This window comes from Ranitomeya imitator, chromosome 1 (genome assembly GCF_032444005.1).
Source record: "Ranitomeya imitator isolate aRanImi1 chromosome 1, aRanImi1.pri, whole genome shotgun sequence".
Taxonomy (NCBI): Eukaryota; Metazoa; Chordata; class Amphibia; order Anura; family Dendrobatidae; genus Ranitomeya; species Ranitomeya imitator.
The window spans coordinates 657933153-658221510 of NC_091282.1; the positions used below are offsets into that span (position 1 = coordinate 657933153).

Genomic DNA, 288358 nt, shown 5'->3' on the forward strand with positions numbered 1-288358 from the left:
AAGCCCAGAGGCCAATATTTATCTCCCACTGATTGATTTAGTGATTTTTTCAGGTAGATTTTGGAACCCAAATCAAGCAATAAAATAAATAGGCTTTCTATGGCCCACAATTGGAGAGAGAGAGAGAGAGAGATGGCACACCCAGGAGTCAAGACTGGCACACAAGCAGAAAGGGCAATATTAATCTCCCACTGATTTGATTTTTTTTTTTTTCAGGGAGACTTTAGAAAAAAAAAATACAAAAAAAAGATTTTTTCAGGAATAATTTAGAAACCAAATAAAATAAAATGATTTTTTCAGGGAGAATTTAGAAAACAAATAAAACAAAAAATAGGCTTTCTAGGGCCCACTGAGTGAGAGATGACGCACACAGGAGTCAGGAGTGGCACACAAGCCCAGAGACCAATATTTATCTCCCACTGATTGATTTATTGATTTTTTCAGGTAGAATTTAGAACCCAAATCAACCCAAAAAATAAATAGGCTTTCTATGGCCCACTATTTGTGAGAGAGATGGCACGCTCAGGACTGGCACACAAGCCCAGAGGCCAATATTAATCTCCCACTTTTTTTTTTTTTTTCCAGGGAAAATTTATAAACCCAATAAAAAAAATAATAAATAGGCTTTCTATGGCCCACTATCTGAGAGAGAGAGATGGCACGCTTAGGACTGGCACACAAGCCCAAAGGCCAATATTAACCCTGCTGTTCTGTTCGGTCTGGGGAGACCTATTTTGAACTTTGGTATTTTTTGGGGTGTTCAAGATGCGGTTCTGAAACTTGTGGTTGATTGACTTAAATGAGGATGGGTCGGTCGGCCACGGGTTTCAGAGCCGCATCTTGAATATTTTAAAGAATATTGAAGTTCAAAGTCGGTCATTTTTGACCAACAGAACAGCAGGGTTAATCTCCCACTGATTGATTTATTGATTTTTCCAGGTAGAATTTAGAACCCAAATCAAGCAAAAAAATAAATAGGCTTTCTATAGCCCACTGAGTGAGAGATGGCACACACAGGAGTCAGGAGTGGCACACAAGCCCTGAGGCCAATATTTTTCTCCCACTGATTGATGTTGTGATTTTTTCAGGTAGATTTTGGAACCCAAATCAAGCAAAAAAATAAATAGGCTTTCTATGGCCCACTGAGTGAGAGATGGCACACACAGGAGTAAGGAGTGGCACACAAGCCCTGAGGCCAATATTTTTCTCCCACTGATTGATGTAGTGATTTTTTCAGGTAGATTTTAGAACCCAAATCAAGCAAAAAAATAAATAGGCTTTCTATGGCCCACTGAGTGAGAGATGACACAGACAGGGATGGCACTCTAGCAGAACTGCCAATCTTAATCTCCCAAAAAAAAAAAAAAAAAAAGGAACTGTCCTTCAATTACTATCTCCCTGCAGTAATCTCAGCCAGGTATGGCAGGCAGCAATAAGGAGTGAACTGATGCACAAATTAAATAAAAAGTGTGGACAAACAAACAAGATAGCTGTGCAGAAAGGAAGGAACAAGAGGATTTGTGCTTTGAAAAAAGCAGTTGGTTTGCACAGCGGCGTACACACAGCAATGCAGCTATCAGGGAGCCTTCTAGGGCAGCCCAATGAGCTACAGCGCTGAGGAAAAAAAAAAAAATGTAGCTTCCACTATCCCTGCACACCGAAGGTGGTGTTGGGCAGTGGAAATCGCTACAGCACAAGCGGTTTGGTGGTTAATGGACCCTGCCTAACGCTATCCCTGCTTCTGACGAAGCGGCAGCAACCTCTCCCTAAGCTCAGATCAGCAGCAGTAACATGGCGGTCGGCGGGAACGCCCCTTTATAGCCCCTGTGACGCCGCGGACAGCAAGCCAATCACTGCAATGCCCTTCTCTAAGATGGTGGGGACCAGGACCTATGTCATCACGCTGCCCACACTCTGCGTTTACCTTCATTGGCTGAGAAATGGCGCTTTTCGCGTCATTGAAACGCGACTTTGGCGCGAAAGTCGCGTACCGCATGGCCGACCCCGCACAGGGGTCGGATCGGGTTTCATGAAACCCGACTTTGCCAAAAGTCGACGACTTTTGAAAATGAACGACCCGTTTCGCTCAACCCTATAGGGAGTGTATTATACTATATGATTGACTATGGGGAGTGTATTATACTATACGGAGGACTGTGGTGTACATTACAATATATGGACGACTATGGGGTGTATTATATTAAACAAGCAAAATGCTGCATATTCATCGAGTGATTGGATTGTTTATGCCGGAACAGAAATTTTTGTTCTCAGCAGCACATCGCTGATGTAAACTGTAGTTGTGCTGCTGATAACATGATACTGTATGGGGACAGATTGATCTAATAGTGATTGTTCTGTTCCCATCATTCTTTCTCAGTTGGTGTAAAGAGCCCGGGAAACAAGTGTTGAACGACTTCAATATTGTCGATCACACTCGTTTAGTGGCCTCAACTCAGCACATGTACATACAACAGAAATGCTTCTGTGTGATGTGCAATATGTGAGCATTGGGTGCCCCATTTTAAACTTTTGCATAGGACCCCACTTTGCCTAAAACCATCCCTGCTACTTCCAATAGGCGGCACTAGAGTTCCAGTCCTCTTTCTCTCTGAAGAGACAATTTGCATGTAAATATCTGAAATACGTGATTCATATGGAACCCCAGGAGGAAAATTCCCTATAATAAGGCAGATGGAGGCACTGTGGATGCTGTCTGACAGTTAGCCACATTTTTGATCACCTCTAAAAAGAAAGACAGCGCTGAACAGAGGCCAGACGGAGTCCAGATTAACTCTGCTGCCTCATTATAGTGAGTACCTCTTTCGGGGGTTGCATCTGAATTATGTCACTCAGAGATTTAAAGGGAAACCCCGATGGAAGTCCTCAGCATAGAGCACCGGATAAATGTGATCCAAAATGTTGTGAAAAATGTTCCCAATAAAGCTTTCAACTCAATCCACAAAAAGCAAGTCCCCATATACTGTAGGTCCGTCATCTGTTAGCAGAAATATATTAGGCTTCTGCTTCTGCACACAGGCTCTGGAAAAGCGAAATGGCCCTCGCCCTCCAAAAGAAATTCAGCAAATTCTGTGCTCCCAAATCCACATGCCCCTTCCCTTCTGAGCCCCAGTGTGCCTAAATCGCAGTTAGTTTCCACATATTTGGCATTTCTGTAGCGATTGGTCCCTGCTTCAGGTGCATGAGCTGGGCACAACATACAGGCGCTACAACGTACTGGTCACCGCAACAGCAGTTTGCAATTTTCACTCAGCAACATCCACTACAGCTTGTTTCTGGAAAACACCCATGGAGTAAAAAATCATCACTACATCTGTAGATACATTCACAAAGGAGTTTAACCCCTAAGTGGCAGAGCCAAATTTTTAAAATCTGAAATTTTTTTAAATCTGTTGGCGTGAGCAGTGGGCCCTTTTGTGCACTGCAGGATCTTAATCCATGACAGCGTAGTGTGTTATTAAGGCCGGCGTCACACTTGCGAGTTTTACGGACGTAAGAGCGCAGAAACTACGTCCGTAAAACTCGCAAAAAATACGGCACAATTATTCTCTATGCCCCTGCTCCTATCTGCCGTATTTTACTGATCAGTATTATACGGCTTTCTACGGCCGTAGAAAATCGCAGCATGCTGCGTTTGTCACCGTATTGCGCAAATAAAACGTCAATGAAAGTCTATGGAAGCCCCAAAAATACGGATTACACACGGACCAGCAGTGTGACTTGCGAGAAATACGCAGCGGTGTTAGCGAGAAAAGCCGGTAATTCATTGCGGTGTACAGTAAAATCACACTGACAGCTTACAGTAGAATAGGTATAATAAATGTGTACACATAGAATAGATATATATATATATATGTCAGTGAGACACATATATGTATATATATTAATATTTCTTCCAGCGCTAGACAGCTTTAAAGCCGGTAATTCAATTACCGGCTTTTGCTTTCTCCTTCCTAAAACCCGACATGATATGAGACCTGGTTTACATACAGTAAACCATCTCATATCACCATTTTTTTTGCATATTCCACACTACTAATGTTAGTAGTGTGTCTATGCAAAATTTGGCCGTTCTAGCTAGTAAATTAAGGGGTTAAATGGCGGAAAAAATTGGCGTGGGCTCCCGCACAATTTTCTCCGCCAGAGTAGTAAAGCCAGTGACTGAGGGCAGATATTAATAGCCTGGAGAGGGTCCATGGTTATAGGACCCCCCCTGGCTAAAAACATCTGCCCCCAGCCACCCCAGAAAAGGCACATCTGGAAGATGCGCCTATTCTGGCACTTGGCCACTCTCTTCCCATTCCCGTGTAGCAGTGGGATATGGGGTAATGAAGGGTTAATGCCACCTTGCTATTGTAAGGTGACATTAAGCCTAATTAATAATGGAGAGGCGTCAATTATGACACCTATCCATTATTAATCCAATACTAGTAAAGGGTTAAAAAAAACACACACACATTATTAAAAATTAATTTATTGAAAAAATCACAAAGGCTGTTGTATTAATTTATTCTACTCTCAATCCACTCACTGAAGACCCTCGATCTGTAAATAAAAAAAAAATAATAAACCAACAATATACTTATCTTCCGAGGATCTGGCACGTCCAACGATGTAGATCCATCTGAAGGGGTTAAAATATTTTGCAGACACGAGCTCCGCTAATGCAGGATGCTCATTTCTGCAAAACCCCGGCGAATGAAGCTAAATATAGGTCAATGATCTATATTTAGCTTCATTTGCGGTGAGGCGCCCTCTGCTGGCTGTTCCTAGATCGTGGGAACTTTCCTAGAAAGCTCCCAGGCTCGAGTTCATATGAGGACAACCAGCAGGGGGCGCCCTCTTATGATCTCGAGCCTGGGAGCTTTCTAGGAAAGTTCCCACGATCTAGGAACAGCCAGCAGAGGGCGCCTCACCGCAAATGAAGCTAAATATAGATCATTGACCTATATTTAGCTTCATTCGCCGGGGTTTTGCAGAAATGAGCATCCTGCATTAGCGGAGCTCGTGTCTGCAAAATATTTTAACCCCTTCAGATGGATCTACATCGTTGGACGTGCCAGATCCTCGGAAGGTAAGTATATTGTTGGTTTATTATTTTTTTTATTTACAGATCGAGGGTCTTCAGTGAGTGGATTGAGAGTAGAATAAATTAATACAACAGCCTTTGTGATTTTTTCAATAAATTAATTTTTAATAATGTGTGTGTGTTTTTTTTAACCCTTTACTAGTATTGGATTAATAATGGATAGGTGTCATAATTGACGCCTCTCCATTATTAATTAGGCTTAATGTCACCTTACAATAGCAAGGTGGCATTAACCCTTCATTACCCCATATCCCACCACTACACGGGAATGGGAAGAGAGTGGCCAAGTGCCAGAATAGGCGCATCTTCCAGATGTGCCTTTTCTGGGGTGGCTGGGGGCAGGTGTTTTTAGCCAGGGGGGGCCAATAACCATGGACCCTCTCCAGGCTATTAATATCTGCCCTCAGTCACTGGCTTTACTACTCTGGCGGAGAAAATTGTGCGGGAGCCCACGCCAATTTTTTCCGCCATTTAACCCCTTATTTTACTAGCTAGAACGGCCAAATTTTGCATAGACACACTACTAACATTAGTAGTGTGGAATATGCAAAAAAATGGTGATATGAGATGGTTTACTGTATGTAAACCAGGTCTCATATCATGTCGGGTTTTAGGAAGGAGAAAGCAAAAGCCGGTAATTGAATTACCGGCTTTCTGCTATCTCGCGCTGTATGAAGTAATAATATATATACATATATGTGTCTCCCTGACATATATATATATATATATATATATATAGACAGTATATATGTTGTTTTTTTTTAACACATGGATCCCTTGTATAGCCGTATGTCGGTTTTGCAAGCCTGCGATAAAAACACGCATTACGGCTGCCATACGGATTACATACGGAGGATGCCATGCGCAAAAAACGGTGACACACCCTGCCTACAGAGGAGCTACGGACCACTATTTTGGGGACTTTTCAGCGTATTACGGCCGTAATATACGGACCGTATTGTTTTACGCTGTGTGTGACGCCGGCCTAACAGACATTTTTGAGACTTTTTCCCAGCTTTATTAAGGTCATTGAGCAGGTTCTCCCCTGTAGTTCTGGGCTGATTCTGGACCTAGCAGCATGGTGGCTCAGTGGTTAGCACTGCGGCCTTGCAATACTGGAGTCCTGGGTTCAGACCCCACCAAGGACAACATCTGCCAGGAGTTTGTATGTTCTCCTCGTGTTTGTGTGGGTTTCCTCCGGGTTCTCCGGTTTCCTCCCACATTCCAAAGACATACTGATAGGGAATTTAGATTGTGAGCCCCATCGGGGACAGAGATGATAATGTGTGCAAACTGTAAAGCGCTGCGGAATATGTTAGCGCTATATAGAAATAAAGATTATTATTTCTTAGAATCCTGCTTACTTGTAAAATCCCTTCCACTATGCTGTAACATCTGGATGCTGTGGGTTGAACACTGCGGTTGTATGCAGCGTTCAATCCGCAGCTAATCCGGATATAATCTGGCCCATGGACACATACCCTAACAGGTCTGTTAGAAACAGAATTCTTGCAGGTTGGAAGGTTTTCAAATACTTATTTCATGCAATAAAATGCAAATTAATTACCGTATATACTCGAGCATAAGCCGAGATTTTACGGCCTATTTTTTAGGCTAAAAGTGCCCCTCTCGGCTTATACTCGAGTCATTGTCCCAGGGGGTCGGCGGGGAAGGGACAGGAGTGGCGGCTGTCACATCATGCTCACCTGCTCCCGGCGTGGTCTCTGCACGTTCCTGCTTCTCCGATGGTCTCTGGCACCTGAAGATCTCCCTGTGTTCAGCGGTCACATGGTACCGCTCAGTAAAGTAATGAATATGGACGCGACTCCACTCCCATAGGCAGAGCGCATATTCATTACTTTAATGAGTGGTACCAGTGACCGCTGAACACAGGAACAAGCTGCCGGTGTGCGCCGGAAGCGATCAGAAGGAAGGATATACAGAGAGACCGCGCCAGGAGGGGATGAAGATGACGGGGGAGGGTGAGCCATGCGTTATTCACCTGTCCCTGTTCCACCACCGCGCTGTGTCTTCCGCATCCTCTGGCTGTGACGTTCAGGTCAGAGGGTGCAAGTACGTGGTTAGTGTGCGCCCTCTGCCTGAACAGTCACTGCAGAAACTCGGAAGACACAGCGGCATGCAGTGGTGGAACAGGGACAGGTGAATATCGCAAGTGCCGGTGTCCTGAGCCAGCGGCGACTCTGGCACCTGACCCCCATAGCGCGCCGGTGTCCCCACCTGCTCAGGCCCCGGGCACTCGTCGCCCAGTGATGAGAGGTGAGTACCGTATGTCATTTTTTTATTTTTTTTTAATCACAGCAGCAGAAGCATATTATTTTATGGAGCATCTTATGGGGCCATCAACCTTTGTGCAGCATTATATGGGGCATAATATTTTGTGGAGCACCTTATGGGGCCATCAACCTTTGTGCAGCATTATATGGGGCATAATATGCTATGGAGTATCTTATAGGGCCATCAACCTTTGTTCAGCATTATATGGGGCATAATATTCTATGGAGCATCTTATGGGGCCATCATTAACCTTTTATGCAGCATTATATGGGGCATATTTTAATATGGAGCATCATATGGGGCCCATCATGAACTTTATTGCGCATTATATGGGGCGTATTTTGTATGGAGCATCTTATGGGGCTCCTGATTCAATATGGATAATCAAAAACACTTAACCTACTGATGTCTCAATCAATTTTACTTTTATTGGTATCTATTTTTATTTTTGAAATGTACCAGTTGCTGCTGCATTTCCCATCCTAGGCTTATACTTGAGTCAATAAGTTTTCCCAGTTTTTTTGTGGCAAAATTAGGGGTCTAGGCTTATACTCGGGTTGGCTTATTCTCGAGTATAAATACGGTATGTAAAAATCATACAATGTGATCTTCTGGTTTTTATTTTTAGATTCTGTCTCTCACAGTTGAAGTACATCTATGATAAAAATTACAGACTTCTCCATTCTTTGTAGGTGGGAAAACTTGCAAAATCTTCAGTGTATCAAATACTAATTTTCCCCACTGTATGTATCCATGTATTTTCTACCAGTGTTATCTTATCAACTCTGTACTTGAAGACATTTCCGGGAGTTGACCTTTAATCTTTCATCATTAGTCTTGCTTTGTCATTTCACATCCTCTTTCTCTCCATGAAGCAATGATACAGAGGAGTTCTGGTCTGTTGTAATGTCAGACTTCCCTCATCATTTCTGTTTTACATGGAAAAGATTTTATGCCAGTTTTTGAAGTTATTACCACCCACATTTCTACTTGTTTCCAAATTGTATTAATAGAAACACAATATTTCTTATGATTTCAAGTAAGGGGTATTATATGCTTTTATTTAATAATCACAATGACTTTTATATACCTTGCAAAATATACTGCTCAGCTGCTGCAGAACATTTTTGTGAGACATAGGATAGGGGATAACTTACTAAGGGTCCAACCTCTGAGACTTCCAGCTATCCTAAGATAGTGACTTTGAAACCCCGAGAACATGGTGTATGTTTGGCTTCTGCTCTATTCATTGGTTATGGTACTGCTGATTTCAGCGCTTGGCTATTTCCAGCTGCTCCATAGACAATAGATGAAACAGAGATTGAACATGCAGACCTCTGCTTTATTCTGGACAGCACTAGACAGTGCCGTTCAAAGCGCTCCAAAGCCCAAGCGATCCTGCGATCAAGGCTGTGGATAGGGTTTAACTTGCTTTTTTAAGGGGAGGAATAAACTTTTAATGTTTTTTTTTTACTAAGTGACCCTGATAAGTGAATAATTCACAAACAGCACTAAAAAAAAAACTTAATCAGGAATATTTACTTTTTCACATGACTGCATGTTAATGGAAATTCTCCATTACAATATAATAGCAGGAACAGTAACTGTGTCATAGGGGGCATTGTATAAAGACCTAACGTAATTACAGGAAATTCATACACTTAACAGGATGGATGAGTCCTACAAAAGAAACAGAAAAAGGAAGCCTTTGGCAGAATTTTCACTGAATGTACAAATATGGAATAAAAGTTTAAAAAAACTATCACAACATGTAAAATACCAAGAATGGTTGTCTGAGGTCACAGTATGGCTTTACTGTAATACTGAGGCAAATTACAGAAGTTGCTGAACGCAAAGGGAAAAACTTCAAGAAGAGCAACACCTGAGTAGACTGGTAAATATTTCTCCTCCCATGGGATAAAAATAATATTTAAAGTGCCATTCCCATAGTCTATGGCTATGCCTCAAATTCCCCAAACCTGACAATTTGTGATATGTTACAAACGTAAGAAAAAATGTTAACCTCCGACTGATGCCATACATTGACCATCTGTTGACCATGGACTGGTAGAAGGGTTATTTTGCTTTACATGGTGGCGTACCCTTTACGAAAAGTGATGAGACCGGTTCTAGACTCTGAGATGACAAAGAGCATGCAAATGGTTGACAATACAGTGACTTTATTCACAGTGAGGTAATAAACATACCATTACATAGGTTTTATGAGTTAGCATGCTTGATGTTTATAGAATCTCATAAGAGGAAACAGTCTTGGACAGAGGTAGACAGTCAGTATACAGTAATAGACTTGCGTCCCTTTTACTTGCATTTGTGACACTTGTGACAGGCTACCAGTAAGCTCCTCAGCAGCACCTCCTTATCTCTGTCAGTGGCACAGCACATATTCACAGTGCACAGTGTTCATATTTACATCTCTTGGCATCACTGCCCTGTAGTAGCTCTTGTATAACAATTTGCAAAATCTTATTCTCTCAGTTACGCTTTTCGGTGGTTGAACCATAATAGTTCTTGCTACCTTCCCCCACTTGCTAGCTGGCAAACCCACAAGATTGAGGCGGTAGGCCAATCTGAACAAATGAGTTTTTAGGGCACGCTTAAAACTGTGGGGATTGGGGATTAATCGTATTAACTTGGGTAGCGCATTCCAAAGAATTGGCGCAGCACGTGTAAAGTCTTGGAGACGGGAGTGGGAGGTTCTGATTATTGAGGATGCTAACCTGAGGTCATTAGAGCGGAGCGGAGGGCACGGGCAGGGTGGTAGACTGAGACCAGAGAGGATATGTAGGGTGGTGCTGAGCCATGGAGTGTTTTGTGGATGAGGGTAGTAGTTTTGTACTGGATTCTTGAGTGGATGGGTAACCAGTGTAATGACTGGCACAAGGTAGAGACATCGGTGTAACGGTTGGTGAGGAATATGATCCTGGCTGCAGCATTCAGGACAGATTGGAGCGGGGAGAGTTTGGTAAGAGGGAGGCCGATTAGTAGAGAGTTACAATAGTCCAGACGAGAATGAATAAGTGAAACAGTAAGAGTTTTTGCAGAGTCGAGAGTAAGAAAAGGGCGAATTCTAGAAATGTTTTTGAGATGCAGATAAGAAGAGCGAGCCAGTGATCGGATGTGGGGGGGGGGGTGAATAAAAGCTCAAAATCAAGTGTGACCTCAAGGCAGCGGGCGTGTTGCTTTGGAGTAATGGTGGAACCGCACACAGATATGGCAATGTCAGGCAAAGGTAGGTTAATAGAGGGAGAAAACACGAGGAGTTCAGTTTTTGACAGGTTCAGTTTCAGATAGAGGGAGGACATTATGTTAGAGACAGCGGTAAGACAATCACTGGTGTTTACTAAAAAGGTCGGCGTGATAACAGGAGAAGAAGTGTATAATTTGGTGTCGTCAGCATAGAGATGGTACTGGAAACCAAATCTACTGATACTTTGTCCAATAGGGTCAGAATACAAAGAGAAAAGGAGGGGGCCTAGGACTGATCTTTGAGGAACCCCAACAGTAAGGGGAAGGTGAGAGGAGGAGGAACCAGCAAAATATACAGTGAAGGAGCGGTCAGAGAGATAGGAGGAGAACCAGGGGTTCAGTAACGTCAGCTGTTCCCCTGCTGTGTATTCGGCAACATGACCAGCGACCGCCACGCTGGCACACCAACAGACATTAAACTGCCTCCCGTGCAGCCCTCGGCCTACACTCTGCTCCTCCTGGATTCCCTGGGCTCCAACACCGCTAGTTGGTGCCCGGAAGTGCTGACTGCACAGAGAAAAACACTCGTTCATGTGTCAGTGGGGTTCAGTAACGCCAGCTGCTCCCCTGCTGTGTATCCGGCAACGTGTCCAGCGACCGCCACGCTGGCACACCAACAGACATTAAAGTGCCTCCCGTGCAGGCCTCGGCCTACACTCTGCTCCTCCTGGATTCCCTGGGCTTCAACACCGCTAGTTGTTGCCCGGAAGTGCTGACTGCACAGAGAAAAACACTCGTTCATGTGTCAGTGGGGTTCAGTAACGCCAGCTGCTCCCCTGCTGTGTATCCGGCAACGTGTCCAGCGACCGCCACACTAGCACATCAACAGACATTAAACTGCCTCCCGTGCAGGCCTCGGCCTACACTCTGCTCCTCCTGGATTCCCTGGGCAAAAACACTGCCAGTTGGTGCCCAGAAGTGCTGGCTGCACAGAGAAAAACACTCACTCATGTGTCAGTGGGGTTCAGTAACGCCAGCTGCTCCCCTGCTGTGTATCCGGCAACGTGTCCAGCGACTGCCACACTAGCACATCAACAGACATTAAACTGCCTCCCGTGCAGGCCTCGGCCTACACTCTGCTCCTCCTGGATTCCCTGGGCAAAAACACTGCCAGTTGGTGCACAGAAGTGCTGGCTGCACAGAGAAAAACACTCACTCATGTGTCAGTGGGGTTCAGTAACGCCAGCTGCTCCCCTGCTGTGTATCCGGCAACGTGTCCAGCGACCGCCATGCTGACACAACATCAGATATTAAACTGCCTCGAGTGCAGGCTTCGGCCTACACTCTGCTCCTCCTGCTGTCCCTGGGCTCCAACACCGCCAGTTGCTGCCTGGAAGTGCTGTCTGCACAGTCAACATTAGCTGCCGTGTTATTGGGTTTCAGTAACATCAGCTGATCCCCAGCTGTGTATCCGTCAATGTGTCCTGCGACCGCCACGCTGACACATCATCAGATATTAAACTGCCTCGAGTGCAGGCTTCGGCCTACACTCTGCTCCTCCTGCTGTCCCTGGGCTCCAACACCGCCAGTTGCTGCCTGGAAGTGCTGTCTGCACAGTCAACACTAGCTGCCGTGTTATTGGGTTTCAGTAACGTCAGCTGATCCCCAGCTGTGTGTCCGGCAATGTGTCCTGCGACCGAAACACTGACACAACAACAGATATTAAACTGCCTCGAGTGCAGGCTTCGGCCTACACTCTGCTCCTCCTGCTGTCCCTGGGCTCCAAGACCGTTAGTTCCTCCCCAGAAGTGTCTTTGGCACTTGTACCTTCTGCTCCCCATCCTGGTTCCAGTACCGTCAGCTGGTTCCGGGCAGAGCCTTTGGCTTTGGTGCATCCTTCTGGGTATCCGAGTTCCACCAACGTCAGGTGGTCCTTGGTAGTGCTTTCTAGCACGGATACCTCCTGCTTAGTAACCAGGTTCCAGTAACGTCAGCTGGTCCTCGGTTGTTCCATTGGGTCTTGCACCTTCGGCTAGCCATCCGGGTTCCAGTACCGTCAGCTGGTTCTCATCAGGGTTTTTTGCTCTTGTACCTTCTACTCCCCATCCTGATTCCAGTACCGTCAGCTGGTTCCGGGCAGAGCCTTTGGCTTAGGTGCCTCCTTCTGGGTATCCGAGTTCCACCAACGTCAGGTGGTCCTTGGTAGTGCTTTCTAGCACGGGTACCTCCTGCTTAGTAACCAGGTTCCAGTAACATCAGCTGGTCCTCGGTTGTTCCATTGGGTCTTGTACCTTCGGCTAGCCATCCGGGTTCCAGTACCGTCAGCTGGTTCTCGTCAGGGTTTTTTGCTCTTGTACCTTCTACTCCCCATCCTGATTCCAGTACCGTCAGCTGGTTCCGGGCAGAGCCTTTGGCTTAGGTGCCTCCTTCTGGGTATCCGAGTTCCACCAACGTCAGGTGGTCCTTGGTAGTGCTTTCTAGCACGGGTACCTCCTGCTTAGTAACCGGGTTCCAGTAACGTCAGCTGGTCCTTGGTTGTTCCTTTGGCTCTTGTACCTTCAGCTAGCCATCCGGGTTCCAGTACCGTCAGCTGGTTCTCAGCAGGGTCTTTTGCTCTTGTACCTTCTGCTACATTTCCAAGTTCAAGACCCTAAAGATGACGACCCTGAAGACCGAGAAGCAGAAGAACAAGAAGCTGCAGAACGAAAATCAGAAGAACATTAAGCATAAGACTAAAAATCAGAGCAAAATATATTATCTAAATTATAAGTTATAAGCAGAAGAAGACTAAGCAGTGTATGGGGGTGAGTCCGTTCCTCCTTGTGGTGCCCCTGAAAAAAACCTGCTGCTGCAGGCTAAACTGAAAGCGGACAAATCCTGTTGTAAATCTTTTGTGACAGGCAGAACAGAAGGTGTAATCTTCAAACTTTTATAGATAACAACTACAGGAAGGCCTGGCTGTCACAAATAAGAATATGATGAAGAAGAAGAATATGAAGAATATGAAGAAGTTGATTATGAAGAAGAATAATAGTTGAATAAAAAGAATATGAAGAATGTAAAAAAAATAATACGAAGAAGGTGAAGTAGAAGAAGAAGATGAATAAGGTGAAGGAGAAGTTGATGGAAAAGATGATGCTGCTGAGGATGATGAAGAATAAAGTGTGGGAGAAGTTAAAAAGAAGGTGAACAGCATGGAAGTAGTGAAACATAAATATCTGACAAAATATAAAAAATCTTAACATAGGCAATATCTTTGTAACTCCGAACTCGTCTTAAGAAAAATATTAGTTCCTGCTATTCCATTTGATTGGGCTAAACCTCTATGCCTTTAATGTCTTCTCCCCCTCCCCCAGTACATCCTACATTATTCTTAGTTGTTTTCCTACATGTAGAATTAACCTACAAGGAAAGAAAGGGTTTATTTTAATTCCGATATTTTGGTCCCATTGACTTGCATTGGTATCGGTATCGGTATCGGCGATATCCGATATTTTTTGGATATCGGCCGATCCAATCCGATACTTCTGGATATCAGAAGGTATCGCTCAACACTAGTCGTGACGCCACCTGTGTTGTTCGGTCAGTAGGGGGACCGCAGCTGCTTTAAAGGGGTCCTCTGGGGATGTTGTTGCAGCAATGATGGTGACGCTTCTCACAGGTGAAGCGGGTTTCCCAGGGGTCCTAGAGTATATGGTGATGATGGTGTTTGCCGGTCAATGAGTAAAGGACACAAGTTGTAAAGTCTTTACCTGGTTTACTGTAGTTGGCAGGCCACAGTCCAGGGTACCGTCAACAGGTACATTAAGAGTCCAGGCAGCCCGGAAACAAGCGACATCCCCTTGGCAAGTCAGGTGGGGAGCCTTCCACTGTGTGCTTGCTATAGTCCCTTGCTGTCTGTAATGTCCTAACAAGGCCCTGGTTCTTTCCCCTGTCCTGGGACAGGTACCTGTATGGTAGGCAGCTTGAGTCATTCCTTCTAGGGTCTCAGTGACTCCAGGCTCCGGGGTGCTGCTGTACCACAGGCTTAATTTGGGCAGTACACATGTAGTTCTGTTCCCTCCGGTGCTGCTAGGTGTTCTACAGTTCCACTCTAGCCTCGGACTCCCGGTACGCGATCTCTACACTTTGGCTCCTCAGAGGCCCACTTGTAGCCTCTTTGAGGCCTAAAATCTCTCCTCTGCTCCTTTCCTGTCTGCTCTCCAGACTGTCTGATCCAGACTAAACTAGCTCCGCCTCCAAACCAGGATCTTTATCCAGGGAAGCTGCCCTAAAACAGGGTTTTGAGCTCCCCCTCCTGGCCTGGATTCAGAAGTTGTTGTGTGTGTGAATTACCTGCCAAAGAGATCCCTCTTGTTTCCAGGCATAGCACTACCCTCCCTGAGAGGAAAGCAGCACTACTGTGGTACCCGAGCTCCTGGGGTGCCACAGTTCTCCAAGCAAAATAAAAAAATGTCTGTCATCCACTGTATTGCTGCTGACAACTGTCCTATATAAAATATATGACAGATTGTCAGTCCCATACCCTAGTGATGGCATCACTGATATAATATAATATGTATCCCATACTTCCTTATAAAACCATCATCATCAATTTACTCCACAGAAAACAATTATACTTAGAAATAATTGTGCAAGACAATTCAGAGCATTCCTAGATCGGACAAACAGGAAACAGGAAATCATTGATCAGAACAAAATGTTGTCAGTCTGCAGTTTTCATACTTCATACAAACTATCTCCCATAACTGTTTTGTTGAAGGTGAAAATTAGACTACATACTGCATATATCACTGTCTGCCAGAGGGTATACAGCTGAGTACTGTATAGAGGGAGAAAGGTGGACCCTCATCTCCTGCACGGCCTCCTCTTTATTGCATGTTTCTTTAAGGACTACAGTTTGACTTCAAGGGCTGCTTGATATGCTGTACTGTATATAAATGTTTTTGTTTTGCAGGAACCACAGGAAGACAGGAAGAGGGGCCACGGTGGTTCAATAGTGCTGTGACTGGACAAATGAATGAGAGAATATTTAGGGGGCTAATCCCACAAATGGTGGTAATTAAGCGCATGAAAATTCAGGTGCCAAAAGAAGATGCTAGAAAGAGCCCCAGAAATTGCACCAATGTGGAGACACTAGATTGGAGAACGTGACCTCGGCCATAGGCTGTGGAAATTTATCCCTCTGGAGGATAATCATAATTTAACTGAATAGTTCTGGCTTCATGGATGGTGTGACATGGTAATTAGTGGCATGTGAGGAGCAGTGAGAACAGTGGCGTATCTAGGGGGGGGCAGCCGGGGCATGTGCCCCGGGCGCAACCAGCAAGGGGGTGAGCAGTCGGGCCGCCTAATCCTGTGGTCCGCAATGTCTCCCCCCGGATTGAGAGTCGGCTGTTCTCTGTGCCGACTGTCAAGCTGACAGCCGGCACAGAGAAGCTGCAGTGCACCGGCTCCCAACATGTGCGGACATACCACATGTGCGGCTGCATCAGGGTCCGGCGGAGATGGAGGGGGGCCCCTGCAGGGTGGCTGCGGCGGGCAGGGCGAAATCCCTGCAGCTCCGCTGCCTACAAGAGAAAATAGCAGCGGAGCTGCAGCGATCTGTCTTCCTGCCTGCGCTTCCTCTCACACAGGCAGTCGTGATGATGTCATCATTCAGCGGCCGGCTGTGTCAGAGGAAGGTGATGAGATGCTGCAGCAGAGCATGTGGAGAGGTGAGAGGTTGTGTGTGTGTGTATATAGAGGTGCTGTGTGTGTGTATATTTAGAGGTGCTAAGTGTGTGTGTATGTCTGTCTATATAGAGAGGTGAGAGGTGCTGTGTGTGTATATATAGAGGTGAGAGGTGCTGTGTGTGTGTATATATAGAGATGAGAGGTGCTGTGTGTGTATATATAGAGGTGAGGGGTGCTGTGTGTGTGTATATATAGAGGTGAGAGGTGCTGTTTGTGTATATATAGAGGTGAGAGGTGCTGTATGTGTGTTGTGTGTGTATATATAGGTGAGAGGTTGTGTGTGTGTGTGTGTGTGTGTCTATATATAGGTGAGAGGTGCTGTGTGTGTTATGCGTCTATATATAGGTGAGAGGTCCTGTGTGTGTGTTGTGTGTGTGTGTGCATGCATGCATGCGTAGCACTGCGGGTGAATGTGCAGAGAGGTAAATGGTTTTGTGTGTGTGTGTACGGGGAGGAGAGGCGAGGGCAATGATGGGACAGACGGGGAGAGGGCAATAGTTGGGATGGAGGGGGAGGAGGAAATGATGGATGTGGTGGAATGGGCAATGATGGAGGTGGCAATAATGGAGGTGGAATGGGCAATGATGGGGTGGGGGGAGGAAATGATGGAGGTGGAAATTGGAATGGGCAATCATGGTGGTGGGGGAGAATGCAATGATGGTGGGGGAGGAGGAAGTCATAGAGGTGGTGGAAAGGGCAATAATGAGGGGGGAAGAAATGATGGAGGTGGTAGAATGGACAAGGATGGTGGTGGTGGAAAGCACACTGATGATATTGGAGGGGGAGAAAATGATGGAGGTGGTGGAATGGGCAAGTATGGTGATGGCGGCGGAAAGGACAATGATGATGGTGGTAGAAAGGGCAATGATGAGGATGTGGGGGAAGAGAAAATGATGGATGTGGTGGAAAAGGCAAAGGAGGAAATGATGGAGGTGGTGGAATGGGCAATGAGGGGAGTGCTGGGGAAGGAGGAAATGATGGTGGTTGTGGAATGGGAAATTATGGGGTGGTGGGGGAGAAAGCAATGATAGTGGTGGTGGAGAAGGCAAAGATGGAGGTGGTGAAGAGAGCAATGATGGGGTGGGGTAGAGGAAAATAATGGGCATATATGAGGAAACAGTACAGGAGAATGGGGAGCATGTATGAGGAAACAATACGGGGGAACTGGGGGCATGTATGAGGAAACAGTACTTGGGAATAGGGGGCATGTATGAGGAAACAGTACTGGGGAATGGGGGCATATCTGAGGAAACAGTATGGGGGAATAGGGGGCATATCTGAGAAAACAGTATGGGGCAGGGGTGGACATATCATTGGTGCAACCTGTGCGGCCGCACAGGGGCCCAAGAGGTAAGGGGGCCCATTTCTACCTCCAAAACAAGTGCAATTTTGCATTTTTAGTAGCTCTTGAGCTACAAAGGGTCCAAATATTTTTCTTGCACAGGGGCCCTTTTCTGTCTGTGTCCGCCAGTGGTATGGGGGATGGGTGCAGACAGTATGAGAAGCGAACGGGGAATGTATGTGGACACAGTATGAGTAGCGATGTGAAAAATGTATGTGGACAGATTACGGGGAGTGAGGGTGATGGGATGTGTGCAGACACAGTATGGGGAGTCAGGTGAGCAGGCAGTATAGAAAGTGAGGGGGTAAATATATGAGGAGACAGTATGGTGAATAGAAGGATGTGAGAGTAGACAGTATGACAGTATGAGAAGGGAAGGGAATAGTGTGAGGAGACAGTATGGGGGGAGAAAAGTGATTGGGTACAGAATAGAAACTGAGTAGTGGGGGTGTAGCATGGAGGAACAGTGTAAGAGCACAGCCAGGAGGGGACAGTATACCAGGGAGGGGGAGTGTGATGAGAGTACAGTATACTGAGCCCTATAGGGGGACACAGTAATAGAGGACAGTGTGAAGAGGGGGCCAGCATGGAAAGCAGAGGTCAGTGTGAAGAGCATGTACCATAAAAGGGACAGGGTCATATTTTGTGCAGGCAATATTGTGAGGGGCAATTTTTTATTCAGGAGCATTATAATGACACTTATATCTTTAAGGGTATCGTGTGGAGATTTTCTGCAAAAGAGCAGAGAAGATGGAAGCTCCAGAGACGACGTCATCTATAAGGTACCTGGCTGTAAATGTTATTTGTGATACTGACTAAGGCCGGCGTCACACTCAGCGTATAAAAATACGGTCCGTAATTTACGGCCGTAATACGCAGAAAAGTCCCCAAAATAGTGGTCTGTATCTCATCCGTAGGCAGCGTGTGTCAGCGTATTTTGCGCATGGCATCCTCCGTACGTAATCCGTATGGCATCCGTAGATTTTCTCGCAGGCTTGCAAAACCGACATATGGACATACAATGGATCCATGTGCTCCCAAAAACATAAAAACATATGTACTGTCTATATATATATATATATATATATAATGTATATATGTATATATATATATATATATATATCAGTGAGACACATATACAGTGCCTACAAGTAGTATTCAACCCCCTGCAGATTTAGCAGGTTTACACATTTGGAATTAACTTGGCATTGTGACATTTGGACTGTAGATCAGCCTGGAAGTGTGAAATGCACTGCAGCAAAAAAGAATGTTATTTCTTTGTTTATTTTTTTTTAAATTGTGAAATGTCTTTTCAGAGGGTCATTTATTATTCAACCCCTCAACCCACCAGAACTCTGTTTGGTTCCCCTAAAGTATTAAGAAGTAGTTCAGGCACAAAGAACAATGAGCTTCACATGTTTGGATTAATTATCTCTTTTTCCAGCCTTTTCTGACTATTTAAGACCCTCCCCAAACTTATGAACAGCAGTCATACATGGTCAACATGGGAAAGACAAAGAAGCATTCCAAGGCCATCAGAGACAAGATCGTGGAGGGTCACAAGGCTGGCAAGGGGTACAAAACCCTTTCCAAAGAGTTGGGCCTACCTGTCTCCACTGTTGGGAGCATCATCCGGAAGTGGAAGGCTTATGGAACTACTGTTAGCCTTCCACGGCCTGGACAGCCTTTGAAAGTTTCCTCCCGTGCCGAGGCCAGGCTTGTCCGAAGAGTCAAGGCTAACCCAAGGACAACAAGGAAGGAGCTACGGGAAGATCTCATGGCAGTGGGGACATTGGTTTCAGTCAATACCATAAGTAACGTACTCCACCGCAATGGTCTCCGTTCCAGACGAGCCCGTAAGGTACCTTTACTTTCAAAGCGTCATGTCAAGGCTCGTCTACAGTTTGCTCATGATCACTTGGAGGACTCTGAGACTGACTGGTTCAAGGTTCTCTGGTCTGATGAGACCAAGATCGAGATCTTTGGTGCCAACTACACACGTGACGTTTGGAGACTGGATGGCACTGCATATGACCCCAAGAATACGATCCCTACAGTCAAGCATGGTGGTGGCAGCATCATGCTGTGGGGCTGTTTCTCAGCCAAGGGGCCTGGCCATCTGGTCCGCATCCATGAGAAGATGGATAGCACGGCCTACCTGGAGATTTTGGCCAAGAACCTCCGCTCCTCCATCAAGGATCTTAAGATGGGTCATCATTTCATCTTCCAACAAGACAACGACCCAAAGCACACAGCCAAGAAAACCAAGGCCTGGTTCAAGAAGCAAAAAATCAAGGTGTTGCAGTGGCCTAGTCAGTCTCCTGACCTTAACCCAATTGAAAACTTATGGAAGGAGCTCAAGATTAAAGTCCACATGAGACACCCAAAGAACCTAGATAACTTGGAGAAGATCTGCATGGAGGAGTGGGCCAAGATAACTCCAGAGACCTGTGCTGGCCTGATCAGGTCTTATAAAAGACGATTATTAGCTGTAATTGCAAACAAAGGTTATTCCACAAAATATTAAACCTAGGGGTTGAATAATAATTGACCCACACTTTTATGTTTAAAATTTATAAAAATTTAACTGAGCAACAAAACTTTTTGGTTTGTAAGATTTATGCATCTGTTAATAAATCCTGCTCTTGTTTGAAGTTTGAAGGCTTTAACTTATTTGCATCTTATTAAACCTGCTAAATCTGCAGGGGGTTGAATACTACTTGTAGGCAATGTATATAGATATATATATATATATATATATATATATATATATATATATATATATATATATATATGTTAATATTTCATCCTGTGGGCGATAGCTTAAAAGCCGGTAATTCAATTGCCGGCTTTTGCTATCTCCTTCCTAAACCCGACACGATATGAGACATGGTTTACATACAGTAAACCATCTCATATCCCCATTTTTTTGCATATTCCACACTACTAATGTTAGTAGTGTGTATGTGCAAAATTTGGGCTGTCTAGCTATTAAATTAAAGGGTTAAATGGCGGAAAAAATTGGCGTGGGCTCCCACGCAATTTTCTCCGCCAGAATGGTGGTAAAGCCAGTGACTGAGGGCAGATATTAATAGCCTGGAGAGGGTCCATGGTTATTGCCCCCCCCCCCCCCCCAGTGGCTAAAAACATCTGCCCCCAGCCACCCCAGAAAAGGCACATCTGGAAGATGTGCCTATTCTGGCACTTGGCCACTCTCTTCCCATTCCCATGTAGTGGTGGGATATGGGGTAATGAAGGGTTAATGTCACCTTTCTATTGTAAGGTGACATTAAGCCAGATTAATAATGGAGAGGCGTCAATTATGACACCTATCCATTATTAATCCAATAGCATGAAATGGTTAAAAAAACACACACACACATTATTACAAAGTATTTTAATGAAACGAACATACAGATTGTTGTAATATTTTATTCCACTCTCAATCCACCTGAAGACCCTCAACCTGTAACAAATTAAAAATAATAAACCAACAATATCTCAGACCTTCCGTCGATATGTCCCACGATGTAAATCCATCTGAAGGGGTTAAATTATTTTACAGGCAGGAGCTCTGCTATAATGCAGTTGTGCTCCTGCCTGTAAAACCCCAGCGAATGAATGGAAAGTAGGTCAATGACCTGTAGTTACCTTCATTCGCGGTGATGCGCCCTCTGCTGGATGTCCTCATATGACCTCGAGGCTGGGAAAATATTCAGAAAAGTTCCCACGCTCGAGTTCATAGCTGAAACCCTCCGAAATGTGGTTTAGGTTAAGAAAATAAATTGGCATCAAGGCAGAAATATTGATCAGTTAATGGACACAGAATGGTCAGATTTTGGCAAGACAAAAGTTTTGTCGCCCACAGAAAGTAATGTGATATTCAAACAAATAACTAACTTAAAATACAAATATATGTTGCATAACATTGGTGAATGAAGTTGTGGTGCTAATAGAGTCATATTTAATATTTTGTGTGACTTCCATGAGCTTGAATGACTGCATCCATACTGTTCAATAATGATTTATACAATTTATTAAATAAGTCATCAGAAATAGCAAAGAATGCAATCTTACATGCCTCCCAGAGTTCATCTAGATTCTTTGGTTTTGTCTTCCAAGCTTCCTCTCTCATCCTACCCCAAACATGCTCAATGATGTTCATATCTGGTGACTTGGCTGGCCAGTCCTTGAGCACCTTGATCTTTTTTGCCTGCAGGAACTTTGTTGTAGAGATGGATGTATGAGATGGAGCACCATCCTGCTGCAGAATTTGACCCCTTTTATTATTTGGAATATAAGAGGTAGCTAATACTTCTTGATATTTTAGGCTATTGATATTGCCTTCCACCTTGCAAATGTTTCACACACCCCCATACTGAATGTAACCCCAGACCATGATCTTTCCACTACCAAATTTAACTGTTTTCTGTGTGTATTTTGGATCCATATGGGTTCCAGTAGGTTTCCTGCAGTATTTGAGGCGGCTGTTGTGTAATTCTACTGAAGATTCATCAGAGAAATCCACCTTCTGCCACTTTTCCAGCGTCCATCTGTTTAGCAGGCTGTGGGACTTTGCAAATGCCACACGTTTTTTTATTTGCCTTTTGTTTAGTGCTGTCTTGTGGGCACTGATTCGACCGTGGAGGCCATTTCAAGACAGAATCCTACAAACTGTTCTAGTTGATACAGGGACTTGAATTGACCAGGCCTGTTGGAGCTCTGCTGCAGTGGAAGAGGGGCTTGCTTTGGATTTTCTAACCAACAAACGTTCCTCCTGAGCAGTTGTCTTGCGGGGTCTGCCGGACCTGGGCTTGTCAAACATATCTCCAGTCTCTTCAAATATGTTTTTAATTCTTTGTACTTGACGCTGAGACACATTAAAAGTGCCAGCCACCTCTGCAGTGGATCTGTTCTTCAGCCTCTTGATAATCCAGGCTTTGGTCGCAGGGGGGATTTTTGTCATGTTGTCAGAGCTCAAGTTGCAGTTCAAGTGAAGGTCTGGGGTGCTGGGTTTCATTTTAAAGGGAACCTGTCACGTGAATTTGGCGGGACCGGTTTTCGGTCATATGGGCGGAGTTTTCAGGCGTTTGATTCACCGTTTCCTTACCCGCTGGCTGCATGCTGGCCGCAATATTGCATTGAAGTTCATTCTCTGTCCTCCGTAGTACACGCCTGCGCAAGGCAATCCAGGATTGGGTGCATTATATGACCAGGTGACAAAACTTTTGTCTTGCCAAAATCTGATCAATCTGTGTGCATTAACTGATCAATATTTCTGCATTGATACCAATTTATTTTCTTAACCTAAACCACATTTCGGAGGGTTTAAGCTTTCAAAAGAATAATCTATACAACCAATGGATGAATTTAGCATCAGGTTATAAGCTTTTATTTACATAACATGGATAAGCGACATAACTTCTGTCAGGGAGTGTACAGTGACTTATAACTTTCCCAGCAATCATGTGCGTGGTCAGTAACAAGATGCTGAAGCAGCTTTGTGTCCAGAAATCCAGGAGCCGTCCCTCCAGTTTTCAGGAAACCAACATTTCATTTTTTTTCATATGCTTTTCCTACAGGAGAAAAGCAACATCCATTCAGCCACAGATAACCCCAGGCATCATGTTAGCTCCAATCCTGAATCTGCTAGCTTGTGAGTATGAATGTATCTATTGTATTATGGACTTATTGTAGTGTTAACTGTTTTATAGCTTTTATATACTATTATCCTTATTCTATGATGACAATGCATGGAGTCATTGTGTCTGCTAGATATAAAAGCATTACAGATCTAATCTGCTGAGTAAAACTTTTTTGAACTTTCTGAGACACATAAGTATATGTTCTCATCTATATTACTTGCATTGTATATTGTGCTTTTTCTACTTTGTAGTTTTTATTGTGTTTTTTGGTATATTTTATTACGGTATATTATTTACAACTGTAAAAAATGCCACAGAATAGTAGCATAATGACAATTAATCGTTTGATCATTTTACATCAAATTTTTTTGATCCATTGTCCAGAACAGGATGCAAATAATTTACCACTCTGACAAGTATCTGAAGGCCAGTTCTCTGTTTCACCCCAAATCCCCTAAAATCCAGTGCAAAGAAGCCATGAAAACTGAACCTTAACTGACACTTTACTGTACCATACTGTGCTGTGCGTCTACATTTTCCACAGAGTTAGGGGATTTGTGGACGTTTAGTTTGGAAGATGAATCTCTTACCTATGCAGGATTTTTCAGAAGACCTCCTGCCAAGTTGTAGACCACTAGTATTGGTGCAGTGCCTCACTCAAGTAGCACATGTTCACAAATGTCATTGGCTACCAGTCAAGTGGTGTCAACATTGGCAAAGCTGTATCTATTCTTCTGGCTTCCATATTGGAGCTAGGCACTCAAATGAACAGTTGTTTCCCTGGCCAATACTAGCCTCATAAAGTCCAAGAGGCTCAAGGAAAAAGTGGAGACCTTCCGGACTCCCAGAAGACTTAGAAAATATATCCAATGTTGCAGAAGCCAACTGTTACTTCTCACGGTTTATTTGCCGTGAGGTTAACCTCCAGTGTCCAAAGTCACTTTTAAGGAGCAGAAAATAGGTAATCAAAAAGGTTATGACTACATACAGTGACTTGCGAAAGTATTCGGCTCCCTGGAACTTTTCAACCTTTTCTCACATATCATGCTTCAAACATAAAGATACCATATGTAACTTTTTGGTATAGAATCAACAACAAGAGGAAAACAATTGTGAAATTGAACAAAATTTATTGCTTATTTTAAATGCTAGGTGTCGAGCTCCCGACTCTGCACAGGGGGAATCTCGAACTATCTCCGCTGTGGTTTCCCATTCTTCTCCAGCCACAGTGGAGCCTGCTCAGCAGAGACGTCAGTCCCAGCATCTAGCTCAGGCTGATACTAGACAACCTGTTATTACTGCCCTTCCAGGCTCTGCTTTTGTAGCTAGCAATGATCAGCAGCAAGCAGGTCTTTCTGGGACTAAGTCCTGCTTTTCCCATACTGAGCATGCCCACGGGACGACCTCCCATTGGAGGTCGGGGGTCACATGATCAGGTCCTGTTGCGGCTCCTATTGGTCCATCGAAAAGGTCTTGTAGCACTGCTGCTATAAAAGGTTCGCCTGGCCGCTCGGCCATGTGCTAGTGTACTTTTGAAATCGTGTGTGTGTTGATCAGTGAAAGTCATTCATTAATCATCCCCTCCCTTGTGTATGACTGCTTGCGTAAGGTGGATGTCTGCTATCTAGCGCCCGGTTGAGCTATCAGCAATAAACACACGAAACAGCGTCTAATTGCTGTGACTGCCAGTGCGCGCCGTGTGCTATAAGAACGCTTTCCTATCCCAAGTCTGGGTGGTTAGTGGCATCTGCCAGAGCGGCACTGCACGCACTCTTGTGCATTTAAGTTATTTTTGCAGTTACTCTGACACCCCAGTTGCGGTGTCGAGCGCAAGAGCTCTAGACGAACTCAAATCCTGTGTCCTTGGATAGAGTCCTGAGACTCCTTGCTTGCGCTCTTGGTGCGGTACTGCGGCCAGGGGAGTAATTACCACGGTCGCAGCGACTGCGACCGGGCCCGGTGGGTCAGGGGCCCGGAAGGTCCAAGGCACCCGACACCATGTCGCAGTGCAGGAGATTTCTCCTTCACGGCAACAGTCAGAGGTGTATCTAGGGGGAGGGGGCAGCCAGGGCATTTGAGAGAGAGGAAGCAGCTCCAGTCAGCACGGTGAGACAGCTTCTCCTGCTCTACAGCCTCCGGACAGAAGGCAAGAGCAGGGGGGAGGTGCGGGACAGGACAGAGCTGCTGTAGTCAGGAGAAGCTGAGGAGCTGCACGTTTATATCAGCCTCCCCTGTACCAGAGAGGAGAGTGTGAGATGTGTGTATGAGCTGGTATCGTGTGTGTGTGATCTGTAGTGTGTGATCTGAAGTGTGTGTGTGATCTGTAGTATGTGTGTGTGATCTGTAGTGTGTGTGTGTGTGATCTGTAGTGTGGGATCTGTAGTGTGTGTGTGATCTGTAGTATGTGTGTGTGTGATCTGTAATGTGTGTGATCTGTAGTGTGTGTGTGTGTGTGTGTGTGTGCGTGTCTGTGTGTGATCTGTAGTATGTGTGTGTGTGTGTGTGAGGCAGGGGTGTAACTACCACGGTCACAGTGGTCGCCGCTGCGACTGTGCCTGGCAGGTCAGGGGCCCGGCAGGTCAAAGGCACCCGACTTCCCCCGCGGCCACATTGAACTATACTGGCGTCTATGACGCAGGTACAGTTCAAAGCAATGATGGAGGAGATTGCGTCAGCTGACGCTCCCTCTCCCATCATTCTCCTCTGCCTCTGACACTGCAGGTGCGTGATGACATCACTTCATCGTGCACCCGCTCTCTGCAAGACCCAGGCAGTGCAGCATCTGCACAGGTGATGACGGCCAACATACGGCTCTGGATCTGGTGGGGGGCACGTGGACCGATATGCCTAGGAGGGGCATGACACAGCCGCTCAGCCATGTGGAGGATCCAGGGATGAACATAACCAGGGATTCAAGCTTGAGGAGGCTAATTTGCATATTCCAGGTGCCTTCTGGGAAAAGCGAAGAGTCTCCCTAAGCTAGAAGATCGTTGGGTACAGCCGGGACCAGCTGCTTGGGAAGCATCACCAAACCAGGGATTCAAGCTTGAGGAGGCTAATTTGCATATTCCAGGTGCCTTCTGGGAAAAGCGAAGAGTCTCCCTAAGCTAGAAGATCGTTGGGTACAGCCGGGACCAGCTGCTTGGGAAGCATCACCAAACCGCGCGCCTTACGGCACGCAAATTTTTGCCTGTAGGACATTATTGCAAGAGAGCTTGGCTGAGTAGATTACACAAGAAGGAAAACACACAGCAAGTCAGCAGGATCTAGGAGCAACATGGCAGATGTGACAACCTACATGGTGAGCTGCAGCATGTGCTACATGTTCACAGATCGACCAGAAGAAGAATCAAATTTCACCTGTCAGAAGTGTAGACTAGTGGCCCTTTTAGAAGAAAAGGTGCGGGGTCTGGAAGAAAGAATAGCAACTTTGAAACTCATCAAAGAGAATGAAGACTTTCTAGACAGAACAGAAGCATCTCTACTGGTCACAGAAGGTGAAAAAAGTGTCAGAGAACCTCCAAAAGCAGATGAGTGGAAGCATGTGACCAAAAGAAGCAAGAAGACCATGGAGAAATCACCAACCACACAACTGAAGAACCGATATCAAATCTTTGTAGAGGATGAAGATGGTACACCTAAGGAAGCAATACCAGCAAGCAAAAAAGAAAAGGGCACACAGCAACAAGTGACAGCAAAAAGTACAGCCAAGAAGCAACGAAGAGTGGTGGTGGTGGGAGACTCACTACTGAGAGGCACAGAAGCAGCCATCTGCAGACCGGACATAACTGCAAGAGAAGTATGCTGCCTTCCAGGTGCGATGATCAAGGATGTGACCGATAGGATACCAAAGCTCTTCAGCTCCAAGGACGTCCACCCATTTCTTCTGATACATGTTGGCACCAATGACACGGCAAGGAAGGACCTACCGACAATCTGCAAAGACTTTGAAGAGTTGGGGAAGAAAGTAAAGGAACTGGATGCACAGGTAGTTTTTTCTTCTATCCTTCCAGTAGACGGGCATGGCACCAGGAGATGGAACAGGATCCTTGATGCAAACAACTGGCTAAGACGATGGTGCAGACAACAAGGATTCGGATTCCTGGACCACGGTGTGAATTACTTGTACGATGGACTACTTGCCAGAGACGGACTACACCTCAACAAACCTGGGAAACACACATTCGCCAGAAGACTCGCTACACTCATCAGGAGGGCGTTAAACTAGAAGAAGAGGGGGCGGGAAGAAAAACATTAGACTTGAACAAAGAAGATCCAGGAAAACATACTCAGAAGGGAGGTAAGAACATTTCTGAAACAATCCACAGCGAGGAGATTGGAACAAAACAAAATCCTCTAAACTGCATGCTCGCAAATGCCAGAAGCCTGACAAACAAGATGGAAGAACTAGAAGCAGAAATATCTACAGGTAACTTTGACATAGTGGGAATAACCGAGACATGGTTAGATGAAAGCTATGACTGGGCAGTTAACTTACAGGGTTACAGTCTGTTTAGAAAGGATCGTAAAAATCGGAGAGGAGGAGGGGTTTGTCTCTATGTAAAGTCTTGTCTAAAGTCCACTTTAAGGGAGGATATTAGTGAAGGAAATGAGGATGTCGAGTCCATATGGGTCGAAATTCATGGAGGGAAAAATGGTAACAAAATTCTCATTGGGGTCTGTTACAAACCCCCAAATATAACAGAAACCATGGAAAGTCTACTTCTAAAGCAGATAGATGAAGCTGCAACCCATAATGAGGTCCTGGTTATGGGGGACTTTAACTACCCGGATATTAACTGGGAAACAGAAACCTGTGAAACCCATAAAGGCAACAGGTTTCTGCTAATAACCAAGAAAAATTATCTTTCACAATTGGTGCAGAATCCAACCAGAGGAGCAGCACTTTTAGACCTAATACTATCTAATAGACCTGACAGAATAGCAAATCTGCAGGTGGTCGGGCATCTAGGAAATAGCGACCACAATATTGTACAGTTTCACCTGTCTTTCACTAGGGGGACTTGTCAGGGAGTCACAAAAACACTGAACTTTAGGAAGGCAAAGTTTGACCAGCTTAGAGATGCCCTTAATCTGGTAGACTGGGACAATATCCTCAGAAATAAGAATACAGATAATAAATGGGAAATGTTTAAGAACATCCTAAATAGGCAGTGTAAGTGGTTTATACCTTGTGGGAATAAAAGGACTAGAAATAGGAAAAACCCAATGTGGCTAAACAAAGAAGTAAGACAGGCAATTAACAGTAAAAAGAAAGCATTTGCACTACTAAAGCAGGATGGCACTATTGAAGCTCTAAAAAACTATAGGGAGAAAAATACTTTATCTAAAAAACTAATTAAAGCTGCCAAAAAGGAAACAGAGAAGCACATTGCTAAGGAGAGTAAAACTAATCCCAAACTGTTCTTCAACTATATCAATAGTAAAAGAATAAAAACTGAAAATGTAGGCCCCTTAAAAAATAGTGAGGAAAGAATGGTTGTAGATGACGAGGAAAAAGCTAACATATTAAACACCTTCTTCTCCACGGTATTCACGGTGGAAAATGAAATGCTAGGTGAAATCCCAAGAAACAATGTAAACCCTATATTAAGGGTCACCAATCTAACCCAAGAAGAGGTGCGAAACCGGCTAAATAAGATTAAAATAGATAAATCTCCGGGTCCGGATGGCATACACCCACGAGTACTAAGAGAACTAAGTAATGTAATAGATAAACCATTATTTCTTATTTTTAGGGACTCTATAGCGACAGGGTCTGTTCCGCAGGATTGGCGCATAGCAAATGTGGTGCCAATATTCAAAAAGGGATCTAAAAGTGAACCTGGAAATTATAGGCCAGTAAGTCTAACCTCTATTGTTGGTAAAATATTTGAAGGGTTTCTGAGGGATGTTATTCTGGATTATCTCAATGAGAATAACTGTTTAACTCCATATCAGCATGGGTTTATGAGAAATCGCTCCTGTCAAACCAATCTAATCAGTTTTTATGAAGAGGTAAGCTATAGGCTGGACCACGGTGAGTCATTGGACGTGGTATATCTCGATTTTTCCAAAGCGTTTGATACCGTGCCGCACAAGAGGTTGGTACACAAAATGAGAATGCTTGGTCTGGGGGAAAATGTGTGTAAATGGGTTAGTAACTGGCTTAGTGATAGAAAGCAGAGGGTGGTTATAAATGGTATAGTCTCTAACTGGGTCGCTGTGACCAGTGGGGTACCGCAGGGGTCAGTATTGGGACCTGTTCTCTTCAACATATTCATTAATGATCTGGTAGAAGGTTTACACAGTAAAATATCGATATTTGCAGATGATACAAAACTATGTAAAGCAGTTAATACAAGAGAAGATAGTATTCTGCTACAGATGGATCTGGATAAGTTGGAAACTTGGGCTGAAAGGTGGCAGATGAGGTTTAACAATGATAAATGTAAGGTTATACACATGGGAAGAAGGAATCAATATCACCATTACACACTGAATGGGAAACCACTGGGTAAATCTGACAGGGAGAAGGACTTGGGGATCCTAGTTAATGATAAACTTACCTGGAGCAGCCAGTGCCAGGCAGCAGCTGCCAAGGCAAACAGGATCATGGGGTGCATTAAAAGAGGTCTGGATACACATGATGAGAGCATTATACTGCCTCTGTACAAATCCCTAGTTAGACCGCACATGGAGTACTGTGTCCAGTTTTGGGCACCAGTGCTCAGGAAGGATATAATGGAACTAGAGAGAGTACAAAGGAGGGCAACAAAATTTATAAAGGGGATGGGAGAACTACAATACCCAGAAAGATTAGCGAAATTAGGATTATTTAGTCTAGAAAAAAGACGACTGAGGGGCGATCTAATAACCATGTATAAGTATATAAGGGGACAATACAAATATCTCACTGAGGATCTGTTTATACCAAGGAAGGTGACGGGCACAAGGGGGCATTCTTTGCGTCTGGAGGAGAGAAGGTTTTTCCACCAACATAGAAGAGGATTCTTTACTGTTAGGGCAGTGAGAATCTGGAATTGCTTGCCTGAGGAGGTGGTGATGGCGAACTCAGTCGAGGGGTTCAAGAGAGGCCTGGATGTCTTCCTGGAGCAGAACAATATTGTATCATACAATTAGGTTCTGTAGAAGGACGTAGATCTGGGGATATATTATGATGGAATATAGGCTGAACTGGATGGACAAATGTCTTTTTTCGGCCTTACTAACTATGTTACTATGTTACTATGTTAACATGGAGGTACACAGGACCAGCGGCAGTGAGGTGTGTCTGCTGCCCGTGTGTCACCATCTTCGGCCCCCAGCGTCCCGGACCCCTGTGACACCAGCCCTGTTTCCTCCCTGCTCTCCCGTGCCCCATGTCCTCGTAGGTCCCCAGGTTCAGGTCATTGTGCTCCTCCAGGCCCCCGTATGCGCCTTGTCACTCCTCCTCTAGTCCCCCAATGCTCCCCATCTACTATGCCCTAAGTCCTCCTGCTCCCCCCATGCATTCCCAGCCCCTTCTCCCCATGTGACCCGTCTACCCTGCTCTCAAGTCTCCCCTGTCCCCTTTCTCACCGTGTGTTCCCCATCTACCCTGTCCTCCTAATCCCTGTGCCCCCTTCTTCCCTGCTCCCAAGTCTCCTCATCTTCCCATGTCCCCTTGCAACTCCGTCTACTTGCGTCCCTATCTACTCTGTCCTCGGAGTCCCCTTGTGTCCTCTTGTGCCTGTCTCCCTTGCCTCTAGTCCCCGTGTGTCCCCTTGTGCCCTTCTCCTCTTCTTCCTGGTCCCCAAGAGTCCCCTTCTGCTTGTGTCCCTTGTTCCCGTGTGTAGCCTTGTGTCAGTCTCCCTTGCCCACTAGTCCCTCTGTGTCCCCTTGTGCCTGTCTCCTTTGTCCCCTTGTGCTTGTGTACCTTGTCCCCGTGTGTCCCCTTGTGTCAGTCTCCTTTGCCCACTAGTCCCCTTGTGCCCTTCTCACCTGCCTCCTAGCCTGCATGTGTCCCCTTTTGCCTGTCTTCCTTGCTCCCTAGCCCCCCTGTGTCACCATTGTGCCAGTCTCCCCTAGCCCCCTTGTGTCCTTCTCCCCTGCCCCATAGTCACCATTTGCCTGTGTCTTTCTCACTGCACCTGTATGGAGGGGCTGCATTATACTATGAGGGGGGCTGCATTATATTCTATGGGGGTTACATTATATTGTATGGTGGGGCTGCATTATACTTTTGTGGGGTGGCTGCATTATACTATATGTGAGCTGCGTTATACTGTTTTCAGGACTATGGGAAATACATTATACTATATGAAGAACTATAGGGTGCACTATACTATGAAAAGTGAATTGTACGACATGGATGATGATGGTGGTGCATTATACTATATGGAGGACTATGAGGAGTGTATTATACTATATGGAGGACTGAGCAGTGTATTTTAATATATGGAGGACTATGAGGAGTGTATAATACTATATGGAGGACTGAGGAGTGTATTATACTATGTGGAGGATTATGAGGGGTGCATTATACTATATGGAGCAATATGAGCAGTGTATTATACTATATGGAGGACTGAGGAGTGTAGTATACTATATGGAGGACTGAGCAGTGTATTACACTATATGGAGCACTATGAGGAGTGTATTTTAATATATGGAGGACTATGAGGAGTGTATTACAATATATGGAGGACTGAGGAGTGTATAATACTATATGGAGGACTATGGGGAGTGTATTATACTATATGGAGGACTGAGGAGTGTATTATTCTATATGGATGACTATGGAGAGTGTATTATACTATATGGATGACTATGGAGTGTGTATTATACTATACTATACTTATAGTATACTGTATGGAGGACTGAGCAGTGTATTACACTATATGGAGGACTGAGGAGTGTATTATACTATATGGATGACAATGGAGATTGTATTATACTATATGGATGACTATGGAGTCTGTATTATATGAGTGTATTTTAATATATGGAGGACTATGAGGAGTGTATTACACTATATGGAGGACTGAGGAGTGTATTATACTATATGGATGACAATGGAGATTGTATTATACTATATGGATGACTATGGAGTCTGTATTATACTATATGGATGACTGTGAACTGTGCAGTATATTATATAGAGGACTATGGGGGTGCATTATATTATAAGGAGTACTATGGGGGTGCATTATAATTCTTATATGGATCCCCATGACTTCCTCTTCCTCTGCAGCTGATATCTGAGCTCTTTGATAGGCTTCAGGGAGCAAGGGTATTTAGTAAACTAGATCTGCTGGGTGCTTACACCCTGATTCGCATCCGTGAGGAAGACGAATGGAAGATGGCTTTTAACACCAGGGAAGGGCACTATGAATATTTAGTGATGCCCTTTGGGCTCTGTAATGCCCTTGACATTTTACAAGACTTTGTAAATGATATGCTCTCCACCTCGGTCGTAGTCTATCTAGATGATATTCTCATCTACTCTCCAGATATTGACTCCCACCGGAGAGATGTTTGCAGAGTCTTCGACCTCTTACGGGCAAATTCCCACCACGCCAAGTTTTAGAAATGTGTGTTTGAGCAGGAGTCCTTACCTTTCCTGGGCTATATCATCTCCGCCCAGGGATTGGATATGGATCCTGCTAAACTACAGGCTGTGATGGACTGGCAAGAACCTCATTCTCCTAAAGCGGTGCAGCGCTTTATGGGGTTCATTAACTATTATCGCCAGTTCATTCCTCATTTCTCAACTTTAGTAGCTCCCTTGGTAGCCCTCACCAAGAAAGGACCAAATCCCAAATTGTGGTCAGAGGAGGTCTCCAAGGCCTTCACTTCTATTAAGTCTCATTTTGCTAGCGCTCCCATCCTACATCCCCCCGATATTGATAAGCCGTTTATAATGGAGGTGGATGCCTCATCCGTTGGTGCTGGAGCAGTCCTCTTGCAAAAGGATGCTCAAGGTCGGAAGCATCCTTGCTTCTTCTTTTCCAAAACCTTCACACCAGCGGAGAGGAATTATTCCATCGGGGACAGGGAGTTGCTAGCCATGAAGTTGGCTTTCTCAGAGTGGACACACCTTCTCTAGGGGGCTCACTTTCCCTTCCAAGTTTTCACAGACCACAAAAATCTGATGTACTTACAGACAGCCCAGCGGCTAAATTCTCGAAAGGCCAGATGGTCCCTGTTATGAAAGGCAATTCAGAATCACAATGGACATGGAGGTTAGAGCACATACAGTGATCTGACAATAACCCAAAATAATAGAACGAGCTCTGAGACGTGGGAACTCTGCAGACCGCAATCCCTACTCCTATCAAACCACACTAAAGGTAGCCATGGAGCGCTCCTGACCAGAACCTAGGCGCCTCGTCACAGCCTGAGAAACTAGCTAGTCCTGAAGATAGAAAAATAAGTCTACCTTGCCTCAGAGAAATTCCCCAAAGGAAAAGGCAGCCCCCCACATATAATGACTGTGAGTAAGATGAAAACACAAACATAGAGATGAAACAGATATAGCAAAGTGAGACCCGACTAGCTGAATAGAACGAGGATAGGGAAGATAACTTTGCAGTCAGCACAAAAACCTATAAATAACCACGCAGAGGGGACAAAAAGACCCTCCGCACCGACTAACGGTACGGAGGTGGTCCCTCTGCGTCTCAGAGCTTCCAGCAGGCGAGAAGAACCAATAAAGCAAGCTGGACTGAAAAATAGCAACAAAATAACATAAGCAAAACTTAGCTTTGCAGAGCAGCAGGCCAAAGGAATGATCCAGGGAAAAAACAAGTCCTACACTGGAACATTGACAGGAAGCATGGATCAAAGCATCAGGTGGAGTTAAGTAGAGAAGAAGCTAACGAGCTCACCAGATCACCTGAGGGAGGAAACTCAGAAGCTGCAGTACCACTTTCCTCCACAAGCGGAAGATCCCAGAGAGAATCAGCCGAAGTACCACTTGTGACCACAGGAGTGAACTCTGCCACAGAATTCACAACAGGTCCCTGTTCTTCTGGTTCTATTTCACCCTCCATTCTCTCTCCGGGGAAAAGAACATTTGTGCCGACACTCTCTCTCGCTCCGTTGTGTCATCTGAGGAAGAGGAGCCTTGGCTTATTGTCCCTTCTGAGAGCATGAGAACCGTGGCTCCGGTTTCACTAGAGTCTGTGCCCCCGGGCAAGACATTTGTACCATCACATCTGTGACCAGAGGTTCTCACTTGGGCTCACTCGTCCAGGGTGGTTGGACATTTCGGGACCAAGAGGACATCTGAGCTTCTGGCGAGGACGTACTGGTGACCGCATATGGCCCATGACGTCGGAGACTATATTCGGGCATGTATCTCCTGCGCCAAGAATACGTCTCCTCGACAACAGCTAGCTGGGTTACTTTATCCCCTGCCGGAGGCAGACAGGCCCTGGGAGATGGTCGGGATGGATTTTGTGGTGGGGTTACTCAAGTCCCGTGGCTGCACTATCATTTGGGTAATCACTGAACATTTTTCTAAAATGGTGCACTTGGTGCCGTTTCCACGGCTACCTTCTGCACGGGCCTTTGCAGCGTTGTTTATAAAACACATTTTTCGCCTACACGGTATGCCTCACAAAATTGTCAGTGACCGGGGTCCCCAGTTTGCATCTCGGTTCGGGAGAGAGCTTTGTCGTCTACTCAGCATAGAGTTGAATCTCTCTTCAGCATACCATCCCGAGATGAATGGGTTGGTAGAGAGGATCAACCAGACCTTGGTCACGTATCTGCAACATTTTGTTTCTGCCAGGCAGGATGACTGGGCATCCTTGCTTAACTACGGTCAGCATCTGCGGGTTCCTGTGCCTATGCCCATGTTTTCCGCCGATTCCAGCTGGGCAGACTGGGCTGTGGAGGCATGGGACATTTGGGACCGCACTCAGGATGCCATCCGGACCTCCAAGGAGAGAATGAGGTCCTCCGCCGATGCACATCGGCGCCCTGCTCCGACTTTTCTCCTGGCGATTTAGTGTGGCTCTCCGCCCGTAACATTAGTCTGTGAGTTGAGTCCACTAAATTTGCACCTCGCTACTTCGGTCCCTTCAAGGTCCTGGAACAGGTTAACCCTGTGGTCTACCGTCTGGCCCTTCCTCCACGCCTAGGTATCACCGACACCTCTCATGTGTCCCTCTTAAAGCCCGTACACATGTCCCGATTTTCCGAGTCATCTGCCGAGACATCGAGTTCGTCTACGGACGATTACGAGGTGAACACTATCTTGGGGTGTAAGGTGGTACGTGGTAAAAAATTTTATTTGGTGGATTGGAAGGGTTATGGCCCAGAGGGCAGGTCCTGGGAGCCTGCTGAGCCCATTGGAGCTCCACAGCTCATTGCTGCCTTCGAGCGTAGCAAGGTCCAAGAAGGAGGGGCCCCTGGGATGAGGGGTAATGTTAGGTGTCGAGTTCCCGCCTCTGCACAGGGGGAATCTCAAACCATCTCTGCTGTGGTCTCCCACTCTTCTCCAGCCGTAGTGGAGCCTGCTCAGCGAAGACATCGGTCCCAGCGGCTAGCTTAGGCTGATACTGGACGACTGGTTACAACTGTCCTTCCAGGCTCTGCTTTTCTAGACAGCATTGATCAGCAGCGAGTAGGTCTTTCTGGGACTAAGTCCTGCTTTTCCCATACTGAGCATGCCCATGGGATGACCTCCCATTGGAGGTTGGGGGTCACATGCTCAGGTCCTGTTGCGGCTCCTATTGGTCCATCTGGAAGGTCTTGTAGCACTGCTGCTATGAATGGTTTGCATGGCCGCTCAGCCATGCGCTAGTATACTCTTAAAATCGTGTGTGTGTTGATGAGTGAAAGTTGTTCATTAATCATCCCCTCCCTTGTGTATGACTGCTCGCATAAGGTGGATGTCTGCTATCTAGCGCCCGGCTGAGCTATCAGCAATAAACACACGAAACAGCATCTAATTACTGTGACCGCCAGTGCGGCACCGTGCGCTATTAGAGAGCTTTCCTATCCCAAGTCTGGGTGGATATTGGTGTCTGCCAGAGCGGCACTGCACGCACTCTTGTGCATTTAAGTTATTTTTGCTGTTACTCTGACACCCCAGTTGCGGTGTCGAGTGCAAGAGCTCTAGACGAACTCTAATCCTGTGCCCTGGAATAGAGTTAATAATAATAAATAATCTTTATTTTTATATAGAGCTAACATATTCCACAGCGCTTTACATTTTGCACACATTATATTGTCATTGCTGTCCCCAATGGGGCTCACAATCTAAATTCCCTATCAGTACGTCTTTGGAATGTGGGAGGAAACCGGAGTACCCGGAGGAAACCCACGCAAACACAGAGAGAACATACAGACTCTTTGCAGATGTTGTCCTGAGTGGGATTCAAACCCAGGACTCCAGCGCTGCAAGGCTGCAGTGCTAACCACTGCACCACCGTGTTGCCCAGAGTTCTGAGACTCCTTGCTTGCGCTCTTGGTGCAGTACCGCAGCCATGTGACGCAACAGGGTTCGCTTCCTTCACACAGGGTGAAGTTAACCCGTGTGTGTATCCACATTGTACCCCCATATAGTCTGTCATTACTCAGCAGCAGGTTCCATCTCTGCACGGTGGACCCCGGGCTGCGAACGCACCTTATTTCTTCTCTCTAGTTATTTGGTGCATTCCGCTAGCCCTAACATTAAATTTTTGTGGAAATTCAAAAAATTGAAAAGTGGGGTGTGCAATATTATTCGGCCCTTTTAACTTAATACTTTGTTGCACCACCTTTTGCTGCGATTACAGCTGCAAGTCGCTTGGGGTATGTCTTTATCAGTTTTGTACATCGAGAGACTGAAATTCTTGCCCATTCTTCCCTGGCAAGCAGCTCGAGCTCAGTGAGGTCTGATGGAGATCGTTTGTGAACAGCAGTTTTCAGCTTTCCACATATTCTCGATTGGATTGAGGTCTGGACTTTGACTTGGCCATTCTAACACCTGGATACGTTTATTTGTGAACCATTCCATTGTAGATTTTGCTTTATGTTTAGGATCATTGTCTTGTTGGAAGACAAATCTCTGTCACAGTCTCAGGTCTTTTGCAGACTCCAATAGGTTTTCTTCAAGAATGGTCCTGTATTTGGCTCCATCCATCTTCCCATCAATTTTATCCATCTTCCCTGTCCCTGTTGAAGAAAAGCAGGCCCAAGCCATGATGCTGCAACCACCATGTTTGACACTGAGGATGGTGTGTTCAGGGTGATGAGCTGTGTTGCCTTTACGCCAAATATATCATTTGGCATTGTTGCCAAAAAGTTCGATTTTGGTTTCATCTGACCAGAGCACCTTCTTCCACATGTTTGGTGTGTCTCCCAGGTGGCTTGTTGCAAACTTTAAAGAACACTTTTTATGGATATCTTAGAGAATGGCTTTCTTCTTGCCACTCTTCCATGAGATGAAAGTTTAGAGGGACGGCCAGGTCTTGATAGATTTGCAGTGGTATGATACTCCTTCCATTTCAATATGATTACTTGCACAGTGCTCCTTGGGATGTTTAAAGTTTTGGAAACTATTTTGTATCAAATTCCAGCTTTAAACTTCTCCACAACAGTATCACGGACCTGTCTGTTGTGTTCCTTGGTCTTCATGATTCTCTCTGTGCTTCAAACAGAACCCTGAGACTATCACAGAACAGGGGCATTTATACGGAGTCTTGATTACACACAGGTGGATTATATTTATCATCATTAGGCATTTAGGACAACATTGGATCATTCAGAGATCCACAATGAACTTCTGGAGTGAGTTTGCTGCACTAAAAGTAAAGGGGCCGAATAATATTACACGCCCCACTTTTCAGTTTTTGAATTTCCACACAAATCTAAAGTAAGCAATAAATTTCGTTCAATTTCACAATTGTGTTCCACTTATTGTTGATTCTTCACGAAAAATTTACATTTGGTATCTTTATGTTTGAAGCATGATATTTGGGAAAAGGTTGAAAATTTCCAGGTAGCCGAATACTTTCGCAAGAAACTGTAAATATAAAATATATAATAACTCATAATATAGAACAATATAATAAAACACTATGATAAGCATCATATAAGATATGATAATATAACATTATATTACATATAACAACATAATACATATGTCATATAATATATAATGATATAAAAATAATAAAATACAATAATAGAAGAAAGCATAACATAATTGATTCATTGAAGTCTTGTCTTTTTCTTTTCACACAGTAACGTTTCTACCCATTTTCGGTGAGTATTATTGTACTTTGTTAAAAAAAAGTATTATTGGTTGCTGACAACTGGGTAAAAGTATGGAGAGGTTAATTTACCTTTAAATGGGTATAGATAGAAAATGGAAGAGGGATGTTGGAGCATTAAGAGTAAAAAAGAAGAGGGGAGTCTTGTAGTGACCATTCTATTCTTAGTATCTATTATTTATGACACTTTTTTGTAGAAATAGTTTAGTAATCACATCTCCCATACAGTGAATTCACATTTTTCTACCCGATTTATTATTTTTTTTAGCTGAAGAGATAGAAAAACCAGGTGAGTTGGTAAATACTATGCATAGATAGGCAGAGCATGTGAGCTTCATCCTAATATTGGTGTTTTCTGCCCTATCATAGATGTGGACAGGCCTGTTGTGTCCTTTACACCTGACTGGAGAATGATGTTCTACAATGAAACGTTGACCATATCTTGCCTCCACCCATACAATGTGAAGGACAATGACACATACACTTGGTACCGGAATGACATTCAGATGGATGTAAAGGGCCAGAACTTCACTGTCTCCTCCATTCAATTGTATGATCGGGCAGTATACCAGTGTCAGACCCGCACCAGTCTGAAAAGTGAACCTGTTCGACCACATGTAATAACAGGTAAGACAATGACATGTACTGTATAATGTCTGCTCACTTTTATATCAGTCATTTTTGAAGGTGGAGAGAAGTTAAAGAGAATCTGTCACTACATTTGACCCATTTAAACTATTAGTATCGGCATACAGGTTATAGATTGCTGAAAACAGTCTTCACTGTATGCCTCATATCAGATGTTTTGTTGCTGAGAAATTATCTTTTATCACTTTATATAAGTGACCTCTTCCAGGCTCTGGGGAAACAGTCTTCACTGTATGTCTCATATCAGATTTGTTGTTGCTGAGAAATCATCTTTTATCACTTTACAGTGTATAAGTGACCTCTTCCAGGCTCTGGGGAGGATGCTGCCTGGGGAGATAACTCTGCCTCCAGAGATTATTACACATGAAGGAGAGTTACCAGTGTGAGACAAGTAACTAACATAGCACAGGAGAAATGAAATTTATCTTCTTGCAAACACATTTTTTGCTTCTCTCTGAGCTGTATTGCAACAATATTGTACCTCGTCTGAGATGGGAGATGAGAGGAAGCTGCAGATGTGTAAGGTATAATCACACACAGCTCTGCAGTGAGATCAGGAGAGCAGGGAGTGGCCATCACACATTGCACTGGTAACCATTACACATCACATTGGTAACGTCCCTTAAATTTAAAACAAGCTCTGGAGCCAGAGTTGTCTTCCAAGCACCATCCTCCCCAGAGCCTGGAAGAGGTCATTTATAAAAAGTGATAAAAGAAGATTTCTGAGCAATAACACATCTGATGTGAGCCACACATGGAGGACTGTTTTCAGCAGTCTATACCCTGTAGGCCCATATTAATAGTTTAGATAGGTCAAATGTGGTGCAAGATTCCCTTTCACAATATTTTGGTCATATTGTAAAATCTGTCTACATTTTATGCCTCCTTCTGCCAGATCTTACCATACTGAGGGTTTCTCGCTATGTCTTCGAAGGCGACATCCTAACCCTGAAGTGTGACAGTCGGCTTGATGTGAATACAACCAATGCTCAAGTCTCATTTTTTAGAAACTATGAATTAGTGAAACCTATGAACTACGAGACATATTTATTTGTTGGGAAAGTGGACAGAACTGTGACAGGAAGATATAAGTGTGCGAAAAAGGCCATCTTCAAGAATGAAATAAAGGAGACTACAGCTGAAGAGATGATTGAAGTCACAGGTAATGTCCTTTTCACCTTTATATATGATGTTCATTGTGATTCTTAGTGGCACAGACCTGAGAAGACCTTTAGCACCTTGTTCTCCTTGACTCTGAATTGAGTGGAGGCACTTAGCTGGCCCTAGGACTTTTGTGTGTCTGGTAAGTCCAGTGTTTCATTGTGATTCTTAGTAGCAAACAAGAGAAGACTTATAGCATTTGATTCCCTATGACTCTGAATCGCATGGAGGCACTTGAAGTAACTGGCCCTAGGACTTCTGGGTGTTTTTTCAGTCCAGTGGTTCATTACGATGTTTGATGGTACAGACTAGCGAAGTCCTATGCCACCATGTTTATCATTATTGTGATTTGGGTTAAGAGATGTAATTGGTGCCTGAACTTTGGTGCCAATAGGCAGTTGAGTGGTCCATTTTGATCCTAGGCACAGACCAGAAAAGATCTACAGCACCTCATTTCCCATGGTTCTGATTTGAATTGAGGCACTCAGCTGCTGCCTGAACTTTTGAGCCTCTAGCCATCCCTGTATTCCATTGTGTTGCTTGGTAGCACAGACCTGAGAACACTTAAAGGTAACCTGTCAGCAGGATTTTGTTCAGTAAACTACAGGCACTGTCATGTTGTCGCCATTATACTGATTAAAATGATACCTGGGTGATTAAATCCATCTTGTGGTTGTTATTTAATCTGTATTTGTAGTTTTCAGCTAATGAGATTCTGCTCCGGGGTGGGCTTGTGGAGAAGGCTGTGGGCAGGGCTGTGGGCGGGGCTTTATGTAGTGTTCTGCTTACATATTCATCTGAATGGGCTTATGACAGGTCAGTGATCCCTCTCTGTCCTGCCCCCTATTTTACATACTGCATATACTATTGTGGGGTTACAAAAAAAATTTACATTCAGCAAAATAGAGCTGGCGGCAGCACCTGCACAATATCATGCATCACAAAATACATATAACATTGTCAGATGAAAAAAAATAGATGCTACACGCATGCTCCGACGCGGATGCCATTTTCATTAAGTAAATGTTTCCTTTACCCGACAATATTATATGCATTTTGCGATACATGTACCTGCACAGGCGCCGCCACCCATGCCATTTTGTTGAATGTAAAAAAAAATATTTTAACCCCACAAAATTCTATTCATTATGTAAAGTAGGGGACAGGTCAGAGAGGGATCAATGACCTGTCATAAGCCCATACAGATGCATATGTAAGTAGAACACAACAAAAAGACCCGCCCACAGGCCACCGCTAAGTACCAGAATCTCAATAACTAAAAACTAAAAATACATATTAAACATATTAAACAACCAAAAGACGGATTTCATCAACCAAGGTATCATTTTAATCAGTATAACGGCGCCAACCTGACATTGTCTGTAGTTTACTGAGCACAATCCTGCTGACAGATTCCCTTTAAATGATTTTGCTTCCCGTGGATTTGATTTGGGTTGAAACTCTCAGTTGGTCCCAGAATTTTGATGCCTATAGCCAGCCCTGTGGTCCATTATGGAACTTGGTGTTTCTTCTTTTGGGAGAAATTTATACTACCAAGATAGCACTCCAATCAAAAATATGGTCATGGCAACGCAATAAATACCATGGACCATGCCATTATGATTCAGCCCTCAGTGTGTTGTTTTTGGCTTACTGTGTACACATGTGGTCAAAATTGTTGGCACCCCTCGTTTAATGACAGAAAAACCCACAATGGTCACAGAAATAACTTGAATCTGACAAAAGTAATAATAAATAAAAGATCTAGGAAAATGAACAAATGAAAGTCAGACATTGCTTTTCAACCATGCTTCCACAGAATTTAAAAAAAATTAAAACTCATGAAATAGGCCTGGACAGAAATGATTGTTCCCCTAAAAAATAATGTAACAAAAGGGACATGTTAAATCAAGGTGTGTCCACTAACAGGTGTCTACAATCTTGGAATCAGTGAGTGGGCCTGTATATAGGGCTACAGATACTCACTGTGCTGTTTGGTGACATGATGTGTATCACACTCAACATGGACCAGAGGAAGCAAAGGAAACAGTTGTCTCAGGAGATTAGAAAGAAAATTATAGACAAACATGTTAAAGGTAAAAGTTATAAGACCATCTCCAAGTAGCTTGATGTTCCTGTGACTACAATTGCACATATTATTCAGAAATTTAAGATCCATGGGACTGTAGCCAACCTCCCTGGACGTGGCCGCAGGAGGAAAATTGATGACAAGTCAAAGAGACGGATAATACGAATGGTAACAAAAGAGCACAGAAAAACTTCTAAACAGATTAAAGGTGAACTTCAAGCTCAGAGAACATCAGTGTCAGATCGCACCATCAGTCGTTGTATGAGCCAAACTGGACATTATGAGAGACAACCAAGGAGGACACCATTGTTGAAAAAAAATCATAAAAAAGCCAGACTGAAATTTGCCAAACAACATGTTGACAAGCCACAAAGCTTCTGTCAGATTCAAGTTATTTCTCTGACCATTGTGGGTTTTTCTGTCGTTAAATGAGGGATACCAGCAATTTTGACCATTTGTGTATAGTATTACTAATGTATTTTGCCTTTCCCGATCTCTTCCAGAGTTGTTTTCACCTCCAGAAGTAAAAATAAGTCAATATCCGATATCGGTGGGGATGGACATGACTTTGACTTGCATGACAACTCTTAATCCTTTTAGAGCAGACACGGAATTAGAATTTGCTTTTTACAAAAATGGTTGGCATGTCCGAGAATTTGGGTCCTCCAATAAATACATAGTTCAGTTTGTTCAACTGGATGATTCTGGGGATTATACATGTGAAGTAAGAACAATAATGAACAGTGTGAGGAAGATGAGTAAAGAGCTTTCTGTCCTTATACAAGGTAAGCAACTCTATATGGCACTTTGAGGAAGATGAGTAAAGAGCTGTCAGTCCTTATACAAGGTAAGTACCGTAACCATATAGGGCACTTTGCATTAGACAAAAATGTCACTCACTTCATTCTGGTAACACTCTGGTTCCTAAAACAACTACAGAAGAAACAAAAGCAGGCAGCACAAATTTACCTACAGGATCCCACTTACCATTACAGTGGTTAGAGTTGAGGCAATCACGTTTGCTTCTGGTAAGGCCGAGTGGTTGATAATCTGGATAATGAAGTCGTTTCTAATAAAGTACCATAGATAAAATTTCAGTTAGTCACTTCACTAAAGTGGAAAGATATTCAGCTCAATATTAACATATCCTTGTGGCCAGGAGCACAAATGAACACTTTGTCTAAGAGTGCTACCACATTGCTTTTCAGCCCCCATTTAGTGGCCCCATCGGTACTTACATCTGAACCCCCCATAAAATGGGATTTGATGGGTCCATAGACTGTACTGGTGCCAGCAGAGTACTTTCGTGCACCTTCATAATGTTTGAGAATGTATGCATCTAGAAATGGTGTCTGAGTGTCCGCTTCCAATAGGTGTATGCCCCCAAAAATAATGCATTGCAAAGTGCATGTTCGCTCTGCCAGTACCACTACAGTCTATGGTCCTGTCAGCACATACGTCTGAATCCCGTTTGCGGGGGATTTGGAGATAAGCACTGATGGGGCCAGGGAACGGGTGCCTTAGTTACCAGAAACACGTTGATGCTATCATGAAATCCGTGCTTTTATTCCTCTGTACCAATTAAAGTGCCATGAGCTGGATTTTCTTCTATTCTACAAGTCACTAGTGATGAGCGAAAATACTTGTTACTCGGGTTTCCCCGAGCATGCTCGGGTGGTCTCCGAGTATTTTGGCATGCTCGTGGATTTCGTTTTCGTCACCGCAGCTGCATGATTTGCGACTGCTAGAGAGCCTGAATAAATGTTCAGGTTGCCTGTTTGTTAGGGAATTCCCACATGTATTCAGCCTGTCTAGCAGCCACAAATCATGCAGCTGAGATGATGAAAACGAAATCTCCGAGCATGCCAAAATACTCGGAGACCACCCAAGCATGCTCAGGAAAACCCGAGCAATGAGTACACTAGCTCATCACTAGTTCTCAGTCCTGGACAACTTCCACAGCTTATGGGTTACCCTAGATCTGGTCATAGTTGCAGATGCCGTTTCCTGAAGTCTTTCTATATTTCCAGGAAAGTAGAAGTTTTGAAGGACACTTCTTGGTCATACAATTAAAGGATATTATTCCTCAATGAACTCCAACGCAGGATTCAAATCAATTTGATTGTGTCATTAATCCTCAATATATGAAATACTGTCCAGTGTTGGGTCTACTAGTTTGGAATTTAACTTGGATAGACCCTTGATTGTCAGGTGAAGGCTTGATCCATTCTTCACAATTAACACCATAAAATGTTATGGACCTTGTTAATGTAGACGTCTTATCTCCAGATATGAGATACAGCACCTAGGTCAGGAAAGGAGGGAAGTCAATAACAAGATCCAAGTTAATATTCTCAATCTCAATGTAGAGAGTAAAGTTCACGGATTTCTGGCACTTGTGACTAATAGATGTGGTCATGCAGGGGTGGACCAAACTATCTAATTGAGTAAAATGTGTGTTTTCTTTATATGAATATGATAATTTTAATAAATGCCATTGTGTCTTTATGATAGAGTCCATTATTCCTGTGCTGTCTGCTTACCCAAATTGGAACAAAGTCTTTAGATTCGAACAAATCACCTTGACATGCAAAGACCAGACAAGCAGAACGTTTTCTTGGTATAAAGACAAAGTCAAGTTACGCTTGACTGAAAGAACACTAAACATTTTCAGTTCTGGCGACACAGATATTGGACATTACCAGTGCCAGGGTGAATCTGGTGAGAGGAGCAACTCTATTCATCTGGATGTTTTCTTTGGTAAGATTAGCAGTTCAACTCTAAAATCTCTGAAGTTTAGCTACTGCTGATAGGGCAAAAAATATGTTAGTATGGCTGAATAAAGATCAGTGGAGATGAGGATTACTTTTCCTCCAGCCTGAATATGTACAAATTCTTGAACAAATTTTCATATGACTTTTAAGACTAAAGATAGCCTTTAAAAATGAGCACACTCAACTATTTCAATGGGACCAGTTGAGGATGTTCTGATTTAATAACAACAGCAGATATTATAGGGAAAAAATACAGGGCTTTAGGATTTCAACACGCCTGATGATTTATTTTCAATGGAGATAGACGTCCTACAGAGTTATCTTGTTTCTAGTTAGTGATGAGCGAATATACTCATTTTCCCGAGCAAGTTCGGGTGGTCTCCGAGTATTTGTTATTGTTCGGTGATTTAGTGTTTGTTGATTCAGCTGCATGATTTACAGCTTCTAGCCAAGTTGAGTACATGTGGGGGTTGCCTGGTTGCTAGGGAATCCCCACATGTAATCAAGTTGTCTAACAGTCACAAATCTTGCAGCTGCCGTGACTAAAACTAAATCTCCTAAAACTAAATCTCCGAACACTAACAAATACTCGAAGACCACCCGAGTGTGCTTGGGAAAAAACCTGAGCAACGAGTATATTCGCTCATCACTATTTGTAATGAATGACTCTATATAATATATGAGATTCACTTTTTGTATTGAAGAACTGAAATAAATTAACTTTTTGATAATATTCTAATTTTGTGAGAAGCACCTGTATGCGTGTGTAAGAAAGTATCAGGAGAAACAGCTATTGGCCTAAAGAGCATATAGGTAACAGCAATCTAAAATGTATGCCCAGCCTAATTCATATTTTGTTCCACCTTTATGGCTTTAGGAGCAGCTTACTGACATTGGTCACTGATTTTTTTTAATCGTATTAAAATATTTTATTTTTGTGCTTTCAATCCGGAAACAGATAATATCAGTGATCAGATTTCATGTGGTTTTAGTAATGTATAAGATTTATGTTTACGGTTTTTCCTCTTTATTCCAGTATGGCTTATCCTACAAGTACCTCTTTCCATCTATGAAGGGGACAGCGTGACACTGAAATGTAAAATGTGGCGCACCGGCTCAGCTGTTAATACCACATTTTACAAGGATGACAAAATGATACAGTTTTTGGGTTCTCAGTCTGACTTAATTCTTGGAACTGTTACCAAAAATGCTACAGGAAAATATAAGTGTACAAGATTTATAAACACAGGGTCTATATCTAAAATCTATGATGCTGAGGAGTATATTTCAATAGCAGGTAAGTCTGAAATGTGTAGATATCAAGGGTTCATTGTTTTTCATAGTATATCATACAGTAGTCCAATTAATTTTTCAATTTAATTCAAGGGGATTTTCAAGATTTAGAATATTGATGGTCTGTAGTTAGGACATCAGATTGGTGGGCATCCAAATCTGGGGCCCATGCTGCTAGCAGCAGTCACTTCATACCACCTATGTGTATGCCAGCTACTTATTAAGGACCAGTGCAGGTTCAAATTCACTTCAGTGGGTCAAAAATCTCATATTAATGGCCTATACTAAGACCATCAAAGTCTAAGGATAAGTCGACATTATCTTTATGATGGATACCCTTCTAAGAATGATAAATACCAATATTTCCCCCATTTACAAAAGTCAACCAACTTCTCTATTTGGGTCCATAATCCAACTGGCCAATCTCATACACTATGGATCTATGGACGGTTTCATGCCAAGCCAATGACCCTACATAAGGGTAAGTGGTGCCTTCTACAAGTCCTTATTCCTTAAAATTATTATTTAGGAAGGAAGGTGGCTTAATACTGGGTCCACATCCAAACCCTGTTCCACTACATAGTTCCATCCATTGCTCCGCAGTTCATCTTGGGATGGTTCTGAAATAAGAGAAGTCAACTGTTTGGGTTTCAGGGACAGTTGGAGAAAAAACAAATGGAGTACATTAACGGGTGAGCCCCAGGGCTTTTGCTCCATTATGACTTTGTTTTTCAAGTCATTCGTTCTATCAAGTACTATAAGCTATACTTATTTGTGTTTCATGCCTCTTTTTTAATTTTGACTTCACATGAAATTTCAGCCCTGAGCATTAGGAGTACTAAGTAGACTTACTAATTTAGTCACTGTAGCAGATGAAGTTAATTACTGCCTAAGATTCATTGTGGAGATTTTGCAATATGATCATTTTATACTTTGTTTTAATTTTGTTTTAGAACTTTTTAGTTCTCCAGAAATCAGACTAAATTTACATCCGGTGGTGGAAGGAGCTGACATGACCTTAACCTGTCACACCACGATTAGTCTAATGAGACAGTCAACACGTTTGACCTTTGCCTTTTATAAAAATGGAAAGATTTTGCAAGAGTTCAGTGAATCTAATAAATACAAACTTTCATCTGCCCAGTTGGAGGATTCTGGGAGTTATGCATGTGAGGCAAAATCGTCCACCAATACTGTGAAGAAGAAGAGTGAGACATTATCTATTAATGTACAAGGTGAGACGGTTGTGTGTCTGGAGGAGAAAAATACTGGTTAAGGGTTTTTAATAGTGATGATCGAGAGTGCTGGCCACTAGAGATGAGCGAACTTGTTCAGAAAACATTCGCAAATCTCAAATTTGTGTTAGGATTCCCAAGTTTTTTTGGAAAAAGTCGGACAAAGTTTGGTAAACGACCGAGTTCACTAAGGGCTCTTTCAGACTTCAGCGTTTCCGGGAGCAGCTTGGACCACAAAACGTCCTGCACAGTTGCACAATAATGACACATGGATGACATCCGTGTGTCATCAGTGTGACACGTACCAGTGCCTGAGAATCAGCTGTACTGTTCGCACTGTTCATCGGCATCGAGTGCTGAAGTGAAGACCACTCACATCACTGTCGCGCTAGCAGGGGACAATGTTGACAGTTATTATTATCATTATTATTTATTATTAGAGCGCCATTTATTCCATGGCGCTTTACATGTGAGGAAGGGTATACATAATAAAAACAGGTACAATAATCTTGAACAATACAAGTCACAACTGGTACAGGAGGAGAGAGGACCCTGCCCGCAAGGGCTCACAATCTACAAGGGATGGGTGAGGATACAGTAGATGAGAATAGAGCTGGTCGTGCAGTGGTTTGGTTAATTGGTGGTTACTGCAGGTTGTAGGCTTGACGGAAGAGGTAGGTCTTCAGGTTCTTTTTGAAGGTTTCGATGGTAGGTGAGAGTCTGATGTGTTGTGGTAGAGAGTTCCAGAGTAAGGGTGATGCACGAGAGAAATCTTCTATGCGATTGTGGGAAGAGGAGTTAAGAGGGGAGTAGAGAAGGAGATCTTGTGAGGATTGGAGGTTGCGTACAGGAAAGTACCGGGAGACGAGGTCACAGATGTATGGAGGAGACAGGTTGTGGATGGCTTTGTATGTCATGGTTAGGCTTTTGTACTGGAGTCTCTGGGTAATGGGGAGCCAGTGAAGGGATTGACAGAGGGGAGAGGCCGGGGAATAGCGGGGGGACAGGTGGATTAGTCAGGCAGTAGAGTTTAGAATAGATTGGAGGGGTGCGAGAGTGTTAGAGGGGAGGCCACAGAGCAGGAGGTTACAGTAGTCTAGGCGGGAGATGATGAGGGCATGGACTAGGGTTTTTGCAGATTCTTGGTTTATTGGTTCTTGGTTTCACGGATCCATGAAATATTTTTGAGTTGAAGGTGGCAGGAAGTGGAAAGGGCTTGGATATGCGGTTTGAAGGAGAGATCAGTGTCAAGGATTACCCCGAGACAGCGAGCTTGTGGGACTGGGGAGAGTGGGCAGCCGTTTACTGTAATGGATAAGTTTGTTGGGGGGGTCACGTGAGATGGAGGAAAGACAATGAATTCTGTTTTGTCCATGTTAAGTTTTAGAAATCTAGCGGAGACTTTGAGGGATTCTGTTTAGTAGGGTGGTGATATCTGGTCCAGAGATGTAGATCTGTGTGTCATCAGCATAGAGATGATACTGAAAACCGTGAGATTCTATGAGCTCTCCCAGGCCAAAAGTGTAAATGTAGAAGAGCAGGGGCCCTAGAACTGAACCTTGCGGGACTCCGACAGATAGGGGGCGAGGTGAGGAGGTGGTGTGTGAATGGGAGACGCTGAATGTTCGGTCAGTTAGGTATGACGAGATCCAGGATAGGGCCAAGTCTCTGATGCCAAGGGATGTGAGGGTCTGTAGTAATATGGAATGGTCCACTGTGTCAAAGGCAGAGGACAGGTCCAGGAGGAGGAGGATAGAATACTGTCGCTTGCTCTTGGCGGTTAATAGGACATTGGTGACCTTAGTTAGGGCAGTTTCAGTGGAGTGGTGTGACCGGAAGCCTGATTGTAAGTGGTCGAAAAGGGAGCAGGAAGATAGATGGGAGAACAGTTCAAGATGGACGTGTTGTTCCAGTGGTTTTGAGGCATAGGGGAGAAGTGATATAGGGCGATAGCTAGATACAGAGGATGGATCAAGAGAGGGCTTTTTGAGGATAGGTGTGATTGAGGCATGTTTAAAGCTTGAGGGGTAAACACCAGTTGTTAGTGATAGGTTGAAGAGATGGGTTAGAGTTGGGATGAAGACTGTGGCGAGGTTTGGGATGAAGTTGGAAGGGATCGGGTCAAGTGCACAGGTGGTGAGATGCGATCTTGAGAGTAGAGTGGAGAGTCGATCTTCTGTAATGGTGGAGAAGTTGATTTTCGAGGTGGAGGGCTGGGTAGTTGGGAGGGAGGGCTCTGGGGGTTGTCGACTAAAGCTGTCTCTGATGTTCTCAATCTTCTGCTTGAAAAATGAGGCAAAGTCTTCAGCTGAGATGAGTGGGGAGGGAGGAGGTGCTGGGGGACGGAGGAGAGAGTTGAAGGTGTTGAATAACTGTTTAGAGTTGTGAAACAGGGAGGATATGAGAGACGAGAAGTAGGTTTGTTTAGCTGTCGCGAGTGTGGTCTTGAAAGTAGTGAGGGACTGTTTGAATGCAATAAAGTGCTCGTTGGAGTGGGATCTTTTCCATCTCCGCTCTGCAGCCCTGGAAGCTCACCTCAGTTCTTTGGTCAGGCTGGTGTGCCAGGGCTGTCTGTTGATTTTGCGAGCTTTGGTATGTGTGAGAGGGGCAAGAGATTCCAAAGCTGCAGCTATTATGGTGTTATATAGAGCGGCAGTGTCATCCACATTGTGTAGGGAACTTATGTCGTTGAGAGGGAGGAGGGATTCAGAGAGTGAAAGTAGATCAAGGTGTTTAAGATTTCTGTGAGGGTGTGCAAGTTTGTGGGGTGGGGATTGTAGACAAGGAGTGGAGAGGGAAGAGAATGTGAGTAGGTTGTGGTCAGAAAGAGGAAGAGGTGAGTTAGAGAGGTTAGATAGGGAGCAGAGGCGGGTGAAGATGAGGACCAATGTGTGACCATCTTTGTGAGTGGCAGCAGAAGACCATTGAGTGAGGCCAAAGGAGGAAGTGAGAGATAGAAGTTTAGTGGCAACTGAGAGGGAAGTGTCAATGGGTATGTTGAAGTCGCCCATGATGATAGTGGGGATGTCCGCAGAAAGGAAATGAAGTAGCCAGGTGGTGAAGTGGTCAAAGAGGGTGGTGGCTGGCCCTGGGGGCGGTAAATGAGAGCCAGTTGGAGGTTGGTGGGGGCACAGATGTGCACAGAGTGCACCTCAAAGGAAGGGAGGGTAACAGAGGGTGGCAGTGGGATTGGGGTGAAGGAGCAGGTACCTGACAGGAGAAAACCAACTCCTCTGCCATGCTTGCTGCTGGGGCGGGGTGTGTGAGAAAGGTGGAAGCCACCATAGGAAAGTGCAGCAGGAGAGGCTGTGTCAGAAGGGGTGAGCCAGGTTTCAGTGATGGTGAGGAAGGAAAGTTTGGTAGTAACAAAAAGATTGTGGATGTAGGAAAGTTTGTTGCCGACAGAGCGAGCGTTCCACAGAGCTCCTGTTAGTGGGACTGGGGAAGCGGGGGCTGGGCGAATGGGTATAAGGTTAGAGAGGTTACGGAAATTTGTGATGGAGCATGGATGGGAGGTAGAACTGACTGGGGATGTGGTGAGGAGGACCAGGATTTGGAGAGATATCACCAGCAGTGAGAAGGAGCAGAGAAAGTGTTAGCAGGTGGGAGCAGGAGAGGCCATGAGGTGGCTGTCTGTGCTTGGAGACAGAGGATTGTATGTTAAGGAACAGTTCTGAGGAGGTGAGATGGATGGGGAGGATTGAAGAGGAGATGAACAGTTCTTTACTAGGAGTAGGGATTAGGGGAGTTTGCAGAAAGTGAAGAATTATAGGGGTGAAAGTGAAAACAAACAGAAATATTGTTTACAGTGACTGTGTCCAATTACCTTCAGTTGCATTCAACTGTTGACAGTGAGAGCAGGTGGCGGCAGATGGAATTATTCATCAGCCAAAACAGGCGCTATAAATAAATAAAAAATGTTTAAAATGACGTGGGGTTCCCCTGTATTTTCGATAACCAAACAGGCAAAACTAACAGCTGCGGGCTGCAGCTGTTAGCTTCAGCAAGACTGGTTATCAAAAATAGAGTATCCACACGCCGTATATAAAAATGATTTAAATAAGTAATTTAAAAAAACGGTGTGGGGGTCCCCCCATTTTTTGATAACCAGCCAAGCTAAAGTAGACAGCTGGGGGCTGGTATTTTAAAGCTATTAAGGGGTCATGGATATTGGCACCCTCAGCCTAAAAATAGCAGCCACCCCAGAAAAGGCGTATCTATTAGATGCGCCAATTCTGGTGCTTTGCGCTGCTCTACCCACTTGCACTGTGGTGGTGGCAAGTGGGGTTCATATTTATGAGGTTGATGTCACCTTTGTATTGTTCGGTCTATAAGGCATCTATCCATTACTAATCCTATAGTTATATTGTAAATAAACACACACCCAGAATAAAGTTCTTTAATTGAAAGAATGACACAGATGCCTTTAATGAGTCTAAATTACATCATACTCATGTCATCGCTCAGCCCACAGAAGCCAATGTCTACTAAAATAATAAACCATAATATTACTTACCTGTCCACCGAGAAGATAATAATCCATTTGTCCCAGAACAGGTCTAGCTCTGCTTCATCTAGAGGGCAGGCTGCATTGTTGCATGATACGACTATTGAGCCTACCATCCAGCAGTGACACTGAGCAAGGGTGCTCAGTATCTAGCGATAAACTCCTAGGACCTGACGTCACCATGAGCGTGAGAACGTTCTCGTGCTTGCTGTGCCGTCAGAAATGTCCTGGGAGTTCACAGCCAATTAATTTAGTTCCACTCACTGACATCAGTGCAAGCGCAGTGGGAAAAGTTGTAACACCACTCACGCTGATGTTAGTGAGTTGAACTGAGTTCAGTGGCTGTGAACTCCAAGGACCTTTCTGACAGCACCGTGTGCGTGAGAACTTTCTTACGCTCGTGGTGACATCAGTCAGCTCATAGGAGTTTACAGCGATACAAAGAGCAGCGCTACCACACGCTGCTCAGTGTCTCTGCTGGATGGCAGGCTCTATAGTCGCATCATGCAACAATGCAGCCTGCCATCTAGATGAAGCAGAGCTAAAACCATCATGGGACAAATGGATTATTATCTTATCTGCAGACAGGTGAGGAATATTGTTGTTTATTAGGTTAATTCTATTCTGTTGGCTTCTGTGGACTGACCGATGATGTAAGTATGGTTTAATTTATATTCATTGAAGGAGTCTTTCATTCTTTCAATTAAAATAACTTTATTCAGGGTTTGTGTTTTTTTATACTATATGACTGTGGAGTTAGTAAAGGGGTCATCTTACAGACACCTCCCCTATTACTAACCTCCACTTAGGTAGGAAAAAAGGATCATCCCCGTGCTGCCGCAAGAAGAATTCCAAAAATTGTAGAGGTTTCAACGTGGTTTATTCTACGCGTTTCAGGATTCAGGTGACCCCTTCATCAGGACATACCACAAATATTGTACAAAAGTCATAGGTATACAGGCTTTAAGTACACGTCAGCTTTTGGAAGCGACGTCCAATGGATCAGAGTTCAGGCTCATCTGGAAGTTCACATGACAAGATTAAAAATCATCAGAGAAATACAAATAGATATTTTACACATTTAGCCTTATTTTTGTTTATAGGATAACAAAAATTGAAAAGAGAGAGAGAAAAAAAAAGAGAAACACGGTCTCACTGAAAGTGGAACCGAACTCACATCGGAAAAATGAAACAAATTCAGAGGTGAAGGCATTTACTTTGAGCTACTGAGCTGGAAGGATAGACTCTTGGAGAACACAGGTTGCCAGTGTTTAACCATAGTTAAAATACTTTTTTATTAATAATTTCCTCTGAAAGTGAGGAATCACTCCTCTCTAAAGGATTGTCCTTCTGTCCCTCCAACAAACCTAAGGATTTTGATTTATTTTTAGATTTACAAATTTTCATAAGGAAATTAAGCCTTAAAAGACATTTTTTTATTAAGGAAAATAAATCCACTCCTTTAATTAATACAGAAAATACTGAGGAAATACATGATTTTTTTCACCTTATTGTACCTACTAAGTCTAAATTTTATCCTGTTGAGAACAAAAGTCACCATTTCAATGTTTTCAGCGACCTTGTATTGAAACAATTTGAGAGTATTGTTCGTGACCCGAGAAGTACATCTAAGGCCAGTCTCACACGTCCAGATAATTCCGGTACAGGAAAAATCGGTACCGGAATTATCCGTGTCCGTGTGTCCGTGTGCTCACGTGGCACATCAGTGTGGCACACATGCAACAGCCATGTGCCGCCCGTGTGCTGACTGGGTACCACATGCACCGTGCAGGAGACAGCGCTACAGTTAAGCGCTGTCCCCTGCATCTGGTGCTGAAACCGCCATTCATTTCTTCTCTCCAGCAGCGTTCGCTGGAGAGAACATATGAAAAATCTTTTTTTTTTTTTTGGTGTTTAAAAAAAAGATCCCTGTCCCCAACCCCCTCCCACCCCCTGTGCGCCCCCCGCTGTTAATAAAATACTTACCCAGCTCCCTCGCTGCTTCCTTTCCTCGCCGCAGCTTCTCCTGTATGAGCGGTCACGTGGTGCCGCCCATTACAGTGATGAATATGCGGCTCCACCCCTATGGGAAGTGAAGCCGCATATTCATCACTGTAATGTAAAGAAATGCTGCTGGAGAGAAGAAATGAATGGCGGCTTCAGCACCACACTGGGGGGACAGCGCTTACTGTATCGCTGTCTCCTACATGGCACACGGACTGCACACGGACAACATCCGTGTGCGGTACGTGTTTTACACGGACCCATTGACTTTAATGGGTCCGTGTAATACGTGCGCTCCCACGAACACTGACATGTCTCCGTGTTTTCCAAACGGACACACGGTCCGTGAAAACACGCTGACATGTGCAGAGTCACATTGATTTTAATGTGTCTACGTGAGTCAGTGTCTCCGGTACGTGAGGAAACTGTCACCTCACGTACCGGAGCCACTGACTTGTGAAAGCCACCTATGCCAAGCATGGTATCCATCCACAGACAGCTGTTTCGGGGTGTTTGCCCCTCATCAGTGTGGAGTAGGAATCTGGCTATTATGAGCAGTGCCTAGTAAAAAGGCTATAAAGGCACAGATGATTGGCCTCGGGGAGACCAAAACATCCAACACTGCGGAGACACCATCACGTGTTTCTCAATGCAGTGATTCCAGAACACTGCCCCCATCCCTTATGGGAAATATGCAGATGCATGTAAAGAAGCTGCGGAGACACCATCACGTGTTTCTCGACGCAAGCAGTGAATAGCCAGGCCTTTCCCCGGGAATAGCGAGATTCCTACTCCACACTGATGAGGGGCAAACACCCCGAAACAGCTGTCTGTGGATGGATACCATGCTTGGCATAGGTGGCTTTCCTTCATAGGATGCTGCCCTTCCCGTGGTTGTTCCTTCCCGGGGAAAGGCCTGGCTATTCACTGCTTGCGTCGAGAAACACGTGATGGTGTCTCCGCAGCTTCTTTACATGCGTATGAACTTGTAATGACCTGGAGAATCATAATGGCAGGTCAGATTTAGCATTTAGTGAACCTAGCAAAAAAGCCAAACAAAAAACAAGTGTGGGACTGAACTTTTTTTTGCAATTTCACCGCACTTGGAATTTTTTTCCCGTTTTCTAGTACACGACATGCTAAAACCAATGATGTCGTTCAAAAGTACAACTTGTTTTGCAAAAAAAAGCCTTCACATGACCATATTGACGGAAAAATAAAAAAGTTATGGCTCTGGGAAGGAGGGGGGTGAAAAACGAACACGGAAAAATGGAAAATCCCAAGGTCATGAAGGGGTTAATCATAAAGAAAAATCTTTCTGTGCATAAAAACCCCCAGTATTCCATTCTTCTACCACCTTCCCAAAGTGCACAAAAATTTGCATAATCCACCAGGCAGACCCATTATTGCTGGCATCAACTCACTAACATCTAATTTGGCACACTATATAGACAGAATCATGTTACCCCATGTTTTTAATCTTAAGAGTCATCTTCGGGATTACACGCATTTATTATGACTTAATGAAATACCATGGAAACCTTGTTATATTTTTATTACCATGGATGTAACATCACTTTACTCTAACATTCCACATAATATTGGTTTGATTTGTTTTGATCATTTTCTAAAATTCGACAATAGATTATCTGAGGCACAGAAGCACTTTATTCTGAAAAGTATTGATTTTATATTGAATAATAATTGTTTTACTTTTGAAAATGTATTTTACCATCAGATCAAAGGCACCGCAATAAGCTCAAAAGTAGCACCGACATATGCAAATTTATTTATGGGGGTCTTTGAAGAGATTTTTATTCTAAATGGCATTTGGGGCAAAAACATCATTTTTTATAAGAGATTTATAGACGATCTATTTTTTATTTGGGATAATTCTAACAACAATATTGAGGATTTTATTCAGCAAATAAATTTTAACAATTGGGGTCTTTCCTTTACGGCTTTTTTTTAACAATCTTTCTATTAATTTTTTAGATGTCACCTTATTTATTGTAAATAATAAAGTATGTAGTAAAATGTTTTTTTTTAAAAGTTGATACTAATGGGTACATTCATTTTAGCAGTAGGCATTACAGGAAATGGCTTAAAAACATCCCTAATAACCAGTTTCGCCGGATTAGAAAAAACTGTACCTCTGCTGATGATTTTAAGGAACTATCTAATTTATTGAAGAATAAATTTTCTGTCCAAAAATATCCTTCTTATCTTATTTCTAACGCCTTCAAAAACTCGGCAAAATTAGACCAGTTCTCATTACTTGTACATATAGAAAAAAAACACTGTTATGGACAAGCATGTATTGAATTTTATTACACAATATTCCGATGAGCACAAAAAGATTCGTGATGTCCTTCAAAAAAATTGGCATATTTTACTGAACGACCCTATATTGAATACATTTTTTCCAAGGAATCCCTCTATCACATTCCGAAGGGCTCACACTATCAGGGACCTAATAGCCACCAGTCGCCTGAAAAGAAATATTAATGCTAATGAGGTTACAAATAAGGGCATATTTAAATGTGGTACCAAGAATTGCCTCTGCTGCCTCAGTATTAATCACAGAACTAAGAATATTATTTCTTTCACTACCAAAGAGAGTTTTATGGTCCCCTTTTTCTTGAACTGCAACTCCGACTTTGTGATTTATGTTATTGAATGCCCCTGCGGAAAACAATATGTCAGGAGAACTAGACAAGCATTACACCTCCGACTTAATTCGCATCGATATAATATAAAAAATGGTCTCCTTACCCATGGCCTTTCTAGGCACTATACCTTGGTACATAATAAAGATTTTAAAGCCGTAAAAATGAGTCCTATTGATCACATCCCAGCACATGTCCCTAATAGAGTCATGAAGCTGAACAGAAAAGAGGTCTTAATGAAATTACTGAAGTTTTTATCTGATTTTTGCAGGCTTTTAAGCCCTTTCTGACATGTGAAGTACTATCCCGTCGAGGTGGGGTGGGCCCGTATGACCACAGGATAGTATGTCATAGCGATCGGCCGCGCTCACGGGGGGGAGCGCGGCCGATCGCGGCCGGGTGTCAGCTGACTATCGCAGCTGACATCCGGCACTATGTGCCAGGAGCAGTCATGGACCGCACCCGGCACATTAACCCCAAGCACACTGCGATCAAACATGATCGCAGTGTTCCAGCGGTATAGGAAAGCATCGTGCAGGGAGGGAGCTCCCTGCGGGCTTCCCTGAGACCCCCGGTGCAACGCGATGTGATCGCGTTGCTCCGAGGGTCTCCTACCTTCCTCCCTGCAGCAGGCCCGGATCCAAAATGGCCGCGGGGCTGCATCCGGGTCCTACAGGGAGGTGGCTTCACAGTGCCTGCTCAGAGCAGGCGCCGGGAAGTCTTTATGAGTGCACGTGAGATCGCCGATCTGACACAGTGCACAGCAAAGTGTCAGATCAGCAATCTTACACTATAACATGATGCCCCAACCCCGGGGCAATGTTATAGTGTAAAAAAAAAAATATTCAGATGTGTAAAAAAAAATTAAAAAATTCCGGAAAAAAAATGTATATATATATTGTTCCCATAAATACATTTCTTTATCTAAATTTAAAAAAAACAATAAAAGTACACATATTTAGTATCGCCGCGTCCGTAACGACTCAACCTATAAAACTGTCCTACAAGTTAACCCCGTAAAAAAAAAAAAAAACAGGCAAAAAACAATGCTTTATTATCATACTGCCAAACAAAAAGTGGAATAACACGCGATCAAAAAGACAGATATAAATAACCATGGTACCGCTGAAAACGACATCCTGTCCCGCAAATAACGAGCCACCACACAGCATTATCAGTGAAAAAATTAAAAAGTTATAGTCCTCAGAATAAAACGATGCAAAAATAATTATTTTTTCCATAAAATAGTTTTTATCGTATAAAAGCGCCAAAACATAAAAAAATTATATAAATGAGGTATCGCTGTAATCGTACTGACCTGAAGAATAAAACTGCTTTATCCATTTTACCAAACGCGGAACGGTATAAACGCCCCTCCAAAAGAAATTCATGAATAGCTGCTTATTGGTCATTCTGCCTCACAAAAATCAGAATAAAAAGCGATTAAAAGATGTCACGTGCCCTAAAATGTTACCAATAAAAACGTCAACTCGTCCCGCAAAAAACAAGACCTCACATGACTCTGTGGACCAAAATATGAAAAAATTATAGCTCTCAAAATGTGGTAACGCAAAAAATATTTTTTGCAATAAAAAGCGTCTTTTAGTGTGTGACAGCTGCCAATCAAAAAATCTGCTAAAAAACCCACTATAAAAGTAAATAAAACCCCATTTCATCACCCCCTTAGTTAGGGAAAAATAAAAAAAATAAAAAAATGTATTTATTTCCATTTTCCCATTAGGGTTACGGTTAGGGTTAGGGCTAGGGTTAGGGCTAAGGTTAGGGTTAGGACTAGGGTTAGGGTTAGGGCTAGGGTTAGGGTTAGGGTTGGGGCTAGGGTTAGGGTTAGGGCTAGGGTTAGGGCTAGGATTAGGGATAGCACTAGGGTTAGGGCTAGGGTTAGGGTTAGGGCTAGGGTTAGGGCTAGGGTTGGGGCTAGGGTTAGGGTTAGGGCTAGGTTTAGGGCTAGGATTGGGGTTAGGGCTAGGGTTAGGGCTAGGGTTGGGGCTAGGGTTAGGGTTAGGGCTAGGTTTAGGGCTAGGATTGGGGTTAGGGCTAGGGTTAGGGCTAGGGTTAACCCCTTAAGCCCCGAGGGTGGTTTGCACGTTAATGACCGGGCCAATTTTTACAATTCTGACCACTGTCCCTTTATGAGGTTATAACTCTGGAACGCTTCAACGGATCTTGGCGATTCTGACATTGTTTTCTCGTGACATATTGTACTTCATTTTAGTAGTAACATTTATTCGATATAACTTGCGTTTATTTGTGAAAAAAACGGAAATTTGGCGAAAATTTTGAAAATTTCGCAATTTTCCAACTTTAAATTTTTATGCCCTTAAATCACAGAGATATGTCACGCAAAATACTTAATAAGTAACATTTCCCACATGTCTCCTTTACATCAGCACAATTTTGGAACCAAAATTTTTTTTTGTTAGGGAGTTATAAGGGTTCAAAGTTGACCAGCAATTTCTCATTTTTACAACACCATTTTTTTTTAGGGACCACATCTCATTTGATGTCATTTTGAGGGGTCTATATGATAGAAAATACCCAAGTGTGACACCATTCTAAAAACTGCACCCCTCAAGGTGCTCAAAACCACATTCAAGAAGTTTATTAACCCTTCAGGGGTTTCACAGGAATTTTTGGAATGTTTAAATAAAAATGAATATTTAACTTTTTTTCACACAAAATTTATTTCAGCTCCAATTTGTTTTATTTTACCAAGGGTAACAGGATAAAATGGATGCCAAACATTGTTGTACAATCTGTACTGAGTACGCTGATACCCCATATGTGGGGGTAAACCACTGTTTGGGCGCATGGCAGAGCTCGGAAGGGAAGGAGCGCCATTTGACTTTTAAATGCAAAATTGACAGGAATTGAGATGGGACACCATGTTGCGTTTGGAGAGCCACTGATGTGCCTAAACATTGAAACCCCCCACAAGTGACACCATTTTGGAAAGTAGACACCCTAAGGAACTTATCTAGATGTGTGGTGACCACTTTGACCCACCAATTGCTTCACAGAAGTTTATAATGCAGAGCCGTAAAAATAAAAAATCATATTTTTTCACAAAAATGATCTTTTCGCCCCCAATTTTTTATTTTCCCAAGAGTAAGAGAAGAAATTGAACCTCAAAAATTGTTGGCCAATTTGTCCTGAGTACGCTGATACCCCGTATATGGGTGTAAACCATTGTTTGGGCGTATGGCAGAGCTCGGAAGGGAAGGAGCGCCATTTTACTTTTCAATGCAAAATTGACTGGAATTGAGATGGGATGCCATGTTGCGTTTGGAGAGCCCCTGATGTGCCTAAACATTGAAATCCCCACAAGTGACACCATTTTGGAAAGTAGACCCCTTAAGGAACTTATCTAGAGGTGTGGTGAGCACTTTGACCCAACAAGTGCTTCACAGAAGTTTATAATGCAGAGCCGTAAAAATAAAAAATCATATTTTTTCACAAAAATAATCTTTTCGCCACCAATTTTTTATTTTCCCAAGGGTAAGAGAAGAAATTAGACCACAAAAGTTGTTGTGCAATTTGTCCTGAGTGCGACGATACCCCATATGTGGGGGTAAACCACTGTTTGGGCGCATGGCAGAGCTCGGAAGGAAAGGAGCGCCATTTGACTTTTCAATGCAAAATTGACTGGAATTGAGATGGGACGCCATGTTGCGTTTGGAGAGCCCCTGATGTGCCTAAACATTGGAACCCCTCACAAGTGACACCATTTTGAAAAGTAGACCCCTTAAGGAACTTATCTAGATGTGTGGTGAGCACTTTGACCCAACAAGTGCTTCACAGAAGTTTATAATGCAGAGCCGTAAAAATAAAAAATCTTATTTTTTCACAAAAATGATCTTTTCGCCCCCAATTTTTTATTTTCCCAAGGGTAAGAGAAGAAATTAGACCACAAAAATTGTTGTGCAATTTGTCCTGAGTGCGACGATACCCCATATGTGGGGGTAAACCACTTTTTGGGTGCATAGCAGAGCTCGGAAGGGAAGGAGCGCCATTTGACTTTTCAATGCAAAATTGACTGGAATTAAGATGGGACGCCATGTTGGTTTGGAGAGCCCCTGATGTGCCTAAACATTAAAAACCCCCACAAGTGACACCATTTTGGAAACTAGACCCTCTAAGGAACTTATCTAGATGTGTTTTGAGAGCTTTGAACCCCCAAGTGTTTCACTACAGTTTATAACGCAGAGCCGTTAAAATAAATTTATTTTTTTTTCGCAAAAATTTTTTAGCCCCCAGTTTTGTATTTTCACAAGGGTAACATAATAAATTGGACCCCAAAAGTTGTTGTCCAATTTGTCCTGAGTACGCTGATACCCCATATGTGGGGGGGAACCACTGTTTGGGCGCATGGCAGAGCTCGGAAGGGAAGGAGCGCCATTTGGAATGCAGACTTAGATGGATTGGTCTGCAGGAGTCACGTTGCATTTGCAGAGCCCCTGATGTACCCAAACAGTACAAACCCCCCACAAGTGACCCCATATTGGAAACTAGACCTCCCATGGAACTTATCTAGATGTGTTGTGAAAACTTTGAACCCCCAAGTGTTTCACTACAGTTTACAACGCAGAGCCGTGAAAATAAAAATCCTTTTTTTTCCCACAAAAATGATTTTTAGCCCCCCAAATTTTTATTTTCCCAAGGATAACAAGAGAACTTGGACCCAAAAAGTTGTTGTCCAATTTGTCTCGAGTACGCTGATACCCCATATGTTGGGGTAAACCCCTGTTTGGGCGCACGGGAGAGCTCGGAAGTGAAGGAGCACTGTTTTACTTTTTCAATGCAGAATTGGCTGGAATTGAGATCGGACGCCATGTCGCATTTGGAGAGCCCCTGATGTGTCTAAACAGTGGAAACCCCCCAATTATAAATGAAACCCTAATCCAAACGCACCACTAACCCTAATCCCAACTGTAACCCTAACCACACACCTAACCCAGACACACCCCTAATTCTAATCCCAACCCTAATCCCAACCGTAAATGTAATCCAAACCCTAACCCTAGCCCCAACCCTAGCCCCAACCCTAGCCCTAACCCTAACCCTAACCGGAAAATGGAAATAAATACATTTTTTTTAATTTTATTATTTTTCCCTAAGGCTAGGTTCACATTGCGTTAGGGAAATCCGTTTAGCACTAGCGGATTGCGCTAACACAATGTCTTTTTAGGTGTCGTGTTTAGTGGTCGCGTTAACGTCCCCGCTCTGGAAGATTGGGGATCGGACCTCGGGCGCGCCGCGGACGCTGCAAGCAGCGTCTGAGGCGCGCCACAAAAGAATGGCACCTTGCTAGCGCGAGCCGAAAATGGCACGCTCTAGCGATGCGCTACACCTGAAAATCACATTGCTGTCAATGGTTGTGCTAACGGACCCGTTGCACGGCGTTAATTGTGACATTTTCGCCGTGCAACGCTGTCCGTTAGCGTTAACCCATTAACGCAATGTGAACCTAGCCTAACTAAGGGGGTGATGAAGGGGGGTTTGATTTACTTTTATAGCGAGTTTTTTAGCGGATTTTTATGATTGGCAGCCGTCACACACTAAAAGACGCTTTTTATAGCAAAAAAGTTTTTGCGTCTCCACATTTTGAGACCTATAATTTTTCCATATTTTGGTCCACAGAGTCATGTGAGGTCTTGTTTTTTGCGGGACGAGTTGACGTTTTTATCGGTTACATTTTCGGACACGTGACAGTTTTTGATCGCTTTTTATTCCGATTTTTTTGTGAGGCAGAATGACCAAAAACCAGCTACTCATGAATTTCTTTTGGGGGAGGCGTTTATACCGTTCCGCGTTTGGTAAAATTGATGAAGCAGTTTTATTCTTCGGGTCAGTACGATTACAGCGACGCCTCATTTATATCATTTTTTTTATGTTTTGGCGCTTTTATACGATAAAAGCTATTTTATAGAAAAAATAATTATTTTGGCATCGCTTTATTCAGAGGACTATAACTTTTTTATTTTTTTGGTTATGATGCTATATGGCGGCTCGTTTTTTGCGGGACAAGATGACGTTTTCAGAGGTAACATGGTTTTTTATATCCGTCTTTTTGATCGCGTGTTATTCCACTCTTTGTTCAGCGTTATGATAATAAAGCGTTGTTTTTTGGCTCGTTTTTTTTTTTTTTTTCTTACGGTGTTCACTGAAGGGGTTAACTAGTGGGCCAGTTTTATAGGTCGGGTCGTTACGGACGCGGCGATACTAAATATGTGTACTTTTATTGTTTTTTTGGTTTTTTTTATGTAAAGAAATGTATTTATGGGAATAATATTTTTTTTTTTCTGCTTTATTTAGGAATTTTTTTTTTATTTTTTTTTTTACAAGTGTGGAAATTTTTTTTTTTACTTTTTCACTTTGTCCCAGGGGGGGACATCACAGATCACCGATCTGACAGTGTGCACAGCACTCTGTTAGATCGGTGATCTAACATACAGCCGGGCAGGATTAGAGCTGCAGCTGCAGCCTGATCCTGACCCGGAAGTGCTCCCTGCAGGACCCGGATGCAGCCCGGCGGCCATTTTGGATCCGGGGACTGCAGGGAGAAGACGCTCGGTACACGGTGAGCACATCACCGTGTACCGATCGTCTCAGGGAAGCCCGCAGGGAGCCCCCTCCCTGCGCGATGCTTCCCTGCACCGCCGGCACACCGCGATCATCTTTGATCGCGGTGTGCCGGGGGTTAATGTGCCGGGAGCGGTCCGTGACCGCTCCTGGCACATAGTGCCGGATGTCAGCTGCGATAGGCAGCTGACACCCGGCCGCGATCGGCCGCGCTCCCCCCGTGAGCGCGGCCGATCGCATATGACGTACTATCCCGTCCATGGGAATTAAGTCCCAGGTCACCTGGACGGGATAGTACGTCATATGGGATTAAGGGGTTAAAGCTACAGTTAGGGTTGGGGCTAAAGTTAGGGTTAGGGTTGGGGCTAAAGTTAGGGTTAGGGTTTGGATTACATTTATGGTTGGGAATAGGGTTGGGATTAGGGTTAGGGGTGTGTCAGAGTTAGGGGTGTGGTTAGGGTTACTGTTGGGATTAGGGTTAGGGGTGTGTTTGGATTTCAGTTATAATTGGGGGGTTTCCACTGTTTAGGCACATCAGGGGCTCTCCAAACGTGACATGGTGTCCGATCTCAATTCCAGCCAATTCTGCGCTGAAAAAGTAAAACAGTGTTATTTTCCTCCCGAGCTCTCCCGTGCGCCCAAACAGGGGTTTACACCAACATATGGGGTATCAGCATACTCAGGACACATTGGACAACAACTTTTGCGGTCCAATTTCTCCTGTTACCCTTGGGAAAATACAAAACTGGGGGCTAAAAAATAATTTTTGTGAAAAAAAAAGATTTTTTATTTTCACGGCTCTGCGTTATAAACTGTAGTGAAACACTTGGGGTTTTAAAATTGTCACAACACACCTATATAAATTCCTTGGGGGTCTAGTTTCTAATATGGGGTCACTTGTGGGGGATTTCTACTGTTTAGGTACATTAGGGGCTCTGCAAATGCAATGTGATGCCTGCAGACCATTCCATCTAAGTCTGCATTCCAAATGGCGCTCCTTCCTTTCCGAGCTTTCCCATGCGCCCAAACGGTGGTTCCCCCCACATATGGGGTATCAGCGTACTCAGGACAAATTGGACAACAACTTTTGGGTCCAATTTCTCCTGTTACCCTTGGGAAAATACAAAACTGGGGGCTAAAAAATAATTATTGTGGGAAAAAAAAGAATTTTTATTTTCATGGCTCTGCGTTATAAACAGTAGTGAAACACTTGGGGGTTCAAAGTTCTCACAACACATCTAGATAAGTTCCTTGGGGGGTCTAGTTTCCAATATGGGGTCACTTTTGGGGGGTTTCAATGTTTAGGCACATCAGTGGCTCTCTAAACGCAACATGGCGTCCCATATCAATTCCAGTCAATTTTGCATTGAAAAGTCAAATGGCGCTCCTTCCTTTCCAAGCTCTGCCATGCGCCCAAACAGTGGTTTACCCCACATATGGGGTATCAGCGTACTGAGGACAAATTGTACAACAACTTTTGGGGTCCAATTTCTTCTCTTAGCCTTGGGAAAATAAAAAATTGAGGGTGAAAAGATAATTTTTGTGAAAAAATATGTTTTTTTATTTTGACGGCTCTGCATTATAAACTCCTAACAACCAACGTAATACACCATGGAACAAAGTACACAAAGATTATACCAAGACATGGGATATGGAAAATATGGCTTTATTAATAGAGTGCCTATGATTACATATCAATCAAATTTTTGTATATTAAAATATATAAAAATACAAACAAGCAAAAATTACATTAATCAATAATAGAATGCGTACACTGACAGAATATATATAAAAAAGGCTATATATGTATCTCTTTATAGCAATAAAACCTACCAACAGGATATAATCTAAGTCTCCAAAGATTAAATAAATATCTTATATAGCTGCACCAAAAGTTTAAAAGGAGAAAAAAAAAAATAGAAGAAAAAAATATAGACAAAGTATTATATATAGTACTAAAAATCTGTGGGGGGGGTCGATAATTATATGGACAACTGAGTTGTAATTTGTAGAAATGCTGAATAAAGTGACTGGTCCAACAGGGAGAGGTAGAAAAAGAGCACTCAATCAGATTTTCTGGCTTGCATCAATCACACTATTTCTATTGGTCTGTGATCAAGGACGTTCTTTATATATACAACTACCGTATATACTCGAGTATAAGCCGAGATTTTCAGCCCACTTTTTTGGGCTGAAAGTCCCCCTCTCGGCTTATACTCGAGTCATATACCCGGGGGTCGGCAGGGGAGGGGGAGCAGGGGCTGTGTAGTTATACTTACCTGCTGCGGCGCGGTCCCTGCAGTCCCTGGCTTCCCCGGCGCTGCAGATTCTTCCTGTACTGAGTGGTCACATGGCACCGCTCATTACAGAAATGAATAGGCGGCTCCGGCTCCCATAGGGGAGGAGCCGCATATTCATTACTGTAAATGATCGGTAACTGTGACCGCTCAATTACAGGAAGAAGCTGCAGCACCGGGGAAGCCAGGGACTGCAGGGACCGCGCCAGGAGCAGGTAAGTATACGGGGAGCGCAGCGCTGCGCGATATTTATCTGCTCCTTGCTCCGGTGCGGCTCCGTCTGCAGCATCCTCTAGCAGTGACGCTCAGGTTAGAGGGCGCTGTGACGTAGTCAGTGCGTGCCCTCTGCTGAGCGTCAGTGCTGGAGACAGAGCCGCACGAGGAGCAGGTAAATATTGAAAGTGCCGGCGTCCTGATCCTAGAGAGGTGAGTATGTGATTTTTTTTTTTATGGCAGCACCAGCAGCATTCTATATGGCACAGCATTATATAAGGAGCATCTATGGGGCCATAAAGAACGGTGCAGAGCATTATATATGGGGCACAGCATTATATAAGGAGCATCTATGGGGCCAAAAAGTACGGTGCAGAACATTCTATATGGCACAGCATTATATGGAGCATCTATGGGGCCATAATGAACGGTGCAGAGCATTCTATATGGCACAGCTTTATAAGGAGCATCTATGGGGCCATAATGAACGGTGCAGAGCATTATATGTGGGGCACAGCTTTATATTGAGCATCTATGGGGAAATAATGAACGGTGCAGAGCAATATACCGTATATGTGGCACAGCTTTATAAGGAGCATCTATGGGGAAATAATGAACGGTGCAGAGCAATATACCGTATATGGGGCACAGCTTTATAAGGAGCATCTATGGGGAAATAATGAACGGTGCAGAGCAATATACCGTATATGGGGCACAGCTTTATAAGGAGCATCTATGGGGAAATAATGAACGGTGCAGAGCAATATACCGTATATGGGGCACAGCTTTATAAGGAGCATCTATGGGGCCATAATCAATGGTGCAGAGCAATATATATGGGGCACAGCTTTATAAGGAGCACCTATGGGGCCATAATGAACGGTATAGAGCATTCTATATAGCACAGTTGTATATGGAGCATCTATGGGGCCATAATCAACGGTGCAGAGCAATATATATATGGCACAGCTTTATATGGAGCATCTATGGGGCCATAATGAACGGTGCAGAGCATTCTATATAGCACAGTTGTATATGGAGCATCTATGGGGCAATAATGAACGGTGCAGAGCAATATATGTATGGCACAACTTTATATGGAGCATCTATGGGGCAATAATGAACGGTATGGAGCATCTATTTTTATTTTTGAAATTTACGAGTAGCTGCTGCATTTTCCACTCTAGGCTTATACTCAAGTCAATAAGTTTTCCCAGTTTTTTGTGGCAAAATTAGGGGGGTCGGCTTATACTCGGGTCGGCTTATACTCGAGTATATACGGTAAATTAATGTGCAAAAATGCTAAATAAGGTGACCGGTGCAAAAGGAGTTTTGGATATGAGAGGAGAAATTAATCAAATTACTGGCTAGTATCAATCTCGCTATAATGCCCCACAGACTATATAAAACAGTATTGGAGTGAACGAAAGTGTAAAAATAAAATACAAATGAAACAAGGATTCAATACATGTGCCACACAATCCAATGTGCAAATGTGCCAACTGAAGTGACCAAGTGCAAAGCGAAAAAGAGGGGGCCAAAATAAAAAAATAATTAAATCACGCCACTCCTACTATAGTAAATCCGTATCAATTCCAGGGGCTATGAATAAACTATAAAAGAAAATTATGTAGGTGGAAAAGACTCCAAGCGGAGTAATTATGGTAGTGACTAACGATACTAGTATAGATAAAGTGCACCTGTGCAAATAATGATTAGCCTAACATGGTACCCATAATCAAAGAATTTAAACAAATGGTGCCACAATTGTAATCCCTATATACCTGAGGTGGTTCTGCCAGTGTGCGCGCTAACCCGACGAGCGTTTCGGAACGTGTATTCTTTCCTTCGTCATTATAAACTCCTGTGAAGCACTTGGTGGGTCAAAGTGCTCACCACACATCTAGCTAAGTTCCTTAGGGGGTCTACTTTCCAAAATGGTGTCACTTGTGGGGGGTTTCAATGTTTAGGCACATCAGGGGCTCTCCAAACGCAACATGGTGTCCCATCTCAATTCCTGTCAATTTTGCATTGAGAAGTCAAATGGCGCTCCTTCCCTTCCGAGCTCTCCCATGCGCCCAAACAGTGGTTTACCCCCACATATGGGGTATCAGCGTACTCAGGACAAATTGTACAACAACTTTTGGGGTCCATTTTCTCCTGTTACCCTTGGTAAAATAAAACAAATTGGAGCTGAAGTAAATTTTTTGTGAAAAAAAGTTAAATGTTCATTTTTATTTAAACATTCCAATAATTCCTGTTAAACACCTGAAGGGTTAAGAAACTTCTTGAATGTGGATTTGAGAACCTTGAGGGTGCAGTTTTTAGAATGGTGTCACACTTCGTTATTTTCTATCATATAGACCCCTCAAAATGGCTTCAAATGTGATGTGGTCCCTAAAAAAAATGGTGCTGTAAAAATGAGAAATTGCTGGTCAACTTTTAACCCTTATAACTCCCTAACAAAAAAAATTTTGTTTCCAAAATTGTGCTGATGTAAAGTAGACATGTGGGAAATGTTATTTATTAACTATTTTTCGTGACATATCTCTCTGATTTAAGAGCATAAAAATACAAAGTTTGAAAATTGCAAAATGTTAAATTTTTTGCCATATTTCCGTTTTTTTCATAAATAATCGCAAGTAATATCGAAGAAATGTTACCACTAACATGAAGTACAATATGTCATGAAAAAACAATCTCAGTATCAGCAGCATCTGTTAAAGCGTTCCAGAGTTATAACCTCATAAAGTGACAGTGGTCAGAATTGTAAAAATTGGCTCGGTCATTAAGTACCAAATTGGCTCTGTCACTAAGGGGTTAATTATATATTTATCTTTTCTATATATTTGTATAATTACCTTAATGATTTTAATACTGAGTTTTAATGGCTGTAAGGTTTTGCTTATATTTATATATTATGTCTATGTGCTTCTTCTTCGTCTAATGATTAAGTTTCTGTGCCTTTCTGGGAAGCTGAACCCCTTTTTTGCGCTCTGCTGGCGCTTGAACCCATCAGATTTATTCCATATGACTAGGGGAGCATTTGTCCTCTGGACTCTCCATGAATTGATCAGATGTGCCCATTTTCTCTCACTTCTAGTGAAGTGATCCTCATTTGGTGTATGCTCCAGCATTTTAACTCCCCGTTTCTTAATTTCTTTTTGTGTTATGACATGCTCCCAAATAATTTGACAAACACATTTCCACTTTTAATATAAAATATAATATAAATTAATAAAATTCACTAGGGGGACTTGTCAGGGAGTCACAAAAACATTGAACTTTAGGAAGGCAAAGTTTGAACAGCTTAGAGATGCCCTTAATCTGGTAGACTGGGACAATATCCTCAGAAATGAGAATACAGATAATAAATGGGAAATGTTTAAGAACATCCTAAATAGGCAGTGTAAGCGGTTTATACCTTGTGGGAATAAAAGGACTAGAAATAGGAAAAACCCAATGTGGCTAAACAAAGAAGTAAGACAGGCAATTAACAGTAAAAAGAAAGCATTTGCACTACTAAAGCAGGATGGCACCATTGAAGCTCTAAAAAACTATAGGGAGAAAAATACTTTATCTAAAAAACTAATTAAAGCTGCCAAAAAGGAAACAGAGAAGCACATTGCTAAGGAGAGTAAAACTAATCCCAAACTGTTCTTCAACTATATCAATAGTAAAAGAATAAAAACTGAAAATGTAGGCCCCTTAAAAAATAGTGAGGAAAGAATGGTTGTAGATGACGAGGAAAAAGCTAACATATTAAACACCTTCTTCTCCACGGTATTCACGGTGGAAAATGAAATGCTAGGTGAAATCCCAAGAAACAATGAAAACCCTATATTAAGGGTCACCAATCTAACCCAAGAAGAGGTGCGAAACCGGCTAAATAAGATTAAAATAGATAAATCTCCGGGTCCGGATGGCATACACCCACGAGTACTAAGAGAACTAAGTAATGTAATATATAAACCATTATTTCTTATTTTTAGTGACTCTATAGCGACAGGGTCTGTTCCGCAGGACTGGCGCATAGCAAATGTGGTGCCAATATTCAAAAAGGGCTCTAAAAGTGAACCTGGAAATTATAGGCCAGTAAGTCTAACCTCTATTGTTGGTAAAATATTTGAAGGGTTTCTGAGGGATGTTATTCTGGATTATCTCAATGAGAATAACTGTTTAACTCCATATCAGCATGGGTTTATGAGAAATCGCTCCTGTCAAACCAATCTAATCAGTTTTTATGAAGAGGTAAGCTATAGACTGGACCACGGTGAGTCATTGGACGTGGTATATCTCGATTTTTCCAAAGCGTTTGATACCGTGCCGCACAAGAGGTTGGTACACAAAATGAGAATGCTTGGTCTGGGGGAAAATGTGTGTAAATGGGTTAGTAACTGGCTTAGTGATAGAAAGCAGAGGGTGGTTATAAATGGTATAGTCTCTAACTGGGTCGCTGTGACCAGTGGGGTACCGCAGGGGTCAGTATTGGGACCTGTTCTCTTCAACATATTCATTAATGATCTGGTAGAAGGTTTACACAGTAAAATATCGATATTTGCAGATGATACAAAACTATGTAAAGCAGTTAATACAAGAGAAGATAGTATTCTGCTACAGATGGATCTGGATAAGTTGGAAACTTGGGCTGAAAGGTGGCAGATGAGGTTTAACAATGATAAATGTAAGGTTATACACATGGGAAGAGGGAATCAATATCACCATTACACACTGAACGGGAAACCACTGGGTAAATCTGACAGGGAGAAGGACTTGGGGATCCTAGTTAATGATAAACTTACCTGGAGCAGCCAGTGCCAGGCAGCAGCTGCCAAGGCAAACAGGATCATGGGGTGCATTAAAAGAGGTCTGGATACACATGATGAGAGCATTATACTGCCTCTGTACAAATCCCTAGTTAGACCGCACATGGAGTACTGTGTCCAGTTTTGGGCACCGGTGCTCAGGAAGGATATAATGGAACTAGAGAGAGTACAAAGGAGGGCAACAAAATTAATAAAGGGGATGGGAGAACTACAATACCCAGATAGATTAGCGAAATTAGGATTATTTAGTCTAGAAAAAAGACGACTGAGGGGCGATCTAATAACCATGTATAAGTATATAAGGGGACAATACAAATATCTCGCTGAGGATCTGTTTATACCAAGGAAGGTGACGGGCACAAGGGGGCATTCTTTGCGTCTGGAGGAGAGAAGGTTTTTCCACCAACATAGAAGAGGATTCTTTACTGTTAGGGCAGTGAGAATCTGGAATTGCTTGCCTGAGGAGGTGGTGATGGCGAACTCAGTCGAGGGGTTCAAGAGAGGCCTGGATGTCTTCCTGGAGCAGAACAATATTGTATCATACAATTATTAGGTTCTGTAGAAGGACGTAGATCTGGGGATTTATTATGATGGAATATAGGCTGAACTGGATGGACAAATGTCTTTTTTCGGCCTTACTAACTATGTTACTATGTTAAAATATAAAAAATTAATAAAAAAGTATTTTAACCCACACAAGGGTGGTTTGCTCATCAATGACCAGGCCAATTTTTACAATTCTGACCACTGTCCCTTTATGAGGTTCTAACTCTGGAACGCTTCAACGGATCCTGGCGATTCTGACACTGTTTTCTCATGACATATTGTACTTCATGATAGTGGTAAAATTTCTTTTATATTACCTGAGTTTATTTGTGAAAAAAAACGGAAATTTGGCGAAAATTTTGAAAATTTCGCAATTTTCCAACTTTGAATTTTTATGCAATTAAATCACAGAGATATGTCGCACAAAATACTTAATAAGTAACATTTCCCACATGTCTACTTTACATCAGCACAAATTTGGAACCAAAATTTTTTGGTTAGGGAGTTATAAGGGTTAAAAGTTGACCAGCAATTTCTCATTTTTACAACACCATTTTTTTTTTAGGGACCACATCACATTTGAAGTCATTTTGAGGGGTATGTATGATAGAAAATAACCAACTGTGACACCATTCTAAAAACTGCACCCCTCAAGGTGCTCAAAACCACATTCAAGAAGTTTATTAACCCTTCAGGTGTTTCACAGGAATTTTTGGAATGTTTAAATAAAAATGAACATTTAACTTTTTTCACAAAAAATTTACTTCAGCTCCAATTTGTTTTGTTTTACCAAGGGTAACAGGAGAAAATGGAACCCAAAAGTTGTTGTACAGTTTGTCTTGAGTACGCCGATACCCCATATGTGGGGTAAACCACTGTTTGGGCGCATGACAGAGCTTGGAAGCGAAGGAGCGCCATTTGACTTTTCAATGCAAAATTGACAGGAATTGAGATGTTGCGTTTGGAGAGCCACTGATGTGCCTAAACATTGAAATCCCCCACAAGTGACACCATTTTGGAAAGTAGACCCCCTAAGGAACTTATCTAGAGGTGTGGTGAGCACTTTAACCCACCAAGTGCTTCACAGAAGTTTATAATGGAGAACCGTAAAAATAAAAAATCATATTTTTTCACAAAAATCATATTTTTGCCCCCAATTTTTATTTTCCCAAGGGTAAGTGAAGAAATTGGACCCCAAAAGTTGTTGTATAATTTGTCCGGAGTACGCTGATACCCCATATGTGGGGGTAAACCACTGTTTGGGCGCATGGGAGAGCTCGGAAGGGAAGGAGCGCCGTTTGACTTTTCAATGCAAAATTGACAGGAATTGAGATGGGACGCCATGTTGCATTTGGAGAGCCACTGATGTGCCTAAACATTGAAAACCCCCCACAAGTGACACCATTTTTGAAAGTAGACCCCCTAAGGAACTTATCTGGATGTGTGGTGAGCACTTTGACCCACCAAGGGCTTCACAGAAGTTTATAATGCAGAGCCGTAAAAATAAAACAAATAATTTTTTCCCCAAAAATTATTTTTTAGCCCCCAGTTTTGTATTTTCCCGAGGGTAACAGGAGAAATTGGACCCCAAAAGTTGTTGTCCAATTTGTCCTGAATACGCTGACACTCCATATGTGGGGGGGGGACCACCGTTTGGGCACATGGGAGGGCCCGGAAGGGAAGGAGCGCCATTTGGAATGCAGACTTAAATGGAATGGTCAGCAGGCGTCACATTGCATTTGCAGAGCCCCTAATGTACCTAAACAGTAGAAACCCCCACAAGTGACACCATTTTGGAAAGTAGACCCCATAAGGAACTTATCTGGATGTGTGGTTAGCACTTTGACCCACCAAGAGCTTCACAGAAGTTTATAATGCAGAGCCGTAAAAATAAAACAAACTTTTTTTCCCACAAAAATTATTTTTTAGCCCCCAGTTTTGTATTTTCCTGAGGGTAACAGGAGAAATTGGACCCCAAAAGTTGTTGTCCAATTTATCTTGAGTACGCTGATACCCCATATGTGGGGGGAACCACGGTTTGAGCGCATGGCAGAGCTCGGAAGGGAAGGCGCATCATTTGGAATGCAGACTTAGATGGATTGGTCTGCAGGCGTCACATTGCGTTTGCAGAGCCCCTGATGTACCTAAACAGTAGAAACCCCCCACAAGTGACCCTATATTGGAAACTAGACCCCCCAAGGAACTTATCTAGATGTGTTGTGAGAACTTTGAGCCCCGAAGAGTTTCACTACAGTTTATAACGCATAGCCGTGAAAATTTTAAAAAAAAATTTCACCCCAAAATTATTTTTTACCCCGCAGCCCTAACCCTAGCCCTAACCCTAGCCCTAACCCTAACCCTAGCCCTAACCCTAACCCTAATGGGAAAATGGAAATAAATACATTTTTTAATTTTTTTTATTTTTCCCTAACTAAGGGGGTGATGACGGGGGGTTTGATTTACTTAGCGGGTTATTTAGCGGATTTTTATGATTGGCAGCCGTCATACACTGAAAGACGCTTTTTATTGCAAAAAATATTTTTTGCTTTACCACATTTTGAGAGCTATAATTTTTCCACATTTGAGTCCACAGAGTCATGTGAGGTCTTGTTTTTTGCGGGACGAGTTGACGTTTTTATTGGTAATATTTTCGGGCACGTGACATTTTTTGATCGCTTTTTATTCCGATTTTTGTGAGGCAGAATGACCAAAAAACAGCTATTCATGAATTTATTTTGGGGGAGGCGTTTATACCGTTCCGCATTTGGTAAAATTGATAAAGCAGTTTTATTCTTGGTGTCAGTACGATTACAGCGATACCTCATTTATATCATTTTTTTATGTTTTGGCGCTTTTATACGATAAAAACTATTTTATAGAAAAATTAATTATTTTTGAATCGCTTTTTTTGAGGACTATAACTTTTTTATTTTTTTGATGATGATGCTGTGTGGTGACTCGTTTTTTGTGGGACAAGATGACGTTTTCAGCGGTACCATGGTTATTTATATACGTCTTTTTGATCGCGTGTTATTCCACTTTTTGTTTGGCGGTATGAGAATAAAGCGTTGCATTTTGCCTCTTTTTTTTTTTACGGTGTTCACTGAAGGGGTTAACTAGTGATACAGTTTTATAGATGGGGTCATTACGGATGCGGCGATACTAAATATGTGTACTTCTATTGTTTTTTTTTATTTAGATAAAGAAATGTCTTTATAGGAACAATATTTTTTGGGGGGGGAGGTGGGGTTTTGGAATTTTTTTTTTTTTTTTACACATTGGAATATTTTTTTTTACACTATAATATTGCTCCAGGGGGGCATCATGTTATAGTGTAAGATCGCTGATCTGACACCTTGCTGTGCAGTGTGTCAGATCAGCGATCTGACATGCACAGCTCCAGGCTTCACAGTGCCTGCTCTGAGCAGGCGCTGTGAAGCCACCTCCCTCCCTGCAGGACCCGGATGCCATGGCCATCTTGGATCCGGGCCTGCAAGGAGAAGGAGGAGGTAAGAGACCCTCGCAGCAACGCGATCGCATTGCTGCGGGGGTCTCAGGGAAGCCCGCAGGGAGCCCCCTCCCTGCGCGATGCTTCCCTATACCGCCGGCACACCGCAATCATGTTTGATCGCGGTGTGCCAGGGGTTTATGTGCCGGGGGCAGTCCGTGACCGCTCCTGGCACATGGCACCGGATGTCAGCTGCGATAGGCAGCTGACACCCGGCCGCGATCGGCTGCGCTCCCCACGTGAGCGCGGCCGATCGCTATAACATACTATCACGTCGAGGGTCAGATAGGCCCAGGTCACCTCGACGGGATAGTACGTCCAAGGTCAGAGAGCGGTTAACTATGGTTCAACACTGGCAACCTGTGTTCTCCTAGAGTCTATCCTTCCAGCTCAGTAGCCTAAAGTAAATGCCTCCCTTCACCTCTGAATTTGTTTCATTTTTCCGATGTGAGTTCGGTTCCACTTTCAGTGAGACCGTGTTTTTTTTTTTCTCTCTCTCTCTTTTCAATTTTTGTTGTCCTATAAACAAAAATAAGGCTAAGGGTATGTTCACACGTTCAGGATTTCCATCCTTTTTTTTTCCTGACTGTTTTTTAAAAAACTGCAGCTCTTGGCAGAAAACGCAGGTCCTTTTTTTGGTCCTTTTTTGGTCCGTTTTTGATGCGTTTTTTGATGCGTTTTTTGATGCGTTTTTTTTATGCAGTTTTCTAGCCAGAGTCTGTGTGTTTTCTAGGAATTTTTTTAGGGTTAAAATGGCTGAAAATACCCTAACCCTAACCCTACCCCTAACCCTAACCCTAACCCTACCCCTAACCCTACCCCTAACCCTAACCCTACCCCTAACCCTACCCCTAACCCTACCCCTACCCCTATTCTAACCTTAGTGAAAAAAAAAAAAAAAAATTCTTTATTTTTTTTATTGTCCCTACCTATGGGGGTGACAAAGGGGGGGGGGTGTCATTTACTATTTTTTTATTTTGATCACTGAGATAGGTTATATCTCAGTGATCAAAATGCACTTTGGAACGAATCTGCCGGCCGGCAGATTCGGCGGGCGCACTGCGCATGCGCCCGCCATTTTGCAAGATGGCGGCGCCCAGGGAGAAGACGGCCGGACGGACACCGGGACGCCGGGTGAGTATAAGGGGGGGAGATTAGGGCACGGGGGGGGGCATCGGAGCACTGGGGGGGGCATCGGAGCACTGGGGGGGGGCATCGGAGCACGGGGGGGCGGGATCGGAGCACGGGGGGGCAGCCACACTCCGCCCACGCACTTCCGCCCGCTCCCCGCACTTCCTGCTGCAGCGGTTCTGCACATCAAATCGCAGTAAAACCCGCAGATATATTTTTGATCTGCGGGTTTTACTGCGGTTTGGACCTCACAATGGAGGTCTATGGGTGCAGAACCGCTGCGGCTCCGGAAAAAGAATTGACATGCTCCTTCTTTTTTCCGGGAGCTATTCAGCGCGTCTTTTTTTTTAACAATTTCCGGACCATGTGCACAGTGTGTCCTGTTTTCCATAGGGTACAGTGTACTGTACCCTGCATGGAAAACAGCTGCGGAACCGCAGCGGCAAAACCGCCGCGGTTCCGCGGTAAAAAACGCACTGTGTGAACATGGCCTAAATGTGTAAAATATCAGTTTGTATTTCTCTGATGAATTTTATCTTGTCATGTGAACTTCCTGATGAGCCTGAACTCTGACACTGGGTGTCATCTAATCCATTGGACGTCGCTTCCAAATGCTGACGTGCACTTAAACCCTGTATACCTATGACTCTTGTACAATATTTGTGGTATGTCCTGATTAAGGGGTCACCTGAACCCTGAAACGCGTAGAATAAACCACATTGAAACCTCTACAATTTTTGGAATTATTCTTGCGGCAGCGCGGGGATGATCCTTTTTTCCTACCTAAGTGTATGTTTCAATCAGGTCCTGCACTGACCTGTGGATCTGCAGCAGCCGCCATTAATATATGTCCTTCCTTCAATCTCATCAGGTGTGAAATTCTCTTGGTGGGCAACTTCGTGTAACGTTTGATAAGACCCTGTCTCCCTCTTTTCTCTGACGATTACTAACCTCGGAGCTTGATGTCACCTGACAATACAAAGGTGCAAATCAACCCCCTATTTCTGGTGCGGCTGAGAGCTGATGTTTTCAGTCTGGGAGGGGTCAATATGGCCCCTTCCTAGGCTATTAATATCAGCCTGCAGCTATCTGTCTAGCCTTTGCTGGTTATTAAATATAGAGGGACACTACATCAGTCTTTTCTTGGGGGGGTCACTCATTTTAAAGGGAACCTGTCACCCCGAAATTCGTGGGTGAGGTAAGCCCACCGGCATCAGGGGCTTATCTACAGCATTCTGTAATGATGTAGATAAGCCCCCGATGTTACCTGAAAAAGGAGAAAAAGACGTTAGATTATACTTACTCAGGGGCGGTCCCGCTGCTGGTCAGGTCAGATGGGCGTCTCCGGTCCGCTGCGGCGCCTCCTATCTTCTTTCTATGACGTCCTCTTCTGATCTTCAGCCACGGCTCCGGCGCAGGCGTACTTTGCTCTGCCCTGTTGAGGGCAGACAAAGTACTGCAGTGCGCAGGCGCCGGAAAGGTCAGAGGCTCGGCGCCTGCGCACTGCAGTACTTTGTCTGCCCTCAACAGGGCAGTGCAAAGTACGCCTGCGCCGGAGCCGTGGCTGAATGTTGTGAATTCTGTGGCTGAGTTCACTTCTGTGGTCACAAGTGGTATTGCAGTCTCTGGGCTTCCTCCCTCAGGTGTTTTGGTGAGCTCGTTGGCTGCCTTGCTATTTAGCTCCACCTGAGTCTGTCTTCCTTGCTCCTTGTCAATGTTCCAGTGTTGGATCTGAGCTACTGCATCTTTCCTTGGGCCTGCTGCTCTGCTAGATAAGTTCTTCTAGTTTGTTTTCTGTTTTTTCTGTCCAGCTTGTTATTATCTTTTGCTGGAAGCTCTGAGAAGCAAAGGGGTGCACCGCCGTGCTGTTAGTTCGGCACGGTGGGTCTTTTTGCCCCTTTGCGTGGTTTTCGTTTTAGGGTTTTTTGTAGACTGCATAGTTCTCTTTGCTATCCTCGCTCTGTCTAGAATATCGGGCCTCACTTTGCTGAATCTATTTCATTCCTACGTTTGTCTTTTCATCTTGCTAACAGTCATTATATGTGGGGGCTGCCTATTCCTTTGGGGTATTTCTCTGAGGTAAGTCAGGCTTGTATTTCTATCTTCAGGCTAGTCAGCTCCTCAGGCAGTGCCGAGTTGCATAGGTAGTGGATAGGCGCAATCCACTGCTGCTTCCAGTTGTGTGAGGATAGATCAGGTACTGCAGTCTACAGAGATTCCACGTCTCAGAGCTCGTCCTATTGTTTTGGGTTATTGCCAGATCTCTGTATGTGCGCTGATTACTGCACGCTGTGTTGCCTGATTGCCAGCCAGAACAGTACAAGGAGCCTTTCAATGATTTCCAATAGAGGGAAAAAAGAAATCCTGACATCATTTTTTTTTCTTAGCTCTGTCTTCAGTCTTTTTTTTCCCCTAGACATTAGAGTGCTTCAGGACACAGCTGTGGACATGGATATTCAGGCTCTGTGCTCCTCAATGGATAATCTCGTTGTAAATGTACAAAAGATTCAAGATACTATTGATCAGAAATCGATGCTAGAACCAAGAATTCCGATTCCTGATTTGTTTTTTGGTGACAGAACTAAGTTCCTGAGCTTCAGAAATAATTGTAAGCTATTTTTGGCCTTGAAACCTCATTCTTCTGGTAATCCTATTCAACAGGTTTTGATTATTATTTCTTTTTTGCGCGGCGACCCACAGGACTGGGCGTTTTCTCTTGCACCAGGAGATTCTGCATTGAGTAATGTTGATGCATTTTTCCAGGCGCTGGGATTGCTTTACGATGAGCCTAATTCAGTGGATCAAGCTGAGAAAAATCTGCTGGCTTTATGCCAGGGTCAGGATGATGTAGAAGTATATTGTCAGAAATTTAGAAAATGGTCAGTACTCACTCTGTGGAATGAATCTGCACTAGCGGCTTTGTTCAGAAAGGGTCTCTCTGAAGCTCTTAAGGATGTAATGGTGGGATTTCCTATGCCTGCTGGTTTGAATGAGTCTATGTCCTTGGCCATTCAGATCGGTCGTCGCTTGCGCGAGCGTAAATCTGTGCACCATCTGGCGGTATTGTCTGAGAGTAAACCTGAGCCTATGCAGTGCGACAGGACTATGACTAAAGTAGAACGGCACGAACACAGACGTCTGAACAGACTGTGTTTCTATTGTGGTGATTCTACTCATGCTATTTCTAATTGTCCTAAACGCACTAGGCGGTTCGATAGCTCTGCCGTTATTGGTACTGTACAGTCCAAATTCCTTTTGTCCATTACCTTAATGTGCTCTTTGTCATCATATTCTGTCATGGCGTTTGTGGATTCAGGCGCTGCCCTGAATCTGATGGATTTGGATTATGCTAAACGTTGTGGATTTTTCTTGGAGCCTTTGCGGTGTCCTATTCCGTTGAGAGGAATTGATGCTACACCTCTGGCCAAGAATAAGCCTCAGTACTGGGCCCAGCTGACCATGTGCATGGCTCCTGCACATCAGGAAGTTATTCGCTTTTTGGTACTGCATAATTTGCATGATGTGGTCGTGTTGGGGTTGCCATGGCTACAAACCCATAATCCAGTATTGGATTGGAACTCTATGTCGGTAACCAGCTGGGGTTGTCAGGGAGTACATGGTGATGTTCCATTTTTGTCTATTTCGTCATCCATTCCTTCTGACATCCCAGAGTTCTTGTCGGACTTTCAGGATGTATTTGAAGAGTCCAAGTCTGATGCCCTTCCTCCGCATAGGAATTGTGATTGTGCTATCGATTTGATTCCTGGTAGTAAATTCCCTAAGGGTCGTTTATTTAATTTGTCCGTACCTGAACACACCGCTATGCGCAGTTATGTGAAGGAGTCCCTGGAGAAGGGACATATTCGCCCATCGTCGTCACCATTGGGAGCAGGGTTCTTTTTTGTAGCCAAGAAGGATGGTTCGCTAAGACCGTGTATTGATTACCGCCTTCTTAATAAGATCACTGTTAAGTTTCAGTATCCCTTGCCATTGATTTCTGACTTGTTTGCTCGGATTAAGGGGGCTAGTTGGTTTACTAAGATTGATCTTCGTGGTGCGTATAATCTGGTGAGAATCAGGCAGGGAGATGAATGGAAAACGGCATTTAATACGCCCGAGGGTCATTTTGAGTATCTGGTGATGCCGTTCGGACTTGCCAATGCTCCATCTGTTTTTCAGTCTTTTATGCATGACATTTTCCGTGAGTATCTGGATAAATTCTTGATTGTTTACTTGGATGACATTTTGATCTTCTCAGATGATTGGGAGTCTCATGTGAAGCAAGTCAGAATGGTTTTCCAGGTACTGCGTGCTAATTCCTTGTTCGTGAAGGGATCAAAGTGTCTCTTCGGTGTGCAGAAAGTTTCATTTTTGGGGTTCATCTTTTCCCCTTCTACTATCGAGATGGATCCGGTTAAGGTTCAGGCCATCCAGGATTGGACTCAGCCGACATCTCTAAAAAGTTTGCAGAAATTCCTGGGCTTTGCTAATTTTTATCGTCGCTTCATCTGTAATTTTTCTAGCATTGCCAGACCATTGACCGATTTGACCAAGAAGGGTGCTGATTTGGTTAATTGGTCTTCTGCTGCCGTGGAAGCTTTTCAGGAGTTGAAGCGTCGTTTTTGCTGTGCCCCTGTGTTGTGTCAACCTGATGTTTCTCTTCCGTTCCAGGTCGAGGTTGATGCTTCTGAGATTGGTGCAGGGGCGGTTTTGTCACAGAGAGGTTCTGGTTGCTCAGTGTTCAAACCATGTGCTTTCTTTTCCAGGAAATTTTCTGCTGCTGAGCGTAATTATGATGTGGGCAACCGAGAGTTGCTGGCCATGAAGTGGGCATTCGAGGAGTGGCGTCATTGGCTTGAGGGTGCTAAGCATCGCGTGGTGGTTTTGACTGATCATAAGAACCTTACTTATCTTGAGTCTGCCAAGCGCTTGAATCCTAGACAGGCCCGTTGGTCGTTGTTTTTTGCTCGTTTTGATTTTGTGATTTCATACCTTCCGGGCTCTAAAAATGTGAAGGCGGATGCTCTGTCTAGGAGTTTTGTGCCCGACTCTCCGGGGTTATCTGAGCCGGCGAGTATCCTCAAGGAAGGAGTCATTGTGTCTGCCATCTCCCCTGATTTGCGGAGAGTGTTGCAGAAATTTCAGGCTAATAAACCTGATCGTTGTCCGGCCGAGAAACTGTTCGTCCCTGATAGGTGGACTAGTAAAGTTATCTCTGAACTTCATTGTTCGGTGCTGGCCGGTCATCCAGGAATCTTTGGTACCAGGGAGTTGGTTGCTAGATCCTTCTGGTGGCCATCTCTGTCACGGGATGTGCGTGCTTTTGTGCAGTCCTGTGGAATTTGTGCTAGGGCTAAGCCCTGCTGTTCACGTGCCAGTGGGTTGCTTTTGCCCTTGCCGGTCCCGAAGAGGCCTTGGACACATATTTCGATGGATTTCATTTCTGACCTTCCCGTTTCTCAAAAGATGTCTGTCATTTGGGTGGTCTGTGATCGCTTTTCCAAAATGGTCCATCTGGTGCCCTTGGTTAAATTGCCTTCCTCCTCTGATTTGGTGCCTTTGTTCTTCCAGCATGTGGTTCGTTTACATGGCATTCCTGAGAATATTGTTTCTGACAGAGGTTCCCAGTTTGTCTCGAGGTTCTGGCGAGCCTTTTGTGGTAGGATGGGCATTGACCTATCTTTTTCCTCGGCCTTCCATCCTCAGACTAATGGCCAGACCGAACGAACCAATCAGACCTTGGAAACATATCTGAGATGTTTTGTTTCCGCTGACCAGGATGATTGGGTGTCATTTTTGCCGTTGGCTGAGTTCGCCCTTAATAATTGGGCCAGCTCGGCTACCTTGGTCTCTCCATTTTTCTGCAATTCTGGGTTCCATCCTCGTTTCTCTTCAGGACAGGTTGAGTCTTCGGACTGTCCTGGTGTGGATAATGTGGTGGACAGGTTGCAGCAGATCTGGACTCAGGTAGTGGACAATTTGACCTTGTCCCAGGAGAAGGCTCAGCTTTTCGCTAATCGCAGACGCCGTGTGGGACCCCGACTTCGTGTTGGGGATCTGGTTTGGTTATCTTCTCGTCATATACCTATGAAGGTTTCCTCTCCTAAATTTAAACCTCGTTTTATTGGTCCGTATAGGATTTCTGAGATTCTCAATCCGGTGTCTTTTCGTCTGACCCTCCCAGACTCCTTTTCCATACATAATGTATTCCATAGGTCGTTGTTGAGGAGATACGTGGCACCTATGGTTCCATCTGTGGAGCCTCCTGCCCCTGTTTTGGTGGAGGGGGAATTGGAGTATATTGTGGAGAAGATTTTGGATTCTCGTGTCTCTAGACGGAAACTCCAGTATCTGGTCAAATGGAAGGGTTATGCTCAGGAAGATAATTCCTGGGTTTTTGCCTCTGATGTCCATGCCCCAGATCTTGTTCGTGCCTTTCATGTGGCTCATCCTGGTCGGCCTGGGGGTTCTGGTGAGGGTTCGGTGACCCCTCCTCAAGGGGGGGGTACTGTTGTGAATTCTGTGGCTGAGTTCACTTCTGTGGTCACAAGTGGTATTGCAGTCTCTGGGCTTCCTCCCTCAGGTGTTTTGGTGAGCTCGTTGGCTGCCTTGCTATTTAGCTCCACCTGAGTCTGTCTTCCTTGCTCCTTGTCAATGTTCCAGTGTTGGATCTGAGCTACTGCATCTTTCCTTGGGCCTGCTGCTCTGCTAGATAAGTTCTTCTAGTTTGTTTTCTGTTTTTTCTGTCCAGCTTGTTATTATCTTTTGCTGGAAGCTCTGAGAAGCAAAGGGGTGCACCGCCGTGCTGTTAGTTCGGCACGGTGGGTCTTTTTGCCCCTTTGCGTGGTTTTCGTTTTAGGGTTTTTTGTAGACTGCATAGTTCTCTTTGCTATCCTCGCTCTGTCTAGAATATCGGGCCTCACTTTGCTGAATCTATTTCATTCCTACGTTTGTCTTTTCATCTTGCTAACAGTCATTATATGTGGGGGCTGCCTATTCCTTTGGGGTATTTCTCTGAGGTAAGTCAGGCTTGTATTTCTATCTTCAGGCTAGTCAGCTCCTCAGGCAGTGCCGAGTTGCATAGGTAGTGGATAGGCGCAATCCACTGCTGCTTCCAGTTGTGTGAGGATAGATCAGGTACTGCAGTCTACAGAGATTCCACGTCTCAGAGCTCGTCCTATTGTTTTGGGTTATTGCCAGATCTCTGTATGTGCGCTGATTACTGCACGCTGTGTTGCCTGATTGCCAGCCATAACAGCTGAAGATCAGAAGAGGACGTCATGGAAAGAAGATAGGAGGCGCCGCAGCGGACTGGAGACGCCCATCTGACCTGACCAGCAGCGGGACCGCCCCTGGGTGAGTATAATATAACATCTTTTTCTCCGTTTTCAGGTAACATCGGGGGCTTATCTACAGCATTACAGAATGCTGTAGATAAGCCCCTGATGCCGGTGGGCTTACCTCACCCGCGATTTTCGGGGTGACAGGTGCCCTTTAATAACCAGGAAAGGCTAAGTATACAGCTGTGAGCTGATATTAATAACCTGGGAGCTGAATATTGTCTCTTTCCCAGAATATTAACATCAGCCCCCAGCCATCGGCTTTCCCTGTGCTGATTATGAAAATTATGGGGAACCCCAAAGTGGTATTTTTCAGCACAGGTGAATATTTCAAGCGCTAGGGGCCTGAGCAACGAGAGGTGAGTATGTCATTTTTATTTTTTTTATTTGCAGCAACAGCATAATGGGGCAAATGTGTCTATGGAGCATCTTATGGGGCCATAATCAGCATTTGTGGAGCACTATATGGGGCAAATATCTTTATGGAGCATCTTATGGGGCCATAATCACCATTTGTGGAGCACTATATGGTGCAAATATCTTTATGGAGCATCTTTTGGGGCCATAATCACCATTTGTGGAGCACTATATGGGGCAAATATCTTTATGGAGCATCTTATGGGGCCATAATCACCATTTGTGCAGCATTATATGAGGCAAATATCTCTATGGAGCATCTTATGGGGCCATAATCAACATTTGTGCAGCATTATATGGGGCAAATATCTCTATGGAGCATCTTATGGGGCCATAATCAACATTTGTGCAGCATTATATGGGGCAAATGTCTGTATGGAGCATCTTATGGGGCCATAATCAATGTTTGTGCAGCATTATATTGGGCAAATGTCTCTATGGAGCATCTTATGGGACCCTTATTAACCTTTATGCAGTACTGTATGGGGCAAATGTGTCTATGGAGCATCTTATGGGGGCATTATTAACCTTTGTGCAGCATTATATCGGGCATATTTTAATATGGAGCATCTTATGGGGCCCATCATGAACTGTATGGAGCATCTTATGGGGCCCATAATTAACTGTATGGAGCATCTTATGGGGCTCCTGATTCAATATGGATATTCAAAAACACTTAACCTACTGATGTCTCAATTAATTTTACTTTTATTGGTATGTATTTTTACTTTTGACATTTACCGGTAGCTGCTGCATTTCCCACCCTAGGCTTATACTCGAGTCATTAAGTTTTCCCAGTTTTTTGTGGCAAAATTAGGGGTTGGCTTATACTCTGGTCGGCTTATACTCAAGTATATACGGTATCTTTATGGGTTAGGGATAGAGACAGGGAGATATAGTAAAGGTACCGTCACATTAAGAGATGCTGCAGCAATATAGGCAACGATGCCGATCGCTGCAGCGTCGCTGTTTAGGTCGTTGTGTGGTCGCTGGAGAGCTGTCACACAGACAGCTCTCCAGCGACCAACGATGCCGAAGTCCCCTGGTAACCAGGGTAAACATCGGGTTACTAAGCGCAGGGCCACGCTTAGTAACCCGATATTTACCCTGGTTACCATTGTAAATGTAAAAAAAAACAAACAGTACATACTTACATTCCGGTGTCTGTCCCCCGGCCTCAGCTTCCCTGCACTGTGTGAGTGCCGGCCGGCCGTAAAGCAGAGCGGTGACGTCACCGCTGTGCTTTACGGCCGGCCGGCGCTCACAGTCAGTGCGGGAAGCTGACGGCGAGGGGACAGACACCGGAATGTAAGTATGTACTGTTTGGTTTTTTTTACATTTACAATGGTAACCAGGGGAAACATCTGGTTACTAAGCGCGGCCCTGCGTCACACACGCCGATTCAGCGATGTCTGCGGGAGATCCAGCGACGAAATAAAGTTCTGGCCTTTCTGCTCCGAACAACGATGTCACAGCAGGATCCAGATCTCTGCTGCGTGTCAAACACAACGATATCGCTATCCAGGACGCTGCAACGTCATGGATCGCTAGCGATATCGTTGTAAAGTTGTTTAGTGTGAAGGTACCTTAAGGTTCAGTGTTAGTAAGGGTTACTATAGGGCTTAGAACAGTGGGGGGCACTCTAGATTAGGAGATTAGATTGAGTTAAGATAAGAAATATTTAACCCAATTAGATGCTAGTTAGTGGGAGGAGCTAGAGAAGGGTGAGGAGAATGTGTTTCTGAGGTAGTTGGTTGTTGTGATGAGAAAGAAGAACAGTGAGGTGATTTTCCGGAGCTGTGTTATGACAAAGGCTCATTAACCCAGGCCCTACCTGTGTACAAACACACGGGCATGAGCAGAATTGGGCAGCATGAGAGAAACAGCGGCTAGGCTTTTGGAAACTTCTGTGACATCCGAGACCTACGGTCTGACAAGGATTGGCAGCGGCATCCTTTGCTTTTGAAAAGTATGGGGAAAATGGACGGGGAGTTCCAGGAACAAGCTAGACCGGCTACTCAGGGAGCTGCGGTACCGAAGGATACGGTAAGGAAACAAAAGGTGACAGGAAGGGGAAAGAATGTCCATCCTGTTTGAAGCTTGCTGTGCTGTGTCTGTATCTAAACTGGATGACCTCAGTAAAGTTGTTATATTTGAATTGAACTTGGACTCTGATGGTTATTGTGTGTTGCTGCAGAAGACCAGGACCCTGCTTTTTTACCAGTGTTCATTTAATGAATCAATGGTGCGACCCAGTGAACATTGACAGAACACATACTGTCATTTTCACTGTCAAATACAATTGGAGTTATAATTACTATTAAAATATAACTTTTAATGTATATATTAAAACACAACAATTAAAGACAAAGTTCTATATAGAATCTCACAGGGCCAGGTAAGTAGTAATCTTTCACCCCAACTAGATTATTGCAGGTTCTGCAAACAATAATCTATAACTAGATGGAGGCCCAATGCTATCGCATCGGGAGGGCTGTAATGTCACGATGGGGGCAGGCTTTGCAGCGTTGAGAATCTCTCCCCCCCATGTGCTCACCCACCTATCCACTCTGTCTTTCTCCATGTGCTAATAGAGAACCGTGGGCAATTCTAAGGAAGGTGCCGTAGTAGGATACCACACCATGAAGTAATACAAAATTAACTAGGCACTCAACTTAAGGATGAATTTTTTCACTTTTAAAGTAGTCACATGAACGTGCCTGGAGAAAGACGCAGTGTCCGCTGCTTGCCAGGCACGCATGCACATTCAGGTCCCCTGGCTTGTTTACCATTGGGGTTTTTTCCCCTTTAGATGCCCCATACTCTTGTGAACGTGGCCATACCGAGACGTGCCTCACTAAAATCCACAGGATTCCCACGTATCCCTGACACTCCTGTATAGTTTGTAATTGATAAAGGCCAGATGCGGCCAAAACGTTTTGCCTTGACTACCTTAAGGGTATGTGCACATGTCAGGATTTCTTGCAGAAATTTCCTGAAGAAAACCGGAAATTTTCTGCAAGAAATCCGCATTTTTTTTTTTGCGTTTTTTTCCCGGTTTTCTTAGCATTTTGCAAGCGTAATTAGCTTGCAGAATGCTAAAGTTTTCCAAGCGATCTGTAGCATCGCTTGGAAAACTGACTGACAGGTTGGTCACACTTGTCAAACATAGTGTTTGACTATACTATAGATGCAGCCTATGCAGCATCAATAGTAAGGGATAGAATGTTTAAAAATAATAAAATAAAATAAAAAAAATGGTTATACTCACCCGCAGACAGCAGATCTCCTCAGCGGCGTCCGTTCCTATGGATGGTGTGTGTGTGCAGGACCTTCCATGACGTCGTGGTCACGTGAGCCGTTACATGAGCGGTCGCGCGACCAATCACAAGATGGTGACGTCACCGCAGGTCCTTCACACAGAGCATCTATAGGAATGGAAGTGGCAGCGTGCACCGCTGAGAGGCAGGAAGACATCGAAGGTGAGTATATCACTGTTTTTTATTTTAATTCTTTTTTTTAACCAATTATATGGTGCCCAGTCTGTGGAGGAGAGTCTCCTCTCCTCCACCCTGGGTACCAACCGTACATAATCTGCTTACTTCCCGCATGGTGTGCACAGTCCCATGCGGAAAGTAAGCAGATCAATGCATTCCTAGGTGTGCGGAGTCACCGCAATTCCGTAAATTTAATGAACATGTTGCTTTTTTTTCCGCGATGCGATTTTTTCGCGGAAAAAAAGGCAACATTTGCACAAGAAATGCGGAATACATTGTAAATAATAGGAGGCATATGTAAGCGTTTTTTTCGCATTTTTTTCACGTTTTTATAGTGAAAAAAAGGTGAAAAATACTGTACGTGTGCACATGGCCTAAAAGTCAAAAAATTCATCCTTAAGTTGAGTGCCTAGTTTATTTTGTATTTCCCCATGTGCAGACTTCTCCCGTCTGTGCTCTTTTCTTTGACCTGTCTAGCCCATGTGCTATCCCCCTTGTCTGCTTTCTCTCTCCTTCCTGTGCTGTGTTCTCCCCTCATGTGCTGTCCCGTTTGAGCTGTCTCCCCCCTGTGCTCTGTCTCTTGTTAAGACTTCAGATTTCTGTCTGCTGCGCTGTTGTTACCTAATGGCATCCTGTGATAATCTAATGACTTTTGCATTACGGGACTCATGTGCTTGACACCTACGCTTGTATGCATTGTTTTTGTCCCAGCGATACTGCTGCTCTTCAAGAGTCTCATTTGCCCGCTGTTGTATTCAACGTTGTGCCTTTGCTGCTTTCCTTTCATTGTCATTAGTTACTTTTTAGGAGGAGCCATGTTGGCGTTGATATTTGCTTTTTAAAGGGGTTTTCCCACACACGAAAGTTAATTTTAAAATTGGTCTGTGTCTGACCGTGTACAGAACATACCACAGCTCTTGGGCAGGGGAGGAAGCAAAAGACAATACTGACATTACAGCAGAAGATTGCAGAGGAAACATTTTGTGAGGTAAAATATTGTTTAACCCCTTAATTCCATATGACGTACTATCCCGTCAAGGTGACCTGGGACTTAATTCCCAGTGATGAGATAGTACGTGATATGCGATCGGCCGCGCTCACGGGGGGAGCGCGGCCGATCGCGGCCGGGTGTCAGCTGACTATCGCAGCTGACATCCAGCACTATGTGCCAGGAGCTGTCACGGACCGCCTCCGGCACATTAACCCCCGGCACACTGCGATCATGTATAGGGAATCATCACGCAGGGAGGGGGCTCCCTGCGGGTTTCCCTGAGACGATCGGTACAAGGCGATGTGCTCACCTTGTACCGAGCTTCTCCTCCCTGCAGGCTCTGGATCCAAAATGGCCACGGGGCTACTTCTGGGTCCTGCAGGGAGGTGGCTTACCAAGTGCCTGCTCAGAGCAGGCGCTGGTAAGCCAGGAGCAGTGCACGTCAGAGTGCTCTGCAAAGTGTCAGATCAGCGATCTGTCACTATACAGTGATGTCCCCCTGGGACAAAGTAAAAAAGTAAAAAAATAATTTTTTAAATGTGTAAGAAAAAAAAATTCCTAAATAAAGAGAAAAAAATATATTGTTCCCATAAATACATTTCTTTATCTAAATTAAAAAAAAACAATAAAAGTACACATATTTAGTATCGCCGCGTCCGTAACGACCCGACCTATAAAACTGGCCCACTAGTTAACCCCTTCAGTGAACACCGTAAAAAAATTAAAAAAAACGAGGCAAAAAACAACGCTTTATTATCATACTGCCGAACAAAAAGTGGAATAACACGCAATCAAAAAAACGGATATAAATAACTATAGTACCACTGAAAACGTCATCTTGTCCTGCAAAAAACGAGCTGCAATACAGCATCATCAGCAAAAAAATAAAAAAGTTATACTCCTCAGAATAAAGTGATGCAAAAATAATAATATTTTCTATAAAATAGTTTTTATTGTATAAAAGCGCAAAAACTTAAAAAAAATAATGTAAATGAGGTATCGCTGTAATCGTACTGACCCGAAGAATAAAACTGCTTTATCCATTTTACCAAACATGGAACGGTATAAACGCCACCCTCCCCCCCCCCCCCCCGCAAAAAAAAAAAAATTTCATGAATAGCTGGTTTTTGGTCATTCTGCCTCACAAAAATCGGAATAAAAAGCGATCAAAAAATGTCACATGCCTGAAAATGTTACCAATAAATACGTCAACTCGTCCCGCAAAAAACAAGACCTCACATGAATCTGTGGACCAAAATATGGAAAAATTATAGGTCTCAAAATGTGGCAACACAAAAAATATTTTTTGCAATAAAAAGCGTCTTTTAGTGTGTGACGGCTGCCAATAATAAAAATCCGCAAAAAAAACCACTATAAAAGTAAATCAACCCCCCTTCATCACCCCCTTAGTTAGGGAAACATTAAAAAAATGAAAAAAATTTATTTCTATTTTCCCATTAGGGCTAGGGTTAGAGCTAAGGTTAGGGCTATGGTTAAGGTTAGGGTTGGGGCTAGGGTTAGGGCTAGGGTTAGGGCTAAGGCTAGGGTTAGGGCTAGTGTTAGTGGAGCGCCACCAGACACAGGGCCACAGGTTACTCGGTACCGGTCCTCTCTGTCTCAGTTCTGGGGTTGTCACGGTGGCTGGACCCGGTCTGTGACCCTGCTAAGGGGCGTCCAATAAAAGGAGTGATGATAGTTTGTCAAGGGTTCGTGACGCCACCTGTGGTGTTCGATCTGGGTGACCGACGCTGCTTGGGGATCCGCTGGGGTGATGGAATGGCAGCCAGATGGTATACCTTCCCACAGGCGAAGTGTGTCCCCAGGGCTTCCCGATAATGTAGATGGTGATGGTGTGAGGTGCAGTCAATAACGAGGACACAAGGTTGCAGTCTCTTTACCTCTTTACTGAAGACTTCAGGATCCTCAATCCAGAGCACGGTTAACAGGGCTGTCTGAGACCGGCCAGTCTGAAGGCACATCCAGAGTTCCCTTTGCAGGTGGAAATCGTGGCCTACCACTAGCGCCTGTGTGTGGTAGTGCTTCCCTGCTGAGCATTCGGGATAGTCCTCACAACTTCTGTTCTCATTCGTTCTAGTTCTTTCTATTCTCCGTCCCCCAGGTTTGTTATGGCTAGGATGCACCCGTTTGACGGGAAGGCTCGGAGCTCTTCCGGGACCCTAGAGATGCCCCTATCCATGCGTTGCCCCCTATGTCTGCTTAGGTGATGTAAGGTAGACAGCCAACCTATAATTAACTGTCCTGCGGTATTTGAAGTAAGGCATAAAGTAAGTTACTTCCTACGTGCCTCAGTAGGATGTTGCCGTTCTCCGGGCACGACTCCTACTGGCTCTCCTTTGTGCTTTGATCTCGTTTCTCACTGTCCACAATATCCTTTGCTTCGCGTCCTTTCTTTGGATGCCGCCACATATAGCGCAGGCACGGCTCCGTAAAGTTCTATCCTTGTCGCTAGGTGCCTGCCAGGTTCCCACGCCTGACAGGGACCACCCTGAATCTTCCCCCCCCCCCCCCGCAACACCCCCTGCCACGGGATGTTGCATGAACAAAACCCAGTCAGCTTCTGACTAACTTCCTATCCAACCCCTAGTTTTATCAGTGTGAGGAGTGGCCTAATAAATAAAACCCTTTGCTCCCCCTAGTGGCCGGAGTGTGAAGTATAATGTGTGCTGGTGATACCTGGTCAGATGAACTCCTTTAGTGCCATCAGACGTACCATCACTCCCCTTAGTGGCAGAGCGATACTACTACAACGACCAGATCTCTGGGGCGCTGCATTAGGGCTAGGGTTAAGGCTAGGGTTAGGGATAGGGTTAAGGCAAGGGTTAGGGTTGGGGCTAGGGTTAGGGTTGGGGTTAGCGTTAGGGTTAGGGCTAGGGTTAGGGCTAGGGTTGGGGTTAGGGGTGGGGCTAGGTTTAGCGTTGGGGCTAGGGTTAGGGCTAGGGTTAGGGCTACAGTTAGGGTTAGGCTAAAGTTAGGGCTGGGCTAAAGTTAGAGTTAGGGCTGGGGCTAATGTTAGGGTTAGGGTTGGGGCTAATGTTAAGGTTAGGGCTACACTTAGGGTTGGGGCTAAAGTTAGGGCTATGGTTGGGGCTAAAGTTAGAGTTAGGGTTGGGGCTAAAGTTAGGGTTAGGGTTGGGGCTAAAGTTAGGGTTGGGGCTAAAGTTAGGGTTTGGGTTACATTTACGGTTGAGATTAGGGTTAGGGGTGTGTCAGGGTTAGGGGTGTGGTGAGAGTTATGGTTGGGATTAGGGTTAGGGGTGTGTTTGGGATAGGGTTTCAGTTAGAATTGGGGGTTTCCACTGTTTAGGCACATCAGGGCTCTCCAAACGCGACATGGCGTCCGATCTGAATTCCAGCGAATTCTGCATTGAAAAAGTAAAACAGTGCTCCTTCCCTTCCGAGCTCTCCCGTGCGCCAAAACAGGGGTTTACCCCAACATATAGGGTATCAGCATACTCAGGACAAATTGAACAACAACTCTTGGGGTCCAATTTCTCTTGTTACCCTTGGGAAAATAAAAATTTGGGGGGCTAAAAAAACATTTTTGTGGTAAAAAAATTAATTTTTATTTTCACGACTGCATTATAAACTGTAGTGAAACACGTGGGGGTTCAAAGTTCTCACAACACATCTAGATAATTTCCTTGAGGGGTCTAGTTTCCAATTTGGGGTCAATTGTGGGTGATTTCTACTGTTTAGGTGCATCAGGGGCTCTGCAAATGCAACATGATGCCTGCAGACCAATCCATCTAAGTCTGCTTTCCAAATGGCGCTCCTTCCCTTCCGAGCTCTGCCATGCGCCCAAACGGTGGTTCCTCCCCCCACATATGGGGTATCAGCGTACTCAGGACAAATTGGACAACAACTTTTGGGGTCGAATTTCTCCTGTTACCCTAGGAAAAATACAAAACAGGGCTAAAAAAAAAATTTTGTGGAAAAAAAAAGATTTTTTATTTTCACGGCTCTGCGTTATAAACTGTAGTGAAACACTTGTGGGTTCAAAGTTCTCACAAAACATCTAGATAAGTTCCTTGGGGGATCTAGTTTCCAAAATGGTGTCACTTGTGGGGGGTTTCTACTGTTTAGGTGCATCAGGGGCTCTGGAAATGCAACGTGACACCTGCAGACCAATCCATCTAAGTCTGCATTCCAAATGGTGCCTCTTCCCTTCCGAGCTCTGCCATGCACCCAAACGGTGGTTCCCCTCACATATGGGGTATCAGCGTACTCAGGACAAATTGGATAACAACTTTTGGGGTTGAATTTCTCCTGTTACCCTTGGTAAAATACAAAGAATTTTTATTTTCATGGCTCTGCATTTAAACTGTAGTGAAACACTTGGGGGTTTAAAGCTGTCAAAAGACATCTAGATAAGTTCCTTAGGGGGTCTACTTTCCAAAATGGTGTCACTTGTGGGGGGTTTCAATGTTTAGACACATCAGGGCGCTCCTTCCCTTCCGAGCTCTGTCATGCGCCCAAACAGTGGTTTACCCCCACATATCGGGTATCGGCGTACTCAGGACAAATGGCACAACAACTTTTGGGGTCCAATTTCTTCTCTTACCTTTTGGGAAAATAAAAAATTTGGGGCGAAAAGATCATATTTGTGAAAAAATATGATTTTTTATTTTGACGGCTCTGCATTATAAACTTCTGTGAAGCACTTGGTGGGTTAAAGTGCTCACCACACATCTAGATAAGTTCCTTAGGGGGTCTACTTTCCAAAATGGTGTCACTTGTGGGGGGTTTCAATGTTTAGGCACATCAGGGGCTCTCCAAATGCAACATGGCGTCCCATCTCAATTCCAGTCAATTTTGCATTGAAAAGTCAAACGGCGCTCCTTCCCTTCCGAGCTCTGCCATGCACCCAAACAGTGGTTTACCCCCACATATGGGGTATCAGCGTACTCAGAACAAATTGTTCAACAACTTTTGGGGTCCATTTTCTCCTGTTACCCTTGGTAAAATAAAACAAATTAAGGTTGAAATAAATTTTTTGTGAAAAAAAGTTAAATGTGCATTTTTTTTAAACATTTCAAAAATTCCTGTAAAACACCTGAAGGGTTAATAAACTTCTTGAATGTGGTTTTGAGCACCTTGAGGGGTGCAGTTTTTAGAATGGTGTCACACTTGGTTATTTTCTATCATGTAGACCCCTCAAAATGACTTCAAATGTGATTTGGTCCCTAAAAAATATTGGTGTTGTAAAAATGAGAAATTGCTGGTCAACTTTTAACCCTTATAACTCCCTAACAAAAAAAATTGGTTCCAAAATTGTGCTGATGTAAAGTAGATATGTGCGAAATGTTACTATTAATTATTTTGTGTGACATATCTCTGTGATTCAAGGGCATAAACATTCAAAGTTATAAAATAGCAAAATTTTCTAAATTTTCGCCACATTTCCATTTTTTTCACAAATAAACGAACGTTATGTCTAAGAAATTTTACCACTGTTATGAAGTACAATATGTCACGAGAAAACAATGTCAGAATTGCCAAAATCCGTTGAAGCTTTCCAGAGTTATAACCTCATAAAGGGACAGTGGTCAGAATTGTAAAAATTGGCCCAATCATGACTTTTGGATATGGGATGGACCCCACTCCTTCTTAAAACCACCATAACTACTGTAAACCTAGGTACTAAAATAAATACACAAAACACGTTATTTTGGTTGTCAAAATGGCCACAGCTTTTATTCAAATCACAGGATTAAATAATCACAGTAGGAGTCAGGTGGAGTGCTAGTACATTGGGATTCACAAGTACTGCGATATCCCCAGCTGTCTGACATACAGCACCAGGACAGACAGCCGTAAAGGGGGCGGCACGCACTGGCTTGCCATTCAAGCAGAGCCAGTAAACTTTCAGGGCACCAATGACCCTATTATCCTCACTCCTGTGCTTAACCACTGTGCCCGCCCCTGATTGATGTTACCATTACAACGTCCTTGAGGCTGGCCACCAAAGCCGAGCCTGCTCACCACCATGAGGTTTTACATCCTCTATTAGTTAAAATGAGTCCACCTTAACTTGTCTGCAACTTCCACCTGACTCCTAAACCGCAAAGCCGTGACGGGTTAGAAATTCCAAGTCTCATTTGACACTTTTTTTTTTTTATAATTAAATCATTTTTGCAAACTTAAAAACTAGGAGTCCCTGCAAAAGCATTAATGGGACTAAACTTGGCAAACCCCCGACTCACAAAGAGTCATCCTACAGCGCTCAGGAGAGGAAAAACCCCCTGTGGAGGAAACCTCCAGGGAACCATGGCTGAAGGATTGCCCTTCCCTTGGGCTTAGAAGGTTACCGCAAATAATAACTCTTTATAGCCAATATACAATTGAACCTGGTACAAGATATACAATGACAAATAAAAAAAAATACAATAAAGCATTTATCATTATACAAGCAATAATTAAAAAGTTTAAGGACAGAGATTATAAACAGGGCGGGAGGGCGGGTAATGTTTCCTCCTGTCCATCGTGTGAGAGAAAGAGGGAGAGCCAGAGTTGCCTCCCCTATATAAGCCCCACCCTATATACACCAGGCACAAACATCTAAACTCCTTCCTCTTAAAGCAACAACACTCTTGTTTAAAATCTACACTGCAAAACAAACAAAGGCTGCAGGAGTTCTCAGTCCACCCATCCCCAAGTCATGTCCACCTCCGTCTAGTCTCCGGTGGTTTTTTTAACATGCAAACCACCCTTGGGGCTTAAGTGGTTAAAAACAGTCAGTGAAATATTTTACTGGACAAAAGAAATTCTCTGGGATCCCCTGCTGTAATGTCAGTATTGTCTTTTGCTTGTTCCCCTGCCCAGGAGATGTGGTATGCTCCGTACACGGTCAGACAGACAATTTTAAAAATTAACTTTTGTTCGTGGGAAAACCCCTTTATTGTAACCAGCTTCTTCTGCCTGTAGACACGTCGTGCATCTGCCGCCGGGATCAGCCGAATGATTCACTACGCCTGTGCGGAATTTGCGCAGGCACAGTAAATCAGACCGCCGCCATCTTTTTGCAGACAGATAGCGGCAGTCACATTAAAGGGACACTGTCACCTGAATTTGGAGGGAACAATCTTCAGCCATGGAGGCGGGGTTTTGGGGTGTTTGATTCACCCTTTCCTTACCCGCTGGCTGCATGCTGGCTGCAATATTGGATTGAAGTTCATTCTCTGTGCTCCGTAGTACATGACTGCACAAGGCAATCTTGCCTTGCGCAGGGGTGTACTATATATATACATATATACTAGCTGAAGAGCCCGGCGTTGCCTGGGCATAGTAAATATCTGTGGTTAGTTATAGCACCTCACTTCTCTTATTTTCCCATCACGCCTCTCATTTTCCCAATCATATCTTTCATTTTCCCCCTCACATCTCTCATTTTCTCCCTCACACCTCTAATTTTCCCCCTCACATCTCTCATTTTCCCTCTCACATCTCTCATTTTCTCCCTCACACCTCTCATTTTCCCCCTCACTCCTCTTATTTTCCCCCTCACTCCTCTCATTCCCCCCTAACACTTGTCATTTCGACCTCACATCTGTCATTTTCCGATCACTCCACTATTTTCCCTCACTCCTCTCATTTTGCACTCACACCTCTCATTTTCACCTCAGTATATACATGTTTGTCATCTCCCTTATTTATAGTATACACCTGTATGTCATCTCCTGTATATAGTATATACCTGTATGTCATCTCCCCTGTATATAGTATATACCTGGTGTGTGTCATCTCCCCTGTTTATAGTATATACCTGTATGTCATCTCCTTCTATATATAGTATATACCTGTATGTCATCTACTCCTGTATATACTATATACCTGTGTGTCATCTCCCCTGTATATAATATATATCTGTGTGTCATCTCCTCCTGTATATAGTATATACCTGTATGTCATCTTCTATATATAGCATATACCTGTATGTCATCTCCTCCTGTATATAGTATATACCTGTAGGTCATCTGCTCCTGTATATAGTATATACCTGTGTGTCATCTCCTCCTGTATATAGTATATACCTGTATGTCATCTCCTCCTGTATATAGTATGTACCTGTATGTCATCTCCTCCTCTATATAGTATATACCTTTGTGTCATCTCTCCTGTATATAGTATATATCTGTGTGTCATCTCCCCTGTATATAGTATATACCTGGGTGTCATCTCCTCCTGTATTAGACCTCGTTCACACGTTATTTGCTCAGTATTTTTACCTCAGTATTTGTAAACTAAATTGGCAGCCTGATAAATCCCCAGCCAACAGGAAGCCCTCCCCCTGGCAGTATATATTAGCTCACACATACACATAATAGACAGGTCATGTGACTGACAGCTACCATATTTCCTATATGGTACATTTGGTGCTCTTGTAGTTTGTCTGCTTATTAATCAGATTTTTATTTTTGAAGGATAATACCAGACTTGTGTGTGTTCTAGGGCGAGTTTTGTTTGACAAGTTGTGTGTGTTGAGTTGCGTGTGGCGACATACATGTAGCGACTTTTGTGAGATGAGTTTTGTGTGGCGACATGCATGTAGCGACTTTTGTGAGATGAGTTTTGTGTGGCAACATGCGTGTAGCAACTTTTTGTGTGTCGAGTTGCATGTGACAGGTTAGTGTTGCAAGTTGTGTGCAGCAAGTTTTGCGCATGGTGAGTTTTGCGCGTGGCGAGTTTTATGTGTGGTGCCTTTTGAGTATGTGCAAGTTTTGTGTGAGGCAACTTTTGCATGTGTTGCAACTTTTGTACATGTGGCAATTTTTCAGCGTGTGCAAGTTTTGCGTGTGGCGAGTTTTCCATGAGGTGAGTTTTGGACTTGTGGCGAGTTTTGCGTGAGCCTAGTTTTTGCATGTGGCGAGTTTTGCGTGTGGCGAGTTTTGAGCGGCGACTTTTGTGTTTCGAATTTTATGTGGCGAGGTTGGTGTATGTGTGGTGAAATGTGTGCTGAGGGTGGTATATGTGTTCAAGCACGTGGTAGTGTGTGGAGCATTTTGTGTGTGTGTTCATATCCCCGTGTGTGGTGAGTATCCCATGTCGGGGCCCTACCTTAGCAACTGTACGGTATATACTCTTTGGCGCCATCGCTCTCACTCTTTAAGTCCCCCTTGTTCACATCTGGCAGCTGTCAATTTGCCTCCAACACTTTTCCTTTCACTTTTCCCCATTATGTAGATAGGGGCAAAATTGTTTGGTGAATTGGAAAGCGCGGGGTTAAAATTTCACCTCACAACATAGCCTATGACGCTCTCAGGGTCCAGACGTGTGGCTGTGCAAAACTTTGTGGCTGTAGCTGCGACGGTGCAGATGCCAATCCAGGACATACATACACACACACATACACACACACATTCAGTTTTATATCTAATATATAAAGCTGAATGTGTGTGTGTGTGTGTGTGTGTGTGTGTGTGTGTGTGTGTGTGTGTGTGTATGTGTGTATGTCCGGGATTGGCATCTGCACCGTCGCAGCTACAGCCACAAAATTTTGCACAGTCACACGTCTGGACCCCGAGAGCGTCATAGGCTATGTTGTAAGGCGAAATTTTAACCCCGCGCGTTCCAATTCACCAAACAATTTTGCCCCTATCTACATAATGGGGAAAAAAGTGAAAGGAAAAGTGTTGGAGGCGTCGAAGCTACAGCCACAAAATTTTGCACAGTCACACGTCTTGACCCTGAGAGCGTCATAGGCTATGTTGTAAGGCGAAATTTGAACCCCGCGCGTTCCAATTCACCAAACAATTTTGCCCCTATCTACATAATGGGGAAAAAAGTGAAAGGAAAAGTGTTGCAGGCGTCGAAGCTACAGCCACAAAATTTTGCACAGTCACACGTCTGGACCCTGAGAGCGTCATAGGCTATGTTGTGAGGTGAAATTTTAACCCCGCGCTTTCCAATTCACCAAACAATTTTGCCCCTATCTACATAATGGGAAAAAATGAAAGGAAAAGTGTAGGAGGCAAATTGACAGCTGCCAGATGTGAACAAGGGGGACTTAAAGAATGAGAGTGATGGCGCCAAAGAGTATATACCGTACAGTTGCTAAGGTGGTGCCCCGACATGGGATACTCACCACACACGGGGATATGAACACACACAAAATGCGCCACACACTACCATGTGCTTGAACACATATTACCCTCAGCACACATTTCACCACAAATACACCAACCTCGCCACATAAAAGTTGAAACTCAAAAGTCGCCACTCGAAACTCGCCACGCGCAGAACTCGCCACATGCAAAAACTAGGCTCTTGCAAAACTCGCCACAAGTGCAAAACTCACCTAATGGAAAACTCGCCACACACAAAACTTGCACACGCGGAAAAATTGCCACATACACAAAAGTTGCAACACATGCAAAAGTTGCCTCACACAAAACTTGCACATACTCAAAAGGCACCACACATAAAACTCGCCACGCGCAAAACTCGCCATGCGCAAAACTTGCTGCACACAACTTGCTACACTAACCTGTCACATGCAACTCGACACACAAAAAGTTGCTACACGCATGTTGCCACACAAAACTCATCTCACAAAAGTCGCTACATGCATGTCGCCACACGCAACTCAACACACACAACTTGACAAACGAAACTCGCCCTAAAATACACACAAGTCTGGTATTATCCTTCAAAAATAAAAAATCTGATTAATAAGTAGACAAACTACAACAAATGTACCATATAGGAAATACGGCAGCTGTCAGTCACATGACCTGTCTATTATGTGTATGTGTGAGCTAATATATACTGCCAGGGGGAGGGCTTCCTGTTGGCTGGGGATTTATCAGGCTGCCAATTTAGCTTACAAATACTGAGGTAAAAATACTGACCAAATAGCATGTGAACGCGGTCTAATACAGGAGGAAATGACACACAGGTATATACTATATACAGGAGAGATGACACACAGGTATATACTATATACAGGAGAGATAACACACAGGTATATACTATATAGAGGAGGAGATGACATACAGGTACATACTATATACAGGAGGAGATGACATACAGGTATATACTATATACAGGGGAGATGACACACAGGTATATACTATATAGAGGAGGAGATGACATACAGGTACATATATATACAGGAGGAGATGACATACAGGTATATACTATATACAGGAGGAGATGACATACAGGTATATGCTATATATAGAAGATGACATGCTGGTATATACTATATACAGGAGGAGATGACACACAGATATATACTATATACAGGGGAGATGACACACAGGTATATACTATATACAGGAGGAGATGACATACAGGTATATGCTATATATAGAAGATGACATGCAGGTATATACTATATACAGGAGGAGATGACACACAGATATATACTATATACAGGGGAGATGACACACAGGTATATACTATATACAGGAGGAGATGACATACAGGTATTTACTATATATAGAAGGAGATGACATTCAGGTATATACTATATATAGGGGAGATGACACACAGCAGGTATATACTATATACAGGGGAGATGACATACAGGTATATACGATATACAGGAGATGACATACAGATGTATACTATATATAAGGGAGATGACAAACATGTATATACTGAGGTAATGAGGTGAAAATGAGAGGTGTGAGGTGAAAATGAAAAGGTGTGAGTGCAAAATGAGAGGACTGAGGAAAAATAGTGGGGTGATCAGAAAATGACAGATGTGAGGTTGAAATGACAAGTGTTAGGGGGGAATGAGAGGAGTGAGGGAGAAAATGAGAGGTGTGAGGGAGAAAATGAGAGATGTGAGGGGGAACATGAAAGATGTGAGGGGGAAAATGAGAGGCGTGATGGGAAAATAAGAGAAGTGAGGTGCTATAACTAATCACAGATATTTACTATGCCCAGGCAACGCCGGGCTCTTCAGCTAGTATTAGATATAATTAGATAGGTTTCCCTCATAACAGCATTGATATAAGTATCTTCCCATATTCTTGGACTATTGTTATTAATAGCCCAACAATAGATCTCCACTGATTATTGATAAGAGACAGAAAATGATATAGATGAGAGGATTAGTACTCATTCTGGTGGTCCCGCATCCTATAGTATCAGTTAGTACCTAGATAGATGACTGGGAGTAACCACTAGTTATAGTGGACACTAGTGTTGTTAGAGACTATTACCTAGATCTTAAAGTTTAGCAACCTAGAGAGTATAGCCCTACACATTTCATTGTTACTGCTGTGAGTCATCAGGGGCTAAAAATAGATATAGTGAACAAAGTGCATGATATCTTATGATGTGTAATGATAACATATCAACACGGTGGCTGGCCACATTCAGCAGCCAAACCACCATCCTTAAGGTACCTTCACACTCAGCAACTTTAAGGTACCGTCACACTAAGCGACGCTGCAGCGATACTGACAACGATGTCGATCGCTGCAGCGTCGCTGTTTGGTCGCTGGAGAGCTGTCACACAGACAGCTCTCCAGCTACCAATGATCCCGAGTGCAGAGAAGCACAGCGCCGGGGACAGACAGTGGTAGGTAAGTATGAAGTGTTTGGTTTTTTTTACTTTTACGCTGGTAACCAGGGTAAACATCGGGTTACTAAGTGCGGCCCTGCGCTTAGTTACCCAATGTTTACCCTGGTTACCAGTGAAGACATCGCTGGATCGGTGTCACACACGCCGATCCAGCGATGTCAGCGGGAGATCCAGCGACGAAATAAAGTTCTGGACTTTCTTCAGCGACCAACGATCTCCCAGCAGGGGCCTGATCGTTGGTCGCTGTCACACATAACGATTTCCTTAACATTATCGTTGCTACGTCACAAAAAGCAACGATATCGTTAACGATATCGTTAAGTGTGACGGTACCTTTACAAAGAGAACGACAACGATCCGTGACGTTGCAGCGTCCTGGATAGCGATCTCGTTGTGTTTGACAACAGCAGCGATCTGGATCCCGCTGTGACATCGCTGGTCGGAGCTAGAAGTCCAGAACTTTATGTGGTCGTCAGGTCGACGTGTATCGTCGTGTTTGACAGCAAAAGCAACGATGCCTGCAATGTTTTACATGGAGCTAACAACCAGCGAGAACGATAAGTGAGTCGCCGTTACATCACTGGATCTCTCCTGCATCGTTCTGGAGTTACTGTGTTTGACATCTCAGCGTCGCTGAGTGTGACGGTACCTTAAAACAGGCAAGGAATCCCTGACTCACTGAGTCCCTGGACTGGAAATACCTCTTAGCCAGTCACAGAGTGGGGGCTCGATCACCTATGATCCCCATTACCATTAAGGAATTTGAATGTAGAAAAGTCTTGACAGCATCATCCAATCAGATGGTCATTAGATTCCTCAAAATTATGATTACTTTGTCCAGTCAGTGTCCATGTGTGGAAGTTTCTTAGGAAAAAGTGCTTTTCACCTCAAAATGCGTTGAATATCGAAATTCATTTTCAATATCTTACTTACTTTTTTTTAGGTATGGCAGTGATGTCTTTTACGCCCAATTTTGGTAAAATTTTGACTGCAGAAACCATGATTATGACATGTAATGTGGATGCCAAAATCAAAGACAACCAAGCATATGTCTGGTACAAGGATGGTAACCAGATGAATATAACTCAACAGACCTTTACCATTGAGAATGCACTTGTCAGTGACAGTGGGTATTACCAGTGCCAATCCACTAATACTCATATGAGTGAACCCCTCAGACTGGATGTTTCGAATTGTAAGTCGATTATATGAGGAATCTCAATACTTTCTAAACCTTAATGAGGTTGTATGAAGTAAAAAATAAGACCATTTTCCAGGAATAGCCCCAATTTCCTCCAATAGCTGTGTATGATATTGCAACATTATGTAGTCCAAAACAATCTGTGAAATGGTTCTCAAAGACAGGCACAACCGCTAAGCTCTATATTTTGTGTTTTTGTCTTTCAGGTAACCTCATTGTGCAAACTCCTCCATTCACATTAGAAGGTGACGAGCTGAACCTCACATGTCACCATCGCCAAGGTCTAGATTTAGAACGCACTATGTTTTATAAAAATGGTGCTCTCCTTAAAATTCTGGGAACTAAATCTGTTATGACGCTGGGAAATGCGTACTATAATATGACCGGGGAATATAAATGCACTAAAAATACCAGGCTGTCTTCTTTATCCTATGGCTCTTACTCCGCCTATCTATATGTCCCCATCTCCGGTAAGATCTCATATTTTTACATCAATAGTTCTTACAATTAATCAGTGATTCCTTGTTTTATGTTGGTGATTTGCCAGGACCCTGCCCGTGGTGCTGGGTGACAGATAGATAGCCCAGAAGCAACTTCATGTTGGTCAGGGTATTTGGGGTATCGAATTATATGCTTGTTTGTAGTGAAGGAAAGTCTATGATTAATACTATCATAATGGTATCCACATGGCACCGAATAACAAGACCCTACAGTAGCAAGTTCAAGACAGACCTAGGAGAACAGGGAAGAGGTTTGGCGATGTCCACTCTTGCAGAGAGCTGGTTGGTGGATGCTTTGGAGTAATCCTCACCAAAGCCCTGAATGGGATGATGTTGACTGCTGGATTAATATTGATTTAGCTTAACTGAGTCAAAAAGTGTCCAAACTCCTTTATGAGAACAAGGTATCACTCCCAAATATCCCTGTACACACGAACGCTTGGCTCTATTGTGTGACCACTTCGCTATGTTGAAATCACAGGTGTCTGCTGCGTGAGACACGATCAAAAGATGATAGAATTCAAACTGTACAATCCTTATCACCTCCAACATCATCTGGAAGACACAGGTGGAAGACCTCGATAAACATGAGATGTTTAGCCGATCCCACCAAAATCAGACAACTTTATTTCATTAAGAATTTTCAATTTTTTATCCTATAAGTTCATCATCCATTTAGTCTCCATTAACAGTTGTTGAGATGTAGAAGACTGTATGACATGGTATCAAAGAGTAAGACAGAAAGTCAGGGTTAGGGCAGAAAGAGGTGTCACAATGGTCTATCAAGAATAGTACTTTTTAGAAGTAATTGGATCTATGCTTGGTGTTTCCTTAAAGGACTTGTCCTGTGTAAATTGATGTCTGCAGTCACTTTGTGAGACTGTAGACTTATGGATCCCCCCAGTGTATGCGCTTTTTGATGTGGGGATTTGCTGGTTTCTGAGCCAGGAGCAACGGGTACCTATGTGTTCATACTCAAGAACACGACTTGTGGTTACAGCCTTACTCCATACACTTGTATAGAGCAAGGTCACGCTCACTAGAGGGCCACGTTACTAGACAGGACACGGCCTTGCTCAATACAAGTGTATGGAATGACACAGACGGGCCCTGGCCAGGAGTATGCATAACGCATACATATCTGCTGGTTCCATCTCAGAACCTGGCGAAACCTATCAGCGAACAGTGCATGGGCTGGGGGATTCATAAGTCTGCAGTCATACAAAATGACTGCGGATATACAGGTCCTTCTCAAAAAATTAGCATATAGTGTTAAATTTCATTATTTACCATAATGTAATGATTACAATTAAACTTTCATATATTATAGATTCATTATCCACCAACTGAAATTTGTCAGGTCTTTTATTGTTTTAATACTGATGATTTTGGCATACAACTCCTGATAACCCAAAAAACCTGTCTCAATAAATTAGCATATTTCACCCATCCAATCAAATAAAAGTGTTTTTTAATAACAAACAAAAAAACCAACAAATAATAATGTTCAGTTATGCACTCAATACTTGGTCGGGAATCCTTTGGCAGAAATGACTGCTTCAATGCGGCGTGGCATGGAGGCAATCAGCCTGTGACACTGCTGAGATGTTATGGAGGCCCAGGATGCTTCAATAGCGGCCTTAAGCTCATCCAGAGTGTTGGGTCTTGCGTCTCTCAACTTTCTCTTCACAATATCCCACAGATTCTCTATGGGGTTCAGGTCAGGAGAGTTGGCAGGCCAATTGAGCACAGTAATACCATGGTCAGTAAACCATTTACCATTTACCAGTGGTTTTGGCACTGTGAGCAGGTGCCAGGTCGTGCTGAAAAATGAAATCTTCATCTCCATAAAGCATTTCAGCCGATGGAAGCATGAAGTGCTCCAAAATCTCCTGATAGCTAGCTGCATTGACCCTGCCCTTGATGAAACACAGTGGACCAACACCAGCAGCTGACATGGCACCCCACACCATCACTGACTGTGGGTACTTGACACTGGACTTCAGGCATTTTGGCATTTCCTTCTCCCCAGTCTTCCTCCAGACTCTGGCCCCTTGATTTCCGAATGACATGCAAAATTTGCTTTCATCAGAAAAAAGTACTTGGGACCACTTAGCAACAGTCCAGTGCTGCTTCTCTGTAGCCCAGGTCAGGCGCCTCTGCCGCTGTTTATGGTTCAAAAGTGGCTTTACCTGGGGAATGCGGCACCTGTAGCCCATTTCCTGCACACGCCTGTGCACGGTGGCTCTGGATGTTTCCACACCAGACTCAGTCCACTGCTTCCTCAGGTTCCCCAAGGTCTGGAATCGGTCCTTCTCCACAATCTTCCTCAGGGTCCGGTCTCCTCTTCTCGTTGTACAGCGTTTTCTGCCACATTGTTTCCTTCCAACAGACTTACCATTGAGGTGCCTTGATACAGCACTCTGGGAACAGCCTATTTGTTGAGAAATTTCTTTCTGGGTCTTACCCTCTTGCTTGAGGGTGTCAATGATGGCCTTCTTGACATCTGTCAGGTCGCTAGTCTTACCCATGATGGGGGTTTTGAGTAATGAACCAGGCAGGGAGTTTATAAAAGCCTCAGGTATCTTTTGCATGTGTTTAGAGTTAATTAGTTGATTCAGAAGATTAGGGTAATAGGTCGTTTAGAGAACCTTTTCTTGATATGCTAATTTATTGAGACAGGTTTTTTGGGTTATCAGGAGTTGTATGCCAAAATCATCAGGAATAAAACAATAAAAGACCTGACAAATTTCAGTTGGTGGATAATGAATCTATAATACATGAAAGTTTAATTGTAATCATTACATTATGGTAAATAATGAAATTTAACACTATATGCTAATTTTTTGAGAAGGGTCTGTATGAACTTAGACCAGACAACCCCTTTAACCAAAGCAGTAATAATTCCTGGGTTACATGATATCTAAGCAAGGTATCGATTAGCATCTTCCATCTTCTTCTCTTTGGTTTGTGTTTTGCTCTTTGTTCCTTGCTTCTTTGTCCCTTGTTTCTATTTTTCTAAAACTAGACGCTAGAGCTCCCGCTTGGAGCTGGCTGAATCTTTTTGGTGTAAAGTTAACTTCACAGAATTTAATCTGATTTTTTTTGTCAACCTTTTTTTTTCCCCTAGAATTTTTTACCTATCTGGTTCTAAAATCAAAAACAACTTCAATAATAGAAGGAGATCCGATCTCTCTATCCTGTGATGTCTCTCTAAATCCAACCTTGAATCCTCTCCGTGGTAGCACAAAGTTGGAATTTGCTTTTTACAAGGATGAAATAAAAATACAGGATTATGGAGAAGTTCATACGTATCAAATTGCATTTGCTATAAAGAGGAATTCAGGAAACTATACATGCAGCGTTAGATGCACCAGTAATGATGTTGTGAAGGTCAGCCAAAAGCTTGACATTGATGTGCAAGGTAATAATAAGTGGGATCAGCTAGTTTAGTGGGATTTATACCAGAATCTGTTTTTCTTTACATTTTACAACTCTTTCAGTGTAAATACCCTTTTACACCAATATGCAGGGGTAAATATTAATGCTGGTGGCTTGGAACCTGGAGTGCACCCCAAATCTTGAGTACAAACATCACATTGTTCACCCAAGTTGAAGAGGAAACCTCAACATTCAGTGTTCATCTCCCGTTATTTTGATGCAAATCTCCAAATAACTCTGTAGTTCTTTAAGCTACCCCTATGAGAGCTCAGTACATATGCATTTATACAAGCTCCTCAGCTCCCCTAATGGTGGCTGCAAAAACTGTCATTTAACTGTTCTGTATAATAGTCTGAAAGAAGTAGGAAATGTAGAGGTATGTCTGGTAAAAGTACTTTGTCCTCAAGGTAAAAATACGCATGTTCCTGTGATATATATTAATATACACATACAAATGATATCTTTTTATTGTTCAATTCTTCATTTTAGAGCTTTTCTCCACTCCTGTTGTGTTGGTAGAGCCTACAAATATTCAGCTTGGGGAATTAATGGCTGTAACATGTGACTATGTAGTTAATCCAAAAAGAAGTATTTCACGTGTGACGATTACCATGTACAAGAATGCCAAAGTTTTAAGGAAAGGATATGTTAGAACTTACTTCGCTGAGGACAGCGATTCTGGAGAATATATGTGTGAATTGGCTGACTCCAGCAGAAGCATCGTCAGATACAGCAAAACCAGTTACATTATGGTTGAAGGTAATCAATTTGCATCATAATGGGCCTCCTGGACACCTCTGACACTAACTATGCTCTGCGAACAAGTTTGGTATCCAGCCAGGTCCTCCATAGCAGCCTTCACTTCATGCGTCCCGGCATCCCTTGTACAGCAATCTTGGCGCCTCCGACGCTTACCAGGCTCAGTGACATGGTCAAATCTTTTAGTAGTAAGTCTACACTTCATCCCGCACCCTCAGACTGTCATTCTGGGTGACTCTGGCATTGGCAAAGCCCCATGACATCATGACAATGTCCAGTCCAGACCTCCCTTCTTACAATCTCAGCTTACAGACAGTTGAGGGGTGGGACTTTTTTTAGGGGAAGGGTCTTAACATTCCTAGTTTCTAATCAGAGACACAGCAGTGGGGGGATGTTCCTGGTGCAGATGATTGCCTTACAGCTACAGACAGGATTGATCTTAGGTGTATGAGTTGAAGGTGTGAGTAGGGTAATTACTTAGAAAATATACGAAGATGCTTCTCACAAAATTAGAATATTATCAAAAAGTTAATTTATTTCAGTTACTCAATACAAGAAGTGAAACTCATATATTATATAGAGTCATTACAGAGTGATCTATTTCAGGTGTTGATGATTATGGCTTGAAGACCAAAAAGCCAATGAAAACCCAAAAGTCATTATCTCAGTAAATTAAAATACTTTATAACACCAGCTTGAAAAAATTATTTTAAAATCCGAAATGTTGGCTTACTGAAATATATCTTCAGGAAATGCATCAATTGCATCAATTACTGCATAAATGCGGCGTGGCATGGAGGTGATCAGCCTGTGGCACTGTTGAGGTTTTATGGAAGCCCAGGTTGCTTTGATACCAGCCTTCAGCTTGTCTGCATTGTTGAGTCTGGTGTTTCTCATCTTCCTCTTGACAATACCACTTAGATTCTCTATGGGTTTAAGGTCAGGCAACTTTGCTGGCCAATCAGGCACAGTGATACTGTTGTTTTTAAACCAGGTATTGGTATTTTTGTCAGTGTGGACAGGTACCAAGTCCTGCTGGAGAATCAAATTTCCATCTCCAAAAAGCTTCTCAGCAGAGGGAAGCATGAAGTGCTCTTAAAGTTCCTGGCAGACGGCTGCGCTGACTTTGGTCTTGATAAAACACAGTGGACCTATACCAGCAGATGACACAGCTCCCCAAACCATCACTGATTATGGAAACTTCACACTAGGCCTCAAGTAGCTTGGATTGTGGCCACTCCACTCTTCCTCCAGACTCTGTGTTAGGGTTGGCGAAACGCACCGAATATATTTATTAAGTGGGATTGGTGCGTTCGTAACCCGGGATCCACCTTGCAGGAAAGAACCTGCTGCTAAATAAATGGCGGCACTATATGGCGGTATAAACCAGCTCTGTTAGCTTCACAGAGCAGCCGAGAAGGCAAAGCTCTGTGCCCTGTTAGACTTTCACAGAGGCACAGGCCAACTACCCAGATGTTAGCAGTGAGTGTTCATGCATGTACACAAAACTCCTCGCTGGAGGTGCCAGCATTCTAGGGGCTTATTTCTGCCAGGTCCCTGAACACATTCAAATACATGACCACACTGGCGCAAAGCACATAACATGAGAGGATACTAGCGCATGGCCATGCGGCCATGCGGCCATGCGAGCCTTAAATAGCTGCAGCACGTATAGGACCTTTCAAAGAAGGACCAATGGAATTGCTGCAGTACCTGAGCATGTGACCCTAGATCTCCACTGAGAGATCTTTCCCTGGGCATGCTCAGTGTGCAAAGCAGAACTTAGTCCTAGCACCTACAGGACCTTCCGTGAGAAGGACCAATGGAAGTCGCTGCAGTACCTGAGCATGTGACCCTAGATCTCCACTGAGAGATCTTGCCCTGGGCATGCTCAGTGTGTGCAAAGTAGGACTTAGTCCCAGAAAAGCCTGCTCGCCGCAGATCAGTGCAGGGTACAATAGCATAGCCTGGAGAGGCAGTAGTAACTCTTTGCACAGAATCAGTCTTAGCGAGACGCTGGGAGCGACGTCTCCGCTGAGCAGGCTCCACTGCGGCCGATGCAGAATGGCAGACCGCAGCAGACACGGATCGACATTCCCCCTGTGCAGCAGAAGAAACTCGACTCCTAACATTACCCCCCCACCTAGGGCCCCCCCCTCCTTGAGCCTCGCTGCGCTCAAAAGCTGCAATAAGCAGCGGAGCCCGAATGTGCTACACAGGCTCCCAGGTTCTATCCTCTGGGCCGTGATCCTTCCAGTCCACCAGATAAAATTTCTTGCCACATACCACCTTGCACCCCACGATAACATTCACCTCAAACTCATCCGTGGATGAACCCGATGTCCCGGCAGATGACTCAGAAAACCGGGTCAAATGAACGGGCTTTAAGAGGGAAACGTGAAAAGTATCGGTGATACCAAGGCATGGAGGAATAGCCAAACGGTAGACCACAGGGTTGACCTGTTCCAGAACCTTGAACGGGCCAATGTAGTGAGGAGCAAACTTAGTGGACTCAACTCGCAGCCTGATGTTACGGGCGGAGAGCCACACTAAGTCGCCAGGAGCAAAGATCAGAGCGGGGCGCCGGTGTGTATCAGCCGAAACCCTCATTCTCTCCTTAGAGGCCCAGATGGCATCCTGTGTGCGGTCCCAGATGTCATGTGCCTCTACCGCCCAGTCTGCCACCCTATAATCGGTGGATGACACGGGCATGGGCACAGGGACACGCGGATGCTGGCCGTAATTAAGGAGAAAAGGAGTCTGACCAGTGGAATCGGCTATGGCATTGTTCAAGGCAAATTCCGCCCAAGGTAGCAAAGATGCCCAGTCATCCTGCCTAGCAGAGACAAAATGTCGCAAATATGTCACCAGAGTCTGGTTGGTTCTCTCCACCAACCCATTCGTCTCGGGATGGTATGCAGAGGAGAGGTTTAACTCTATGCTGAGTAAACGGCAGAGCTCTCTCCAAAACCGAGACGCGAACTGGGGACCCCGATCGCTGACAATTTTATCAGGCATACCATGTAATCGGAAAATGTGCTTAATGAATAACGCCGCCAGCCCATGCAGAAGATAACAGTGGAAGCGGCACCAAATGCACCATCTTAGAAAAATGGTCGGTGACAACCCAGATAACGGTGTAGCTACGCGACTTGGGTAAGCCCACCACAAAGTCCATCCCAACCATTTCCCAGGGCCTGTCTGCCACCGGTAGAGGGTAAAGCAACCCAGCAGGCCGTTGCCGAGGAGACCGATTCTGAGCGCAGGAAATGCACGCCTGAATATAGTCCCTGACATCACGGGCCATATGCGGCCACCAGTACGTTCTCGCCAAAAGCTCAGATGTCTTTTTGGTCCAAAAATGCCCACCCACTCTGAAGGAGTGAGCCCAAGAGAGAACCTCCGGTCGCAAATTCGCTGGCATGAAAGTCTTGCCCGGGGGCACAGACTCTAGCGAAACCGGAGCTACAGTTCTCAGGCTCTCAGAAGGGACAATAAGCCGAGGCTCCTCCTCCTCAGATGACACTATGGAGCGGGAGAGAGCGTCAGCACGAATGTTCTTCTCCCCAGAGAGAAAATGGAGAGTAAAATGGAACCGGGAGAAGAACAGTGACTATCTAGCCTGGCAAGAATTCAGCCGCTGGGCCGTCTGTATATACACCAAGCTCTTGTGGTCAGTGAAGACTTGGAAATGAAAGCGAGCTCCCTCCAAGAGGTGTCTCCACTCTGAAAAAGCCAACTTCATGGCTAGCAACTCCCTGTCCCCGATGGAATAATTCCTCTCCGCTGGAGTGAAGGTCTTGGAGAAGAAGAAGCAAGGATGTTTCCGACCTTGAGCATCCTTTTGGAAAAGGACTGCTCCAGCACCAACGGATGAGGCATCCACCTCCATGATAAATGGCTTATCTACATCGGGGCGATGTAGGATGGGATCGCTAGCGAAATGTGACTTAATCAAGAGAAAGGCCTTGGAGACCTCCTCTGACCACAACTTGGGATTTGCTCCCTTCTTGGTGAGGGCAACCAAGGGAGCTACCAAAGTTGAGAAGTGTGGAATGAATTGACGATAGTAGTTAATGAACCCCATAAAGCGCTGCACCGCTTTAAGTGAATGAGGCTCCTGCCAGTCCATCACAGCCTGTAGCTAGGATCCATAGCCAAACCCTGGGAAGAGATAATATAACCAAGAAAAGGCAAGGACTCCTGCTCAAACACACACTTCTCCAACTTGGCGTAGAGGGAGTTTGCCCGTAAGAGGGCGACGACTTTGCAAACATCTCTCTGATGGGAGTCAATATCTGGAGAGTAGATGAGAATATCATCCAGATAGACTACGACCGAGGTGGTGACTATATCCCGGAAAATGTCGTTCACAAAGTCTTGGAAAACGGCTGGGGCATTACAGATCCCAAAGGGCATCACCAGATATTCATAGTGCCCATCCCTGGTGTTAAAAGCCGTCTTCCATTTGTCCCCGTCACAGATGCGAATCAGGTTGTAAGCACCCCGCAGATCTAATTTTGTAAATACCCTTGCTCCCCGTAGCCTATCAAAAAGCTCAGATATCAGGGGTTATGGGTACTTGTTCTTAACGGTGATGGCGTTAAGACCCCTGTAGTCTATGCATGGACGTAAGTCTCCAGTCTTCTTCTGTACGAAGAAGAACCCAGCCCCTGATGGTGACACTGTCTTCCTAATGAATCCTCTTGCCAGATTCTCTTGGATGTACTGAGACATTGCCTCCGTCTCCGGGAGAGATAACGGATAGACTCGACCCCAGGGAGGCTCAGCACCAGGCAAAAGGTCAATAGGACAGTCACAGGGACGGTGAGGTGGAAGGGTCTCCGCAGCCCTTTTGGAGAACACGTCTGCAGAGGGCCAATAGTGCTTGGGGAGAGAGGAAAGATCTGCAGGTACCTGTGTTGTAGCAACCTGAACGCACTCCCTCTGACATCTACCCTCGCAGGATTTACTCCATCCCAAAATTCTCCCTGAGGACCACTCTATATGAGGAGAATGGTAGCGTAGCCATGGTATCCCCAACATGACCTCATCAATTCCCTCAGGAATGACTAATAGGGAGATAATCTCCTGATGTGATGGAGACACAGAAAGCGTGATAGGAATGGTTTGGTGGGTAATCTGTGAGGGTAGTGTTGACCCATTTACCACTCGAACGGTTACTGGTTTGGCGAGCATCACCAAGGGTATTGCGTGACGCTGGGCGAAAGCGGAAGACATAAAGTTACCCTCTGCCCCAGTGTCCACGCATAGCTCTACCATAAGAGTGAATGGGCCTATGGTAATTGTCCCCTTGAAGGACAACTTTGAGGCAAACGTCGCCATGTCTAGTGTACCTCCTCCAATTGCCACTAGACGCTGACGTTTCCCCTACCGCTGAGGACACTTGGAGGCAAAATGTCCTGAGTGCCGGCAAACATGACAGACCTTTATTGCATGAGCGGACTGAGACTTGGATCCCACTCGTGTCACCTCTATGGCCTCATGTGACTCGGACGCCTGGACTGGAGATTCCAAAGGTTTGGCGAAGATGGGAGCCAGCCGAAACCTCTGTCTACACTGGGCTCGCTCCAGCCTTCGCTCGTGAAAATGAAGGTCTATGCGAGTAGATACAGCTATGAGCTCCTCCAGTGTGGCGGGAATCTCCCTAGTAGCCAAAGCGTCCTTCACATGGTCAGCCAGCCCACTCCAAAATACGGGAATGAAGGTTTTATCTGGCCATTCCAACTCAGACGCTAATGTCCGGAAGTGAACAGCAAAATGGCTGACCATGGTTGAACCCTGAGTCAAAGCCAGCAGTTGGAGCGCTGTATCATGGGTGACTTGAGGTCCTAAAAAGACCCGTTTCAGAGTGTCCAGAAACCGAGGAACACTCCGCACCACATGATCGTTGTGCTCCCACAGCGACGTAGCCCACTCCAACGCTCTGTCCGACAAGAGAGAGATTATGAATCCCACCTTTGCCCGCTCAGTGGGGAAACGTGCAGCCAGGAGCTCGAGGTGTATACAACACTGGCTCACGAAACCCCTACAGGACTTACTGTCCCCTGAGTATCTCTCAGGCAAAGGGAGGTGAGATAGGGTCGGAACAGAGGTGGCAGTGGGTAAAGCTGCTGCAGCCACGCTAGCAGCCTGAACAGCTATTGCGGTAACATCCACCGCTGAGGTTGCACGCTCAAGAGACGCCAACCGGCCCTCCAGCAACTGGATGTACCCCTGCAATCGCTGTTCATCCGCCATTACTTAGCCAGATCCTGGTGCTAGTATACTGTTAGGGTTGGCGGAACGCACCGAATACATTTATTAAGTGGGATTGGTGCGTTCGCAACCCGGGATCCACCGTGCAGGAAAGAACCTGCTGCTAAATAAATGGCGGCACTATATGGCGGTATAAGCCAGCTCTGTTAGCTTCACAGAGCAGCCGAGAAGGCAAAGCTCTGTGCCCTGTTAGACTTTCACAGAGGCACAGGCCAACTACCCAAATGTGAGCAGTGAGTGATCATGCATGCACACAAAACTCCTCGCTGGAGGTGCCAGCATTCTAGGGGCTTATTTCCGCCGGGTCCCTGAACACATTCAAACACATGACCACACTGGCGCAAAGCACATAACATAAGAGGATACTAGCGCATGGCCATGCGGCCATGCGAGCCTTAAATAGCTGCAGCACGTATAGGACCTTTCAAAGAAGGACCAATGGAATTGCTGCAGTACCTGAGCATGTGACCCTAGATCTCCACTGAGAGATCTTTCCCTGGGCATGCTCAGTGTGCAAAGCAGAACTTAGTCCTAGCACCTACAGGACCTTCCGTGAGAAGGACCAATGGAAGTCGCTGCAGTACCTGAGCATGTGACCCTAGATCTCCACTGAGAGATCTTGCCCTGGGCATGCTCAGTGTGTGCAAAGTAGGACTTAGTCCCAGAAAAGCCTGCTCGCCGCATATCAGTGCAGGGTACAATAGCAGAGCCTGGAGAGGCAGTAGTAACCCTTTGCACAGAATCAGTCTTAGTGAGACGCTGGGAGCGACGTCTCTGCTGAGCAGGCTCCACTGCGGCCGATGCAGAATGGGAGACCGCAGCAGACACGGATCGAGATTCCCCCTGTGCAGCAGAGGAAACTCGACTCCTAACACTCTGGGACCTTGATTTTCAAATGAAATGCAAAATTTACTTTCATCTGAAAACAACACCTTGGACCACTGAGCAACAATCTAGCTCTTTTTCTCCTTGACCCAGGTAAGATGCTCCTGGTGTTGTCTTTTGTCATGAGTGGCTTGACACAAGGAATGCAACACTTGTAGCCCATTTACTGTATACTTCTGTGTGTGGTGGCTCTTGGAGCAATGATTCAAGCAGCAGTCCACTCCTTGTGAATCTCCCTAAAATATTTGAATGGCCTTTCCTTAACAATCCTTTCAATGCTGCGGTTATCCCGATTGCTTGTGCATCTTTTTCTACCACACTTTTTCCTTTCACTCAACTTTCCATTAATATGCATGGTTACAGCACTTGCGAACAGCCAGCTTCTTTAGCAATGACCTTTTGTGGCTTACCCTCCTTGTGGAGTGTGTCAATGACTGCCTTCTGGACATCTGTCAAGTCAGCATTCTTCACCATCATTGTGGAGCCTAGTGAAACAGACTAAGGGACCTTTTTAAACGCTTGGGAAGCCTTTGCAGGTGTTTTTTGTTAATTATTCTAATTTACTGAGATAATGACTTTTGAGTTTTCTTTGGCTGTAAGCAATAATCATCAACATTAACAGAAATAAACACTTTAAATAGATCACTCCATTTGTAATGGCTCTATTTAATAAATGAGTTTAACTTTTGTATTGAAGAACTGAAATAAATTAACTTTTTTGAGATATTCTAGTTTTGTGTGAAGTACCTGTAGAATACTTTGAGTTGATTGCAAAATATGAAGGAATGGGTGAAATATATATATATATATATATATTTTTTTTTTTTTATAGAAAAAGTGGTTGGTGCAAAAATCAGAGCTGACCCAGAAGACCCCAAGATGTTGGTTGGAAGTAATGTAACAATCACCTGCTCTGTGTCTAAAGGTAGCTCTCTTTCATTTACATGGTTGCACAATATGAAGCAGATTGATGTGAGCAGTGAGTCTTATGAAGTCCGACAAGATGGAAAGGTACTCTTTATCAGATCTCTTCAGAAGTATAACTCCGGATTGTATCAATGCAAAGTGAGCAACCACTTCTCCTCCACAGAGAGTGATAAGCTGAAGGTCTCTGTCATAGGTAAGAGTCATGATGGCCAACAAGATTTGAAAGACATTACTCACATGTCTTGTATTGTACCCCAAGAAGCGTAATGAAGCGATCACTAACATTTTTCTTACAGAACCGATAGGTAGCGCCTTCCTCAGCACTGACAAGAAAGTCCTCGACTTGACGGTTGAAGACAGTTTCACCTTTACTTGTTCTTTGGCTCAAGGCAATGGTTCCCACTTCTTTTGGCTACACAACGAACAACACTTGAAAGAAGACACATCTACATACGAGTTCAGGGAAGGGGGCAAAGTGCTTCATATAAAGTCTGCCCAAGTCCACCATGAAGGATCATACCAATGTAGGGTGGAGAAGGACATCTCTTCTAGACAAATATTGGTATCAAAAAGTAATACTCTGACCTTAAAAATGTCAAGTAAGTCTTCTACTGATGGCCTAAGGACCTAGCAGATGACAGGGGACCAATCAACTGTCTTAATCTTGGCTTATTTCATAGGTAAATGTGGCTCATACGTGAAACCATTGCTTATTATCCTTGTGTTGGCGTCTCTCGTTTTCTTCTCTATTGTTGTCTATAAGTATCAGAACAAGATAGTAAAGCCTCAATTTCTCCAAAGAAAACCACATATCACCAGAGGTAAGTGGATAAATATATTATATTAGGGGTGTGAATAAATATTACTTCACCAGGACATACCGAATAAAACCTATCCAAAAGACCACCTTTTAGAAGACACCGTCCCCATCTAGACAACATATTTGTAAGGAGGAGTAACTCCATTTTCTCCTCTTTGGGTTTCTTATCTCCCCTTATATATTGGTTCTTGCCCTTGTTGGCAAATCATCAATTGACCCTATGGGAAGCTCTCTCCTTGCTACTTATGCCTTTTTTTACTCTTGTGGCATCACTGTCTTAAATAATCCTGAATGTGTTGCAAACAATCTTGGCAAAAATTTAGGAATATCCGGTTTCAAAAAGGAGACTGGTTTATGAAAACCCCATACAAAAATGTCTGACATCACCATGGATCTAAGAACGGATTGATATTGACATAGGGGTAGTGTTATGGCACTGATCAAGGCCCAGAAATATTAATGGATTGCAAGGAACCATTAGGAGAGTATATAAATGTATATATTGACCACATATAGTGCCAGGGGAACCTGGTGAATGTGGTAGGGAGCAGTAGGCCTGTGTGTAATGCAGGAGTCTGGATGCAATGAGCAGAGATGACGAGTCGGAAACAGCCAGGGGTTGATATAATGGTATTTATAGACAACAGTAGTTTTTAAACAATAAGGCTACGTTCACATTTGCGTTTTGCGCTGCTGCATCGGCGACGCAACGCACAACGCAAACAAGAATGCATGCAAAACGCATAGTTTTGCGACGCATGCGTCCTTTTTTTGCCGGATTTTGGACGCAAAAAAATGCATCTTGCTGCGTCCTCTGCGCCCTAACGATGGCGGCAAAAAAGATGCATGCATCGCAAAACGCATGCAAACGCATGTCCATGCGCCCCCATGTTAAATATAGGGGCGCATGGCGCATGCGTCACCGCGGCTGCGCCCGACGCAGCCCGGCAGAACGCTAATGTGAACGTAGCCTTAGTGTTAGTAGATACACAATTTAACAGTATATCACAACAGGTCTCAAATAAGCAAGAAAGTCTTTCACTATTTAAAGTTAGTGGTGTGCCCAGTCTTGGGAGTCACCATGTGAGTTCTCACGTAAAGTTCTGGCCCTAGCGGGGGTCACCGGGTTTTCCTAAGCCGCAAGTCTCTTCCTGATGTAGTCTATTAAAGTTTGCTGAGACTCCCACACACCAGCCAGCCCCTTCCCAAACTGTAATCCTAGTCCCTGCCGACCCTGGTACCGTAGGTGATAGCTGAAAGTGAAGCCCCTGCTCACTCGCACTGTTCCTCATCTATCCCAGGCGTGCCTCTCCTGTCGCAGTTGCTGCATGGCTCCTCTCGGCTTGGCCATCGTCAGAAGTCTCTAAGGCTCTGGACAGAGAGGACCAGGCTTCAGCTCTTGACAGATATAGTCGGGCCTTGGAGGCTTGACCATCACAGGGTGCAGATTCCAGCTATGACCAGTGTAAGCCGTACTCAGGAAAATTTTCCGAGTGGTGACCGACACCTGGGTAGCACAGACTTCCGACTGAGGCCTGCTACGTTGGTCTCTCTTAATGGTGTCTCAGGAGCACGTCCACCCTACTCTATTCCCTGGTGCCAAATCTCATGGTTGGGTGTACAGCATGTTATATCAGGGACAGGAAAGTCCTTACTGAGAGTTACCTGATCCGTTCCAGCACACAAGGACATTTCCCCTTCAAATCTTCCAGCACACTTTGGTTCTGCTTGATTTCGCCTGGCCAGCAGATGGCAGTCTCTCCTCATTAATGGCACATCCTGCATTAATTTTACAGAGGTTTCATGGCATTTTGTCACATTCCTTACCCTTTTTGCTAACCAGTCCTCCAGGAATTCTTTTGAGTTTGAAGTTTCCCCACAGGTAGGCAGAGTTCAGTCAACAGTGGTGCAAACCCCTGAGTCTTTCTGCTGTATCTGGGACCAGACCAATTCATCCTGAGCATACCGATTTGGGAGAATACCAGCATTGGCCCGCTCAGTCCTGCGGAGCTCTTCCTGCAGAAGCGCTTCTGGGGTACTCAGGCACTGGAGTTGGTAAGTTGACACCCAGTTCATTTCCTGTCCTACTCAAGAGCGGCAATTGCAACTCCGGTGAACTCATCAGCCCTGCAAGCCATTCTTCCTCTAAGACTCCCCTTTGTGGGACCTCAGTCACTTCAGTTAGGGGCCCTGAATTGTTACGGTCCTCTGCTTCAGAAGAGCAGGGTCGCAGCATATTCCTGTGCAACACCCGAGGTGCCACAGCTTCATCTTCCTCGGGTCTATTCTCGTAGACTTTAGTTATCTGGGTGAATATTTCTCACCACTTAGTAGGGTACAGCCTCCCAATGATGATCCAGCTTGTTCCCGGATCGTTTGGCCCCCATCAACACACGGTTCCCTGGCTGAAGTTGTCCACCTGACATCGGAGTTCGACTTTAATGTCCAACTTCCCGAAACTTCTGCCCAACCAGCTTCTTTACCGTCTGAAGTCAGTGTCTGTGTTTTCGGATCCAGGCACTTGGACTACTTCCCGGACAAGAGTCTGCTGCCTCCAGCTCCAGTTCAGTGATCTCTCGGTTGCTTCGGCCAAACATCAGCATGTAAGGAGTGTAACCGGTAGTCGCATGGGCTCGATTATTGCGAACCCACATCAACTCAGACATGAATTCGGGCCACTTCATCTTCTTGTCCTCTTCCATGATCTGCAACATTTGCAATAGGGTTTGGTTGAAGCACTCACAGGCCCCTTTCCCCTGTTGATGATATGACATGGTTCCGGATTTGTTGATTCCATAGATACGGTACATTTCATCCACCACTCGGCCCTGGAAGCAGGCCTCTTGGTTATAGTGAATTTGAATCTGGCATCCATATACAGTATGCTAATGAAGTCCTGACAGATGGCTCTGGCTGATCCCTGGTGATAGTCACCACCACGAACTTGGTGAAGTGATCATTCATTACCAAGCAATACCCAAAGCCATTGTATGAAGTACCGATCATCAGATAGTCGATCATCAGGACCTCCAAAGATGCAGAGGTTTGGATAGCCTGAATATGAGGCTTCTGTTCCATGGATATGTTCAGCTCACACCGGCGACATCTTATGCAAACTCCTTCGACCCCCTGCCACAGGTGAGGCCAGTTCACCAGTCGTTACAGCCACTGAAAGGTCTTCTCTACACAGCAGTGGACACCCCTCTCATGAGGTTCTTTAGCTAGCTGCACTCTCAGCGCTTCTGGAGCCACTACTTGCCAGGTAACATCAAACTCTAGAGGGAGTTGAATCCTTCATCACTGCAGGCCATCTTTCAGGAAGGGCCTTTCCCACTGATCTGCAGGGTACTTGGGGGCGAAACAGCCCTAGATTCTTGATCAGGCCTTTGCCCCAGAGCAACCCATTTCCTCAGCCTTGCAGGCTCCAAATCGGACCATTGCAGGTATATCCACTTGTCCCTTGATCGGCCAAGAATCTGAGTGGATTTTGGCTCTTGTATAGAATCCTGAGCGGTTACTAGAGCGGTGACAAACTGAATAAAATCCGGGATCCCATCATCCTCAAGCTCGTCATCTACGTCTGTCTTCAGTCCGACTTGGGAGACTCAGCACAAGGCATCTGCATGCGTATTCTGGGACTTAGACTGGACTGATAGGAGATCTTGTACTGGTATTTAGACATCTTTGTGACCCACCACAGTTCTAGCTCTCCCAGCTTTATATTTTCTAGGTGAGCTGGGGGTTGTTATCCATCCGCAAGTGTATTTCTGGTGCCAACAAATACTTCCCATATTTATCAGTCATGGCCCATACCAGTGCCAGCAACTCCCATTTGACCAAACTGGAACTGTCCGGATTCTTCTCTGTGTCTCTCAGTGACCTACTGGCATATGCGATCTCCCTCTCTCTTCCTTCTTGTACCTGAGCCAATACTTCCCAGTCCTTATAGGCTTCCAACAGTGTACAGCACGAACGATTGTGAGAAGTCAGCGTAGGCCAAGATTGGGGCATCCATCAATATAATCTTCAATACCTGAAATGCTTCTTTTTGCCATGGGTCCATTGAATGGGTTGACGTTTATCTACCCCTGCCGTGCCCCGCAACTACTCATTGAGTTGTACCGCGATCTTGGCGAAGTCTCTTATGAACCTGTTGTAGTATCCGGCTAGCCCTCAGTTCTCTCAGGTCAGTGGGCGTGGGTCACTTCAGTACCACAGCCACCTTCCCTGCAGTGAGATAAACTCCTGCACTAGACAGGATATGTCCCAGGTATTCAATTTCCCACTTGAATAGGTGACACTTCCGGGGCTTAATTTTTAATCCGTGTCTTTGAAGCCACTCCACCACTTGCTCCAGCCAGTGAAGATGCTCTTCAAATGTGGCAAAATAGATGATTATGTTATCCAAATAGATCAAAGTGGCTTCAAAGTTCAGGTCCCCCAAGCATCTTTCTATCAACCGCTGAAAGGTTCCTGATGCATTTGTCAGTCTGAAAGGCATCCGGTTGAACTCGAGCAGGCCAAATGGGAGGACAAAAGTTGTTTTCAGGTGGACCTTCTCAGCCACCGTTACTTGCCAGTAGCCACTGGCTAAATCAAGTGAGGAAAAATATTTGGCTTTCCTAACGCTGATAGGGACTTCTCAATTCCGGGCAAGGGATAAGAGTCCTATATGATGCCCATGTTCAGCCTCCTATAGTCCATGCAGAAACACAATGGGGGCCGCCCAGGGACTCTGGCTCTCACAGATTTTCCATTGCACAGCATGTGGGCCAACAGTTCTTTCACCTCCTGGTACATTTGAGGTGGGATCTGTCGATAACACTCTCGAATGGGAGCAGTGGTTCCCGTAGGGATCTCATGCTGAATAGCCTAAGTGCACTCAAAGTCATCTTCATGTTGTGCAAACACCCCTCAATATCACTGTAATAACTGTTCAACCTGCCCAACTTTGGTAATGGGTCTCTCGGAGAAATTATCCTCAGAATTTTCTCCACCACCCTCTGAGACTCGAAACCCCACAGTATGTAGAGCCCCCGCCAGGGCCGTGGGGATACTCGGTACTGGGCCGGTTCTTAAAGGGATGTGTCACGGCAGAAGTGACCCGGTTCGTTGCCCTGGGCATCCAATAAAAGAGTCAATGTAATGAAAGGGGAATAGTTTATAGGGGAATTGTTCATGATGCCACCTGTGGTATTCTGCAAGGGATAGCCAACACTGCTTAAAGAGACTGCTGGGGCTGATGGTGATGCGGCAGATTTGGTACAGCTCTCCACAGGTAGAGCTAAGTCCCAGGGCACTTATGATGTGAAAGATAGTAGTGATGATTGTAGTGCAGAGTGGATGGTGCAGTAAATAACTCTGAGGATACAGCAGGGTGCAGTTTCCACACTTTTACTCACAGTTTGTGGTGCAGTCCATGGCATTGATTACAGATGGTTATGGAGATCCGGGCAGCCTGGAAGCAATTTGGGATCCACCTAACCAGGTGAGTTCAGAGTAGGCCTCCCTATTGTGCTGTATTTTGAGGTTCTTGCTGCCTAAAGCTGTGCTCAGTCCTCTGCTCCTTCTTGTTCTTTAGTCCTTGTCTGAATGGCAGGCAGCTTGAGCCCATTGCAGGTGTCACTCCTTCGTGGTGGCTCCATTCTCTCATTTGCTGCTGTGACTTCAGATGTTGTGATGGGCCAGGAGACAAGCAGTCCTCTGCCCTCCGGATTTAGCTGCTGGGACTTGAGTACCCGCACAACCACAGACTCCAGCGTCCAGTTCTCTAGCACTTGGCCATGAGCTGAGCTTATCTACAGATCCATTCCTTAGGTTCTGCCTTGTCTTCCTCTCTCCTCTCTGTCTGCTCTCGGACTAACTCACTAACCCCGCCTCCAGGCCAGAACTTATAGAGCAGCTCCCCTGAAACTGGATTTAGAGCTCCCCCTTCTGGTCTGGAGTCAGAAAAGTGTTGCATGCCAGTGTTACCTGCTAAGGGGATCCCTTCTTGCTTCCAGGCATGGCATCACCCCCTGTTAGGGAGACAATGCCATTGTGGCAACCGGACTCCTGGGGTGACACATATGCTCCACGACAGTGGGGTACGTTAGTTTAATGAGTGCCCCGTCTCCTCATTTCTCAATTCACACAGTCTCTTGAAATATGCCCCCTTCCACTGCAGGTCCAACACTCTCGCTTGTGTTCCACTGATGGGCTATGTATGCAGTGTGGTGAAGTCTGTAAGGAGCGACTTTCCGGCTCTGACTTCCTCTCACGTGAGGTTGGGGGATCAGCCTGAGGGATGGCATCAGGGGTTCCCGCACCTCGAATGTCCCGAATCTTTTCACGCATCTCCTGTACCAAGTCAAGCTCAGTACGCGTTAACTCAGGCGTGACCGCGGCGGTGAGAACAGGGGTCTTTCTCTCCAAGACTCTAGCTCCGGCCCCAACCTCAGGAAAGCCAAGACCAGGATTCAGGCGTAAGCGTTCCTTTAAGATCTGCTTCAGAGAGGCATCCTTCAGTCGAGCAATGAGTTGGTCCCGTAGCACTTGATCCAAGCGCCTCAGTCATCGGTCTTGGGTCTTCTTGGTGATATGGGCCGTCACTTCCTGCAAAGCATTAACATGCATTAACATACTAAGCTATGATCTCACTTTCCCCTTGGACCTGCTGGAACAACTGCATTCGGAGGTATTCTAGGTCTGTGGTGTCACCATGCATATCCTCCAAGATTTTTAGCAAATTTTCCACAGTGTCACAATCACTAGGTGAGCGGTACATAACCGTCTGCCAGGCCTCCCCAGCAAGGGTCAGGAGGGCTAATTTGGCCTGAACAGAAGAGGTCAGGGGAGGGGATACATACATAGTATGCTTTTCAGCCTTTCTACCCAAGTCCCACAGTGACACGCTGCTCCCCGTGAACTTGAGAAGGTTGCTGAGCATTTCCCCCAAGGTTATATTTCCCTTGCTGTGCTCTTTCACAGACTGGTCCGCCATCTCTGTGTCTAAATGTAGCATCCTGCAGACTATGCCAAATGCAGGAGCCTGGATGCAACGAGAAGAGATCATGAGGCGGAAACAGCCAGGGATTGATATAATGGGATTTATATACAACAGTAACAATTGGTGTTAGTAGATATGTAATTTAACAGTAAAGGGAATCACAACAGGTTTCGAATAAGCAAGAAAGTCTTTCACTACTTAATGTAAGTGGTGCGCTCAGTCTTGGGAGTCACCACAGAAGTTCTCACTCGAAGCTCTGGCCCTAGCAGAGGTCATCAGGTTTTCCAATAGGCCGCAAGTCTCTTCCTGACGTAGTCTATTAAAGCCTGTTGAGACTCCCTGGTGCCAACTCTTCTAATGGTGGGGTGCAGGACTTTTAAATCAGTGAAGTTCTTATTGAGGGTCACCTGATCCGGTCCAGCACAAAATGTAATTCCCCCTGCAAATCTTCCAGCAGACTTTGGTTCCGTTTGATTTCAGCTGGCCAGCAGATGGCAGTTTCTCTTCATTAATGGCACATCCTACACTAATTTTCCAGAGGTCTCATGGCTTTTTGTTACATGTGTCTACGTGGCAAATCATTGGGCTGATGGTGAGGGGTAGATAGAGAGACTAGGTGACCTGGAACTAACCACCAGGACTTTCATCTTAACCACAGAGTGAGTGGACTGATGGGACAATGAGGAGAAGTTCAAAAATGTAGGTCTCCTCCTGAGTAAAAATTTACATCTTCTGATCTAGCTTTGCCACCATGTTATAGTGTGCAGGTGGGTATCTTTGGGTAGAGAAGTTTATTCATAGTAACATTTTATCCTATTATTGATCTCCAGTGTCTGTGGAAAAGGTTGAAGATAAGGTTCTTCTCATGGAAAATATGGAAAACATTGAGAGGTCAGTACTTATTGCTTTAGCATTAAAATGGCTCATTGTTTCTCTTCTGAAGCTACTTTTGTCCAAATTAATAATTAACCCCTTCCCGACATGCACTGTACTAGTACTGCTCTGCGAGAGGTGCGTTCCCGCAAGTACTAGTATGGTGGCATAATTGCGTGGCCTCACGCTGAGCGCCGCGGCGATCGCATGTGGATGTCAGCTGTATGTGACAGCTGACACCTCACAGCAACGTCCACGATTGGTGCTAGCACCGATTGCAGGCATTTAACCCCTCAGATGCCGCTGTCAGTAGTGACAGTGACTTAGAGAAGCCCCAACCCTGTGCGCTTCCATCAGGACAACGCGATGAGATCACGTTGTCCTGACTGTCTCCATGGAGACCCCCGGCTCCAAGATGGCTGCGGGGTCCTTCTGGGTCCTGCAGGGAAGGTGGCTTGTGAGCTCCTGCTGAGAGTAGATGCTGGCATTCCTCCTTCCCTGCCTGTCAGATCACTGATCTGATAATCTTCAGTGCAGTGTCAGATCAGCAATCTGATATAATATCGTGATGTCCCATACTGGTACAATGTAAAAAAATAAAAATAAAATTTTTACAAAGTGTAAAAATTTTTTTTTTTTTAAATCCCTAAATAAAGACAAAAATAAATATTTTTCCAATAAATACTTTTATTTATGTAAGTAAAAAACAATAAAAGCACTCATATTTTGTATCACCATGTCTGTAATGACCCGCTCTCTAAAATTATCCCACTAGTTAGCCCCCGCAGTGAACACCGTAAAAAAAAATGAGGCAAAAAACAATGCTTTATCACCATACCGCCAAACAAAAAGTGCAATAAAACGCGATCAAAAAGACGGATGTAAATAAAAATGGCACTGCCAAAAATGTCACCTTGTCCCGCAAAAAATAAGCTGCCATACAGCTCCATCAGCAGAAAAATAAAAAGTTATAGTGCTCAGAATAAAGCGATGCAAAAATAATTATTTTTTCTATAAAATAGTTTTTATTGTGTAAAAGCGCCAAAACAGAAAAAAAATATATAAATGAGGTATCACTGTAATCGTACTGTCCCGAACAATAAAGCGGTCTTACCAATTTTACCACACGCGGAACGGTATAAAAAAAAAAAAAAAAAGCACTTCCTGAATTGCTGGTGTTTGTTCATTCTGTCTTCTCCCAAAAATCAGAATAGAAAGTGATCAAAAAATGTCATGTGTCCAAAAATGGTACCAATAGAAACACCAGCTCGTCCCGCAAAAAGCAAGCCATCATATGACTCTGTCGGCCAAAATATGAAAAAAATTATACCTCTTCAAATATAGTCATGTAAAAACTAGTTTTTGCAATAAAAAGTGTCTTTTAGTGTGTGACAGCTGCCAAACATAAAAACCTTATATAAATCTGGTATCGCTGTAATTGCACCAATCCGAAGAATAAAGTCATCTAATCACATATACCGCATGAGGAACTGAGTAAAAAATAAATAAAACCAATTCCTCACATGCTGTTGATTTTTTTAATTCTGCCTCCCGAAGATCGCAGTAAGGCTTGGCGCACATTTATCTTGCGCTTTGTGCTGAGCACCTGCATCGAGGTTTCCGTGTAAATCTCTGAAATAAGTGATTCAGACAGAACCCCTGCCGGAAAATTCCCTATAATGAGGCAGATGGAGGCACTGTGTACGCCATAGGACCTGTGATCCGGCGGTGTCTGTCTTTTTAGGATTACATAAAAGTGCCGTCGGCCACAGTTTTGTGCACTTCTTAAAAGTTTTCTGCTGAGCAGAGGCCAGACAAAGTTATATGCCTCATTATAGTGAATGGATCCCTTGGGGGTTTCATCTGTCACCTCACTTGGAGATTTAGGCAGGCATCACACTAGAGAGAAATACAGACGAGTGCTATGCGAGAAAAAATTGCATAGCACCCAGACCAATGTTAATCTATGGGTCAGCTCTCATCATCCGTTTTTCTCGAGAGAAATAGCAGCATGCTGTAATGTAAAATCACACTGACATTGACACACATATATATATACACTACCGTTCAAAAGCTTAGGGTCACCCAGACAATTTTGTGTTTTCCATGAAAACTCATACTTTTATTAATCAAATGATTTGCCCAATGAATTGAAAATCTAGTCCAGACATTGACAAGGTTCGAAAAAAAAGATTTTTATTTGAAATAATAATTTTCTCCTTCAAACTTTGCTTTAGTCAAAGACTGCTCCCTTTGCAGCAAATACAGCATTGCAGACCTTTGGCATTCTAGCAGTTAATCTGCGGAGGTAATCTGGAGAAATTTCACCCCATGCTTCCAGAAGCTCCTCCCACAAGTTGGTTTGGCTTGATGGGCACTTTTTGCGCACCATAAGGTCAAGCTGCTCCCACAACAGTTCAATGGGGTTGAGATCTGGTGACTGCGCTGGCCACTCCATTACAGATAGAATACCAGCTGCCTGCTTCTTCCCTAAATAGTTCTTGCATAATTTGGAGGTGTGCTTTGGGTCATTGTCCTGTTGTAGGATGAAATTGGCTCCAAGCGCTGTCCACAGGGTATGGCATGGCGTTGCAAAATGGAGTGATAGCCTTCCTTATTCAATATCCCTTTTACCTTGTACAAATCTCCCACTTTACCATCACCAAAGCAACCCAGACCATCACATTACCTCCACCATGCTTGACAGATGGCGTCAGGCACTCTTCCAGCATCTTTTCAGTTGTTCTGCGTCTCACAAAATGTTCTTCTATGTGATCCAAACACCTCAAACTTGGATTCGTCTGTCCATAACACTTTTTTCCAATCTTCCTCTGTCCAATGTCTGTATTCGTTTGCACATATTAATCTTTTCCTTTTATTATCCAGTCTCAGATATGGCTTTTTCTTTGCCACTCTGCCCTGAAGGCCAGCATCCCAAAGCCGCCTCTTCACTGTAGACGTTGACACTGGCATTTTGCGTGTACTATTTAATGAAGCTGCCAGTTGAGGACCTGTGAGGTGTCGATTTCTCAAACTACAGACTCTAATGTACTTGTCTTGTTGCTCAGTTGTGCAGCGGGGCCTCCTACTTCTCTTTCTACTCTGGTTAGAGCCTGTTTGTGCTCTTCTCTGAAAGGAGTAGTACACACCGTTGTAGGAAATCTTCAGTTTCTTGGCAATTTCTAGCATGGAATAGCCTTCATTTGTAAGAACAAGAATAGACTGTCAAGTTTCACATGAAAGTTCTTTTTTTCTGGCCATTCTGAGAGTTTAATGGAACCAACAAATGTAATGCTCCAGATTCTTAACTAGATCAAAAGAAGGTCAGGTTTATAGGTTCTCTAATCAGCCAAACTGTTTTCAGCTGTGCTAACATACTTACACACGGGTTTTCAAGAGTATTCTAACCATCCATTAGCCTTCTTACACAGTTAGCAAACACAAAGTACCATAAGAACACTGGAGTGATGGTTGTTGGAAATGGGCATCAATACACCCATGAAGATATTGCACTACAAACCAGATGCTTGCAGATAGAATAGTCATTTACCACATTAACAATGTACAGAGTGTATTTCTGAATCATTTAATGTCAGCTTCATTGGAAAAAACTGTTCTTTTCTTTCAAAAATAATGTCATTTTTAAGTGGCCCTAAACCTTTGAACGGTAGTGTATATATATATACAGTGGGGCAAAAAAGTATTTAGTCAGTCAACAATAGTGCAAGTTCCACCACTTAAAAAGATGAGAGGCGTCTGTAATTTACATCATAGGTAGACCTCAACTATGGGAGACAAACTGAGAAAAAAAAATCCAGAAAATCACATTGTCTGTTTTTTTAACATTTTATTTGCATATTATGGTGGAAAATAAGTATTTGGTCAGAAACAAAATTTCATCTCAATACTTTGTAATATATCCTTTGTTGGCAATGACAGAGGTCAAACGTTTTCTGTAAGTCTTCACAAGGTTGCCACACACTGTTGTTGGTATGTTGGCCCATTTCTCCATGCAGATCTCCTCTAGAGCAGTGATGTTTTTGGCTTTTCGCTTGGCAACACGGACTTTCAACTCCCTCCAAAGGTTTTCTATAGGGTTGAGATCTGGAGACTGACTAGGCCACTCCAGGACCTTGAAATGCTTCTTACGAAGCCACTCCTTCGTTGCCCTGGCGGTGTGCTTTGGATCATTGTCATGTTGAAAGACCCAGCCACGTTTCATCTTCAATGCCCTTGCTGATGGAAGGATGTTTGCACTCAAAATCTCACGATACATGGCCCCATTCATTCTTTCATGTACCCGGATCAGTCGTCCTGGCCCCTTTGCAGAGAAACAGCCCCAAAGCATGATGTTTCCACCACCATGCTTTACAGTAGGTATGGTGTTTGATAGATGCAACTCAGTATTCTTTTTCCTCCAAACACGACAAGTTGTGTTTCTACCAAACAGTTCCAGTTTGGTTTCATCAGACCATAGGACATTCTCCCAAAACTCCTCTGGATCATCCAAATGCTCTCTAGCAAACTTCAGACGGGCCCGGACATGTACTGGCTTAAGCAGTGGGACACGTCTGGCACTGCAGGATCTGAGTCCATGGTGGAGTAGTGTGTTACTTATGGTAGGCCTTGTTACATTGGTCCCAGCTCTCTGCTGTTCATTCACTAGGTCCCCCCGCGTGGTTCTGGGATTTTTGCTCACCGTTCTTGTGATCATTCTGACCCCACAGGGTGGGATTTTGCGTGGAGCCCCAGATCGAGGGAGATTATCAGTGGTCTTGTATGTCTTCCATTTTCTAATTATTGCTCCCACTGTTGATTTCTTCACTCCAAGCTGGTTGGCTATTGCAGATTCAGTCTTCCCAGCCTGGTGCAGGGCTACAATTTTGTTTCTGGTGTCCTTTGACAGCTCTTTGGTCTTCACCATAGTGGAGTTTGGAGTCAGACTGTTTGAGGGTGTGCACAGGTGTCTTTTTATACTGATAACAAGTTTAAACAGGTGCCATTACTACAGGTAATGAGTGGAGGAAAGAGGAGACTCTTAAAGAAGAAGTTACAGGTCTGTGAGAGCCAGAAATCTTGATTGTTTGTTTCTGACCAAATACTTATTTTCCACCATAATATGCAAATAAAATGTTAAAAAAACAGACAATGTGATTTTCTGGATTTTTTTTTCTCAGTTTGTCTCCCATAGTTGAGGTATACCTATGATGTAAATTACAGACGCCTCTCATCTTTTTAAGTGGTGGAACTTGCACAATTGCTGATTGACTAAATACTTTTTTGCCCCACTGTATATATATATATATATATATATATATATATATATATATATATATATTTCATAGAGAGTTAGGTAGCAGAATAGCCGATAATTCAATTGTCGGTTTCTGTAATATCATTGCAGAAGCCAACAGGATATGACACATGGTTTACATACAGTAAACCACTGCATATCAGTTAGATTTATATGTGTACCTGACTAATAATGTTAGTATTTTGTGTGTGTTAAATTTTGGCGATGTAGGTGTTAAATTAACAAATTTATTCAGGGGAAAAAATTGCCAGTGACTGAGGGCAGGTATTAATGTCCTAGAAAGGGACCAAGGGACCATTGTTGGCTATTGTTATAGCCATGCTCCCATGGCTAAAACCATCTGCCCCCAGCCACCCCAGAATAGGCGCATCTTACAGATTCTAGGGCTTAGCCTCTCTCATCTGACTGCCTTTTAGAGGCGGTTAATGTCACCTTGCTATTTTAAGGTGACATTAAGCCCGGTTAATAATGGAGAGGTGTCAATAAGACACCTATCCATTATTAATCCAATAGTATGAAAGGGTTAAAAAATACACACAAATTAAGAATAAAGTATTTTAATAAAATAATTAAACACACAGGTTTTCCATCTTTATTACACTTCCAATACAAGTGAAGCCCTCGTTCTGCTGTAAAAAGCGGCCGGGCTGTGTAATAAATGAAGAGCTGCCTGAGCAGCCTCCCCGCCTGACCGGACATGAACTCTGTAGCGTGGGAAAGTTTGTGAACTTTTTCCAACACTGCCGAGTTCACCTCAGGTCAGTCTGTGAGTCTGTGCATGTCACACGGATGCTTAGATGTGACAAAATCGCATCCTTGTGTAAGAGGGTGAACTGTAGTCCCACTGAGAGGGCACTAGGACCCTGTGGTTTTTGCCTGTTGCAGCAGAGGACAGACCTCCCAGAGACAATGTGTGCTGCGGGGTGGGGTCTAGTGTCTCGAGTGTAAAGTGAAAGTAGGAAGTGAGAGCTGAGAGAGAAAAGGCGGGAAGAAAAGGAGAAGCTGCTGTGAGATCTTAAAAAGAGACTGTGTGGATTTACTGCAAGTGTTTTTGGAGGAAAAGAAGCTTTTGAGAGACTTTTTGTTGCTAACGTTCCCCTGGAGAAGAGCTAACCTTTTGTTTAACTCTGTGAGAGACTTGTGTTGCTAACGTTTCCTGGAGAGGAGCTAACCCTTTATCTAAGAAAAGACGGAGACTTTGCTAAGAACCCAGTACGAATTTGGAAGTCTGTGGATTCCCTGTGCATTGAGTGGAGGAACAAGTCTGGACAGACTGCTGATACAGAGACGGACGGATTGTCGTGGAACCATTCAGACTACATCGTGAGACCACTAACTAAGTCCCCGGCGTTTGGGCTCGGCATCGGCCGACAAGACAAGAGGAGCTTGCTGTAACTTATTGGCGCTGAAGATATGAACTGGCTACAGCCTCTGCGGATTCCTGCCTGAGAGGAAATCCATCTCAGGATACGGTACCATAGTTATAGATACCCGGGTATCTCTGCTCAGAGTGTTAAATTGTTACTTTAGAGGTGTATCTTATATTAGAGTTGTGTAAGTTATACTCAATGTGCCATTCCAGGGGCTCCCTTAATAACACTACATTCAATTTACACTTGTTCCTGTTTTTAGTTGCCTGTTAGGTAAATTTCTTACTAGTCTGTTGTAGTACACAGTTCTCAGGAGACCTTGAGTGGCACAGTGATTTCAGCTGCTGCTGAATTAGTGTATCTTTGGGGTACATCTGCCTTAATATTCTCCATATTACCTTGATTAATTTGCCTTTGAGTAAATACCGTTGGAGATTTCTGCCTTGGTCTTGGTTTGTGACTCACTGGATCTTATTCGGACCTCTGGTCATTACATTTTTGGCGTAGTCGGCAGGATCCAGTGTTTGTCATGGACGAGGGCGAGGGTGGAAATGACCCCGCTGTATCCGCATCCTCCTCGGGGGTTGGGGTTCCCCTGGCAGCCGCTGCGTCTCCGGGAGGGTATGTGCCTGTAGGAGCTTTACTTCAGCACATGCCGAAATACGATGGGCGCAATATGGCGTTGCAAGATTGGGCTGAGAGAATCCGGAGTATTCTGCGCATGTGTAATTTGACCCCCGCGTTACGCGCTGAGCTGGCATTAAATGCACTGGAGGGTGATATTAGGCGTATGGTGATGGTGCGCCCAGAATCAGAGAGGGATACATTAGAAAAGATTTTGGAACTGTTAGAGGGGAGTTTGGGGGGCCGAGCGCGTGTGGCCCAGCTTCGGTCCCTATTCTTTAATCGTCCCCAGAGAGAGTGTGAGTCCCTGATGCAGTACTCTAATATTTTACAAGAGATGTTGAATGAGATGCAGCGACTAGACCCGGGGGCCATGGGGGCGTTCCGGGAGGTAGACCGCTTGCTCCGGGACCAATTCATCACCGGTTTAGCCCATAGACTTCTCCGGGACAAGCTGTTGGAAATGGCCCGGGTTGCACCAGAGTTATCTTTCTGGCAGATTTACCGAGCTGCAGTGGAAAGGGAAGAGAAATCAGCCTATGTTCCCGAGGGGTCAGTGAACAGTGCCCAGCTGGAGGAAGGTGTGTCATCAGGGTCGGGGGGAGAGGGGCTTGTAAGCGTGGTACAAGCTTTGCGTGCTGAGGTGAAGGAGTTGAAGCTGAAATTGTCTCAACTGACAGTTGATCCCGCCTCTACCACCTCACGGGAACCTCCTGCCCCACCCCCTGGAACGGTGACCCCGCAAATGGCCAGGTCGTCCTATCAGAATGAGTCAAGCCCTCGCCCACGAGGAACAATCACCTGCTGGAAGTGTGGCCGCCAGGGACACATCTCGCGTTACTGCCGGGCGCTTACAGCCCCAGAAACCCCGTCGCCGGCTTTAAACTTCCGGCCGCTGCCATGAGAGGGCAAGCAGCAGCGGCCCCACCCACACAAAGCCCTCGACGGAATGAACAAGATTTGTTTGCATGTAGTCCAGTGATAGAAGCAGAGTTTGAAGGGCGGAAGATGAGGTGCTTGGTTGACACGGGATCCGAATGTACTATAATGCCTCTAGAAGTATATGAGAGATACTTCAGTCGACTAGTGATTCCAGAGGATGGCCGAGTGATACGACTGACCGCCGCAAATAATGGTCAATTGTCAGTCAAAGGGATCGTGTGGATGCAACTAAAAATGTTTGGTCAAGAGCTGGGGCAGAAAGGGGTAGTACTGGTGGATCACCCCCCTAGAAGAGGGATGGAAGTGACGCTCGGAATGAACGTGCTGCGAGATTTGAATCACCAGATGTATGCCAGTGAAGGACCCCGATACTGGGCCCGTGCGACAAGACACCGACCCACACAGAGAATTCTACACCGTCTAGTGCTGAGTTGCGACTTGCTGAAAAGTGCGGTCCCAGGTGGCCGGGTGGGCCGGGTCCGAGTGACTTCGAGGGCCCCGATCCTGCTGGGACCCAGACAAGAGGAACTCTTAATGCTGCCTGTGGGAGCTGCACAGAGATTGAATGGGCTTGAAGTGCTACTTGAGCCCGCCCGAGAGGGTTCCTCATTTGCCAAGGTACATGTGGCCCGGTCTTTGGCGATTGTGAAGAATGGACGAGTGCCGGTCCGATGCATCAATGTTTTAGATGAAGCTGTTGCAATTCCCGCTGGGACCATACTGGCTGAACTGTTTGTGCCGGCAGAGAAGGTGCCGGAAAATGCAGGGTTCGAATTGCGACCAGACCAACAGTCATCCTGGACATTCGCGGTCGAGGTAGGCCGGACTGAACCTCCTACGGAGGAATGGAATGTTCATGTGATCATGGAGCAGATGGGAGTGGATCGGGAGAAGCTGACCCCCGTGCAGTTGGAGCAGTTGGAGAGAGTTTTGTGGGAACATCAAGAGACATTTTCCCGACATGGAGAGGACTTCGGGTGTACCCAGACGATTAAGCATGAGATTCCAACGGGGGATACTCCACCCATTAGAGAAAGATATCGTCAAATTCCTCCGGCACTCTATCAAGAGGTGAAGAGCATGGTGGCCAGTATGCTGGACAACCAAGTGATCCGAGAAAGCCGGAGTCCCTGGGCGGCCCCTGTAGTCTTGGTCCGCAAGAAGGATGGGACACTCCGATTTTGTGTGGACTATCGGAAATTGAATGCCCACACCGTACGGGACGCATATCCTTTACCCCGTATTGAAGAATCCCTGTCGGCCCTGGGTCGGGCCAAGTATTTCTCAACGTTGGATTTGGCAAGCGGGTACTGGCAGGTCCCAATGGCTGAAAAAGATCGGGCCAAGACGGCATTTGTCTTGCCAATGGGGCTCTTTGAGTTCAACCGGATGCCCTTTGGCCTCGCTACCGCCCCAGGAACCTTCCAACGCCTGATGGAACATTGCTTGGGCGATCTAAATTTTGAATCAGTCCTGATATATCTAGACGACATTGTGGTGTTCGGAACCTCATTTGAAGATCATCTGGAGAAGCTGCGTCAAGTTCTCCGGCGGCTCAAGAGCTACGGCCTGAAAATAAAGCCAAAAAAATGTCAACTGTTACGAAACCAGATTGAATATTTGGGGCATCTGGTGACCCCGGACGGGGTACTACCTTTAGCCAGTAAGATTAAGGCGGTACAAGAGTGGCCACCTCCTTGTGACCTGCGAGAAGTGCGGGCCTTCCTGGGCCTAGCAGGATACTATCGGCGGTTTGTGCCTAAATTCTCACAAGTGGTGAGTCCCTTGAATGAACTTTTGAGAGGGACAGCGCTGGGTCCTCGAAATCGCCCCATTCCATGGGGGCCCCTACAGAAAAAGGCATTTGATGGAGTGAAAACCGCCCTAACGAGTGCCCCATTGCTGGCCTACGCCTGGTTTGACACCCCTTTTTTGTTGTATACCGATGGTAGTCTTCATGGGTTGGGGGCAGTACTAGCACAGGTGCAGGACGGCCGAGAACGAGTGATTTCTTATGGCAGCAGATCTTTAAGAGACTCCGAGCGAAATCCGGCTAACTACAGCTCATTCCGGCTGGAATTGCTGGCCCTGGTGTGGGCAATGACAGAACGCTTCGCCGAGTATCTAACAGGGGCTGAGGTGCTAGTCATGACAGATAACAACCCGCTAGCTCACTTAGAGAATGCAAAACTGGGGGCGTTGGAGCAGCGGTGGGTCGCCAGACTGGCCAAGTTCAATTACCGCATTAAATTTCGCTCTGGTCGAGAGAACGGCAATGCAGATGCATTGTCAAGGGTGCCCCTTGGGTCATCCGGGGAAGATGTTGACGAACAACTTGAGGATACTGAAACTCCAGCTTTGGGGCAGATACCTATCTTCCAAAGTGTGGTACACTCAAGTGGGGTGGCCACCGGGATGCCCTGTGTCCTGGGTAAAACACCCTCAGATTGGACAAGAGTCCAGGATGAGTGTCCGGACATTGCACTTGTGCGCCGTTGGGTACAAAACAAGGCCTGGCCCAGTGCAGAGGACAAGGCTCAGTTGTCCATGGAAGGAATGAAACTCCTTCGACAATGGGATAAATTGTGTGTGGAGCAAGGTCTTTTGTATCGTAAGGTGTACCTGCCATCGGAGCTGCAGCATCGGTACCAACTGATAATTCCTGTGGGGATGGGGCCAGTGGTCGCTCGTGAGGCGCATGAGAAGGGGGCCCATTTTGGAAGTGAAAAGACACTTCAGTGGTTGCAGCGAGTCCTCTACTGCCCTGAGTTGGGAGGGATGGTGGCCGACGCGTGTCGGCAGTGCCGAATTTGTGGGCTCAACAAAAGCCCTGAGCAGCGGGCTCCCACACAGTCTATTAAGACTTCAGCTCCACTGGAGCTACTCATGATTGACTACGTGTTGATAGGGTACTCTACGTCAGGGTACTCCTATTGCCTGGTGATGACAGATCACTTTACCAAGTATGCTGTAGCGGTGCCGACAAGAGATCAGACGGCCAAGTCGGCGGCTGAGGCAGTGTGCCGACATTTCTTCCAAGTGTTCGGGTGTCCGCAGAGAATACATTCAGATCAAGGGGCCTGCTTTCAGGGGACGCTGATGAAAGAGTTGCACCAGCTCTATGGTATCGAGCAGTCGAGAACAACGCCTTACCACCCTCAGGGTAACGGGGCGTGTGAGCGTTTTAATCGGACCCTGTTGCAAATGTTGAGGTCCTTGGAGAGTCAGCAACAGACATGCTGGCCTGAGTATCTCCCCGAATTGATGTGGGCTTACAATAACAGGGTGCACAGTACTACTGGTTACTCACCACACATGTTGATGTTTGGTAGACCTGACCGAGTCATTGAGGATTTGAACATGCCAGATCCCTCCTCCGCCCCCCTTCGGACTGCATCCGAGTGGGTACGAGAGCATCGGCGGCGGTTGAGGGTGGTGCATCAGGTGGTGGGCGACCGCCTTTGACAGGTGGTCCATAAGGACACGCGACCTGTACAAACAGAGCTGTTCTCTCCGGGGGACAGAGTGTTGGTGAGGACAAAACGACGGTCAGGAAAGCTGAGTGACCGATGGGAGGCGATACCGTATCTGATAAAAAAACAGGTGAACCCTGAGATTCCAGTGTACGAGGTCGAACCGGTGGGGACAGTGGGGCCAACCCGTAATTTGCATCATAACATGTTACAACGGTGCTGGTTTGAAGATTCGGCGCCTACCCCCCTAGAGCCAGAGGCCATGTTCCAAGGGGCGGAAGCTCTGAATGATCTTGAGTTTGATGGTGTGCTTACTCCTGCGCCTGCTTATTTGCCCCCTGTGACCGATCTGGCCTCGGGTGATGAGAATGTTGGGGATATGGAGGATGTTGTTGAGGAGAGTGCATCAGGTCAACTGCTTGGTCCTGACGCTGTATCACAGGACATCGAGCCGCAGGAGGAGACAACTCCACTTACGCCCACTAACACGACCACGGAAGAGACTCTAGCTCCCTCTAAGGTCGCACCTGTTGATGTAGGACTCAGGAGAACTACACGATCTACGGCAGGAATACCGCCTCAGCGATATGCTCAAGATGAATTTGAGTGGGAAGGTATGTCGAGGACGCCAACCTCTAGTGGGGTGGCATGTAAGAGGGTGAACTGTAGTCCCACTGAGAGGGCACTAGGACCCTGTGGTTTTTGCCTGTTGCAGCAGAGGACAGACCTCCCAGAGACAATGTGTGCTGCGGGGTGGGGTCTAGTGTCTCGAGTGTAAAGTGAAAGTAGGAAGTGAGAGCTGAGAGAGAAAAGGCGGGAAGAAAAGGAGAAGCTGCTGTGAGATCTTAAAAAGAGACTGTGTGGATTTACTGCAAGTGTTTTTGGAGGAAAAGAAGCTTTTGAGAGACTTTTTGTTGCTAACGTTCCCCTGGAGAAGAGCTAACCTTTTGTTTAACTCTGTGAGAGACTTGTGTTGCTAACGTTTCCTGGAGAGGAGCTAACCCTTTATCTAAGAAAAGACGGAGACTTTGCTAAGAACCCAGTACGAATTTGGAAGTCTGTGGATTCCCTGTGCATTGAGTGGAGGAACAAGTCTGGACAGACTGCTGATACAGAGACGGACGGATTGTCGTGGAACCATTCCTAGGAGCTACAGAAGCAGAGACTACATCGTGAGACCACTAACTAAGTCCCCGGCGTTTGGGCTCGGCATCGGCCGACAAGACAAGAGGAGCTTGCTGTAACTTATTGGCGCTGAAGATATGAACTGGCTACAGCCTCTGCGGATTCCTGCCTGAGAGGAAATCCATCTCAGGATACGGTACCATAGTTATAGATACCCGGGTATCTCTGCTCAGAGTGTTAAATTGTTACTTTAGAGGTGTATCTTATATTAGAGTTGTGTAAGTTATACTCAATGTGCCATTCCAGGGGCTCCCTTAATAACACTACATTCAATTTACACTTGTTCCTGTTTTTAGTTGCCTGTTAGGTAAATTTCTTACTAGTCTGTTGTAGTACACAGTTCTCAGGAGACCTTGAGTGGCACAGTGATTTCAGCTGCTGCTGAATTAGTGTATCTTTGGGGTACATCTGCCTTAATATTCTCCATATTACCTTGATTAATTTGCCTTTGAGTAAATACCGTTGGAGATTTCTGCCTTGGTCTTGGTTTGTGACTCACTGGATCTTATTCGGACCTCTGGTCATTACATTTTCATTGCACACGGATGACATATGAATCACTGAACATGTCTGCAATTTTCGGCAGTTAACTACAGACCGATTTTTTTTAAACGGTATGTGTGACTCTGGCCTTAGATGGAAATCCAAAAGTAAGTGCTCAGCGTAGAGCGCCAGATAAATGTGATCCAAAACATTATATAAAATGTTCCCAATTAAAGCTTCAACTCAATCCACAAAAAAAGCAAATCTCCACTCAGATCTGTCATCTGTTAATGGAAAAATAGAAGTGCCAGCCCGTGGTGTATTTCATTTGCACTGCTGATAGTACTCAAGGCAGAGGTAAAATCCCAAAAGTTTAATATCTGCCTTGAGTGTTATCAGCAGAGCAAGTGAAATACACCACCGGCTGGCACTTCTATTTTTCTGGTCTTTCTCTGATCGGTATCTTGCAGCTGCTGTATATATACCTGTTTCATGTTGCTAGCTTGCAACAGTAACACCCCAGGTAACCGGTTGTTACAGTGATATTGCCTTCCTTTCAGGGAGGGAGGCAAGGGGGAATTCTCTTTACCAGGTAAGGCACCCACACACAACACATTCCAAATCCAGGCCAGAAGGGGGAGCTCAGGACCTGGATTCAGGGGAGCTTCCCTCAGATATATGTATCCTGGCCTGGAGAAGGAGTTAGTTCAGTTGGTGAGAGACAGTGGACAGAGATGGAAGTCTGGAATTGAGTGCACACAGGGAGCCGTGCGGCCAGGATCTTAGCTGCAGCTCCAGAAAAGACAGAGAACCCAAGGGGTTGAATGTGGTGGAGCTACAGAGGAAAGGAGCTGAGGAGAGATAAAGGGCTCAGAGGGGAACTGCAACCGGGCACCCTCAGAACCAGAGCGCAGTAACGGGGCACCAGGAGCCTGAGGTCGTGTCGCTCTCCAGGACGCACAACAGAACCGGAGGGCTAAGAACTTTAAGTGATCGGCCCACACCACACCTGAGATGCAGCAGCACCTGAAGAGCCTGGGTCATGATAGAGACCCTGTAAAACAGCTCAAGCTGCCCGTCATGCAGGTACCTGTTCCAGGACAGGGGAAAAGAGGACTTTGCCAGTAAGCTTCAGACAGCAGGGACCTCATACAACAGCGCAAGGAGGAAAGGCTCACGGACCTCAACTGGGAAAGGGATTCTCCCATTGCCTCCGAGCCGGCCGAACCACAGGACACCTGTACCTGGTGCTCTGGACTGAGATGCACTACTACCATCAGTAAACCAGGTAAAGACTTTACAACACTGTGTCCTCCACTTATTTGCCGACAAACTACCATCTCTACCATACACCTGTGGGAAGCGTTACCAACTAGCCACCATCCCATCACCCCAGGGGACCCCTTTGACCCCTGGGGACCCCTTTAACCCCTGGGGACCCCACTGATCGAACACCACAGGTGGGTCACGAAAATAGACTTTCACATTTCCCCTTAAAAGACCGTTCCCCTTAATTGTGCTCCCAGGGCACGGACTGGGTTGCAGCCACCATGACATTCCCTTTAAGAGTGACTGGACCTGCTGCCGAGTACCCCAGGCCCTGGCGGGCAACTCACATCCATAACAGGTGAGTGGTTCCACATCTCTTATATATCTGTACCATTGGATTAGACTCTATTGCGCTTCTTGTCTCCTAGTTTTCTCTCCATCTGTTAACAGAAATTTATGGGGCATCCAAGTTACTGGTAGTACAAAGGCTTTGGAAAAGCAAAATGGCTACTCACTCCTCAAAAGAAATTCAGCAAATTCTCTGCTCCCAAATCCAAATCCCCCTTCTGAGTCCATGTGACCTGGGCCTTATTTCCCATGGACGGAATAGTACGTCATGCCCTTTAATACGACACTGCAACCAAAAGTCGCAGTGATCACATTAAAATTCCTAAGGGAAGATGGTGTCAGCATCCCAGGGGGTGTCCCTGCCCACCAGCACTCACAATCGCTGTGATTGGCTGTTCAATTCAGAACAGCCAATCGCAGCCTCTCTCATTGTTTCATCCAGTCAGATTGGCTGAAACAGTGATGTCCCAGCTTAGGATCAAGTACCGATGTACTTGATCCTAGGCCGGTGTCTGGCAATGCCAGGCATTGGCAAAAATCTGTCAGATTGGCGCAATCGACGATCACATTGATCGTGCCAATCGCAAGGCACAAGCGCGGTGTTGCCTGTGCTGTAAGAGTGGTGCGTTCCCCCAGTAGGGCAATGGGGTACTCAGTACCGGGTTCTTCGGTTCTCAGTGGGGATGTCACGGTGGCTGCCCCATTCCGTGGCCCTAGGGGACATCCGTTGAAAATGAGGGGGTAAGGTCTTTAAAGGGATAATGGTCGTGACGCCACCTGTGGTATTCGGTCAGGGTGACCGACACTGCTTAGGGGTCTGCTGGGGTGATGTTATGGCAGCTAGATGGTATACTTTACCACAGGTGAAGTGTATCCCCAGGGCTTCCCAGAATGTAGATGGTGAATGGTGTATGATGTAAGGCGCAGTGAATAACAAGGACACTCTTTACCTTTACTGAAGGCTTCAGCATCCACAGTCCAGAGCACCAGATCACGGGGTAGGCAGAGTCATGCCGGTCTGAAGGCAAATCCAGAGTCCCCTTATCCAGGTGGAATTCAATAGCCTTCCTCTAGCGCCTGAGTGTTGTAGTTCCTCCCTGCTGAGCAACTCGGTGAGGTCATCACAACTATTGTAGGTGTTAAATCTCTTCCTCTCTGTCCCCCTGACGGATAGGAAAAACCCGTATGACTGGTGGCCTGAGGCTTTTTACAGGGACCCTAGAGACGCCCCGGCCCCCACAAGTTGCCACCCTGCCTCCTGGGTATATGGTCGGGCAGTCAACGTGGAATCAACTATCCTGCCAGTCTCTGAAGTAACGGCATAGAGATCCTTACTCCCTCGGTGTTCTGGCTACCGGTAGTGCGCTTCAGAAGGAGGCAGCCTGCTTCTAGCTGGTCTCACTCTGATGTTCCTCTCCTGTTGCTATGACTTCGTTGCTCACTCACTGCAACACAATTCCTTTCGTGCCCTTTCTTAGGATGCTGCCGCATAGGATGCAGGCGCAGCTCCGTGTACCTTTCTCTTCCACAGGCCGCAGTCTGGAGCTGGCTGGAACCCACTCCAACCAGCCTCTGCCAAACTCGGTCGGGACTCACTCCTACTCCCTCCAGTCAGCTTCTGTCTAACTTCCTAACCGACCCACCAGTTTTACCTAAGTGTGAGGAGTGCCCTAATAGATAGAAGCATGGCTCCCCCTGGCGGACTGGAGTGTGAAGTGTGTTTTGTGGTTGTGATATCTAGACAGAAGATCTCCTTCATTGCTTTCAGATGTAACATCACTCCCCCTGGTGGAAGAATAACATTACTGCAACGACCAGGACTCTGGTCAGTGCCTAGTAAAGGACTAGCATGGCCTGCAGCTGCTGATTAGCACCAACGATGTAATCGTTGACCGCACCAATCACAGGGCACAGCTGCGGTGACCTACTGGTGACCTGCCTGTGAGCTCTGATCCAAGGCCGATGCCTAGCAACACCGGCATCACCAGAGCCACCTCTGATTGGTGAGATCGATGTGATCATCGATCCCACCAATGAGAGGTCACAGCAGCAGTATGACCGCCCTGTGACCTGTCTGTGATTGTCTGGGACTGCACTGCAGGTCCTCACACTAACTGAGGATTCCTGCAGAGTGGTCACACAGCTAGATCTCCTGCTGTCCTGGGACTTGTGGTGCCACGGAAGCCTGTGACAAGACAATCTCTGCTGAAGATAGAAGAAAGAAGAGAGACTACAACCGTAAGTATTCTGATCCCTGCTCGATCTCTCTTCATCCACCCAAATCCCCCATCCCCCACTCCCCCTTCCCTTTTGCCCTCTTTTTACCCCCCTCCAACCCCCTTTTGCGCCGCCTCCATGTGCACATTTAGCAGCCACTGAGTGTTGATTGGTGACGCAGTTCACCAATCAACACTCGTACTCGCTTTTCTTTTTCACCTCCCCTTTGCACCACCTCCGTGCGCACATCCAGCAGCTGCCAAACTTTGGTAAATGATGCAGTTCACTTATCAGAGCTCGTGCCTGCTGTTTTCCTTTTTCACCCCCCCTTTTGCCACCCCCGTGCGCACATACAGCAGCTGCCGAACTTTGATAAGTGAAACCGTTCACTTAACAGAGCTCGTGTCTGCTGTTTTAGACACTTTTTTTTTCTACCACCCCCGTGCTCACATCCAGCAGCCGCCGAACTTTGGTAGGTGAAACAGTTCACTTATCAGAGCTTGTGCCTGCTGTTTTACACCTTTCTTTTCACAGGCATTTTTTTTCTCCCTGGTTCTTTTTTTCTTTTAGCTTTTTCTTTTCTTTTCAGACAAGTTTGCACCAAGCACTACCCCCCCCCCCCCACACACACACACACACATATGCAGTTAAAAGTAAAGTACTTGACACAAGCACCATATTTATTTAAAAAAATGTCCCGCCAGTCACGTTTGTCCCAACAGCGCTATTCAGTGGAGGAGGCATATGCTTTCCTTGCCTCCGAAACTGATAGCGAGGGAGAGGATCCCACATTTCTTTACTTTTCAGATTCTTCATCCTCATCCTCTTCCTCCTCATCTTCCTCCTCAGGTCCTGCAGAACCGCCACACAGACGTCGCAGGACAGAAGATGAGGCAGCGCCCACTCCTGAAGATGAACCAGCGCACCCCTCTGCGAACCCCGTATGGACCTCGGCCCCCCCTCCCCCTGAAAATTACGAGCCACTGATCCCTGATTTTGTGGCAGAATCAGGAATCAAGTTTGATACCACTGGCCTCACAGAAATAGACTTTTTCAAAGTCTTTTTCTCTGAGTATTTTGTTAACCTCATGGTGGGCCAAACGAATTTATATGCTCGACAATTTTTGGCACAAAACCCTGGTTCATCATATTCTAACTGGTCTGCTGTAGACGCAGTTGAAATGATGCAGTTTTGGGGCATGGTCCTTCATATGGGGATCCTGAAGAAGCCAGAACTTTGGCAATATTGGAGTGTTGATATTTTATACAACACTCCAGTTTTCCGAATGGTCACGGCATGGACGCTTTTTGAGGCCATCCACAAATTCCTTCATTATACCGATAATGCACAGTGTCACCCACGAGATGACCCCAACTTTGACCGTTTGTTCAAGGTTTGGCCGGTCATAGAACACCTTAACCAAAGGTTTGCTGAAGTGTACGTGCCCCAAAGGGACATCTGCGTGGATGATTTCTTAGTTCATTTAAAGGGAAGGCTCGGACTCTGTCAATACCTGCCCAGGAGAGGGCCAGGTATGGAATCAAACTCTACAAGCTGTGTGAGAGTACCTCAGGGTACTCCCACAGGTTTAGAGTATTAGAAGGAAAGGACACAAGGATTGAACCCCCTAAATGTCCTCCTGTCCTTGGAGTGAGTGGGAAAATTGTGTGGGATTTGGTGCACCCACTGCTGGATAAAGGTTATCACCTCTACACCGATAACTTTTATTCCAGCATCCTACCCTTCAAATCCTTCTCTGCGCGAGGTACCACAGCCTGTGGTACTGTCCGCAAAAATCAGAGAGGCCTACCGAAAACGCTACTTGGGCAGATGCTCAGAAGGGGTGACAGCAGAGCCCAATGTAGCGACCACCTGCTGGTGGTCAAGTACAAGGACAAGAGAGATGTCCTTCTCCTGACCACCATACATGGTGATGGCAGCGCCCTCAGCACTGTATGAGGTACCTCTACACAGGTCAGCAAACCAGACTCTGTACAGGGGTACAACAAAAACATTGGGTGCGTTCATCTCTCCGATCAACTCCTCCAACCATACAATGCATTGAGAAAGGCCAGGGTGTGGTACTAAAAGTTGGCCATGCACATCGTACAAATGGTTTTGCTTTGCTCTAAGATTTCCTGCTGTCACGATGTGCATGTCACACCGATACGTCATACCTTCAGTTCCAGGAGGTAGTGGTTAAGGCCCTGATATTTGTCACTCAGGAAGGAGCGGGCCCCAGTACTTCCGGAACTGAAGGTGCTCGTATCGTACCAGATCAGCATTTCCCGGGGGAGGTCCTGCAAACTGTAAAAAAAAGGTGAGGTGAAAATAGGGTGCCAAGTGTGTTACAAAAGGGGAATATGCAAGGACACCATTTATCAATGCGACACCTGTCCCGAAAAACCTGGCCTGTGTATGAAAAATTGCTTCAAATTGTACCACACCTCCATGCACTACTAATTTACTTAGATTTACAGGAAACAGTGGTTCCAAGAAGGGGGCACATCTAGATAAGTTTCTTGGGGGTCTAGTTTCCAAAATGATGTAACTTGTTTTTTTTTACTGTTTAGGCACATCAGGGGCTCTGCAAATGGAACATGATGCCCGCAGACCATTCCATCAAAGTCTGCATTCCAAAATGTCACTACTTCCCTTCCAAGCCCCGTTGTGTACCGAAACAGTATTTTTTCCCACATATGGGGTCCCAGCATACTCAAGACAAATTGGACAACAACTTTTGGGGTCGAATTTCTCCTGTTACCCTTGGGAAAATTAAAAATTGGGGACTAAAAGATAATTTTTGTGGGAAATAAATAGGATTTTTTATATTCACACCCGGATATTATAAACTTTAGTGAAACAGTTGGGGTTTCAAAATTCTCACCATATATCTAAATAAGTTTCTTAGGGGGTATAGTTTCCAAAATAGGATCAATTGTGGGGGGTTTAAACTGTTTAGGCACATCAGGGGCTCTCCAAACATGACATGGCGTCCGATCTCAATTCCAGCCAATTTTAGTTTGAATAAGTCAAACAGCGTTCCTTCCCTTCCGAGCCCTGCCGTGCGCCCAAACAGTTGTTCCCTCCCAATTATGAGGAATCAGCATACTCAGGACAAATTGAACAACGACTATTGGGGTCCAATTTCTCCTGTTACCCTTGGGAAAGTAAAAAAATGGGGACTAAACCATCATGTTTGTGGAAAAAATATGATTTGTTTATTTTCATACCCGGGCGTTATAAACTTTAGTCTAACACTTGGGGGTTCAAAGTGCTCACTGCATATCTAGATAAATTCCTTAGGGGGTCTAGTTTCCAAAATACGGTGACTTGTGTGGGGCTTCCACTGCTTAGGCACATCAGGGGCTCTCCAAATGCGACATGGCGTCCAATCTCAATTCCAGCCAATTTTGGTTTGAAAAAGTCAAAAGGCGCTCCTTCCCTTCGGAGCCCTGCCGTGCAGCCAAACAGTGGTTCCCCCACACATATGCTTCTGCTCCTGTGAAACACCTGAAGGGTTAATACATTTCCTGAATGTGGTTTTGATCAGCTTGAGGGGTGCAGTTTTTAGAATGGTGTCACTTTTGGGTATTTTCTGCCATATAGACTCCTCAAAGTGACTTCAAATGTGAGGTGGTCCCTAAAAAAATGGTTTTGTGAATTTTGTTGTAAAAATGAGAAATCACTGGTCAACTTTTAACCCTTATAACTTCCTAACAAAAAAATGTTGTTTCCACAATTGTGCTGATGTAAAGTAGACATGTGGGAAATGTTATTCTCAGAATCACCAGGATCCATTGAAGAGTTCCAGAATTATGTCCTCATAAAGTGACAGTGGTCAGAATTGAAAAATTGGTCTGGTCAGGAAGGTGAAAACAGGCTCCAAGGTGAAGGGGTTAAGGGCTGTTCTAGAAGAAAAAAACAAGAAAAAGATTGGAGCGCACTTACCCAGGTAAAATAGTCACGACGGCTGTTTCGGCCTGTTGAAGTGCCACTTTGCACGAAACGGCCGTCGTCCGATCTTTGTCCACCCCCTTCCCTGCTTTTTGTACAAAGTCCTAATAAAGTGGTGACTATTTTACCTGGGTAAGTGCGCTCCAATCTTTTTCTTGTTTTTTTCTTCATGAACTCTGTATGCTTTTGTTGGATGCAGCACCCCGTTGGTAATGTTAAAGGATATTATCAGCCATACATGCCCATTATATGTGGTTTAAGGTATTGTGCACTTTGGGGTCAGCTAATCGCAGCAGTGCGGAAGTAGAACTTTCTTAAACTTCAAGATTCTTAAGGGCAGTTCTAGTTTAGATACCCCACTAGACAATTCTAGTTATTAATTAGTTATTAATTAATACCTAGTCCTCCTTTTACGGTTGACTGGACAAGAGAGCAGCTACAAAGAATGTCCATCTATGACTCTCTGGAGGACATGAGAATGTTCTATGCGTAATGCTTCATTTCTCCTGTGAGGGCACTGCAGGGGAATGGAACACATGCTCCCTAACAGTTTACAGATGATCACTGGTGATCAGGGTGATTATACACCTAGTGATGAGCTAATTATTTTTGGGAACCTTCTAAGAAAAAAAGATGTGTATCTGTGGGTAATTAAAAACAGTGGTTTTGTTCCTCATTTATAATTTTTCTATTTTATTTTCAGAAATTCCATTTCCCTTCACTGAGAAGACTGGAGAATATGAGAGGAACAAATGGATAATGACATGTCCAGAGGTGCACTCTGTCTGTTTCCTACAAATGTGGCCCTCAATGTTTTTATTGTGACTAGAATGTGTCCGCCTGTGTGCTAAATGACCAAAATATTGCCCTTTTTGTGACCACTGTGTAGCTTTTTAAACATTCACAGTAGAGATGTACTTCTTTGTTCTTCTTCTTGCTACCATGGTGACCCTTACATTACGTTCATTCCTTGACTCGGGTCTTCATGCATACTTGCTAACTTTTCCAGATGCCCCTTCATTCAGGAGGGGATTTTAGAGCAGAGCTTCACAAAATGTTTTTCTCTTTGCCATTATCTTCCAAGCCTTCTGGAGTTTCTTAGGCTGCAGCATGAGCAAAGGAGATTTGTTAACTCTTACTGGAGTCCAGGAGGTCTTCTCTTAGTACATGCTTGTACTAGGTCTATAGGTATTTTATGTGCCTTATTTATGCCCTATACGTCACTCTTCACACCTTTAATGTATGCCCCGACCCTCCATCCACATCTTTGCTATGGCCTAAAGGTGCCCGCCTTAGTATGGGGTGCCTTTGAGTCTACGTTTGCGATATGTTGACTTTCATGCCTTTATATGATCTAAATGTGATCATACATTTTGTGCTGTGGCCCTAATGTGGCCTTTATTGTATTACCTTAGGCTTTTTTTTTTTAAAGAATTTTGAATATTTTGAACACAAATAGAATATTAAATTTTTCACTTGATTTTTCTGAATAAATAAATAAATAAAAGTGAATAACTTTCCAGTATCTAGTTATTTATTTTTGTTTTAGTATTTTTTTTTGTTTTGTTTTATTTATGTTTCTTAAAGGGGTAGATCTTTTATTTTTCAAGCAATATGTTGCATCAATTGCCAACGTTGGAGAGAGTGGAGATCATCGAATCTTATGTGACCCAAAGTGGTTCAAGTTCTACCCTAAACAACAACAAAAAACCTTTTTCTTAAAAAAAATAGAAAAAGAAAATCTCTTTCTTTTTGTTAGGACAGTGGTAATGCTAACTTAAAAGATTCAGTTTACAGCTGATGAGAATATAAAATGCTTAAGGGAGTGCTCGTTTTTTCATACCCTTGATGAATATAGGCGATATGTACATAAATTTAGACAGATTTTACATAACAGCAGAATTCATAGCTACATAAAAAGTAAAGGACCTTGTGAGATTTAATTAAGATATTAACCCTCTCCATGTAACATTTACTATATTTGTTCCTCTTTCGAGAGAAATTTCATATATATACATTTATAACACGAGGCATAGCTAGAGTCCGATGGGCCACCATGCAAAATTTGGACCTGGGTCCCCCCTCATGTTGACCAGATGTATGGGTCCTTGTAGTGTTGTAAATCCTATAAAGACATAGGTGTCCCCCCCCTTCATTATTTAATATTGAGCCCCATCCAGGTGCCCTTCAAAGTATACATGTCAGTCCATCCTGGACTCCTTCCAGATATATATGTCCCCATCCTGGGCTCCCTTCCTGGTGTATATTTCTCCAATCCTGTGCCCCTTCCTAGTATATATGTCCCCATTCTTGGTATATGGGCCCCCCTTCCTGGTATATATATATGTTCCCTATCCTGGTATATATGTCCCCCATCCTGGTATACAGTGGGTAAAGTATGTTTTTGATACACTGCCGATTTTGCAAGTTTTCCTGCCTATAAAGAATGAAGAGGTCTGTAATTTTTAATCATAGGTACATTTCAACTGTGAGAGGCAAAATCTAAAAATAAAAAAAAAACAGAAAATCACATTATATGATTTTTACATAATTAGTTAGCATTTTATTGCATGAAATAAGTATTTGATCACCGACTAACCAGCAAGCATTATGGCTCTCACAGACCTGTTAGTGTTTTTTTAAGATGCCCTCCTACTCCACACTCATTACCTGTACTAATTGCATATGTCTGAACTCATTATCTATATAAAAGACACCTGTCCACACTCTCCATCAATCACACTCCAACCTCTTCACCATGTCCAAGAACAAGGAGATGTCTAAGAACACCAGAGACAAAATTGTAGACCTGCGAAAAGCTGGGACGGGCTACAGGACAATAGGCAAGTAGCTTGGTGAGAAGGCAACAACTGTTGGCACAATCTTAGAAAATGGAAGAAACACAAGATGGCTGTCAATCTTCCTTGGTCTGGAGCTCCATGCAAGATCTTGCCTCGTAGGGTAAGGATGATTCTGAGAAAGGTCAGGAATCAGCCCAGAACTCTACGGGAAGACCTGGTCAATGACCTGAGGAAAGCTGGGACCACAGTCTCAAATATTACCATTAGTAACAAACTACGCCATCATGTATTAACATCTTGAAGGGCATGCAAGATTCCCCTGCTCATGCCAGTGGAGCGCCCCCACGTCAGGGCAGCGGGGTACTCGGATCCGGGCCCTTCTTCTGTTCTCAGTGGGGATTTCACGGTGGCTAGACCCAATCAAAGAAGAATGAACAGCGCTCCATCCAGGTGTAGAAATCTTGAAGATTAGCTTTATTAAGCCATGACACAGCAACGTTTCGACCACCACTTGGTCTTTGTCAAAGACCAAGTGGTGGTCGAAACGTTGCTGTGTCATGGCTTAATAAAGCTAATTTTCAAGATTTCTACACCTGGATGGAGCGCTGTTGATTCTTCTTTGATTGATTTGGCTATATTCGAGACGGTTCCCCGAATGTTGAACGGGCGCCCCAGTACTGAGAGTGCTGTCAGTTTTCTGTTTTTTCTGGTGGCTAGACCCAGTCCGTGGCCCTTTGAGGGGTGTCCAATAAAAGGACAAAAGCTTATAGGATAATGTTCGTGACACCACCTGTGGTATTCGGTCAGGGTGACCGACGCTGCCTAAGGGTCCGCTGGGGTGATGTTATGGCAGCTAGATGGTATACCTTCCCACAGGTGAAGTATGTCTCCAGGGCTTCCCAGAGTGTAGCTGATGAATGGTGTGAGGCACAGTGAATAACGAGGACACAAGGTTGCAGTCTCTTTACCTTTACTGAAGGCTTCAGCATCCACAGTCCAGGGTAGGGACCACAGGGTAGGCAGAGTCCGGACGGTCTGAAGGCAAATCCAGAGTCCCCTGATCCAGGTGGAAGTCAATAGCCTTCCCCTAGTGCACAGTAATACAGTAGGTCCCTACTTGCATAAGCTCCAATAAGGTCCTCACTGTTGTTACTCCTTTCACTGTTCCCCATGGTCGGATAGAACAAAACACGTATGACCGGTGGCCTGAGGCTTTTTATAGGGACCCTAGAGACGCCCCGGCCCCCACAAGTTGCCACCGTGCCTCCTGTGTAAATGGTCGGGCAGCTAACGTGGAATTAACTGTCCTACCAGTCTCTGACGTAACAGCTTAGAGCTCTTTACTCCTTCGGTGTTCTGGCTACCGGTCCTGCGCTTCAGAAAGAGGCAGCCTGCTTCTAGCTGGTCTCCCTCTGATGTTTCACTCCTGTTGCTATGACTTCGTTGCTCACTCACTGCAGCACACTTCCTTTCGTGTCCTTTCTTAGGATGCTGCCACATGGGATGCAGGTGCAGCTCCGTGTACCCTCATCCTCCTCAGACCGCAGTCTGGATCTGACTGGAGATCACTCCAGCCAGCTCGACCTGGAGACCTTTCCGAGTCAGTCCCCAGCCAGGAACTCTCTAACTTCCCTCCAACTACCAGTTTTACCCAAGTGTGAGGAGTGGCCCAATAGACAGAAACTTTAGCTCCCCCCGGCGGCTGGAGTGTGAAGTGTATGTAATGGTTGTGATACCTGGACAGAAGATCTCCTTCATTGCCTTCAGACGTAACATCACTCCCCCTGGTGGAAGAATAATATTACTGCAACGAACCAGGACTCTGGGGCGCTGCACTAGCACATCTCCAAGCACATTTGAAGTTCACCAATGAACATCTGGATAATCCAGAGGAGGCATGGGAGAAGGTCACATGGTCTGATGAGACCAAAATACAACTTTTTGGTATCAACTACACTCGCCGTGTTTGGAGGAAGAAGAAGGATGGCTACAACCCCAAGAACACCATCCTAACGGTGAAACATGGTAAGGGAAACTTCACATTTTGACTGTGTCTTTCTGCAAAGGAGATAGGAGAAATTCACTGTATTGAAGTGAGGATGGATGGATTCATGTATCGCAAAATTTTTGCCAACAATCTCCTTCCCTCAGTAAAAGCATTGAAGATGGGTTGAGGCTGGATCTTCCATGATGACAATGACCCAAAACACATAGGGTAACTAAGGAGTGGCTATGTTAGAAGCATTTCAAGGTCCTGGAGTGTCCTAGCCAGTCTCCAAACCTGAACCCAATACAAAATTTTGGGAGGGGGCCGAAAACCGATGTTGCTCAGGGACAGCCACGAAGCCTGAAGGATTTGGAGAAGATCTGTATGGAGAATGTGGGCCAAAATCCCTGCAGCAGTGTGTGCAATCTTGGTCAAGAACTACAGGAAACGTCTGACCTCTGTAATTGCAAAAAAAGGTTTCTGTACCAAATGTTAAGTTCTGCTCTTCTATTGTATCAGATACTTATTTCATTCAATAACATGCTATTTAATTATGTAAAAATCATACAATGTGATTTTCTGTTTTTTTATTTTTAGATTCTGCATCTCACAGTTAAAGTGTACATACGATAAAAATTACAGACCTCCACATTCTCTTTAGGTGGGAAAACTTGCAAAATTGGCAGTGTATCAAATATTTATTTTTCCCACTGTATGTTCCCCTTCCTGGTATGTATGTGTAAGGAGAAAACCCGGATCAGGCATATCTACTCTGTGAAGGGTTCGGAACTATCGGGGCTGTCACCCAAGTTGCACGGGGGAAAGCATAAGGCCCCGGACCGACCTTTGCACTCGAGAGTAGGGGGCACGGCTAAGTTAAAAGAGCTGCAGCGCGCGGGAAATCTACTTTGTCTGGCCCATTTTTGGAGTTTTGTGTGAAATGATTAATGTTTTGCTTTTTGCTTCATTCTCTTTTGTGTTTTTTCATTTAAGACAAATTAAATGAAGATAATAATACCAAAGAATTTGTGATTGCCATCATTTTCAGGAAGAAACTGAGTATTATCTGACAGAATTGCAGGGGTGTCAATACTTTTGGCCATGACTGTAAATACCATTCGTCACTGCATGTTAATTTCACCGTTATACACTCACAAAGTATAAGGCGCAACTTTCCAACAGCCATGGCCCCCAGTGAACCTGAGTGATGAAGAGTCCTGACTGAGTAGTGAAGTGTTTTCGATCATTTGCACTATTGCTCCACTCCTTTAATGGGAGATTGCCGGATGAATGACTTGGAAGTGCTCATGATTGACCTACGATCCATTGAGCTGGGCCTGGATCTTGGGTTCACTGGGAGAACCAGCGATTGGAAAGTTATCCCCTATCAAACTTGAATATATCCCTTGTCTAAAAAACTTCAAGACATAGACAAAACAAGACATAGCTCTCAAATCAAATTTGAACAGAAAAGTTTCAAGCATGTTAAATGTATTGAGCATTTCTATCTTAAAAGTGTTGCAAGTGTCATGCAGCTGTAATTTACTCACCAAGCCCTCTGATATTCAATACTGAAACGAGAAGACCAAAGAAGTACGAAAGTTTTCATTCCTTCCATTATCACACTCACATACTTGTATTTTAGGTTTCTTAAATATTTCCTTCTGTCTTATTTCCCCCCCCACCCCCCACCACCCCCCCACAGATTTTAGTGCAGAAGTTGTATTCCTCCAGTAGTCAGAAATTTAACTGTATCACAATAACTTCTTAGTATTATGACTGTAGCCAGGAAGGTCATGGCACAGGGACATTTTTTATGATTTCAGTTTCCTGGCTGTTTCGTAAACCAAAATATGGTATAAAACAACTAACTTCCCAATTATTATGGCAGAAGTAAAAGAAGAAGTGAAGGTTCATTCAAAAAACCTTTGTGAGCAATTTATTGGTACCCTGTAAAAATGCTGCCACTGACATGAATCATGATGATGCCTCAAATTTTTACTACAAGGTTGACCAAATAACTCTGAGCTGGTGATTGCATCCATAGTCTACATGTATACCTCTAATGATAAGGATATGTTATGGAACTTCAAATCCCTGACCTAAAACTAGATTTAGTATCTAAAGCTATGCATGCAGCTACCACGAAGGGGAGCCCTATTCATACTTTTTAGACAACAATGGTGCTATAATATGGAGAATTACATTAGTTACTTAAAGTAATCGTTCATACTTAGCAAATCAATTTTTATAATTGCATACAAAAAGTTGTGCCTTTTGCAATAATAAAAAAACAATTGTAAAAATGATTTCTAAGACTCTGTACACACTGAAGAAAGCAAGGCCACCCTGATGCAAATATTTCATATTGTGTTTATCTAATAGAAGTGTGAGTTTCTGAACAAAATATCTATAATATAACGCTGGGAGCGTCACTCTGTCCGAAGCCTTTATAGACGGCGCAGTCTGGGCCTCACAGAGTGACGCTCCCAGGAGATCGCGGTATGCGTAAACACTGAACGCATACCGCGATCTCCACCGGAGAGTCAGGGACCGCCAGGAGGGTAAGTATATTCACCTTTCCCCGTTCCAGCGCTGCGTGCGGCTCCGTCTCCCGGCTCCTCTGCTGTGACAGTTCAGAGGGCGCGATGACGCGCTTAATGCGCGCCGGCGCCGCCCTCTGACTTACCAGTCACAGGCAGAGGAGCCGGAGTGTGTCTTCAAGAAAATGGCGCCGGAAAGCGCGGACTGCGCAGGCGCCGATTCCTGCTGTCTGAATCGGCGCCTGCGCAGTCCGCGCTTTCCGGCGCCATTTTCTTGAAGACACACTCCGGCTCCACTGCAGGTGTGTCTTCAAGAAAATGGCGCCGGAAAGCGCGGACTGCGCAGGTGCCGATTCCTGCTGCCGGAATCGGCGCCTGCGCAGTCCGCGCTTTCCAGTGCCATTTTCTTGAAGACATACCTGCAGTGGAGCCGGACGATAGGTGAGTATGGTATTTTTTTTTTTTATATGGTAGCAGCATACGGGGGCATACACACTGGAGCGTCTTATGGGGGGCATATCATACAATGGTGGCGCAGGATGGGAGCAGCACATGACAGAACGGGGGCAGGATGGCAGCAGCACATGACAGAACGGGCGCAGGATGGCAGTAGCACATGACAGAACGGGCCCAGGATGGCAGCAGCACATGACAGAACGGGCGCAGGATGGCAGCAGCACATGACAGAACGGGTGCAGGATGGCAGCAGCACATGACAGAACGGGCGCAGGATGGCAGCAGCACATGACAGAACGGGCGCAGGATGGCAGCAGCACATGACAGAACGGGCGCAGGATGGGAGCAGCACATGACAGAACGGGTGCAGGATGGCAGCAGCACATGACAGAACGGGCGCAGGATGGGAGCAGCACATGACAGAACGGGGGCGCAGGATGGGAGCAGCACATGACAGAACGGGGGCGCAGGATGGGAGCAGCACATGACAGAACGGGGGCGCAGGATGGGAGCAGCACATGACAGGATGGGAGCAGCAAATGACAGAATGGAGGCGCAGGATGGGAGCAGCACATGACAGAACGGGGGCGCAGGATGGGAGCAGCACATGACAGGATGGGGATGCAGGATGGAGCAGCACATGACAGAATGGGGGCGCAGGATGGAGCAGCACATGACAGAATGGGGACGCAGGATGGAGCAGCACATGTCAGGATGGGGATGCAGGATGGAGCAGCACATGACAGGATGGGGGCGCAGGATGGGAGCAGCACATGACAGGATGGGGACGCAGGATGGAGCAGCACATGACAAGATGGGGACGCAGGATGGAGCAGCACATACCAGGATGGAGACCATATACCAATATAAATGCTCGCCACGGGTTCAATAGCTAGTTCCTTATATAATGTGCGGTGTGTGAATTTTTAAAAATATGTCCTGCAGTTTTCATGAAAACTACCCAATCACATTTATTTAGGCATTTGACTTACAAGCCAATCATGTCTAGATTTTCACATTGCCATGAAGTTTTTTTTTAACATTTTTCATTAATTCTTTCTTAAGTCATTTTCTACTTTTAGGTTATTTCTTAACCCAAATTTGTGAAATCTGACCAGTGACACTTTATGTGGTAATGACTCTGGAACGCTTCAACAAATCCCAGTGATTTTGAGAATGATTTTTCGTGACACATTATACTTTATGATAATAGTAAATTTAGGTTGATATGTTTTGTGTTTATTTATAAAAAAAATATCAAAAATTTGAGAAAAATGTTAAAAAATTATCAATTTTCAAATTTTGAATGATTATCCCTTTAATCCAGATAGTCATACCACAGCAGACCATTAATAAATAACATTTCCCACATGTCTGCTTTACATCAGCACCATTTGTAAAATGTTATTTTATTTTGTTAGCATTTTAGAAGGATTAAAAATGTAGCAGCGATTTTTTATTTTTTCAAGGAAATTTACAAAATTTATTTTTTTAGGGACTTGTTTGAAGTGCCTTTAGGGGTCTCATATATTGGGAATCCCCCAAACGTGATACCACTTTAAAAACAGCACTCCCAGACATATTGAAAACTGCAGTCAGGTAGTTTATTAACCCTTCAGGTGCTTTACAGGAATTAATGCAAAGTGGCATGATAGGAATGAAAATGTGCATTTTTACCACCTAAACGTCTCTAACTTCTGAACAGATTACTACAGCTGTCAGACTCTATAAGGCCGCTATTTGGTCATGAATTGCCATGGCAAACATCAGGACCACAAAATCAAGATCTGAGGGCACCAATTTGGTTAAATAGGAAGCCCCCACACTCTGTTAACCATTTACAATGATGTAGTCACTATTGACAGCAGCATCTAAGGGGTTTAACAGAGTTGGACGGTGACAACACTGATCGTGGCTGATGCAGCAAGTTGTCAGCTATAGTGCACAGCCGACAGATACTAGATTGTCACCTGTATGGGGATGCTATTCTCTTATATCTCAGGTCAGTTAAAAGACGTATTGGCGGTCATTAATGGACTTTCACACTGCTTTCAAGATGAAACAAGAATGCTGTTTTCAAGTTTTCCTTTTTAATTTGGTGGAGAAAGCAGGCACGCACAGCAAAATCAACGTTCCAATGCTATCTACTCAGACAGGAGGATCGTTCAGACACATATCATAGCATTGATACTTTATTGAAAGTTGTCTATCAGTACCATTGTATTTTACTCTCTCACAATGTGAGGTTGAGACCCAAACCCTGTTATTAATTGTGCACACATTTGTAACCGTAGGAAATATGTCTGGGAGACACAAGTAGTGGTAGAAGTCTAGGATTCCAAATACCGTTGCCAACAAAAGTGTAGTAATACTGCACCTTCACCCACTGCCATTACATTTATGAATACTGAGTGAAATGAGACTTCAGAGAGTTGGGATAATATTAATTTTATTCACAATATAAAGTCAAATTGAAAAAAATGTCAAAGTAAGGAAACTCTGCAGCCCTGACATCTATTGGCCTCTGCCTTGGAGCTATCCGGATCCAAACCGGAAGTTTTGTAATAGTATATAGCAACTGATGACTGGCGACTTTGTGAGGTTAGGTGGAGATTTGCAGCAATCCTGTAGCTGTGATTGATAAAACAATCATTAACTCCATGAACATCATCCTGTCATTCGGCATCACGTGAAGCTACATGTTGTGATTCTTTGTGATAGAGGAGAACACAGGCGGCAGCCATTAACGTCAGTCCGGACAGAACCAGTCTTATTATATTCTAGTTGGTGTAGTCTGACAGAGGGGGCCCTCCTGGGTCAGTCCTGGTGGGAACAAGCAGAGCACAGAAGGGAATAGTTGGTGCTTTGTCCTCTGAGCACCGTGACAGCGCAAGCCCATGTGATAGACTCCCTGCGACCAGATGCAGAGACTGTGACGAGAAACGTGCCATGCGCCCGGTGGCTCCTCCAGCTGAAGGTGCCAAACGCTTCGGGCCAGTAAGTTCAGCACGCGTGCCACCTAGGAAGGATCGGGTGACTCATCGGGAACTGTGCCTCATCTCTCTCGCTTATTTCTGTCAGACTAAGTTAACGACGGAGTTGGAGATTGTACTTCATACCGCACAACAAACCCAGGACCCCGTCCAAGACGAGAAGGACCCACCATCACTGCCGGAAACCGGATCACCAACGCCTTCAGGACGACACTGGATTCATCACGCGCTAACTGCATTGATGCCACCGTTTGAGCCTAAGACTCTAGGGTCAGGAAGCTGCCGGACCGATAAGTTAACCCTTAAAGAACTGCTTCATTACTTATTGTTGCTGTTTAACTCACCCTGCACATCATTTGTGTTTATATCACCTGCTATACTCCTGTTTACCCCTTCCTCTCCCTGCGTGGAGTAACCTTCAATTCAAGTAAAATATAGTTAACCCTTGCTCTGCTTCGTGTCCGTTACTGCATCCCGCAACTGACTCACAATTGCTCAGGGTTTTAACTGTGAGATTTCTGGTATCAAGCTAGTTTTTGGTGACCTAGTCTTATAAAAGGGGTTGTCTTATGTGCAGTTTCCCTTTAATAACCTGATCATATTGTAAATGACTTTTATTATTATAGAAATGATCAGATCCATCTAGTCTGGGGAGATATCTTGCACTGTATACCCCTGTAATGGCTCACCATGTCTATGGACATATGAGACATTACTGATTTTCATTGTAAAACCAGACACCGTCGACACCGCACAGGTGTAATTCCCAGAATCTTCCAGCTGAGCGGACTGAATGATATATGTGCCCAATAATCTCAGTTGCTGTACCTTCTCTCCATGTCTATAGAAGGTAATCTGTAGTTCTTTACCGCGTCTGAGAGGGTTCAGTCTGGTGACACACGTTATGGTCAGTTCATGCCCTAATATTCAATGCAGGGGCACCTTAATCTCTGGAAAGGAGAACAGTTCTAGAAGATGAAATATCAAATGAGATATAAGTGAAAAATTCAGAATATATTGAAGACGAGACAGACCAAGCTTCAGTCACCTTGTACATGGACATATGACACATCACTCATCTTCCTTATCATGGGAGTCATGACCTCGCACGTGTAATTCCCAGGATCCTCCGACTGAACGGATGGGGCCCGGTATGTGTCAGAAGAGCTGAATTCCTGAACTTTCCGTCCTTCTCTGTAGAAGGCAAATTTCATTTCTTTACTGTCTCTGAGAGGATTTAGCCTCTTGACACAGGTCAGGTCATCATCTTCTACTATGCTGTATGGGGATGCTTTTATTTTTGGATGTGAGAAAAGCTCTAAAAAATAAAAGCGTTATTATAGTCTATGTGATATATAGACCAGAAAGTATCTATCTCTAAGGTTGGACTTAGTCATTTTTTACCCTTGCCCCATTACTTGTCACTTTCCTTGTATATGTGGTTCGGACTTGTGACATCAGGGTAGGTTAATGGGTGAGAAGAAAAAGTGATATCTCTCTTACTACTTTAGTATTAGATTTGGGCTCATCAACAAAACTCAAACACTCTGCTAATCCACCATCATTTACCCTCATCTACTCAACATTAGAGATGCTCGGAGATTTAGTTTTTCTTACTGCAGCTGAATGATTTACATCTGTTAGCCAGCATAAGTATATGTGGGGGTTGCCTGGTTTCTAGGAAATCCCCACATGTACTTATGCTGGCTAACAGATGTAAATCATTCAGCTGCAGTAAGAAAAACTAAATCTCCGAGCACTAGAAAATACTTAGAGGACCCCCGAGCATGCTCGAGAAATCTCGAGTAACGAGTACTGTATATTCGCTCATCACTACTCAACATCCCACCCAATGTTCTCCATTTATTGTCATATGTTCCACATTCCTTTGTCCCCCTATCACATTTAGTATACCCCATGATCAAACAATCACTATTACTCTAGCATATTATCACACAATCACCATTGCTCTAGCACGTGATCCAACAATCACCGTTACTCTAGCACATTATCACACAATCACCGTTACTCTAGCACATGATCAGATCAATCACCGTTACTCTATCATATGATTACACAATCACCGTTAGTCTACACATGATCACACAGTCACCGTCACTCTAGCACATGATCACACAATCACCGTTAGGCCGGAGTCACACTAGACCGTAATAAAAGGACGAGTGCAATGTGATAAAAAATCGCATAGCACTCGGCCCAATGTTAATCTATGGGGCAGCTCCTATTATCTGTTGTTTTCTCGGCCGTATTCAGGATTCGAGTGAAATCGCAGCATGCTGCGATTGTCAGCGTATCTTGGCCGAGAATTGCCAATGCAAGTCTATGGGTGCGAGAAAAAAATGGATTACACACGGACCATCAGTGTGACTTGCGAGAAATACGCATCGGTGTTCTATAGAAAAGCCAGCAATTCAGTGCGGTGTACCGTAAAATCACACTGACAGGTTAGAATAGAACAGATAAAATTAATGTCTACACAGAGTATAGGTTTATATATACAGTTAGGGCCAGAAATATTTGGACAGTGACACAATTTTCGCGAGTTGGGCTCTGCATGCCACCACATTGGATTTGAAATGAAACCTCTACAACAGAATTCAAGTGCAGATTGGAACGTTTAATTTGAAGGGTTGAACAAAAATATCTGATAGAAAATGTAGGAATTGTACACATTTCTTTACAAACACTCCACATTTTAGGAGGTCAAAAGTAATTGGACAAATAAACATAACCCAAACAAAATATTTTTATTTTCAATATTTTGTTGCAAATCCTTTGGAGGAAATCACTGCCTTAAGTCTGGAACCCATGGACATCACCAAACGCTGGGTTTCCTCCTTCTTAATGCTTTGCCAGGCCTTTACAGCCGCAGCCTTCAGGTCTTGCTTGTTTGTGGGTCTTTCCGTCTTAAGTCTGGATTTGAGCAAGTGAAATGCATGCTCAATTGGGTTTAGATCTGGAGATTGACTTGGCCATTGCAGAATGTTCCACTTTTTGGCACTCATGAACTCCTGGGTAGCTTTGGCTGTATGCTTGGGGTCATTGTCCATCTGTACTATGAAGCGCCATCCAATCAACTTTGCAGCATTTGGCTGAATCTGGGCTGAAAGTATATCCCGGTACACTTCAGAATTCATCCGGCTACTCTTGTCTGCTCTTATGTCATCAATAAACACAAGTGACCCAGTGCCATTGAAAGCCATGCATGCCCATGCCATCACGTTGCCTCCACCATGTTTTACAGAGGATGTGGTGTGCCTTGGATCATGTGCTGTTCCCTTTCTTCTCCAAACTTTTTTCTTCCCATCATTCTGGTACAGGTTGATCTTTGTCTCATCTGTCCATAGAATACTTTTCCAGAACTGAGCTGGCTTCTTGAGGTGTTTTTCTGCAAATTTAACTCTGGCCTGTCTATTTTTGGTATTGATGAATGGTTTGCATCTAGATGTGAACCCTTTGTATTTACTGTCATGGAGTCTTCTCTTTACTGTTGACTTAGAGACAGATACACCTACTTCACTGAGAGTGTTCTGGACTTCAGTTGATGTTGTGAACGGGTTCTTCTTCACCAAATTAAGTATGCGGTGATCATCCACCACTGTTGTCATCCGTGGACACCCAGGCCTTTTTGAGTTCCCAAGCTCACCAGTCAATTCCTTTTTTCTCAGAATGTACCCAACTGTTGATTTTGCTACTCCAAGCATGTCTGCTATCTCTCTGATGGATTTTTTCTTTTTTTTCAGCCTCAGGATGTTCTGCTTCACCTCAATTGAGAGTTCCTTTGACCGCATGTTGTCTGCTCACAGCAACAGCTTCCAAATGCAAAACCACACACCTGGAATCCACCCCTGACCTTTTAACTATTTCATTGATTACAGGTTAGCGAGGGAGACGCCTTCAGAGTTAATTGCAGCCCTTAGAGTCCATTGTCCAATTACTTTTGGTCCCTTGAAAAAGAGGACGCTATGCATTACAGAGCTATGATTCCTAAACCCTTTCTCCAATTTGGATGTGGAAACTATCATATTGCAGCTGGGAGTGTGCACTTTCAGCCCATATTATATATATAATTGTATTTCTGAACATGTTTTTGTAAACAGCTAAAATAACAAAACTTGTGTCACTGTCCAAATATTTCTGGCCCTAACTGTATATATATATATATATATATATATATATATATATATATATATATGTCAGACACACACACACATATATATATATATATATATATATATATATATATTTATTTATTTATTTAATACAGCGCTAGATAGCAGAAAAGCTGGTAATTCAATTGCCGGCTTTTGCTAACTCCTTATCAAACCCGACAGGATATGAGACATGGTTTACATACAGTAAACCATTTCATCTAGATCAGAAATGAAGAGAGACGTGGCAACACTCACCGATCCTGTGAAGAGGGCTTTACCTTTTATTTAAAGCAAACGTGAGACCATCTTCATGGCACGGGGGAGACAAAATAGAGGAGGTGAGCGGGGGAGAGGACAACAGCCGTTTCGCGCCCACACCGGCGCTTCTACGGGTCCACACTGGACAGGAACAACGTCAGGTGAGATAAGGACAAAGGCTCCGCCCCCTGCAACGTGTATCCCGTCCAGAGCAGGCAGAAAACAGGTGCATATCAAGGGAACAATCAAAACAGTGAGTATTAAAATCAGTTACAAAAACATAAATATAAAGATATTGAACATGCACATATATAATCACAAAATCTCTATGGAAAATGACATAACAAATACATAAATCGTACGCAGTGTGGAAACTGTGCACAATGAACCTTTATAACTGATTTTAATACACACTGCGTACGATTTATGTATTTGTTATGTCGTTTTCCATAGAGATTTTGTGATCATATATGTGCATGTTCAATATCTTTATATTTATGTTTTTGTAACTGATTTTAATACTCACTGTTTTGATTGTTCCCTTGATATGCACCTGTTTTCTGCCTGCTCTGGACGGGATACACGTTGCAGGGGGCGGAGCCTTTGTGCTTATCTCACCTGACGTTGTTCCCGTCCAGTGTGGACCCGTAGAAGCGCCGGTGTGGGCGCGAAACGGCTGTTGTCCTCTCCCCCGCTCCCCTCCTCTATTTTGTCTCCCCCGTGCCATGAAGATGGTCTCACGTTTGCTTTAAATAAAAGGTAAAGCCCTCTTCACAGGATCGGTGAGTGTTGCCACGTCTCTCTTCATTTCTGATCTAGATGTTTGCTGTGTCTTAGACGTGAGCACCTCGCTGTACACGCTGGGCTCAGTAGTTCCTGCGGTGACTCCATATGGTTACTCCTTATCGGGCTGTGCTGCTTTCTACCCTCTTTTGCATAGTAAACCATTTCATATCCCTTATTTTTTACATATTCCTGGAATGCAGGGGAATGTAGCTACCTAGCCTTGCGGTGCTGCGCCCCCCTGCTGGTATAAACTCATATGAACTCGAGCATGAGAAAATATTCTGAAAAATTCCCACGCTCGAGTTCATATGAATTTATGCCAGCAGGGGGCGCATCACCGCAAGTCTATGTAACTACGTTCCTCTGCATTCCATTCATTCCCCACTTTTTACAGGCAGGAGCGCAGCTGCAATAGCAGAGCTTCTGCTTGTACAATTATTTAACCCCTTCTGATGGATTTACAGTGTGGGACTTGACTGTAACGCCGGAGAGGTATGAGATATTGTTTTTTTACTTTAACTTTGTTTCAGGTTTCAGGGTCTTCAATTGGATTGAGCATTTAATAAACTATTACAACACCCTGTGTCTTTATTTCATTAAAATACTTTATTCCTAATGTGTGTGTGGTTTTTTTTAACCCTTTATGAACATAGGATTAATAATGGATAGGTGTCTTATTGACACCTCTCCATTATTAACCAGGCTTAATGTCACCTTACAATAGCAAGGTGGCATTAACCCTTCATTACCCCATATCCCACCACTACAGGGGAGTGGGAAAAGAGTGGCCAAGTGCCAGAATAGGTGCATCTTACAGATGTGCTTTTTCTGGGGTAGCTGGGGGCAGATGTTTTTAGCACGGGGGGGGGGGGGGGGCAATAACCATGGACCCTCTCCAGGCTATTAATATCTGCCCTCAGTCACTGGCTTTCCCACTCTGGCGGAGAAAATTGCGCTGGAGCCTACGCCAGTTTTTTCCGTGATTTAACCCTTTATTTTAACAGCTAGAGCCCCCAAATTTTGCACACATACAGTACACTTCTAACATTACTAGTGAGGAATATGTAAAAAATAAGGCATATGAAACGGTTTACTGTATGTAACCATGTCTCATATCCTGTCGGGTTTGGGAAGGAGATAGCAAAAGCCGGCAATTGAATTACCGGCTTTTCTGCTATCTAGCGCTATATGAAATATAAATATATGTATATATATGTGTCTCACTGACACATATATATGACTGAAATTTTCAGCGTATCTCGGCCATCAAAAACGGACCGTATTTTTATATGTTGTGTGTGACTCCGGCCTTACTCTAACACAGGGCTCCCCAACCTGTAGCTCGGGAGCCACATGTGGCTCGCAGCCCCATGAATTGTGGTTCGCGACTGTCTGCCAGCTTGATGCATTAGGTCCAGGTCTATCAAACAGGTATGAAGACCACATCTCAAAATGGTGAATTCTGTGAGTAGCCCTGCACAGAATTGCAGATCTGGATGCACATTTACTGGTCTTGGGGGTATAGGGATGTTTAGGTATGGTACGCTAGAGGATGGTACTATCTGTTAGAGGAGGTGCTCAAAGCTGGATGTGACAGTGTGTTGGGAGAATACTGAATGGTGGTATTGTGGGAACCCCTGGATCTCAGTGTACTGCTCTGGAGTGATTTCTGTGGAAACGCTTTGGTTATCATTATACCTGTAATGGGGGCTTTGGTTGACACTACTTTGAAGGGGGTGGGAGCTGGATGTGGTTCGTGACCCTCTCTCAGTGCTGAATGTGGCTCGCGACCCTCTCTCTAAGCTGAATGTGGCTCTCAAGGTCAGAAAGGTTGGGGACCACTGCTCTAACACATGATCACACAATCACCGTTACTCTAGCACATGATCACAGAATCACCATTACTCTAGCACAATATCAAATAATCACCGTTACTCTAACACATGGTCACAAAATCATCGTTACTCACAATATCACACAATCACTGTTACTCTAACACATGATCACAAAATCACCGTTACTCTAGCACAGAGGTCCCCAACGTTTCTGGCCTTGAGAGCCACAGTCAGCTCTGAGAAAGGGTCGCGAGCCACATCCAGCCTTGAGAGAGGGTCGTGAGCCCCCCTCAAAATAGTGGCAACCAAAGCCCCCATTACAGGCATAATGTTAACCAAAGCTTTTCCACAAAAATCAATTACCGCAAAGCAGTATACAAAGATCCAAGGGTTCCTACAATACCCCCATTCAGTATTCTATAAAGCACTCCCAAGACAGTGTCATATCCAGCTTCAAACACCTCCTCTGACAGGTGGTGTCATCTTGTCTCCAGCGTACCATACTTAAATCATCTCAAAACCCTAAGACCAGTAGATGTGCATGCAGATCTGCTCTTCTGTGCAGGGCTGCTCACAAAATTCAGATGTGCTCTTGATACCTATTTGCTAGAACTGGAGCTAATGCACCAAGCTGACAGACAGCCGCGAGCCACAATTCATGGGTCCGCGAGCCACATGTGGCTCCCGAGCTACAGGTTGGGGACCCCTGCTCTAGCACATGATCACAGAATCACCATTACTCTAGCACAATATCAAATAATCACCGTTACTCTAACACATGGTCACAAAATCATCGTTACTCACAATATCACACAATCACTGTTACTCTAACACATGATCACAAAATCACCGTTACTCTAGCACTTGATCACACAATCACAGTTAGGCTGCCGTCACACTAGCAGTATTTGGTCAGTATTTTACATCAGTATTTGTAAGCCAAAACCAGGAGTGGAACAATTCGAGGAACAGTATAATAGAAACATATGCACCACTTCTGTATTTATCCCCCACTCCTGGTTTTGGCTTACAAATACTGATGTAAAATACTGACCAAATACTGCTAGTGTGACGGCAGCCTTACTCTAGCACATGATCACACAATCACTGTTACTCTAGCATATGATCACACAATCATGTTTACTCACAATATCACACAATCGCCGTTACTCTAACACATGATCACAAAATCACTGTTACTCTAGCACATGATGACACAATCACCTTTAACCCTGCTGTTCTGTTCGGTCTGGGGAGACCTATTTTGAACTTTGGTATCTTTTGGGGTGTTCAAGATGCGGTTCTGAAACTTGTGGTTGATTGACTTAAATGAGGATGGGTCGGTCGGCCACGGGTTTCAGAGCCGCATCTTGAATATTTTAAAGAATATTGAAGTTCAAAGTCGGTCATTTTTGACCAACAGAACAGCAGGGTTAATCTAGCACAATATCACACAATCACCGTTACTCTAACACATGATCACAAAATCACCGTTACTCTAGCACATGATGACACAATCACCGTTACTCTAGCACATGATCACACAATCACCGTTACTCTAGCACATGATGACACAATCACCGTTACTCTAGCACAATATCACACAATCGCCGTTACTCTAGCACATGATCACACATTCACCGTTACTCTAGCACATGATGACACAATCACCGTTACTCTAGCACATGATCACACAATCACCAGTACTCTAGCACATGATCACACAATCACTGCTACTCTAGCACATGATCACACATTCACCGTTACTCTTGCACAATATCACACAATCACCATCACTTTAGCACATGATGCCACAATCACCATTACTCTAGCACATGATGACACAATCACTGTTACGCTAGCACAATATCACACAATCACCGTTACTCTAGCACATAATCACACAATCGCAATTACTCTACGCATGGTCACACAATCACAGATATTCTACCCCATGATCACAGCTACTTACCACTCATAGAGACATAAGTTTCATCGGAGAGCGAATGAAATGTTCCATCATAATCTTGTAGTGTTTTCATACATTTGTATTTCCCATTCACGGCTCCATCGACCTTATCAATATGTAGTTGTGAGTCGCTTTCCGAAGACTTTATCTCCTTGTCATCATACTAGAATATTGTGTACGACTGTATATTCAGAGCGACTGTGACATCTTAGAGTCATGGAGTCTCCTTCGAGAATTTCCATTGGCCTCTGCAGGATGAGGGCAGCTGATGTAGAAGCATTAAATTAGAGATATATTCTTTAATTAGGCAATATATTCTGACTAGTATGTGAACTCACCATTAATCACATTCAGTCTGGCAGGATAACTGATGTCACTTATGTTGGTGTAACACTGGTAGTCCCCTATATCTCTCCATGAAGCAGACTGGATAGTAAAGTTCTGCTGCTGAGCGTGTGCTGGTTTTTCATCTATATACAGTAATACATTTGACCTGTCTGGTCATCTGAGACCACATCACAGGATATAGTAACGGCGTCAACAGACAATATGTTTCTCCAGTTGGGTTTGAAGGTGACCACAGGCCTGAGCGCAGCTTCTACAAAGAACAGACTATCTATGAAAAAAAAAGTTGTCTATTCTTCGCATCCCATCAGAGAAGTCAAATACTGATACCATTATTACTTGCCAAAAAGTACCTGAAAAGTTTAGATTATTAGTAATATTTCTAATTTTCACTTGTAAATTAGATTTTTTTATGAAATTAGAAGTCCCATGTGATTGGCCTTTAGTGTTTTAGCTAATAGTTCTGAAGGCCAAGGTCAAATATATTTTTGAAATAACCCTTTGAGATAGGAAGATGTAATTAGGGTGAGTAATTTTTCTAATTTTTCATGTATACAATGAATTAGAGAAAGTAACTATTAGCTCAAGGACTTTGGTGAAAGGAACCAAGAGAAGTCCCGTTTTGGGTGCCATCGCATACTCTGAGCAATATACAAGAATAATGGAAGGATACTCACTTGTAACATGGATGTAAGATTCATGTGACAATGTATGGAGAGATCCATCATCATCTTCTATCACTTTAGTACATCGGTATTTCCCAGTCACATCTCCATCTACTTTCTTGAGATGTAACTCGGAGCCAATTGTTGAGGTCTGAATCTCTTCATCTTCCTTATAAAATGTTGTGTTTATGACCTTACATCCAAAGCGGCTGTGACATTTGAGATTCAAGGGGCGTCCTTCATAAATGGTCACAGGTCTCTGCAGGATGAGTGTAGTTAATAAAAAGAATAATGCCATAGATCAGCCCAGTAATGTAAATAGGGTTATGAGGTGGAGACAGGTGGAGCTCACCTTGACTAACGTAGAGTATGATGGGATGACTGATGTCACTCGTACTGGTATGACACTGGTAGTTCCCTCTATCTGTCCATGAGGCTGATTGGATAGTTACATTCTTTTGGCTGATTCCCATTAATTCATTATCTTTGTACCAGTAATAGGTCTGGTCCTCCGTGGTCACATTACATGTTAGGGTCACCGTGTCTCCAGATAATATATTTTCCCAGTTGGGTGTGAAGGTCACTAGGGTTGAGCGACTTTTACTTTTATAGGATCGGGTCGGGTTTCACGAAACCTGACTTTTTCAAAAGTCGGGTCGAGTGAAATTGGCCGATCCTATAAAAAAGTCGGGGTCGGCCGAAACACGAAACCCAATGCAGTGCATTGGGTTTCCAATGGTTCCCAGGGTCTGAAGGAGCGGAAACTCTCCTTCAGGCCCTGGGATCCATATTTAAGTGTAAAATAAAGAATTAAAATAAAAAATATTGCTATACTCACCCTCGGACGCGCCCTGGTACTAACCGGCAGCCTTTCTTCCTTAGAATCAGCGCGTGAAGGGCCTTAGATGACGTCGCGACTTGTGATTGGTCGCGCGACTGCCCATGTGACCGCTCGCGCGACCAATCACAAGCCGCGACGTCACCGAAGGTCCTTCAAGCGCTGATTCTTAGGAAGGAAGGCTGCCGGAAAGAAGCAGGGTATATTCCTATTAGGTATATACTCACCCTCGGACGCGCCCTGCTTCTTTCCGGCAGCCTTCCTTCCTAAGAATCAGCGCTTGAAGGACCTTCGGTGACGTCGCGGCTTGTGATTGGTCGCGCGAGCGGTTACATGGGCGGTCACGCGACCAGTCACAAGCCGCAACGTCATCTAATGTCATTCACGCGCTGATTCTAAGGAAGGAAGGCTGCCGGTTAGTACCAGGGCGCTGTTATGATGCGGTGGTTTAGGAGCAACATGGAACGAGCTCTGAGGGAAGTGGTAACTGTACTGACCGCAGTCCCTAAGCTCAACACAACACTAGAAGTAGCCGTGGGATGCTCCTAACTCTCCCTAGGCACCTCGTCACCGCCTAAGAGCTAACTACCCCTAAAGATAGAAGCAGGAAAACTATCTTGCCTCAGAGAAAATCCCCAAAGGATAGATCAGCTCCCCACAAATAATGACTGTGAGTGGAGAGGGAAACGACATACACAGAATGAAACCAGGATGAGCACAGGAGGCCAGTCTAACTTGATAGATAGGACAGGATGGAATACTGTGCGGTCAGTATAAAACACTACAAAAATCCACGCAGAGTATACTAAAAATCTCCACACCTGACTAAAGGTGTGGAGGGTAAATCTGCTTCCCAGAGCTTCCAGCAAGACAGAATTAATTCATACTGAAAACGCTGGACAAACATAGAAGCACAGAACGGATAAGTCCACAATCTGTGAACAGAAAAGAGCAAGCAAAAACTTAGCTTTGCTGAACTGGTCAGGATAACAGGGAACTCCAAAGAGATGTGAATCCAACCAGGAACCATTTACAAGTGGCACTGACTGAAGGACAGAGGCAGGCCTCAATAGCCGAGCAGAAAAGACGATCAGTGGAAGCAGCTGAAGACAGCTAACTCCAAGGAGCAGCCATACCACTAGAAACCACAAGAGGGAGCCCAAGAGCAGAACTCACAAAAGTGCCACTTACAACCACCGGAGGGAGCCCAAGAGCGGAATTCACAACAGTACCCCCCCCCCTTGAGGAGGGGTCACCGAACCCTCACCAGAGCCCCCAGGCCGATCAGGACGAGCCAAGTGAAAAGCACGAACCAAATTGGTGGCATGGACATCGGAGGCAACAATCCAAGAATTATCCTCCTGACCATAACCCTTCCACTTGACAAGATACTGAAGCCTCCGCCTCGAAAAACGAGAATCCAAAATCTTCTCAACCTCATATTCCAACTCTCCCTCTACCAACACCGGGGCAGGAGGGTCAACCGAGGGAACAACGGGCACCACATATCTCCGCAACAAAGATCTATGGAAAACATTATGAATGGCAAAAGAGGCTGGAAGAGGCAAACGAAAAGACACCGGATTAATAATTTCAGAAATCTTATAAGGACCAATAAACCGAGGCTTAAACTTAGGGGACGAAACCTTCATAGGAACATGACGAGAGGACAACCAAACCAAATCCCCCACACGAAGCCGGGGACCAACACACCGATGGCGGTTAGCAAAACGTTGAGCCCTTTCCTGAGACAACGTCAAATTGTCCATCACATGAGTCCAAATCTGCTGCAGCCTGTCCACCACAGAATCAACACCAGGACAATCAGAAGGCTCAACCTGCCCAGAAGAAAAGCGAGGATGAAAACCAAAATTAAGAAGGAAGGCCACCAAAAGGACCTAGCAACCAAATCTCTGGTACCAAAAATCCCAGGATGACCAGCCAACACTGAACAATGAACCTCAGAAATCACCTTACTCGTCCATCTATCAGGAACAAACAGCTTCCCCACAGGACAGCGGTCAGGCCTATCAGCCTGAAATTCCTGAAGCACCCGCCGCAAATCAGGGGAGATGGCAGAAAGAATCACCCCTTTCTTAAGAATGCCAACCGGCTCAAGGACTCCAGGAGAATCAGGCGAAAAACTCCTAGAGAGGGCATCAGCCTTAACATTCTTAGATCCCGGAAGATACGAGACCACAAAATCAAAACGGGAGAAAAACAGAGACCATCGAGCCTGTCTAGGATTCAGCCGCTTGGCCGACTCGAGGTAAACCAGATTCTTATGATCAGTCAAGACCACAACGCGGTGCTTAGCTCCCTCAAGCCAATGTCGCCACTCCTCAAACGCCGACTTCATAGCCAACAACTCCCGATTGCCGACATCATAATTGCGTTCCGCAGGCGAAAACTTTCTGGAAAAAAAGGCACACGGTTTCATCAAAGAACCATCAGACTCCCTCTGAGACAAAACGGCCCCTGCCCAAATCTCAGAAGCGTCGACCTCAACCTGAAAAGGAAGAGAAACATCCGGCTGACGTAACACAGGGGCAGAAGTAAATCGGCGTTTAAGCTTCTGAAAGGCCTCAACAGCTGCAGAGGACCAATTCGTCACATCAGCGCCTTTCTTCGTCAAATCAGTAAGGGGCTTAACCACACTGGAAAAGTTGGAAATGAAACGGCGATAGAAATTAGCAAAGCCCAAAAATTTTTGAAGGCCCTTCACAGATGTGGGTTGAATCCAGTCATGAATAGCTTGGACCTTAACAGGATCCATTTCTATAGACGAGGGAGAAAAAATAAAACCCAAAAAAGAGACCTTCTGACCTCCGAATAGGCACTTAGACCCCTTCACAAACAAAGCATTATCACGAAGGATCTGGAACACCATCCTGACCTGCTTCACATGAGACTCCCAATCATCGGAAAAAATCAAAATATCATCCAAATATACGACCATGAATTTATCAAGATAATTGCGGAAAATATCATGCATGAAAGACTGGAACAACGATGGAGCATTAGAGAGCCCAAATGGCATCACAAGGTATTCAAAATGGCCTTCGGGCGTATTAAATGCAGTTTTCCATTCGTCACCCTGTTTAATACGAACAAGATTATATGCCCCTCGGAGGTCAATGTTAGTAAACCAACTAGCCCCCTTAATCTGAGCAAACAAATCAGTAAGCAGAGGCAAGGGGTATTGGAATTTGACCGTGATTTTATTAAGAAGACAATAATCAATACAGGGTCTCAAGGAGCCATCCTTCTTAGCAACAAAAAAGAAACCCACTCCCAATGGTGACGAAGAGGGCCGAATATGCCCCTTCTCCAAAGACTCCTTAACATAACTCAGCATGGCGGCATGCTCTGGCACAGACAGATTAAAAAGTCGGCCCTTAGGGAACTTGCAACCAGGAATCAAGTTAATAGTACAATCACAGTCCCTGTGCGGTGGAAGGGAACTGGACTTGGGCTCATCAAATACATCCTGGAAATCCAACAAAAACTCAGGGACCTCAGAAGAGGGGGAAGAGGAAATTGACATCAAAGGAACATCACTATGTACCCCTTGACAACCCCAACTAGTCACAGTCATAGTTTTCCAATCCAGCACCGGATTATGTTCCTGTAACCATGGAAAACCCAGTACAACAACATCATGCAGGTTATGCAACACCAGAAAACGGCAATTTTCCTGATGTGCAGGAGCCATGTACATAGTCATCTGCGTCCAGTACTGAGGTTTATCCTTGGCCAAGGGTGTAGCATCAATGCCCCTCAAAGGAATAGGGCTCTGCAAAGGCTGCAAGGAAAAACCACAGCGCCTGGCGAATTCTAAGTCCATTAAGTTCAGGGCAGCGCCTGAATCCACAAATGCCATGACAGAAAAGGACGACAATGAGCAAATCAGGGTCACAGATAAGAGAAATTTAGGCTGTATAGTACTAATGGTAACAGACCTAGCGACTCTCTTAGTACGCTTAGGGCAATCAGAGATAACATGAGTAGAATCACCACAGTAAAAACACAGCCTATACTGACGTCTGAATTCCTGCCCTTCTGTTCTAGTCAAAATCCTATCACACTGCATAGGTTCAGGCCTCTGCTCCGAAGACACTGACATATGGTGCACAGCTTTGCGCTCGCGCAGACGCCGATCAATCTGAATGGCTAGAGACATAGATTCGCTCAAACCGGCAGGTGTAGGAAGCCCACCATAACATCTTTAAGGGCTTCAGAAACACCTTTTCTGAAAATAGCAGCCAGAGCCTCCTCATTCCATTTAGTGAGCACAGACCATTTTCTAAATTTCTGGCAGTATAATTCTGCCGCTTCCTGACCTTGACACAAGGCCAACAGGGTTTTTTCTGCATGATCCACAGAATTAGGTTCGTCATACAATAATCCGAGCGCTTGAAAAAATGCGTCTACATTCAATAATGCCGGATCCCCAGTTTCAAGAGAAAAGGCCCAGTCTTGAGGGTCACCCTCAAGATATGATGATCTTTACTTGCTGAATGGGATCACCTGAAGAACGGGGTTTCAAAGCAAAAAACAATTTGCAGTTATTTTTAAAGTTCAAAAACTTGGATCTGTCCCCAAAAAACAAATCAGGAGTAGGAATTCTAGGCTCTAAAGCCGGAGTCTGGACAACATAGTCCTGGATACTCTGTACTCTTGCAGCAAGTTGATCCACACGAGAAAACAAACCCTGAACATCCATGCCAGAGCATATATCCTGAACCACCCAGATATCAAGAGGAAAAAAAAAAGACAAACCAGAGCACAGAAAAAAAAATGGTTCAGAACTTTCTTTTCCTTCTTTTGAGATACATTTAATTCATTTTTGGCCACTTGTACTGTTATGATGCGGTGGTTTAGGAGCAACATGGAACGAGCTCTGAGGGAAGTGGTAACTGTACTGACCGCAGTCCCTAAGCTCAACACAACACTAGAAGTAGCCGTGGGATGCTCCTAACTCTCCCTAGGCACCTCGTCACCACCTAAGAGCTAACTACCCCTAAAGATAGAAGCAGGAAAACTATCTTGCCTCAGAGAAAATCCCCAAAGGATAGATATGCCCCCCACAAATAATGACTGTGAGTGGAGAGGGAAACAACATACACAGAATGAAACCAGGATGAGCACAGGAGGCCAGTCTAACTTGATAGATAGGACAGGATGGAATACTGTGCGGTCAGTATAAAACACTACAAAAATCCACGCAGAGTTTACTAAAAACCTCCACACCTGACTAAAGGTGTGGAGGGTAAATCTGCTTCCCAGAGCTTCCAGCAAGACAGAATTAATTCATACTGAAAACGCTGGACAAACATAGAAGCACAGAACGGATAAGTCCACAATCTGTGAACAGAAAAGAGCAAGCAAAAACTTAGCTTTGCTGAACTGGTCAGGATAACAGGGAACTCCAAAGAGATGTGAATCCAACCAGGAACCATTTACAAGTGGCACTGACTGAAGGACAGAGGCAGGCCTAAATAGCCGAGCAGAAAAGACGATCAGTGGAAGCAGCTGAAGACAGCTAACTCCAAGGAGCAGCCATACCACTAGAAACCACAAGAGGGAGCCCAAGAGCAGAACTCACAAAAGTGCCACTTACAACCACCGGAGGGAGCCCAAGAGCGGAATTCACAACAGGGCGCGTCAGAGTATAGCAATATTTTTTATTTTAATTCTTTATTTTACACTTAAATATGGATTCCGATACTGATTTCCGATATTGCAAATATATCGGAACTCGGTATCGGAATTCCGATACCAGATTCAGAAGATCGCCGACCTCATGGCCGACCCCACACAGGGGTCGGGTCGGGTTTCATGAAACCCGACTTTGCCAAAAGTCAGCGACTTCTGAATCTGGCCGACCCGTTTCGCTCAACCCTAAAGGTCACCACTGGTCTCACAGCAGCTCCTATCACTTAAAAGTAATATCATTAAGCAATTTTCAGGGGAGCAACACCCACATGTTATAAAGAAAAACTCACCTGAGCGATCAATGATCAGCACTGAAAAATAGGAAACATTCACCATAAATGAGAATATATTGACAATGTTATGACAAAGACATAATACAGTTATTAAAGGCATTCCCTTACTAGAACCAACTATTAGGATGCCATAGAGAGGGTCTTCCATTCAGGAGTCCCATATTTCCTTGGTAGCAGCTATTTGGTTTAGGAAGTTCTAACCATAGCCAGCCATAGTGGAAGCTGTGTAGGCTCAGACATGGTCACCTGGCCACTGAGTCTACATAGGCATAGAACATATAGGGTACTAGAAGACAATATATAGATAGCCTCTCCATCAGCTAAAGCCTTAGTACTTACATGTCAGCGTGATGAGGAGAAAAGAACACATGGCATTGGCCACAGACACAAACTGTTCAATGTTTCTGGGTCATAAATATTAAACCTCTGCTCGCCTCTCACATCCTGTGGTCAGTGACGTAATTGGTATTAGCCCTTAAAATATGACCTAGAAAAATGATAAAGAGGTAAGAGAAAACCCCCAGTATGGAAAATATTATATTCTCCGGAATTAGTTATCAGATTAAAAAGAGGCATCATATCTACACAAAGGGGGTCTATGTGGCAGCACTGTAAGGGGGAAGAGATTTGCATCATAATTGGGATTTTCTACACTTATCAAAGAAGAAGCCAAAGCTCTTAAGGGGCTTGTACTGTGAAGAGGCAAGTGATAGCACTGTTATAGTAATGGCCCCATATATTGCTTCATACAGTATATAATGGCCCCTTATATATTGCTCCATACAGTTTATAATGGCCCCATATATTGCTCCATACTGTATAATGGCCAAATATATTGTTCCATGCAGTATATAATGGCTCCATATATTTCTCTATACAGTATAATGACCCCTATATTGCTCCTGTGGTGCGGTGACCCATGTTACAGCCAGGTGGCGCTGTGTGTGCACTTCAAGATGTGCTTGGAGGCATAAATGTGATGAGACAAAGTCCGGCAGGAGTGTAAATGGCCGCTGTGTGTGTTGCAGAGGAATACACTCTGCGCTGTCAGTCTGAAGTTTGGTTGGTTTGCTGGGACCTCTAGTCCCACATGTAAATGTGTAAGTTCTAATGGGAGATTGGCAGGGCTAGTTATGTGAGATGGGCGGGACAAACTAGCCACACACCGACACTCCCACCCAGAGGAGTGGTTACAGGTATGTAATGTGACCAGGGTATGGGTCACTTGTTCCTGTGTGGTTCCTGTGTATGGATCCGTTTGGTCCATGTGCAAGGTCCTGGACGGTCGGTGTTGGAGACTCCTGGTATTGGAGAAGTCCTGCAAGCACCTGAGACCGTGGACCTGATGAACGGTCAGTGTTGGATTGTCCTGGTATGGGCTGGAGTCCTGGAAGCACTGAGACCATGGACCTGATGAACAGTCAGTGTTGGATTGTCCTGGTATGGGCTGGAGTCCTGGAAGCACTGAGACCGTGAGTCCTGCAATAGCCTTGGGTGTTGGATTGTCCTGAAGTAGGCTGGAGTCCTGGAAGCACTGCTAAGGCTATGGACTGAATGCTCACGGGTGTTGGATTGTCCTGGGATGGGCTGGAGTCCTGCAAGCACCTGGTAAGAGTGTGAGTCCTGGAATGGTCAGAGTGTTGGATTGTCCGCCGATGGACTGGAGTCCTGTAAGCACTTGGTAAGATCACGGACTGATGGTCAGTGTGTTGGAAGTGCCTGTGATTGGTCTTCCTGGAAACGCATGGAAAGGCTGCATCTACAGAGCCTGGGACGGTTTCTGTGTTGGGGAAGCTACAGTTCCTACTGTGGGTCTGGACTATCCGAGGTGCCCTGGTCACAAGGACGGTGATCCCAGTGAGGCAGTTTCCCTGTAAACCAGCTCTGGCAGGAGTCAGTGTGTGGAGCCGGAGCTCCTGTAAGGTAACTCCAGGTAACAAGGGGTTACGGGCAGACACGGATCTGCCATTGGAACAGACTATCGGTGGTTAATGTGTTCCGTTGATATAAATAATGAACTGTTTGTGTTATGGTTTATGACGTTTAATAAACCGGAATAGACTGTTGTTTTTGTGGAAAAATCGTGCCTGTATGCGTTATTCCCGTGCAAAGCGAGTGTCCCCCAAGACCCGAAGTAAGGGAAACGCTACACTCCATACAGTGTAATGGCCCGATATATTGTTCCATACAGTATATAATGGCCCCATATATTGCTCTATACAGTATAATGGCCCCTATATTGCTCCATACAGTATATAATGGCCCCATATATTGCTCCATACAGTATATAATGGCCCCATATATTGCTCCATACAGTATAATGGCTCTATATATTGCTCCATACAGTATAATGGCTCTATATATTGCTCCATACTGAATAATGAGCCCCATATATTGCTCCATACAGTATATAATGGCCCCATATAGTGCTCCATACAGTATAATGGTTCTATATATTGCTCCATACAGAATAATGAGCCCCATATATTGCTCCATACAGTATATAATGGCCCCATATATTGCTGCATGCACTATATAATGGCCCCATATAATGCTGTATGCATAAAAAAAAATGAAATACTTACCTCTCCTCATTCCCTGCTGCTCCGGTCTCTTCAGCCCAGTCTTCTGGCTCTCTGCACTGCACAGCACAGAGGGTGCGCTGTAGTGATGTCATCACGCCCTCTGCCCTGAAACATTGCAGAGAGACAGAAGACACTGAAGAGACCAGAGCAGCGTGTCACAAGCGAATGGACCCCTCATTCTTCCAGAGCCCCGGCACTTGCTTGGGTGCGTCGGGTGGTGACACTGGTCTATGGTATGGTATGACCGGGCAGAGGGGGCCCTAGGCAGCTGCCTAGTCTGCCTGCCCCTAACGCTGGCCCTGGGTATGGGAGAATGTGACTGCACTGTTATTAGGGTAAGAAGACTGCACTGATTGGGGGAATGTGACAGCACTGTTATAAGAAGACTGCACTGATAGGGGGAATAGGACCACACTGATATTAGATCAAGACAAAAAGAGTCCTTAAATAATTAACAACACTTCAATCATTCAAAAGACTACACAACCATATTCTTTATACACCAAATTCACAGAGATAGGTGCTAAAGAAAAATATTAGAAGTGACAACAAATCAATTTTTAAAAGCTGTATTAGTTTTTATTCAGTTAAATACAAAAAAAACATACAAAGATATTCAGGAACACGAGATAACTGGAAAGAATGGAGATTACAAAAAGGAAATTACAGCAGGCATAAAGTTGGTAGTTTTCTAAAATATAGCAATGGTACACACCAAAAAAACTGGAACAATATTTATATATATAAAAAAGTGCATTGTGCAAAAAATCATTGTTATACATATAATATGATAAAGTGCTTTCACTAATTAACCAAATCAATATTATATATCGCCACTAGAGGGTAGTATTGCTCAATAGGAGTCAAGCATTGCTATATTTATATATTATTATATTTTTTCTTTACCATTAGAGCCAGTTAACAAAGTGTAAATCCCTATCTTTATTCATGTGCCAAATAAATAATCTAGCTAGATATATCAGTCACCCGAAGGTATATATAGATCCCAGTATTCAATAGCCCAGATATTATAAAAATGGCAAGTACCAATGCAATAATTTAGGGAAACATCACATAAAAATAAGAACACTGCAGTTACCTGGATGTCACAATGTTCGCTAGCTCAGCCGCTGTAAAGACCTTAATCTCCTGCCCCGACGTGCACGTTTTGCCACTCTGCTTCTTCGGGGGCGTCAATATATGCAGAAGACTGCACTGATTAGGAGAATGGGACAGCACTGTTATTAGGGTTAGGCCGGGGTCACACTAGAGAGAAATATGGACGAGTGAGAGGCGCAAAAACAACTCATTGCACTCGGACCAATGTTTCTCTATGGGGTAGCTTCCATAAGCCGTATTTAACGGGCTGAGAAAATCGGAGAATGCTGCGTTTGGCAGCGTATTGCGCAAAAAATCCACCAATGAACGTCTATGGGGGCGAGAAAAATACGGATTACACACAGACCAGCAGTGTGACTTGCGAGAAATACGCATTGGTGTTCTAGAGAAAAGCCGGCAATTCAGTGCAGTGTACAGTAAAATCACACTGAGAGGTTAGAATAGAATAGATAAAATACACGTCTACACATAGAATAGGCAGATATACAGTACAGACCAAAAGTTTGGATACACCTTCTCATTTAAAGATTTTTCTGTATTTTCATGACTATGAAAATTGTACATTCACACTGAAACTATGAATTAACACATGTGGAATTATATACTTAACAAAAAAGTGTGAAACAACTGAAAATATGTCTTATATTCTAGGTTCTTCAAAGTAGCCACCTTTTGCTTTGATGACTGCTTTGCACACTCTTGGCATTCTCTTGATGAACTTCAAGAGGTAGTCACCGGGAATGGTTTTCACTTCACAGGTGTGCCCTCTCAGGTTTAATAAGTGGGATTTCTTGCCTTATAAATGGGGTTGGGACCATCAGTTGTGTTGTGTAGAAGTCTGTGTATACACAGCTGATAGTCCTACTGAATAGACTGTTAGAATTTGTATTATGGCAAGAAAAAAGCAGCTAAGTAAAGAAAAACGAGTGGTCATCATTACTTTAAGAAATGAAGGTCAGTCAGTCTGAAAAATTGGGAAAACTTTGAAGGTGTCCCCAAGTGCAGTGGCAAAAACCATCAAGCGATACAAAGAAACTGGCTCACATGAGGACAGCCCCAGGAAAGGAAGACCAAGAGTCACCTCTGCTTCTGAGGATAAGTTTATCTGAGTCACCAGCCTCAGAAATCGCAGGTTAACAGCAGCTCAGATTAGAGACCAGGTCAATGCCACACAGAGTTCTAGCAGCAGACACAGCTCTACAACAACTGTTAAGAGGAGACTTTGTGCAGCAGGCCTTCATGGTAAAATAGCTGCTAGGAAACCACTGCTAAGGACAGGCAACAAGCAGAAGAGACTTGTTTGGGCTAAAGAACACAAGGAATGGACATTAGACCAGTGGAAATCTGTGCTTTGGTCTGATGAGTCCAAATTTGAGATCTTTGGTTCCAACCACCGTGTCTTTGTGCGACGCAGAAAAGGTGAACGGATGGACTCTACATGCCTGGTTCCCACCGTGAAGCATGGAGGAGGAGGTGTGATGGTGTGGGGGTGCTTTGCTGGTGACTGTTGGGGATTTATTCAAAATTGAAGGCATACTGAACCAGCATGGCTACCACAGCATCTTGCAGCAGCATGCTATTCCATCCGGTTTGCTTTTAGTTGCACCATCATTTATTTTTCAACAGGACAATGACCCCAAACACACCTCCAGGCTGTGTAAGGGCTATTTGACCAAGAAGGAGAGTGATGGGGTGCTACGCCAGATGACCTGGCCTCCACAGTCACCATACCTGAACCCAATCGAGATGGTTTGGGGTGAGCTGGACCGCAGAGTGAAGGCAAAAGGGCCAACAAGTGCTAAGCATCTCTGGAAACTCCTTCAAGACTGTTGGAAAACCATTCCTGATGACTACCTCTTGAAGCTCATCAAGAGAATGCCAAGAGTGTGCAAAGCAGTCATCAAAGCAAAAGGTGGCTACTTTCACACTTTTTTGTTAAGTATATAATTCCACATGTGTTAAGGTACCTTCACACATAACGATATTGTTAACGATATCGTTGCTATTTGTGACGTAGCAACGATATCGTTAATGAAATCGTTATGTGTGACAGCGACCAACGATCAGGCCCCTGCTGGGAGATCGTTGGTCGCTGAATAAAGTCCAGAACTTTATTTCGTCGCTGGACTCCCTGGAGACATCGCTGGATCGGCGTGTGTGACACCGATCCAGCGATGTCTTCACTGGTAACCAGGGTAAACATCGGGTAACTAAGCGCAGGGCCGCGCTTAGTAACCCGATGTTTACCCTGGTTACCATGCTAAAAGTAAAAAAAAACAAACAGTACATACTTACCTACAGCTGTCTGTCCTCCAGCGCTGTGCTCTGCACTCCTCCTGTACTGGCTGTGAGCCGGAAAGCAGAGCGGTGATGTCACCGCTCTGCTTTCCGGCTCCCAGACAGTACAGGAGGAGAGCAGAGAAGCAGAGCACAGCGCTGGAGGACAGACAGCGGTAGGTAAGTATGTACTGTTTGTTTTTTTTTACTTTTAGCATGGTAACCAGGGTAAACATCGGGTTACTAAGCGCGGCCCTGCGCTTAGTTACCCGATGTTTACCCTGGTTACCGGCATCGTTGGTCGCTGGAGAGCGGTCTGTGTGACAGCTCTCCAGCGACCAAACAGCGACGCTGCAGCGATTCGGATCGTTGTCGGTATCGCTGCAGCGTCGCTAAATGTGAAGGGGCCTTAAATTCAATAGTTTTGATACCTTCAGTGTGAATGTACAATTTTCATAGTCATGAAAATGCAGAAAAATCGAATCTTTAAATGAGAAGGTGTGTACAAACTTTTGATCTGTACTGTATATATATATATATATATATATATAACGAAGTAAAAGAATGGAGCGCACTACCTGGACATCCGATGCAGGTAACTTTATTCCACCAAAGTAAAAGACATCTTCACGACCGGGGGTGCTGTACAAAGAGTGCGATGAAGCTAGACGACGGCCGTTTCGCACCTGGCTGGCCTTTCAACGGGTCAGTAAGGATGTAATCAGAAACGCCAGGAGAAGTAGGGCCAGGTGAGACGCAAGCTCCTCCCCCCCACTTCCTCCCGTTGTAAACCAAGTACATCCCACTGCGTGACAAGTCACTTAAAACATAAGTAAAAACATGTAAAAAACACCAAATATGTAACAGAAGATATTGGACCTAAGGAAAAACGTAACAACATCTTACTCATCAGGCTAACAAGCTGTTATAGAGTGATACATTGTAAATTCTATCGGATAGCATAATGAGTGTGCTACGCGCCACATATTTTTTATTTTATATTTTTTAACGGTAACCCAGAGGGCAACTATAGAAAGATGGACATGTCCACCCTATCGTTGAAACCTAGGGGGCCCATCGCGTTAGTCCGCATAATCCATCTCGCCTCAGTCCTTAATAATATATTATGTAGGTCGCCCCCCCCCCCCCTACTAGGTAAGGTGACCTTTTCTAAACCTGCAAATGTCAAGACGCTTGGATCACTATCATGTACCTCGCGTACATGAGCTATTAGTCGCGGTACTCCTTTGCCCGTGCTGATAGTATTGCAGTGTTCACAATGTATCACTCTATAACAGCTTGTTAGCCTGATGAGTAAGATGTTGTTACGCTTTTCCTTAGGTCCAATATCTTCTGTTACATATTTGGTGTTTTTTACATGTTTTTACTTATTTATACATATTAGTCCAAAAAATCAAGAACACATTCCTATACACAGATATACAAAAAGAAGAGACCTATAGACTAGAAAAATCAGGTCCCAGAATGCTACAGTTCACAAAATAGAAATTTATTATTGACAAACAGAATAAAACATTACTTTCACCAATTATCAAGACGTGCCTCCAATCCAATAGCCGACTTTATATGTCGTGCAGATATATAACAATCGAAGGTATAATATTTATATAAGGTAACACTTTTTATGGTTACTTAACCTTGATCCTATAGCTGATGGTTCTGTATACGTATCATGAGGGGCTACTAGTGTGCATAGGGGGGTCAGTTTGTACCACAATATATCATATGTACGTAAATCAGACTAAAGCTCCTAAACTATAACCATTAGCCAATAAAGCTTCCCCCATATAGCACCTAAGTAATGCATAAGCCCAATTATATAAAGATAGGCAACTAGGGCTATCCCTCCAAGGGGCCCAGAAGAAGAAGATCTATATCGAAACGCGCGTAGGGGTATTATACCGGCTTTCTGTGATACACGTGCAGAGGTAATTATGATTTTGAATCAGGGTTACTGATGGTTTTTGCCCATGGTTGTGCATACTATTTGTATTTTACCTCCTGGGTGTTATATACATTAGGGCATGTAGTCACGCTGTGATGGACTTGTCTATGTTTGCTTTAGGCTTTATTGCCATTGGATACGCCTTGGAGGGATAGCCCTAGTTGCCTATCTTTATATAATTGGGCTTATGCATTACTTAGGTGCTATATGGGGGAAGGTTATCTGGAATAAGATAAAGTCTCCATTCGTTTTGTTTTGCAATAAGCTTTATTGGCTAATGGTTATAGTTTAGGAGCTTTAGTCTGATTTACGTACATATGATATATTGTGGTACAAACTGACCCCCCTATGCACACTAGTAGCCCCTCATGATACGTATACAGAACCATCAGCTATAGGATCAAGGTTAAGTAACCATAAAAAGTGTTACCTTATATAAATATTATACCTTCGATTGTTATATACAGTGGGGCAAAAAAGTATTTAGTCAGTCAGCAATAGTGCAAGTTCCACCACTTAAAAAGATGAGAGGCGTCTGCAATTTACATCATAGGTAGACCTCAACTATGAGAGACAAACTGAGAAAAAAAAATCCAGAAAATCACATTGTCTGTTTTTTTAACAATTTATTTGCATATTATGGTGGAAAATAAGTATTTGGTCAGAAACAAACAATCAAGATTTCTGGCTCTCACAGACCTGTAACTTCTTCTTTAAGAGTCTCCTCTTTCCTCCACTCATTACCTGTAGTAATGGCACCTGTTTAAACTTGTTATCAGTATAAAAAGAAACCTGTGCACACCCTCAAACAGTCTGGCTCCAAACTCCATTATGGTGAAGACCAAAGAGCTGTCAAAGGACACCAGAAACAAAATTGTAGCCCTGAACCAGGCTGGGAAGACTGAATCTGCAATAGCCAACCAGCTTGGAGTGAAGAAATCAACAGTGGGAGCAATAATTAGAAAATGGAAGACATACAAGACCACTGATAATCTCCCTCGATCTGGGGCTCCACGCAAAATCCCACCCCGTGGGGTCAGAATGATCACAAGAACGGTGAGCAAAAATCCCAGAACCACGCGGGGGGACCTAGTGAATGAACTGCAGAGAGCTGGGACCAATGTAACAAGGCCTACCATAAGTAACACACTACGCCACCATGGACTCAGATCATGCAGTGCCAGACGTGTCCCACTGCTTAAGCCAGTACATGTCCGGGCCCGTCTGAAGTTTGCTAGAGAGCATTTGGATGATCCAGAGGAGTTTTGGGAGAATTTCCTATGGTCTGATGAAACCAAACTGGAACTGTTTGGTAGAAACACAACTTGTCGTGTTTGGAGGAAAAAGAATACTGAGTTGCATCCATCAAACACCATACCTACTGTAAAGCATGGTGATGGAAACATCATGCTTTGGGGATGTTTCTCTGCAAAGGGGCCAGGACGACTGATCCGGGTACATGAAAGAATGAATGGGGCCATGTATCGTGAGATTTTGAGTGCAAACCTCCTTCCATCAGCAAGGGCATTGAAGATGAAACGTGGCTGGGTCTTTCAACATGACAATGATCCAAAGCACACCGCCAGGGCAACGAAGGAGTGGCTTCGTAAGAAGCATTTCAAGGTCCTGGAGTGGCCTAGCCAGTCTCCAGATCTCAACCCTATAGAAAACCTTTGGAGGGAGTTGAAAGTCCGTGTTGCCAAGCGAAAAGCCAAAAACATCACTGCTCTAGAGGAGATCTGCATGGAGGAATGGGCCAACATACCAACAACAGCGTGTGGCAACCTTGTGAAGACTTACAGAAAACGTTTGACCTCTGTCATTGCCAACAAAGGATATATTACAAAGTATTGAGATGAAATTTTGTTTCTGACCAAATACTTATTTTCCACCATATTATGCAAATAAATTGTTAAAAAAACAGACAATGTGATTTTCTGGATTTTTTTTTCTCAGTTTGTCTCCCATAGTTGAGGTCTACCTATGATGTAAATTACAGACGCCTCTCATCTTTTTAAGTGGTGGAACTTGCACTATTGCTGACTGACTAAATACTTTTTTGCCCCACTGTATCTGCACGACATATAAAGTCGGCTATTGGATTGGAGGCACGTCTTGATAATTGGTGAAAGTAATGTTTTATTCTGTTTGTCAATAATAAATTTCTATTTTGTGAACTGTAGCATTCTGGGACCTGATTTTTATAGTCTATAGGTCTCTTCTTTTTGTATATATGTTTTTACTTATGTTTTAAGTGACTTGTCACGCAGTGGGATGTGCTTGGTTTACAACGGAAGGAAGTGGGGGGGAGGAGCTTGTGTCTCACTTGGCCCTACTTCTCCTGGCGTTTCTGATTACATCCTTACTGACCCGTTGAAGCGCCAGCCAGGCGCGAAACGGTCATCTGTCATGATATGTACTTTTGCCCTGTCCTGTATTTGAATAATATGCCATTTGATGTATGTAACTGTTCTCTGGTTTCTATTAGCTGTAATTTATGTATTTTCTTGGCTGGGAGTTCACCTGTCACAATGTCTCCTTCCCCCAATACTTGCAGCCCTAAGCTCTAATGTAATTAAGCTTTGTCAACATCACTAGTGGAGGAATAGCCATTCTTCCTCACAGCAGGTGGCTAGTCAAATGTACATATTACATAGACTGCCTGGAGCCCACCAGTCTAGAATCTTCTGCTGGACCCAACCATTGAATAGAAGTTGTGACCCCTAACCCCCCTTCATGGGCGGGTCCCAGGAGCTCAGACAATCCATTCTTATTTTGAGATCAGATGTGAGTTGATCCTTGAAGGAGAAGGAGTGGGGATTCTTAGCTGAGGCAAGACCCCATGTCCATCTGTGACTGCGGAAGCGAACGGGGCGAGACTTGAGCTGAGGACATATCTCGTCGTTCGTGGGATTGTTTTGGGATCCCTTGGACTCGTGTGGACTATTGCTTTGTTAGCTGGCACAAGGATTATCTGGAGGTGCCCCCAAACCTGTTCTGTTGGACTAATTGTGGACTCTGTAGATCTACCTGCATGTGCTGTTCCAGCGTTCTTGATAATAAATCTGTTGAATCATCCCTCGGCCTGTTGTCCCTTCTTGCTCTGCCGTACACCCCGTCACAGTCGTCTAGCTTCATCGCACTCTTTGTACAGCACCCCCGGTCGTGAAGATGTCTTTTACTTTGTTGGAATAAAGTTACCAGCATCGGATGTCCAGGTAGTGCGCTCCATTCTTTTACTTCGTTATTCACATGTGGCTTTCATCCAGCGGAGCTTTGCACCCAGGACCGAGCTTCGTGGCTTTCAGGACACAGGTGAGCGGTTCCCACAGCATTTTCTGGTGTTAGTGCTGTCTGGCTGTTTTCTACTTATTTGTATATATATATATATATATATACAGTGGGGCAAAAAAGTATTTAGTCAGTCAGCAATAGTGCAAGTTCCACCACTTAAAAAGATGAGAGGCGTCTGTAATTTACATCATAGCTAGACCTCAACTATGGGAGACAAACTGAGAAAAAAAAATCCAGAAAATCACATTGTCTGTTTTTTTTATCATTTTTTTTGCATATTATGGTGGAAAATAAGTATTTGGTCAGAAACAAACAATCAAGATTTCTGGCTCTCACAGACCTGTAACTTCTTCTTTAAGAGTCTCCTCTTTCCTCCACTCATTACCTGTAGTAATGGCACCTGTTTAAACTTGTTATCAGTATAAAAAGACACCTGTGCACACCCTCAAACAGTCTGACTCCAAACTCCACTATGGTGAAGACCAAAGAGCTGTCAAAGGACACCAGAAACAAAATTGTAGCCCTGCACCAGGCTGGGAAGACTGAATCTGCAATAGCCAACCAGCTTGGAGTGAAGAAATCAACAGTGGGAGCAATAATTAGAAAATGGAAGACATACAAGACCACTGATAATCTCCCTCGATCTGGGGCTCCACGCAAAATCCCACCCCGTGGGGTCAGAATGATCACAAGAACGGTGAGCAAAAATCCCAGAACCACGCGGGGGGACCTAGTGAATGAACTGCAGAGAACTGGGACCAATGTAACAAGGCCTACCATAAGTAACACACTACGCCACCATGGACTCAGATCCTGCAGTGCCAGACGTGTCCCACTGCTTAAGCCAGTATATGTCCAGGCCCGTCTGAAGTTTGCTAGAGAGCATTTGGATGATCCAGAGGAGTTTTGGGAGAATGTCCTATGGTCTGATGAAACCAAACTGGAACTGTTTGGTAGAAACACAACTTGTCTTGTTTGGAGGAAAAAGAATACTGAGTTGCATCCATCAAACACCATACCTACTGTAAAGCATGGTGGTGGAAACATCATGCTTTGGGGCTGTTTCTCTGCAAAGGGCCCAGGACGACTGATCCGGGTACATGAAAGAATGAATGGGGACATGTATCGTGAGATTTTGAGTGCAAACCTCCTTCCATCAGCAAGGGCATTGAAGATGAAACGTGGCTGGGTCTTTCAACATGACAATGATCCAAAGCACACCGCCAGGGCAACGAAGGAGTGGCTTCGTAAGAAGCATTTCAAGGTCCTGGAGTGGCCTAGCCAGTCTCCAGATCTCAACCCTATAGAAAACCTTTGGAGGGAGTTGAAAGTCCGTGTTGCCAAGCGAAAAACAAAAAACATCACTGCTGTAGAGGAGATCTGCATGGAGGAATGGGCCAACATACCAACAACAGTGTGTGGCAACCTTGTGAAGACTTACAGAAAACGTTTGACCTCTGTCATTGCCAACAAAGGATATATTACAAAGTATTGAGATGAAATTTTGTTTCTGACCAAATACTTATTTTCCACCATAATATGCAAATAAAATGTTAAAAAAACAGACAATGTGATTTTCTGGATTTTTTTTTCTCAGTTTGTCTCCCATAGTTGAGGTCTACCTATGATGTAAATTAAAGACGCCTCTCATCTTTTTAAGTGGTGGAACTTGCACTATTGCTGACTGACTAAATACTTTTTTGCCCCACTGTATATATATATATATATATATATATATATATATATATATATATATATATATATATAGACTGTATATATGTTTTCACGAATAATTGAGCCCATGGATCCATTATATGTCCATTTTGCAAGCCGGCGAGAAAATCTTGCCATACGAATGACACACGGATACTTTTTGGAGAAAAATCACATCCTTGCATTGAATACGGATTACTGTTCAGGAACTTTTCTGCGTATCTCATAATCTCGGCCATAAAAAAACGGATCGTATTTTTGTACGTTAGATCTGACCCCAACCTCAGAAGACTGCACTGATTGGGGGAAAAACACCACACTTTTATTAGGTAAGAAGACTGCACTGAATGGGGGAATCTGATCGCACTGTTATTAGGATAGGCACTAAATATGACTTCACATCATGTTTTCAGCAGTTCTTCTTAATGAACACCAGATGGCGCACTGCACTACCGTCTTTCATTAGTAATTGCGCTCATTTACATTATGTAAATGAGTAATCCGTTTTCATATATGCTGACACCTATATATAGAGCTTGGCTTTGCGGTCTAAATATTGAGGGCAGGAATCTGTCAACAAATTATAAGTCATGCTTTAATGTTTTAATCTATATTCTTCATATTTTCTGGAATTGCTATTAAGCATTTTCCCAATCTGTTTTTCATTTTGTGATCCACCACCTGCTGTTTTCATGCTGTTGTGAAACTACAACTCTCATCATGCACTGACAGCACGATTAAGGGGTTAATAAGTATACGTAAAGATGGAACGTGGAGGCTGCAACATTCCATCACTAGACCACAGAAAGTCCAGCTCAGCGCATCGGTCTCACCCCAGCCCAAATCCTGGGCTTGTAATCTGCTTAGTAATGAGGATGTATCGTTCCTCTGATCACATGTACATTTATGCTGCCATTCAGGAGTCTGGAAAAGATGGGTGACCATCGTAGAGAGTCCAGGACTGACAAGGTTTTAATAAAGGGAAGGGGGAAGGATGAAGAGCTTCTTCTAAGTGTTAACCCCCTGAAGTGCTGCAGATGTTCCGCCCCCACATCCTCCACTGCTTGTTGAATTTCACCTTGACCCCTTCATCATCCACATCTCTGTGGCTTGGGGCAGTTTCCACCTCTGCTGGGTGGCCGTTCCATGGATCCACGCCCCTGGGCAGCTGCCCCTGATTTTACAGGCAGTGGGTCCAGGAAAAACCAGGATTATTTTTAGCTGCCAATGAAAGGGGGTAGGAGACGCAGGGACTGAGGACAGAGCGAGCTTTCAGCTTGTGGCTGGGGAACACCCATCTGCATCCTAAATTCTGGGCACTTTCTTCCTCCCCATCGCCTGAGCTGTGACCATGGAGTCTAGCAGATCCCTCACCTTCCTACTTTTCCTCCTGTCCACACATGGTAAGCCTTGATTCTAGGGCTTTGACAGTGGCCACTTGTTGAATAATGCCTTCTACATGGGTCAGGAGTGGTCACTTTCCGGGGTCCGGTATTATCTCTCTGGTGGGTCAAATTATTGCACTTTTCAGTCCAGCATTATCTCTCAAGGGTCTAGTGTTGTCATTTTTACCTGTCCGGTTCAATGTTGTTTGTGGATTCAGTGTTGATACCCTTGTTGGTTCGATGTTGTCAATCTCACGGGTTTGATGTTGTCGTTCTCATGAGTCCGGTGTTGACACACTCACATGATGAAAGGTGTCGTTCCTGCTGGTCCATTATTATCACTTGTGGATCCAGTGTAGTCATTCTTTTCCAGAGTTATCTTACGCATAGGAAAAGCATTGTCCTTCTCTTGGGTCCAGTGCTGTCCTTCTTGTAGATCCCGTGTTGTCCTTTTTATTGGTCCAGAATGATCATTCTCATGGGCCCAATGTTCTAGTTCTCAAACGTCCAGAGTTTTTGCTTTTGTCAGTATAGTATTATCTCTATTTCATGGGACTGATGTCATCTAAGTCCACGTACTATCTTTCTTGTAGGTCCAGTGATCTTGAGGATCCTATGAAGGACCGATACAGTCCTGAAATGAATTGTCTTGCTACCAATAAAAAACCTTATCAATTATCAGCACACATGATTATGAATTTACTCTGGGGAAGCAGCACAGCCATGAAGACTCAAATTTTCTTTGCCAACATCGAACCATAGTTGGTCCAGTGTGGTTACCATTGAAGGTCCAATGTTGACGTTCATGTAAGGTCTGGTTTTGTCATGCTCGTGGGTTCTGTACTACCATTCTTGTATGTCTAATGTTGTTCCTCTCGAGGGTCTGGTGATAACATTCTTGTCGGTCTAGTCTTTACTCTTTTGAGGTTCTAGTGTCGTTCTTGTAGGTCCAATTTTGTCTCTTATAGTGTCGTTCTTGTATGTTTGGTGTTGTTTCTCTTGAGATATCAGGGTTGATGATCACATTGTGGGTCTTGTCGGTACAATGTTAATTTTTCATGGGCCCAGTGCTGTTCTCGTAGATCCAGTGCTGTCATTCGTAGATCCAGTCTTTTTGCTCTTGATCGTCTGGTGATGCTTTTACAGTTCCAGTGTTGCCAATGCTGTAGGTAGAATATTGGAGCACTAGTGGCTTCCAGTGTAGTTCTCAGGGGACCTTTGTTGGTGGTTTTGTGGGTCCAAGAGTGACAACATTATCCTACATTTCATGAGCTTTGTTCATTCCTGTTGTCTGATCTGGAATCCCATGTATTTCAGTTGTTTCTTCTGCTCAGACAAGGAGAATCCTTGGAGATCTCAGACTTGTCACTCGTTGAGTTCTGTCACTTATGGGTATATTTGGGGGCTGTATCTCTGAAGAAATGACTCATCATATATCCCGCTACTTTTATTTTTCTATATCATTATCCCCTCAATTATCTCCATGTAGTAAGTCAATGGGATCATGAGACTTCCATCATATTTATTGACTGTTGGAGAGATATTGGATTTGGAGGTTTCCCCAGGAAGCGACAGATGAGGGGTCTGAAAATCATATATACTGATGAGTCAGTAAGCATGCATTACCCTCCCATTGCTACACATCCCCTTTAAGTATTGCCCACCTCGTCCTTGCTGTGTCTGGGGACTGGATTGGGTCATTTTCTCCTTTGTCTCTTCTGACCCCAGTGACCAGACATTTTCTTGCCATTGTCTTCAGTAAATATTTTTATTCTCTGCCCCCACACAAATAACCGTGAGTGCCTGCCGGGCGAGGTGTCCTAGGATGTGGATGATGAGTATATATAGAAATTGTAATGTGTATTTAGTCATCTACAAGCTATAATTTACAGTCTCCACTAAGAATTTAAATAGCAACATGTGTAACCCTTAAACTCAACCCCCACACTATAAGACCACCTCAGCCCAGCAGAACCCGCGATAGCCCCTCCAGTCAATGTATCCGCCACTGTCACTCCAGCCCCCAGAAGTGACCTTTGCTTCCCAGAATTACTGCAGTCCTCCTGACCGTTACCCCAGTAAGCAAGAGTTACCCTAGCAAACCACAGTCACCAAACCTCCTTCACTGTCACTAAAGCACCTAAAGTCATTCCACCCACCGAAGTCACAGCACTCACCTTCAATTACGCTAAATCTCCCATTGTCACCACAGCACCCTACTGTCATAGCGTGTCGCTGCAGCCACATTATTATCACTGCACTGTCACTGTTAAGAGGCGTGGTGGATGGCATCACAAATGCTAGAGATGAACCCTATTTTTTTTTATTTTAATTGAAGACTTTGTCAATTCATTTAACATTGATGCTAAGCGGCCACACGTTTTCCGGGGTCCTGAAGACACTCAGTTTGGATACAGAGTTCTCCAGCATGAAGCAGACGGAGAGAAATGGTGAGTTACATGATACAGTAATCACCCCTTGTTCAATGCTCCCAGAACGCAGAAAAGCAAGGGGTGCAAGGTAAATTGAAATATTCCAAGTCATGCTACAAGTATTCATTGCTAAGATTCTGTCTGAAGCCACCACTAGGTTGAGCTACTTGTAAACAGAGATACATGATAACATTCTGCCTACATCCACCTCTTGAGGGATCTCCCTGTATTCAGAGATGCATATTAAGATTCTGTCTTCAGTCACTAGTAGTGTGAGCGTTCTGTATACACATATACATGATAACATTCTCTCTGCAGCCACCACTAGGGGGAGCGCCGTGTATACAGAAATACATGATAAGATTCTGTCGTCATCCACCACTAGGGGGAGCTTCCTGTATACAGAGATACATAAGATTCTGTCGGCAGCTAGCACTAAGGGGAGATACCTGTATACAGAGATACATGGTAAGATTCTGCCTACATCCACCACTACGTAGAGCTTCCTGTAAAGAGAAAAATATGACAAATTTCTGTCTGCATTCACCACTTGGGGGTAATCCCTGTATAAAGAGATACATGATAAGATTCTGTCTGCAGTGACCACTAGAGGGAGCTCCCTGTATACAGAGATATATGATAAGCTTCTGCCTACATCCACCACTAGGGAAGCTCCCTGTATACAGAGATACATGACAAGATTATGTCTGAATTCCCCACTAGGGGAGTTCTCTGTATACAGAGATACATAAAAGATTCTGCGTTTGCCGCCACCACTAGGGGGAGCTCCCTGTATACAGAAATGCATGATAAGATTCTGTCTGCAGCCACCACTAGGGGGAGCTCCCTGTATACACAAGCACATAATAAGATTCTGTCTGCAGCCACCACTAGGGGGAGCTCCCTGTATACACAAGCACATAATAAGATTCTGTCTGCAGCTACTATTAGGAGGAGCTTCCTCTATACAGAAATACATGATAAGATTCTATCTGCAGCCACCACTAGGGGGAGCTCTCTGTATATAGAGATACATGATAAGATTCTGTCTGCAGCCACCACTATGGGGAGCTCCCTGTATACAGAGATGCATCATAAGATTCGTTCTGCAGCCACCACTATGGGGAGCTCCCTGTATACAGAGATACATCATAAGATTTTGTCTGCAGCCACCACTAGGGGGAGCTCCCTGTATACAGAGATACATGATAAGATTCTGTCTGCAGCCACCACTAGGGGGAGCTCCCTGTATACACAAGCACATAATAAGATTCTGTCTGCAGCTACTATTAGGAGGAGCTTCCTCTATACAGAAATACATGATAAGATTCTATCTGCAGCCACCACTAGGGGGAGCTCTCTGTATATAGAGAGATACATGATAAGATACTGCCTACATCCACCACTGGGGGAGTTCACTGTATACAGAGATACATCATAAGATTCTGTCTGCAGCCACCACTATGGGGAGCTCCCTGTATACAGAGATGCATCATAAGATTCTGTCTGCAGCCACCACTAGGAGGAGCTCCTTGTATACAGAGATACATCATAAGATTCTGCCTACATCCACCCCTGGGGAGCTCCCTCCATACAGGGATATATGGTAAGATTCTGTCTGCAGTCACCACTAGGGGGAGCTCCCTGTATACAGAGATACGTGATAAGATCTGACTGCAGCCAACACTAGGGGGAGCTCCCTGTATACAATATACAGATAGACATGATCGGATCCTGTCTGCAGCCTCCACTAGAGGGAGCTCCCTGTGTACAGAGATACATGATAAGATTCTGCCTACATCCACCCCTGGGGAGCTCCCTCCATACAGGGATATATGGTAAGATTCTGTCTGCAGTCACCACTAGGGGGAGCTCCCTGTATACAGAGATACGTGATAAGATCTGACTGCAGCCAACACTAGGGGGAGCTCCCTGTATACAGAGATACATGATAAAATTCTGTGTGTACCCATTACTAGGGGAAGCTCTCTGTATACAGAGATACATTACAAGATGCTCTCTGCAGCCACCATTAGTGGGAGCTCCCTGTATACAGAGATACATTATAAGATTCTGTCTGTCTGCAGCCACCACTAGGGGAAGCTTCCTGTATACAGTGGTACATTAAATATTCTATTTGTCTGAAGCTACCACTAGGGGGAGCTCCCTACATACAGAGGTACACGATAAGATGCTTCTGAAGCCAGCACTAGGGGGAGCTCCCTGTATACAGAGATACATGATAAGATTCTGTCTGCAGCCACCACTAGGGGGAGCTCCCTATATGCAGAGATACATGATAAGATTTTCTCTCTGCAGCCACCACTAAGGGGAGCTCCCTGTATACACAGATACATAATAAGAATCTCTCTGCAGGCACCAATAAGGAGAGCTCCCTGTATACAGAGAAACATGATAAGATCCTGCCTACAGACACCACAAGAGGGGGCTTCCTGTATACAGAGATACATGATCAGATTCTCTCTGCAAACACCACTAGGGGAGCTCCCTGTATACCTAGATACATTAAAAGATTCTGTCTGTCTACAGCCACCACTAGGGTGAGCTCCAGGGTACATGATAAGATTCTTTCTGTAGCCACCACTAGGGAGAGCTCCCTGTATACAGAGATACATGATAAGAATCTGTGTACAGCCACCTCTAGAGGGAGCTCCATGTATACAGAGTTACATGATGAGATCCTGTCTGCAGACACCACTAGGGGGAGCTCCATGCATGCACAGATGCATGATAAGAATCTGTCTGCAGCCACCACTAGGGGGAGCTCATACATCCATGACTGAGTGGTGGCTGAATATACACACGATTGTGTTATGTACCTCAGTGGCTGTGACAGGAAGAGCAGAGGGATTCAGCAGTATTCATACAAGAGTCCTGAGTTCTAGATGAGAAACGGCTAATGGGGTCTCACTGTACAACCCACCTATAGGAAGTGGGGTCTCGTGGGAACCTTCTTTATACAAAGTCTGATAATTCACTCTTTTAGGTCAAGTTACATCAGTGTGTAAATGATGGGAAAATCCAAGCTTCTCATACCTTGCGCCTCATATTCTCTCTGCCCTGGGTAGGCGGAGGTTCCCTTTAATAACTTATCCAGATGGGAAATTGTATAAAAGAGTGTCCAATAATGAATGTTCGTGTGCAGACATAACGACACAGACATGACTCATCTCTGGTCCAAGGGATGAAGGCTGAAAAAAATAATGTACTGTCACTTTAAGACTTTTTTTCCCACTTTCTTAATGGCTGTTTTCTCCATCTGAGAAATGAGAATCACAGCCCCACATATCTTGCCGAGGAAGGTGGGAGGGAGCGGGAGCCAAAAACATGTTACATGTCCACAGAGCCATGTATCTAAACACTGAGACATGTATCTAATCCTGTCCGACCTCACAGTACTACAGTTGGACCTCATGTACACTTCTGTACTTTTCATAGCCTTCTCCTATTCCCGCAGGATCCTGGTGGGGGCGCCGTGGGCTGGGGCAGATGGTAACCGGCAGGGAGCAGTATATAAATGCACCGTCGGAGCGCAAACTAATTCCTCCTGCACCAAGATCCGCTTGGGTGAGTATCTTCCTGTGATACCGCGGGGGCTGGAGTGCGGTCATATAGTAACCCAGCTTTCCCAGCCGCTGGTAGAACACTATGCATTCCATATGGTTCCACATTATTTAAAGGGGCCCTCTAATTTCTGTATTTCCTCCTCTCTCCCCATCATCATCTCATTGCTAAAGGTGATCTCGCCCTTCAGAATATCTCCAGGCAGATGAATAACATGCATTTCGGGATGTCGCTGGCCCAGGATGCACATGGCGGTTTTGTGGTGAGTTTATGGAAAGTTTTTGATTCTTAAAGGGGTTGTCCATTTTGCAAAACCACTTTTCAGATGTCCTGTAAGACTCTGGGGTGGTAAAATTGCCATACAATGTACATATAGTTCTGCCATATAGTGTACACAGAATAGTGATGTAATAAGTCGCATACCAGGTCCATCCATATAGTGCTACCATGTAGCACAAGCAAAATAGTGCCCTAGTTACCTTGCCATGCCATGTATATAGGAGTGCCATATAGTGCTGCTAAAATAGCACTACAATGCCATAATTTACAACCTGATACTTTGGGCACCGTCTGTCAGTTAGATATGTTTTCCATTTTCCACCTAGTTCTAGGTTGACACTCTCCCTGGCATGTTTTCCTTGTCATGGTAATTCACGAGTTAATGGCAGGAAGATGCCAGGAGGGGGCAGGGGGTGCAGGCATACTTGTGGTCTCCGGACCAGCAATTGCTGACGTCTTGTGCCAAAACAAGCGTCTTGTGACTGCTGAGGCCGAGGCAGGTAAGACATCCGTTTCTTCCTGAGTAAGCACTCCTCATTGAGTCAGCATCTCTTAGCAGAAGTCCAGAGACCTCAATAAAAGACATAGTGCAGGTATTCGAAGCACCACTGTTCGGGAGGTGCCCGTGACTTGGCCAAGAATATTAATAATCTGGTGGGTTTAGGAAAAACCCCAAAAGTAGGACGCAGATTCAGTATAAGATGGTGAAAAGATCACAAATTCTTGTTCATCTAAGATCCTATCCATGAAACATTCTACAAGTCATTGGGTTGTGCCCGACTTCTATATGTGATGGAGGCTGCATACTTATGGGTTGGTGGTGACCCGACTAAGAAGGTCATGATTTGTACTGATGTGTCAGTGGTGATCTGGCAGAGGATATCCTAACTTGAACTGATGGGTCAGAGACCTGACCAAAGAGGTCCTGACTTGGACTCGTGGGTTGAGGACCCAACCGAGGAGGCATTGACTTGGACTCACAAGTCAGAAACCAAACCAAGATGTTCCTGACTTGGACTCATGGGCCAGAGATCCAATCGAGGAGACCCTGACTTGGACTGACTGACTCATGGATCATTGTCCCAACTGAGAAGGCCCTGAGTTGGAATCACAGGTTGGAGAGCCGAGGGGTTCTGACTTGGGCTGATGGCTCAGTGATCCAACCGAGGAGACCCTTACTTAGACTGATGGATCAGTGTCCCAACTCAGAAGGCATTGACTTAAACGTTAGATACCAATGGGTTACTGATCCAATCGAGGAGGCCCTGACTTGGGCTGACTACTCAGTGACTCAAACAAGGAAGCACTAACTTGGAATGATAAATCAGTGACCCTACCGAGGAGGCTCTGACTTGAACTGAGGATTAGTTGACCCAACATAGGAGGCCCTAACTAGTTCTGAGAAGTCGTTAACCCAATCGAGGAGGCCCTGACTTGGACTTATGGGTCGGTTCCTCAACTGAGAAGGCATAACTTTGACTGATGGGTCGGTGTCCCTACCAAGGAGGCTTTGACTTGGACTGATGGGTTTTGATCCTACAGAGGAGGCCTTGGCTTGGACTAATGGGTCAATGACCCAACTGAGGAGGCCCTGGCTTGGACTGAAATATCGGTGACCCAACAGAGGAGGCCCTAGCTTGGTCTGATGGGTCCGTGCACTAACCAAGAAGGCCCTGACATAGACAGATGAGTCGTGTCCCTACCAAGGAGGCTCTGACTTGGACTGATGGGTCAATAATAATGGTTTGATGACCAAACTTAGGAGGCCTTGACTTGGCCTGAAAAAAAGTGAACCAGATCACCCTGGCTCCAGAATGAACATTTCTTCCTTTCTTGACTGGAACTGGCAGGTCGGGGACCCAGCTGAGGATGCTCTCACTGATGGGTCGTCGCTGATCATCTCCAAGTATTTGGGGATTACTTCTCCCTTTGTTTCTCTGTAGGTCTGCGCCCCTCTCTGGTCCCAGGAATGTGGAACCTCCATGTACAGCACTGGGATCTGCGCCAGCGTAGATAAATCCTTCAAACCTACAGGGACCATCGCCCCCACAGCGCAGCGTGAGTCATGACAATGTGCCAGATACAAGGCATGGAGAGATTTTTGGGGGGTTTCAGTGCAGAAACTGAAAAAAATAGTTTGGTTAAAGCATAAAGGTGAAGTGTTAATGTAATTTTGCCCATAGTGGACTCATTCACATAAAAAATCTTAATGAATTTTGAAACATATATGGGGTGTATTTAGTTATGTAGTATATAGTTTTGGGGTACTGTCAAATTGCAATTTTTTAAGGGGTATTGCTTGGGTACATGTCTTTTAGGGGTGTCGTACGGTTTAATATCTAGTGTCCTTCCATTCCTCTCTCCGCCCCAGGATGCTCCACATACTTGGACATTGTCATTCTGCTGGACGGGTCTAACAGCATCTACCCCTGGAGCGAGGTGCAGAATTTCCTCAGTAACATCCTCAGCAAATTTTTCATCAGTCCAGACCAGATCCAGGTCAACCACTGGTTTTGCTTACTGTCTTGTTCTTTTTAAAAAAAAAATGTAATAAAAAAAGTTTTTTGATGGGCAAGAACAATACATTTCTCATGTAGCAACCCAATAAAAAATGGTTCAGTCCAAATGTAAGAGAAACTAAAATGAAATCATGCCCCCTAGTGGACAAATCCAGATAAAAAATAAATAAATTAGAAGACTTTACCTTAATAGAAAATCTCAGAGAAGGATGTCCTGGGTATCATGACACAGGAAAGATATATATATTTGTAGCGTGTTTGCCAGTAGATAGAAAAATATTTAGAATTGAGAGTCCTCAGTGGTTGATACCTTTTAATGGCTAACTGAAAAGATGGTAACAAATTACAAGCTTTCGAGACTACACAGGTCTCTTCATCAGGCATAGAATCAACGCCTGATGAAGAGACCCGAGTAGTCTCCAAAGCTTGTAATTTGTTACCATCTTCTCAGTTAGCCATTAAAAGGTATCAACCACTGAGGACTCAATTCCAAATATTTGTCTGAGTATCGTAAGGAGCTTGTTTCATGCTACACACCCTAATTCATTACAGCGTGCATATAGATTTTCTTTCTGCACTGCCCCTTTAAATGTGGACCCCCTAGAATAGTAAATATCACAGTATACATGTCTGTGACTACAGATTTCCGTCTCCCCAAGGTCAGCGCTTCCTGTGTGGTTTCCATTCCGCCCCAGACGCTGATCGCTGCACATTAATTAGCCACACAAATCATAAACACAATTTGTGCACGAGTCATCCAAAATCTCACCCTGGGCATCGAAATCTGATCTACGGGCACAAGGGCAGAGGATGTGGGGGGATGACTACAGCTATGTTCATAGACTATTCTCTTACAGGTAGGGGTTCTGCAGTACGGAGAGATCGCAGTCCACGAATGGTCCCTGAAGGATTACGCCACCTCAACAGAAGTGGTGGAAGCGGCAAAGAACATCAGTCGCCAGGAAGGAAGAGCGACCCGCACTGCATTTGCCATTCACAAGGCCTGGTATGTCCGAAACCAATCCAGAACCAGGATAACTGGCAAATACCCTCTATAGTGATATACTGAGCCTAGCAAAAGTATTCATGCCCCGTGAACTTTTCCACATTTTTTCACTTTGACATGACATTTGTGCCCCTTCTTTCCACACTCACTCTTGCTCAGTGAGTTTGGATGGAGCCTGTGATCAGCAATTTTCACATCTTTCCACAGATTCTCAATGGGATTTAGGTATAGACTATGACTGGGCCGCTCACACACAGGAATGTGCTTTGATGATCCATTGTAGCTCTGGAAGGATGTTTAGGGTCACTGTCCAGCTGGAAGGTGAACCTATGCCCAGTCTTAAGTCTTTTGCAGCCTCTAGCAGGTTTTTCTCCATCATGACCCTGTATTGAGATCCATCCATCTTCCCATCAACTCTGACCAGCTTCCCTGCCACTGCTGAAGAAAAGCCTCTCCATAGCATGATGCTGCCACCACCATGTGTGACAGTGGGGATGGTGTTTTCAGGGTGATTTGCATTGTTGTGTAGTTTTGCATTTAACCCAAAAAGTTCTACTTTGGTCTCATACAACCAGAGTACCTTCTTCCACATGCTCGCTGCGTCTCCTACTTGGCTTTTTACAGGCTCCAAACGGGACTTCTTATGGCTTTCAAAAATGGCTTGTTCTTACCACTCTTCCATAGAGGCCTAATTTGTGGAGTATACAACTAAAGAGACGGTCACACTATCAGCATTTGGTCAGAATTTTACATGAGTATTTGTAAGCCAAAACCAGGATTGGGTGATAAATACAGATGTGGTGACGTGTTTCTATTATACTTTCACTCTGATTGTTCCACTTCTGGTTTTGACTTACACCGACTGATGTAAAAAACTGACAAAACACTGAACGTGTGAACATGGTCTAATAGTTGTTCAGTGGACAGATTCTCCCTCGAGCTGTGAATCTCTGCAGCTCCTCTAGAGTGACCATGGGCCTTTTGGTTGCTCTTCTAGTGCTCTCCATGCTAGTATAGGTGGATGCCATATCTTGGTAGGTTTGCAGTTGTACTCCTTCCGTTTTTGGATGATGGATTTGAACTGTGCTCTGTGGGAGGTTGAGAGCTTGGGCTATTTTTTTTACAACCTAACCCTGCTTTACTTTTCTCCACAACTTTATCACTGACCTGTCTAGTGTGTTCCTTGGTTTTCATGATGCTGTTTGATCCCTAATGTTCTCACACTTCTGAGGCCTTCACAGAGCAGCTGCAGTGATACTGAAAAGAAGTCACATACCGGTGGACTCAATTTTCTAATTTTGTGACTTCTGGAGGAAATTGTCACTAAAGATTTTATTAAGGGGAATTATAGTACAGAGGGTTGAATACAAAAGCACAGCACAATTGTCAGATTTGTATTTTAAAAATATTTAATATAATAATATTATTTACTTTACAATTACTTGGAACTTAGTGTTAATATCACAGAAAATCCCTTAGCGTGAAACGTTGAGGAAAAGTTCACAGAGTATGAATACGTTTTATATATGTACAGCTGGTGTAACCTGGGAATCTCCTGTATATAATTATATATGCACAGCTGGTATAACCTGGGTATCTCCTGTATATAATTATATATGTACAGCTGGTATAACCTGGGCATCCCCTGTATATAATTATATATGTACAGCTGGAATAACCTGGATATCTCCTGTATATAATTATATATGTACAGCTGGTATAACCTGGATATCTCCTGTATATAATTATATATGTACAGCTGGTATAACCTGGGCATCCCCTGTATATAATTATATATGTACAGCTGGTATAACCTGGACATCTCCTGTATATAATTATATATGTACAGCTGGAATAACCTGGATATCTCCTGTATATAATTATATATGTACAGCTGGTATAACCTGGATATCTCCTGTATATAATTATATATGTACAGCTGGTATAACCTGGGCATCCCCTGTATATAATTATATATGTACAGCTGGTATAACCTGGACATCTCCTGTATATAATTATATATGTACAGCTGGTATAACCTGGATATCTCCTGTATATAATTATATATGTACAGCTGGTATAACCTGGGCATCCCCTGTATATAATTATATATGTACAGCTGGTATAACCTGGACATCTCCTGTATATAATTATATATGTACAGCTGGAATAACCTGGATATCTCCTGTATATAATTATATATGTACAGCTGGTATAACCTGGATATCTCCTGTATATAATTATATATGTACAGCTGGTATAACCTGGGCATCCCCTGTATATAATTATATATGTACAGCTGGTATAACCTGGACATCTCCTGTATATAATTATATATGTACAGCTGGTATAACCTGGATATCTCCTGTATATAATTATATATGTACAGCTGGTATAACCTGGGCATCTCCTGTATATAATTATATATGTACAGCTGGTATAACCTGGGTATCTCCTGTATATAATTATATATGTACAGCTGGTATAACCTGGGGATCTCCTGTATATAATTATATATGTGCAGCTGATGTAACCTGGGAATCTCCTGTATATAATTATATATGCACAGCTGGTATAACTTGGGTATCGCCTGTATATAATTATATATGTACAGCTGGTATAACCTGGGTATCTCCTGTATATAATTATATATGTACAGCTGATATAACCTGGGCATTCCCTGTATATAATTATATATGTACAGCTGGTATAACCTGGGTATCGCCTGTATATAATTATATATGTACAGCTGGTATAACCTGGGGATCTCCTGTATATAATGAAATATGCACAGCTGGTATAAGCTGGGCATCCCCAGTATACAGGGCTAGTTTTAGGCAAAGTGGGGCCATAGGCAAAATTTAAAATGGGGCCACAAATGCTAACATATTGCACATCACACAGAAGCATTTCGGTTGTATTTACATGTGCTGAGTTCAGGCCACTAAATGAGTTTGATCGACAATATTGCAGTCATTGGACGCTTGTTTCCTGGCCTCTTTCCACCGTCTGAGAAAGAATGAAGGGAACAGAAACATCACTAATAGATCACTAACAGATCACCATACAGTATCATGTTATCAGCAGCACATCAACAGTTTACACCGGCGATGTGCTGCTGAGAACAAGGATTTTTATTCCGGCATAAACAATCCAATCACTCGATGAATAGGCAGCATTTTGCTTGTTTAGTATAATACATCCCATAGTCCTCCATATATTATAATGTGCACCACAGTCCTCCATATTGTAAAATGCACACCCCATAGTCCTCCATATAATATAATATGCCCCATAGTCCTCCATATCATATAATGCACTCCTCAGTCCTCCATATAGTATTATACACTTCCCATTACTTCCCATAGTCCTCCATATAGTATAATACACTCCTCATTGTCCTTCATATATTAAAATACACTGCTCAGTCCTTCACATAGTATAATACTTTCCTCATAGTGCTCCATATAGTATAATGCACCGCCATAGTCATCCAAGTAGTACAATTCAGTTCCCATAGTATAATGCAGCCAATAGTTCTTCATATGGTATAATGTATTCCCCATAGTCCTCGATACAGTTTAATGCAGCCCACATATAGTATAATGCAGCACCCCATAGAGCATAATGCAGTCACCCCACAGAATATAATGCAACCTCCCCAGAGTATAATGTAACCCCCCATAGAATATAATAAAGCCCCCCTCATATAGTATAATGTAGCCCCTCATAGAGTATGATGCAATCAACCCTCATAGAATATAAATATAATACAGCCCCCCTTAGAATATAATGTAGCCCCGAACAGCCCACCTCCCCATAGAATATAATGTAACCCCATCAAAGAGTATGATGCAATCCTCCCTCATAAAATCTAATACAGCCCCCCATAGAATATAATGTAGCCCCCATAGAATACAATACAGCCCACCTCCCCATAGTATATAATGTAGCCCCCCCCATAGAATATAATGCAGCCCCCCATAGTATATAACATAGCCTCCCCCATAGAATATAATGTACCCCCCATAGTATATAACACAGCCTCCCACATAGAATATAATGTACCCCCCATAGTATATAACACAGCCTCCCCCATAGAATATAATGTATAATGTACCCCCCATAGTATATAATACAGCCACATAGTATATAACACAGCCTCCCCCATAGAATATAATATACCCCCCATAGTATATAACACAGCATCCCCATAGAATATAATATACCCCCATAGTATATAACACAGCCTCCCCCATAGAATATAATGTACCCCCATAGTATATAACACAGCCACATAGTATATAACACAGCCTCCCCCATAGAATATATTATACCCCCATAGTATATAACACAGCCTCCCCCATAGCATATAATATACCCCCCAATAGTATATAACACAGCCTGCATAGTATATAGCACAGTTCGCATAGTATATAACACAGCCCGCATAGTATATAACAGCCCCCATAGTATATAGCACAGCCCGCATAGTATATAGCACAGCCCGCATAGTATATAGCACAGCCCCCATAGTATATACCACAGCCCACATAGTATATAGCACAGCCCGCATAGTATATAGCAAAGCCCGCATAGTATATAGCAAAGCCCGCATAGTACATAGCACAGCCCACATAGTATATAGCACAGCCCATATCTCCCCCCCTTGAGAATGGCCCCACAGTCCAGTACTCACTGTTATAGTAAAAAACAGTGCGGCTGCACTGTCTGGCACACAGTGAGTGCACGATGACGTCATCGTGCACCCGCAGTGTCAGAGGCAGAGTGGGTATCTCTTGCATATAATTATACATATACAGCTGGTATAACCCAGGCATCTCCTGTATATAATTATATATGTACAGCTGGTATAACCTGGGCATCTTCTGTATATAATTATATATGTACAGCTGGTATAACTTGGTCATATCGTGTCACATGTTCTCATACACCCTCTCGTCCTTTTAGCTCTGAAGCTTTCCGTCCTGAGCGTGGGGGAAGGGAAGGCGCCAATCGACTCCTCATCGTGGTAACAGATGGCGAGTCACATGATGGCGATGAGCTGCCGCTCGCCTTGGCGGAGTGTGAGAAGCGTGATATAACCCGCTATGCTATTGCGGTACGATCAACGTGTGATGGACCTCCACGATCAGGGTCGTGAGTTTACACTGACTCTTCCCTCAATAACCCCTCAGGTGCTGGGTAGCTACATGAGAAAACAGCAGGACCCTGAATCCTTCATCAATGAAATTAAATACATCGCCAGCGACCCGGATGACAAGTATTTCTTCAACGTCACCGATGAGGCTGCGCTCAACGACATTGTGGATGCGCTGGGAGACAGGATTTTCAGTCTGGAAGGTGCAGTACCATTTCTATCCACCAGAGGGCGATGCATCATCTCTTAGTTTGTGGACTATTCTAGGGCAGGATTCTGTTGTAGGCGTACAGTGGGTGCTGGGGAGCCTTTATGGGGGGATCAGATGCTCCTCAGAATTTGACCCTCTCCTCTTGGACCTTCTCTGCAGCGACTCACGAGCTGAATGAAAGTTCTTTCGAACTAGAGATGTCTCAAGTCGGATTCTCCATTCACATCCTGGAGGTGAGGAGCAGCGTCACGGCACGGCTGAGGTGGTATGAATTCTTTTCATGTGGCTTCTTGGTCTCCACAGGATGGCATCTTGTTTGGCACGGTCGGTGCTTATGACTGGGATGGAGCAGTTCTAAAGGAGACCCGAAACAGTCGAATCATGCCCCCGCGATCGGCCTTCGAGAAGGAATTTCCAGTGAAAATGAAGAAACACGCTGCCTACTTAGGTAATCTGGCATTGTGCACGACTACACGTGCCTAACTGATACTATTCCTAAAAATCTCCATTGAAATAAATTTAGCTAAGTTGCAATACCACATATGACCTGAGCACACGGGGCGCTGTTTGTAAAGAAAAATTGCAATATTCTCTTATCTACAGGTTACACTGTTTCTTCCATAACCTTGCGCAGCGGGAAGACAATGTATATAGCTGGGGCCCCCAGATTCAAGCACAAGGGGAAGGTCATTCTGTTTGAGATGTCCAGGACAGGTGACATAACCATCTCTCAGGCTTTAGTGGGGGAACAGGTGAGGAGTGATGTTTTTATGCTAATGTTAGTGGGTATCTACCAGGGAGGATGCCTCTCATACATGATCCTCTCCGCCATATTTTTCCCCACAGATCGGCTCCTATTTTGGCAGTGAGGTGTGCCCAGTAGACGTTAACAAGGATGGGATTACCGATGTCCTACTGGTGGCCGCCCCAATGTTCCTGGGGCACCATAATAAAGAAACAGGACGTGTTTATATCTACCGGGTGGGGCAGGTAAGGCCAAAATAAAGGGGGGCACTAGATTTAGGAAGTAAAGTAAAAAATGAGGGGGCACAACAGGTAAAAGAGGTAAAGCCAAAATGAGAGGGGCACACTTGGTGGAAGAGGCAAAGCCAGAATTAGGAGGCGCCACAGGTGGAGGAGGTGAAGCCAAAATAATGCAGAACACCAGGTAGAGAAGGAAAAGCAAAAATAAGGGGGCACACCTGATGAAAGAAATAAAGCCAAAATAGGGGCGCGCCAGGTGGAGGAGGTAAGGCTATAATGAGGAGCCGCAAAAGGTGGAGGAGGTAAAGCCAAAATAAGGCGGCACACCTGGTGGAGGAGGCAAACCCAAAATGAAAGGGCGCACCATGTGGAAGAGGTAAGGCTAAAATGAGGATGCTCAAAAGGTGGAGGAGGTAAAGCCAAAATAAAGAGGTGAACCATGTAAAGGAAGTAAAGAAAAAGGAGAGGGCACACCACTGTAAGACTTGATCATCCCAGATATTGGTCATGGTGTCGCCTTCTTGGACTTAATCATATGGGTTAGTATAAGATCAGAGTATGAAGAGTCCCTCTTAGGATTGTCCGCCGTGGTCACCTCACCCGTAGGCCGGGGTCACACTAGCATATAACACGGACAAGTGCTATGCGAGAAAACATCGCATAGCACTCTGACCAATGTTAATTTATGGGGCAGATCACATCTGCGATTATTTTCTCATGCTGAATTGGCATGTGAGAACAATCACAGCATGCTGCGATATGCACCGAGACTCGTCCAAGTCTTGGCTCACTCGCACACATATAAGTCTATGGGTGCGAGTGACACAGCGCACATCACTTGGATATCATCCGAGTGCTGTGCGACATACGCCGACGCCGGCAGAGGAGCAGATGGAGAAATTAGTTTCTCCGCCTCCTCTGCCGCTGTGCTCCGATCCTCTCTGTGCGAGAGGCTCAGAGCACAGTAGCATGACACTCGGCTCCCGCTCACAGCAGAGCAGGAGCCAAGAGTCATTAGCATATCGCATCCGATACTCTTGCATCGGATGCCATACGCTAATATGACCCCGGCCTCACAGGGACCCTTAGCATCCACTGGGCAGAGTATCTCATTCTTCTTCAGGTTGAGTCATTATTTCCGTCATAGGTTCTCCTAACCCAGAATGGCACATTGAACTTGGACCGCAAAGTCCAAGACTCCCGCTTCGGCTACTCCATGGCGAGCACACCGGATCTGAACCATGATGGCTTCAACGATGTAGTTATTGGGGCACCTCTGGAGGATAACCACCGAGGGGCAGTGTATATCTACCATGGGTACCGCAACACCATCCTACCAGCTTATAAACAGGTACAGGTTAGAAAAAATAGGGCAGATGAAAATAAGTGAACCCTTGTTTAATGAGAGATAATAGGAATCCTCTTATGTCGTCAGAGAATAGACTCTGTCTCTTTCCATCACGGACTCACGTATTTTGGTCGCAGCGTGAGCGCTCAGATGGACCTGGATGGTGATGGATTGGGGGACTTGACCATCGGCAGCCAAGGAGCAGTCGTCATGTTGAGGTATGGATGGGTGATGGGTCGTAGGTGGAGTGGCATTTTAGGGTGGTGAGTCAGAGATGGATTGGCATGTTTGGATGACAAATCAGAGATGGGTTGATATTTTTGGGTGGTTGCTTTCAGATCAGGTGATATTTTTGGGTGGTGGGTTGGAGATAAGGTGGGATGTTTGAGTGGTGAGTAGTAGAAGGATTGTCATTTTTGGATTGTGTCAGAGAGGGGTTGATATCTTTTGGTGGTGGGTTGGACATGAGGTGGTATGTTTTGGTGGTGTGTCAGAGATGGAGTGGCATTTTTGGGTGGTGGGTTGGAAATGAGGTGAAATGTTTGAGTGGTGAGTCAGATACGGTATGAGGTGTTACTTTGGGGTGGTGGATCAGAGATGGGGTGGGATCTTTGAGTGGTGTGTCAAAGATGGGGAGATTTTGGCACTTAACAACAGGTCATGACTATGCAAGTGGGAATTAGCCCCATGATCTCCTGAGTCCTATAAAGACCCTTCAACAATGTTGCAAAATATGGATTACTATGCTTGCCTCTCCATGCCCAGGTCTCGCAGCATTGTTCGAGTGAATGCCACATTGCAGGTAACCCCAACCTCGATCAACCTTCTCCAGAAGAACTGCAAAAGACAAGGCAAGGAGTCTGTCTGCCTGAACATCACCATCTGCTTCTCCGTCAACTCCAAATCCCCCGGGAAATGGGACAGCCGATTTGGTCAGTAACTAACGGTCCTAACCAAAAACAATCGCCTGTTGAATCACCCCGTAATGATTATCAGGAATCTTCTATCATTTTCGCAGGACTCCATTCCAACTTGTCTCTAGATGATCGGAAGGTCACCCCTCGTGCCGTATTCGATGACAACTTCCAAAAACTCCTAAGCAAACGAGTTCGAATGACAACGGGGAAAGTGACCTGTATGAGCATCGGATTCCACGTCATTGTGAGTGTCAGGAGTGGCTGAACCGAGGATGAGGATTTTATTGTAGGCCATATTGACCTTGGCGAGCGACTCTTCAGAAGAATTGACTTGACTCTCGGAGAATACTGGCTCTCCTTATGGAGATTCAACTGTTGTAGGGAATTATTGTATCCAAATTAGCTGTCCTATCTGTATAGTGCCACATATAGGTCTGACCCATTAAAGTCTTGTCAAACATGATTAGGGCTATTAGCCAAGCTACAAACTCACTTTTAGGCAGCAGTTTTGGGGTTCTTGACCCTCAACGAGGTGCTGGTTGCTTGGTTGAGATGTAAAAAGTAATCTGTATGGATGTTCCTTGGTGGAACTACGTTCCTCAGAAAACTGATGTTATGGGAATATCTAGCAGCCCCCATTGAGATTCAAGGGTCTTCAACCAGTCTATGGGTCAAAATCATCAAATTATTGCCGCCCAATGTCGGTTCTTGTAGGGCACCTTAAGTGATAGGTCACCTTGATGGTTGTTCTGACCCAAGGGGTCTGAGAGACTTCTAAAAGTCTCCAGAGCCACAGAATACCTGACTGAATTCATATGACATACGTAATGACTCTAGAGGGACAGGTCACCAGCTAAAGTACAGTAATCTGCTCCCTCGGTATGGCAGAAGGTGACATTTTGGGCATCATGGGACAGTTTGTAGATTTAGAGGTTTTTCTCGTATTTTTGGTATTTGGTTCTCAGCTTTGACATATCTTTGGGGGAGCCTTGCTGAAAGCTTCCACTTGGCTTTGTGCTGCACTGTTAACTACAACTCCTGAAGATGATGGTGAAGTTCCCCTTTAAATTGTCCAATCATCAGTATATACCAACTCCTATTCTCTTGCTCAGGATACTGTCGACTATCTGAGACCCGTCAGTGTCCACCTCCGCTTCAATCTGAGCGACACAGAGTCTAGTCCTGTTCTTGATGACCGCTGTCCTACTTCTGTGAAAAAATTGGTGAGCTCTATTACCTAGAACCTTCCCTGAGAGAAACCTAAAATGTTCTCTAAAGTTCTTCTTTCCCTTTTTCTATAGGTTCCGTTCTTCAAGGACTGCGGTGATGATAACGAGTGTATCACCGACTTGTCCCTCCGAGCTCATATGGACATCAAAGGCACCCGGTGAGCCACTGCCTGATAACATCAGGTTCTGGGGACAGCAGGGTTTTGGTTTCTAGTGTGTTTGGTGTACAAGGGTTTGATTGGAGAGTGAATATATATACTCCTTAGAAATTTAACTTTATTGAAAATTGTTAAAAAACACTTAATAAATTTGGTGCAAAATTGGGTAATATAAAGAATAGATCTTAAACATGGTATACCTAAAGATTGCTGATATGGATGGATATCTTGTACCCAGGTGTCCTACCAGAAAATCTAGATGTGTCCCAGGCAAAACCCAAACGCCTGCAAGTCAAAACACCTAGGGCTGATACTGCCTTGCTGATGAGGTTGGCACCTTGGATGACCGAAATGGCGCCCCTGCTCAACGATGGCTGTCCCTAACTGACTCTAGCCCACCCTGTACTACAACCCCTGGCAAAAATTATGAAATCACCGGCCTTGGAGGATGTTCATTCAGTTGTTTAATTTTGTAGAAAAAAAAGCAGATCACAGACATGGCACAAAACTAAAATCATTTCAAATGGCAACTTCCTGGCTTTAAGAAACACTAAAAGAAATCAGGAACAAAAAATGTGGTAGTCAGTAATGGTTACTTTTTTAACCAAGCATAGGGGAAAAATTATAGAGTCACTCAATTCTGAGGAAAAAATTATGGAATCATGAAAAGCAAACACACAAAAAAACACTCCAACACATCACTAGTATTTTGTTGCACCACCTCTGGCTTTTATAACAGCTTGCAGTCTCTGAGGCATGGACTCAATGAGTGTCAAACACTACTTTTCATCAATCTGGCTCCAACTTTCTCTGATTGCTGTTTCCAGATCAGCTTTGCAGGTTGGAGCCTTGTCATGGACCATTTTCTTCAACTTCCACCAAAGATTTTCAATTAGATTGAGATCCGGACTATTTGCAGGCCATGACATTAACCTTATGTGTCTTTTTTCAAGGAATGTTTTAACATTTTTTTCTCCATGGCAGGATGCATTATCATCTTGAAAAATGATTTAATCATCCCCAAACATCCCTTCAATTGATGGGATAAGAAAAGTGTCCAAAATATTAACATAAACTTGTACATTTATTGAAGATGTAATGACAGCCATCTCCCCACTGCCTTTACCTGACATGCAGCCCCATATCATCAATTACTGTGGAAATTTGCATGTTCTCTTCAGGTAGTCATCATTATAAATCTCATTGGAACGGCGCCAAACAAAAGTTCCAGCATCATCACCTTGCCCAATGCAGATTCGCGATTCATCACTGAATATGACTTTCATCCAGTCATCCACAGTCCACAATTGCTTTTCCTTAGCCCATTGTAACCTTGTTTTTTTCTGTTTAGCTGTTAGGCTGTGTGCTCACGTTCCGGATTTTTCGCGTTTTTTTCACAACAAGTGTGACCAACCTGTCAGTCAAATTTTCCAAGCAATGCTACAGATCGCTTGGAAAACGCTAGCATTCTGCAAGCTAATTACGCTTGTAAAACGCTAGTGTTTAGCGGGAAAATGCATGCCAATTCCGCATGCATTTTTCCCACGGCAGGGAGTTCCAGAATTGCCAAGGAAATTTCCACAGCAATTCCGGACGTGTGCACATAGCTTTAATGATGGCTTTCGTTTAGCTTTTCTGTATGAAATTCCCATTTCCTTTAGGCGGTTTCTTACAGTTTGGTCACAGACGTTGACTCCAGTTTCCACCCATTCGTTCCTCATTTCTTTTGTTGTGCATTTCCTGTTTTAGAGACATATTGCTTTAAGTTTCTGGTTTTGACTCTTTGATGTCTTCCTTGGTCTACCAGTATGTTTGCCTTCAACAACCTTCCCATGTTGTTTGTATTTGGTCCAGATTTTAGACCCAGCTGACTGTGAACAACCAACATCTTTTGCAACATCGCGTGATGATTTACCCTCTTTTAAGAGTTTGATAATCCTCTCCTTTGTTTCAATTGACATCTCTTGTGTTGGAGCCATGATTCATGTCAGTCCACTTGGTGGAACAGCTTTCCAAGGTGTGATCACTCCATTTTAGATGTAGACTAACGAGCAGATCTAATTTGATGCAGGTGTTATTTTTGGGCATGAAAATTTACAGGGTGATTCCATAATTTTTACCTCAAAATTGAGTGACTCCATAATTTTTCCCCTATGCTTGGTTAAAAAAAGTAACCATTACTGACTACCACATTTTTTGTTCTTGATTTCTTTTAGTGTTTCCTAAAGCCAGAAAGTTGCCATTTGAAATGACTTTAGTTTTGTGCCATGTCTGTGATCTGCTTTTTTTCTACAAAATTAAACAACTGAATGAACATCCTCCAAGGCCGGTGATTCCATCATTTTTTGCCAGGGGTTGTAGTTAAATAATAAATGACAGTGAAAACAGATACAGGAGTATGCTTAAAGGACATCATAATAATTTTATTTCTATAGTGCCAACATATTCCGTAGCACTTTACATTTACATAGAGGGAACTTGTACAGACAAAAGACATTGCAGCATAACAATAATCACATCAATCAACAGATATCAAGAGGAATGAGAGTCCTGCTCGCAAGCTTACAAACTATGACATAAATATAGTGCTGTCTGGGAGCCCATATTAATGTAGATAACTTATCATTAGTTGTATGTGCCTCTAGATGTCCATGCCTCAATGCGTTTTCCCATGCTGTTGGTTCATCAGGAGGCTTGTTATGACACATTAGACGGATAGGATTCACATGCCCATTTGAATATGTCAGGAAATCATGATTATGGGCTTTAAATATATCCCTCCATATCAGGGATTAAGGCGAAGTTTGCGCTCATGTATCACAATACCCTCAACTCCCAATGGGTCTTCCTGTCCCAAGATAATTGGTGTGCATGTGTCAGGAGGAGGGAAGAGACTTCCTTCAAACACTAGAGGTTGCGTTGCGCAATCCTACTCATATGCGCATGCGCTGTCATATTTTGGCACATCACCAAATCGGTGTGTTCCACACTGGAGCGCAATTGCGGTTATAGTGACGTAGCTTTTTCATTTGGTTTACGCTATACAGTCCGTGCAAGCGTGTGCGCGCCAGCGTGGAACGCTGGAAGTGGTGTGCATATCGCCCATGTATAAAGTGATCCCTGCATCAGAGTGTAAGAATATACGCACCGATTTTGAACGTCTTCTATACGAAGAACTGACCATGCTTGTATCTACATATATGATATTTTATTGCATATTTTCAATACACCAAGGTTATGGTTCTGATCACCATTTTCCATGGCTGTAACCTTCTACTTCTTATCTTCTCCGACTCCAGGGATGAACCAACCATAATCCGGAGAGATAGGAGGAAGGTGTCTGTGGACATCGAGCTGGAGAACCGCAGGGAGAACTCCTACAACACCAGCCTGAAGGTTTGGTTCTCCAGAAACCTCCTGTTCTCCAGTGTCTACACTAAGGTAAGCGGAGTTCCCCCTAAACCTACCGGCTACCTTGGGGTGTAATACAATTATGCAATATCATGGTGAAGACAGCATTATTCTTCCACCTGTTTTAGGGTGATGCTCAGGGTAAGGTGGAGTGCACCTCGCTTTCATCCAACACCCGCTCCTGCAGTGTCAGCTATCCCGTCCTCAGATCCATGGCCACGGTAAGATTTGGGGTCACCATGGGGAGTGTCAGCGATGCGAGATGTGACCCCTCTCCCCCTGTAGGTGGCATTTGTCTTGGAGTTGGAGTACAGCTGTACCAGTCTACTAAACAGGGTGCAGATTAGGCTCTCGGCCAGCAGGTAAGGGGGCTCTCTGCAGGGGCCATACCGGGGCGGACAGTAAACTGACCCGTCTCTTCTCCGCCAGTGACAACACTGAACTGGGCGAGACTCTTCATGACAACCTAGTCCAGCTCACCGCTCACATACGATACCTCCCCGAGCTGTTCATCCACAGGTGAGGAGAGCTAGAGGCCCAAGTGACCTAAAGAACTTCTACTCCACTCACCTCCACAGCTGCATTCACAATGCTGCCATACTGTGTTTTGAAGCTAACGCCTGACATTGATTCTGTTTGCAGCGAGTCCAGTCTGAATCGCTATGAGGTCCAAAACGTCCTGTTACCTACCCAGGAGCCCGGCCCAGAGTTCATAACGAAATTCAAGGTAATGAGAGGGAATGGACCCAGCCGGTGATTACACCTGGGCACAACTGTGCATTACAGTGCTCAAATAATAGCCCAGCCCCTCCACTAGACTGATAGGACCCCGCAGCAAGGAGGCCACATATTGTGGTGTGACCCCACTGGTTTGGGAAGGAGAAGTTATCAACTCAAACCTCTAAACTAATGCAGACCTGAAACCACACCGCTAAAGCAAGGCAGACCCCAGACCAATCCCCTAAAGTAATGCTGACCCCAGACCAAAGCACTAAAATATTAAAGCCCACAGACCGGATCCCTAAACTAATGCAGAACCCAGATCCCTAACGTAATACCGTTAAATATCTGGACCTCAGATCCTGGGTCATAATATAACGCAGACCCCAGATCAGAACCACACCTATACTAAAAGTCCCTGAGGAAGAAGAAAGTGGAAGAAAAATGTCCACACATGAAGGAAGGAACATGAAGTGTGCAGAGAGTCCCGATCATAACATGGAGTGTGAGCCTACTCTAAGACTGTATGTACAGCCTTCCCCCTTTAGTAACACGGTGTACAGGGTCCCCATTAATAACGTGGTGTACAGGGTCCTGATTAATAACATGGTGTACAAGGTCCCCATTCATCCCGTAAGTCTTTCTTGTACCCACAGGTCCAGTATGTTGACTGTTACCCTCTGTTCAACGTGTCAGTTCACATCAACATGCCGGCCATGGGCTACGGGGGTCTGTACTTCATGTCGGTGTCCAGGATCATATCTGCTGATAATGTAAGAGGGAATGGTGATGTCAGACGGGGCCAGTGATGTCAGACAAGGTGGTGGTGATGTCAGACAGGGGGCGGTGATGTCAGACAGGGGGCGGTGATGTCAGACAGGGGGCGGTGATGTCGAACAAGGGGGCAATGATGTCAGACAGGGAGGTGGCGATGTCAGGCATGGGGCGGTGATGTCAGAGGGGGGCGGTGATAGTGTGAGGAAGGGCCAGGGTGGTAGTCGTGGCCGAGAGCATTTGCGTTAGCGGTTAGCAATCCCTGACCTCCCATCACATGCACACACTGTCCAAAGCTCTGCATACCTGTGGCTCCATCACCTGCACCGTCAGGGCCCTCTGTACATTTCTGGAGGCTTCCTCGGTCTGGTTTTTCACAAAATGAGCCACAGGGCATGTCAACTTTCAAATAAGAAACGTTACTGATCTTCGTACACAGCACATCTATATTTGTTCCAACATCAGCATCAGTTTTCATATCAGGCAACTCTTCGTCTATAAAAAACTCCTATATAGAAAAAAAATACCAAACAATATTTGATAAATAATCAATAGTAAATAATACCAATAGATATATACCCCCAAAAATATATTTACTAAATAAATAGATCAATCAATTAAATCAAATTATTTTATTATCAGAAAAGGCAATATGACACAATATACAAATTAAAAAGTAAAGTTTTTATTAAAAATAATTAAAATTGATAACAAATAATTGCTGTTTGTGGGGGGTGGGGCATGTAAATATATAAATATATAAAATAATATAAATAATAAAGAATAGTAATCATACAAATAAATAATAAAATATAATAAATCTCACACGACTGGAATGTGATAGGAAATAAAAAATATAATAAATTGGTACAAAATCCTCTCACTATTTCATATATAAAGTGCAGATGGTAGTAATAAATGAAAGTATATATTAACTGACAAATACATACAATAAAAAATATATATAAAAAATATTATATATAAAAAATAATACAAAAAAAATATTAAAAATCCAATCTTGAAGTGCAATAGGAAAAAGTGACAATATAATCAATGCTGTGTAAACAAATTCTGTGCAATAAAATATATATATAAAATAATTGGAGTGGTGTGTGCGGGGGCTGCGGCACGTCATTTTGGTTGGTACACATGACTGGCTTGTTTGATTTCTATTGATTGATTTTCTATTGATCTATTTTCTCCTCTACCCTTTATATATATTTATTTCTTTGATAAAAAGAAATACATTCTCTCTATTTATTTATTTATTTGGTTATATACCTCCAGGCTACATGTCCTTCTGACACTTATATAGTAATATATATTATTCACCACCACATTTATGAATTATATATATTGATTTGCTTTTTACAATATATTATTTCTATTTATGAGTTTTTTGCACTATGCACTTTTAGTGTCCATTAGATAGATAGACAGACAGATAGATAGATACATAGATAAAGAGAGAGAGATAGAGGAAAAAAAAAAAAAAAAAGCCAACCAGCACTCCCAATGTGAACACATGCAAGCTGCAAGCTGTATCATATAAATATAAAAGAACACAGCAGCACATGTACATGAATCTAGGCCAGGCATGTCAAACACGCGTCCCGCGGGCCGCATGCGGCCCTTTACAGGCATATTTGCGGCCCGCACAAAAGTCTCAAACTTTGTCTGTAAACACAAAGTTTGAGACTTTTGTGCGGGCCACAGATGCTCCCAGTCACTCTCAGCCTTCCTGGCTTAGGACGGAGATCAGCAGCCACGCGAGCCGCAGATGTACAAAACGCGCGATCAGCACTTCCGGCTCTTCATTCATTGGCCGATATCCCTGCATATGACCTGCTTACGTCATCAGCAGCCGACCAACTAGCTCCGTGTCAATCCATGATGTGTGTACTTTGGTCGGCTGCTGATGACGTAAGCATGTAATGACCAGAGGTCCGAATAAGATCCAGTGAGTCACAAACCAAGACCAAGGCAGAAATCTCCAACGGTATTTACTCAAAGGCAAATTAATCAAGGTAATATGGAGAATATTAAGGCAGATGCACCCCAAAGATACACTAATTCAGCAGCAGCTGAAATCACTGTGCCACTCAAAGGTCTCCTGAGAACTGTGTACTACAACAGACTAGTAAGAAATTTACCTAACAGGCAACTAAAAAACAGGAACAAGTGTAAATTGAATGTAGTGTTATTAAGGGAGCCCCTGGAATGGCACATTGAGTATAACTTACACAACTCTAATATAAGATACACCTCTAAAGTAACAATTTAACACTCTGAGCAGAGATACCCGGGTATCTATAACTATGGTACCGTATCCTGAGATGGATTTCCTCTCAGGCAGGAATCCGCAGAGGCTGTAGCCAGTTCATATCTTCAGCGCCAATAAGTTACAGCAAGCTCCTCTTGTCTTGTCGGCCGATGCCGAGCCCAAACGCCGGGGACTTAGTTAGTGGTCTCACGATGTAGTCTCTGCTTCTGTAGCTCCTAGGAATGGTTCCACGACAATCCGTCCGTCTCTGTATCAGCCGTCTGTCCAGACTTGTTCCTCCACTCAATGCACAGGGAATCCATAGACTTCCAAATACGTACTGGGTTCTTAGCAAAGTCTCCGTCTTTTCTTAGATAAAGGGTTAGCTCCTCTCCAGGAAACGTTAGCAACACAAGTCTCTCACAGAGTTAAACAAAAGGTTAGCTCTTCTCCAGGGGAACGTTAGCAACAAAAAGTCTCTCAAAAGCTTCTTTTCCTCCAAAAACACTTGCAGTAAATCCACACAGTCTCTTTTTAAGATCTCACAGCAGCTTCCCCTTTTCTTCCCGCCTTTTCTCTCTCAGCTCTCACTTCCTACTTTCACTTTACACTCGAGACACTAGACCCCACCCCACAGCACACATTGTCTCTGGGAGGTCTGTCCTCTGCTGCAACAGGCAAAAACCACAGGGTCCTAGTGCCCTCTCAGTGGGACTACAGTTCACCCTCTTACATGCCACCCCACTAGAGGTTGGCGTCCTCGACATACCTTCCCACTCAAATTCATCTTGAGCATATCGCTGAGGCGGTATTCCTGCCGTAGATCGTGTAGTTCTCCTGAGTCCTACATCAACAGGTGCGACCTTAGAGGGAGCTAGAGTCTCTTCCGTGGTCGTGTTAGTGGGCGTAAGTGGAGTTGTCTCCTCCTGCGGCTCGATGTCCTGTGATACAGCGTCAGGACCAAGCAGTTGACCTGATGCACTCTCCTCAACAACATCCTCCATATCCCCAACATTCTCATCACCCGAGGCCAGATCGGTCACAGGGGGCAAATAAGCAGGCGCAGGAGTAAGCACACCATCAAACTCAAGATCATTCAGAGCTTCCGCCCCTTGGAACATGGCCTCTGGCTCTAGGGGGGTAGGCGCCGAATCTTCAAACCAGCACCGTTGTAACATGTTACGATGCAAATTACGGGTTGGCCCCCCTGTCCCCACCGGTTCGACCTCGTACACTGGAATCTCAGGGTTCACCTGTTTTTTTATCAGATACGGTATCGCCTCCCATCGGTCACTCAGCTTTCCTGACCGTCGTTTTGTCCTCACCAACACTCTGTCCCCCGGAGAGAACAGCTCTGTTTGTACAGGTCGCGTGTCCTTATGGACCACCTGTCGAAGGCGGTCGCCCACCACCTGATGCACCACCCTCAACCGCCGCCGATGCTCTCGTACCCACTCGGATGCAGTCCGAAGGGGGGCGGAGGAGGGATCTGGCATGTTCAAATCCTCAATGTCTCGGCCAGGTCTACCAAACATCAACATGTGTGGTGAGTAACCAGTAGTACTGTGCACCCTGTTATTGTAAGCCCACATCAATTCGGGGAGATACTCAGGCCAGCATGTCTGTTGCTGACTCTCTAAGGACCTCAACATTTGCAACAGGGTCCGATTAAAACGCTCACACGCCCCGTTACCCTGAGGGTGGTAAGGCGTTGTTCTCGACTGCTCGATACCATAGAGCTGGTGCAACTCTTTCATCAGCGTCCCCTGAAAGCAGGCCCCTTGATCTGAATGTATTCTCTGCGGACACCCGAACACTTGGAAGAAATGTTGGCACACTGCCTCAGCCGCCGACTTGGCCGTCTGATCTCTTGTCGGCACCGCTACAGCATACTTGGTAAAGTGATCTGTCATCACCAGGCAATAGGAGTACCCTGACGTAGAGTACCCTATCAACACGTAGTCAATCATGAGTAGCTCCAGTGGAGCTGAAGTCTTAATAGACTGTGTGGGAGCCCGCTGCTCAGGGCTTTTGTTGAGCCCACAAATTCGGCACTGCCGACACGCGTCGGCCACCATCCCTCCCAACTCAGGGCAGTAGAGGACTCGCTGCAACCACTGAAGTGTCTTTTCACTTCCAAAATGGGCCCCCTTCTCATGCGCCTCACGAGCGACCACTGGCCCCATCCCCACAGGAATTATCAGTTGGTACCGATGCTGCAGCTCCGATGGCAGGTACACCTTACGATACAAAAGACCTTGCTCCACACACAATTTATCCCATTGTCGAAGGAGTTTCATTCCTTCCATGGACAACTGAGCCTTGTCCTCTGCACTGGGCCAGGCCTTGTTTTGTACCCAACGGCGCACAAGTGCAACGTCCGGACACTCATCCTGGACTCTTGTCCAATCTGAGGGTGTTTTACCCAGGACACAGGGCATCCCGGTGGCCACCCCACTTGAGTGTACCACACTTTGGAAGATAGGTATCTGCCCCAAAGCTGGAGTTTCAGTATCCTCAAGTTGTTCGTCAACATCTTCCCCGGATGACCCAAGGGGCACCCTTGACAATGCATCTGCATTGCCGTTCTCTCGACCAGAGCGAAATTTAATGCGGTAATTGAACTTGGCCAGTCTGGCGACCCACCGCTGCTCCAACGCCCCCAGTTTTGCATTCTCTAAGTGAGCTAGCGGGTTGTTATCTGTCATGACTAGCACCTCAGCTCCTGTTAGATACTCGGCGAAGCGTTCTGTCATTGCCCACACCAGGGCCAGCAATTCCAGCCGGAATGAGCTGTAGTTAGCCGGATTTCGCTCGGAGTCTCTTAAAGATCTGCTGCCATAAGAAATCACTCGTTCTCGGCCGTCCTGCACCTGTGCTAGTACTGCCCCCAACCCATGAAGACTACCATCGGTATGCAACAAAAAAGGGGTGTCAAACCGGGCGTAGGCCAGCAATGGGGCACTCGTTAGGGCGGTTTTCACTCCATCAAATGCCTTTTTCTGTAGGGGCCCCCATGGAATGGGGCGATTTCGAGGACCCAGTGCTTTCCCTCTCAAAAGTTCATTCAAGGGACTCACCACTTGTGAGAATTTAGGCACAAACCGCCGATAGTATCCTGCTAGGCCCAGGAAGGCCCGCACTTCTCGCAGGTCACAAGGAGGTGGCCACTCTTGTACCGCCTTAATCTTACTGGCTAAAGGTAGTACCCCGTCCGGGGTCACCAGATGCCCCAAATATTCAATCTGGTTTCGTAACAGTTGACATTTTTTTGGCTTTATTTTCAGGCCGTAGCTCTTGAGCCGCCGGAGAACTTGACGCAGCTTCTCCAGATGATCTTCAAATGAGGTTCCGAACACCACAATGTCGTCTAGATATATCAGGACTGATTCAAAATTTAGATCGCCCAAGCAATGTTCCATCAGGCGTTGGAAGGTTCCTGGGGCGGTAGCGAGGCCAAAGGGCATCCGGTTGAACTCAAAGAGCCCCATTGGCAAGACAAACGCCGTCTTGGCCCGATCTTTTTCAGCCATTGGGACCTGCCAGTACCCGCTTGCCAAATCCAACGTTGAGAAATACTTGGCCCAACCCAGGGCCGACAGGGATTCTTCAATACGGGGTAAAGGATATGCGTCCCGTACGGTGTGGGCATTCAATTTCCGATAGTCCACACAAAATCGGAGTGTCCCATCCTTCTTGCGGACCAAGACTACAGGGGCCGCCCAGGGACTCCGGCTCTCTCGGATCACTTGGTTGTCCAGCATACTGGCCACCATGCTCTTCACCTCTTGATAGAGCGCCGGAGGAATTTGACGATATCTTTCTCTAATGGGTGGAGTATCCCCCGTTGGAATCTCATGCTCAATCGTCTGGGTACACCCGAAGTCCTCTCCATGTCGGGAAAATGTCTCTTGATGTTCCCACAAAACTCTCTCCAACTGCTCCAACTGCACGGGGGTCAGCTTCTCCCGATCCACTCCCATCTGCTCCATGATCACATGAACATTCCATTCCTCCGTAGGAGGTTCAGTCCGGCCTACCTCGACCGCGAATGTCCAGGATGACTGTTGGTCTGGTCGCAATTCGAACCCTGCATTTTCCGGCACCTTCTCTGCCGGCACGAACAGTTCAGCCAGTATGGTCCCAGCGGGAATTGCAACAGCTTCATCTAAAACATTGATGCATCGGACCGGCACTCGTCCATTCTTCACAATCGCCAAAGACCGGGCCACATGTACCTTGGCAAATGAGGAACCCTCTCGGGCGGGCTCAAGTAGCACTTCAAGCCCATTCAATCTCTGTGCAGCTCCCACAGGCAGCATTAAGAGTTCCTCTTGTCTGGGTCCCAGCAGGATCGGGGCCCTCGAAGTCACTCGGACCCGGCCCACCCGGCCACCTGGGACCACACTTTTCAGCAAGTCGCAACTCAGCACTAGACGGTGTAGAGTTCTCTGTGTGGGTCGGTGTCTTGTCGCACGGGCCCAGTATCGGGGTCCTTCACTGGCATACATCTGGTGATTCAAATCTCGCAGCACGTTCATTCCGAGCGTCACTTCCATCCCTCTTCTAGGGGGGTGATCCACCAGTACTACCCCTTTCTGCCCCAGCTCTTGACCAAACATTTTTAGTTGCATCCACACGATCCCTTTGACTGACAATTGACCATTATTTGCGGCGGTCAGTCGTATCACTCGGCCATCCTCTGGAATCACTAGTCGACTGAAGTATCTCTCATATACTTCTAGAGGCATTATAGTACATTCGGATCCCGTGTCAACCAAGCACCTCATCTTCCGCCCTTCAAACTCTGCTTCTATCACTGGACTACATGCAAACAAATCTTGTTCATTCCGTCGAGGGCTTTGTGTGGGTGGGGCCGCTGCTGCTTGCCCTCTCATGGCAGCGGCCGGAAGTTTAAAGCCGGCGACGGGGTTTCTGGGGCTGTAAGCGCCCGGCAGCAACGCGAGATGTGTCCCTGGCGGCCACACTTCCAGCAGGTGATTGTTCCTCGTGGGCGAGGGCTTGACTCATTCTGATAGGACGACCTGGCCATTTGCGGGGTCACCGTTCCAGGGGGTGGGGCAGGAGGTTCCCGTGAGGTGGTAGAGGCGGGATCAACTGTCAGTTGAGACAATTTCAGCTTCAACTCCTTCACCTCAGCACGCAAAGCTTGTACCACGCTTACAAGCCCCTCTCCCCCCGACCCTGATGACACACCTTCCTCCAGCTGGGCACTGTTCACTGACCCCTCGGGAACATAGGCTGATTTCTCTTCCCTTTCCACTGCAGCTCGGTAAATCTGCCAGAAAGATAACTCTGGTGCAACCCGGGCCATTTCCAACAGCTTGTCCCGGAGAAGTCTATGGACTAAACCAGTGAAGAATTGGTCCCGGAGCAAGCGGTCTACCTCCCGGAACGCCCCCATGGCCCCCGGGTCTAGTCGCTGCATCTCATTCAACATCTCTTGTAAAATATTAGAGTACTGCATCAGGGACTCACACTCTCTCTGGGGACGATTAAAGAATAGGGACCGAAGCTGGGCCACACGCGCTCGGCCCCCCAAACTCCCCTCTAACAGTTCCAAAATCTTTTCTAATGTATCCCTCTCTGATTCTGGGCGCACCATCACCATACGCCTAATATCACCCTCCAGTGCATTTAATGCCAGCTCAGCGCGTAACGCGGGGGTCAAATTACACATGCGCAGAATACTCCGGATTCTCTCAGCCCAATCTTGCAACGCCATATTGCGCCCATTGTATTTCGGCATGTGCTGAAGTAAAGCTCCTACAGGCACATACCCTCCCGGAGTCGCAGCGGCTGCCAGGGGAACCCCAACCCCCGAGGAGGATGCGGATACAGCGGGGTCATTTCCACCCTCGCCCTCGTCCATGACAAACACTGGATCCTGCCGACTACGCCAAAAATGTAATGACCAGAGGTCCGAATAAGATCCAGTGAGTCACAAACCAAGACCAAGGCAGAAATCTCCAACGGTATTTACTCAAAGGCAAATTAATCAAGGTAATATGGAGAATATTAAGGCAGATGCACCCCAAAGATACACTAATTCAGCAGCAGCTGAAATCACTGTGCCACTCAAAGGTCTCCTGAGAACTGTGTACTACAACAGACTAGTAAGAAATTTACCTAACAGGCAACTAAAAAACAGGAACAAGTGTAAATTGAATGTAGTGTTATTAAGGGAGCCCCTGGAATGGCACATTGAGTATAACTTACACAACTCTAATATAAGATACACCTCTAAAGTAACAATTTAACACTCTGAGCAGAGATACCCGGGTATCTATAACTATGGTACCGTATCCTGAGATGGATTTCCTCTCAGGCAGGAATCCGCAGAGGCTGTAGCCAGTTCATTTCTTCAGCGCCAATAAGTTACAGCAAGCTCCTCTTGTCTTGTCGGTCGATGCCAAGCCCAAACGCCGGGGACTTAGTTAGTGGTCTCACGATGTAGTCTCTGCTTCTGTAGCTCCTAGGAATGGTTCCACGACAATCCGTCCGTCTCTGTATCAGCCGTCTGTCCAGACTTGTTCCTCCACTCAATGCACAGGGAATCCACAGACTTCCAAATACGGACTGGGTTCTTAGCAAAGTCTCCGTCTTTTCTTAGATAAAGGGTTAGCTCCTCTCCAGGAAACGTTAGCAACACAAGTCTCTCACAGAGTTAAACAAAAGGTTAGCTCTTCTCCAGGGGAACGTTAGCAACAAAAAGTCTCTCAAAAGCTTATTTTCCTCCAAAAACACTTGCAGTAAATCCACACAGTCTCTTTTTAAGATCTCACAGCAGCTTCCCCTTTTCTTCCCGCTTTTTCTCTCTCAGCTCTCACTTCCTACTTTCACTTTACACTCGAGACACTAGACCCCACCCCACAGCACACATTGTCTCTGGGAGGTCTGTCCTCTGCTGCAAAAGGCAAAAACCACAGGGTCCTAGTGCCCTCTCAGTGGGACTACAGTTCACCCTCTTACAAGCAGGTCATATGCAGGGATATCGGCCAATGAATGAAGAGCCGGAAGTGCTGATCGCGTGTTTTGTACATCTGCGGCTCGCGTGGCTGCTGATCTCCGTCCTAAGTCAGGAAGGCTGAGAGTGACTGGGATACTGTGACCGAGGAAGAAGGGACCCACTGCCGCACAGGCAAAGAAATAAGTGAGTGGCCCTCCTCCTGTACACATCATGCACGGACCTTCTGGGACGGGTTTTGTACGTTATGTACGCATCTGGCAGTGTGCACGTACCTTCTGGGATGGGTTTTGTACGTTATGTACGCATCTGGCAGTGTGCACGTACCTTCTGGGATGGGGTTTGTACGTTATGCACGCATCTGGCACTGTGCACGTACCTTCTGGGATGGGGTTTGTACGTTATGCACGCATCTGGCACTGTGCACGTACCTTCTGGGATGGGGTTTGTACGTTATGCACGCACCTGGCAGTGTGCACGTACCTTCTGGGATGGGGTTTGTACGTTACGCACGCACCTGGCAGTGTGCACGTACCTTCTGGGATGGGTTTTGTACGTTATGTACGCATCTGGCAGTGTGCACGTACCTTCTAGGATGGGGTTTGTACGTTATGCACGCACCTGGCAGTGTGCACGTTCAGTTAGGTCCATATATATTTGGACAGAGACAACATTTTTCTAATTTTGGTTATAGACATTACCACAATGAATTTTAAACAAAACAGTTCAGATGCAGTTGAAGGTCAGACTTTCAGCTTTCATGTGAGGGTATCCACATTAAAACTGGGTGAAGGGTTTAGGAGTCTCAGCTCCTTAACATGTGCCACCCTGTTTTTAAAGGGACCAAAAGTAATTGGACAATTGACTCCAAGGCTATTTCATGGACAGGTGTGGGCAATCCCTTTGTTATGTCATTCTCAATTAAGCAGATAAAAGGCCTGGAGTTGATTTGAGGTGTGGTGCTTGCATTTGGAAGGTTTTGCTGTGAGGTAAACATGCTGTCAAAGGAGCTCTCCATGTAGGTGAAAAAAGCCATCCTTAAGCTGCGAAAACAGAAAAAAAAAACATCCGAGCAATTGCTACAATATTAGGAGTGGCAAAATCTACAATTTGGTACATCCTGAGAAAGAAAGAAAGCACTGGTGAACTCATCAATGCAAAAAGACTTGGGTGCCCACGGAAGACATCAGTGGTGGATGATCGCAGAATAATCTCCATTGTGAAGAGAAACCCCTTCACAACAGCCAATCAAGTGAACAACACTCTCCAGGAGGTCGGCGTATCAATATCCAAATCTACCATAAAGAGAAGACTGCATGAAAGTAAATACAGAGGGTTCACTGCACGGCGCAAGCCACTCATAAGCATCAAGAATAAAAAGGCTAGACTGGACTTTGCTAAAAAAACATCTAAAAAAGCCAGCACAGTTCTGGAAGAACATTCTTTGGACAGATGAAACCAAGATCAACCTCTACCAGAATGATGGAAAGAGAAAAGTATGGCGAAGGCGTGGTACAGCTCATGATCCAAAGCATACCACATCATCTGTAAAACACGGCGGAGGCAGTGTGATGGCTTGGGCATGCATGGCTGCCAGAGGCACTGGGTCACTAGTGTTTATTGATGATGTGACACAGGACAGAAGCAGCCGAATGAATTCTGAGGTATTCAGAGACATACTGTGTGCTCAGATCCAGCCAAATGCAGCCAAACTGATTGGTCGTCGTTTCATACTACAGATGGACAATGACCCAACACATAAAGCCAAAGCAACCCAGGAGTTTATTAAAGCAAAGAAGTGGAATATTCTTGAATAGCCAAGTCAGTCACCTGATCTCAACCCAATTGAGCGTGCATTTCACTTGTTAAAGACTAAACTTCAGACAGAAAGGCCCACAAACAAACAGCAACTGAAAACCACCGCAGTGTAGGCCTGGCAGAGCATCAAAAAGGAGGAAACACAGCGTCTGGTGATGTCCATGCGTTCAAGACTTCAGGCAGTCATTGCCAACAAAGGATTTTCAACCAAGTACTAAAAATTAACATTTTATTTAAAATTATTGAAACTGTCCAATTACTTTTGGTCCCTTTAAAAGCAGGGTGGCACATGTTAAGGAGCTGAAACTCCTAAACCCTTCATCCAATTTTAATGTGGATACCCTCAAATGAAAGCTGAAAGTCTATACTTCAACTGCAACTGAATTGTTTTGTTTAAAATTCATTGTGGTAATGTCTATAACCAAAATTAGAAAAATATTGTCCCTGTCCAAATATATATGGACCTAACTGTACCTTCTGGGATGGGGTTTGTACGTTATGCACGCACCTGGCAGTGTGCACGTACCTTCTAGGATGGGGTTTGTACGTTATGCACGCACCTGGCAGTGTGCACGTACCTTCTGGGATGGGGTTTGTACGTTATGCACGCAACTGGCAGTGTGAACGTACCTTCTGGGATGGGGTTTGTACGTTATGCACGCACCTGGCAGTGTGCACGTACCTTCTAGGATGGGGTTTGTACGTTATGCACGCACCTGGCAGTGTGCACGTACCTTCTGGGATGGGGTTTGTACGTTATGCACACACCTGGCAGTGTGCACGTACCTTCTGGGATGGGGTTTGTACGTTATGCACGCACCTGGCAGTGTGCACGTACCTTCTAGGTTGGGGTTTGTACGTTATGCACGCACCTGGCAGTGTGCACGTACCTTCTGGGATGGGGTTTGTACGTTATGCACACACCTGGCAGTGTGCACGTACCTTCTAGGATGGGGTTTGTACGTTATGCACACACCTGGCAGTGTGCACGTACCTTCTGGGATGGGGTTTGTACGTTATGCACGCACCTGGCAGTGTGCACGTACCTTCTGGGATGGGGTTTGTACGTTATGCACGCACCTGGCAGTGTTCACGTACCTTCTAGGATGGGGTTTGTACGTTATGCACGCACCTGGCAGTGTGCACGTACCTTCTGGGATGGGGTTTGTACGTTATGCACGCACCTGGCAGTGTGCACGTACCTTCTGGGATGGGGTTTGTACGTTATGCACGCACCTGGCAGTGTGCACGTACCTTCTAGGATGGGGTTTGTACGTTATGCACGCACCTGGCAGTGTGCACGTACCTCCTGGGATGGGGTTTGTACGTTATGCACACACCTGGCAGTGTGCACGTACCTTCTAGGATGGGGTTTGTACGTTATGCACACACCTGGCAGTGTGCACGTACCTTCTGGGATGGGGTTTGTACGTTATGCACGCACCTGGCAGTGTGCACGTACCTTCTGGGATGGGGTTTGTACGTTATGCACGCACCTGGCAGTGTGCACGTACCTTCTGGGATGGGGTTTGTACGTTATGCACGCACCTGGCAGTGTGCACGCACCTTCTGGGATGGGGTTTGTACGTTATGCACGCACCTGGCAGTGTGCACGTACCTTCTGGGATGGGGTTTGTACGTTATGCACGCACCTGGCAGTGTGCATGTACCTCCTGGGATGGGGTTTGTACGTTATGCACACACCTGGCAGTGTGCACGTACCTTCTAGGATGGGGTTTGTACGTTATGCACACACCTGGCAGTGTGCACGTACCTTCTGGGATGGGGTTTGTACGTTATGCACGCACCTGGCAGTGTGCACGTACCTTCTGGGATGGGGTTTGTACGTTATGCACGCACCTGGCAGTGTGCACGTACCTTCTGGGATGGGGTTTGTACGTTATGCACGCACCTGGCAGTGTGCACGCACCTTCTGGGATGGGGTTTGTACGTTATGCACGCACCTGGCAGTGTGCACGTACCTTCTGGGATGGGGTTTGTACGTTATGCACGCACCTGGCAGTGTGCACGTACCTTCTGGGATGGGGTTTGTACGTTATGCACGCACCTGGCAGTGTGCACGTACCTTCTGGGACGGGGTTTGTACGTTATGCACGCACCTGGCAGTGTGCACGTACCTTCTGGGACGGGGTTTGTACGTTATGCACGCACCTGGCAGTGTGCACGTACCTTCTGGGATGGGGTTTGTACGTTATGCACGCACCTGGCAGTGTGCACGTACCTTCTGGGACGGGGTTTGTACGTTATGCACGCACCTGGCAGTGTGCACGCACCTTCTGGGATGGGGTTTGTACGTTATGCACGCACCTGGCAGTGTGCACGTACCTTCTAGGATGGGGTTTGTACGTTATGCACGCACCTGGCAGTGTGCACGTACCTTCTGGGATGGGGTTTGTACGTTATGCACGCACCTGGCAGTGTGCACGTACCTTCTGGGATGGGGTTTGTACTTTATGCACGCACCTGGCAGTGTGCACGTACCTTCTGGGATGGGGTTTGTACGTTATGCACCCACCTGGCAGTGTGCACAGACTTTCTAGGATGGGGTTTGTACGTTATGCACCCACCTGCCAGTGTGCACGTACCTTCTGGGATGGGGTTTGTACGTTATGCACGCACCTGGCAGTGTGCACGTACCTTCTGGGATGGGGTTTGTACGTTATGCACGCACCTGGCAGTGTGCACGTACCTTCTGGGATGGGGTTTGTACGTTATGCACGAACCTGGCAGTGTGCACGTACCTTCTGGGATGGGGTTTGTACGTTATGCACGCACCTGGCAGTGTGCACAAACTTTCTAGGATGGGGTTTGTACGTTATGCACCCACCTGGCAGTGTGCACGTACCTTCTGGGATGGGGTTTGTACGTTATGCACCCACCTGGCAGTGTGCACAGACTTTCTAGGATGGGGTTTGTACGTTATGCACGCACCTGGTAGTGTGCACAGACTTTCTAGGATGGGGTTTCTACGTTATGCACGCACCTGGCAGTGTGCACGTACCTTCTGGGATGGGGTTTGTACGTTATGCACGCACCTGGCAGTGTGCACGTACCTTCTGGGATGGGGTTTGTACGTTATGCACGCACCTGGCAGTGTGCACGTACCTTCTGGGATGGGGTTTGTACGTTATGTACGCACCTGGCAGTGTGCACGTACCTTCTGGGATGGGGTTTGTACGTTATGTACGCACCTGGCAGTGTGCACAGACTTTCTAGGATGGGGTTTGTACGTTATGCACGCACCTGGCAGTGTGCACAGACTTTCTAGGATGGGGGTTGTACGTTATGCACGCACCTGGCAGTGTGCACGTACCTTCTGGGATGGGGTTTGTACGTTATGCACGCACCTGGCAGTGTGCACGTACCTTCTGGGATGGGGTTTTTACGTTATGTACGCACCTGGCAGTGTGCACAGACTTTCTAGGATGGGGTTTGTACGTTATGCACGCACCTGGCAGTGTGCACGTACCTTCTCGGATGGGGTTTGTACGTTATGCACACACCTGGCAGTATGCACGTACCTTTTGGGATGGGGTTTGTACGTTATGTACGCACCTGGCAGTGTGCACAGACTTTCTAGGATGGGGTCTGTACGTTATTCACGCACCTGGCAGTGTGCACAGACTTTCTAGGATGGGGTTGTACGTTATGCACGCACCTGGCAGTGTGCACGTACATTCTGGGATGGGGTTTGTACGTTATGCACGCACCTGGCAGTGTTCACATACCTTCTGGGATGGGGTTTGTACGTTATGCACGCACCTGGCAGTGTGCACGTGTAAGAGGGTGAACTGTAGTCCGACTGAGAGGGCACTAGGACCCTGTGGTTTTTGCCTGTTGCAGCAGAGGACAGACCTCCCAGAGACAATGTGTGCTGCGGGGTGGGGTCTAGTGTCTCGAGTGTAAAGTGAAAGTAGGAAGTGAGAGCTGAGAGAGAAAAGGCGGGAAGAAAAGGAGAAGCTGCTGTGAGATCTTAAAAAAGAGACTGTGTGGATTTACTGCAAGTGTTTTTGGAGGAAAAGAAGCTTTTGAGAGACTTTTTGTTGCTAACGTTCCCCTGGAGAAGAGCTAACCTTTTGTTTAACTCTGTGAGAGACTTGTGTTGCTAACGTTTCCTGGAGAGGAGCTAACCCTTTATCTAAGAAAAGACGGAGACTTTGCTAAGAACCCAGTACGAATTTGGAAGTCTGTGGATTCCCTGTGCATTGAGTGGAGAAACAAGTTTGTACGTTATGCACGCACCTGGCAGTGTGCACAGACTTTCTAGGATGGGGGTTGTACGTTATGCACGCACCTGGCAGTGTGCACGTACCTTCTAGGATGGGGTTTGTACGTTATGCACGCACCTGGCAGTGTGCACAGACTTTCTAGGATGGGGGTTGTACGTTATGCACGCACCTGGCAGTGTGCACTTACCTTCTGGGATGGGGTTTGTACGTTATGTACGCACCTGGCAGTGTGCACGTACCTTCTGGGATGGTGTTTGTACGTTATGCACGCACCTGGCAGTGTGCACGTACATTCTGGGATGGGGTTTGTACGTTATGCACGCACCTGGCAGTGTGCACAGACTTTCTAGGATGGGGTTTGTACGTTATGCACGCACCTGGCAGTGTGCACGTACCTTCTGGGATGGGGTTTGTACGTTATGTACGCACCTGGCAGTGTGCACAGACTTTCTAGGATGGGGTTTGTACGTTATGCACGCACCTGGCAGTGTGCACTTACCTTCTGGGATGAGGTTTGTACGTTATGCACACACCTGGCAGTGTGCACGTACCTTCTGGGATGGGGTTTGTACGTTATGCACGCACCTGGCAGTGTGCACAGACTTTCTAGGATGGGGTTTGTACGTTATGCACGCACCTGGCAGTGTGCACAGACTTTCTAGGATGGGGGTTGTACGTTATGCACGCACCTGGCAGTGTGCACGTACCTTCTAGGATGGGGTTTGTACGTTATGCACGCACCTGGCAGTGTGCACAGACTTTCTAGGATGGGGGTTGTACGTTATGCACGCACCTGGCAGTGTGCACTTACCTTCTGGGATGGGGTTTGTACGTTATGTACGCACCTGGCAGTGTGCACGTACCTTCTGGGATGGGGTTTGTACGTTATGTACGCACCTGGCAGTGTGCACGTACCTTCTGGGATGGGGTTTGTACGTTATGCACGCACCTGGCAGTGTGCACGTACCTTCTAGGATGGGGTTTGTACGTTATGCACGCACCTGGCAGTGTGCACATACCTTCTAGGATGAGGTTTGTACGTTATGCACGCACCTGGCAGTGTGCACAGACTTTCTAGGATGGGGGTTGTACGTTATGCACGCACCTGGCAGTGTGCACTTACCTTCTGGGATGGGGTTTGTACGTTATGTACGCACCTGGCAGTGTGCACGTACCTTCTGGGATGGGGTTTGTACGTTATGTACGCACCTGGCAGTGTGCACGTACCTTCTGGGATGGGGTTTGTACGTTATGCACGCACCTGGCAGTGTGCACATACCTTCTAGGATGGGGTTTGTACGTTATGTACGCACCTGGCAGTGTGCACGTACCTTCTGGGATGGGGTTTGTACGTTATGCACGCACCTGGCAGTGTGCACGTACCTTCTAGGATGGGGTTTGTACGTTATGCACGCACCTGGCAGCGTGCACATACCTTCTAGGATGGGGTTTGTACGTTATGCACGCACCTGGCAGTGTGCACAGACTTTCTAGGATGGGGGTTGTACGTTATGCACGCACCTGGCAGTGTGCACTTACCTTCTGGGATGGGGTTTGTACGTTATGTACGCACCTGGCAGTGTGCACGTACCTCCTGGGATGGGGTTTGTACGTTCTGCATGGACCCGGCAGTGTGCACAGACTGAGGTGTCAAGCCTCAGGACAAAACACTAACGATTGAAAAAAAAGATAGCAAATAAATGTTTAGTTTTTAATTGCTGTATTTTTGTTGAATATAATAGTTGCTGTTGCGCACTGCAAATATATGTTGCTGTTACATATTACTACTTCATATCTTGTTTTCATTGACTGCTGTTAACATACGTGTGTGACATTAGCTGCTGTGTGCGGCCCTCGCAACAACCTCTTGTTACTCATGTGGCCCTCGGGGTACCCTGAGTTTGACATGCCTGATCTAGGCCATGTGAAAACACAGACAAATGTTTGATATGAATCATACTTCTCAAAAATATTTTTTCATAAACATTTTTTCCCAAAAAATGTTTTTCATAAAACTTAGTTATAGATAAAATAATAATAATAATAATAATAATCTTTATTTTTATATAGCGCTAACATATTACGCAGCGCTTTACAGTTTTCACACATTATCATCGCTGTCCCCGATGGGGCTCACAATCTAAATTCCCTATCAGTATGTCTTTGGAATGAAGATGAAGATTCTTAGCGCATAAATTGGCCAATTCATGTGTGCCCATCAACCACGGCAAGGTGATCTCCTTCTGATGGGTCCTACTCTACTGTACATGCCACTCTTGGGCCACCAGCCTACAACTTTGGACAAACATGTCACTCTGGGCTAAGCCTACAATTTATGGGCAGGTGTATGGATGTGGCTGCATCCAAACTGATCGTGCACTCCTCCCATTGACCTTGCAGGTGGCGGTAATCAACTCTACCTGCCCATAAATTGTAGGTTTAGCCCAGAGTGACATGTTTGTCCAAAATTGTAGGCTGGTGGCCCAAGAGTGGCATGTATGGTAGAGTAGGACCCATCAGGGAGATATCACCTTGCCGTGGTTGATGGGCACACATGAATTGGCCAATTTATGCGCTAAGAATCTTCATTGTATCTATAACTAAGTTTTATGAAAAAAAAAAAATTAAAAATTTTTATGAAAAAATATTTTTGAGAAGTATGATTCATATCAAACACAAACATTTGTCTGTGTTTTCACATGGCCTAGATTCATGTACATGTGCTGCTGTGTTCTTTTATATCTATCTATATATTTTTTTTTACTTTTATCCATAATCCAACATATTTACGCTCTCAATATTATTACATACTTACAGCATAATCTAATTTGTTATTTTTACTTTTTGCGCTTGCAAGATTGGATTCTATTTTATTTTTTATTTGACATTGAATGCATTTGGTTGTCAATTACCTTCATTGCACTACTGCTATTGCACTTTATTCACAATTTTGCACAGCATTATTATATTTTATTACACAGAATTTTTTTTACAAAGCATTGATTATATTGTCACTTTTCCCTATTGCACTTCAAGATTGGATTTTTAACATTTTTTTTATTATTTTTTATATATAATATTTTTTATATATATTTTTTGTTGTATGTACTTGTCAGTTAATATATACTTTCATTTATTACTACCATCTGCACTTTATATATGAAATATTGAGAGGATTTTGTACCAATTTATTATATTTTTTATTTACTATCACATTCCAGTCATGTGAGATTTATTATATTTTATTATTTATTTGTATGATTATTATTCCTTATTATTTATATTATTTTATATATTTTTAAATCTTGTTCCAATTAGTCTAACGTGCCCCACCCCCCACACACAGCAATTATTTGTTATCAATTTTAATTATTTTTTAATAAAAACATTACATTTTAATTTGTATATTGTGTCATATTGCCTTTTCTGATAATAAAATAATTTGATTTAATTGATCTATTTATTTAGTAAATATATTTTTGGGGGTATATAACTCTTCCTCTGTCCCTGTCCTTCTCTCTGTGTCACTAAGCTTGCTTCCGGGACGGACCGTATCTTTTGGTGAACTTCAGCGTCCTCCTTGTGCACACAATCCCATTTGGGGACTTCCTCGACCGTTTCGCTCCGGTCCTGAGGGCATCAGCCCACGCAATAAGCTGCCACATGGTGAGTGACCTGCCCGAACTTCTTAGTCTTCCCTAGCAACTGCAGTTCCTACTAAAGCTGTACTGCTAGCACAGTTGCCGCCGCTTCCTCTGATGATGTCCTGGCCACCAATAATAGAAGGATGGGCCTTGTTCTTAATGTTGCGTGGCATGTTGTTGCACAGGGCTAGCCAGCCCAATTGAGCAGCACGGGCGCCCTGGCTACACTAAACACCTCTATCAGGGAGTCATCCCTCTAAATCCACCGTGCCCCTCCTATATTTAACTATTTACTATACTATCTTCCATTCTATATAATGCCCCATCTAGTGGCCTCTAGTGGCTAGTGGTACTATCCTTTCCCTAATAACAGGTACACAACACAATTACACTACACTCAATATTCACAGTATCAACCCAAAGGAAGGAAGTGGAATATTGACGATCCCGTACAATGTCAGACGGGGTGCAATGAAGTCAGATGGGGGAGAGATGATGTCATACGGGAGAGAGATGATGTCAAACGGTGGGACCATGATGTCAGACAGGAGGCGGGGATGTCAGATGGGGGGCCGATGATATCAGACGGGAAGGCGGTGATGTCAGATGGAGGCAGTGATGTCAGACGAGGGGTGAAGTCAGACAGCGAGGCAGTGATGTCAGACAGGGAGGCTATATTGTCAGATGGAGCAGTGAAGTCAGACGGGGGTGGTGATGTCAGACAGTGAGGCAATGATGTCATGGGAGAACATTATGAGGAGGGGGCAGAGGTGACCGATCTCCGCTCTGTCACACAGGTGATCTGCATGGTGTCCAATATGACCAGATCCAGAAACGATGTCAGACAGTGATGTCAGATGGGGTGGTGGTGGTATCAAACGGGGCCGATGATGTCAGACGAGGTGGTGAAGTTAGACGGGGGGTGATGATGTCATGGGAGAACATTATGGGAAGGGGCAGAGGTGACCGATCTTCACTCTGTCACACAGGTGATCTGCATGGTGTCCAATATGACCAGATCCAGAAACGCCATGGTGCCGTTCCACCCTGAAGACCTGGCCCATACCAGCATACTGGTGAGCCAGAGCCCTACACAGCCCCTCCGTAGCACAGAGTGTTTCAGTAGCAGTGTGTTGGGGGCAGTCTTAATAATGACAGATGATTGGGGGATCGGCAGTAAAGATTAATGTCTTCATGTCTCTGCACACCAAACAATAGAACTGCCGTAACAGTTGGTGCCAGATCATCACCTGCCGCATCCCGGTGCTGGAGAAGAACGCCGACCTCTCCATCCTGAGGGTCCTCCACAACCACTTCTTCTCCAATGTAAGAGCGTGATAGTCTGCAGACAGTGTCACTAATCACTATTTTCTGCAGAGAGGTCAGTGGTATGATAATCTGCAGGATATATCACTATGTATCTGTCAGGAGGTGGAGGAGCGATGTTCTGCAGAGAGGTTGTAGTGTAATAATGGTGCTGTAATAGTCTGCAGGATATATCACTATGTATCTGTCAGGAAGTGGAGGAGTGATCTGCAGAGGTCAGTGGTGTAATAATCTACATGATATATCACTATGCATGTCAAGTGGTGGAGGAGCGATGTTCTGCAGAGAGGTCAGTGGTGTAATCTGCAGGATATATCACTATGTATTGTCAGGAGGAAGGGGAGCGATGTTCTGCAGAGTGGTCAGTGGTGTAATAATCTGCAGGATATATCACTATGTATCTGTCAGGAGCTGGAGGAGCGATGTTCTGTAGAAAGGTAAGTGGTGTAATAATCTGCAGGATATATCATGGTGCGTCAGGAGGTGGAGGAGCGATGTTCTGCAGAGAGGTTAGTGGTGTAATAATCTGCAGGATATATCACTATGTATCTGTCAGGAGCTGGAGGAGCGATGTTCTGTAGAAAGGTAAGTGGTGTAATAATGTGCAGGATATATCATGGTGCGTCAGGAGGTGGAGGAGCGATGTTCTGCAGAGGTCAGTGGTGTAATAATCTGCAGGATATATCACTATGTATCTGTCAGGAGCTGGAGGAGCGATGTTCTGTAGAAAGGTAAGTGGTGTAATAATGTGCAGGATATATCATGGTGCGTCAGGAGGTGGAGGAGCGATGTTCTGCAGAGAGGTTAGTGGTGTAATAATCTGCAGGATATATCACTATGTATCTGTCAGGAGCTGGAGGAGAGATGTTCTGCAGGGAGGTCAGTGGTGTAATAATCTGCAGAAAATATCGCTATGTATCTGTCAGGAGGTGGAGGAGCGATGTTCTGCAGAGAGGTCAGTGGTGTAATAATCTGCAGTATGTATCACTAGGTATCTGTCAGGAGGTGGAGGGGCGATGTTCTGCAGAGAGGTCGGTGGTGTAATAATCTGCAGGATATATCACTATGTATCAGTCAGGAGATGGAGGAGCGATGTTCTGCGGAGCAGAGAGGTCGGTGGTGTGGTAGTCTGCAGGATATATCACTATGTATCAGTCAGGAGATGGAGGAGCGATGTTCTGCAGAGCAGAGAGGTCGGTGGTGTGGTAGTCTGCAGGATATATCACTATGTATCAGTCAGGAGATGGAGGAGCGATGTTCTGCAGAGCAGAGAGGTCGGTGGTGTGGTAGTCTGCAGGATATATCACTATGTATCAGTCAGGAGATGGAGGAGCGATGTTCTGCAGAGCAGAGAGGTCGGTGGTGTGGTAGTCTGCAGGATATATCACTATGTATCAGTCAGGAGATGGAGGAGCGATGTTCTGCAGAGCAGAGAGGTCGGTGGTGTGGTAGTCTGCAGGATATATCACTATGTATCAGTCAGGAGATGGAGGAGCGATGTTCTTCAGAGCAGAGAGGTCGGTGGTGTGGTAGTCTGCAGGATATATCACTATGTATCAGTCAGGAGATGGAGGAGCGATGTTCTGCGGAGCAGAGAGGTCGGTGGTGTGGTAGTCTGCAGGATATATCACTATGTATCAGGAGATGGAGGAGCGATGTTCTGCAGAGCAGAGAGGTCGGTGGTGTGGTAGTCTGCAGGGCCGGAGTTGCTATCCTTAACAAGCCACCCATTGTGCTGCCGGATATGATGACCTCACGTCTCCAAGGATGGAACAGGATTTCACTGTCGATCAATCGCGACGTAGGAGATTGGGGCAGTGATGGCGTCCGCTCCTCATCACTAATGTAACCACAGGCATGCTTGTGTTTGTAGTTCAATGCTGGTGACTGGTGTCTTCTTCTACAGGCAAAGTTTCGGTCAGTGAAAGTGATCAGCGAGTTCTTCCTGGATATTAAAGAAGATGGAGTCCTATTTACTGATGGTGCAAAACATAGGACAGAGGTAACTGAGTGAGGGTGGGGGGAGGGCAGGCTGAAGCTGCAGGCCAGTAAAACCCCAAACGTCACTTCATTAGTGTCTCCACTTCAAAAATTATCCATTATACTTGCAGCCACCACTAGGGGAGCTCCCTGTATACAGAGATACATGATAAAAAAAAAAATCTGTCTGCAGCCACCACTAGGGGGAGCTCCTTGTATACAGAGATACATAGAGACATCATAAGATTCTGTCTGCAGCCATTACAGACATACAGATTCTTATCATACAAATCAGAAGCATACATAGTCCGTCTAAGTTACTAGAATCATGTAGTGATACAATAGGTTATACCAGTCATATCAACCAAGACAGACATAGGACTTCAAAGAAGGACAACTGCATATACGTATGATCGACAACAAGAGCACCAAAAAGCGCAGTCAGAAAACTTCTTATCATGTATCTCTCTGTATACAGGGAGCTCCCCCTAGTGGTGGCTGCAGACAGAATCTCATCATGTCTCTACATACAGGGAGCTGCCTCTAGTGGTGGCTGCAAACACAATCTGATCATGTATAGTGATGAGCGAATATACTTGTTGCTCGGGTTTTCCAGAGCACGCTCGGGTGTTCTCCGGGTATTTGTGACTGCTTGGAGATTTAGTTTTCCTTGCCTCAGCTGCATGATTTACAGCTGCTAGCCAGCCTGAGTACATGTGAGGGTTGCCTGGTTGCTATGGAATCCCCAGATGTAATCAAGCTAATAGCCACAAATCACGCATCTGCGGCAAGAAAAACAAAATCTCCGAGCAGTCACAAATACTCGGATACCACCCAAGTGGTTGCAGACAGAATCTGATCATACATCTCCATATACAGGGAGCTTCCCCTAGTGGTGAATACAGAATTTGATCATGTATCTCTGTATACAGGGAGCTCCCCCTAGTGGTGGCTGCAGACAGAATCTTACATATCTCTGTATACAAGGACCTTCCCCTAGTGGTGGCTGCAGACAGAACCTTATTATGCATCTCTGTATACAGGGAGCTCCCTCTAGTGGTCTCTCTACATACAGAAAGCTCCCCCTACTGGTGGCTGCAGACAGGACCTTATTATGCATCTCTGTATACAGGGAGCTCCCTCTAGTGGTCTCTCTACATACAGAGAGCTCCCCCTACTGGTGGCTGCAGACAGGACCTTATTATGCATCTCTGTATACAGGGAGCTCCCTCTAGTGGTCTCTCTACATACAGAGAGCTCCCCCTACTGGTGGCTGCAGACAGAACCTTATTATGCATCTCTGTATACAGGGAGCTCCCTCTAGTGGTCTCTCTACATACAGAGAGCTCCCCCTACTGGTGGCTGCAGACAGGACCTTATTATGCATCTCTGTATACAGGGAGCTCCCTCTAGTGGTCTCTCTACATACAGAGAGCTCCCCCTACTGGTGGCTGCAGACAGAACCTTATTATGCATCTCTGTATACAGGGAGCTCCCTCTAGTGGTCTCTCTACATACAGAGAGCTCCCCCTACTGGTGGCTGCAGACAGGACCTTATTATGCATCTCTGTATACAGAGAGCTCCCCTCAGTGGTGTCTGCAGACAATCTTACTATGTATCGCCGTATACAGGGAGCTCCCCCTAGTGGTGGTTGCAGACAGATATGCACAGATATACCGTCTTGTAGATGTAACTGGTGACCTCTTTTCAGAGCATTTTGGAATTGCTGCAGCCTGTTCTCCTCCCGCTGTCCCTGTGGATCCTAATTGGAAGTGTCATTGGGGGTCTTCTCCTCCTGGCACTGATCATCTTTATCCTATGGAAGGTAAAAAATCCTTTTCCAATGTAGATAATTGAGGTCCAGATCACTGGATCAGCAGCACCATCTAGTGGTGAAGTGGTAAGCTGCATGATATCGCCATCAAGTGGCTGGTGTGTGACAATTTAGTTTGCCAGTGGTAATTGCTGATGGGCCTTCTAGTGGCCAGCTAGAGTACTGCAGCATTACAGTTGTTTTTTTTTTCTTTTTTTCCTGTAGTTAGGATTTTTCTCCAGGAAGATGCAGGGTGAGGAGAAGGAAGAAGCTGCCGCTAAGGAAGAGCAATGATCTGCAGGGGCACACGGCAGAGAAACGGATTTATCCACCATTTTCTGTTGTCAGAGACATTGATACCTGGTGTTTGCAGGCAGGACTCTGACGATCCCCCTACCCATACCCCGTGCCCAGGACACTGTACTAACACTGATGAGACTCAATGTGAAGCCATCCGCCGACCGGTGAACGACTCTCAGGATTATAAAGGGGGACTCCGAGGGGACATTAAATATAAAACCTGAAAGATCTAATTATGGGAAGGAAATAACTCGCTCCGCTGAGGGTAGTAGTGTGATCCCCTAGTTTTTTTTATGCAGAAAGCATATAAAGCACAGTTAATAGCTGGAATCCATCAGCCAGCAGGTTAGTTGCTATTTCTGCACCTTCTTGTGCTTTGTGCCCGTGACCACCAGGATCTGAAGGTACATCACTAAGGTGGCAACTGCTGGAAGTGGAGTCAGATCAGGCAACTTGCTGATGGTTGCCACCCACGCCAGCACTGGGGAATACACAAGTAATAAAGATGTACATTTCCTGCCCGCTTGTGCGCTCTACTGCATGGATAAGAACGAGGTCGGGTGCGTCAGATCTTTCTGGATATAAGAAGGAATTTATTTTAGATTTACAAATATTTCAATACATTTTTTATCTCCTGATTCCCGACAATCAGTCGAGGAGAACAGGAGAACGCGGGGGAGGGGGGCGGAGGCGGATGTGCAAAAGAAAAGAAAAACACCGGCCCGGGCCCCGTCCCCTCAGTGAGATGGTTGGTCACGGGCCGAATTGTCCAGTCCATAGTCCAAGCATCAGTCCAGACCAAAGTCTCTCCGAATACAGGTCATGTGACCTCACCGACCATCGGCCTCAGGGCGCCCAGAGGAGGAGGAAATGTAAAATGGCCATTGTTTTGGTTCGGGAATGTCGGGCACAGACCACCGCTGCCAGCTCTCGGATGTGGTTGGCAATTTAGTGTCTCTTGCTGGAGACTGCAGGAAGGCCAAGTCCCTGGGAATAGGACCCTTCAGAAGGACCATCTGTCGTGCGACTGGCTTTCACCGCTGTAGCTGTTACTGGTGGAGGGCTCCGAGCCGGGCGCTTGTCGCGTCGAATCCTCACCATTTAAACTCTTTCGGCAAACCGGACACGTATCATGCTGTGAAGAGACGGGCAAACATGGGGTTAAACCATCTGGGGGCTCAGATCTCACCTATTTCTAAGCAAGACCTCCAGATGGTAAGGCTGTAGTGATGCAGTGCCATCTGGTGGTCATTTGGCAGATGAGACGCATTTCTGTACTTGTATAGGATGTGGTGCCACAGTGCCATCTGGTGGTCATCTGGCAGATGACACATTTATGTACTTGTGTACGATGTGGTGCAGCAGTGCTATCTGGTGGTCTTCTGGTAGATGACACACATTAAAGGGAATCTATCACCCCATTTTAGGCCTACAAGCTTAAGGTACCTTCACACAACGATTTAATTAATGATATCGTTGCAACGTCACGCTTTTTGTGACGTAGCAACGATCCCGCTAACGATCTCGTTATGTGTGACAGCGACCAACGATCAGGCCCCTGCTGGGAGATCGTTGGTCGCTGGGGAATGATCAGGACCTTTTTTTGGTCACTGATCACCCGCTGTCATCGCTGGATCGGCGTGTGTGATGCCGATCCAGCGATGTGTTCACTTGTATCCAGGGTAAACATCGGGTTACTAAGTGCAGGGCCGCGCTTAGTAACCCGATATTTACCCTGGTTACCATTGTAAAAGTTAAAAAAACAAAACACTACATACTCACATTCTGATGTCTGTCACGTCCCCCGGCGTCAGCTTCCCTGCACGGTGAGCGCCGGCCGTAAAGCAGAGCACAGCGGTGACGTCACCGCTGTGCTCTGCTTTACGGCTGGCACTTGACAGAGCACAGTGCAGGGAAGCTGACGGCGGGGGACGTGACAGACATCAGAATGTGAGTATGTAGTGTTTTGTTTTTTTAACTTTTACAATGGTAACCAGGGTAAATATTGGGTTACTAAGCGCGGCCCTGCACTTAGTAACCCGATGTTTACCCTGGTTACCCGGGGACTTCGGCATCGTTGAAGACAGTTTCAATGATGCCGAAGTCGTTCCCCTGATCGTTGGTCGCTGGAGAGAGCTGTCTGTGTGACAGCTCCCCAGCGACCACACAACGACTTACCAACGATCACGGTCAGGTCGTATCGCTGGTCGTGATCGTTGGTAAGTCGTTTAGTGTAATGGTACCTTTAGGCCACCACCATCAGGGGCTTATCTACAGCATTCTGTAATGCTGTAGATAAGCCCCCACCCGATGTCACCTAAAAGATAAGAAGACCCCACCCGATGTCACCCGAAAGATAAGAAAAACAAGTTAGATTATACTCACCCAGGGGAGGTCCAGGTCCGGCGCCTCCCAACTTCATACAATGACGTCCTCTTCTTTGCTTCCCGTCACGGCTCCGGCGTACTGATTTGCCCTGTTAAGAAGAGCCAAGTACTGCAGTGCGCAGGCACCAGGAAAGGTCACAGAGGCCCAGCGCCTGCGCCCTGCAGTACTTTACGCTGCTCTCAACAGGGCAGATCAGTATGCCTGCATGGAGCCGTGACGGGAAACAAAGGAAGTCATCGTATGAAGATGGGAGGCCCCGGGGTGAGTATAATCTAACTTGTTTTTCTTATCTTTCAGGTTACATCAGGGGCTTATCTATAACATTATAGAATGCTATAGATAAGCCCCTGATGGCAGTGGCCTCAGCTTATAGGGCGAAAATGGGGTGCCAGATTCACTTTAATGTATTTGTGTAGGATGTGGGGTCGCAGTGCCATCTGGTGGTCATCTGGCAGATGAGATGCATTTATGTACTTGTGTAGGATGTGGGGCCGCACTGCCATCTGGTGGTCATCTGGCAGATGAGATGCATTTATGTACTTGTGTAGGATGTGGGGTCGCAGTGCCATCTGGTGGTCATCTGGCAGATGAGATGCATTTATGTACTTGTGTAGGATGTGGTGCCGCACTGCCATCTGGTGGTCATCTGGCAGATGAGATGCATTTATGTACTTGTGTAGGATGTGGGGCCGCACTGCCATCTGGTGGTCATCTGGCAGATGAGATGCATTTATGTACTTGTGTAGGATGTGGGGCCGCACTGCCATCTGGTGGTCATCTGGCAGATGAGATGCATTTATGTACTTGTGTAGGATGTGGGGTCGCAGTGCCATCTGGTGGTCATCTGGCAGATGAGATGCATTTATGTACTTGTGTAGGATGTGGGGTCGCACTGCCATCTGGTGGTCATCTGGCAGATGAGATGCATTTATGTACTTGTGTAGGATGTGGGGTCGCACTGCCATCTGGTGGTCATCTGGCAGATGAGATGCATTTATGTACTTGTGTAGGATGTGGGGCCGCACTGCCATCTGGTGGTCATCTGGCAGATGAGATGCATTTATGTACTTGTGTAGGATGTGGGGTCGCACTGCCATCTGGTGGTCATCTGGCAGATGAGATGCATTTATGTACTTGTGTAGGATGTGGGGTCGCACTGCCATCTGGTGGTCATCTGGCAGATGAGATGCATTTATGTACTTGTGTAGGATGTGGGGTCGCAGTGCCATCTGGTGGTCATCTGGCAGATGAGATGCATTTATGTACTTGTGTAGGATGTGGGGCCGCACTGCCATCTGGTGGTCATCTGGCAGATGAGATGCATTTATGTATTTGTGTAGGATGTGGGGCCGCACTGCCATCTGGTGGTCATCTGGCAGATGAGATGCATTTATGTACTTGTGTAGGATGTGGGGTCGCAGTGCCATCTGGTGGTCATCTGGCAGATGAGATGCATTTATGTACTTGTGTAGGATGTGGGGTCGCAGTGCCATCTGGTGGTCATCTGGCAGATGAGATGCATTTATGTACTTGTGTAGGATGTGGGGCCGCAGTGCCATCTGGTGGTCATCTGGCAGATGAGATGCATTTATGTACTTGTGTAGGATGTGGGGCCACACTGCCATCTGGTGGTCATCTGGCAGATGAGATGCATTTATGTACTTGTGTAGGATGTGGTGTCGCAGTGCCATCTGGTGGTCATCTGGCAGATGAGATGCATTTATGTACTTGTGTAGGATGTGGGGTCGCAGTGCCATCTGGTGGTCATCTGGCAGATGAGATGCATTTATGTACTTGTGTAGGATGTGGGGTCGCAGTGCCATCTGGTGGTCATCTGGCAGATGAGATGCATTTATGTACTTGTGTAGGATGTGGTGCCACACTGCCATCTGGTGGTCATCTGGCAGATGAGATGCATTTATGTACTTGTGTAGGATGTGGTGTCGCAGTGCCATCTGGTGGTCATCTGGCAGATGAGATGCATTTATGTACTTGTGTAGGATGTGGGGTCGCAGTGCCATCTGGTGGTCATCTGGCAGATGAGATGCATTTATGTACTTGTGTAGGATGTGGGGTCGCACTGCCATCTGGTGGTCATCTGGCAGATGAGATGCATTTATGTACTTGTGTAGGATGTGGGGTCGCAGTGCCATCTGGTGGTCATCTGGCAGATGAGATGCATTTATGTACTTGTGTAGGATGTGGTGCCACACTGCCATCTGGTGGTCATCTGGCAGATGAGATGCATTTATGTACTTGTGTAGGATGTGGTGTCGCAGTGCCATCTGGTGGTCATCTGGCAGATGAGATGCATTTATGTACTTGTGTAGGATGTGGGGTCGCAGTGCCATCTGGTGGTCATCTGGCAGATGAGATGCATTTATGTACTTGTGTAGGATGTGGGGCCGCACTGCCATCTGGTGGTCATCTGGCAGATGAGATGCATTTATGTACTTGTGTAGGATGTGGTGTCGCAGTGCCATCTGGTGGTCATCTGGCAGATGAGATGCATTTATGTACTTGTGTAGGATGTGGGGTCGCAGTGCCATCTGGTGGTCATCTGGCAGATGAGATGCATTTATGTACTTGTGTAGGATGTGGGGCCGCACTGCCATCTGGTGGTCATCTGGCAGATGAGATGCATTTATGTACTTGAGTAGGATGTGGTGTCGCAGTGCCATCTGGTGGTCATCTGGCAGATGAGATGCATTTATGTACTTGTGTAGGATGTGGGGCCGCACTGCCATCTGGTGGTCATCTGGCAGATGAGATGCATTTATGTACTTGTGTAGGATGTGGTGTCGCACTGCCATCTGGTGGTCATCTGGCAGATGAGATGCATTTATGTACTTGTGTAGGATGTGGGGTCGCAGTGCCATCTGGTGGTCATCTGGCAGATGAGATGCATTTATGTACTTGTGTAGGATGTGGGGCCGCAGTGCCATCTGGTGGTCATCTGGCAGATGAGATGCATTTATGTACTTGTGTAGGATGTGGGGCCGCACTGCCATCTGGTGGTCATCTGGCAGATGAGATGCATTTATGTACTTGTGTAGGATGTGGGGCCGCACTGCCATCTGGTGGTCATCTGGCAGATGAGATGCATTTATGTACTTGTGTAGGATGTGGGGTCGCACTGCCATCTGGTGGTCATCTGGCAGATGAGATGCATTTATGTACTTGTGTAGGATGTGGGGTCGCAGTGCCATCTGGTGGTCATCTGGCAGATGAGATGCATTTATGTACTTGTGTAGGATGTGGGGCCGCACTGCCATCTGGTGGTCATCTGGCAGATGAGATGCATTTATGTACTTGTGTAGGATGTGGTGCCGCGCTGCCATCTGGTGGTCATCTGGCAGATGAGATGCATTTATGTACTTGTGTAGGATGTGGGGTCGCACTGCCATCTGGTGGTCATCTGGCAGATGAGATGCATTTATGTACTTGTGTAGGATGTGGGGTCGCAGTGCCATCTGGTGGTCATCTGGCAGATGAGATGCATTTATGTACTTGTGTAGGATGTGGGGTCGCAGTGCCATCTGGTGGTCATCTGGCAGATGAGATGCATTTATGTACTTGTGTAGGATGTGGTGTCGCAGTGCCATCTGGTGGTCATCTGGCAGATGAGATGCATTTATGTACTTGTGTAGGATGTGGGGTCGCAGTGCCATCTGGTGGTCATCTGGCAGATGAGATGCATTTATGTACTTGTGTAGGATGTGGGGTCGCAGTGCCATCTGGTGGTCATCTGGCAGATGAGATGCATTTATGTACTTGTGTAGGATGTGGTGCCACACTGCCATCTGGTGGTCATCTGGCAGATGAGATGCATTTATGTACTTGTGTAGGATGTGGTGTCGCAGTGCCATCTGGTGGTCATCTGGCAGATGAGATGCATTTATGTACTTGTGTAGGATGTGGGGTCGCAGTGCCATCTGGTGGTCATCTGGCAGATGAGATGCATTTATGTACTTGTGTAGGATGTGGGGTCGCACTGCCATCTGGTGGTCATCTGGCAGATGAGATGCATTTATGTACTTGTGTAGGATGTGGGGTCGCAGTGCCATCTGGTGGTCATCTGGCAGATGAGATGCATTTATGTACTTGTGTAGGATGTGGTGCCACACTGCCATCTGGTGGTCATCTGGCAGATGAGATGCATTTATGTACTTGTGTAGGATGTGGTGTCGCAGTGCCATCTGGTGGTCATCTGGCAGATGAGATGCATTTATGTACTTGTGTAGGATGTGGGGTCGCAGTGCCATCTGGTGGTCATCTGGCAGATGAGATGCATTTATGTACTTGTGTAGGATGTGGGGCCGCACTGCCATCTGGTGGTCATCTGGCAGATGAGATGCATTTATGTACTTGTGTAGGATGTGGTGTCGCAGTGCCATCTGGTGGTCATCTGGCAGATGAGATGCATTTATGTACTTGTGTAGGATGTGGGGTCGCAGTGCCATCTGGTGGTCATCTGGCAGATGAGATGCATTTATGTACTTGTGTAGGATGTGGGGCCGCACTGCCATCTGGTGGTCATCTGGCAGATGAGATGCATTTATGTACTTGAGTAGGATGTGGTGTCGCAGTGCCATCTGGTGGTCATCTGGCAGATGAGATGCATTTATGTACTTGTGTAGGATGTGGGGCCGCACTGCCATCTGGTGGTCATCTGGCAGATGAGATGCATTTATGTACTTGTGTAGGATGTGGTGTCGCACTGCCATCTGGTGGTCATCTGGCAGATGAGATGCATTTATGTACTTGTGTAGGATGTGGGGTCGCAGTGCCATCTGGTGGTCATCTGGCAGATGAGATGCATTTATGTACTTGTGTAGGATGTGGGGCCGCAGTGCCATCTGGTGGTCATCTGGCAGATGAGATGCATTTATGTACTTGTGTAGGATGTGGGGCCGCACTGCCATCTGGTGGTCATCTGGCAGATGAGATGCATTTATGTACTTGTGTAGGATGTGGGGTCGCACTGCCATCTGGTGGTCATCTGGCAGATGAGATGCATTTATGTACTTGTGTAGGATGTGGGGTCGCAGTGCCATCTGGTGGTCATCTGGCAGATGAGATGCATTTATGTACTTGTGTAGGATGTGGGGCCGCACTGCCATCTGGTGGTCATCTGGCAGATGAGATGCATTTATGTACTTGTGTAGGATGTGGTGCCGCGCTGCCATCTGGTGGTCATCTGGCAGATGAGATGCATTTATGTACTTGTGTAGGATGTGGGGTCGCACTGCCATCTGGTGGTCATCTGGCAGATGAGATGCATTTATGTACTTGTGTAGGATGTGGGGTCGCAGTGCCATCTGGTGGTCATCTGGCAGATGAGATGCATTTATGTACTTGTGTAGGATGTGGGGTCGCAGTGCCATCTGGTGGTCATCTGGCAGATGAGATGCATTTATGTACTTGTGTAGGATGTGGGGCCGCACTGCCATCTGGTGGTCATCTGGCAGATGAGATGCATTTATGTACTTGTGTAGGATGTGGTGCCGCGCTGCCATCTGGTGGTCATCTGGCAGATGAGATGCATTTATGTACTTGTGTAGGATGTGGGGCCGCAGTGTTATCTGGTGGTCCTGTAGCAGATGGCACTACATCCCATAAATGGTGGTCTATTACTGAGGGTCTCGTGATGTAGGCACAGACACTGTCACATACAGAAGGGGCAGACACATGATTACCATCTCGAGCCAAGGCACAATGCAGTCTCCATGGAAGAAGTGATTGCAGGGCAGCTGCCGGACCTCCTCTGACTCAGTGTAGTCGTCTTTACACACAGGACACTCCAGGCCCATATCTGTAGGACAGACATCAGGTCACTATCTGTTCCGCAGGGGGTTAACCCCTTACAGACCGGCGCCTGCAGCACTTACCCACTTGCTCCTGAGTTACAGTCACTGTCGGGATGGAGGAGATCTTCTCTTTGTCTGCCGGCGGGGGTCCGGTATTTTCCAGTTGGCCCAAAAGCTGAAAAAATAAAATTAAAACTCAGGACCTGCAGAGCAGCACTCTCGTTCATGTCTCTTAAAGGGTCGGTAAGCCTAAAGCCTGCTGCTTACAAAATAATAGTGGCCCTGGGATGGGACAAATGTTTCCATCAGTTCTCATTAAATACTGACCCACTGTAGTGTTCTTAATGGCTGACAACAGAGAACAACAGATTGGATTCAACTACCCAGCAAATGTAGGAAACTCTCCCGAGTATACCCTCACCTGAGTGACGATTGAGTCCAGGCCGCTCTGCCCCCAGGCATAGTCGGCAGGATTGGAATGAAGCATCCCGCTCCTGCAAGGGGAACCAAAAGGTTAATATAATCTGACAAAAGACAGCAGCAGTTCATTATCCGAGCACCATGCAGCTAATATAAGGATGTGATACCACACACCGTCTACAGGAGGACAGCAAAGTGTAGCAGTCACCTGATGTGATATCACACACCGACCACAGGGGGCAGCAGAGAGCAGCATGCAGCTAATATCAGGATGTGATATCACACACTGACCACAGAAGGGCAGCAGAGAGCAGTATGCAGCTAATATCAGGATGTGATATCACACACTGACCACAGAAGGGCAGCAGAGAGCAGCATGCAGCTAATATCAGGATGTGATATCACATACTGAACACAGGAGGGCAGCAGAGACGAGCAGTCACCTGATGTGATATCACACATCGTTTACAGGAGGCCAGCATACAGCTAATATCAGGATGTGATATCACATACTGAACACAGGAGGGCAGCAGAGAGCAGCATGCAGCTAATATTAGCATGTGATATCACAAACTGACCACAGGAGGGCAGCAGAGAGCAGCATGCAGCTAATATCAGGATGTGATATCACACACTGACCACAGAAGGGCAGCAGAGAGCAGCATGCAGCTAATATCAGGATGTGATATCACACACTGACCACAGGAGGGCAGCAGAGAGCAGCATGCAGCTAATATCAGGATGTGATATCACACACTGACCACAGAAGGGCAGCAGAGAGCAGCATGCAGCTAATATCAGGATGTGATATCACATACTGAACACAGGAGGGCAGCAGAGAGCAGCATGCAGCTAATATTAGCATGTGATATCACAAACTGACCACAGGAGGGCAGCAGAGAGCAGCATGCAGCTAATATCAGGATGTGATATCACACACTGACCACAGGAGGGCAGCAGAGAGCAGCATGCAGCTAATATTAGCACGTGATATCACACACTGACCACAGGAGGGCAGCAGAGAGCAGCATGCGTCTAATATCAGGATGTGATATCACACACTGACCACAGGAGAGCAGCATGCAGCTAATATTAGCATGTGATATCACACACTGACCACAGGAGGGCAGCAGAGAGCAGCATGCAGCTAATATCAGGATATGATGTCACACACCGTCCACAGGAGGGCAGCAGAGACGAGCAGTCACCTGATGTGATATCACACACCGTTTACAGGAGGCCAGCATACAGCTAATATCAGGATGTGATATCACACACTGACCACAGGAGGGCAGCAGAGAGCAGCATGCATATAATATCAGGATGTGATATCACACACTGACCACAGGAGGGCAGCAGAGACGAGCAGTCACCTGATGTGATATCACACACCGTTTACAGGAGGCCAGCATGCAGCTAATATCAGGATGTGATATCACACACTGACCACAGGAGGGCAGCAGAGAGCAGCATGCAGCTAATATCAGGATGTGATATCACACACTGACCACAGGAGGGCAGCAGAGAGCAGCATGCAGCTAATATTAGCATGTGATATCACACACTGACCACAGAAGGGCAGCAGAGAGCAGCATGCAGCTAATATCAGGATGTGATATCACATACTGAACACAGGAGGGCAGCAGAGAGCAGCATGCAGCTAATATTAGCATGTGATATCACAAACTGACCACAGGAGGGCAGCAGAGAGCAGCATGCAGCTAATATCAGGATGTGATATCACATACTGAACACAGGAGGGCAGCAGAGAGCAGCATGCAGCTAATATCAGGATGTGATGTCACACACTGACCACAGAAGGGCAGCAGAGAGCAGCATGCAGCCAATATCAGGATGTGATATCACACACTGACCACAGGAGGGCAGCAGAGAGCAGCATGCAGCTAATATCAGGATGTGATATCACATACTGAACACAGGAGGGCAGCAGAGAGCAGCATGCAGCTAATATCAGGATGTGATGTCACACACCGTCCACAGGAGGGCAGCAGAGAGCAGCATGCAGCTAATATCAGGATGTGATATCACACACTGACCACAGGAGAGCAGCATGCAGCTAATATTAGCATGTGATATCACACACTGACCACAGGAGGGCAGCAGAGAGCAGCATGCAGCTAATATTAGCACGTGATATCACACACTGACCACAGGAGAGCAGCATGCAGCTAATATTAGCATGTGATATCACACACTGACCACAGGAGGGCAGCAGAGAGCAGCATGCAGCTAATATTAGCATGTGATATCACACACTGACCACAGGAGGGCAGCAGAGAGCAGCATGCATATAATATCAGGATGTGATATCACACACTGACCACAGGAGGGCAGCAGAGACGAGCAGTCACCTGATGTGATATCACACACCGTTTACAGGAGGCCAGCATGCAGCTAATATCAGGATGTTATATCACACACTGACCACAGAAGGGCAGCAGAGAGCACCATGCAGCTAATATCAGGATGTGATATCACACACTGTCCACAGGAGGGCAGCAGAGACAAGCAGTTACCTGATGTGATATCACACACCGTTTACAGGAGGGCAGCATGCAGCTAATATCAGGATGTGATATCACACACTGACCACAGTAGGGCAGCAGAGAGCAGTATGCAGCTATTATTAGCATGTGATATCACACACTAACCACAGGAGGGCAGCAGAGAGCACCATGCAGCTAATATCAGGATGTGATATCACACACTGACCACAGGAGGGCAGCAGAGAGCGCCATGCAGCTAATATCAGGATGTGATATCACACACTGAACACAGGAGGGCAGCAGAGAGCGCCATGCAGCTAATATCAGGATGTGATATCACACACTGTCCACAGGAGGGCAGCAGAGAGGAGCAGTTACCTGATGTGATATCACACACCGTTTACAGGAGGGCAGCATGCAGCTAATATCAGGATGTGATATCACACACTGACCACAGGAGGGCAGCAGAGAGCGCCATGCATCTAATATCAGGATGTGATATCACACACTAACCACAGGAGGGCAGCAGAGAGCGCCATGCAGCTAATATTAGCATGTGATATCACACACACACACAGAACAGAGAGCAACAGTTATCTGATGCGATATTACACACTGACCACAGGAGGGAAACAGAGAGGCCTCCTCATTCTATACCCAGGACGCTGCAGTCCCTAGTGCAGGCAGTAGAGGGCAGCCTCAGCTCTGCTGTATCGTCCTGTGATGACTCTTGGGTCTGGAGGCGTCTTACATTACAGAGATGAGTAATGTAATCCTCAACTGGGCCCACACACCAGCTGTGAGCATCCATGACAGCGGTCGCAGATAAGTGCCCCCCGCTGGGAGCTGTGACATCTGTGTACAGCATCCACCTCACCTATCATACACCTTGCAGGCTCCACTTTGGGGTTTTCTTACATTCGCTGTTATTATATTACTCTAACAGCGCCCATTGTGGTCATGTGAAAACTGACAATTCTCCTGTGCTCCTCCACCATGCTTTACACTACAGCTATGCGCCGGTGACACTTACCAGGAGACGGGACCCCCTGACCCTGGTAAAGGAGGATTAGCGAGGACCCCGGCAAAGATCTGCTGAATGATCCTGGGGACCAAAAAACAAAAGAAAAGTCGTTTGGTAATTTATGATCTTAAAGGTGACATGCACCTTAACTGGTCCCTAATTTGCATACATGGGGTGTGGCTGTCAGATTGTCTCTACCAATGATCAGTCTCTAGGGGGTCACGTGATTGTCTTGTGCAGAGGATCATGGGACTCACCCCTCGATGGCCGGGGAGCGGTCAGGCCGGGAGCTGACGCGGGATCTGTAGCGGGTAGGCTGCCGCAGGGGCCAGCGGGTCCGAAGGTCTGCGTGGCCCTGGTGGCGCCGCTCGCCATCTCTGTTGTCTTGGTCCAGGGAGCTGCTGCTCAGGAAATGCCGGAAATCGGGGAAGAACATGGTGTGGTCCAAATGGTCCCAGAGCTGGGGGAAAAAAAACACATCTTCAAAGGGACGGTCAGCACACAGGAAGTCTTACCCCTACGCCTCCTACTAGTGGGAAGAAGCCTGGGCCCTACCCAAGAAAAACATTAGGGACCCCAGGGGCCACAGAGGGGTTACAGAGAGGGCACTGACCTCTGTGAAATGCGTCGTTCCATTATCATCTATTGAGTTTCCTCCGGAGTCTAGAAAACTGAGAAACAAGGAAGAAACTCAGAGCGGGTCCGCCCAGAGCTGAGCTCACACCGCTGCCGGCTGCTGAACTGCCCCGGACCGCAGCCACGAGCAGCCGAGCCTCAGCCGTGGGTGAGAGGCGGAGCGCACCGCCACATCCATGAGCGCCCCCTACCTGGAGTCTTCAGTCACTTCTTCAATAAAGCCGGAGTCGCATCGGGGGCAAATGTACTCCTGGAAGAGAAGAGAGGAGAGGGGAGTGTGAGGGGAGGAGGCACAGGGCACCTTCAGAGCTGCACTCACAATTCTGCTGCCTATCCCCAGGAATCTGTAGTCGGGACACAGCCCAGGAGCATTCTGGGAGATTATAAAAATGCAAGTCAACGCTACATCTCCCAGAATGCAGTGCTGACCAGAGCAGGACAGTGAATGCAGCTCAGGTGCGAGTGAAGCAGCAGCCTGGCGATTACAGCTCCGTGTGCGAGTGAAGCAGCAGCCTGGCGATTACAGCTCCGTGTGCGAGTGGAGCAGCAGCCTGGCGATTACAGCTCCGTGTGCGAGTGGAGCAGCAGCCTGGCGATTACAGCTCCGTGTGCGAGTGGAGCAGCAGCCTGGCGATTACAGCTCCGTGTGCGAGTGGAGCAGCAGTCTGGCGATTACAGCTCCGTGTGCGAGTGGAGCAGCAGCCTGGCGATTACAGCTCCGTGTGCGAGTGGAGCAGCAGCCTGGCGATTACAGCTCCGTGTGCGAGTGGAGCAGCAGCCTGGCGATTACAGCTCCGTGTGCGAGTGGAGCAGCAGCCTGGCGATTACAGCTCCGTGTGCGAGTGGAGCAGCAGCCTGGCGATTACAGCTCCGTGTGCGAGTGGAGCAGCAGTCTGGCGATTACAGCTCCGTGTGCGAGTGGAGCAGCAGCCTGGCGATTACAGCTCCGTGTGCGAGTGGAGCAGCAGCCTGGCGATTACAGCTCCGTGTGCGAGTGGAGCAGCAGCCTGGCGATTACAGCTCCGTGTGCGAGTGGAGCAGCAGCCTGGCGATTACAGCTCCGTGTGCGAGTGGAGCAGCAGTCTGGCGATTACAGCTCCGTGTGCGAGTGAAGCAGCAGCCTGGCGATTACAGCTCCGTGTGCGAGTGGAGCAGCAGCCTGGCGATTACAGCTCCGTGTGCGAGTGGAGCAGCAGCCTGGCGATTACAGCTCCGTGTGCGAGTGGAGCAGCAGCCTGGCGATTACAGCTCCGTGTGCGAGTGGAGCAGCAGTCTGGCGATTACAGCTCCGTGTGCGAGTGGAGCAGCAGCCTGGCGATTACAGCTCCGTGTGCGAGTGGAGCAGCAGCCTGGCGATTACAGCTCCGTGTGCGAGTGGAGCAGCAGCCTGGCGATTACAGCTCCGTGTGCGAGTGGAGCAGCAGCCTGGCGATTACAGCTCCGTGTGCGACTGGAGCAGCAGCCTGGCGATTACAGCTCCGTGTGCGACTGGAGCAGCAGCCTGGCGATTACAGCTCCGTGTGCGACTGGAGCAGCAGCCTGGCGATTACAGCTCCGTGTGCGACTGGAGCAGCAGCCTGGCGATTACAGCTCCGTGTGTGAGTGGAGCAGCAGCCTGGCGATTACAGCTCCGTGTGCGACTGGAGCAGCAGCCTGGCGATTACAGCTCCGTGTGCGACTGGAGCAGCAGCCTGGCGATTACAGCTCCGTGTGCGACTGGAGCAGCAGCCTGGCGATTACAGCTCCGTGTGCGACTGGAGCAGCAGCCTGGCGATTACAGCTCCGTGTGTGAGTGGAGCAGCAGCCTGGCGATTACAGCTCCGTGTGTGAGTGGAGCAGCAGCCTGGCGATTACAGCTCCGTGTGTGAGTGGAGCAGCAGCCTGGCAATTACAGCTCCATGTGCGAGTGGAGCAGCAGCCTGGCAATTACAGCTCCGTGTGTGAGTGGAGCAGCAGTCTGGCGATTACAGCTCCGTGTGTGAGTGGAGCAGCAGCCTGGCAATTACAGCTCCATGTGCGAGTGGAGCAGCAGCCTGGCAATTACAGCTCCGTGTGCGAGTGGAGCAGCAGCCTGGCGATTACAGCTCAGGGTGTGAGTGGAGCAGAACCTGGTGATTACAGCTCAGCTCAGGGTGTGAGTGGAGCAGAACCTGGTGATTACAGCTCAGCTCAGGGTGTGAGTGGAGCAGAAGCCTGGGTGTGATGATATATAACTCAAGATTAACTAGATTCCTGACCGTGCGCACTGGTGTCTGCTGCCAGGAGACATCTCTGTGTGCCTGAGGCAGGTGGCAGAGGGCAAGATAAGCGTTGCCATGTGACCGGTGGGATCACTGTATACAGCAGCTGCCGTCCGCACCACCCGGAATACGACACTGGAGGCTCCGCAGTCAAAGCGGGCAACCAAGTGCAACCCTGCCAGTATCACCAGTGACAGAGTGGCCCATGACTGCCATATACACAATGCCACCACAAGCAACACCGGAGACCCACACACCACTGCAGTGCCTCAAACTGGCCACAGCTTCCAAGCTGACCTCTTGCAGTACAACTTCTGGCCACAAGGAGCAGCGCTCACCTCCTCACACCAGCTCAGTAACTGTTCCTTTAAGACAACGCTCCCAGCACTGTAACTGCAGAGTACAGATATGAGCAAGAGGGGAAAAAGGGGCAGCGGGTGCCAGGAACAGGCCCTGCCAAAAAATTGTGAGACAGCACGACAGCGCCCCCAATAGCAACACAAGAGAGCTGCCCCCAGCAAGGAGAAAGCGACAGCTACTCCCAGTGTCAGCTGCCAGCAGGCAAGCGACTGTCCTCTGTTATCAGGTGTCAGAGCGGAGGAAATTCCCAGAGAATACCCAGAGGACAGGAGGAGCAGCATACAGTGCAGTCACAGTGACAGGTGGAGCAGCATACAGAGCAGTCACAGTGACAGGAGAAGCAGCATACAGAGCAGTCACAGTGACAGGAGGAGCAGCATACAGAGCAGTCACAGTGACAGGAGGAGCAGCATACAGAGCAGTCACAGTGACAGGAGGAGCAGCATACAGAGCAGTCACAGTGACAGGAGGAGCAGAATACAGAGCAGTCACAGTGACAGGAGGAGCAGGATACAGAGCAGTCACAGTGACAGGTGGAGCAGAATACAGTGCAGTCACAGTGACAGGTGGAGCAGGATACAGTGCAGTCACAGTGACAGGAGGAGCAGGATACAGTGCAGTCACAGTGACAGGAGGAGCAGGATACAGTGCAGTCACAGTGACAGGAGGAGCAGAATACAGTGCAGTCACAGTGACAGGAGGAGCAGAATACAGTGCAGTCACAGTGACAGGAGGAGCAGAATACAGTGCAGTCACAGTGACAGGAGGAGCAGAATACAGTGCAGTCACAGTGACAGGAGGAGCAGAATACAGAGCAGTCACAGTGACAGGAGGAGCAGGATACAGTGCAGTCAGTGTGACAGGAGGAGCAGAATACAGTGCAGTGACAGGAGGACCAGGATACAGTGCAGTCACAGTGACAGGAGGAGCAGGATACAGTGCAGTCACAGTGACAGGAGGAGCAGAATACAGAGCAGTCACAGTGACAGGAGGAGCAGACTACAGTGCAGTCACAGTGACAGGAGGAGCAGAATACAGTGCAGTCACAGTGACAGGAGGAGCAGAATACAGAGCAGTCACAGTGACAGGAGGAGCAGAATACAGAGCAGTCACAGTGACAGGAGGAGCAGAATACAGAGCAGTCACAGTGACAGGAGGAGCAGAATATAGTGCAGTCACAGTGACAGGAGGAGCAGAATACAGTTCAGTCACAGTGACAGGAGGAGCAGAATACAGAGCAGTCACAGTGACAGGAGGAGCAGAATACAGTGCAGTCACAGTGACAGGAGGAGCAGAATACAGTGCAGTCACAGTGACAGGAGGAGCAGAATACAGTGCAGTGACAGGAGGAGCAGGATACAGTGCAGTCACAGTGACAGGAGGAGCAGGATACAGTGCAGTCACAGTGACAGGAGGAGCAGAATACAGAGCTGTCACAGTGACAGGAGGAGCAGAATACAGTGCAGTCACAGTGACAGGAGGAGCAGAATACAGTGCAGTCACAGTGACAGGAGGAGCAGAATACAGTGCAGTCACAGTGACAGGAGGAGCAGAATACAGTGCAGTCACAGTGACAGGAGGAGCAGAATACAGAGCAGTCACAGTGACAGGAGGAGCAGAATACAGAGCAGTCACAGTGACAGGAGGAGCAGAATACAGAGCAGTCACAGTGACAGGAGGAGCAGAATACAGAGCAGTCACAGTGACAGGAGGAGCAGGATACAGTGCAGTCACAGTGACAGGAGCAGGATACAGAGCAGTCACAGTGACAGGAGGAGCAGAATACAGTGCAGTTACAGTGACAGGTGGAGCAGAATACAGAGCAGTCACAGTGACAGGTGGAGCAGAATACAGTGCAGTCACAGTGACAGGTGGAGCAGGATACAGAGCAGTCACAGTGACAGGAGGAGCAGAATACAGAGCAGTCACAGTGACAGGAGAAGCAGAATACAGAGCAGTCACAGTGACAGGAGGAGCAGGATACAGTGCAGTCACAGTGACAGGAGGAGCAGGATACAGTGCAGTCGCAGTGACAGGAGGAGCAGGATACAGAGCAGTGACAGGAGGAGCAGGATACAGAGCAGTCACAGTGACAGGAGGAGCAGAATACAGAGCAGTCGCAGTGACAGGAGGAGCAGGATACAGAGCAGTGACAGGAGGAGCAGGATACAGTGCAGTCGCAGTGACAGGAGGAGCAGGATACAGTGCAGTCACAGTGACAGGAGGAGCAGAATACAGAGCAGTCACAGTGACAGGAGGAGCAGGATACAGTGCAGTCACAGTGACAGGAGGAGCAGAATACAGTGCAGTCACAGTGACAGGAGCAGGATACAGAGCAGTGACAGGAGGAGCAGAATACAGTGCAGTCACAGTGACAGGAGGAGCAGAATACAGTGCAGTCACAGTGACAGGTGGAGCAGGATACAGAGCAGTCACAGTGACAGGAGGAGCAGAATACAGAGCAGTCACAGTGACAGGAGGAGCAGAATACAGAGCAGTCACAGTGACAGGAGGAGCAGAATACAGTGCAGTCACAGTGACAGGAGGAGCAGAATACAGTGCAGTCACAGTGACAGGAGGAGCAGGATACAGAGCAGTGACAGGAGGAGCAGGATACAGTGCAGTCACAGTGACAGGAGGAGCAGAATACAGTGCAGTCACAGTGACAGGTGGAGCAGGATACAGAGCAGTCACAGTGACAGGAGGAGCAGAATACAGAGCAGTCACAGTGACAGGAGGAGCAGAATACAGAGCAGTCACAGTGACAGGAGGAGCAGGATACAGTGCAGTCACAGTGACAGGAGGAGCAGGATACAGTGCAGTCACAGTGACAGGAGGAGCAGAATACAGTGCAGTCACAGTGACAGGAGGAGCAGAATACAGTGCAGTCACAGTGACAGGAGGAGCAGAATACAGTGCAGTCGCAGTGACAGGAGGAGCAGGATACAGAGCAGTCGCAGTGACAGGAGGAGCAGGATACAGTGCAGTCACAGTGACAGGAGGAGCAGAGTACAGTGCAGTCACAGTGACAGGAGGAGCAGAATACAGTGCAGTCACAGTGACAGGAGGAGCAGGATACAGTGCAGTCGCAGTGACAGGAGGAGCAGGATACAGTGCAGTCGCAGTGACAGGAGGAGCAGGATACAGAGCAGTGACAGGAGGAGCAGGATACAGAGCAGTCACAGTGACAGGAGGAGCAGAATACAGAGCAGTCGCAGTGACAGGAGGAGCAGGATACAGAGCAGTGACAGGAGGAGCAGGATACAGTGCAGTCACAGTGACAGGAGGAGCAGAATACAGTGCAGTCACAGTGACAGGAGGAGCAGAATACAGTGCAATCACAGTGACAGGAGGAGCAGAATACAGAGCAGTGACAGGAGGAGCAGGATACAGAGCAGTGACAGGAGGAGCAGGATACAGAGCAGTCACAGGAGGAGCAGGATACAGAGCAGTCACAGTGACAGGAGGAGCAGAATACAGAGCAGTCGCAGTGACAGGAGGAGCAGGATACAGAGCAGTCGCAGTGACAGGAGGAGCAGGATACAGAGCAGTCGCAGTGACAGGAGGAGCAGGATACAGAGCAGTGACAGGAGGAGCAGGATACAGTGCAGTCACAGTGACAGGAGGAGCAGGATACAGTGCAGTCACAGTGACAGGAGGAGCAGGATACAGTGCAGTCACAGTGACAGGAGGAGCAGAATACAGAGCAGTCACAGTGACAGGAGGAGCAGGATACAGTGCAGTCACAGTGACAGGAGGAGCAGAATACAGTGCAGTCACAGTGACAGGAGGAGCAGAATACAGAGCAGTCACAGTGACAGGAGGAGCAGAATACAGTGCAGTCACAGTGACAGGAGGAGCAGAATACAGTGCAGTCGCAGTGACAGGAGGAGCAGGATACAGTGCAGTCGCAGTGACAGGAGGAGCAGGATACAGAGCAGTGACAGGAGGAGCAGGATACAGAGCAGTCACAGTGACAGGAGGAGCAGAATACAGAGCAGTCGCAGTGACAGGAGGAGCAGGATACAGAGCAGTGACAGGAGGAGCAGGATACAGTGCAGTCACAGTGACAGGAGGAGCAGGATACAGTGCAGTCACAGTGACAGGAGGAGCAGAATACAGTGCAGTCACAGTGACAGGAGGAGCAGAATACAGTGCAGTCACAGTGACAGGAGGAGCAGAATACAGAGCAGTCACAGTGACAGGAGGAGCAGAATACAGTGCAGTCGCAGTGACAGGAGGAGCAGGATACAGTGCAGTCGCAGTGACAGGAGGAGCAGGATACAGAGCAGTGACAGGAGGAGCAGGATACAGAGCAGTCACAGTGACAGGAGGAGCAGAATACAGAGCAGTCGCAGTGACAGGAGGAGCAGGATACAGAGCAGTGACAGGAGGAGCAGGATACAGTGCAGTCACAGTGACAGGAGGAGCAGGATACAGTGCAGTCACAGTGACAGGAGGAGCAGAATACAGTGCAGTCACAGTGACAGGAGGAGCAGAATACAGTGCAGTCACAGTGACAGGAGGAGCAGAATACAGAGCAGTGACAGGAGGAGCAGGATACAGAGCAGTGACAGGAGGAGCAGGATACAGAGCAGTCACAGGAGGAGCAGGATACAGAGCAGTCACAGTGACAGGAGGAGCAGAATACAGAGCAGTCGCAGTGACAGGAGGAGCAGGATACAGAGCAGTCGCAGTGACAGGAGGAGCAGGATACAGAGCAGTGACAGGAGGAGCAGGATACAGTGCAGTCACAGTGACAGGAGGAGCAGGATACAGTGCAGTCACAGTGACAGGAGGAGCAGAATACAGTGCAGTCACAGTGACAGGAGGAGCAGAATACAGTGCAGTCACAGTGACAGGAGGAGCAGAATACAGAGCAGTCACAGTGACAGGAGGAGCAGGATACAGTGCAGTCACAGTGACAGGAGGAGCAGAATACAGTGCAGTCACAGTGACAGGAGGAGCAGAATACAGAGCAGTCACAGTGACAGGAGGAGCAGAATACAGAGCAGTCACAGTGACAGGAGGAGCAGGATACAGTGCAGTCACAGTGACAGGAGGAGCAGAATACAGAGCAGTCACAGTGACAGGAGGAGCAGAATACAGTGCAGTCACAGTGACAGGAGGAGCAGAATACAGTGCAGTCACAGTGACAGGAGGAGCAGAATACAGAGCAGTCACAGTGACAGGAGGAGCAGGATACAGTGCAGTCACAGTGACAGGAGGAGCAGAATACAGAGCAGTCACAGTGACAGGAGGAGCAGAATACAGTGCAGTCGCAGTGACAGGAGGAGCAGGATACAGTGCAGTCGCAGTGACAGGAGGAGCAGAAGACAGGAGGAGCAGAATACAGAGCAGTGACAGGAGGAGCAGGATACAGAGCAGTGACAGGAGGAGCAGGATACAGAGCAGTCACAGTGACAGGAGGAGCAGAATACAGAGCAGTCGCAGTGACAGGAGGAGCAGGATACAGAGCAGTGACAGGAGGAGCAGGATACAGTGCAGTGACAGGAGGAGCAGGATACAGTGCAGTCACAGTGACAGGAGGAGCAGGATACAGTGCAGTCACAGTGACAGGAGGAGCAGAATACAGTGCAGTCACAGTGACAGGAGGAGCAGAATACAGTGCAGTCACAGTGACAGGAGGAGCAGAATACAGAGCAGTGACAGGAGGAGCAGGATACAGAGCAGTGACAGGAGGAGCAGGATACAGAGCAGTCACAGGAGGAGCAGGATACAGAGCAGTCACAGTGACAGGAGGAGCAGAATACAGAGCAGTCGCAGTGACAGGAGGAGCAGAATACAGAGCAGTCGCAGTGACAGGAGGAGCAGGATACAGAGCAGTGACAGGAGGAGCAGGATACAGTGCAGTCACAGTGACAGGAGGAGCAGGATACAGTGCAGTCACAGTGACAGGAGGAGCAGAATACAGTGCAGTCACAGTGACAGGAGGAGCAGAATACAGTGCAGTCACAGTGACAGGAGGAGCAGAATACAGTGCAGTCACAGTGACAGGAGGAGCAGAATACAGAGCAGTCACAGTGACAGGAGGAGCAGGATACAGTGCAGTCACAGTGACAGGAGGAGCAGAATACAGTGCAGTCACAGTGACAGGAGGAGCAGAATACAGAGCAGTCACAGTGACAGGAGGAGCAGAATACAGTGCAGTCACAGTGACAGGAGGAGCAGAATACAGAGCAGTCACAGTGACAGGAGGAGCAGAATACAGTGCAGTGACAGGAGGAGCAGAATACAGTGCAGTCACAGTGACAGGAGGAGCAGAATACAGTGCAGTCACAGTGACAGGAGGAGCAGAATACAGTGCAGTCACAGTGACAGGAGGAGCAGAATACAGTGCAGTGACAGTGACAGGAGGAGCAGGATACAGAGCAGTCACAGTGACAGGTGGAGCAGAATACAGTGCAGTCACAGTGACAGGAGGAGCAGAATACAGAGCAGTCACAGTGACAGGAGGAGCAGGATACAGTGCAGTCACAGTGACAGGAGGAGCAGAATACAGTGCAGTCACAGTGACAGGAGGAGCAGGATACAGTGCAGTCACAGTGACAGGAGGAGCAGAATACAGTGCAGTCACAGTGACAGGAGGAGCAGAATACAGTGCAGTCACAGTGACAGGAGGAGCAGGATACAGTGCAGTCACAGTGACAGGAGGAGCAGAATACAGTGCAGTCACAGTGACAGGAGGAGCAGAATACAGTGCAGTCACAGTGACAGGAGGAGCAGAATACAGTGCAGTCACAGTGACAGGAGGAGCAGAATACAGTGCAGTCACAGTGACAGGAGGAGCAGAATACAGAGCAGTCACAGTGACAGGAGGAGCAGGATACAGTGCAGTCACAGTGACAGGAGGAGCAGAATACAGTGCAGTCACAGTGACAGGAGGAGCAGAATACAGAGCAGTCACAGTGACAGGAGGAGCAGAATACAGTGCAGTCACAGTGACAGGAGGAGCAGAATACAGAGCAGTCACAGTGACAGGAGGAGCAGAATACAGTGCAGTGACAGGAGGAGCAGAATACAGTGCAGTCACAGTGACAGGAGGAGCAGAATACAGTGCAGTCACAGTGACAGGAGGAGCAGAATACAGTGCAGTGACAGTGACAGGAGGAGCAGAATACAGTGCAGTGACAGTGACAGGAGGAGCAGGATACAGAGCAGTCACAGTGACAGGTGGAGCAGAATACAGTGCAGTCACAGTGACAGGAGGAGCAGAATACAGAGCAGTCACAGTGACAGGAGGAGCAGGATACAGTGCAGTCACAGTGACAGGAGGAGCAGAATACAGTGCAGTCACAGTGACAGGAGGAGCAGGATACAGTGCAGTCACAGTGACAGGAGGAGCAGAATACAGTGCAGTCACAGTGACAGGAGGAGCAGAATACAGTGCAGTCACAGTGACAGGAGGAGCAGGATACAGTGCAGTCACAGTGACAGGAGGAGCAGAATACAGTGCAGTCACAGTGACAGGAGGAGCAGAATACAGTGCAGTCACAGTGACAGGAGGAGCAGAATACAGTGCAGTCACAGTGACAGGAGGAGCAGAATACAGTGCAGTCACAGTGACAGGAGGAGCAGAATACAGTGCAGTCACAGTGACAGGTGGAGCAGGATACAGAGCAGTGACAGTGACAGGAGGAGCAGGATACAGAGCAGTGACAGTGACAGGAGGAGCAGGATACAGTGCAGTCACAGTGACAGGTGCAGCAGGATTTGTGCAGTTACACCTTGCTGTCCCGTTACACCGGCGGCTCCCCGGTCTCTGTTCAGCCCCGGCCCCGCTCCCCCCTGTCCCGGTGTTCCGTACTCACCGGCAGTTTGGGGCTGACCTCCCCCTTGCAGTGATGGCAGAAGAAGCGATGCTGGGACACCGCCGCCGCCTCCGCCATTTTTCTCTTCCTCCTCCGCCCGCTCCTCTCGTCACGTCAGTCCTCCGAGCAGCAGAGAGCGCCGCCCCTGAATCAGCCGCTCTATCCCTATAGCCACCAGCGAGAGGCGTCCGGTCCTCCAGCGCCACTGAGACGAGGGCGGAGCGTCCAGCTTCTGGGGCCGCTCTTTCCATGGCAACAAGCTTTATTAACAGCCCGTCCTGGCACACGTCTGTGGAGTCTGAGCTTAGCGCTTTGGGATTGTTGAGGTGAGAGGTTAATGTGGTACTACAAGTCCTAGCAGGAGTGGTGGACACCCCGGGCTTTCATTACTCCCAGCCTTGCTTACTTTGTGGGACTACAATTCCCAGCATTTTGTGATGTCATAGTGATGTAGTGGAATTTACTCTTATGGTCGTATTCTACTACAGTACTACAAGGTTCAGCACTCCCATTGATGTAGTGTTTGCTGTATGACTACTGCTCCCATCTTCCCCTGCAGATGACGGCGGTGGAGCTGCGGCTGAGCTCGCTGCTGCTGCTGGAGCACTATGGGGAAATCGTGGAGCGTGTGGGCACTTTCCTGATCCGGACGGGCGCTCAGCCGCTCAGAGTCATTGTCTCTGCGACCGGGACCTCCACCGATCAGGTACCGCTGCTGCCAGTCAGTGATTGGAAACCTTCACGGCTGTGGAATCTGGCGACCTCTGATCGCTGCTGGCCGCCATGATGCCCCCTGATGATGCCTCCTGTTCCCTTGCAGGTGCGGAAAGCTCTGTGCGTCCTCCTCCAGCACGGCCTGGTCACCTACCAGATGCACAAGCGTGGCTTTGTGGAGTACTCCACCCAGTGTGACTGCTGCCTGCGCATCCTCCGCTTCCCCCGCTACATCTACACCGCTAAGACCCTGTACGGAGACACGGGCGAGCTCATCGTGGAGGAGTTGCTGCTGAACGGGAAGATGACGCTGACCGCCGTTGTGAAGAAAGTCGCTGACCGACTAACCGACACCATGGAAGGCGAGTGCAGCATCACGTCATTACTCTGCATGGGAGCTGCGTACTGTTAGTTGTGGCAGGCAGACAATACAGGAATAGTGACTTCTGTCAGTTTTTCTCGCCGCTGAGACTTTGTTACACTGTTTTGGGTGTCTCCTTTACAGACGGGAAGAGCACGGAGTACAGCGACGTGATGGCGACCTTCAGTAAGCTGGCAGATACCCACTTCGTGCAACGCTGCCCGGGCCTCTCCGAAAAAGGGGATACGCCCAGCACGGGAGGACGGCGGCCCCCAGCGCCCACTCTGGTCACCAATGAGAGCGAAATGTACTCAGTGCCCAAAGTCACCCTGATTGGTGAGGAGTCTCAATGCCTGTGTGGTGGAAGGGACGGGCCACAGTGCCCACTGTCATCAGTGTCATGTTCTCCGCAGGGAGAGGGAAGCGCCGCAGATCTTCTGATGATGACGAGGGGGCAACACAGAGCAAGAGACCGAAGAGAGAACCTGTGGGAGAGGTGAGTGTTGGTCACCAGAGGGCAGCGCTGTCGCCACATCAGCCATTTTGTCTTTAGTCACTTGGTTCTTTCCTCTGCAGAGCGGCCAGGATGATGCCATCTACTGGCAGATCAATATGGTTCGCTTTCACCAGCACTTCAGAGACCAGGCCATCATCAGCGCCGTGTCCAACAAGATGGACCAGGTAGGCCGAAGGGCTGTTGCCGAACCTTGCGCCTCCATATGTGTTCAAGCAGGTTTGGCCTGCAAGGGGCGTATGCGGACCCCATTACAGTTCCCAGTAGTGATATGATTGCTTCACATTCCAGACCAGCAGCGAGATTGTTCGGACAATGCTGAGAATGAGTGAGATCACCACCTCCTCCAACGCCGCTTTCACACAGCCGCTGTCCTCCAATGAGGTAACTGCGCTTCCGTGCGACATTTTACACCATTGTCTGTCCACTTAGAGGCGTATTCCCATCTCCAAGACAGTATCCCAATATGTAGTAGGTGTAATAATATTAGCAAATACCTTCAATTAGAAATGTAGTATAGTTCTTCTTATTCACTATGTCTCTTTTCTCATGTGCAGGCATCGCAGGACCTTGGGTATCCATGGTTACCACAAATAGCAGCTAGCTGTCAATATATCAGTGGTTGTAACCATGGATACCTAAGCGCCTGTAATGCCTGCACATGAGAAAAGAGACATAGTGAATCAAAAGAACAATACTACATTTCTAATTGGAGACATTTGCTAATATTCTTATCACACCTACTACATATTGGGATAGGGTATTGGAGATGGGATTGCCCCTTAAAGGCAATTGCCATTAAATAAATGGGTTCCCCTTTAAGCTCTCCCTGTTTTGTTTTAGATTTTCCGAGATTTACCCACAGGATACAACATTTCCAAGCAGGTGTTGGACCAGTACCTGACGCTGCTCTCGGACGATCCGGTAATGTCTTGGTCTGGTCCTGTCGCCACATGGCATGTTGTTTCTGTTTTTCATTTACTCTTTTCTCTCTCATTGACTTCAGCTGCAGTTCGTGGGGCGGTCGGGGGACAGTGGCGGGGGGACCTTCGTAATCAGTATCCTTCCATAATGTATGGATGAGAGGTTCGACATCTGATAATCCAGAACTTTACATTTCCCTGTGTGTTGTTGCTGACTTAACCCCATAAGATTTACACAAAGCTGTCGCCTCCCTGGCCACATCCAACCTGGAATCCATTGTCCAAGAGAGGTGAGAGATCGGAAGAGAAGCGCACAAGTTTCTGCCTTTTCTAGGTATCATTTTCCCTTATTTCTTTTCCCGCAGGTTTGGCTCCCGCTGCGCCCGGATCTTCCGCCTCCTTCTACGTAAGAGGCACTTGGAGCAGAAACAAGTGGAGGACTTTGCAATGATCCCAGCAAAAGAGGCCAAGGACATGTTATACAAGATGTTATCAGTCAACCTGGTCACTCTGCAGGTCAGTGACATCCACCCGTCCATAGGAGCAGTATTACAGTAGTTATATTCTTGTATATAGGGGCAGTAATATAGTAGGTATATACTTGTATCATATAACAAACACACTGATTTACTTTTCTTTATCTATTTCCATACAATAATTGAGGTGAAAAGTGGGGCTCCTGGTTGGTGACTGGTTTGGGGTACATGCTGGTCTTTGTTCTGTGTGGTTTGTAACTGTCCAGATGCACATACAGGTTGCACACATTATCATCGCTGCCCCCTATGTGGCTCACAATCTACATTCCCTATCAGTATGCCTTTGGAATGTGGGAGGAAACCAGAGAACCCGGAGGAAACCCACACAAACATGGGGAGAACATACAAACTCCTTACAGATGTTGTTCTTGATGGCATTTGAACCCAGGACTCCAGCGCTGTAAGGCTGCAGTGCTAACCACTGAGCCACCGTGCTGTCCCATCAACACCAAGAAAACTGCTTAAAGGTTCCAGTAACAATCTTAGGCTGGAGTCACACTAGGGTATGGCATTCGATGCGAGACAGTAGCGTAGCTACTGGGGGGGCAGAGGGGGCCATTGCCCCGGGCCCAGTCACCTGAAGGGGCCCACCAGGAGATCCACTGCCGAGTCTGAGGTGTCAGGGAGAGAGCAGCACAATGCCGGCTGCAGAACCCCCCTCCGTGCAGAGTGCGATGTGGTCTCACCCGAGGAGTCTCTTCCTGGCTGGCAGCTGCAGTTACTTTCTGGCTGCGCACGCTTGGTTTGGCTGAGGCATGCTGGGTCCTAGTGCCCTCCGTGCATCTATCTGGACACTTCCTGGTTCTCCTCACTGCCTGAAAACGTCATCAGTAAGTGGGGATGGAATTTATTAGAGTAATTCAGTTTAGGCATATCATGGTCACTGTGGGGGTGAATGTGAGAGGATTGTGTTATTGTAGGGGCTGAAGTGGGAGAGGGGGACAGGGCACTGTGGGGGTAAATGAGAGAGGGTGGTGGTATTGTGGGAGGGAGACAGGGCACTGTGGGGGTGAATGAGAGAGGGTGGTGGTATAGTGGGAGGGAGACAGGGCACTGTGGAGGTGAATGGGAGAGTTTGAGGGTATTGTGAGGGCTGACGTGGGTGAGGGGGCACTGGGGGGCTGATTATTATTATACTGTTTAATGTTATGAGATATTCACTCCATCATATGTGAGGGTATGTGTCCTCGAGGTGTATTGGCAGCGCTTTGGACGTAGCAGATACCCCGCTCCGCCTAAAGTGCTGCCCCCTGTTGTACGCACGGTGATTCTGCATATATTCATTGAACACAGGTGGAATCACCACATCCTATTCATAGACTGTTTTATGTATCTTGTGGAGACGGAGCATCTCTACAAGATAAATAGACATGCTGCTGTCTAGAAAGACACGCCACATGTCCGGTTACGCAGGTCTGCCACCTGCGTCTATGTACGCATAGTGGAGATGGGATTTCATAAAATCCCCTCCACTATACTGTAACATCTGGAAGCTGCGGTTTCGACGCTGCGGATGTACACAGCATCCAATCCCCAGCAAAACCCCAAGCAATACGCCCTTGGAAACATACCCTAATAGTTGCTGTCTTGGGGGCTGGAGATGGGGAGGTCAGGGGCTTTTTATTATTGCGAGCTGGGTCTTTTATAAGTATTAGTAAAACAAGCATAGCAAAGAAGGTTAATATTACTATAACAAGGATAAGTATTAACATAAGGGCGCAGACAGACGCTGTATAACTTATACGACGAGCGCATTGCAATCCTCGGACTGGCCCTGACACCTCTCCTGACATAAGCTTGACAGTGTGATAAATTGCTATGCAACTGTCAGCCTCAGGTCAGGAGAGCCGACGGTCAGTCCAAGGATTGCGATGCGATCTTCACATGAGAAATACGTCCGTCTGTCTGCCCCCTAACAAGTATAACAATACAGTAACCACGGGCTGCATTCTATGTTATAAGAATAAATTGCTTATAATTAAATTATTAAAGGGAACCTGTCACACCCCGCCCCCCCCAGGGCCTATTAAGGTAATACAGCCAGCCTCCTTCAGCAGCACTAAGGCTGCATTCTGTGAAGGTGGCTCTTATGTTTGTGACCCCTAATAACGCTGAAATATTCACTTTTATAAATTGCGTGCCATACCTGTATTGAGTCTGGGGGGTACGTCTTTTGTCCCCAGACACAACCGTCTCCCAGCCGTCCATCATCCCCCCGGGCGCCGATGCCTGGGCTCTCATTTTTCAGGCATGCGCCGTGCGCGCTGCCCTGGAACTCACATCAGCTGATGTACTGAAATCGCACCTGCGTGTAGCGGAGGCCCGAGATCCCGCCCCGCAGTGTGTTATGATTTATTCACACTGCAGGGCTGGGAATCTGGCGCTATGCACAAGTGCGATCTACTTACATCACTTGATATAAGTTCCAGGGCTGCGCGCATTGCGCATGCCCAAGAAATAATTGCAGAGCGCCGGTGACGGCACAAGACAGAGAGGAGGCGGTGCTCGGTGGGATGATGAACGGCTGCGAGGCGGCTGAGTCAGGGGGAGAAAACGTACCCCCCAGACTCAATACAGGTATGGCGCACAATTCATAAAAGTGAATATTTCAGCGTTATTAGGGATCAAAAACATAAGAGCCACCTTCACAGAATGCAGCCTTAGTGCTGAAGAAGGTGGCTCTTTTACCTTAATAGGCCCTGGGGGGGTGACAGGTTCCCTTTAAGTTATTAAAGGCTTGGGATAATTGTCTGCAGTCAGTCTACAGACTGCCAAATCATGATGGGGTGCACTTGCCGTCATGAGACCCCAAGACCACTGGTGTGATCAGACGGTCATGCGACCACGTTTGCTATTTGCACGTGTCGACTAGATAAGTTTGACTTCTCTCAATAGAAGAAAATCGTCACATGACCTCCTGCTCTCATCTGCGATGCTGGGGCCATTACTACTGTACATAGGGGGACTCCTAAATATTAACCCCTTTACCCCCAAGGGTGGTTTGCACGTCAATGACCAGGCCAATTTTTACAATTCTGACCACTGTCCCTCTATGAGGTTATAACTCCGAAACGCTTCAACGGATCCTGGTGATTCTGACATTGTTTTCTCGTGACATATTGTACTTCATGATAGTGGTAAAATTTCTTTGATAGTACCTGCGTTTATTTGTGAAAAAAACGGAAATTTGGCGAAAATTTTGAAAATTTCGCAATTTTCAAACTTTGAATTTTTATGCAATTAAATCACAGAGATATGTCACACAAAATACTTAATAAGTAACATTTCCCACATGTCTCCTTTACATCAGCATAATTTTGGAACCAATTTTTTTTTTTTTGTTAGGGAGTTATAAGGGTTAAAAGTTGACCAGCAATTTCTCATTTTTACAACACCATTTTTTTTTTTAGGGACCACGTCTCATTTGAAGTCATTTTGAGGGGTCTATATGATAGAAAATTCCCAAGTGTGACACCATTCTAAAAACTGCACCCCTCAAGGTGCTCAAAACCACATTCAAGAAGTTTATTAACCCTTCAGGTGTTTAATAGGAATTTTTGGAATGTTTAAATAAAAATGAACATTTAACTTTTTTACACAAAAAATTTACTTCAGCTCCAATTTGTTTTATTTTACCAAGGGTAACAGGAGAAATTGGACCCAAAAAGTTGTTGTCCAATTTGTCCTGAGTACGCTGATACCCCATATGTGGCAGTAAACCACTGTTTGGGCGCATGGGAGAGCTCGGAAGGGAAGGAGCGCTATTTGACTTTTCAATGCAAAATTGACAGGAATTGAGATGGGACGCCATGTTGCGTTTGGAGAGCCACTGATGTGCCTAAACATTGAAACCCCCCACAAGTGACACCATTTTGGAAAGTAGACCCCCTAAGGAACTTATCTGGATGTGTGGTGAGCACTTTGACCCACCAAGGGCTTCACAGAAGTTTATAATGCAGAGCCATAAAAATAAAACAAAATTTTTTTCCCACAAAAATTATTTTTTAGCCCCCAGTTTTGTATTTTCCCTAGGGTAACAGGAGAAATTGGACCCTAAATGTTGTTGTCCAATTTGTCCTGAGTACGCTGATACCCGATATGTGGGGGGGAACCACCGTTTGGGCGCATGGGAGGGCTCGGAAGGGAAGGAGCATCATTTGGAATGCAGACTTAGATGGATTGGTCTGCAGGCGTCACATTGCGTTTGCAGAGCCCCTAATGTACCTAAACAGTAGAAACCCCCCACAAGTGACCCCATATTGGAAACTAGACCCCTCAATGAACTTATCTAGATGTGTTGTGAGAACTTTGAACCCCCAAGTGTTTCACTACAGTTTATAATGCAGAGCCGTGAAAATAAAAAATCTTTTTGTTTTCCCACAAAAATTATTTTTTAGCCCCCAGTTTTGTATTTTCCCAAGGGTAACAGGAGAAATTGGTCCACAAAAGTTGTTGTCCAATTTGTCCTGAGTACGCTGATACCCAATATGTTGGGGTAAACCCCTGTTTGGGCACACGGGAGAGCTCGGAAGGGAAGGAGCACTGTTTTACTTTTTCAACGCAGAATTGGCTGGAATTGAGATCGGACGCCATGTCGTGTTTGGAGAGCCCCTGATGTGCCGAAACAGTGGAAACCCCCCAATTATAACTGAAACCCTAATCTAAACACACCCCTAACCCTAATTCCAACAGTAACCCTAACCACACCTCTAACCCTGACACACCCCTAACCCTAATCCCAACCCTATTCCCAACTGTAAATGTAATCTAAGCCCTAACCCTAGCCCTAACCCTAGCCCTAACCCTAGCCCTAATGGGAAAATGGAAATAAATACATTTTTTTTTATTTTTCCCTAACTAAGGGGGTGATGAAGGGGGGTTTGATTTACTTTTATAGCGAGTTTTTTAGCGGATTTTTATGATTGGCAGCCGTCACACACTGAAAGACCCTTTTTATTGCAAAAAATATTTTTTGCAATACCACATTTTGAGAGCTATAATTTTTCCATATTTTGGTCCACAGAGTCATGTGAGGTCTTGTTTTTTGCGGGACGAGTTGACGTTTTTATTGAAAACATTTTTGGGCACGTGACATTTTTTTGATCGCTTTTTATTCCGATTTTTGTGAGGAAGAATGACCAAAAGCCAGCTATTCATGAATTTCTATTGGGGGAGGCGTTTATACCGTTCCGCGTTTGGTAAAATTGATAAATCAGTTTTATTCTTCGGGTCAGTACGATTACAGCGATACCTCATTTATATCATTTTTTTATGGTTTGGCGCTTTTATACGATAAAAACTATTTTACAGAAAAAATAATTATTTTTGCATCGCTTTATTCTCAGGACTATAACTTTTTTATTTTTTTGCTGATGATGCTGTATGGCGGCTCTTTTTTTGCGGGACAATATGACGCTTTCAGCGGTACCATGGTTATTTATATCTGTCCTTTTGATCGCGTGTTATTCCACTTTTTGTTCGGCGGTATGATAATAAAGCGTTGTTTTTTGCCTCGTTTTTTTTTTCTTACGGTGTTTACTGAAGGGGTTAACTAGTGGGACAGTTTTATAGGTCGGGTCGTTACGGACGCGGCGATACTAAATATGTGTACTTTTATTGGGTTTTTTTTATTTAGATGAAGAAATGTATTTATGGGAATTTTTTTTTTTTTTTTCATTATTTTGGAATATTTTTTTTTATTTTTTTTACACATTTGGAAAATTTTTTTTTTTTACTTTGTCCCAGGGGGGGACATCACAGATCAGTGATCTGACAGTTTGCACAGCACTCTGTCAGATCACTGATCTGACATGCAGCGCTGCAGGCTTCACAGTGCCTGCTCTGAGCAGGCTCTGTGAAGCCACCTCCCTCCCTGCAGGACCCGGATCCGCGGCCATCTTGGATCCGGAGCTGGACTGAGCAGGGAGGGAGGTGAGACCCTCGCAGCAACGCGATCACATCGCGTTGCTCCGGGGGTCTCAGGGAAGCCCGCAGGGAGCCCCCTCCCTGCGCGGTGCTTCCCTGCACCGCCGGCACATCGCGATCATCTTTGATCGCGGTGTGCCAGGGTTTAATGTGCCGGGGGCGGTCCGTGACCGCTCCTGGCACATAGTGCCGGATGTCAGCTGCGATAAGCAGCTGACACCCGGCCGCGCTCCCCCCCGTGAGCGCGGCCGATCGGCTATGACGTACTATCCCGTCCAGGGTCAGATAAGCCCAGGGCACCTCGACGGGATAGTACGTCTAAGGTCACAGAGGGGTTAAGTAGGCACTTACGAAGCATTGAAGCCTAACTACCGGCTGTCAGTCTGTCCCGGGGCATCAGTTACAGCCGCCACTCTCTATACACAGAGCGGTGACTGAAAAATATTGAAGTAATAGTATACACAGTTTGTCAGTCTGGGCCAGGTGGAAAAGATGGGAAAAGTGAATGGCTCCCCCGGAAAGAACGTCCTCTGTAAGTCACCATCTATAACTGTACTGAGATCTCTCTATGTCATGCAGGACTGGTCTCTACCACTATATGGTATCACCGTATGGCGGTATTATCAGTACTGGTTATTGTATAGAGATTTATTTTGTCTGTGGACACAGACAGAAAAGGGCCCATGTGCAAGAACAATATATGGGCCCTTTGCAGCCCAAGAACTTCTAAAAATACAAAATTGCACCTTATTTAGGGGTAGAAAAGGGCCCCCTTAACTCTTGGGCCCATGTGCTGCCGCATAGTTTGCACTAATGATATGTCCGCCTGTTAGGGGCCCACTCACATGTTTGGCCCCCCCCTGAGCTGAACCCCTAGCTACGCCTCTGATGCGAGAGCATCAGATGCGATATGCTAATGACCCTCGGCTCCTGCTCTGCTGCGAGCGGGAGCAGAGTGTCATGCGTCTGTGCTCCGAGCCTCTCGCACAGAGAGGGTCGGAGCACAGCTGCGGAGGAGGCGGAGAAATGAATTTCTCCATCTCCTCCATTGCTGGGGTCAGCGGATGATATCCGAGTGATGTGCGCTGTCTCACTCGCACCCATATAAGCCTATAGGACATCATCCGCTGACCCCGAGAATGGGCCGAGTGTCTGTGACAATGGCAGCATGATGTGATTTCACTCGCACACTGAAAACGGAAGAGGAAAAATACGGTAATGTAAGCTGCCCCATAGATGAATGCTGGTCCGAGTGCTATCAATGTTTTATCACAACACTCGTCCGTATTCATCACTGGTGTGACCCCGGCCTTACAGAAATGTTCTCTGTGGAATTTTCCAAATGTTTTATTTTTTTAACTATTTTTGTAAAAGAGTCTTGGATAATTTGCAGTCTCAGTATTGAATTCTCTCTGCACCACTCTTTGTGTTTTCCTATTGTCCTATGTAATTCTCTTTCCTATACAGGAAATTCCGAAAACTCCCGATCATGCGCCATCTAGAACCTTCTACCTGTACGCAGTGAATCCTCTATCAGCAGCCAGGATGTTACTGCAGCGATGTTACAAGGTAAAAAACACCCCACAACACTCGCACAGAAGCCGCCCTGACTATACCCACCATGCTTTTTTTTTTTTCTTTGACAGGTGCAGTTGATCTCTTACCCACTAGTTTGTATATTTTCATATTCTAGCTATAGCTCCACCTGCAGGTTGGGGGTGGAACTGTGTCCGATTTTAATTTTTTTTTTTTTTTTTTTGCTGTCTAATATTTGCAATATTGTTTTTTTCACCCGTCAGACTGTGGCTAATCTGATCGATAGGCGACAGTATGAGACCAGGGAAAACAAGTAAGATTTTTTTGCAGCATACCATAAATTGCTACTAACAGTTACAATATGTTTTTTGCTGTCTCCTGGGGAAAATGTGTAACATTTCCACCTTGCTTCTGTATGATGCAGGAGGCTGCTGGAGAAATCCCAGAGGATTGAGGCCATCATCGCTTCCATGCAGGCCACCGGGGCCGAGGAGTCTCAGCTGCAGGAGATTGAGGAGATGATCACCGCTCCGGAGCGACAGCAGCTCGACAACCTGAAGCGCAATGTGAACAAGTGAGTGGAGCCACGGCGAAATTCCTGAGGGCCTGCGCGACCTCTTGTAATACTCACAACTTTCCCTTTTGTCCTGCAGACTGGACGCCAGTGAGATCCAGGTGGATGATACCATCTTCATTCTGGAGTCTTATATCAATAGCACAAAGGCCAAGATCTCGTGATAGAGACCCCTCCCCATCTGGTACATACTGATTGCCCCCTTACCAGTGCTGACCACTGGGTAGGGCAATACGCCAGCCATATTGGTTGCCATGTAACCAGTGGGGAGGCTGAAGGCAAGACATCACCACTAATATGGAGGTGACCTTCGAGAGACAGACTTGGTTTCCATAATATGGTGCCCGATGTCTGTCACATTTCTCATAATTGTATAAATTCAATAAATCTTCTGTAATAAGTTCTCCTGTGTCATCTTCAGTCATTTTATGAAGGAAAATCTCAGGCAGAGCCTGAACTTTAAACACTGCCCATAGCAACCAATCCGAGTCCAGCTTGTATTCTTCCCATGAAGGTTCTAGTATGTAAGCTCTAATCTTATTGGTCGCTATGACCATGAAGACACGCCCTTTGTGAGCAACATGGCCGATAGTGAATTATCCAAAATGGAGTTTTTACCCTTTGCCACGACAGCACCCACTTTGAGAGCGGGACCCGCCCATAGGAACAGGAAACCTACAGAGACAAAAGGGCGGTCCCCCTCTCCTCCTCAGTTGGTTTCCTGTTCCTATCGGAAATCCCGGGATTACTACAGAGGAGGTGGTTGGAGCACCTCCAGGATTACCTAACGCCTGTGCACCCGCCTGTGTGATCCTGTGGGGACAGCAGGGGCTGCGGCGTCGGAAGCAGCGGCGGGGGAGCCACTGCACGCATCCTCCCCCCTCGTCTGTGGAGATCCGGCAGGTTCCGGGTGATCGAACCCGGCCTATGGAGGGCCCAGGTGTTGGGTATCGTCGGCCGCCAGCGACGCTGTAGAGGCGGCTGCATCGCGCAGGTAAGTCCACACTAATCCATTGAACCGGAAGTGATTGATACACTTCCGGTTCGCGGCAGGAGCATGATAAAAAACTCCGCGCTTTACAAATGCAGGCCGGGGACGCCGAGCAGATCGCTCACCATGCTGTCCCCGGCACATGAGGAGCTCCCACCTATGGTGGAAGATAGCACAGAGAAAAGCAGCGCTAGATCGTCTGCAAAGAGTGGTCGCTCAATGGCAGGATCTGACACTCATTCCAGGACCAAGACGAAGAGTAGAGATACTGATCTCCTAACACCCCACACAGCGGCTTCACCTCCAAGACTGGTATGACAATAGCTTCACTGGGTAAGTGTCTATAATCCTCTACCTATAAGCTGATCCCTTCCTTCTTTACCTCTCCCCTTAGGCTAGCGCGTTCCCATTAACGCAATGGGAACCTAACGGACAGCGTTGCACGGCGAAATTAACGCCGTGCAACGCGTACGTTAGCGTGCCCATTTACGGCAATGGGAACGCGCAGCACTAGCGCGTGCCCTGTTCGGCACGCGCTAGCGACGCGCCGGTGTTTCCTGGCGCGCCGCGGACGCTGCTTGAAGCATCCGAGGCGCGCCCGCGGTCCGTTCCCCGCTCTCGCAGATCGGGGATCTGCGCGAGCGGGGACGTTACCGCGACCCCGGGACGCGGCCCTGTTAAAAACATTGCGTTAGTGCAATCCGTTTAGCGCTAGCGGATTGCGCTAACGCAATGTGACCCTAGCCTTAGGCTAAGAAGACCAGTAAATCTAGGCATAAGCAGTGTGCCCTGTGTATGCAACCCCTGCCCGACACGTATCCCAAGAGGTTGTGTCAGACCTGCATTAATCAGACTTTACAGGATGAGGCGGCTGTTACGGCCACAAACATCCGTTCCATGATAAGACAGGAGATCCAGTCTCTCGGAGCGAAATCTCATAAAAAAACATGGAAGTAAGCACCACTCTCCAGTCTCCAGTTCAGAATCTGAAGAGGGCCTTATCCGATCCTCTAATACCCTAATATCCCCTAGCTCTTCTGAGGATGAAGGCGGTGCATGTTTTCCTGTCGACAGCATAGATAACCTCGTAAAATCCGTTAGGAACACCATGGGGTGTCCGGATACTAAGGAGGTTAGGTTGGTACAGGATATAATGTTTGCTGGACTAGGCCAGAAAAAACGCCGTGCCTTCCTGGTCAATACCACTATTAAGGACCTTGTTAAGAAGGAATGGGACAAACAAGGGAAAGGGTTTCTCCCATCATCTTCTAAAAGGCGTTACCCCTTTAGTGATGAGGATTTGGTGGTGTGGTCCAAAGTCCCTAAAGTGGACGCGGCAGTGGCGTCAACCTCAAGACAGTCCTCCCTTCCGGTAGAAGATACGGGAGTTTTACTGCATCCATTAGACCGTAAAACAGAAGCTCTCCTCAAAAGATCTTGGGAGACAAATACAGGAGCCTTTAAGCCAGCAATATCAGGCACGTGCACAGCCAGGTCTTTACTAGTCTGGGTAGACCAGCTGGAGCAGCAAGTAAAGGGCAAGGTGGCGAGAGAAAAAATTCTCCAAACTGTGCCTCTAAGCAGGAGTGCGGCAGCATTTTTAGCCGACGCTTCAGCGGACTCCCTCCGGTTGGCGGCGAGGTCAGCAGGTCTGGTCAATGTGGCTCGTCGAGCCTTCTGGTTAAAAGGATGGAGGGGAGATGCACAATCGAATCCAGATTATGTTCAATCCCATGCCAGGGTGAGTTCCTGTTTGGGAAGGTCCTGGATGACCTACTGAATAAAGCAGGAGAGAGAAGGAAGGGCTTTCCTAAACAGTTTCTTCCTTCTTATAGGAGAGTGTTTAGGAGACGGCCATTTAACAGAAGGAGGCCGTACGAGCCACAGAAAGACCGTTGGGAGTCAAAGGAAGCAAAACCGAAAGGTGCCTTATACAGTAACCCTGAGACATCTAGACGTGGTAGATACCATCAGTAGAGAGATCCCAGTTGGTGGGAGGCTGAAATATTTTTATCATCAGTGAGAAAACATAACTTCAAATCAATGGATCCTCCGTCTAATAAGATCTGGACTAAGATTAGATTTCTTTAGATTACCACGAGATAAATTTATCATAGCATCACTGAAAGCGCCGGATCAACAAGAAGCGCTTCAGTTAGAAATTCTGAGCCTTTTGGCTAAGAATGTTCTCGTTGAAGTACCAAAAAATCAGGAAGGGAGGGGATTTTATTCCCCTTTATTTCTGGTTTCAAAACCTGATGGTACTTTTTGGACTATAATAAATCTGAAGAAACTAAATTCCTTTTTGTATAAAAACACCTTTAAAATGGAATCAATAAGATCTACTATTAAACTTTTGTTTCCTAGGTGCTTTATGACGGGTCTGGATTTAAAGGATGCATATTACCATCTTCCAATCCATGCAGACCACCAAAAATATCTCAGGGTGGCAGTAAACCTACAAGGCCGAATCCGTCACTTCCAGTTTACGGCCATGCCATTCGGCCTTTCTATGGCCCCTCGAATTTTCACGAAAGTCATGCTAGAGGTGATGGCCTATCTACGTCATCAGGACACGCTAATTGTGCCCTATTTAGATGATTTCCTAATAATTGGTAATTCAGCATCTCGGTGTGAAGAACGCTTGTCTAATACCATTTCATCATTACAAGCTCTAGGCTGGATTGTAAACTTCAAAAAATCAAAGCTGCATCCAGAAACTCTTCAGTCCTTCCTAGGACTAGTCTTGGACTCTGTAAGTCAAAAATGTCTCTTACCAGAATCCAAAAAATATACCATAATTTCAAAAGTCACTATGGCAAGATCTAAGCCTCACATGTCTCTTAGAGATGCCATGTCTCTCTTAAGGTCTCTCTCCTCCTGTATTCCTGCGGTGCAATGGGCCCAATTCCATACTAGGGCTTTACAACACCAGATACTTCATGCTCAAACACATTGCCAGGGTCATCTAAATACTAAGATCACCTTATCCGATGACGTGCTTCAGTCTCTCCTTTGGTGGTTAGATAAAGACCATTTGTCCAGAGGTGTCTCTTGGACAATAAGGTCCTCTAAAATACTCACTACCGACGCAGGTCCAGAAGAGTGGGGGGCCCATCTAGACCAAAATATAGCCCAAGGTCGCTGGAATTCTTTAGAAATTCAGCACTCCTCAAATTGGAAAGAACTAAATGCAGTTTATTATGTCTTAAAATTTTTCCTTCCTCAGCTCCGAGGGTCTCATGTCAAAATCCTGTCGGACAACACAACAGTGGTCGCATATTTGAATCGGCAAGGCGGAACGCGATCAGGAAGTCTGATGTGTTCAGCAGCAGACATCTTCGAGCTAGCAGAACCCAATTTACTTTCACTCACGGCTTTACACATCAGAGGAGTAGAAAATTTAGAAGCCGACTTCCTAAGTTGCCACACGCTTCGCCAGGGAGAATGGACTCTCAATCCTCGGATATTCAGGAAGATAGTGGACATATGGGGCCTTCCGCAGATAGATTTATTTGCGACCAGGAACAACAGGCAGGTACCGATGTTTGCTTCCCTGAATGTGTCAGATCATCCAGATATAATAGACTCTCTCCAGTATCCATGGAAATACGATTTGGCCTACGCATTTCCACCAATGATGCTACTTCCAATGGTGATCAAGAAAATAAGGGAAGAAAAAGCAAAAGTAATATTAATAGCTCCGTTTTGGCCAAAGAGACCCTGGTTCTCCTGTCTTCGAGCGATGTCAGTTTGCGATCCCTGGATTCTGCCAATGACACCAGACCTCTTGTCTCCGGGTCCATTCTACCATCCACGAGTAAAGGGACTCCACCTTACGGCGTGGAACTTGAAAGGCAGATACTAACGCTAAGGGGATTTTCTCAAGAGCTTATTAACACGCTGCAAAGTAGAAAGAGGTCTACAACTCTAATATATAGCAGAGTATGGAAGAAATTCCTTACCTTCTATACAAAGCCCTTCTCTAGTAAGGTTCCTATTAAAGCTATCCTAGAGTTCCTACAAAGGGGACATGAGCTCGGTCTATCAGTTAATACCTTAAGAGTTCAGGTGTCTGCTTTAGGAGCCCTTTAAAGTGCTAACATAGCGGGTGACAGATGGATAGCCAGATTTATTAGAGCATGTGAACGATGTACCCCGGTTCATGTCCCACGTCTACCACCTTGGGACTTGAATCTAGTTCTAGACGCCTTAACTGGACCTCCTTTTGAGCCTTTAGATTCTATCCCTCTAAAAAATATCACATACAAGGTAGCTTTATTGATAGCCTTAACGTCGGCCAGACGAGTAGGAGACATCCAAGCCCTCTCCATAGACCCTCCATTCTTAATGACATATCAGGACAGGGTGGTTCTCAAACCAGATCCATCATATCTCCCTAAAGTAGCGACAAAGTACCATAGATCTCAGGAAATTTTCCTGCCTTCCTTTTATGATAATCCACTAAATCCAGAGGAAGAGAAACTGCATATGTTAGACGTTAAAAGAGCAGTCCTAAGCTACATAGAGAAAACCCAGTCCTGCAGACAGAGTAGGGCTCTGTTTGTATCTTTTCAGGGTCACCGAAAGGGCCACAGTGTCACGAAAGCTACCTTGTCCCGTTGGATCAGAGAGGCTATCCATCTTGCATACTTATCAAAAGGCAAAGATCCTCCAGAGGGAGTGAAAGCACATTCAGCTCGGGCTGTATCATCCTCGTGGGCGGAGAATAAAGACATCTCCATCGAGCTCATATGTAAGGCCGCAACCTGGTCGTCGCCTTCAACTTTATAGACATTATAGACTTGATCTGTCTTCTGCATCTGATTTGGCATTCGGGAGAGCCGTCCTTAGTACGGTAATCCCACCCAGGTGAAGGTTCTCTGAAAATCTCTCAAAGTGGGTGCTGTCGTGGCGAAGGGTAAAAAGCCGGATTACTTACCGGTAATGCCCTTTTAATGAGCCACGACAGCACCCTGTCACTTCCCACCCTAATAGTTATTAATACAAGATATTCTCATGGGTGAATATAGATATAATAAGATGTACTAAAAATTACGGAGATATACTAAGCTAACAACGGCAGTTCCTCTCGTACTCTGAAAAACAACTGAGGAGGAGAGGGGGACCGCCCTTTTGTCTCTGTAGGTTTCCTGTTCCTATGGGCGGGTCCCTCAAAGTGGGTGCTGTCGTGGCTCATTAAAAGGGCATTACCGGTAAGTAATCCGGCTTATCGTTGAGAACTGAGCCGTGTATCTAATCCTATCCTGTGTGATACTGTCTGCTAAGCCATATATCTAATCCTATCCTGTGATACTGACTGCTGAGCCGTGTATCTAATCCTATCCTGTGTGATACTGTCTGCTGAGCTGTGTATCTAATCCTATCCTGTGTTATACTGACTGCTGAGCTGTGTATCTAATCCTATCCTGTCTGCCGAGCGTGGATCCTGTGTGATACTGACTGCTGAGCCGTGTATCTAATCCTATCCTGTGTTATACTGTCTGCTGAGCCGTGTATCCAATCCTATCCTGTCTGCCGAGCGTGGATCTAATCCTATCCTGTGTGATACTGTCTGCTGAGCTGTAAAGTAATCCTGGTTGCTGTCAATACCTATGTTTGCCCAGCAGAGGGCACCATCACTTTTTTTTTTCCTCCTTTCGCTGAGGATTCTGGGAGGTGTCTACTTCCTGTCCCATGGTACATGAGTGCTCTCAGTCCAAAGTGCAGGTCTCGGCTCTCATCCTTTCTGCAGTCTGTTACTTGCAGCCTGCGCTGGGATCTATGATGACATCTCTCTGACAATCCAAGATGGAGTGTGTGAAACGCATCCTGGTGCATCTGAGGAAAGAGGAGTCTCTGCTGCAATGTGCAAAGTTTGTGCAGGTGAATGTCGGCAGCGCTGTAGTGGCATCATGCTCTCAGCAGCACCGTGATACAAGTCTGGGGGTATTTTCTAGGGCGTCACTGGACACTTTGCCCCTTGCGGTCAGGACCGAGCGACCGTAAACTGTGGCTTGGATCACAATCGATTCATCATCTCAGACCGGCCGTTCAGCGGATCCAGGAAGGCAAAGCTGCAGGTGCGTGATTATAGGGGAAGCTGGGTGACTGGTGACATACTGGATGTCATCCTGCTTTCCCTGAGTGACCTGTGTTTCTCGCAGAGGCCGTCCTTCTGTCCGATCAAGAACCTGACTGCGGAGCAAGCTGCTTCCCTCCCTGAGGAGATAGTGAGCCGCGGCGTGGACGTTGGAGTCACCATTTTGGTGCAGTCCGTAAATAAAAGGGTTCTTCTCACAAGACGCACCAAGGAGCTGCACATCTTCCCCAACATCTGGGTCCCGCCAGGTCTGTACCGCCATTGTAAGAGCGACAGAATCCAGTCCTGTCTGCACTGTGCCCTCTACTCCAGTCACATCCAAAGCTGCATTCATAAGTATTTTCAACTTTTTACAGGGGGTCACATGGAGAATGGAGAACAGGTATGTTGCACCAGGGCATGGGCAAGGCCCTCCCGTCAGATAGGTAGGAGGCACAGTCATGTTTACCACAGGATCACAGCCAATCAGTGAGCACCGGATCTTCTCCCCTAAAACAGCTCCATGAGGCCGGTCTTCGAGAACTTCAGGAGGAGACTGGGTTAAACCTACAAAGCACGGACCTTCTATGGAGCATTCTGGGATTGTGGGAGGTAAATATTGTGCCTAGAGAATATGGCTAACTACTATAACCCCCCCCCCCCCCCCCAATGACAGCACCACACCTTTTCTTACAGTCTGCATTTCCCCCGCTTCTGAGCCACGGATTGCCTCAGCGCCATCATATTGTTGCCTACCTGCTGGTCTCATCCAATGAAACCCACCATGAGCTGCAGGTAGGTGGGCGTACTGCCAAAATGATATGGTGCCATCGCTAAATCGCGAGCACAGACGTCCTAACTTCCTGTATATACAGGAGAAGCTCCGCCCAGATGAGCAGGAAGTGAGTGCATGCGCGTGGATAGACCCGGAGCTCGCCAAGATGATTGTGGCTGCTGAAGAAGGAGTAAAGGATTCTGGGAGGGAAAATCCCGAACTGCAGACCTCTGTAAGGTAAGAGCGGAGCGACCTAGAGGAAAGCAATGTTCTGCAGATCTCTACCTTAATACGTCATCATTTTCCTAGGATTACAGAAGTCTGCGGGCGATCCCTAACACAGAGGGACCTCGCCGTGTCCACACTTCTGAACACAGCACCCATAGACGGTGAAGATACAGAACGCGTCAGCACCGGCACAAAGTATGCGCTGGGGTTGTGGCTGGAGGCTCTTCGACAAGAGGAAGTCACCTAATGGCTCTTCCATCAATCAGTAGCCACTATGACAATACCACAGTGCCCCCAGAGGCCCCTGCATGCTATGACAGGACACACACTGAATAAATAAAAGGGTTTATTCCCACTTAAAAAAAAAAAAAATTCTTTTTCAAAGGAAGAAACGTCCATCCCACAGACTACAAATAAGAGACTAAATACAGATACATCACAGACTTAAATACATAAATATGCAGGATGGCAGCTATTACATTAACCCTAAAACACCAAGAAGGAGATCTGGAATGGAGATGGCTCTCAATTCCTCAGTGTAAAGGGCACATAGCAGGGAAGTCCTTATACATAAAAAAAAAAACCTAAAAATATAAAATGTCTATGCATTATTTTTCTGTACAGCGCCCTGTAAATACAATCAGACAATACAATAGATACACGATGGGCAAGTAGAAAATCCTGAAATATGATTTATAGCCTCCATGATACGAGATCAGAACAAAAATAAATAAATTTGGGGTACAGTACCAGATGCTGCCTGTAGGTGTTGAACTATATCACTCTCTACACCAACTGTTGGTAGGAACCAGTACTGCAAGCAAAGTTTCTCTATGGCAGGTGATTGCGGAATGATACGTCTTTTACATAAAACTATTTTAATGCATTTTTTGATAATTTTCAGCTGATATTCAGTAAATGATTCCTGACTGGAGATACATGATATAAAGGTATTGATCACAGGGGGCAATAAGGTTTCTCTACATCTCCCCCTCATTCATTTCATCTTAAGATATTGCTCCTTTTGGCCTAAAGTGGCTGATAACAGGGAGAAATAGAGTATTGCTTTATATGAAAACCCCCAATAAAAAAAAAAAAATCTGATACAAGCCCAATTATGACATTATTATAAAATTAAAAATCAATCACTTGGAGAAAAAAAGTGCCTGTACATTCTTGCTGTCCGTGTGCCGCCACGGCTTTAATGCTGTTTTTTATGGGGCCTGTGTTGGCGCTCAGTCCAATGATATAATGTCCGGTCTGCACCCCGGTATGGTCGGGGTGGAGGTTTGGGATCCGCTGTGTCCGTGACTTTCTCGTAAGGAGCTGGTGGATACGATGCTGCTGATCCGGCTGGCGCTATTGCTCGCGCTGTGAGATCCTGCTATGGCCTGGGTGAGGGGGCTCATGTAATGCGAAGTGGGGGCCCGATACTGGAAAAAGTGGTTGAGGGTATCTTGTTCATCCAGGGAGGTGATGACAGACGGGCTGTAATGCTGAGAAAACAAAGAGAGAGACCGAACGCTGCTGAGTACACTAGGTTATAACAACTGGAGGGCTAGGAAACAAACATGGTGGTCTTAATGCGTAATAAGAGAAACAACTGTACTCTGCTTTTCCTATTTATCTCAACATAAGCATCAGCAGCTATACAAGACCACCTTTCAAAAAGAGAACCCTCACCGAAATACCCCTTTAATGAAGGTCTATCACCACATCAAAAATGACAATTTTTTGCTGTCATCTTATTCCCACCGCTTCTCTAATTAATCCATTATTTTTTTGTTGTAAATCTGCCATACGGTTCCAGATATATAGGCCTTTCTATTTTGTCTTCATTTTTATGGTCTCTAAATAAGGGGAAGTGGCGTAACTACAAAGTTATGGGCCCTGGTGCAAACTTTCAAATGGGCCCCCCCTGCCAAAATACTTTCCACCCAAATCCACATCCTGCCCATGATCCTGCTCCATCTACCTCCACATTCTGCCCCATCTAAACACACATCTCACCGGAACAGCAGGAACCGGAAATCTGCTGCTGGCTGATACCAGAGAACACGAGCTGCACACAACCAGGACTGAGCTGCTGCTGAGAGCTGAAGGACCTGTGGTGATGTCATCGTCGTGTGATCAGGAGGCGGAGCTGATAAATGGTGAAGGACCTATGATAATGATGACGTCACCACAGGTCCTTCAGCTCTTCCTTTCTAACAGTTCAGGTGTCGGCTGCCGAGTTGATGTGTGCGCCCGGCCGGTCAGGTCTGTCTTTTGCAGTGCGGGAGGAATCAGCTGTGCGGCAACAGTTTTGAACTTTTTGCTGATGTCAGCATACATCTGACCGGCCGGGCCCCCGACTCCCCCAGGCCCGGTCGCAGTGGCGACTGCTGCGACCGTGGTAGTTACGCCCCTGGCCATACCCCCTTCTGCATCTCTGAAACCGTAAAACAAATTTTAGGAAAACAAGAACTAGAATACTCAGGGAAGTAGAGGGAACAATGAGCAAGAACTCCATAGATTTGACTTGGTGACAGGTCCTCTTAAGAGGCCAGGTCATCATTATTGCATCACTTTCTTTTCGAGAGGAGATCGGAGCCCATCCTCTACTAGTCATATACAAGGTTAAAAATCTGCACATTAGTTTACTCATTACAATATAGTTATCTAAATGGTCAAGATTTGAACTGTGATTTTCAACCTGTGGTTTCCTAGCCACTGGCCGTCAGGTCATGCTGGGAGTTGCAGTTTTGCCCTAGCTAGGAAGTCACACAGAGTGAAGATCCAAGGTTGAGAGAATCTGGAGACATCTTGGTGTTAGGCTTCATTACAAGGTTCCCATGACAGACCTTCCAGTCATGTGGAGGTTTTTTGACTCACCTGATTGTCCGTTGTCTGAAGGAAGGAGAAGATATCGAGACCTAAGGAAAGAAGATGACGTGAGACAATGATAGGCCATACTGTTGTCTCTCAGTAATTGGTAGCCCCAGTCTTAAAGAAGTGCTGGATCAGAAGAGGGCAGAGCATGGCTACCTGATTCTGAGAGTCCACCCGAGTTTTATTCAGAGTGCTCCTTTAGGACATCATTTTCATTTTATCAGAGTGGGTCAGACCCCAGGATAAATATTTACCTTGAAGGTCACTTGGTACCGGGAACGTCCGGTGGTAGTCCGGTAGAGAAAGGCTGGACAAGTAATCATTGCCGATCGTTGTCAGCGGGGGGCTTCTCAGAACAGACGAGGTTTGATGGTCCATGCTGATCACTCTAAAAAATAAAAAAAAAAACGTAAAAGACTCTGCCTGTGAAAGGAAAGAAGGACGGTCTGATTATGAGCCAAGCATCAGGTTCTTCAGGTTTTACCCTTTTGATCCAACAGAGGGTATGACTGCTGAGGTGATGGGACATGGCCTCTTGGGAGCAGGCTCGTCCTCATCTGAGGAGCTGTCCAGGGTCAGATCGATCACCTCCACCTTCTTCTTGGTCTCAGAGTTGTGCTTCAGGTCTGAGCTGTGGTTGTAGATTGTTCCTGCTGGAAGACAAGCGATCGAAATGGAAGAGGGCACCTCAAATGTGACCAGTCCAGAGAGTTTGCCTGAAGCACGCAACCATTTCTTACCGTCAATCCCACCATACGTCGCAGGCTGCAGCATGTCCTGCTTCTCTTTTTTGGGTTTCATTGGGCACCAGGATCCATCTTCCATGAACTGAATCTCATCACAGTCTGTGCAGGAGTTCAGGATGTCCATAAAGAGACTAAAAATATCAGAAAGTGGATCAGAGGCGATACCGGGAGCCACCAGTAGGGGGGCCCCCACCTGAACCAGCACCAACTTGGTTGGAGGGGGTCTTGAACTCACCCGTCTATAATCAGCATATCGTATGGTGCCTTCTTGTCACACACAGGACATGTCCATGTTGGTTTCTTCTCGTTCATCTGCAGGTATAGGGCGGCATCGAAGCACTGGAGGTGGGTGCAGGTGATGGCCCTGCAGGGCACAGTCAGACGCATCTTCCCCAGCTGCGGAGGTAAGAGATAATGATGGGTGTGGCTTATTTAAAGGGGGAGTCCATAGTTCTATTGTAGGGTGATCGAACTCACGGGACACATGAGGGACACACGCAGGCTGGTGGTGGCGATTTCGCTGTCAGGGTCGGCCGTCAGCTTCTCTTTAACTAGAAAGTAATGTAGTGTAAGTGACCCATTGAAAGAGATACTAGAGTTCAGGGGTCAGCTAGGAAAGGGGACTCACTGAGCGCTCTGGAATGGTCGGGGTTGCGGATGCCTTTAGCGCGCAGTTTCTGCAGTAATGTGACCGACGTCAGCTGCTTCACCAGATACACCGACAGCGAGTAATTCTGAAAAACGAAGAGCGTCAGCAAGTATGTGCGCTTTGACAATCAACCCCTCTGCACTTAGCATTAGCACTTACTCTGCCAAACTCTGATGACCAGTTGACAACGATGTTGTTGGCCACAGTGGAGGACAGCCGGATGAGCGGGGAGATGTTGATGGGTCGGCTCGGCCTTTTGGGCTCCACTCCGTTCTTGGTGGGGGGTAAATAACCCTGGAGTAAGATAATGGGGATGTACATGCTGGAAGTCAGTGAATGGAAACCGAGCTAAATCCAGAAAATTAAAACATTGTGCTAGATTTACTCACCGGCAATGGGCAAAGCTTCCCGTTCACCTTCACGAAGATGTTGGGAGGGAAGTAGTCCTCCTGTGGACAGCTGGTCTCACACAGACAGAACCTGGGGGGAGACGACGTCATGTTATAACACGGGCTTCAGGACAGACTGGAGGGAGCAGCCATGAGAGGCAGCCTCTCTGCTCACAGCGGGGGACCCGCATCTATCTGACATGTATGGCACTGACCTCAGCTGGACCTGCACTGTGTAATCGCACTTAGCACCGGGCAGGATGTCCCTGGATAAGAGGAAAAAAAAAAAAAAAAAATCACAACTCAACTCCCATTATGGCCAACAGGGAATGCTGGGAGTTGTGGTTCCAGTAGAATTTCCCCACTCACCTGGAAGTCAGAATTTGGTGGACTTGTTGGGGCGTCATTGCAAAACTAAAGTGGGCCTCTTCAAACCGCTGTGTGTTTGTGGATGCTAAAGGGAAATAGTCAGCAAAAAGGAAGTTAGCAAACAGAGCAGCAACAATGTTCCTCCTAACGGGAGATCATAGCAAAAAAAAAAAAAAAAAAAGGTCGCTTTAAAATCAGGGCCAACTAAGGATGGAGGATGAACGTGCCCCCTCTTGTAGGATGGTAATGATCAGGGGGGTTAATCAGATGAGTGTGCCCTCTCTTGTAGGATAGTAATGATCAGGGGGGCATCAGATGAACGTGCCCCCTGTGGTAGGATGGTAATGATCGGGGAGGGGGGGGGGGGGGAGTCAGATGAGTGTGCCCCCTCTTGTAGGATGGTAATGATCGGAGGGGAATCAGATGAACGTGCCCCCACTTGTAGGATGGTAATGATCGGTGGGCATCAGATGAGCGTGCCCCCTCTTGTAGGACAGACAGGTCAGGGTTCGTCACTCACCCAGCGTGGTTGGTTTGATGAGCTCGTCATACACGTCATAGAATGGCAGCCTCTTCATCTTCACATCGGGGTGGACCGGGTGTATGGGAGGTGACAGGTGCTGAATGTCAGTCTCATGTTTGGGGCCGAGCATAGGAATGGGGGGCAGCACAGCTGTGGGAAGCGCACTTGACATGGCGCCACTGTCATATCCCAGGTGGCACACGGCTCCCTGGGCCAGCGAGCCAGCATTGGCCAACGCCCCGGCCTGCATGTGCAGCATGGTCAGGTCGGTGGCGCTCAGGACCTTGCGGGGGTATCTCCGGCGATACAGCTCTTTAATCTTCATCAGGATGGTTGGGTGGGCCGCCGGACTTCACCAGGGGCAGCGCCTTGGAGAGAAGCTTGTTTTTCCCGCCAGCAAAACCAAGAAGAACTTGCAGCTTGGAGACTCCCAAACCTCATTACCATGTACTGGGGAGAAGCAGAGGAGGCACATTACCACAAGACCCCCAGCGTACAGGACCACCCCGGACAGTGATGTACACATATACCCTGACTCACAGGCCCAACATGGCCTGTTGCTATGGCGGAGGGAAACCCTGACATTAATATTACAAGGAGACCCAGACATTACTACTATAACGAGACCCACAATATTAATACAAGGGGAGACCCCCAACATTACAACTTTACTACAAGGCGACCCCGACATTACTACTCTGCCACAAGGAGACAGACATTACTACAAGCGGAGACCCCAACATTATTACTCTACTACAAGAGGACCCACAATATTAATACAAGGGGATACCCCGTCACTAATACTACAAGGGGAGACCCCGACACCACTACTACGAGGAGAGACCCCAACATCAATACTACAAGGAGACCCCATCAGGTGGGTTTCACATTTACTAACTTATGAATGGGGGTCCTCTGCCCTCAGTACATTATGGTGACAGTGGGACCACCATTAGTACTACTATCCTGACAGAGGGGTCCTGCCGTTACTCTCACAGCTGGGGGGGGGGGACCCTACCTAAATCACATTGCTTCCCCGTATAACCTCACAACTGTTTTATCATGAGGAGACCCCACTGCATTGTCGTGACAGTAACCTCAACCATTACTATCATGAGGGAGGGCGACCCGCCATTATCACGGCGGGGGGATGGTGCCAGCAGTGGGCTCTGTGTATCCATTAGCCTGCAGGTGACGTGAGGACACGGGCAGCTGTACCCGGTGAGCACCAGACCACCATGAACACCCTCTTGTACACCACGTGTAGACATGGCACCGCCATCCCACCCGTGACCTTGTAAGCCCACCGCCGTCATGCCAGGATGTACCCGTACAGCCCCCGATGCCCTCCCCCCGCATAGCTTCCATTGTAGCCACCCCAGCTGATGTTTTGTTACACTGTATCAGTGCTACGACACTGGAAATCACAAGATACAACGTATCAGGAAATCGCCATCCTGGGCAGCAAGCACCACAAATCCTGGGAAACCAACAGCGGAGGGCGCTGCAGCCAGGACAGGGTTAATCCACCCCCAGGAGGGTCTTTGTTAGGAGCTGAAGCTGCACACCGCCCCAAAAGGAAAAAGCTCACCCCCAAAAAGGGACTAAAACTAGGAGAGTTCCCCCTCCCCCAGTGCAGGGGGAGAGGAGTGCGGCTCTGGGGGGCGCAGCAGAGTTACAGGGGGCAGTGTACTTACCACGGGCGGAAGCAGGCGCCCGGGGGGGCTCCCCTGATCTAGAAGTGCAGTCCTGGCAGTGCCCCTCGATATCTGAGACCCCGGAATCCAGACTGCGGGGCAAAAACAGGAGAAACCAGCAAAAGCAAATCCACAATCCGGCGCGACTTTCACTTTATGGAAGTGACTCTCAGGAAATGCACAGGGCGGAGGCTCTGCGGCGCCCCCAGAGGAGCGGCCCGGAACTGCAGCGCCTGCCCGTGCTGCTCATCCACTGTCCACCAGCGGGGCACACACTGGCCGAGGAGCTGGCCACATGTGGCTGGCCCGGGGCTCTGCTTTCCTGCCAGCAGTCCCGCTTTGTTTTTGCACTTCACCTCCCCGCAAAATATTATTATTTTGGGGGGAGGTGAAGTGACCATAAAACAGCAATTCTGCCATTTAATTTATTTAGTTTCATTATGACAGGGTTTTTAACAGTTCTGCACTTGACAATTCCATGTAAGTCAATGTTTTAACTTATTTTTCTTTTATAATATTTTTGTAAAACTATATTTTTTGTGGCAGGGGTCAAATAGGGGTTTAAAGGAGCGCTTTCATTCATTTGGAACTTCTCAAATTCAACTGTCACTATTGACCGTGACATCCAAAAGGTTAAACTGCTGCAACCTGAGTCGGCGGCGCTGACTCAGCGCCATACATGCAGCGTGCACATTGTCATTTGACATTATTGTGAAACTGTATTTCAGTGTATGGCGGTGCGTGAAGGCTATAAATCAGTGTATGGAGACTGTATGGGGTATATGGAGACTATAAGTCAGTGTGTGGAGACTGTATGGGGGTATACAGAATCTATAAATCAGTGTATGAAGACTGTATGGGGTATATGTAGGCTATAAGTCAGTGTATGGAGACTGTATGGGGTATATGGAGGCTATAAGTCAGCGTATGGAGACTGCATGGGGAAATATGAAGACTATAAGTCAGTGTGTGGAGACTGCATGGGGGTATAAGGAGGCTATAAGTCATTGTATGGGGATATATGGAGGCTATAAATATGCGTATGGAGGCTGTATGGCTACACATGTAGGCTATAAGTCAGTGTATGGAGGCTGTATGGCGGCACATGGATGGTATACATTAGTGTATAGAGACTGTATTGGGGCATATGGAAGCTATAAGTCAGTGTATGAAGGCTGTATAGGGGCACATGGAAAGTATACATCACTATATGATGGTCATAAGTCAGTGTATGCAAGCACATGTTGTCTATAAGCCAGTGTATGGAGGCTGTATGTCAGTGCACAGAGGATGTATGGTGGCATGTGTAGGCTATATGTCAGTGTATTGTGGTACATGGAGGCTATAAGTTACTGTATGGAGACTATGGGGATATATGGAGAGTATATGTCAGTATATGGCGGCTATAGGTCAGTGTATGACTGCACATGGAGGTTATAAGTCAGTGTATGGCAGCACATGGAGGCTATAAGTCAGTGTAAGGAGACTGTACGGGGGTATATGAAGGCTATATGTCAGTATATGGAGACAGAGTGGGGCACATGGAGGGTATACGTTAGTGTATGGACACTATATTGGGGTATATGGAGGGTATACATAAGTATACGGTGACTAAATGTCAGTGTATGGCAGTACATATAAGCTATATGTCAGTGTATGGTGGCAATATGTCACGGATCCCACACTAATAAGTCATTAAAGGGAACCTGTCACCCTGTTTTTTCAAGAAGAGCTAAAAATAGCGTTAAATAGGGGCAGAGCTGGGCTTTACATTAGTGTATTTTGGAGCCTTTAATCCCCACCTATGCTGCCGAAATACCTTTGTAAAGTCGCCGTTTTGAGCTGTCACTCACGCTGGTCAGGTCATATGGGCGTGGTGACAGCGCTGTTTCTCCCCCAGATCTCCGTTGGTGGCGTAGTGGTGTGCGCATGTCCAAGTGGCGAATCCACTGCGCAGCTTCAAGGAAAATAGCGCGATCTGCGCTATTCAGCCGTTTATCGTGGGCGCGGCCATCTTTGTGAGGCCGCGCGTGCGCAGATGGTTCTCGGCTTCCCGGAGCTTCAAGAAAATTGCCGCGGGATGCCGCGCGTGCGCAGATGGAGATCGCGGCGGCCATTTTCCTGCAGCCGAGATGCGAACTCGCATGCTGCGATTGTCTCAGACCGAGGAAAATTCTCGGCTCACTCGCACCCATATAAGCCTATGGGTGCGAATGAGACAGCGCACACCACTCGGATATCATCCGAGTGATGTGCGTTATAAGCGGACCCCAGCAATGGAGGAGATGGAAACATTAATTTCTCCGTCTCCGCAGCTGTGCTCCGATCCTCCCTGTGCCAGAGGCTCGGAGTACAGACGCATGACACTCGGCTCCTGCTCTGCTGCGAGCAGGAGCCGAGTGTCATTAGCATATCGCATCCGAAGATCATGCATCGGATGCAATACGCCATTGTGACGCCGGCCTTAGGGTACGTGTCCACATTCAGGATGGCCAGCGGTTTTGACGGAGCGGCAGACTCGCTCCGCCCAAAGCTTCGCCCCCTTCTGGAGACACGATGATGTCGGATGTGTTCATTGCACACATCCGGTATCATCGCACCCCACACATCGGGCCCTGTGTTATACCTTGTGGCGGCGCAGCGGCGCCGCAAGGTAAACGGACATGCTGCGATCTAAAAAGACGCGCCGCATGTCCGGAATCGCAGGGCCGCCGGATGTGTATTGCCACGCATAGTGGAGACGGGATTTCATTAAATCCCCTCCACTATGCTGTAACATCTGGACGCTGCGTGTTTGACTCTGCGTCTCTATGCAGTGTCAAACACGAAGCGTTTCCTGCACGTGGAAACATACCCTTATAAATGGTGTTGGGACC

At 45.7% G+C, this 288358-nt stretch overlaps 5 protein-coding genes and 1 pseudogene across 6 annotated transcripts; 4 read left to right on the plus strand and 2 right to left on the minus strand.

Annotated features, from left to right (window-relative positions):
• The first annotated feature begins 23290 nt into the window (after positions 1 to 23290).
• On the plus strand, positions 23291 to 146265 carry LOC138639795 (Fc receptor-like protein 5). The gene is made up of 18 exons (XM_069728783.1): positions 23291 to 23346; positions 38558 to 38578; positions 38855 to 38875; positions 38956 to 39213; positions 40130 to 40396; positions 42988 to 43269; positions 44999 to 45244; positions 46295 to 46555; positions 47505 to 47786; positions 101832 to 102083; positions 102296 to 102559; positions 105720 to 106013; positions 106520 to 106789; positions 114786 to 115073; positions 115177 to 115479; positions 115561 to 115701; positions 123519 to 123579; positions 145448 to 146265. The coding sequence occupies exons 1-18, from the start codon at positions 23316 to 23318 to the stop codon at positions 145467 to 145469; spliced, it is 3564 nt and encodes a 1187-aa protein (XP_069584884.1). The 5' UTR covers positions 23291 to 23315; the 3' UTR covers positions 145470 to 146265.
• Positions 146266 to 156019: 9754 nt separating this feature from the next.
• On the minus strand, positions 156020 to 165855 carry LOC138641386 (Fc receptor-like protein 5; annotated as a pseudogene).
• A 20747-nt stretch (positions 165856 to 186602) lies between these two features.
• Positions 186603 to 236379, plus strand: ITGA10 (integrin subunit alpha 10). The gene is made up of 30 exons (XM_069728784.1): positions 186603 to 186763; positions 189084 to 189195; positions 192656 to 192765; positions 192936 to 193024; positions 194985 to 195099; positions 195413 to 195540; positions 196418 to 196566; positions 201538 to 201688; positions 201765 to 201930; positions 202098 to 202171; positions 202242 to 202386; positions 202542 to 202690; positions 202785 to 202928; positions 204070 to 204273; positions 204358 to 204488; positions 205036 to 205202; positions 205289 to 205431; positions 206300 to 206410; positions 206489 to 206574; positions 209874 to 210015; positions 210114 to 210206; positions 210271 to 210347; positions 210415 to 210504; positions 210628 to 210712; positions 211362 to 211478; positions 231432 to 231518; positions 231661 to 231768; positions 233675 to 233770; positions 235461 to 235574; positions 235788 to 236379. The coding sequence occupies exons 1-30, from the start codon at positions 186712 to 186714 to the stop codon at positions 235854 to 235856; spliced, it is 3504 nt and encodes a 1167-aa protein (XP_069584885.1). The 5' UTR covers positions 186603 to 186711; the 3' UTR covers positions 235857 to 236379.
• A 55-nt stretch (positions 236380 to 236434) lies between these two features.
• On the minus strand, positions 236435 to 259222 carry RNF115 (ring finger protein 115). Its single transcript, XM_069728788.1, has 9 exons — positions 259080 to 259222; positions 248839 to 248897; positions 248625 to 248682; positions 248269 to 248471; positions 248021 to 248092; positions 244482 to 244554; positions 244142 to 244235; positions 243950 to 244065; positions 236435 to 236997 (listed from the first exon to the last, which is right to left on the minus strand). Exons 1-9 carry the CDS (start codon positions 259155 to 259157, stop codon positions 236866 to 236868), a joined length of 885 nt encoding a protein of 294 aa, XP_069584889.1. The 5' UTR covers positions 259158 to 259222; the 3' UTR covers positions 236435 to 236865.
• Positions 259223 to 259255: 33 nt separating this feature from the next.
• POLR3C (RNA polymerase III subunit C) lies at positions 259256 to 270565 on the plus strand. Its single transcript, XM_069728785.1, has 15 exons — positions 259256 to 259405; positions 259639 to 259785; positions 259900 to 260155; positions 260299 to 260490; positions 260568 to 260650; positions 260731 to 260835; positions 260960 to 261052; positions 261512 to 261592; positions 261675 to 261726; positions 261821 to 261881; positions 261957 to 262107; positions 269520 to 269621; positions 269852 to 269901; positions 270013 to 270162; positions 270242 to 270565. The coding sequence occupies exons 2-15, from the start codon at positions 259639 to 259641 to the stop codon at positions 270324 to 270326; spliced, it is 1608 nt and encodes a 535-aa protein (XP_069584886.1). The 5' UTR covers positions 259256 to 259405; the 3' UTR covers positions 270327 to 270565.
• Positions 270566 to 276828: 6263 nt separating this feature from the next.
• NUDT17 (nudix hydrolase 17) lies at positions 276829 to 279124 on the plus strand. 2 transcript variants are annotated; one of them, XM_069728786.1, is made up of 8 exons: positions 276829 to 277039; positions 277114 to 277236; positions 277321 to 277504; positions 277613 to 277638; positions 277755 to 277847; positions 277932 to 278030; positions 278111 to 278247; positions 278320 to 279124. In XM_069728786.1, exons 1-8 carry the CDS (start codon positions 276965 to 276967, stop codon positions 278483 to 278485), a joined length of 903 nt encoding a protein of 300 aa, XP_069584887.1. In that variant the 5' UTR covers positions 276829 to 276964; the 3' UTR covers positions 278486 to 279124. The 2 variants fall into 2 exon arrangements, with proteins under 2 accessions (XP_069584887.1, XP_069584888.1); XM_069728787.1 differs by having other exon boundaries at positions 278328 to 278655.
• The last annotated feature ends 9234 nt before the right edge of the window (positions 279125 to 288358 follow it).

What these genes read in the sequence shown, in the direction of transcription:
- RNF115 (XM_069728788.1), bottom strand. Translation starts at nt 259,157, where the DNA reads ATGGCGGAGGCGGCGGCGGTGTCCCAGCATCGCTTCTTCTGCCATCAC. An exon ending in GAACGACGCATTTCACAGAG is followed by an intron (nt 248,472 to 248,624) that starts GTCAGTGCCCTC and finishes TTTTTCCCCCAG; the next exon opens with CTCTGGGACCATTTGGACCA. An exon ending in TGGACTCAATCGTCACTCAG is followed by an intron (nt 244,236 to 244,481) that starts GTGAGGGTATAC and finishes TTATTTTTTCAG; the next exon opens with CTTTTGGGCCAACTGGAAAA.
- LOC138639795 (XM_069728783.1), top strand. Translation starts at nt 23,316, where the DNA reads ATGTTAGCTCCAATCCTGAATCTGCTAGCTT. An exon ending in TCTGACCTTAAAAATGTCAA is followed by an intron (nt 115,480 to 115,560) that starts GTAAGTCTTCTA and finishes CTTATTTCATAG; the next exon opens with GTAAATGTGGCTCATACGTG. An exon ending in AAAACCACATATCACCAGAG is followed by an intron (nt 115,702 to 123,518) that starts GTAAGTGGATAA and finishes ATTGATCTCCAG; the next exon opens with TGTCTGTGGAAAAGGTTGAA.
- ITGA10 (XM_069728784.1), top strand. Translation starts at nt 186,712, where the DNA reads ATGGAGTCTAGCAGATCCCTCACCTTCCTACTTTTCCTCCTGTCCACA. An exon ending in CTGCACCAAGATCCGCTTGG is followed by an intron (nt 192,766 to 192,935) that starts GTGAGTATCTTC and finishes TCATTGCTAAAG; the next exon opens with GTGATCTCGCCCTTCAGAAT. An exon ending in TCCTACCAGCTTATAAACAG is followed by an intron (nt 204,274 to 204,357) that starts GTACAGGTTAGA and finishes TTATGTCGTCAG; the next exon opens with AGAATAGACTCTGTCTCTTT.
- POLR3C (XM_069728785.1), top strand. Translation starts at nt 259,639, where the DNA reads ATGACGGCGGTGGAGCTGCGGCTGAGCTCGCTGCTGCTGCTGGAGCAC. An exon ending in ACTAACCGACACCATGGAAG is followed by an intron (nt 260,156 to 260,298) that starts GCGAGTGCAGCA and finishes TCTCCTTTACAG; the next exon opens with ACGGGAAGAGCACGGAGTAC. An exon ending in AGAGAGAACCTGTGGGAGAG is followed by an intron (nt 260,651 to 260,730) that starts GTGAGTGTTGGT and finishes TTTCCTCTGCAG; the next exon opens with AGCGGCCAGGATGATGCCAT.
- NUDT17 (XM_069728786.1), top strand. Translation starts at nt 276,965, where the DNA reads ATGGAGTGTGTGAAACGCATCCTGGTGCATCTGAGGAAAGAGGAGTCT. An exon ending in AATGTGCAAAGTTTGTGCAG is followed by an intron (nt 277,040 to 277,113) that starts GTGAATGTCGGC and finishes GGTATTTTCTAG; the next exon opens with GGCGTCACTGGACACTTTGC. An exon ending in GCATTCTGGGATTGTGGGAG is followed by an intron (nt 277,848 to 277,931) that starts GTAAATATTGTG and finishes CTTTTCTTACAG; the next exon opens with TCTGCATTTCCCCCGCTTCT.